This window comes from Scyliorhinus torazame, chromosome 18 (genome assembly GCF_047496885.1).
Source record: "Scyliorhinus torazame isolate Kashiwa2021f chromosome 18, sScyTor2.1, whole genome shotgun sequence".
NCBI lineage: Eukaryota > Metazoa > Chordata > Chondrichthyes > Carcharhiniformes > Scyliorhinidae > Scyliorhinus > Scyliorhinus torazame.
In genome coordinates this window covers 71,332,625-71,620,982 of record NC_092724.1, presented here as the reverse complement: position 1 = coordinate 71,620,982, position 288,358 = coordinate 71,332,625, and the positions used below count along the sequence as shown (strand labels likewise).

The window sequence follows — 288,358 nt, the reverse complement described above, 5'->3', positions numbered from 1 at the left end:
CTCTCAGTGCTGAACGACACATTCACCCTCTCAGTGCTGAACGACACATTCACCCTCTCATTGCTGAACGACACAGTAACCCTCTCAGTGCTGAACGACACAGTAACCCCCACATTGCTGAACGACACATTCACTCTCTCAGTGCTGAACGACACATTCACCCTCTCAGTGCTGAACGACACATTCACCCTCTCATTGCTGAACGACACATTCACCCTCTCATTGCTGAACGACACAGTAAGCCTCTCATTGCTGAACGACACAGTAAGCCTCTCATTGCTGAACGACACATTCACACTCTCATTGCTGAACGACACATTCACCCTCTCATTGCTGAACGACACATTCACCCTCTCATTGCTGAACGACACATTCACCCTTTCATTGCTGAATGACATCGTAACCCTTTCATTGCTGAACGACACACTCACCCTCTCAGTGCTGAACGACACATTCACCCTTTCATTGCTGAATGACATAGTAACCCTTTCATTGCTGAACGACACATTCACCCTCTCAGTGCTGAACGACACATTCACCCTCTCATTGCTGAACGACACAGTAAGCCTCTCATTGCTGAACGACACATTCACCCTCTCATTGCTGAACGACACACTCACCCTCTCAGTGCTGACCGACACATTCACCCTTTCATTGCTGAATGACATCGTAACCCTTTCATTGCTGAACGACACACTCACCCTCTCAGTGCTGAACGACACATTCACCCTCTCATTGCTGAACGACACATTAACCCTTTCATTGCTGAACGACACACTCACCCTCTCATTGCTGAACGACACATTCACCCTCTCATTGCTGAACGACACATTCACCCTCTCACTGCTGAACGACACACTCACCCTCTCATTGCTGAACGACACATTCACCCTCTCATTACTGAACGACACATTAACCCTCTCATTGGTGAACGACACATTCACCCTCTCATTACTGAATGACACAGTAACCCTCTCATTGCTGAACGACACACTCACCCTCTCATTGCTGAACGACACACTCACCCTCTCAGTGCTGAACGACACATTCACCCTCTCATTGCTGAACGACACACTCACCCTCTCATTGCTGAACGACACACTCACCCTCTCATTGCTGAACGACACACTCACCCTCTCATTGCTGAACGACACACTCACCCTCTCATTGCTGAACGACACACTCACCCTCTCAGTGCTGAACAACACATTCACCCTCTCAGTGCTGAACGACACATTCACCCTCTCATTGCTGAACGACACACTCACCCTCTCAGTGCTGAACGACACATTCACCCTCTCATTGCTGAACGACACATTCACCCTCTCATTGCTGAACGACACATTCACCCTCTCATTGCTGAACGACACATTCACCCTCTCATTGCTGAACGACACATTCACCCTCTCATTGCTGAACGACACATTCACCCTGTCGTTGCTGAACGACACATTAACCCTCTCATTGGTGAACGACACATTCACCCTCTCATTACTGAATGACACACTCACCCTCTCAGTTCTGAACGACACACTCACCCTCTCATTGCTGAACGACACATTCACCCTCTCATTGCTGAACGACACACTCACCCTCTCAGTGCTGAACGACACACTCACCCTCTCATTGCTGAACGACACATTCACCCTCTCAGTGCTGAACGACACATTCACTCTCTCATTGCTGAACGACACATTCACCCTCTCAGTGCTGAACGACACATTCACCCTCTCATTGCCGAAAGACACATTAACCCTCTCAGTGCTGAACGACACGTTCACCCTCTCAGTGCTGAACGACACATTCACCCTCTCAGTGCTGAACGACACTTTCACCCTCTCATTGCTGAACGACACACTCACCCTCTCATTGCTGAACGACACATTCACCCTCTCAGTGCTGAACGAAACATTCACTCTCTCATTGCTGAACGACACATTCACCCTCTCAGTGCTGAACGACACATTCACCCTCTCATTGCCGAAAGACACATTAACCCTCTCAGTGCTGAACGACACATTCACCCTCTCAGTGCTGAACGACACATTCACCCTCTCAGTGCTGAACGACACTTTCACCCTCTCATTGCTGAACGACACATTGACTCTCTCATTGCCGAACGACACATTAACCCTCTCAATGCTGAACGACACATTCACCCTCTCAGTGCTGAACGACACACTCACCCTCTCATTGCTGAACGACACATTCACCCTCTCATTGCTGAACGACACATTAACCCTCTCTGAGCTGAATGACACAGTAACCCTCTCATTGCTGAACGACACAGTAACCCTCTCATTGCTGATCGACACATTCACACTCTCATTGCTGAGCGACACATTCACCCTCTCAGTGCTGAGCGACACATTAACCCTCTCCGAGCTGAATGACACAGTAACCCTCTCATTGCTGAACGACACATTCACCCTTTCATTGCTCAACAACACATTAACCCTCTCATTGCTGAACGACACATTCACCCTCTCATAGCTGAACGACACATTCACCCTCTCATTGCTGAACAACACATTCACCCTCTCATAGCTGAACGACACATTCACCCTCTCATTGCTGAACGACACATTCACCCTCTCATTGCTGAACGACACATTCACCCTGTCGTTGCTGAACGACACATTAACCCTCTCATTGGTGAACGACACATTCACCCTCTCATTACTGAATGACACACTCACCCTCTCAGTTCTGAACGACACACTCACCCTCTCATTGCTGAACGACACATTCACCCTCTCATTGCTGAACGACACACTCACCCTCTCAGTGCTGAACGACACACTCACCCTCTCATTGCTGAACGACACATTCACCCTCTCAGTGCTGAACGACACATTCACTCTCTCATTGCTGAACGACACATTCACCCTCTCAGTGCTGAACGACACATTCACCCTCTCATTGCCGAAAGACACATTAACCCTCTCAGTGCTGAACGACACGTTCACCCTCTCAGTGCTGAACGACACATTCACCCTCTCAGTGCTGAACGACACTTTCACCCTCTCATTGCTGAACGACACACTCACCCTCTCATTGCTGAACGACACATTCACCCTCTCAGTGCTGAACGAAACATTCACTCTCTCATTGCTGAACGACACATTCACCCTCTCAGTGCTGAACGACACATTCACCCTCTCATTGCCGAAAGACACATTAACCCTCTCAGTGCTGAACGACACATTCACCCTCTCAGTGCTGAACGACACATTCACCCTCTCAGTGCTGAACGACACTTTCACCCTCTCATTGCTGAACGACACATTGACTCTCTCATTGCCGAACGACACATTAACCCTCTCAATGCTGAACGACACATTCACCCTCTCAGTGCTGAACGACACACTCACCCTCTCATTGCTGAACGACACATTCACCCTCTCATTGCTGAACGACACATTAACCCTCTCTGAGCTGAATGACACAGTAACCCTCTCATTGCTGAACGACACAGTAACCCTCTCATTGCTGATCGACACATTCACACTCTCATTGCTGAGCGACACATTCACCCTCTCAGTGCTGAGCGACACATTAACCCTCTCCGAGCTGAATGACACAGTAACCCTCTCATTGCTGAACGACACATTCACCCTTTCATTGCTCAACAACACATTAACCCTCTCATTGCTGAACGACACATTCACCCTCTCATAGCTGAACGACACATTCACCCTCTCATTGCTGAACAACACATTCACCCTCTCATAGCTGAACGACACATTCACCCTCTCATTGCTGAACGACACATTCACCCTGTCGTTGCTGAACGACACATTCACCCTCTCATTGCTAAACAACACATTCACCCTCTCATAGCTGAACGACACATTCACCCTCTCATTGCTGAACGACACAGTAACCCTCTCATTGCTGAACGACACATTCACCCTTTCATTGCTCAACGACACATTAACCCTCTCATTGCTGAATTACACAGTAACCCTCTCAGTGCTGAATGACACATTCACCCTCTCATTGCTGAATGACACAGTATTCAATGATTTTTAAAAAAAATATATTTTATAGAATTTTATTTCCATAGAACAATTTTTCCCCTCTTACAAAGCAAACGTAACAATAAAGAAATTTTTAACAATACACAAATAACAAAACCCCATTATCTTTTGACATAAACTAAACTAAACCCCCCCCCCCTCCCCCCTCCCCCCTACCCCCCCCCCCCCCCCCCCTGGGTTGCTGCTGCTGGTCATCTGTCTTCCCTCTAATGTTCCCCTAGGTAGTCGAGAAATGGCTGCCACCGCCTGGTGAACCCTTGAGCCGACCCTCTCAGGGCAAACTTTATCTGCTCCAATTTAATGAACCCCGCCATATCATTTACCCAAGCCTCCAGTCCGGGGGGTTTCGCCTCCTTCCACATGAGTAGGATCCTGCGCCGGGCTACTAGGGACGCAAAGGCCACAACGTCGGCCTCTTTCGCCTCCTGCACTCCCGGCTCATCCGCAACTCCAAATAGAGCTAACCGCCAGCCTGGTTTGACCCGGGCCTTCACCACCTTCGAAATCACTCCCTTCACTCCCTTCCAATACCCTTCCAGTGCCGGGCACGCCTAAAACATATGTGCGTGGTTTGCCGGGCTCCCGCCACACCTCCCACATCTGTCCTCCACTCCAAAGAACCTGCTCAATCTTGCTCCCGTTATGTGTGCTCTATGTAGCACCTTAAATTGAATCAGGCTAAGCCTGGCTCATGAGGAAGAGGAATTTACCCTGCTTAGGGCATCAGCCCACATACCCTCCTCTATCTCCTCCCCTAGTTCTTCTGCCCACTTTCCTTTTAGTTCGCCCACCGACTCCTCCCCCTCTTCCCTCATCTCTCGGTATATCTCTGACACCTTGCCCTCTCCAACCCACACCCCTGAAAGCACTCTGTCCTGAATCCCCTGTGTCGGGAGCAACGGAAATTCCCTCACCTGTTGTCTAGTAAACGCCCTCACCTGCATAGATCTCAAGAAGTTTCCCCGGGGCAACTTATACTTTTCCTCCAATGCTCCCAAGCTCGCAAAAGTCCCATCTATAAATAAATCTCCCACCCTCCTAATTCCCAACTGGTGCCAGCTCTGAAATCCTCCATCCATTCTTCCTAGGGCGAACCTATGGTTGTTCCTGATTGGGGACCCCACCAGGGCTCCCCGCACCCCTCTCTGTCGCCTCCACTGTCCCCAGATATTCAATGTTGCCGCCACCGCCGGGTTCGTGGTAAACTTTTTAGGTGAGAACGGTAGCGGCGCCGTCACCAGCGCCTCTAAACTCGTCCCTTTACAGGACTTTCTCTCCAGTCTTTTCCACGCCGCTCCCTCACCCTCCATCATCCATTTACGTTTCATTGCCACATTGGCGGCCCAATAGTAATCGCCCAAGTTCGGTAGTGCCAATCCTCCTCTGTCCCTACTACGCTGAAGGAACCCCCTCCTTACTCTCGGAACTTTCCCTGCCCACACGAAGCTCGTGATGCTCCTGTCTATTTTATTAAAAAAGGTCTTGGTGATTAGTATAGGGAGATATTGGAATACAAATAAGAACCTCGGGAGGACCATCATCTTAATTGCTTGCACCCTGCCCGCCAGCGACAGAGGCTGCATGTCCCACCTCTTGAAGTCCTCCTCCATTTGTTCTACCAGCCGTGTCAGATTAAGTCTGTGCAAGGTTCCCCAGCTCCTAGCGATCTGAATCCCCAAGTATCGGAAGTTTTTTTCCACTTTCCTTAGAGGCAAGCCTTCTATCTCTCTACTCTGGTCCCCTGGATGTATCACAAATAATTCACTCTTCCCCATGTTTAGCCTATACCCCGAGAAATTCCCGAACTCCCTCAACATTCGCATAACCTCTATCATCCCCCCCGCTGGGTCCGACACGTATAACAATAGGTCATCTGCGTATAACGAGACTCGGTGTTCTTCTCCCCCTCCCACCCAGGTTGATAGGGTTGTGAAGAAGGCCTATGGAGTGTTGGCCTTTATTGGTAGAGGGATTGAGTTCCGGAGTCGGGAGGTCATGTTGCAGCTGTACAGAACTCTGGCCGCATTTGGAGTATTGCGTACAGTTCTGGTCACCGCATTATAGGAAGGACGTGGAGGCTTTGGAGCGGGTGCAGAGGAGATTTACCAGGATGTTGCCTGGTATGGAGGGAAAATCTTATGAGGAAAGGCTGACGGACTTGAGGTTGTTTTCGTTGGAGAGAAGAAGGTTAAGAGGAGACTTAATAGAGGCATACAAAATGATCAGGGGGTTGGATAGGGTGGACAGTGAGAGCCTTCTCCCGCGGATGGATATGGCTGGCACGAGGGGACATAACTTTAAACTGAGGGGTAATAGATATAGGACAGAGGTCAGAGGTAGGTTCTTTACGCAAAGAGTAGTGAGGCCGTGGAATGCCCTACCTGCTACAGTAGTGAACTCGCCAACATTGAGGGCATTTAAAAGTTTATTGGATAAACATATGGATGATAATGGCATAGTGTAGGTTAGATGGCTTTTGTTTCGGTGCAACATCGTGGGCCGAAGGGCCTGTACTGCGCTGTATTGTTCTATGTTCTATGTTCTATGTTCTAATCACCCCTCTCCATTTCCTGGAGTCTCTCAACGCCATAGCCAGAGGTTCAATTGCCAACGCGAACAACAATGGAGACAGCGGGCATCCCTGTCTTGTTCCCCTATATAGTCGGAAATACTCCGATCTTTGTCGACCCGTAACTACACTTGCCGTTGGAGCCCCATAAAGAAGTTTAACCCAGCTAATAAACCCGTTCCCGAACCCAAACCTCCTTAACACTTCCCATAAATACTCCCACTCCACCCTATCAAATGCCTTCTCTGCATCCATTGTCGCCACTATCTCTGCTTCCCCCTCGACTGGGGGCATCATTATCACCCCTAATAGTCGTCGCACGTTAACATTCAGTTGTCTCCCTTTTACGAACCCTGTCTGGTCTTCGTGCACCACCCCCAGGACACAGTCCTCTATCCTCGATGCCAGTACCTTTGCCAACAATTTGGCGTCCACGTTCAATAATGAAATAGGTCTATAGGACCCGCACTGCAACGGATCTTTATCCCTCTTCAAAATTAGCGATATCGTCGCCTCCGACATCGTCGGGGGCAGAGTCCCCCCTTCCCTGGCCTCATTGAACGTCCTCACCATCAACGGGGCCAACAAGTCCACATATTTTCTGTACTATTCCACCGGGAACCCGTCTGGTCCCGGGGCCTTCCCTGCTTGCATGCTTCCCAGTCCCTTAATAACCTCGTCCACCCCAATCGGTGCCCCCAGGCCTACCAACTCCTGCTCCTCCACTTTCGGGAACCTCAATTGGTCCAGGAACTGCCGCATCCCCTCCTCTCCCTCTGGGGGTTGAGACCTATACAGTCCCTCATAGAAGGTCTTGAACAACTCATTTATCTTTCCTGCCCTTCGCACCGTGTCTCCCCTTTAGTCTCTAATTCCTCCTATCTCCCTCGCTGCTGTCCTCTTTCGCAATTGATGAGCCAACAGGCGACTAGCCTTTTCCCCATATTCATACCTCCTCCCCTGTGCCTTCCTCCACAGTACCTCCGCCTTTCTGGTGGTCAGAAGGTCAAACTCCGTCTGGAGTCGTCTCCTCTCCCTGTACAGTTCCTCCTCCGGGGTCTCTGCAAATTCCCTATCCACCCTTAAAATCTCCCCCAGTAATCTTTCCCTTTCCTTGGCCTCTATTTTCCTTTTGTGGGCCCCAATGGAGATCAGCTCTCCTCTGACCACCGCTTTTAGTGCTTCCCATACCACTCCCACAGGGATCTCGCCGTCGTCATTGACCTCCAGGTATCTCTCAATACACCCCCGCACTCTTGCACACACTCCCACATCCGCCATCAATCCCACATCTAATCGCCAGAGTGTTCTCTGCTCTCTTTCCTCTCCTAATTCCAGGTCCACCCAATGTGGGGCATGGTCCGAAACCGCTATGGCTGAATTCTCAGCTTCTTCCACCCTAGAGATCAACGACCTTCCCAAAACAAAAAAATCTATCCGGGAGTACACTTTATGGACATGGGAGAAGAAGGAGAACTCCCTAGCCCTAGGTCTAAGAAATCGCCATGGATCCACTCCCCCCATTTGGTCCATAAACCCCTTAAGTACCTTGGCCGCTGCCGGCCTTCTTCCGGTCCTTGAGCTGGATCTATCTAGCCCCGGGTCCAGCACCGTATTAAAGTCCCCTCCTAAAATCAAGTTTCCTACCTCCAGGTCCGGTATACGCCCCAGCATCCGTCTCATAAATCCCGCATCGTCCCAGTTTGGGGCATACACATTAACCAACACGACCTCCATTCCCTCCAGCCTGCCACTCACCATTACATATCTACCTCCGCTATCTGCTATGATGTTCTTTGCTTCAAATGCTACCCGTTTCCCCACCAAAATGGCCACCCCTCTGTTCTTTGCGTCAAGTCCTGACTGGAACACCTGTCCCACCCATCCTTTCCTTAACCTAACTTGGTCCGCCACCTTTAGGTGCGTCTCTTGGAGCATAACCACGTCTGCCCTTAGTCCTTTCAAATGCGCGAGCACTCGGGCCCTTTTTATCGGTCCGTTCAGGCCTCTCACGTTCCACGTGATCAGCCTCACTAGGGGGCTACCTGCCCTCCTCCCGTGTCGACTAGCCATTACCTTCTCTAGGCCAGTCCCATATCCCGCCTCCGCGCTCCCACTCGCTCCCCCAGCGTCGCATACCATCCCCGTCCACCCACTCTTTAGCCATTTCCTTTTGGATTTCCGCAGCAGCAACCCAGTTGTCCCCCCCCCCCACCCCCCCCACCCGCTAGATTTCTTTCTAGCGTGATTGCTCCCCCCATATTACTTCCGTAAGTCAGCTGACTTCAACTGACCCCGGCTACTCCTGCTCACTCCTCGACCCCCCCGTGTGGGGAACTCCCATCCGCCTTGCGCCTGTCTTCCCGCCTTATTCTTTCTGGCGCGGGAACATCCCTTTACCTGACCCGCCTCTTATGGCGCAGCTCCTTTTCCCCTCCCCCTCCCCTTCCCCATTCTCCAACTATGTCCCGTCTTCACCCCCCTCACCGGCGCCCACATTTCCCAATGTCTCCCCCCTTCCCAATTTACTTCTCAATTAACTTCAACCATAACATTAACAATAACATTTCCTGCAGCATCAGTCCCTCAGTTCCGATCCAATTTCTCCTCTTTGATAAAGGGCCATGCTTCCTCCGCCGTCTCGAAATAATGGTGTCTCTCCTGATACGTGACCCATAGTCTTGCCGGCTGCAGCATCCCGAACTTCACCTTCCTTTTATGCAACACCTCTTTGGCTCGGTTAAAGCTCGCCCTCCTTCTCGCCACCTCCGCACTCCAATCCTGGTACACCCGTACCACTGCATTCTCCCATCTGCTACTCCGCACCTTTTTAGCCCATCTCAGGACCTCTTCTCTATCCTTAAGGCGGTGAAACCGCACGATTATCGCCCTGGGTGGTTCTCCCGCCTTTGGTCTTCTCGCCGGGATCCGATGTGCTCACTCCACCTCCAAGGGGCCCGTAGGGGCCTCAGCACCCATCAGTGAGCTCAGCATCGTACATGCATAAGCTCCACAGTCCACTCCTTCCACACCCTCAGGGAGACCCAGTATCCGAAAGTTCTTCCTTCGCGCTCCGTTTTCTAGGGCCTCGATCCTTTCAGTACACTTTTTATGAAGTGCCTCGTGCGTCTGTGTCTTAACCGCCAGGCCCAGGATCTCGTCCTCATTATCTGTCACCTTCTGCTCCACCACACGGAGCTCTGTCTCCTGGGTCTTTAGTGTCTCCTTGAGCCCCTCAATTGCCTGTAGCATCGGGGTCAGCACCTCCCTCTTCAGCAGCTCCACGCACCGTCTCAAAATTTCATCCTGCTCAGGCCCCCATGTCGCCTGCGCTTTCTCCGCCGCCATCTTGTGCTTCTCTCTTTCTGACCCTTTAGTCGACGATTCCTCGCGTCCCTTCTCACACACCCCACACCGCGTTGCGTTGTCAAAAGATTCCCCGTTGGGGCTCTTAAAGGATCCTGAAGGTCTTTCGGAGCTGGAGCCGCCGAAACGTGCGGCTAGCAAGGCATCACCGCAACCGGAAGTCTAACCCTCTCATTGCTGAACGACACATTCACCCTCTCATTGCTGAACGACACAGTAACCCTCTCAGTGCTGAATGACACATTCACTCTCTCATTGCTGAACGACACAGTAACCCTCTCATTGCTGAACAACACATTCACCCTCTCATTGCTGAACGACACAGTAACCCTCTCATTGCTGAACAACACATTCACTCTCTGTGTTGAACGACACATTCACCCTCTCAGTGCTGAACGACACATTCACCCTCTCAGTGCTGAACAACACATTCACTCTCTGTGTTGAACGACACATTCACCCTCTCAGTGCTGGACGACACATTCACCCTTTCATTGCTGAACGACACATTCACCCTCTCAGAGCTGAATGACACATTCACCCTCTCAGTGCTGAACGACACATTCACCCTCTCAGTGCTGAACGACACATTCACCCTCTCAGTGCTGAACGACACATTCACCCTCTCAGAGCTGAATGACACAGTAACCCTCTCAGTGCTGAACGACACATTCACCCTCTCAGTGCTGAACGACACACTCACACTCTCATTGCTGAACGACGCATTCACCCTCTCATTGCTGAACGACACATTCACCCTCTCAGAGCTGAATGACACAGTAACCCTCTCAGTGCTGAACGACACATTACCCTCTCATTGCTGAACGACACATTCAACCTTTCATTGCTGAGCAACACATTCACCCACTCATTGCTGAACGACACATTCAACCTTTCATTGCTCAACGACACATTAACCCTCTCATTGCTGAATGACACAGTAACCCTCTCAGTGCTGAACGACACATTCACCCTTTCATTGCTGAACGACACATTAATCCTTTCATTGCTGAACGACACATTCACCCTCTCATAGCTGAACGACACATTCACCCTCTCATTGCTGAACGACACATTCACCCTCTCATTGCTGAACGGCACATTCACCCTCTCATAGCTGAACGACACATTCACCCTCTCATTGCTGAACGACACATTCATCCTCTCATTGCTGAACGACACATTCACCCTCTCATAGCTGAACGACACATTAATCCTTTCATTGCTGAACGACACATTCACCCTTTCATTGCTGAACGACACATTAATCCTTTCATTGCTGAACGACACATTCACCCTCTCATAGCTGAACGACACATTCACCCTCTCATAGCTGAACGACACATTCACCCTCTCATTGCTGAACGACACATTCATCCTCTCATTGCTGAACGACACATTAACCCTCTCATTGCTGAACGACACATTAACCCTCTCATTGCTGAACAACACATTCACCCTCTCAGTGCTGAACGACACATTAACCCTCTCATTGCTGAACGACACATTCATCCTCTCATTGCGGAATGACACATTAACCCTCTCATTGCTGAACGACACATTAACCCTCTCATTGCGGAATGACACATTAACCCTCTCAATGCTGAACAACACATTCACCCTCTCATTGCTGAACAACACACTCACCCTCTCAGTGCAGAACGACACATTCACCCTCTCATTGCTGAACAACACATTCACCCTCTCATTACTGAATGACACATTAACCCTCTCATTGCTGAACAACACATTAACCCTCTCATTGCTGAACGACACATTCATCCTCTCATTGCGGAATGACACATTAACCCTCTCATTGCTGAACGACACATTAACCCTCTCATTGCGGAATGACACATTAACCCTCTCAATGCTGAACAACACATTCATCCTCTCATTGCTGAACAACACACTCACCCTCTCAGTGCAGAACGACACATTCACCCTCTCATTGCTGAACAACACATTCATCCTCTCATTGCTGAACGACACATTCACCCTCTCATTGCTGAACAACACATTCACCCTCTCAGTGCAGAACGACAGATTCACCCTCTCAGTGCTGAACGACACATTCACCCTCTCAGTGCTGAACGACACACTCACCTTCTCATTACTGAACGACACATTCACCCTCTCATTGCTGAACGACACACTCACCTTCTCATTGCTGAACGACACATTCACCCTCTCATTGCTGAACGACACATTAACCCTCTCAGTGCTGAACGACACACTCACCTTCTCATTACTGAACGACACATTAACCCTCTCAGTGCTGAACGACACATTCACCCTCTCATTGCTGAACGACACATTAACCCTCTCAGTGCTGAACGACACACTCACCTTCTCATTACTGAACGACACATTAACCCTCTCAGTGCTGAACGACACACTCACCCTCTCATTGCTGAACGACACATTCACCCTCTCATTGCTGAACGACACATTCATCCTCTCATTGCTGAACGACACATTCACCCTCTCATTGCTGAACGACACATTCACCCTCTCATTGCTGAACGACACATTCACCCTCTCATTGCTGAACGACACATTAACCCTCTCAGTGCTGAACGACACACTCACCCTCTCATTGCTGAACGACACACTCACCCTCTCATTGCTGAACGACACATTCATCCTCTCATTGCTGAACGACACATTCACCCTCTCATTGCTGAACGACACATTCACCCTCTCATTGCTGAACGACACATTCACCCTCTCATTGCTGAACGACACATTAACCCTCTCATTGCTGAACGACACATTAACCCTCCATTTGCTGAACGACACATTCACCCTCTCATTGCTGAACGACACATTAACCCTCTCATTGCTGAACAACACATTCACCCTCTCAGTGCTGAACGACACATTCACCCTCTCAGTGCTGAACGACACATTCACCCTCTCATTGCGGAATGACACAGTAACCCTCTCAGTGCTGAACGACACATTCATCCTCTCATTGCGGAATGACACATTAACCCTCTCATTGCTGAACGACACATTAACCCTCTCATTGCGGAATGACACATTAACCCTCTCATTGCTGAACGACACATTAACCCTCTCATTGCTGAACAACACATTCACTCTCTGTGTTGAACGACACATTCACCCTCTCAGTGCTGAACGACACATTCACCCTCTCAGAGCTGAATGACACAGTAACCCTCTCAGTGCTGAACGACACATTCACCCTCTCAGTGCTGAACGACACACTCACACTCTCATTGCTGAACGACGCATTCACCCTCTCATTGCTGAACGACACATTCACCCTCTCAGAGCTGAATGACACAGTAACCCTCTCAGTGCTGAACGACACATTACCCTCTCATTGCTGAACGACACATTCACCCTCTCAGTGCTGAACGACACATTCACCCTCTCAGTGCTGAACGACACATTCACCCTCTCAGTGCTGAACGACACATTCACCCTCTCAGAGCTGAATGACACAGTAACCCTCTCAGTGCTGAACGACACATTCACCCTCTCAGTGCTGAACGACACACTCACACTCTCATTGCTGAACGACGCATTCACCCTCTCATTGCTGAACGACACATTCACCCTCTCAGAGCTGAATGACACAGTAACCCTCTCAGTGCTGAACGACACATTACCCTCTCATTGCTGAACGACACATTCAACCTTTCATTGCTGAGCAACACATTCACCCACTCATTGCTGAACGACACATTCAACCTTTCATTGCTCAACGACACATTAAACCTCTCATTGCTGAATGACACAGTAACCCTCTCAGTGCTGAACGACACATTCACCCTTTCATTGCTGAACGACACATTAATCCTTTCATTGCTGAACGACACATTCACCCTCTCATAGCTGAACGACACATTCACCCTCTCATTGCTGAACGACACATTCACCCTCTCATTGCTGAACGGCACATTCACCCTCTCATAGCTGAACGACACATTCACCCTCTCATTGCTGAACGACACATTCATCCTCTCATTGCTGAACGACACATTCACCCTCTCATAGCTGAACGACACAATAATCCTTTCATTGCTGAACGACACATTCACCCTTTCATTGCTGAACGACACATTAATCCTTTCATTGCTGAACGACACATTCACCCTCTCATAGCTGAACGACACATTCACCCTCTCATAGCTGAACGACACATTCACCCTCTCATTGCTGAACGACACATTCATCCTCTCATTGCTGAACGACACATTAACCCTCTCATTGCTGAACGACACATTAACCCTCTCATTGCTGAACAACACATTCACCCTCTCAGTGCTGAACGACACATTAACCCTCTCATGCTGAACGACACATTCATCCTCTCATTGCGGAATGACACATTAACCCTCTCATTGCTGAACGACACATTCACCCTCTCATAGCTGAACGACACATTAATCCTTTCATTGCTGAACGACACATTCACCCTTTCATTGCTGAACGACACATTAATCCTTTCATTGCTGAACGACACATTCACCCTCTCATAGCTGAACGACACATTCACCCTCTCATAGCTGAACGACACATTCACCCTCTCATTGCTGAACGACACATTCATCCTCTCATTGCTGAACGACACATTAACCCTCTCATTGCTGAACGACACATTAACCCTCTCATTGCTGAACAACACATTCACCCTCTCAGTGCTGAACGACACATTAACCCTCTCATTGCTGAACGACACATTCATCCTCTCATTGCGGAATGACACATTAACCCTCTCATTGCTGAACGACACATTAACCCTCTCAATGCTGAACAACACATTCACCCTCTCATTGCTGAACAACACACTCACCCTCTCAGTGCAGAACGACACATTCACCCTCTCATTGCTGAACAACACATTCACCCTCTCATTACTGAATGACACATTAACCCTCTCATTGCTGAACAACACATTCACCCTCTCAGTGCTGAACGACACATTAACCCTCTCATTGCTGAACGACACATTCATCCTCTCATTGCGGAATGACACATTAACCCTCTCATTGCTGAACGACACATTAACCCTCTCATTGCGGAATGACACATTAACCCTCTCAATGCTGAACAACACATTCATCCTCTCATTGCTGAACAACACACTCACCCTCTCAGTGCAGAACGACACATTCACCCTCTCATTGCTGAACAACACATTCATCCTCTCATTGCTGAACGACACATTCACCCTCTCATTGCTGAACAACACATTCACCCTCTCAGTGCAGAACGACAGATTCACCCTCTCAGTGCTGAACGACACATTCACCCTCTCAGTGCTGAACGACACACTCACCTTCTCATTACTGAACGACACATTCACCCTCTCATTGCTGAACGACACACTCACCTTCTCATTGCTGAACGACACATTCACCCTCTCATTGCTGAACGACACATTAACCCTCTCAGTGCTGAACGACACACTCACCTTCTCATTACTGAACGACACATTAACCCTCTCAGTGCTGAACGACACATTCACCCTCTCATTGCTGAACGACACATTAACCCTCTCAGTGCTGAACGACACACTCACCTTCTCATTACTGAACGACACATTAACCCTCTCAGTGCTGAACGACACACTCACCCTCTCATTGCTGAACGACACATTCACCCTCTCATTGCTGAACGACACATTCATCCTCTCATTGCTGAACGACACATTCACCCTCTCATTGCTGAACGACACATTCACCCTCTCATTGCTGAACGACACATTCACCCTCTCATTGCTGAACGACACATTAACCCTCTCAGTGCTGAACGACACACTCACCCTCTCATTGCTGAACGACACACTCACCCTCTCATTGCTGAACGACACATTCATCCTCTCATTGCTGAACGACACATTCACCCTCTCATTGCTGAACGACACATTCACCCTCTCATTGCTGAACGACACATTCACCCTCTCATTGCTGAACGACACATTAACCCTCTCATTGCTGAACGACACATTAACCCTCCATTTGCTGAACGACACATTCACCCTCTCATTGCTGAACGACACATTAACCCTCTCATTGCTGAACAACACATTCACCCTCTCAGTGCTGAACGACACATTCACCCTCTCAGTGCTGAACGACACATTCACCCTCTCATTGCGGAATGACACAGTAACCCTCTCAGTGCTGAACGACACATTCATCCTCTCATTGCGGAATGACACATTAACCCTCTCATTGCTGAACGACACATTAACCCTCTCATTGCGGAATGACACATTAACCCTCTCATTGCTGAACGACACATTAACCCTCTCATTGCTGAACAACACATTCACTCTCTGTGTTGAACGACACATTCACCCTCTCAGTGCTGAACGACACATTCACCCTCTCAGAGCTGAATGACACAGTAACCCTCTCAGTGCTGAACGACACATTAACCCTCTCATTGCTGAACGACACACTCACACTCTCATTGCTGAACGACGCATTCACCCTCTCATTGCTGAACGACGCATTCACCCTCTCATTGCTGAGCAACACATTCACCCTCTCATTGCTGAACGACACATTCAACCTTTCATTGCTCAACGACACATTAACCCTCTCATTGCTGAATGACACAGTAACCCTCTCAGTGCTGAACGACACATTCACCCTTTCATTGCTGAACGACACATTAATCCTTTCATTGCTGAACGACACATTCACCCTCTCATAGCTGAACGACACATTCACCCTCTCATTGCTGAACGACACATTCACCCTTTCATTGCTGAACGGCACATTCACCCTCTCATAGCTGAACGACACATTCACCCTCTCATTGCTGAACGACACATTCATCCTCTCATTGCTGAACGACACATTCACCCTCTCATAGCTGAACGACACATTAATCCTTTCATTGCTGAACGACACATTCACCCTTTCATTGCTGAACGACACATTAATCCTTTCATTGCTGAACGACACATTCACCCTCTCATAGCTGAACGACACATTCACCCTCTCATAGCTGAACGACACATTCACCCTCTCATTGCTGAACGACACATTCATCCTCTCATTGCTGAACGACACATTAACCCTCTCATTGCTGAACGACACATTAACCCTCTCATTGCTGAACAACACATTCACCCTCTCAGTGCTGAACGACACATTAACCCTCTCATTGCTGAACGACACATTCATCCTCTCATTGCGGAATGACACATTAACCCTCTCATTGCTGAACGACACATTAACCCTCTCATTGCGGAATGACACATTAACCCTCTCAATGCTGAACAACACATTCATCCTCTCATTGCTGAACAACACACTCACCCTCTCAGTGCAGAACGACACATTCACCCTCTCATTGCTGAACAACACATTCACCCTCTCATTACTGAATGACACATTAACCCTCTCATTGCTGAACAACACATTCACCCTCTCATTGCTGAACGACACATTAACCCTCTCATTGCTGAACAACACATTCACCCTCTCAGTGCTGAACGACACATTAACCCTCTCATTGCTGAACGACACAGTAACCCTCTCAGTGCTGAACGACACATTCACCCTTTCATTGCTGAACGACACATTAATCCTTTCATTGCTGAACGACACATTCACCCTCTCATAGCTGAACGACACATTCACCCTCTCATTGCTGAACGACACATTCACCCTCTCATTGCTGAACGGCACATTCACCCTCTCATAGCTGAACGACACATTCACCCTCTCATTGCTGAACGACACATTCATCCTCTCATTGCTGAACGACACATTCACCCTCTCATAGCTGAACGACACATTAATCCTTTCATTGCTGAACGACACATTCACCCTTTCATTGCTGAACGACACATTAATCCTTTCATTGCTGAACGACACATTCACCCTCTCATAGCTGAACGACACATTCACCCTCTCATAGCTGAACGACACATTCACCCTCTCATTGCTGAACGACACATTCATCCTCTCATTGCTGAACGACACATTAACCCTCTCATTGCTGAACGACACATTAACCCTCTCATTGCTGAACAACACATTCACCCTCTCAGTGCTGAACGACACATTAACCCTCTCATTGCTGAACGACACATTCATCCTCTCATTGCGGAATGACACATTAACCCTCTCATTGCTGAACGACACATTAACCCTCTCATTGCGGAATGACACATTAACCCTCTCAATGCTGAACAACACATTCATCCTCTCATTGCTGAACAACACACTCACCCTCTCAGTGCAGAACGACACATTCACCCTCTCATTGCTGAACAACACATTCACCCTCTCATTACTGAATGACACATTAACCCTCTCATTGCTGAACAACACATTCACCCTCTCAGTGCTGAACGACACATTAACCCTCTCATTGCTGAACGACACATTCATCCTCTCATTGCGGAATGACACATTAACCCTCTCATTGCTGAACGACACATTAACCCTCTCATTGCGGAATGACACATTAACCCTCTCAATGCTGAACAACACATTCATCCTCTCATTGCTGAACAACACACTCACCCTCTCAGTGCAGAACGACACATTCACCCTCTCATTGCTGAACAACACATTCATCCTCTCATTGCTGAACGACACATTCACCCTCTCATTGCTGAACAACACATTCACCCTCTCAGTGCAGAACGACACATTCACCCTCTCAGTGCTGAACGACACATTCACCCTCTCAGTGCTGAACGACACACTCACCTTCTCATTACTGAACGACACATTCACCCTCTCATTGCTGAACGACACACTCACCTTCTCATTGCTGAACGACACATTCACCCTCTCATTGCTGAACGACACATTAACCCTCTCAGTGCTGAACGACACACTCACCTTCTCATTACTGAACGACACATTAACCATCTCAGTGCTGAACGACACATTCACCCTCTCAGTGCTGAACGACACACTCACCTTCTCATTACTGAACGACACATTAACCCTCTCAGTGCTGAACGACACACTCACCTTCTCATTACTGAACGACACATTAACCCTCTCAGTGCTGAACGACACATTCACCCTCTCAGTGCTGAACGACACACTCACCTTCTCATTGCAGAACGACACATTAACCCTCTCAGTGCTGAACGACACACTCATCCTCTCATTGCTGAACGACACATTCACCCTCTCATTGCTGAACGACACATTCATCCTCTCATTGCTGAACGACACATTCACCCTCTCATTGCTGAACGACACATTCACCCTCTCATTGCTGAACGACACATTCACCCTCTCATAGCTGAACGACACATTCACCCTCTCATAGCTGAACGACACATTCACCCTCTCATTGCTGAACGACACATTCATCCTCTCATTGCTGAACGACACATTAACCCTCTCATTGCTGAACGACACATTAACCCTCTCATTGCTGAACAACACATTCACCCTCTCAGTGCTGAACGACACATTAACCCTCTCATTGCTGAACGACACATTCATCCTCTCATTGCGGAATGACACATTAACCCTCTCATTGCTGAACGACACATTAACCCTCTCAATGCTGAACAACACATTCACCCTCTCATTGCTGAACAACACACTCACCCTCTCAGTGCAGAACGACACATTCACCCTCTCATTGCTGAACAACACATTCACCCTCTCATTACTGAATGACACATTAACCCTCTCATTGCTGAACAACACATTCACCCTCTCAGTGCTGAACGACACATTAACCCTCTCATTGCTGAACGACACATTCATCCTCTCATTGCGGAATGACACATTAACCCTCTCATTGCTGAACGACACATTAACCCTCTCATTGCGGAATGACACATTAACCCTCTCAATGCTGAACAACACATTCATCCTCTCATTGCTGAACAACACACTCACCCTCTCAGTGCAGAACGACACATTCACCCTCTCATTGCTGAACAACACATTCATCCTCTCATTGCTGAACGACACATTCACCCTCTCATTGCTGAACAACACATTCACCCTCTCAGTGCAGAACGACAGATTCACCCTCTCAGTGCTGAACGACACATTCACCCTCTCAGTGCTGAACGACACACTCACCTTCTCATTACTGAACGACACATTCACCCTCTCATTGCTGAACGACACACTCACCTTCTCATTGCTGAACGACACATTCACCCTCTCATTGCTGAACGACACATTAACCCTCTCAGTGCTGAACGACACACTCACCTTCTCATTACTGAACGACACATTAACCCTCTCAGTGCTGAACGACACATTCACCCTCTCATTGCTGAACGACACATTAACCCTCTCAGTGCTGAACGACACACTCACCTTCTCATTACTGAACGACACATTAACCCTCTCAGTGCTGAACGACACACTCACCCTCTCATTGCTGAACGACACATTCACCCTCTCATTGCTGAACGACACATTCATCCTCTCATTGCTGAACGACACATTCACCCTCTCATTGCTGAACGACACATTCACCCTCTCATTGCTGAACGACACATTCACCCTCTCATTGCTGAACGACACATTAACCCTCTCAGTGCTGAACGACACACTCACCCTCTCATTGCTGAACGACACACTCACCCTCTCATTGCTGAACGACACATTCATCCTCTCATTGCTGAACGACACATTCACCCTCTCATTGCTGAACGACACATTCACCCTCTCATTGCTGAACGACACATTCACCCTCTCATTGCTGAACGACACATTAACCCTCTCATTGCTGAACGACACATTAACCCTCCATTTGCTGAACGACACATTCACCCTCTCATTGCTGAACGACACATTAACCCTCTCATTGCTGAACAACACATTCACCCTCTCAGTGCTGAACGACACATTCACCCTCTCAGTGCTGAACGACACATTCACCCTCTCATTGCGGAATGACACAGTAACCCTCTCAGTGCTGAACGACACATTCATCCTCTCATTGCGGAATGACACATTAACCCTCTCATTGCTGAACGACACATTAACCCTCTCATTGCGGAATGACACATTAACCCTCTCATTGCTGAACGACACATTAACCCTCTCATTGCTGAACAACACATTCACTCTCTGTGTTGAACGACACATTCACCCTCTCAGTGCTGAACGACACATTCACCCTCTCAGAGCTGAATGACACAGTAACCCTCTCAGTGCTGAACGACACATTAACCCTCTCATTGCTGAACGACACACTCACACTCTCATTGCTGAACGACGCATTCACCCTCTCATTGCTGAACGACGCATTCACCCTCTCATTGCTGAGCAACACATTCACCCTCTCATTGCTGAACGACACATTCAACCTTTCATTGCTCAACGACACATTAACCCTCTCATTGCTGAATGACACAGTAACCCTCTCAGTGCTGAACGACACATTCACCCTTTCATTGCTGAACGACACATTAATCCTTTCATTGCTGAACGACACATTCACCCTCTCATAGCTGAACGACACATTCACCCTCTCATTGCTGAACGACACATTCACCCTTTCATTGCTGAACGGCACATTCACCCTCTCATAGCTGAACGACACATTCACCCTCTCATTGCTGAACGACACATTCATCCTCTCATTGCTGAACGACACATTCACCCTCTCATAGCTGAACGACACATTAATCCTTTCATTGCTGAACGACACATTCACCCTTTCATTGCTGAACGACACATTAATCCTTTCATTGCTGAACGACACATTCACCCTCTCATAGCTGAACGACACATTCACCCTCTCATAGCTGAACGACACATTCACCCTCTCATTGCTGAACGACACATTCATCCTCTCATTGCTGAACGACACATTAACCCTCTCATTGCTGAACGACACATTAACCCTCTCATTGCTGAACAACACATTCACCCTCTCAGTGCTGAACGACACATTAACCCTCTCATTGCTGAACGACACATTCATCCTCTCATTGCGGAATGACACATTAACCCTCTCATTGCTGAACGACACATTAACCCTCTCATTGCGGAATGACACATTAACCCTCTCAATGCTGAACAACACATTCATCCTCTCATTGCTGAACAACACACTCACCCTCTCAGTGCAGAACGACACATTCACCCTCTCATTGCTGAACAACACATTCACCCTCTCATTACTGAATGACACATTAACCCTCTCATTGCTGAACAACACATTCACCCTCTCATTGCTGAACGACACATTAACCCTCTCATTGCTGAACAACACATTCACCCTCTCAGTGCTGAACGACACATTAACCCTCTCATTGCTGAACGACACAGTAACCCTCTCAGTGCTGAACGACACATTCACCCTTTCATTGCTGAACGACACATTAATCCTTTCATTGCTGAACGACACATTCACCCTCTCATAGCTGAACGACACATTCACCCTCTCATTGCTGAACGACACATTCACCCTCTCATTGCTGAACGGCACATTCACCCTCTCATAGCTGAACGACACATTCACCCTCTCATTGCTGAACGACACATTCATCCTCTCATTGCTGAACGACACATTCACCCTCTCATAGCTGAACGACACATTAATCCTTTCATTGCTGAACGACACATTCACCCTTTCATTGCTGAACGACACATTAATCCTTTCATTGCTGAACGACACATTCACCCTCTCATAGCTGAACGACACATTCACCCTCTCATAGCTGAACGACACATTCACCCTCTCATTGCTGAACGACACATTCATCCTCTCATTGCTGAACGACACATTAACCCTCTCATTGCTGAACGACACATTAACCCTCTCATTGCTGAACAACACATTCACCCTCTCAGTGCTGAACGACACATTAACCCTCTCATTGCTGAACGACACATTCATCCTCTCATTGCGGAATGACACATTAACCCTCTCATTGCTGAACGACACATTAACCCTCTCATTGCGGAATGACACATTAACCCTCTCAATGCTGAACAACACATTCATCCTCTCATTGCTGAACAACACACTCACCCTCTCAGTGCAGAACGACACATTCACCCTCTCATTGCTGAACAACACATTCACCCTCTCATTACTGAATGACACATTAACCCTCTCATTGCTGAACAACACATTCACCCTCTCAGTGCTGAACGACACATTAACCCTCTCATTGCTGAACGACACATTCATCCTCTCATTGCGGAATGACACATTAACCCTCTCATTGCTGAACGACACATTAACCCTCTCATTGCGGAATGACACATTAACCCTCTCAATGCTGAACAACACATTCATCCTCTCATTGCTGAACAACACACTCACCCTCTCAGTGCAGAACGACACATTCACCCTCTCATTGCTGAACAACACATTCATCCTCTCATTGCTGAACGACACATTCACCCTCTCATTGCTGAACAACACATTCACCCTCTCAGTGCAGAACGACACATTCACCCTCTCAGTGCTGAACGACACATTCACCCTCTCAGTGCTGAACGACACACTCACCTTCTCATTACTGAACGACACATTCACCCTCTCATTGCTGAACGACACACTCACCTTCTCATTGCTGAACGACACATTCACCCTCTCATTGCTGAACGACACATTAACCCTCTCAGTGCTGAACGACACACTCACCTTCTCATTACTGAACGACACATTAACCATCTCAGTGCTGAACGACACATTCACCCTCTCAGTGCTGAACGACACACTCACCTTCTCATTACTGAACGACACATTAACCCTCTCAGTGCTGAACGACACACTCACCTTCTCATTACTGAACGACACATTAACCCTCTCAGTGCTGAACGACACATTCACCCTCTCAGTGCTGAACGACACACTCACCTTCTCATTGCAGAACGACACATTAACCCTCTCAGTGCTGAACGACACACTCATCCTCTCATTGCTGAACGACACATTCACCCTCTCATTGCTGAACGACACATTCATCCTCTCATTGCTGAACGACACATTCACCCTCTCATTGCTGAACGACACATTCACCCTCTCATTGCTGAACGACACATTCACCCTCTCATTGCTGAACGACACATTAACCCTCTCATTGCTGAACGACACATTCACCCTCTCATTGCTGAACGGCACATTCACCCTCTCATAGCTGAACGACACATTCACCCTCTCATTGCTGAACGACACATTCATCCTCTCATTGCTGAACGACACATTCACCCTCTCATAGCTGAACGACACATTAATCCTTTCATTGCTGAACGACACATTCACCCTTTCATTGCTGAACGACACATTAATCCTTTCATTGCTGAACGACACATTCACCCTCTCATAGCTGAACGACACATTCACCCTCTCATAGCTGAACGACACATTCACCCTCTCATTGCTGAACGACACATTCATCCTCTCATTGCTGAACGACACATTAACCCTCTCATTGCTGAACGACACATTAACCCTCTCATTGCTGAACAACACATTCACCCTCTCAGTGCTGAACGACACATTAACCCTCTCATTGCTGAACGACACATTCATCCTCTCATTGCGGAATGACACATTAACCCTCTCATTGCTGAACGACACATTAACCCTCTCATTGCGGAATGACACATTAACCCTCTCAATGCTGAACAACACATTCATCCTCTCATTGCTGAACAACACACTCACCCTCTCAGTGCAGAACGACACATTCACCCTCTCATTGCTGAACAACACATTCACCCTCTCATTACTGAATGACACATTAACCCTCTCATTGCTGAACAACACATTCACCCTCTCAGTGCTGAACGACACATTAACCCTCTCATTGCTGAACGACACATTCATCCTCTCATTGCGGAATGACACATTAACCCTCTCATTGCTGAACGACACATTAACCCTCTCATTGCGGAATGACACATTAACCCTCTCAATGCTGAACAACACATTCATCCTCTCATTGCTGAACAACACACTCACCCTCTCAGTGCAGAACGACACATTCACCCTCTCATTGCTGAACAACACATTCATCCTCTCATTGCTGAACGACACATTCACCCTCTCATTGCTGAACAACACATTCACCCTCTCAGTGCAGAACGACACATTCACCCTCTCAGTGCTGAACGACACATTCACCCTCTCAGTGCTGAACGACACACTCACCTTCTCATTACTGAACGACACATTCACCCTCTCATTGCTGAACGACACACTCACCTTCTCATTGCTGAACGACACATTCACCCTCTCATTGCTGAACGACACATTAACCCTCTCAGTGCTGAACGACACACTCACCTTCTCATTACTGAACGACACATTAACCATCTCAGTGCTGAACGACACATTCACCCTCTCAGTGCTGAACGACACACTCACCTTCTCATTACTGAACGACACATTAACCCTCTCAGTGCTGAACGACACACTCACCTTCTCATTACTGAACGACACATTAACCCTCTCAGTGCTGAACGACACATTCACCCTCTCAGTGCTGAACGACACACTCACCTTCTCATTGCAGAACGACACATTAACCCTCTCAGTGCTGAACGACACACTCATCCTCTCATTGCTGAACGACACATTCACCCTCTCATTGCTGAACGACACATTCATCCTCTCATTGCTGAACGACACATTCACCCTCTCATTGCTGAACGACACATTCACCCTCTCATTGCTGAACGACACATTCACCCTCTCATTGCTGAACGACACATTAACCCTCTCAGTGCTGAACGACACACTCACCCTCTCATTGCTGAACGACACACTCACCCTCTCATTGCTGAACGACACATTCATCCTCTCATTGCTGAACGACACATTCACCCTCTCATTGCTGAACGACACATTCACCCTCTCATTGCTGAACGACACATTCACCCTCTCATTGCTGAACGACACATTAACCCTCTCATTGCTGAACGACACATTAACCCTCCATTTGCTGAACGACACATTCACCCTCTCATTGCTGAACGACACATTAACCCTCTCATTGCTGAACAACACATTCACCCTCTCAGTGCTGAACGACACATTCACCCTCTCAGTGCTGAACGACACATTCACCCTCTCATTGCGGAATGACACAGTAACCCTCTCAGTGCTGAACGACACATTCATCCTCTCATTGCGGAATGACACATTAACCCTCTCATTGCTGAACGACACATTAACCCTCTCATTGCGGAATGACACATTAACCCTCTCATTGCTGAACGACACATTAACCCTCTCATTGCTGAACAACACATTCACTCTCTGTGTTGAACGACACATTCACCCTCTCAGTGCTGAACGACACATTCACCCTCTCAGAGCTGAATGACACAGTAACCCTCTCAGTGCTGAACCACACATTCATCCTCTCAGTGCTGAACGACACACTCACACTCTCATTGCTGAACGACGCATTCACCCTCTCATTGCTGAACGACACATTCACCCTCTCAGAGCTGAATGACACAGTAACCCTCTCAGTGCTGAACGACACATTACCCTCTCATTGCTGAACGACACATTCAACCTTTCATTGCTGAGCAACACATTCACCCTCTCATTGCTGAACGACACATTCAACCTTTCATTGCTCAACGACACATTAACCCTCTCATTGCTGAATGACACAGTAACCCTCTCAGTGCTGAACGACACATTCACCCTTTCATTGCTGAACGACACATTAATCCTTTCATTGCTGAACGACACATTCACCCTCTCATAGCTGAACGACACATTCACCCTCTCATTGCGGAACGACACATTCACCCTCTCATTGCTGAACGGCACATTCACCCTCTCATAGCTGAACGACACATTCACCCTCTCATTGCTGAACGAGACATTCATCCTCTCATTGCTGAACGACACATTCACCCTCTCATAGCTGAACGACACATTAATCCTTTCATTGCTGAACGACACATTCACCCTTTCATTGCTGAACGACACATTAATCCTTTCATTGCTGAACGACACATTCACCCTCTCATAGCTGAACGACACATTCACCCTCTCATAGCTGAACGACACATTCACCCTCTCATTGCTGAACGACACATTCATCCTCTCATTGCTGAACGACACATTAACCCTCTCATTGCTGAACGACACATTAACCCTCTCATTGCTGAACAACACATTCACCCTCTCAGTGCTGAACGACACATTAACCCTCTCATTGCTGAACGACACATTCATCCTCTCATTGCGGAATGACACATTAACCCTCTCATTGCTGAACGACACATTAACCCTCTCATTGCGGAATGACACATTAACCCTCTCAATGCTGAACAACACATTCATCCTCTCATTGCTGAACAACACACTCACCCTCTCAGTGCAGAACGACACATTCACCCTCTCATTGCTGAACAACACATTCACCCTCTCATTACTGAATGACACATTAACCCTCTCATTGCTGAACAACACATTCACCCTCTCAGTGCTGAACGACACATTAACCCTCTCATTGCTGAACGACACATTCATCCTCTCATTGCGGAATGACACATTAACCCTCTCATTGCTGAACGACACATTAACCCTCTCATTGCGGAATGACACATTAACCCTCTCAATGCTGAACAACACATTCATCCTCTCATTGCTGAACAACACACTCACCCTCTCAGTGCAGAACGACACATTCACCCTCTCATTGCTGAACAACACATTCATCCTCTCATTGCTGAACGACACATTCACCCTCTCATTGCTGAACAACACATTCACCCTCTCAGTGCAGAACGACACATTCACCCTCTCAGTGCTGAACGACACATTCACCCTCTCAGTGCTGAACGACACACTCACCTTCTCATTACTGAACGACACATTCACCCTCTCATTGCTGAACGACACACTCACCTTCTCATTGCTGAACGACACATTCACCCTCTCATTGCTGAACGACACATTAACCCTCTCAGTGCTGAACGACACACTCACCTTCTCATTACTGAACGACACATTAACCCTCTCAGTGCTGAACGACACATTCACCCTCTCAGTGCTGAACGACACACTCACCTTCTCATTACTGAACGACACATTAACCCTCTCAGTGCTGAACGACACACTCACCTTCTCATTACTGAACGACACATTAACCCTCTCAGTGCTGACCGACACATTCACCCTCTCAGTGCTGAACGACACACTCACCTTCTCATTGCTGAACGACACATTAACCCTCTCAGTGCTGAACGACACACTCACCTTCTCATTACTGAACGACACATTAACCCTCTCAGTGCTGAACGACACACTCACCCTCTCATTGCTGAACGACACATTCACCCTCTCATTGCTGAACGACACATTCATCCTCTCATTGCTGAACGACACATTCACCCTCTCATTGCTGAACGACACATTCACCCTCTCATTGCTGAACGACACATTCACCCTCTCATTGCTGAACGACACATTAACCCTCTCAGTGCTGAACGACACACTCACCCTCTCATTGCTGAACGACACACTCACCCTCTCATTGCTGAACGACACATTCATCCTCTCATTGCTGAACGACACATTCACCCTCTCATTGCTGAACGACACATTCACCCTCTCATTGCTGAACGACACATTCACCCTCTCATTGCTGAACGACACATTAACCCTCTCATTGCTGAACGACACATTAACCCTCCATTTGCTGAACGACACATTCACCCTCTCATTGCTGAACGACACATTAACCCTCTCATTGCTGAACAACACATTCACCCTCTCAGTGCTGAACGACACATTCACCCTCTCAGTGCTGAACGACACATTCACCCTCTCATTGCGGAATGACACAGTAACCCTCTCAGTGCTGAACGACACATTCATCCTCTCATTGCGGAATGACACATTAACCCTCTCATTGCTGAACGACACATTAACCCTCTCATTGCGGAATGACACATTAACCCTCTCAATGCTGAACGACACATTAACCCTCTCATTGCTGAACAACACATTCACTCTCTGTGTTGAACGACACATTCACCCTCTCAGTGCTGAACGACACACTCACCCTCTCAGTGCTGGATGACACATTCACCCTTTCATTGCTGAACGACACATTCACCCTCTCAGTGCTGAACGACACATTCACCCTCTCAGTGCTGAACGACACATTCACCCTCTCAGAGCTGAACGACACACTCACCCTCTCATTGCTGAACGACGCATTCACCCTCTCATTGCTGAACGACACATTCACCCTCTCAGTGCTGAACGACACACTCACCCTCTGATTGCTGAACGACGCATTCACCCTCTCATTGCTGAACGACACATTCACCCTCTCAGAGCTGAATGACACAGTAACCCTCTCAGTGCTGAACGACACATTCACCCTCTCATTGCTGAATGACACATTTACCCTCTCATTGCTGAACGACACATTCAACCTTTCATTGCTCAACGACACATTCACCCTCTCATTGCTGAACGACACATTCACCCTCTCATAGCTGAACGACACATTCACCCTCTCATTGCTGAACGACACATTCACCCTTTCATTGCTGAACGACACATTAATCCTTTCATTGCTGAACGACACATTCACCCTCTCATAGCTGAACGACGCATTCACCCTCTCATTGCTGAACGACACATTCATCCTCTCATTGCTCAATGACACATTCACCCTCTCATAGCTGAACGACACATTAATCCTTTCATTGCTGAACGACACATTCACCTTCTCATTGCTGAACGACACATTCACCCTCTCATTGCTGAACGACACATTAACCCTCTCAGTGCTGAACGACACACTCACCTTCTCATTACTGAACGACACATTAACCCTCTCAGTGCTGAACGACACATTCACCCTCTCAGTGCTGAACGACACACTCACCTTCTCATTACTGAACGACACATTAACCCTCTCAGTGCTGAACGACACACTCACCTTCTCATTACTGAACGACACATTAACCCTCTCAGTGCTGAACGACACATTCACCCTCTCAGTGCTGAACGACACACTCACCTTCTCATTGCTGAACGACACATTAACCCTCTCAGTGCTGAACGACACACTCACCTTCTCATTACTGAACGACACATTAACCCTCTCAGTGCTGAACGACACACTCACCCTCTCATTGCTGAACGACACATTCACCCTCTCATTGCTGAACGACACATTCATCCTCTCATTGCTGAACGACACATTCACCCTCTCATTGCTGAACGACACATTCACCCTCTCATTGCTGAACGACACATTCACCCTCTCATTGCTGAACGACACATTAACCCTCTCAGTGCTGAACGACACACTCACCCTCTCATTGCTGAACGACACACTCACCCTCTCATTGCTGAACGACACATTCATCCTCTCATTGCTGAACGACACATTCACCCTCTCATTGCTGAACGACACATTCACCCTCTCATTGCTGAACGACACATTCACCCTCTCATTGCTGAACGGCACATTAACCCTCTCATTGCTGAACGACACATTAACCCTCCATTTGCTGAACGACACATTCACCCTCTCATTGCTGAACGACACATTAACCCTCTCATTGCTGAACAACACATTCACCCTCTCAGTGCTGAACGACACATTCACCCTCTCAGTGCTGAACGACACATTCACCCTCTCATTGCGGAATGACACAGTAACCCTCTCAGTGCTGAACGACACATTCATCCTCTCATTGCGGAATGACACATTAACCCTCTCATTGCTGAACGACACATTAACCCTCTCATTGCGGAATGACACATTAACCCTCTCATTGCTGAACGACACATTAACCCTCTCATTGCTGAACAACACATTCACTCTCTGTGTTGAACGACACATTCACCCTCTCAGTGCTGAACGACACACTCACCCTCTCAGTGCTGGACGACACATTCACCCTTTCATTGCTGAATGACACATTCACCCTCTCAGTGCTGAACGACACATTCACCCTCTCAGTGCTGAACGACACATTCACCCTCTCAGTGCTGAACGACACATTCACCCTCTCAGAGCTGAACGACACACTCACCCTCTCATTGCTGAACGACGCATTCACCCTCTCATTGCTGAACGACACATTCACCCTCTCAGTGCTGAACGACACATTCACCCTCTCATTGCTGAACGACGCATTCACCCTCTCATTGCTGAACGACACATTCACCCTCTCAGAGCTGAATGACACAGTAACCCTCTCAGTGCTGAACGACACATTCACCCTCTCATTGCTGAATGACACATTAACCCTCTCATTGCTGAACGACACATTCAACCTTTCATTGCTCAACGACACATTCACCCTCTCATTGCTGAACGACACATTCACCCTCTCATAGCTGAACGACACATTCACCCTCTCATTGCTGAACGACACATTCACCCTTTCATTGCTGAACGACACATTAATCCTTTCATTGCTGAACGACACATTCACCCTCTCATAGCTGAACGCCGCATTCACCCTCTCATTGCTGAACGACACATTCATCCTCTCATTGCTGAACGACACATTCACCCTCTCATAGCTGAACGACACATTAATCCTTTCATTGCTGAACGACACATTCACGCTTTCATTGCTGAACGACACATTAATCCTTTCATTGCTGAACGACACATTCACCCTCTCATAGCTGAACGACACATTAATCCTTTCATTGCTGAACGACACATTCACCCTTTCATTGCTGAACGACACATTAATCCTTTCATTGCTGAACGACACATTCACCCTCTCATAGCTGAACGACACACTCACCCTCTCATTGCTGGACGACACATTCACCCTTTCATTGCTGAACGACACACTCACCCTCTCAGTGCTGAACAACACATTCACCCTCTCAGTGCTAAACGACACATTCACCCTCTCAGTGCTGAACGACACATTCACCCTCTCAGAGCTGAATGACACAGTAACCCTCTCAGTGCTGAACGACACATTCACCCTCTCAGTGCTGAACGACACACTCACCCTCTCATTGCTGAACGACGCATTCACCCTCTCAGTGCTCAACGACACATTCACCCTCTCAGTGCTGAACGACACACTCACCCTCTCATTGCTGAACGACGCATTCACCCTCTCATTGCTGAATGACACATTCACCCTCTCATTGCTGAATGACACATTAACCCTCTCATTGCTGAGCGACACATTCACCCTCTCATTGCTGAGCAACACATTCACCCTCTCATTGCTGAATGACACATTAACCCTCTCATTGCTGAACGACACATTCAACCTTTCATTGCTCAACGACACATTAACCCTCTCATTGCTGAACAACACACTCACCCTCTCAGTGCAGAACGACACATTCACCCTCTCATTGCTGAACAACACATTCATCCTCTCATTGCTGAACGACACATTCACCCTCTCATTGCTGAACAACACATTCACCCTCTCAGTGCAGAACGACAGATTCACCCTCTCAGTGCTGAACGACACATTCACACTCTCAGTGCTGAACGACACACTCACCTTCTCATTACTGAACGACACATTCACCCTCTCATTGCTGAACGACACACTCACCTTCTCATTGCTGAACGACACATTCACCCTCTCATTGCTGAACGACACATTAACCCTCTCAGTGCTGAACGACACACTCACCTTCTCATTACTGAACGACACATTAACCCTCTCAGTGCTGAACGACACATTCACCCTCTCATTGCTGAACGACACATTAACCCTCTCAGTGCTGAACGACACACTCACCTTCTCATTACTGAACGACACATTAACCCTCTCAGTGCTGAACGACACACTCACCCTCTCATTGCTGAACGACACATTCACCCTCTCATTGCTGAACGACACATTCATCCTCTCATTGCTGAACGACACATTCACCCTCTCATTGCTGAACGACACATTCACCCTCTCATTGCTGAACGACACATTCACCCTCTCATTGCTGAACGACACATTAACCCTCTCAGTGCTGAACGACACACTCACCCTCTCATTGCTGAACGACACACTCACCCTCTCATTGCTGAACGACACATTCATCCTCTCATTGCTGAACGACACATTCACCCTCTCATTGCTGAACGACACATTCACCCTCTCATTGCTGAACGACACATTTACCCTCTCATTGCTGAACCACACATTAACCCTCTCATTGCTGAACGACACATTAACCCTCCATTTGCTGAACGACACATTCACCCTCTCATTGCTGAACGACACATTAACCCTCTCATTGCTGAACAACACATTCACCCTCTCAGTGCTGAACGACACATTCACCCTCTCAGTGCTGAACGACACATTCACCCTCTCATTGCGGAATGACACAGTAACCCTCTCAGTGCTGAACGACACATTCATCCTCTCATTGCGGAATGACACATTAACCCTCTCATTGCTGAACGACACATTAACCCTCTCATTGCGGAATGACACATTAACCCTCTCATTGCGGAATGACACATTAACCCTCTCAGTGCTGAACGACACATTCACCCTCTCAGAGCTGAATGACACAGTAACCCTCTCAGTGCTGAACGACACATTCACCCTCTCAGTGCTGAACGACACACTCACACTCTCATTGCTGAACGACGCATTCACCCTCTCATTGCTGAACGACACATTCACCCTCTCAGAGCTGAATGACACACTCACCTTCTCATTGCTGAACGACACATTAACCCTCTCAGTGCTGAACGACACACTCACCTTCTCATTACTGAACGACACATTAACCCTCTCAGTGCTGAACGACACATTCACCCTCTCAGTGCTGAACGACACACTCACCTTCTCATTGCTGAACGACACATTAACCCTCTCAGTGCTGAACGACACACTCACCTTCTCATTACTGAACGACACATTAACCCTCTCAGTGCTGAACGACACACTCACCCTCTCATTGCTGAACGACACATTCACCCTCTCATTGCTGAACGACACATTCATCCTCTCATTGCTGAACGACACATTCACCCTCTCATTGCTGAACGACACATTCACCCTCTCATTGCTGAACGACACATTCACCCTCTCATTGCTGAACGACACATTAACCCTCTCAGTGCTGAACGACACACTCACCCTCTCATTGCTGAACGACACACTCACCCTCTCATTGCTGAACGACACATTCATCCTCTCATTGCTGAACGACACATTCACCCTCTCATTGCTGAACGACACATTCACCCTCTCATTGCTGAACGACACATTCACCCTCTCATTGCTGAACGGCACATTAACCCTCTCATTGCTGAACGACACATTAACCCTCCATTTGCTGAACGACACATTCACCCTCTCATTGCTGAACGACACATTAACCCTCTCATTGCTGAACAACACATTCACCCTCTCAGTGCTGAACGACACATTCACCCTCTCAGTGCTGAACGACACATTCACCCTCTCATTGCGGAATGACACAGTAACCCTCTCAGTGCTGAACGACACATTCATCCTCTCATTGCGGAATGACACATTAACCCTCTCATTGCTGAACGACACATTAACCCTCTCATTGCGGAATGACACATTAACCCTCTCATTGCTGAACGACACATTAACCCTCTCATTGCTGAAGAACACATTCACTCTCTGTGTTGAACGACACATTCACCCTCTCAGTGCTGAACGACACACTCACCCTCTCAGTGCTGGACGACACATTCACCCTTTCATTGCTGAATGACACATTCACCCTCTCAGTGCTGAACGACACATTCACCCTCTCAGTGCTGAACGACACATTCACCCTCTCAGTGCTGAACGACACATTCACCCTCTCAGAGCTGAACGACACACTCACCCTCTCATTGCTGAACGACGCATTCACCCTCTCATTGCTGAACGACACATTCACCCTCTCAGTGCTGAACGACACATTCACCCTCTCATTGCTGAACGACGCATTCACCCTCTCATTGCTGAACGACACATTCACCCTCTCAGAGCTGAATGACACAGTAACCCTCTCAGTGCTGAACGACACATTCACCCTCTCATTGCTGAATGACACATTAACCCTCTCATTGCTGAACGACACATTCAACCTTTCATTGCTCAACGACACATTCACCCTCTCATTGCTGAACGACACATTCACCCTCTCATAGCTGAACGACACATTCACCCTCTCATTGCTGAACGACACATTCACCCTTTCATTGCTGAACGACACATTAATCCTTTCATTGCTGAACGACACATTCACCCTCTCATAGCTGAACGACGCATTCACCCTCTCATTGCTGAACGACACATTCATCCTCTCATTGCTGAACGACACATTCACCCTCTCATAGCTGAACGACACATTAATCCTTTCATTGCTGAACGACACATTCACGCTTTCATTGCTGAACGACACATTAATCCTTTCATTGCTGAACGACACATTCACCCTCTCATAGCTGAACGACACATTAATCCTTTCATTGCTGAACGACACATTCACCCTTTCATTGCTGAACGACACATTAATCCTTTCATTGCTGAACGACACATTCACCCTCTCATAGCTGAACGACACACTCACCCTCTCATTGCTGGACGACACATTCACCCTTTCATTGCTGAACGACACACTCACCCTCTCAGTGCTGAACAACACATTCACCCTATCAGTGCTAAACGACACATTCACCCTCTCAGTGCTGAACGACACATTCACCCTCTCAGAGCTGAATGACACAGTAACCCTCTCAGTGCTGAACGACACATTCACCCTCTCAGTGCTGAACGACACACTCACCCTCTCATTGCTGAACGACGCATTCACCCTCTCAGTGCTCAACGACACATTCACCCTCTCAGTGCTGAACGACACACTCACCCTCTCATTGCTGAACGACGCATTCACCCTCTCATTGCTGAATGACACATTCACCCTCTCATTGCTGAATGACACATTAACCCTCTCATTGCTGAGCGACACATTCACCCTCTCATTGCTGAGCAACACATTCACCCTCTCATTGCTGAATGACACATTAACCCTCTCATTGCTGAACGACACATTCAACCTTTCATTGCTCAACGACACATTAACCCTCTCATTGCTGAACAACACACTCACCCTCTCAGTGCAGAACGACACATTCACCCTCTCATTGCTGAACAACACATTCATCCTCTCATTGCTGAACGACACATTCACCCTCTCATTGCTGAACAACACATTCACCCTCTCAGTGCAGAACGACAGATTCACCCTCTCAGTGCTGAACGACACATTCACACTCTCAGTGCTGAACGACACACTCACCTTCTCATTACTGAACGACACATTCACCCTCTCATTGCTGAACGACACACTCACCTTCTCATTGCTGAACGACACATTCACCCTCTCATTGCTGAACGACACATTAACCCTCTCAGTGCTGAACGACACACTCACCTTCTCATTACTGAACGACACATTAACCCTCTCAGTGCTGAACGACACATTCACCCTCTCATTGCTGAACGACACATTAACCCTCTCAGTGCTGAACGACACACTCACCTTCTCATTACTGAACGACACATTAACCCTCTCAGTGCTGAACGACACACTCACCCTCTCATTGCTGAACGACACATTCACCCTCTCATTGCTGAACGACACATTCATCCTCTCATTGCTGAACGACACATTCACCCTCTCATTGCTGAACGACACATTCACCCTCTCATTGCTGAACGACACATTCACCCTCTCATTGCTGAACGACACATTAACCCTCTCAGTGCTGAACGACACACTCACCCTCTCATTGCTGAACGACACACTCACCCTCTCATTGCTGAACGACACATTCATCCTCTCATTGCTGAACGACACATTCACCCTCTCATTGCTGAACGACACATTCACCCTCTCATTGCTGAACGACACATTTACCCTCTCATTGCTGAACCACACATTAACCCTCTCATTGCTGAACGACACATTAACCCTCCATTTGCTGAACGACACATTCACCCTCTCATTGCTGAACGACACATTAACCCTCTCATTGCTGAACAACACATTCACCCTCTCAGTGCTGAACGACACATTCACCCTCTCAGTGCTGAACGACACATTCACCCTCTCATTGCGGAATGACACAGTAACCCTCTCAGTGCTGAACGACACATTCATCCTCTCATTGCGGAATGACACATTAACCCTCTCATTGCTGAACGACACATTAACCCTCTCATTGCGGAATGACACATTAACCCTCTCATTGCTGAACGACACATTAACCCTCTCATTGCTGAACAACACATTCACTCTCTGTGTTGAACGACACATTCACCCTCTCAGTGCTGAACGACACATTCACCCTCTCAGAGCTGAATGACACAGTAACCCTCTCAGTGCTGAACGACACATTCACCCTCTCAGTGCTGAACGACACACTCACACTCTCATTGCTGAACGACGCATTCACCCTCTCATTGCTGAACGACACATTCACCCTCTCAGAGCTGAATGACACAGTAACCCTCTCAGTGCTGAACGACACATTACCCTCTCATTGCTGAACGACACATTCAACCTTTCATTGCTGAGCAACACATTCACCCTCTCATTGCTGAACGACACATTCAACCTTTCATTGCTCAACGACACATTAACCCTCTCATTGCTGAATGACACAGTAACCCTCTCAGTGCTGAACGACACATTCACCCTTTCATTGCTGAACGACACATTAATCCTTTCATTGCTGAACGACACATTCACCCTCTCATAGCTGAACGACACATTCACCCTCTCATTGCTGAACGACACATTCACCCTCTCATTGCTGAACGGCACATTCACCCTCTCATAGCTGAACGACACATTCACCCTCTCATTGCTGAACGACACATTCATCCTCTCATTGCTGAACGACACATTCATCCTCTCATAGCTGAACGACACATTAATCCTTTCATTGCTGAACGACACATTCACCCTTTCATTGCTGAACGACACATTAATCCTTTCATTGCTGAACGACACATTCACCCTCTCATAGCTGAACGACACATTCACCCTCTCATAGCTGAACGACACATTCACCCTCTCATTGCTGAACGACACATTCATCCTCTCATTGCTGAACGACACATTAACCCTCTCATTGCTGAACGACACATTAACCCTCTCATTGCTGAACAACACATTCACCCTCTCAGTGCTGAACGACACATTAACCCTCTCATTGCTGAACGACACATTCATCCTCTCATTGCGGAATGACACATTAACCCTCTCATTGCTGAACGACACATTAACCCTCTCATTGCGGAATGACACATTAACCCTCTCAATGCTGAACAACACATTCATCCTCTCATTGCTGAACAACACACTCACCCTCTCAGTGCAGAACGACACATTCACCCTCTCATTGCTGAACAACACATTCACCCTCTCATTACTGAATGACACATTAACCCTCTCATTGCTGAACAACACATTCACCCTCTCAGTGCTGAACGACACATTAACCCTCTCATTGCTGAACGACACATTCATCCTCTCATTGCGGAATGACACATTAACCCTCTCATTGCTGAACGACACATTAACCCTCTCATTGCGGAATGACACATTAACCCTCTCAATGCTGAACAACACATTCATCCTCTCATTGCTGAACAACACACTCACCCTCTCAGTGCAGAACGACACATTCACCCTCTCATTGCTGAACAACACATTCATCCTCTCATTGCTGAACGACACATACACCCTCTCATTGCTGAACAACACATTCACCCTCTCAGTGCAGAACGACACATTCACCCTCTCAGTGCTGAACGACACATTCACCCTCTCAGTGCTGAACGACACACTCACCTTCTCATTACTGAACGACACATTCACCCTCTTATTGCTGAACGACACACTCACCTTCTCATTGCTGAACGACACATTCACCCTCTCATTGCTGAACGACACATTAACCCTCTCAGTGCTGAACGACACACTCACCTTCTCATTACTGAACGACACATTAACCCTCTCAGTGCTGAACGACACATTCACCCTCTCATTGCTGAACGACACATTAACCCTCTCAGTGCTGAACGACACACTCACCTTCTCATTACTGAACGACACATTAACCCTCTCAGTGCTGAACGACACACTCACCCTCTCATTGCTGAACGACACATTCACCCTCTCATTGCTGAACGACACATTCATCCTCTCATTGCTGAACGACACATTCACCCTCTCATTGCTGAACGACACATTCACCCTCTCATTGCTGAACGACACATTCACCCTCTCATTGCTGAACGACACATTAACCCTCTCAGTGCTGAACGACACACTCACCCTCTCATTGCTGAACGACACACTCACCCTCTCATTGCTGAACGACACATTCATCCTCTCATTGCTGAACGACACATTCACCCTCTCATTGCTGAACGACACATTCACCCTCTCATTGCTGAACGACACATTCACCCTCTCATTGCTGAACGACACATTAACCCTCTCATTGCTGAACGACACATTAACCCTCCATTTGCTGAACGACACATTCACCCTCTCATTGCTGAACGACACATTAACCCTCTCATTGCTGAACAACACATTCACCCTCTCAGTGCTGAACGACACATTCACCCTCTCAGTGCTGAACGACACATTCACCCTCTCATTGCGGAATGACACAGTAACCCTCTCAGTGCTGAACGACACATTCATCCTCTCATTGCGGAATGACACATTAACCCTTTCATTGCTGAATGACACAGTAACCCTCTCGTTGCTGAACAACACATTCACCCTCTCAGTGCTAAACGACACATTCACCCTCTCAGTGCTGAACGACACATTCACCCTCTCAGAGCTGAATGACACAGTAACCCTCTCAGTGCTGAACGACACATTCACCCTCTCAGTGCTGAACGACACACTCACCCTCTCATTGCTGAACGACGCATTCACCCTCTCATTGCTGAACGACACAGTAACCCTCTCATTGCTGAACGACACATTCACCCTCTCATTGCTGAACGACACATTCACCCTCTCATTGCTGAACGACACATTAACCCTCTCATTGCTGAACGACACATTAACCCTCTCATTGCTGAACGACACATTCACCCTCTCAGTGCTGAACGACACATTAACCCTCTCATAGCTGAACGACACATTAACCCTCTCATTGCTGAACAACACATTCACCCTCTCAGTGCTGAACGACACATTCACCCTCTCAGTGCTGAACGACACATTCACCCTCTCATTGCGGAATGACACAGTAACCCTCTCAGTGCTGAACGACACATTCATCCTCTCATTGCGGAATGACACATTAACCCTCTCATTGCTGAACGACACATTAACCCTCTCATTGCGGAATGACACATTAACCCTCTCATTGCTGAACGACACATTAACCCTCTCATTGCTGAACAACACATTCACTCTCTGTGTTGAACGACACATTCACCCTCTCAGTGCTGAACGACACACTCACCCTCTCAGTGCTGGACGACACATTCACCCTTTCATTGCTGAATGACACATTCACCCTCTCAGTGCTGAACGACACATTCACCCTCTCAGTGCTGAACGACACATTCACCCTCTCAGTGCTGAACGACACATTCACCCTCTCAGAGCTGAACGACACACTCACCCTCTCATTGCTGAACGACGCATTCACCCTCTCATTGCTGAATGACACATTCACCCTCTCAGTGCTGAACGACACACTCACCCTCTCATTGCTGAACGACGCATTCACCCTCTCATTGCTGAACGACACATTCACCCTCTCAGAGCTGAATGACACAGTAACCCTTTCAGTGCTGAACGACACATTCACCCTCTCATTGCTGAATGACACATTAACCCTCTCATTGCTGAACGACACATTCAACCTTTCATTGCTCAACGACACATTCACCCTCTCATTGCTGAACGACACATTCACCCTTTCATTGCTGAACGACACATTAATCCTTTCATTGCTGAACGACACATTCACCCTCTCATAGCTGAACGACACATTCACCCTCTCATTGCTGAACGACACATTCATCCTCTCATTGCTGAACGACACATTCACCCTCTCATAGCTGAACGACACATTAATCCTTTCATTGCTGAACGACACATTCACCCTTTCATTGCTGAACGACACATTAATCCTTTCATTGCTGAACGACACATTCACCCTCTCATAGCTGAACGACACATTAATCCTTTCATTGCTGAACGACACATTCACCCTCTCAGAGCTGAATGACACAGTAACCCTCTCAGTGCTGAACGACACATTCACCCTCTCAGTGCTGAACGACACACTCACCCTCTCATTGCTGAACGACGCATTCACCCTCTCATTGCTGAACGACACATTCACCCTCTCAGAGCTGAATGACACATTCACCCTCTCATTGCTGAATGACACATTAACCCTCTCATTGCTGAGCGACACATTCACCCTCTCATTGCTGAGCAACACATTCACCCTCTCATTGCTGAATGACACATTAACCCTCTCATTGCTGAACGACACATTCAACCTTTCATTGCTCAACGACACATTAACCCTCTCATTGCTGAATGACACTGTAACCCTCTCAGTGCTGAACGACACATTCACCCTCTCATTTCTGAACGACACATTCACCCTCTCATTGCTGAACGACACATTAATCCTCTCATTGCTGAACGACACATTCACCCTCTCATTGCTGAACGACACATTCACCCTCTCATTTCTGAACGACACATTCACCCTCTCATTGCTGAACGACACATTCACCCTCTCATAGCTGAACGACACATTCACCCTCTCATTTCTGAACGACACATTCACCCTCTCATTGCTGAACGACACATTCACCCTCTCATAGCTGAACGACACATTCACCCTCTCATTGCTGAACGACACATTAATCCTTTCATTGCTGAACGACACATTCACCCTCTCATAGCTGAACGACACATTAATCCTTTCATTGCTGAACGACACATTCACCCTTTCATTGCCGAACGACACATTAATCCTTTCATTGCTGAACGACACATTCATCCTCTCATTGCTGAACGACACATTCACCCTCTCATTGCTGAACGACACATTCATCCTCTCATTGCTGAACGACACATTCACCCTCTCATAGCTGAACGACACATTAATCCTTTCATTGCTGAACGACACATTCACCCTCTCAGTGCTGAACGACACATTCACCCTCTCATTGCTGAACGACACATTCACCCTCTCATTGCTGAACGACACATTCACCCTCTCATTGCTGAACGACACATTCACCCTCTCATTGCTGAACGACACATTCACCCTCTCATTGCTGAGCGACACATTCACCCTTTCATTGCTGAACGACACATTAATCCTTTCATTGCTGAACGACACATTCATCCTCTCATTGCTGAACGACACATTAACCCTCTCATTGCTGAACGACACATTCACCCTCTCATAGCTGAACGACACATTAATCCTTTCATTGCTGAACGACACATTCACCCTTTCATTGCTGAACGACACATTCACCCTTTCATTGCTGAACGACACATTAATCCTTTCATTGCTGAACGACACATTCACCCTCTCATAGCTGAACGACACATTAATCCTTTCATTGCTGAACGACACATTCACCCTTTCATTGCTGAACGACACATTAATCCTTTCATTGCTGAACGACACATTCACCCTCTCATAGCTGAACGACACATTCACCCTCTCATAGCTGAACGACACATTCACCCTCTCATTGCTGAACGACACATTCATCCTCTCATTGCTGAACGACACATTCACCCTCTCATTGCTGAACGACACATTCACCCTCTCATTGCTGAACGACACATTCATCCTCTCATTGCTGAACGACACATTCATCCTCTCATTGCTGAACGACACATTAACCCTCTCATTGCTGAACGACACATTCACCCTCTCATTGCTGAACGACACATTAACCCTCTCATTGCTGAACGACACATTAACCCTCTCATTGCTGAACGACACATTCACCCTCTCAGTGCTGAACGACACATTAACCCTCTCATTGCTGAACGACACATTCATCCTCTCATTGCGGAATGACACATTAACCCTCTCATTGCTGAACGACACATTAACCCTCTCATTGCTGAACGACACATTCACCCTCTCAGTGCTGAACGACACATTAACCCTCTCATTGCTGAACGACACATTCATCCTCTCATTGCGGAATGACACATTAACCCTCTCATTGCTGAACGACACATTAACCCTCTCATTGCGGAATGACACATTAACCCTCTCATTGCTGAACAACACATTCATCCTCTCATTGCTGAACAACACATTCATCCTCTCATTGCTGAACAACACACTCACCCTCTCAGTGCAGAACGACACATTCACCCTCTCATTGCTGAACAACACATTCATCCTCTCATTGCTGAACGACACATTCACCCTCTCATTGCTGAACAACACATTCACCCTCTCAGTGCAGAACGACACATTCACCCTCTCAGTGCTGAACGACACACTCACCTTCTCATTACTGAACGACACATTCACCCTCTCATTGCTGAACGACACATTCACCCTCTCATTGCTGAACGACACATTCACCCTCTCATTGCTGAACGACACATTAACCCTCTCAGTGCTCAACGACACACTCACCTTCTCATTACTGAACGACACATTAACCCTCTCAGTGCTGAACGACACATTCACCCTCTCATTGCTGAACGACACATTAACCCTCTCAGTGCTGAACGACACACTCACCTTCTCATTACTGAACGACACATTAACCCTCTCAGTGCTGAACGACACACTCACCCTCTCATTGCTGAACGACACATTCACCCTCTCATTGCTGAACGACACATTCATCCTCTCATTGCTGAACGACACATTCACCCTCTCATTGCTGAACGACACATTAACCCTCTCATTGCTGAACGACACATTAACCCTCTCAGTGCTGAACGACACATTCACCCTCTCATTGCTGAACGACACATTAACCCTCTCAGTGCTGAACGACACACTCACCTTCTCATTACTGAACGACACATTAACCCTCTCAGTGCTGAACGACACATTCACCCTCTCATTGCTGAACGACACAGTAACCCTCTCATTGCTGAACGACACATTCACCCTCTCATTGCTGAACGACACATTCACCCTCTCATTGCTGAACGACACATTAACCCTCTCATTGCTGAACGACACATTAACCCTCTCATTGCTGAACGACACATTCACCCTCTCAGTGCTGAACGACACATTAACCCTCTCATAGCTGAACGACACATTAACCCTCTCATTGCTGAACAACACATTCACCCTCTCAGTGCTGAACGACACATTCACCCTCTCAGTGCTGAACGACACATTCACCCTCTCATTGCGGAATGACACAGTAACCCTCTCAGTGCTGAACGACACATTCATCCTCTCATTGCGGAATGACACATTAACCCTCTCATTGCTGAACGACACATTAACCCTCTCATTGCGGAATGACACATTAACCCTCTCATTGCTGAACGACACATTAACCCTCTCATTGCTGAACAACACATTCACTCTCTGTGTTGAACGACACATTCACCCTCTCAGTGCTGAACGACACACTCACCCTCTCAGTGCTGGACGACACATTCACCCTTTCATTGCTGAATGACACATTCACCCTCTCAGTGCTGAACGACACATTCACCCTCTCAGTGCTGAACGACACATTCACCCTCTCAGTGCTGAACGACACATTCACCCTCTCAGAGCTGAACGACACACTCACCCTCTCATTGCTGAACGACGCATTCACCCTCTCATTGCTGAATGACACATTCACCCTCTCAGTGCTGAACGACACACTCACCCTCTCATTGCTGAACGACGCATTCACCCTCTCATTGCTGAACGACACATTCACCCTCTCAGAGCTGAATGACACAGTAACCCTTTCAGTGCTGAACGACACATTCACCCTCTCATTGCTGAATGACACATTAACCCTCTCATTGCTGAACGACACATTCAACCTTTCATTGCTCAACGACACATTCACCCTCTCATTGCTGAACGACACATTCACCCTTTCATTGCTGAACGACACATTAATCCTTTCATTGCTGAACGACACATTCACCCTCTCATAGCTGAACGACACATTCACCCTCTCATTGCTGAACGACACATTCATCCTCTCATTGCTGAACGACACATTCACCCTCTCATAGCTGAACGACACATTAATCCTTTCATTGCTGAACGACACATTCACCCTTTCATTGCTGAACGACACATTAATCCTTTCATTGCTGAACGACACATTCACCCTCTCATAGCTGAACGACACATTAATCCTTTCATTGCTGAACGACACATTCACCCTCTCAGAGCTGAATGACACAGTAACCCTCTCAGTGCTGAACGACACATTCACCCTCTCAGTGCTGAACGACACACTCACCCTCTCATTGCTGAACGACGCATTCACCCTCTCATTGCTGAACGACACATTCACCCTCTCAGAGCTGAATGACACATTCACCCTCTCATTGCTGAATGACACATTAACCCTCTCATTGCTGAGCGACACATTCACCCTCTCATTGCTGAGCAACACATTCACCCTCTCATTGCTGAATGACACATTAACCCTCTCATTGCTGAACGACACATTCAACCTTTCATTGCTCAACGACACATTAACCCTCTCATTGCTGAATGACACTGTAACCCTCTCAGTGCTGAACGACACATTCACCCTCTCATTTCTGAACGACACATTCACCCTCTCATTGCTGAACGACACATTAATCCTCTCATTGCTGAACGACACATTCACCCTCTCATTGCTGAACGACACATTCACCCTCTCATTTCTGAACGACACATTCACCCTCTCATTGCTGAACGACACATTCACCCTCTCATAGCTGAACGACACATTCACCCTCTCATTTCTGAACGACACATTCACCCTCTCATTGCTGAACGACACATTCACCCTCTCATAGCTGAACGACACATTCACCCTCTCATTGCTGAACGACACATTAATCCTTTCATTGCTGAACGACACATTCACCCTCTCATAGCTGAACGACACATTAATCCTTTCATTGCTGAACGACACATTCACCCTTTCATTGCCGAACGACACATTAATCCTTTCATTGCTGAACGACACATTCATCCTCTCATTGCTGAACGACACATTCACCCTCTCATTGCTGAACGACACATTCATCCTCTCATTGCTGAACGACACATTCACCCTCTCATAGCTGAACGACACATTAATCCTTTCATTGCTGAACGACACATTCACCCTCTCAGTGCTGAACGACACATTCACCCTCTCATTGCTGAACGACACATTCACCCTCTCATTGCTGAACGACACATTCACCCTCTCATTGCTGAACGACACATTCACCCTCTCATTGCTGAACGACACATTCACCCTCTCATTGCTGAGCGACACATTCACCCTTTCATTGCTGAACGACACATTAATCCTTTCATTGCTGAACGACACATTCATCCTCTCATTGCTGAACGACACATTAACCCTCTCATTGCTGAACGACACATTCACCCTCTCATAGCTGAACGACACATTAATCCTTTCATTGCTGAACGACACATTCACCCTTTCATTGCTGAACGACACATTCACCCTTTCATTGCTGAACGACACATTAATCCTTTCATTGCTGAACGACACATTCACCCTCTCATAGCTGAACGACACATTAATCCTTTCATTGCTGAACGACACATTCACCCTTTCATTGCTGAACGACACATTAATCCTTTCATTGCTGAACGACACATTCACCCTCTCATAGCTGAACGACACATTCACCCTCTCATAGCTGAACGACACATTCACCCTCTCATTGCTGAACGACACATTCATCCTCTCATTGCTGAACGACACATTCACCCTCTCATTGCTGAACGACACATTCACCCTCTCATTGCTGAACGACACATTCATCCTCTCATTGCTGAACGACACATTCATCCTCTCATTGCTGAACGACACATTAACCCTCTCATTGCTGAACGACACATTCACCCTCTCATTGCTGAACGACACATTAACCCTCTCATTGCTGAACGACACATTAACCCTCTCATTGCTGAACGACACATTCACCCTCTCAGTGCTGAACGACACATTAACCCTCTCATTGCTGAACGACACATTCATCCTCTCATTGCGGAATGACACATTAACCCTCTCATTGCTGAACGACACATTAACCCTCTCATTGCTGAACGACACATTCACCCTCTCAGTGCTGAACGACACATTAACCCTCTCATTGCTGAACGACACATTCATCCTCTCATTGCGGAATGACACATTAACCCTCTCATTGCTGAACGACACATTAACCCTCTCATTGCGGAATGACACATTAACCCTCTCATTGCTGAACAACACATTCATCCTCTCATTGCTGAACAACACATTCATCCTCTCATTGCTGAACAACACACTCACCCTCTCAGTGCAGAACGACACATTCACCCTCTCATTGCTGAACAACACATTCATCCTCTCATTGCTGAACGACACATTCACCCTCTCATTGCTGAACAACACATTCACCCTCTCAGTGCAGAACGACACATTCACCCTCTCAGTGCTGAACGACACACTCACCTTCTCATTACTGAACGACACATTCACCCTCTCATTGCTGAACGACACATTCACCCTCTCATTGCTGAACGACACATTCACCCTCTCATTGCTGAACGACACATTAACCCTCTCAGTGCTCAACGACACACTCACCTTCTCATTACTGAACGACACATTAACCCTCTCAGTGCTGAACGACACATTCACCCTCTCATTGCTGAACGACACATTAACCCTCTCAGTGCTGAACGACACACTCACCTTCTCATTACTGAACGACACATTAACCCTCTCAGTGCTGAACGACACACTCACCCTCTCATTGCTGAACGACACATTCACCCTCTCATTGCTGAACGACACATTCATCCTCTCATTGCTGAACGACACATTCACCCTCTCATTGCTGAACGACACATTCACCCTCTCATTGCTGAACGACACATTCACCCTCTCATTGCTGAACGACACATTAACCCTCTCAGTGCTGAACGACACACTCACCCTCTCATTGCTGAACGACACACTCACCCTCTCATTGCTGAACGACACATTCATCCTCTCATTGCTGAACGACACATTCACCCTCTCATTGCTGAACGACACATTCACCCTCTCATTGCTGAACGACACATTCACCCTCTCATTGCTGAACGACACATTAACCCTCTCATTGCTGAACGACACATTAACCCTCCATTTGCTGAACGACACATTCACCCTCTCATTGCTGAACGACACATTAACCCTCTCATTGCTGAACAACACATTCACCCTCTCAGTGCTGAACGACACATTCACCCTCTCAGTGCTGAACGACACATTCACCCTCTCATTGCGGAATGACACAGTAACCCTCTCAGTGCTGAACGACACATTCATCCTCTCATTGCGGAATGACACATTAACCCTCTCATTGCTGAACGACACATTAACCCTCTCATTGCGGAATGACACATTAACCCTCTCATTGCTGAACGACACATTAACCCTCTCATTGCTGAACAACACATTCACTCTCTGTGTTGAACGACACATTCACCCTCTCATTTCTGAACGACACACTCACCCTCTCAGTGCTGGACGACATATTCACCCTTTCATTGCTGAATGACACATTCACCCTCTCAGTGCTGAACGACACATTCACCCTCTCAGTGCTGAACGACACATTCACCCTCTCAGTGCTGAACGACACATTCACCCTCTCAGAGCTGAACGACACACTCACCCTCTCATTGCTGAACGACGCATTCACCCTCTCATTGCTGAACGACACATTCACCCTCTCAGTGCTGAACGACACACTCACCCTCTCATTGCTGAACGACGCATTCACCCTCTCATTGCTGAACGACACATTCACCCTCTCAGAGCTGAATGACACAGTAACCCTCTCAGTGCTGAACGACACATTCACCCTCTCATTGCTGAATGACACATTAACCCTCTCATTGCTGAACGACACATTCAACCTTTCATTGCTCAACGACACATTAACCCTCTCAGTGCTGAACAACACAGTAACCCTCTCATTGCTGAACGACACATTCACCCTCTCATAGCTGAACGACACATTCACCCTCTCATTGCTGAACGACACATTCACCCTTTCATTGCTGAACGACACATTAATCCTTTCATTGCTGAACGACACATTCACCCTCTCATAGCTGAACGACACATTTACCCTCTCATTGCTGAACGACACATTCATCCTCTCATTGCTGAACGACACATTCACCCTCTCATAGCTGAACGACACATTAATCCTTTCATTGCTGAACGACACATTCACCCTTTCATTGCTGAACGACACATTAATCCTTTCATTGCTGAACGACACATTCACCCTCTCATAGCTGAACGACACATTAATCCTTTCATTGCTGAACGACACATTCACCCTTTCATTGCTGAACGACACATTAATCCTTTCATTGCTGAACGACACATTCACCCTCTCATAGCTGAACGACACACTCACCCTCTCAGTGCTGGACGACACATTCACCCTTTCATTGCTGAACGACACATTCACCCTCTCATAGCTGAACGACACATTCACCCTCTCAGTGCTGAACGACACATTCACCCTCTCAGTGCTGAACGACACATTCACCCTCTCAGAGCTGAATGACACAGTAACCCTCTCAGTGCTGAACGACACATTCACCCTCTCAGTGCTGAACGACACACTCACCCTCTCATTGCTGAACGACGCATTCACCCTCTCATTGCTGAACGACACATTCACCCTCTCAGAGCTGAATGACACATTCACCCTCTCATTGCTGAATGACACATTAACCCTCTCATTGCTGAGCGACACATTCACCCTCTCATTGCTGAGCAACACATTCACCCTCTCATTGCTGAATGACACAGTAACCCTCTCAGTGCTGAACGACACATTCACCCTCTCATTTCTGAACGACACATTCACCCTCTCATTGCTGAACGACACATTAATCCTCTCATTGCTGAACGACACATTCACCCTCTCATTGCTGAACGACACATTCACCCTCTCATTGCTGAACGACACATTCACCCTCTCATAGCTGAACGACACATTCACCCTCTCATTGCTGAACGACACATTAATCCTTTCATTGCTGAACGACACATTCACCCTCTCATAGCTGAACGACACATTAATCCTTTCATTGCTGAACGACACATTCACCCTCTCATTGCTGAACGACACATTCACCCTCTCATTGCTGAACGACACATTCACCCTCTCATTGCTGAACGACACATTCACCCTCTCATAGCTGAACGACACATTCACCCTCTCATTGCTGAACGACACATTAATCCTTTCATTGCTGAACGACACATTCACCCTCTCATAGCTGAACGACACATTAATCCTTTCATTGCTGAACGACACATTCACCCTTTCATTGCTGAACGACACATTAATCCTTTCATTGCTGAACGACACATTCATCCTCTCATTGCTGAACGACACATTCACCCTCTCATTGCTGAACGACACATTCATCCTCTCATTGCTGAACGACACATTCACCCTCTCATAGCTGAACGACACATTAATCCTTTCATTGCTGAACGACACATTCACCCTTTCATTGCTGCACGACACATTAATCCTTTCATTGCTGAACGACACATTCACCCTCTCATAGCTGAACGACACATTAATCCTTTCATTGCTGAACGACACATTCACCCTTTCATTGCTGAACGACACATTAATCCTTTCATTGCTGAACGACACATTCACCCTCTCATAGCTGAACGACACATTCACCACCTCATTGCTGAACGACACATTCACCCTCTCATTGCTGAACGACACATTCACCCTCTCATTGCTGAGCGACACATTCACCCTTTCATTGCTGAACGACACATTAATCCTTTCATTGCTGAACGACACATTCATCCTCTCATTGCTGAACGACACATTAACCCTCTCATTGCTGAACGACACATTCACCCTCTCATTGCTGAACGACACATTAACCCTCTCATTGCTGAACGACACATTAACCCTCTCATTGCTGAACGACACATTCACCCTCTCAGTGCTGAACGACACATTAACCCTCTCATAGCTGAACGACACATTAATCCTTTCATTGCTGAACGACACATTCACCCTTTCATTGCTGAACGACACATTCACCCTTTCATTGCTGAACGACACATTAATCCTTTCATTGCTGAACGACACATTCACCCTCTCATAGCTGAACGACACATTAATCCTTTCATTGCTGAACGACACATTCACCCTTTCATTGCTGAACGACACATTAATCCTTTCATTGCTGAACGACACATTCACCCTCTCATAGCTGAACGACACATTCACCCTCTCATAGCTGAACGACACATTCACCCTCTCATTGCTGAACGACACATTCATCCTCTCATTGCTGAACGACACATTCACCCTCTCATTGCTGAACGACACATTCACCCTCTCATTGCTGAACGACACATTCATCCTCTCATTGCTGAACGACACATTCATCCTCTCATTGCTGAACGACACATTAACCCTCTCATTGCTGAACGACACATTCACCCTCTCATTGCTGAACGACACATTAACCCTCTCATTGCTGAACGACACATTCACCCTCTCAGTGCTGAACGACACATTAACCCTCTCATTGCTGAACGACACATTCATCCTCTCATTGCGGAATGACACATTAACCCTCTCATTGCTGAACGACACATTAACCCTCTCATTGCTGAACGACACATTCACCCTCTCAGTGCTGAACGACACATTAACCCTCTCATTGCTGAACGACACATTCATCCTCTCATTGCGGAATGACACATTAACCCTCTCATTGCTGAACGACACATTAACCCTCTCATTGCGGAATGACACATTAACCCTCTCATTGCTGAACAACACATTCATCCTCTCATTGCTGAACAACACATTCATCGTGTCATTGCTGAACAACACACTCACCCTCTCAGTGCAGAACGACACATTCATCCTCTCATTGCTGAACAACACATTCATCCTCTCATTGCTGAACGACACATTCACCCTCTCATTGCTGAACAACACATTCACCCTCTCAGTGCAGAACGACACATTCACCCTCTCAGTGCTGAACGACACACTCACCTTCTCATTACTGAACGACACATTCACCCTCTCATTGCTGAACGACACATTCACCCTCTCATTGCTGAACGACACATTCACCCTCTCATTGCTGAACGACACATTAACCCTCTCAGTGCTGAACGACACACTCACCTTCTCATTACTGAACGACACATTAACCCTCTCAGTGCTGAACGACACATTCACCCTCTCATTGCTGAACGACACATTAACCCTCTCAGTGTTGAACGACACACTCACCTTCTCATTACTGAACGACACATTAACCCTCTCAGTGCTGAACGACACACTCACCCTCTCATTGCTGAACGACACATTCATCCTCTCATTGCTGAACGACACATTCATCCTCTCATTGCTGAACGACACATTCACCCTCTCATTGCTGAACGACACATTCATCCTCTCATTGCTGAACGACACATTCACCCTCTCATTGCTGAACGACACATTCACCCTCTCATTGCTGAACGACACATTAACCCTCTCATTGCTGAACGACACATTAACCCTCCATTTGCTGAACGACACATTCACCCTCTCATTGCTGAACGACACATTGAGCCTCTCATTGCTGAACAACACATTCACCCTCTCAGTGCTGAACGACACATTCACCCTCTCATTGCGGAATGACACAGTAACCCTCTCAGTGCTGAACGACACATTCATCCTCTCATTGCGGAATGACACATTAACCCTCTCATTGCTGAACGACACATTAACCCTCTCATTGCGGAATGACACATTAACCCTCTCATTGCTGAACGACACATTAACCCTCTCATTGCTGAACAACACATTCACCCTCTCAGTGCTGAACGACACATTCACCCTCTCATTGCTGAACAACACATTCATCCTCTCATTGCTGAACAACACACTCACCCTCTCAGTGCAGAACGACACATTCACCCTCTCATTGCTGAACGACACATTAACCCTCTCATTGCTGAACGACACATTAACCCTCTCAGTGCTGAACGACACATTCACCCTCTCAGTGCTGAACGACACATTCACCCTCTCATTGCGGAATGACACAGTAACCCTCTCAGTGCTGAACGACACATTCATCCTCTCATTGCGGAATGACACATTAACCCTCTCATTGCTGAACGACACATTAACCCTCTCATTGCGGAATGACACATTAACCCTCTCATTGCTGAACGACACATTAACCCTCTCATTGCTGAACAACACATTCATCCTCTCATTGCTGAACAACACATTCATCCTCTCATTGCTGAACGACACATTAACCCTCTCAGTGCTGAACAACACATTCACCCTCTCATTGCTGAACGACACATTGACCCTCTCATTGCTGAACGACACATTCACCCTCTCATTGCTGAACGACACATTCACCCTCTCATTGCTGAGCGACACATTCACCCTTTCATTGCTGAACGACACATTAATCCTTTCATTGCTGAACGACACATTCATCCTCTCATTGCTGAACGACACATTCACCCTCTCATTGCTGAACGACACATTCACCCTCTCATTGCTGAACGACACATTAACCCTCTCATTGCTGAACGACACATTAACCCTCTCATTGCTGAACGACACATTCACCCTCTCAGTGCTGAACGACACATTAACCCTCTCATAGCTGAACGACACATTAATCCTTTCATTGCTGAACGACACATTCACCCTTTCATTGCTGAACGACACATTCACCCTTTCATTGCTGAACGACACATTAATCCTTTCATTGCTGAACGACACATTCACCCTCTCATAGCTGAACGACACATTAATCCTTTCATTGCTGAACGACACATTCACCCTTTCATTGCTGAACGACACATTAATCCTTTCATTGCTGAACGACACATTCACCCTCTCATAGCTGAACGACACATTCACCCTCTCATAGCTGAACGACACATTCACCCTCTCATTGCTGAACGACACATTCATCCTCTCATTGCTGAACGACACATTCACCCTCTCATTGCTGAACGACACATTCACCCTCTCATTGCTGAACGACACATTCATCCTCTCATTGCCGAACGACACATTCATCCTCTCATTGCTGAACGACACATTAACCCTCTCATTGCTGAACGACACATTCACCCTCTCATTGCTGAACGACACATTAACCCTCTCATTGCTGAACGACACATTAACCCTCTCATTGCTGAACGACACATTCACCCTCTCAGTGCTGAACGACACATTAACCCTCTCATTGCTGAACGACACATTCATCCTCTCATTGCGGAATGACACATTAACCCTCTCATTGCTGAACGACACATTAACCCTCTCATTGCTGAACGACACATTCACCCTCTCAGTGCTGAACGACACATTAACCCTCTCATTGCTGAACGACACATTCATCCTCTCATTGCGGAATGACACATTAACCCTCTCATTGCTGAACGACACATTAACCCTCTCATTGCGGAATGACACATTAACCCTCTCATTGCTGAACAACACATTCATCCTCTCATTGCTGAACAACACATTCATCCTCTCATTGCTGAACAACACACTCACCCTCTCAGTGCAGAACGACACATTCACCCTCTCATTGCTGAACAACACATTCATCCTCTCATTGCTGAACGACACATTCACCCTCTCATTGCTGAACAACACATTCACCCTCTCAGTGCAGAACGACACATTCACCCTCTCAGTGCTGAACGACACACTCACCTTCTCATTACTGAACGACACATTCACCCTCTCATTGCTGAACGACACATTCACCCTCTCATTGCTGAACGACACATTCACCCTCTCATTGCTGAACGACACATTAACCCTCTCAGTGCTGAACGACACACTCACCTTCTCATTACTGAACGACACATTAACCCTCTCAGTGCTGAACGACACATTCACCCTCTCATTACTGAACGACACATTAACCCTCTCAGTGCTGAACGACACACTCACCCTCTCATTGCTGAACGACACATTCATCCTCTCATTGCTGAACGACACATTCATCCTCTCATTGCTGAACGACACATTCACCCTCTCATTGCTGAACGACACATTCATCCTCTCATTGCTGAACGACACATTCACCCTCTCATTGCTGAACGACACATTCACCCTCTCATTGCTGAACGACACATTAACCCTCTCATTGCTGAACGACACATTAACCCTCCATTTGCTGAACGACACATTCACCCTCTCATTGCTGAACGACACATTGACCCTCTCATTGCTGAACAACACATTCATCCTCTCAGTGCTGAACGACACATTCACCCTCTCATTGCGGAATGACACAGTAACCCTCTCAGTGCTGAACGACACATTCATCCTCTCATTGCGGAATGACACATTAACCCTCTCATTGCTCAACGACACATTAACCCTCTCATTGCGGAATGACACATTAACCCTCTCATTGCTGAACGACACATTAACCCTCTCATTGCTGAACAACACATTCACCCTCTCAGTGCTGAACGACACATTCACCCTCTCATTGCTGAACAACACATTGATCCTCTCATTGCTGAACAACACACTCACCCTCTCAGTGCAGAACGATACATTCACCCTCTCATTGCTGAACGACACATTAACCCTCTCATTGCTGAACGACACATTAACCCTCTCAGTGCTGAACGACACATTCACCCTCTCAGTGCTGAACGACACATTCACCCTCTCATTGCGGAATGACACAGTAACCCTCTCAGTGCTGAACGACACATTCATCCTCTCATTGCGGAATGACACATTAACCCTCTCATTGCTGAACGACACATTAACCCTCTCATTGCGGAATGACACATTAACCCTCTCATTGCTGAACGACACATTAACCCTCTCATTGCTGAACAACACATTCATCCTCTCATTGCTGAACAACACATTCATCCTCTCATTGCTGAACGACACATTAACCCTCTCAGTGCTGAACAACACATTCACCCTCTCAGTGCAGAACGACACATTCACCCTCTCATTGCTGAACAACACATTCATCCTCTCATTGCTGAACAACACACTCACCCTCTCAGTGCAGAACGACACATTCACCCTCTCATTGCTGAACGACACATTCATCCTCTCATTGCGGAATGACACATTAACCCTCTCATTGCTGAATGACACATTAACCCTCTCATTGCTGAACAACACATTCATCCTCTCATTGCTGAACAACACATTCATCCTCTCATTGCTGAACGACACATTAACCCTCTAAGTGCTGAACGACACATTAACCCTCTCATTGCTGAACGACACATTAACCCTCTCATTGCGGAATGACACATTAACCCTCTCATTGCTGAACAACACATTCATCCTCTCATTGCTGAACAACACATTCATCCTCTCATTGCTGAACAACACACTCACCCTCTCAGTGCAGAACGACACATTCACCCTCTCATTGCTGAACAACACATTCATCCTCTCATTGCTGAACGACACATTCACCCTCTCATTGCTGAACAACACATTCACCCTCTCAGTGCAGAACGACACATTCACCCTCTCAGTGCTGAACGACACACTCACCTTCTCATTACTGAACGACACATTCACCCTCTCATTGCTGAACGACACATTCACCCTCTCATTGCTGAACGACACATTCACCCTCTCATTGCTGAACGACACATTAACCCTCTCAGTGCTGAACGACACACTCACCTTCTCATTACTGAACGACACATTAACCCTCTCAGTGCTGAACGACACATTCACCCTCTCATTGCTGAACGACACATTAACCCTCTCAGTGTTGAACGACACACTCACCTTCTCATTACTGAACGACACATTAACCCTCTCAGTGCTGAACGACACACTCACCCTCTCATTGCTGAACGACACATTCATCCTCTCATTGCTGAACGACACATTCATCCTCTCATTGCTGAACGACACATTCACCCTCTCATTGCTGAACGACACATTCATCCTCTCATTGCTGAACGACACATTCACCCTCTCATTGCTGAACGACACATTCACCCTCTCATTGCTGAACGACACATTAACCCTCTCATTGCTGAACGACACATTAACCCTCCATTTGCTGAACGACACATTCACCCTCTCATTGCTGAACGACACATTGACCCTCTCATTGCTGAACAACACATTCACCCTCTCAGTGCTCAACGACACATTCACCCTCTCATTGCGGAATGACACAGTAACCCTCTCAGTGCTGAACGACACATTCATCCTCTCATTGCGGAATGACACATTAACCCTCTCATTGCTGAACTACACATTAACCCTCTCATTGCGGAATGACACATTAACCCTCTCATTGCTGAACGACACATTAACCCTCTCATTGCTGAACAACACATTCACCCTCTCAGTGCTGAACGACACATTCACCCTCTCATTGCTGAACAACACATTGATCCTCTCATTGCTGAACAACACACTCACCCTCTCAGTGCAGAACGATACATTCACCCTCTCATTGCTGAACGACACATTAACCCTCTCATTGCTGAACGACACATTAACCCTCTCAGTGCTGAACGACACATTCACCCTCTCAGTGCTGAACGACACATTCACCCTCTCATTGCGGAATGACACAGTAACCCTCTCAGTGCTGAACGACACATTCATCCTCTCATTGCGGAATGACACATTAACCCTCTCATTGCTGAACGACACATTAACCCTCTCATTGCGGAATGACACATTAACCCTCTCATTGCTGAACGACACATTAACCCTCTCATTGCTGAACAACACATTCATCCTCTCATTGCTGAACAACACATTCATCCTCTCATTGCTGAACGACACATTAACCCTCTCAGTGCTGAACAACACATTCACCCTCTCAGTGCAGAACGACACATTCACCCTCTCATTGCTGAACAACACATTCATCCTCTCATTGCTGAACAACACACTCACCCTCTCAGTGCAGAACGACACATTCACCCTCTCATTGCTGAACGACACATTCATCCTCTCATTGCGGAATGACACATTAACCCTCTCATTGCTGAATGACACATTAACCCTCTCATTGCTGAACAACACATTCATCCTCTCATTGCTGAACAACACATTCATCCTCTCATTGCTGAACGACACATTAACCCTCTCAGTGCTGAACAACACATTCACCCTCTCAGTGCAGAACGACACATTCACCCTCTCATTGCTGAACAACACATTCATCCTCTCATTGCTGAACAACACATTCATCCTCTCATTGCTGAACAACACATTCATCCTCTCATTGCTGAACGACACATTAACCCTCTCAGTGCTGAACAACACATTCAACCTCTCAGTGCAGAACGACACATTCACCCACTCATTGATGAACGACACACTCACCTTCTCATTGCTGAACGACACATTCACCCTCTCATTGCTGAACGACACATTCACCCTCTCATTGCTGAACAACACATTCATCCTCTCATTGCTGAACGACACATTCACCCTCTCATTGCTGAACAACACATTCACCCTCTCATTGCTGAACGACACATTCACCCTCTCATTGCTGAACGACACATTCACCCTCTCAGTGCTGAACGACACACTCACCTTCTCATTACTGAACGACACATTCACCCTCTCATTGCTGAACGACACACTCACCTTCTCAGTGCAGAACGACATTCACCCTCTCAGTGCTGAACGACACATTCACCCTCTCATTGCTGAGCGACACATTCACCCTCTCATTGCTGAGCGACACATTCACCCTCTCATTGCTGAACGACACATTCACCCTCTCATTGCTGAACGACACATTCACCCTCTCATTGCTGAACGACACATTCACCCTCTCAGTGCTGAACGACACACTCACCTTCTCATTACTGAACGACACATTCACCCTCTCATTGCTGAACGACACACTCACCTTCTCATTGCTGAACGACACATTCACCCTCTCATTGCTGAACGACACATTCACCCTCTCATTGCTGAACGACACATTCACCCTCTCATTGCTGAACGACACATTCACCCTCTCATTGCTGAACGACACATTCACCCTCTCATTGCTGAACGACACATTCACCCTCTCAGTGCTGAACGACACACTCACCTTCTCATTACTGAACGACACATTCACCCTCTCATTGCTGAACGACACACTCACCTTCTCATTGCTGAACGACACATTCACCCTCTCATTGCTGAACGACACATTCACCCTCTCATTGCTGAACGACACATTAACCCTCTCAGTGCTGAACGACACACTCACCTTCTCATTACTGAACGACACATTAACCCTCTCAGTGCTGAACGACACATTCACCCTCTCATTGCTGAACGACACATTAACCCTCTCAGTGCTGAACGACACACTCACCTTCTCATTACTGAACGACACATTAACCCTCTCAGTGCTGAACGACACACTCACCCTCTCATTGCTGAACGACACATTCCCCCTCTCATTGCTGAACGACACATTAACCCTCTCAGTGCTGAACGACACACTCACCCTCTCATTGCTGAACGACACATTCACCCTCTCAGTGCTGAATGTCACATTCACCCTCTTGTTGCTGAACGACACAGTAACCCTCTCAGTGCTGAACGACACACTTACCCTCTCAGTGCTGAATGACACATTCACCCTCTCAGTGCTGAATGAGGGTTTAAACTAGTATGGCAGGGGGGTGGGCACGGGAGCAATAGGTCAGAAGGTGAGAGGGTTGAGGGAGAACTAGGGAATAGGGACAGTGTGGCTCTGAGGCAGAGCAGACGGGGAGAAGTTGCTGAACACAGCGGGTCTGGTGGCCTGAAGTGCATATGTTTTAATGCAAGGAGCATTACGGGTAAGGCAGATGAACTTAGAGCTTGGATTACTACTTGGAACTATGATGTTGTTGCCATTACAGAGACCTGGTTGAGGGAAGGGCAGGATTGGCAGCTAAACGTTCCAGGATTTAGATGTTTCAGGCGGGATAGAGGGGGATGTAAAAGGGGAGGCGGAGTTGCGCTACTTGTTCAGGAGAGTATCACAGCTATACAGCGAGAGGACACCTCAGAGGGCAGTGAGGCTATATGGGTAGAGATCAGGAATAAGAAGGGTGCAGTCACAATGTTGGGGGTATACTACAGGCCTCCCAACAGCCAGCGGGAGATAGAGGAGCAGATAGGTAGACAGATTTTGGAAAAGAGTAAAAACAACAGGGTTGTGGTGATGGGAGACTTCAACTTCCCCAATATTGACTGGGACTCACTTAGTGCCAGGGGCTTAGACGGGGCAGAGTTTGTAAGGAGCATCCAGGAGGGCTTCTTAAAACAATATGTAAACAGTCCAACTAGGGAAGAGGCGGTACTGGACCTGGTATTGGGGAATGAGCCCGGCCAGGTGGTAGATGTTTCAGTAGGGGAGCATTTCGGTAACAGTGACCACAATTCAGTAAGTTTTAAAGTACTGGTGGACAAGGATAAGAGTGGTCCGAGGATGAATGTGCTAAATTGGGGGAAGGCTAATTATAACAATATTAGGCGGGAACTGAAGAACATAGATTGGGGGCGGATGTTTGAGGGCAAATCAACATCTGACATGTGGGAGGCTTTCAAGTGTCAGTTGATAGGAATACAGGACAGGCATGTTCCTGTGAGGAAGAAAGATAAATACGGCAATTTTCGGGAACCTTGGATGACGAATGATATTGTAGGCCTCGTCAAAAAGAAAAAGGAGGCATTTGTCAGGGCTAAAAGGCTGGGAACAGACGAAGCCTGTGTGGCATATAAGGAAAGTAGGAAGGAACTTAAGCAGGGAGTCAGGAGGGCTAGAAGGGGTCATGAAAAGTCATTGGCAAATAGGGTTAAGGAAAATCCCAAGGCTTTTTACACTTACATAAAAAGCAAGAGGGTAGCCAGGGAAAGGGTTGGCCCACTGAAGGATAGGCAAGGGAATCTATGTGTGGAGCCAGAGGAAATGGGCGAGGTACTAAATGAATACTTTGCATCAGTATTCACCAAAGAGAAGGAATTGGTAGATGTTGAGTCTGGAGAAGGGGGTGTAGATAGCCTGGGTCACATTGTGATCCAAAAAGACGAGGTGTTGGGTGTCTTAAAAAATATTAAGGTAGATAAGTCCCCAGGGCCGGATGGGATCTACCCCAGAATACTGAAGGAGGCTGGAGAGGAAATTGCTGAGGCCTTGACAGAAATCTTTGGATCCTCGCTGTCTTCAGGGGATGTCCCGGAGGACTGGAGAATAGCCAATATTGTTCCTCTGTTTAAGAAGGGTGGCAGGGATAATCCCGGGAACTACAGGCCGGTGAGCCTTACTTCAGTGGTAGGGAAATTACTGGAGAGAATTCTTCGAGACAGGATCTACTCCCATTTGGAAGCAAATGGACGTATTACATAGATTACATAGATTACATAGAACATACAGTGCAGAAGGAGGCCATTCGGCCCATCGAGTCTGCACCGACCCACATTAATCCCTCACTTCCACCTTATCCCCGCAACCCAATAACCCCTCCCAACCCTTATGGACACTACGGGTAATTTAGCATGGCCAATCCACCTAACCTGCACGTCTTTGGACTGTGGGAGGAAACCGGAGCACCCGGAGGAAACCCACGCGGACACGGGGAGAACGTGCAAACTCCGCACAGACAGTGACCCAGCGGGGGATCGAACCTGGGACCCTGGCGCTGTGAAGCTACAGTGCTAATCACTTGTGCTACCGTGCTGCCCAGTATTAGTGAGAGGCAGCACGGTTTTGTGAAGGGGAGGTCGTGTCTCACTAACTTGATAGAGTTTTTCGAGGAGGTCACTAAGATGATTGATGCAGGTAGGGCAGTAGATGTTGTCTATATGGACTTCAGTAAGGCCTTTGACAAGGTCCCTCATGGTAGACTAGTACAAAAGGTGAAGTCACACGGGATCAGGGGTGAACTGGCAAGGTGGATACAGAACTGGCTAGGCCATAGAACGCAGAGGGTAGCAATGGAGGGATGCTTTTCTAATTGGAGGGCTGTGACCAGTGGTGTTCCACAGGGATCAGTGCTGGGACCTTTGCTCTTTGTAGTATATATAAATGATTTTGGAGGGCTGTGACCAGTGGTGTTCCACAGGGATCAGTGCTGGGACCTTTGCTCCTTGTAGTATATATAAATGATTTGGAGGAAAATGTAACTGGTCTGATTAGTAAGTTTGCAGACGACACAAAGGTTGGTGGAATTGCGGATAGCGATGAGGACTGTCTGAGGATACAGCAGGATTTAGATTGTCTGGAGACTTGGGCGGAGAGATGGCAGATGGAGTTTAACCTGGACAAATGTGAGGTAATGCATTTTGGAAGGGCTAATGTAGGTAGGGAATATACAGTGAATGGTAGAACCCTCAAGAGTATTGAAAGTCAAAGAGATCTAGGAGTACAGGTCCACAGATCACTGAAAGGGGCTACACAGGTGGAGAAGGTAGTCAAGAAGGCATACGGCATGCTTGCCTTCATTGGCCGGGGCATTGAGTATAAGAATTGGCAAGTCATGTTGCAGCTGTATAGAACCTTAGTTAGGCCACACTTGGAGTATAGTGTTCAATTCTGGTCGCCACACTACCAGAAGGATGTGGAGGCTTTAGAGAGGGTGCAGAAGAGATTTACCAGAATGTTGCCTGGTATGGAGGGCATAAGCTATGAGGAGCGATTGAATAAACTCGGTTTGTTCTCACTGGAACGAAGGAGGTTGAGGGGCGACCTGATAGAGGTATACAAAATTATGAGGGGCATAGACAGAGTGGATAGTCAGAGGCTTTTCCCCAGGGTAGAGGGGTCAATTACTAGGGGGCATAGGTTTAAGGTGAGAGGGGCAAAGTTTAGAGTAGATGTACGAGGCAAGTTTTTTACGCAGAGGGTAGTGGGTGCCTGGAACTCACTACCGGAGGAGGTAGTGGAGGCAGGGACGATAGGGACATTTAAGGGGCATCTTGACAAATATATGAATAGGATGGGAATAGAAGGATACGGACCCAGGGAGTGTAGAAGATTGTAGCTTAGTCGGGCAGTATGGTCGGCACGGGCTTGGAGGGCCGAAGGGCCTGTTCCTGTGCTGTACATTTCTTTGTTCTTTGTTTGTTCTTTGACACATTCACCCTCTCAGTGCTGAATGACACATTCACTCTCTCAATGCTGAACGACACATTAACCCTCTCAGTGCTGAACGACACACTCACCTTCTCATTACTGAACGACACATTCACCCTCTCATTGCTGAACGACACATTCACCCTCTCATTGCTGAACGACACATTCACCCTCTCATTGCTGAACAACACATTCACCCTCTCATTGCTGAACGACACATTAACCCTCTCAGTGCTGAACGACACACTCACCCTCTCATTGCTGAACGACACATTCACCCTCTCATTGCTGAATGACACAGTAACCCTCTCATTACTGAACGACACATTCACCCTCTCATTGCTGAGCGACACATTAACCCTCTCAGTCCTGAACGACACATTCACCCTCTCATTGCTGAACGACACATTCACCCTCTCATTTCTGAACGACACACTCACCCTCTCAGCACTGAGAGGGTGAGGGTGTTGGTCCGCACTGTGAGGGTGAATGTATCGTTCAGCAATAAAAGTGCTAATGTGTTTTTCAGCACTGAGAGTATTAATGTGTCGTTCAGCACTGAGTGGGTTGATGTGCTGCATTTTGGTACTGAGAGGGTTACTGTGTCGGTCAGCACTGAGAGGGTTATGTGTCGTTTAGTTCTGAGAGGGTTTAAATAAATTTAGAGTACAGTGCAGAAGGAGGCCATTTGGCCCATCGAGTCTGCACCTTAGAAAGAGCACCCTACCCAAGCCCACACCTCCATCCTATCCCCATAACCCAGGAACCTCACCCAACACTAAGGGCAATTTTGGATACCAACGGCAATTTCGCATGGCCAATCCACCTAACCTGCACATCTTTGGATTGTGGGAGGAAACTGGAGCACCCGGAGGGAACCCCGCTGACACGGGGAGAACGTGCAAACTCCGCACAGACAGTGACCCAAGCCGTGAATTGACCCTGGAGCTGTGAAGCAATTGTGCTAACCACTGTGCTACCATGCTGCCCTGAATGATGTTCTTCAGCCATGCACTCACATCTTACAACGTTCAACCTAGATTAACGAAGCTAGAGAGTTGAGTCTTCAGAGATCAAATTGTTCTGGAGGAAAAAAAATAAAGTCACATGTCCTACAAGGTGATTTGTGAGAGATGGCTGTTCATGGCCAGAGTGCAATACTATTTGCCAGGAAGCAGTTCTCCACACTATTTCTATCTTAAAAAGCAAAAAAATCAATCTAAACTACTGATCTTCTTTACAATCGCGGGACAAACTTACCTTACCTGCCAATCACCACTGGACTGCTGCCCCATTTTATGATGGGAAGGCAGTTTCTATGACAACACAGCAGTTTTGCTCTCGGATTGCTGGGGGATTCTCGTCGGTTCCAAAATTTCCGTTGGAAACTCAAGCCAAAAAAGATAAAAAGGCCTGCATTGACTCTGCTAACCAGTTTATTTTAATTAATCTGCCCCATAGCCATTAAACCAAACCAGGTCCCGCTAATCCCCCTGCCCTGAACATCTTTGGGTTGTGGTGGTGAGACGCACACAGACACGGTGAGAATGTACAAACTCCACACGGACAGTGACCCAGAACCAGGGTCGAACCCGGGTCCTTAGCGCTGTGAGGCAGCGGTGCTAACCTTGCCGCCCGATGTAGAGCTTCTTGAGTGTTGTTGGGAGCTGCACTCGGCCAGGCAAGTGGTGAATATTCCATCACATTCCAGATTTATGCCTTGTCAATTGTGGACAGGCTTTGGGAAGTCAGGAGGTGAGTTACTTGCTGCAGGATTTTTAGTCCCTGACCTGCCACTGTAGCCACAATATTTATATGGCTAGTCCAGTTCAGTTTCTGATCAATGGTGATCCCTGATATGTTGATAGTGAGGGATTCGGTGATGGTAATGTCAAGGGGAAGTGATTAGATTCTCTTTTGCTGGAGATGGTCATTGCCTGGCATTTGTGTGGCGAGAAAGTAACTTGCCACTTATCAGCCCAAACCTGGATATTGTCCAGACCTTGCTGTGTTTGGACATGGACTGTTTCAGTGTCTGAGGAGTTGCAAATGGTGATGAACATTGTGCAATCATCAGTGAACACTCCCACATCTGACCTGATGAAGCAGCTTAAGGTGGTTGCATCTGGACATTACTCTGAGGACCTCCTGAAGTGATGTCCTGGAACTGAAATGATTGACCTCCAACAAACGCAACCATCTTCCTCCCCCTAGGTATGACTCTAACCAGTGGGGAATTTTCTCTAAATAACTTCCCTATGTCTCTCTCCTCACTTCTCCTTTAAGATCCTCTTTATCCTTGTCAAAGCTATTGGTCAACTGTCCTTCTGTGGCTCGGTGTTGATTTTTGTCTGATTCAACTTCTGTGTAATGATTATCCACATTAAAGGCGTTTTATAAGTACAAATTTTGCTATTTTAAATTCAGCAGGATGTTGTAGCGAACCTGTAATCCAGAGATCTGGGTTGCACTATTTCAAGTGTTGGTGACCTGTATGTGATCCAGAACACCCAACACATCAGCGGGAGCAGCTCCTAAAAATAAAAAACATGACCCGTCCAGTCGCCATCGAGACGTGTAAAGTTCATGAACAGGTGAAAAGTTGCTACTCCGCCATAAACCGGCAGAGCAGGACCAACTTGCCTCCCACGAGACAGAGAGTGTACAGGCCATCGCCCGAATGCGGCGCCTTAGCAGCGATGAAGGCAGCCATTTTGTGCACTTTTCCCGGGGTCCCACGCATGCGCACCACGGACGGGAGAACGAAGCGGCCGAAGACCACATTGTGCATGTGTGAACGGCGGCTGACCGCACTGCGCATGTGCGACGACGCACGGAGCGTTACGAGCATGACGTGCCCGAACTGCGGCACCTCCCACTTAAAGCGGCAATGCCCTGCAAGAGGCAGGCTATTTTTAAATTGTGGGAAGCCTGGACATTATGCAGCCTTGTGCAGGTTTGCACCACCGGTCGTGGCCAGCGATCCCAGTTCCAACGCAAACACGTTCGAAGTGTGCAGCAAGGGCTGCTGGATTCTGATCCTGGTAGCACCATGGATCCAGAGGACGACTGCCTGGAGTCCCCATATTGTGTGGGCATTATTACTACGTGTGACAAGGCCTCCTCAAATTCAGCAACATGCCTATCCTCAACGTGGATTCTGTGGACGAATGGTGTGCTGTCGTACACATTAATCAATGCAGCATCCAGTTCAAGCTGGACACTTTTGCTTCAGCCAATCTCATATCTCAGGCAGATTTTGACAGCATCAAAAGGCGACCAAAAATTTTTCCGCCGGCCTGCCAGCTGCTTGATTATAATGTCAATGCCATAACGGCATTGGGATAGTGCCATCTGCATGTCTCCAACAAAACCATCAATGCCACACTGCGATTCAATATCGTCAAGCCTGACAAGGCTTCCCTGCTTGGTGCCCATGCATGCAAGCTACTCAATCTCATGCAGCGAGTCCGTGCCATGTCCTCTGCCAATGTGGATCTTCAGGCTGACATTGACAAAATCCTGTCACAATACCCGGATGTGTTCAGTGGGATGGGCACACTGCTGTACTGCTACAAAATCTTACTCAGGCCTGATGCCACGTCTGTGATCCATGCACCACACCGGGTGCCGGCTCCTCTGAAGGAACGTTTAAAGGCGCAGCTACAGGAGCTCCAAGACCAGGGTATAATCTCTAAAGTGACGGAACCGACTGATTGGGTCAGCTCGATGGTCTGTGTGAAGAAGCCTTCAGGAGAATTGCGCATATGTATAGATCCCAAGGATCTTAACCGGAACATAATGCGGGAACACTACCCGATCCCGAAGCCGGAGGAGCTAACCAGTGAGATGGCACATGCCAAATTCTTCATGAAGCTAGATGCATCGCGTGGTTTCTGGCAGATACAACTGGATGAGTCCAGCAGGAAGCTCTGCACATTTAATACACCTTTCGGAAGGTAATGTTACAACCGCGTGCCGTTTGGCATTGTTTCAGCCTCTGAAATCTTTCACAGGATCATGGAATAGATGCTGGAGGGCATTGAGGGTGTGCGGGTCTACGTCGATGACATAATCATATGGTCCACGACCCCAGAGGAACACTTATCTCGTCTCAAACAAGTCTTTCGACGCATCCATGCAAACAGCCTCAAGTTGAACAAGGCCAAGTGCCCCTTTGGCACGTCATCATTCAGGTTATTGGGCGATCAAATATCCCAGCAGGGTGTGCAACCAGACTCGGACAAAGTCAAGGCCATCAACACCATGAAGACCCCAGAAGACAAAAAGGCGGTACTACGCTTCCTGGGTATGGTTAACTTCTTGGGAAAGTTCATTCCCAACCTCGCATCACACACCACGGCTCTCAGACATCTGGTGAAGAAGTCCACTGCCTTTCAGTGGCTACCCACACATCAAGCAGAGTGGCTCGAGTTAAAGGCAAAGCTCACCACTGCTCCGGTACTAGTGTTTTTTGACCCGGAGAGGGAGACAAAAATCTCCACAGACGCCAGCCAGGACGGCATTGGTGCGGTGCTCCTCCAGAAAGATGACTCCTCGTCCTGGGCTCCAGTGGCCTATGCATCAAGGGCCATGGCTCCCACTGAGCAGAGGTAAGCTCGGTAGAAAAAGAGTGCCTGGGCCTCCTCACTGGCATTGTAAAGTTCCATGACTACGTGGTTGAGTTTGGGTAGGGTGCTCTTTCCAAGAGCCGGTGCAGACGCAAAGGGCCAAATGGCCTCCTTCTGCACTGTAAATTCAATGATAATCTATGATTAATCTAGGACAAAGGTTCGGCACAACATCGTGGGCCGAAGGGCCTGTTCTGTGCTGTATTTTCTATGTTCTATGTATGTCTACTGTCTACCAACCTTCACAGTAGAGACTGACCACAGACTCTTGGTCCATATCATTCATAAGGACTTGAATGACATGACACCCAGGCTTCAGCGCATTCTCCTTCGACTCTGCAGATATGATTTCGAATTGGTATACACGCCGGGCAAGGAGCTAATCATTGCGGATGCCCTGTCGCGCGCCATCACCTCGCCCTGTGAACAGGTCGACTTCATCCACCAAATTGAGGCACAGGTGCAGCTGTGTGCCAGCAACCCCCTGGCCCCAGATGAAAGAATGGTCAACATTCGAGAAGAGACTGCCAAGGACCCCCTTCTGCTGCGTGTAATGCACCACCTTGCAAATGGCTGGCAGAAAGGGCAATGCCCCACTTCTTTAATGTTAAGGACAACCTAACAGTCGTCGAGGGGATCGTCCTCAAGCTAGATCATATCGTTATTCCTCACAGTCTGCAGAGCTTAGTGCTCAAATAGATCGACGAGGGATACCTCGTGTCATAATATACACACAATCTATATGATGGTGCAGAGACAGACACTGACTGACACACTGAAAGACCAATCAACACACAGAACACAGCAGCCAATCACCAGACAGGACACGGTCACTATATAGCCAGAGGGCACTAGTTTTCCCGCTCATTCATGATGCAGCCTCTGAGACAGCCAGAGCCCGGGATCAGTAACACAAACATTTACCATGTGCTAGCAGTATAGTCTGGTCAGGTTAGCCTCAGGTCTCCAGTCAACCTAACATAGTGTCAACCCACAGTGCAAGTATGTTTAACAGCTCATAGCTAAATAAAACAGAGTTGTACTTCTACAAGTGTTGGTAGCCTGTCTCTCTCACTGCTCTGGTAAACGCAGTCCTCGCAGACCCAGCATACCCAACACATCACCTCGGTGTCGAGAAATGCAGGCGCAGGGCCCGGCAGGCTGTCTATTGGCCTGGAATCAACCAGGATATATCCAACATGGTCCTCAATTGTGCGACCTGCCAGCGTTTCCAGCCTGCTCAGCCCAAAGAAACACTCCAGCAACACGAGATCGTGACCTCTCTGTGGTCTAAGGTGGGAATCGACCTTTTTCACGCCAATGGGCGTGACTATGTGCTCATCATTGATTACTTCTCGAGTTACCCGGAAGTGGTGAAGCTGTCAGACCTCACATCAAGGACAGTCATCAAGGCCTGCAAGGAGACATTTGCCAGGCATGGTATTCCGCTCACGGTCATGAGCGACAACGGTCCCTGCTTCCACAGCCAAGAGTGGTCCAACTTCGCAAAGCTGGACCAGTTCAAGCACATTACTTCAAGCTCGCATTACCCGGGAAGGTCGAGAAAGGGGTCCATATAGTGAGGCAACTGCTCTGCAAGGCTGCGGGCTTGGCTTCTGACTTCAACCTTGCGCTGCTGGCGTACAGGGCAACCCCTCTGTCCACCGGTATGTCTCCAGCACAACTTATGAATCGAGACCTGCAGACGACTGTCCAAGCCATTCATTTACCAGATCTGGATCACCTCCCAGTGCTGCAAAAGGTGCAGCAACTCAGAAACCAGCAAAAGCGGACATACGATGCTCATGCTACTGATTTGCCTGTGCTCTCTCCGGAAGATGCTGTTCACATCAAGTTACCTGGTGGAGGCTGGTCAGCTCCGGCTGTTGTTGTTCGACAGGCTGCTCCCAGGTCGTTCGTGGTTCTCATGGCTGATGGCTCCATTGTCAGGTGCAACAGAAGGGCACTATGCAAACTTGCCTGCCCACCACCGAATCTCACTTTTCCAGCTGTCGTTATGCCTTCTCCGGTCACCTTGCTCCACGGGGCCACCAATCTGGCTGCAATCCCGCCTGTCAAGGCGCCGTCATCCCCACCTCCACCTCTCAGGCAATCGACAAGGGTCTGACGCCAGCCACAGAGATTGGACTTATAGACATTTCTTTTGTACATATTGTTCTGTATCTGCATGCTAGACACCTTTCATGTACATATGCATTCACTTGCCATTTGCTGTAAATAGTCATATCTGTATATATGTCGTATATGCTCTAAGCAACCGACAATTTTTTTTTAAAAGGGGGGGGTGTCATAATATGCACCCATGCACATCATGAGGTAAAGACAGGCAGTGACAGACACCCAGGTTAGCCAATCAACACACAGGACAGAACACAACCAATCACCAGAAAGAACACTAGAGGGGGGCTTCCTACTATAAGACACACGAGGCATCAGTACTCCGCCTCTTCTTCCTGGTGACAACTGTAGTGACAGTCAGGGTGTATGTATCAGTTAGCACCTTCTACACGTGGATCAGAGCTAGTCTGGTCTAGTTAGTTAGAGTTAGTACACTTAGAGTAGTAGAGTGTCAACCCACAGGAGGCTGTGTGCCTTGTTAAACAAGTTCAATAAATCGTATTGAACCAACGTCTAAGTTTGGTGTCTGCTTTCCAGCACAACTGCATCCAGTTGCAGTCCATGTTCCCCCAGGGTGAATAACACGACAACCCACATCCCATGAATTAATTTAAAAATATCACACATTGAAAGTTGCAATGGTGAAATATTTCAGCTCACCCTAATATTTCAGCAATCTGGGTCTCTGAAGTTCAAGACACTGGATTGACTCTGACAAAGAAGTTTATGAAGAGAGGGACTAGACAGAGTTGGAGTGTTGAAAATGAAATGCCGAGGAGTGTTCCAGCCCAAGTCCGAGCAAAGGTCTCCTAGTGCTCTGCAAACTCTTGGAATTATAAAAAATAGTATTTTTATACCAAATCTTCAACATTTTATATTGGAATTATCTATAAAATAACCTCCTAGCGCCAGGATCTCAGGTTCAATTCCGGCCATGGGTGACTGTTTGGACTTTGCACGTTCTCTCCGTGTCTGCGTGGGTTTCCTCCGGGTGCTCCGGTTTCCTCCCACAGTCCAAAGATGTGCAGGGTAGGTGGATTGGCCATGATAAAAAAATTGCTCCTTATCGCCAGGGATTTGCAGGTTAGTTTCCAAGGTAGGGTGGGGGTAGTGGGCCTGGCTAGGGCGCTCTTTCAGAGGGTCAGTACAGACTCAACTGGCCAAATGGCCTCCTTCTGCACTGCACGAATTCTATTCAAATATTAAGACTCTTTGAAATTACTACAACAGTGACACTTAGTATATTGGAATTAATGATCTCAGAATGCCTGATACACTAACTGTTTACAGAGGTGATGGTGTAACCTGTTACAACAAACAAAAATTCTGTGATAAAATATTCCACCAAGTGTGAACAATTTTGTTATTTGTATTTTCCATTGTCCCAATTTAGTAACATTCTGTGACCTTGATAATGCCTAAAGGGAAGGGGGAGGATTCACCGTTCCAGAGATTAAGTGCTGACACCAGGACAGAATCGAGGGTGTTCTCCAGCAGGAAAATTGGCGCTGGTCCCAGAGCAATTCATCAACATTAATGGGCTAGCACCGGCGCCATGTGGAACACGAGCGATTCCAATGAGAAATAGTGTCGGATTCGCTGGGGTCGGGATTGACACTCGAGCGGCTGACAAGCTCCAGCTGCATATTAGCACTCCACACACACTCATTCCAACCAATAAGATCGCAGAATGGAGAGCAGCACCCCGGGTTTGCGGACGCGAAGCTAGAGAGCCTGCTAGACGCCGTGGAGGAGAGGCAGGCTATCCTGTGCCCCTGGGTGGGAAGGGGGCTGCCATCCAGCAAGTGAGACTCCCCTGAGTTTCAGTTCACCATGGCACATGTGCATTACCCCCACCACAACGCCCACCCTCCCCCACCACCACCACCACCCCCAAACCCCCACCACCACCCCCACCACAACCTCCACACCCCCCTCCACCACCACCACAACCCCCACCACAACGCCCACCCTCCCCCCACCACCACCCCCAAACCCCCACCACAACCTCCACACCCCCCTCCACCACCACCACAACCCCCACAACCCCCTCCTCTACTACCCACATCCCCCTCCACCACCACAACCCCCACACCATCCCCAAAGCTTGTATGGTGACATGCATCCTGTCAACCCCTGGACCTGGGCATCTCGACGATGATGGTGAACCCTGCTGCCAGGGCATCCTGGTACGCTCGGTCCACATTGAAATGGATGTATTGACTGACTGGACATATAGGGCCTCTATTTTGGCGCAGAAGCACCTGTGTACCGAGGCCTGTGAGATCCCAGACAGGTCCCCACTCGGTGCCTGGAAGGACCCTGTGGCGTTTGGGTTCAGGGCGACAGTCACCTTGGTGACCATCGGGAGCTGGTGTCTTCCACCATACCCACACAGTGCCAGATGCGCCATGATCTGGCAGATATGCCGTATGATCCTCCTGCTCAGCCGGAATCGTCGACGGCATGCCCGGTCCGGCAGGTTCTTGAATGACAGGCAAAGCCGGTACACAAGACATCATGAGCCGCCTCCTTTGCACCTCCTCCTCGGCCTGTTGGGCGGCCAGCTCTCCATCCTCACCGGCTGCCTCCTGTTCCTCTGGGACAGGCTTCACTGCTGCAGCTTCCTCCTCAAATAGCTCCTGCTCATACAGCCTCAATGTTAGGGCAGCCAGGATGAAGGCCACATTCCTGGTTGGATTCTGATAGCCATTGTCTGCAGAGGGTGACAGTCAGACCTGTTAACCTGGTGCGTACCTCTGTACCCACCCAGGTCCAATAGGCTACATGGTGGCCCCATTCTGCACTGCAGAGCCTGCCCCCATATGTCCCCCTCCCCCCCCCGACTCCTCCCCCATCCCCGCACCCACCCCTGGCTGTTTCCCCTGGCACCCTGCTCTCTGCACCTCTGACCCCGTTGCGCCTGACACCTTGGGAGCCTCTGCCCTGACGCCCATCCCTCCTGCCAGTGGTATTGTTGGCTGGTGCTACTCATGCCAGTGGTATGCTCCACGTCCCCTGTCCAGCACCGTCCTGTAGGGGCTACTGTGGGCAGGTGAGCCGCGTACTGCCCTGCCGGTGTGTGGCGGCCGGTTGTAGGGGGGAGTGTGGGGGTAGAGTGTGGGTTGGTGGGATGGAGGGTGGGGGGTGGGAATGTGGGGTGGGGTAGAGGGGTGGTGGGGTGGAGGGTAGTGGAGTGGAGTGTGGGGTGAAGGGTGGGGGTGGAGTGCGGTGATGGTGGGCTGGAGGCTGGGTGGGTGGAGTGTGGGGTTGGTGGGGGCTGGGTTGTGGGGGTTTGGGATGGTGGGGGCACCCATACGGCTGGTTTCATTCTGCACAACCATGGGCCAGACTGGGCGGTCAGTGGCATCGCAGCAAGATGGCTGCCTTGCAGGCTGCATTAGTGGTGGTTCCCGGGCCCGTGGGGGATCATCCAGCCTGCAGCGCGCTCCACACAACCCCCCTTGCTGCCAGCCCTGCCCGTGGAAGGACCGGCAGCCCATGGTTGTAACTCTGCATGTCCTACCTCCTCTCTCTCATCAGCCACGGCGCCTGCTTCCCAATTTTAAAAACCACAAGTGAAACTCGCCGTTGGCAATTCCTCCCGACGGAGGCAGAGCATTGCGGAGGCCCCCGGAGAATACCGGGTCAGGCCCGCTAATGATATGAAAATGGCGTTCAATGTACGTGGGGAATAAAATGCATTGACGCCACTATCGAGGCACTGGTGCGTGGGATTCTCATGCCACCCACGATTTTGGCCTGACCCGCAATTCTCCGCCCAATTCCCTTTCCCGATTCCGACGTCGGCCAACGGAGAATCCTGACCAAGATGTATAATGGCGCTTCTGATTTAGATCTGCTTAGCATTGGGATGCTTGCTAGTCATTCCTCCCACAACTGGTGGCGCTGTGATGAGGTGTTCAGGTGGTGCTGCCATTATGTGTGCTGTAGTGTAACAAACATAACTCAAAGATGAAAGTCCCTTGAACTAAGAATAAGCATTACCATGCGGTATATTCACTCTCTGACTCTCTTCACCATGGGAAGTCTTCTCCAGTTGGTTGGCTTGGCAGCCTTCTGTTCCCAACAGTCTGCGGAATTACATTCTGACATTTCTTGCTGAGTAATTGTTTGGGTCTGACCCTACTACTGATATCCCATGAAGGTATCGTAGCGCAAGAAGTAATTTTTTAAATTAATGTTTGGTCTAAGGCAAGATGCCAAAGACTTTAATAAAGGGGCTGATTGACAAAGTGTGACTGAGCTACTCAATGTAAACTTCCATCAAATCCTTAACCGCCACTGTTTGATAAAAGGAGATGGTGGGGTTTTATATTTCCGCAAAGGTCGTGCTTTCTGCTTTTATCTCAGTCCGTTCATGAGTGATCACCATGAACATTCCTACCCTCCTTAGTCAGTGAGCCTCAACTTCAAAGCTTCATTTCACAGGAATTTGTTCTATAAACTTAATGAAAAAGAATGCATTATTAATGTGGACACAGGTTAATGTTATTCATGTCCCACAAAATGCAAAACATAATTTCCCTTTCATGTAATTGTGTTAACCTTGCCTAATGATACTGTGATTATCCAATGCCCTGTTACTGTGGTCTTAGACACACTAAATACAGAATTAGTGACATTGAATTACCTTGTCCACTCCATCTTTTGCTGACTGGATCACTGACCCCTGTTGTCCTCACTGACTGAACACCTCTCCATCCTCAGTTCTTCAGATCCTCCATTTCTTTCAAATGCCATGACAACTGTGAAATACCTCCTTCATTGCCCAGCTAACTGAGATGACTAGCCTGCCTTTTGCTGCTTAAGGGGGAGCTGTAGGGGGGCTAACCCTAGATAGGCCCTTACTGGTGAGGACGTGTTCCATTGTCACGATAGCGAAATGATCTCCCTGATGTGTTGGGTGTTCTGGATCACACACAGGTCACCAACACTTGAAATAGTGCAACACTATTTTATTGAATCATTAACTGTTTAAACATACTTAGACTGTGAGTTAATACGATACTAGCTTTAACTAAAGACCTCTGCCTTGTCCTAACCAGTCGATGCACTCAGCACATGGTGAATGTCTGTGTTGCAGGCTGTGAGCTCTGTCCTCCTAGCTAGCTGCAACTCGAATGAGCGAGAACTCTGATGCTCCCTGTCTTTATAGTGCGTGTGCTCTCACTGGTGATTGGCTGCGGTGTTGTGTATGTTGATTGGTCCCACTGTGTGTCCATCAGTGTGTGTCTGCACCATGATATACTGGTGTATATTATGACATCCCCCCTTTAATAAAAAATGTACCTGCGTGGCAATAAATAGTGTATAGTGAATGTTCCTGACTACGTGTGTGCAAAATATTTACAGGACTATGTACATAGAAACTAAGCTATTTACATGGGAAGGTGCCTGGTGCAGAGAAAAACATTGTGTCACAAGAATAACGAGATGAACACTATATACAAACCACTTGAACGATTAAACGGAAGAACAGAACAAAGCAGAAAGTCTATAAGTCCACAAAGTTCACAAGTTAAGTCTCTGAGGTGGGCGACGAATTCTGGTTGACCGTCAGGGTGACACACCACTCATCCTCTGGATCAATGCTGTATACCGACAGCGGCTGGTGTCTTTGCTTCGGGGACAGCCTGTTTTTCGTTCCGACACCGACTCGAAAAGGCGCCTTTGGGTCCTCGGTGTCACTGCTGTGTGGGAGGTCTGCATCGGACACGGTGACCGTGGGTTGAATTGTCCGAACATTCGTGCGAGGTTGGCTGAAGCGATGGGAGTTGGCAGGCTGGGCTGCTCGGCAGAAGGCAGCATCGTGGCCAAGTCTTCCATATCGTAGACATTGTCGAGATTTTGCAGAGCATTGCCGCTTTAAATGGGCAGAGCCACAGTTGCCGTACGGCATGACATCAGCACATTCGCTGCGCCACCGCGCATGCGCGGTGCGGTCGTGCGTGGTGCACGCCTGCGCATTACGTTCCTCAATGTCGCCGTCCCTCGTTTGGTGCATACAAGCGCGGGAGTCAGCGAAAAACACGCAAAATGGCCGCCCTCATCCAGGCTGAGGCCCTGGAGGTGCTCAATCACTTGGACCCGTTCCGCCTCGTGGGGATCTTGCAGCGCCGTTTCAGCCGCTTGTATATGGGAATACCGACTCGTGGCATTTTCATGTAAGACACAGGTCTCGATGGCGGTCGCTAGGGTGAGTTGCTTTACTTTGCCGAGCTGCTGATGTAGGGGATCCGACTGAACACCAAAAACGATCTGGTTGCATATCATGGAGTCGGAGGTGGGCCCGTAGCTGCAAGATTGTGCAAGGATGCGGAGGTGCGTGCGAAAGGATTGGAAAGGTTCATCCTTACCCTGCAAATGCTGCTGGAACACGTAGCGTTCAAAACATTCATTCACCTCTATGCTGCAGTGAGTGTCAAATTTGAGGAGGACATCTTGAACTTCGTCTTGTCTTCATCATCTGCGAAGGTGAGAGAGTTGAAAATGTGGATGGCATGGTCCCCGGCCGTGGAGAGGAGAAGAGCAATCTTTCTGGTGTCCGAGGCGCCCTCCCTGTCCGTGGCTTCGAGGAAGAGCTGGAAGCGCTGTTTAAAAATCTTCCAGTTGGCCCCGAGGTTGCCGGCGATGCGGAGCGGCGGCGGCGGGCTGATGTTGTCCATGTTGCAGGATGACGGAATGCTGGCGGAAGGCAGAACACTTGCAGGTAGGTCTAAAAAGTGCTAATATCCCACCACTCCTGGTATCATGATGTGTTGGGTGTTCTGGATCACATACAGGTCACCAACACTTGAAATAGTCCAACACAATTTTATTGAATCATTAACTGTTTAAACATACTTAGACTGTGGGTTAATACGATACTAGCTTTAACTAAAGACCTCTGCCTTGTCCTAACCAGTCGATGCACTCAGCACATGGTGAATGTTTGTGTTGCAGGCTGTGCGCTCTGTCCTCCTAGCTAGCTGCAACTCGAATGAGCGGGAACTCTGATGCTCCCTGTCTTTATAGTGTGTGTGCTCTCACTGGTGATTGGCTGCGGTGTTGTGTATGTTGATTGGTCCCACTGTGTGTCCATCAGTGTGTGTCTGCACCATGATATACTGGTGTATATTATGACATCCTCAACTCCATGGACGTTAGTAAGGCTCACTTTGAAGTGTAAGTAGTTTGGCTGTCAGGATGCTCCCCTTCACCTCCCTCCTGCTGTCTGATCCCATTGTACATGCGCTGGTGCTTGTCACTCCAAGAGGGATGCAGGGTATTGTGAGATGCTCAGTTGAGGCTGGTCATTCCCCCCCCATTCCCCCCCCATCCACCAGACTGACATGCCTTGACTGCACTCTGTACTCCTGGAATCAGTCCCAGCATTTACTCTGTGTACTCTGTGTCCAGAATGTTATTATGTGAAATGAATATACCTGATTTGCACTTAATGAATCAATACTAACGGCTCCCACCATCTTTCTCACGGATTCGTCATTTGCTTATCCGTTGAGATCATGAATTAATTCAAATAGACCCAAACTCCCAGGGTGAAGGTCTATTGAAGGCTTCATCTTTTCAATAAGGCATTAAACTGAAGCCCCCGTCTGCCCTTTTAGTAGGATGCGAGAGATCCCATGACAGTGTTTTGAAGACAAGAGGCTGGATTCTCTGTTTTTGGAACTATGTCCCCACGCCGTCGAAAAAACTGTGACCTTTCATGACAGAAAAACTGGCTTGAAAAGGCCCCATATTCATAGCCCTGCAAGTGGCTAGAAGGGACCTGTCGTGAATCTAGCAGCTTTAGCTGCAGACACGGGTCCCCGCACTCCCAGGTCAGAGGCCGCACCTGTGCATGGTGGTGGCCTCCAGCGGCCGCGCCGTGCTCCATGATGGACTCAGACTGCGGAGCTGGACCAACCAAATAGTTCCCCCAATCGGCCGTGCGCCCGACCTGGACCGCCCGTCTAACATTAGCCCGGTCCCGGCACCCCCTACACTCCAATCGGCCCGCCCCCGACCATGGCAGTCACGGACTCGGTTCTCAGCCGCCACGCGAGTATCCCAAACGGCAGGAGCACATTAGATCCACACCGTCGGGACTTCGGCTGGCCGGGGGCAGAGAATAGCTGGGCGGGCCTCCAGCAATGGCCACAGGTAGGGGATACGCAGCGCGGTGTATTCGCCGTTGGGATGCAGAGAATCCAGCCCAGGCTATCTGTAAATATTTATCCTGCCACTGTTATTATTAAAATAGATCATTGTTCATTATCCCATTGCTGCTTGTGGGATCTTGCTGTGTGCAAATTGGTTGCTACATTTCCCCCATTACTTCAGAAAGTGCACTTTAAAAGTACTTCATTGGCTGTGAAAAGTGCTATACGAATGCAAATCTTTCATTTGTGTTTTGTAAGGGCCCAACTGTGTGTACACACTGGAGATGCCTCGCCCAAGTGCATGTTTGTGCCTGCTACTTGGTTTGGACAGAAAATCAGAGTAAACTGAACTTTTCTTCCTGTCCCATTAGATGTAGTTCAGACTTGGCAGCACCAGCTCTGGAGGGGCAATGAACTGCATTGAACCCACTACGATTCCCAATAGTCTTCAAATCTGATATCCCTGAGTTTATCAGATTCCATCTGACTCATTCTGTAGTCATGAATCTGAAAGAGTAGCTGAGAGAGTTATCAGTTTAGTGACAGGAAAATTATTAAAGAACATGAGGATATTCATATCTTTCCTCCCGCTGATTGTCCACGCTATCGAACATTCCTTTGTAGCACCTCCAGGTAAGGGAAGTTTCATGGCATTTTGTTATAATCGAAAGGATTCAGTAAAACACGTTGAAAATCCTCGCTCAGTAAAATTACCATTTCATCAGGGAGAGAGAGAGGGATCTGTCTGAACATACACTTGATGACAGGAATGGAAAGAATCCCAGCACGATTAAAACAGAAAAACTTAAGTTTAATTTGCAAGAACGTGATAAAATTATTTTTGAATGTTTCAGAGTGTTTCACTGTTTGGGGTGTGGGAAACTTACAGAGGTCCTCCCAGGTCAATACCAAGGACCCTCAGCAATGGATTTGAATCAGAATGAAGCTTCCACTCTGCGCTGTGCTAGATATTCTGTAGACCATTCTCAACACGGCTCGAAGGGCACACAATGTCGGAAACTGCGCAGTGATATGTTTTGGAAGAGGCAGGAAAGGCACACCAAAAGGAGAAGAGTAGACAGAGACATTAAAGGTGACCGAGCCTGGAGATAAGATCGTCAAAAAAAAGGCAAATGGATTCCAAGAGCCACCAAATCGATGTTGCTGTGCCAGTTCCTCAGACGCCCAAGCTTCCAGTATGACAAGCAGGACACACGTGCTGATTACATTCAACAAGTGTCACTATCACCATATTGGTAAAAGCAACAAAGGAGGTGTCCAGAGAAATGCAATTAGGGGCCTATTGCCTATTTGAGGCCCACTTTTAAACCTGGGCTGCCCTCCCAAAATTGCATTCAGGAAAATATGGTTTTCACACATGCGTTAAAGGGCACTATGCCAGTAGTCTGAAGAAAAGTGGTTTTTTTTAAACAGACTTACCTCAATGTGTAGTCAGGAGTGATACACCATTCTTGTGCCCTTTCAAACCATAATCCCTCAGAATAAAACAGTCCCAGATTCAAAGTAAACCGTGGGTCTAAGCTCAGTGGTAACATCATGCCTCTGAGTTCAAACCCCACTCCCAAGACTTGCATACAAATTTGAAGTGACGCTCTATTGCTGCACTGTTGGAAGTGTTATTTTCCAAATGAGACACGCATCAAATGTCCTGTATGCGCTCTCAGGAGCTGCAGGATATTCTTCTGGGGGATTGGGAACAGACTGAGGTCGTGGTCCACACTGGAACCAATGGCTTAGGTAGGAAGAGGGATGGGGTCTTGCAATCAGAATTTAGAGAGCTAGGTACAAAATTAGCAAACAGGATCTCAAATGTAGTCATCTCCGGACCACTCTCAGTATCACGTGATAGTGAATACAGAAATAGTAGGGCGGGCGTTAGATTCCTGGGATACAGGAACTGGCTCCGGGGTAACTTATGCAAGAGGGAGGGCTTTAGATTCCTGGGACACTGGGACTGCCTCTGAGACAGATGGTCCAGGAGGGAGGGCTTTACATTCCTGGGGCACTCGCACTGGCTCTGGGGGAGATGGCACCTGTACAGAGATGGGACAAGTTCCTTGTGGGGTGTTTTGTTCATGCTGTCGCAGGTGTCATGATATGCAGACATGCGGACGACACTTCCAGCCATACACTTTTCCAACCTGGATCACCTCCCGGTGCTGCAAAAGGTGCAGCAGCTCCGAAACCAGCAAAAGCAGGGCTATGATGCTCATGCCACCGATTTGCCCGTGTTATTCCCGGCAGACACTGTCAGGATCAAGATACCGGATGGTGGCTGGTCTGCTCCAGCTGTCGTTGTTCGACAGGCTGCGCCCCGCTTGTATGTTGTACGTACGGCTGATGGTTCTGTTGAGCGATGTAACAGACGGGCACTGCGCAAAGATGCCTGCCCGCAACCGCTTTCTTCTCCGTTTGCGTCCGTTGTTTTGCCACCTCCTGATACCTCGAACTACGAGGCCACCAGTCAGGCTTCCATCCCACCTGTCAAGGCGCCATCGTCCCCACCACCACCTCTCCGGCGGTCGACAAGGATCAGACGCAAGCCCTAGAGACTGGACTTATGAACATTTGTTTTGTTTGCTGTGTTCTGTTTTCTCACATTAGACAGCTGTCTTCACATGTAAATATGTTCACATATGCCACCGCTTGTAAATATGTTAATATATGCCACCACATGTAAGTACGTTCACATATGCCAACAAAACATTTTTAAAAAGGGGTAGATGTCATGATATGCAGACATGCAGATAATGATATACAGACAGGCACAGACAGGCAGCTAATGAACACAGAGAACAGGACATGACCAATGAGCAGGCAGGACACTCGGGGTGGTATCTCACTATAAAAGGCACGAGGCACTCATACTCCGTCTCTTTCCACTGATGAACATCTACAGAGTGAGCCAGGGTGTATGTACAGTATCACACCTCCACCATGTGGCTAAGAGCTAGTCTGGTTCAGTCAGACAGAATAACCACACTTAGGTTAGCAGAGAGTCAAACTCATAGAGAACTGTGCTAACTGTGCTACTGGTTCAATAAATCAGATTGAACTAACTTCAAGGTCTGGAGTATCTTTTGGTTAAAGCTGCATCCCGTTGCAGCCTGTGTTATCCCAGAGTACATAACACATCAGGGGGTGTTTTAAATTAACTCGGCAGGGGTGCGGTAACCAAGAGGATACAATAGAGAGAAAAACCAGGATGCACAAAATACTGGGATGGACAAATAGCACTGGTGTAGAGAAGAGTAAATTAATAGGTGAAATTGGAGTTGGGGAGAAAGTAATGATGTCTAAATCAGTTATTGTGCATGTATATGAACACACGGACTATAGTCAATAAGATTGGGGAGTTACAGGTGTTGATTGCAATGTGGAAATATGATTTTGCGTCTGTAATGTTCTTGTCGGATGGCCTGATTTATATTACAAGAACTACTGTAGCTAAAGCTATAAACGATTTATTAACACTAACTGTGGGGAAACTATATACAAAACAACAGATGAATAGCAATAAGATCAAGCACAAGCAACCTCTCTCCAGCTTCCTCCAGCCAGTCTCAGGGGTCATCTGACTCTAACATTCACTTATATATATTAGTGAGAGTCCTAGCGGTCAGTCGGTGAATTACAACACAACCATGATATCACTACAACAACGATAACAGAGGAAGGGCAGGACTGTGTGTTAAATATTCCTCAGTACAATGTAGGAAAATATAGGAAAGGGAGGAAGGACAAGTGGTGGGGGGCATTGGTTAGGGAGAGCATTGCAGTGCTGGAGAAAGAGGATGTCCGAGAGGATTCAAGAACAGAATCAATTTGACTAGAGCTCAGGAACAAAATGGGTGCAATTACATTGCTGGATGTAGTCTAGCGACCAGCAATGAGTGAAGAGGATGTTGAAGAAGAAACCTGCAGAGAAATGCAAACATTATTGAGTAGTTATAATGGGGGACTTTAATTACCTGAATGTATACTGAGACAGTGATAATGTAATGGACTGAGAGAGGCAAAAGTCCCGAGATTGTGTTCAGGAAAAGTTCCGACAGCAGTTTGTGTCCAGTCCACCAAGAAATGATACACTGTTGGACCTGGTTCTTAGAAATGTGACGGGTCAAGTAGATCAATTGTCTGTGGGGGAACATAAAGGAGACGGTGATCATTGTATTGTAAGGTTTAGGATGATGGTAGAAAGGGCAATGGACAATCCAGAGTGAAAATAATGAACTGGGGGAGAGCCGACTTCAATGGGGCAAGAACGGAGCTGGGCTGGACAGACGGGAACAAAAGGTTGGCGGGAAAACTGTAGCTGAACAATGGGCTTCCTTCAAAACAGAAATGGTTTGGGCACAGATGAGGTGTAATCCCTTCAAAAGGAAACGTAGGGCAAACAAATCCAGAGCTCCCTGGATGAAAAAGGAGAGAGAGATTAAGATAAGGAAGAAAATGTTTGCTTCTGAAAGGTGTCAATAGAAAATACAGTTGAAAATAGAGAGGAATATAGAAGGTTCATCAGCTCCTGAGAGAAAGATTCTAGGAAAAGACTGGGAGCAACTGTAAAGGGAAATCCGAAAGTCTTCCATCGGCATACAAATAGCAAAAGGGTGGTAAAATGAGGGGTCGGGCCAATTCGGAACCTAAATGAGAATTTATACATAGAGGCTTGGGGTATGACTGAGGTATTAAATGAATACTTTACATCGGTCTTCACCAAGGAGGTACCAGGACATGGTGACAGACGAGGAAACTCTGTCCCTAGAAGGGTTCAAAATTGACAAGGAGGGAGTGTCGGATAGACTGTCGGTACTGAATGTTGACAAGCCATCAGGACCGGGTGAGATGCACCCAAGGATATTGAAGGAAGAGAGAATGGAAATTGCAGGGGCGCTGGCTATAATCTTTCAGTCTTCCCTGGACTCAGGGGAGGTGCCAGAGAGCTGGAGAATTTAAAATGTTACGCCCTTGTAACATTTTTGTGCGGATTGCCCCAGCAATTACAGATCAGTCAGTTTAGCATCAGTGCCCTTTGGAAACAATTATTCAGGATAGAATTACATGGATACAAAATTGGCTGAATAATAGGAAGCACTGAGTAATGGTCAATGGATATTCATCGGGCTGGAGAAAGTTTTGTAGTGGTGTTCCCCACGGAACCCTTGCTTTTTCTGATATATATTAATGATCAAGATCTTGGTGTGAAGGATGAGGTGGAGTGTGGGCTTAACTAGGGTGCTCTTTCAGGGACTGGTGCAGACTCGATAGGCCGAATGACCTCCTTCTGCACTGTAAATTCTATGATCTGAATGGAAACAATGTGCTGGGGCACGGGGAAAAGGCACGGGAATTACTCTAAATCATGATGCTCGTTTGGAGAGTCGATGCAGACATGCTGGCCGAATGGTCTCCTTCTACATTGTAACAATTCTGTGATTTTTCTGTCATCTGCGAATGGATCCCTATTCAAAGTGGTGCAAATCCCGCCAATGTCTTGGCCAATATTTATCGCTGAACCATCCCAAATAGAAACAGGCCTTCAGAGCAAGAGGATTTAACTATAGGAGTAGGGATGTCTTGCTGCAGTTAAGCAAGGCCTGGGCGAGGCCACACCTTGAGTATTGTGCCGTTTTGGGTCTCCTAGTTTGAGGAAGGACATTTTTGCTATTGAGGGTGTCCAGCGAAGGTTCACCAAACTAATTCCCGGGATGGCAGGACTGACAAATGAAGAAAGACTGGATCGACTGGGCTTGTACTCACTGAAGCTTCGAAGAATGAGAGGGGATCTCATAGGAACATATAAAATCCTGATGGGACTGGGCAGGCTAAATGTGGGAAGAATGTTCCTGATGTTGGGGACGTCCAGAACTAGGGGTCACAGCCTGAGAATAAGGGGTAAGCCATTCAGGACTGAGATGAAGAAGAACTTATTTCAGAGTTGTAAACTTGTGGAATTCTCTACCACAGAAAGCTGTTGGGACCGGTTCGTTGGACATATTCAAGAGGGATCTGGATGTTGCCCTTGTGGCTAAGGGATCAAGGGTATGGAGAGAAAGTGGGAGTGGGAGACTGAATTTGCATGATCAGCCTTGATCATATTGAATGGTGGTGCAGGCCCGAGGGGCCGAATAGCCTACTGCACCTATTTTCTATGTTTCTAATTTTTAGTGATCATTGTCATTTTGTGTTTGTGTGATCTGGTTGTGCAGAAATTGATCTCCACATTTCCAATATTAAAACAGTAATCACACTCCAAGCTCTCTTTTCTTGCCAGTCCTTTATCGTCTTTTGAAGATTCCCTGGGCCTTTTGCTCATTGCCATTAAGTATTGCTGTGTGGTTCTTCGCCCAAAGATTGTTTATCGTGTCCAATGTGTCCCAAACCATTACTCTTTATTTACAGCAAATTTAGTAAAATATATTTTTATTCAAATGTTCAAATTTTAACATTTTAACAATTAAACATATAAAACACATAACATTTACAAAATAAAACAAACCCCAAACAAAAACAAAACTCCAGCCCCCCCTCCCAACATGTGTATGTGATTGGCTGGGCCCATTCCCACACCGCTCACAGATATCTTCCACCCCCTCAAACAGCCGGCTCATCCTCGACTTTGCCAGGTGCACTCTGGGTACTACCTTTAATTGTATCAACCCCAGCCTCACACACGAGGTTGAGGCATTCACCCTCCGCAATACCTCACACCACGGTCCCTCCTCCAGCTCCATCCCCAGCTCCTCTTCCCACTTGGCTTTAACCGCCTCCAGAATCGTCCTATCCTCCTCCAAAATCCTCCCATAAATTGCTGAGACCCCCCCCCACCTCCAACCCCATCATCGACAACACCCTTCCAGCAACGAGGAGGGTGGTGCCACTGGAAGGGTCGGACAGACGATTTTCACAAAATCCCACACCTGCATGTACCTGAAACCCTCCCCTTGCAGCACCCCAAACTTCACCTCAAGCTTCACCCCGAACTTCACCCCAACTCCTCCAGACTCACAAATCCCCCTTCTAGGAACAGATCCTTTATTTCCACCACCCCTTGCTCCTCCATCCCCGAAACCTCACATTGGGGGCAGCAGGGTAGCACAAGTGGATAGCACTGTGGCTTCACAGCGCCAGGGTCCCAGATTCGATTCCCTGCTGGGTTACTGTCTGTTCTCCCCGTGTCTGTGTGGGTTTTCTCCGGGTGCTCCGGTTTCCTCCCACAGTCCAAAGACGTGCAGGCGAGGTGGATTGGCCATGATAAATTGCCCTTAGTTACCCCCAAAAAAGGTTAGGAGGGGTTATTGGCTTACGGGGAAAGGGTGGAAGCGAGGGCTTAAGTGGGTAGGTGCAGACTCGATGGGCTAACTGGCCTCCTTCTGTACTGTATGTTCTATGTTCTAGCCATCCTCCCAGGCTCAAACCCATGGTTCCCTTGAATTGGCATCAACCTCAACCCCACCCCCAACTTTAAGTGCTGCTGAAACCGCCTCCATATTTTCAGTGTGGCCATTACCACCGGACTCCCCGTATACCTCTCTGGGGTAAACGGAAGGAGTGCTGTTGCCAACGCCCGCAACCCCGACCCCTTACAAAAACCTTCCTCCATCTTTACCCACAAAGCCTCCGTCTCCCTACTCCCTCCCTGCGCCTTCCCAGCGTTCGCCGCCCAGAAATAGTATAGCATGTTCGGACGGGCCAAACCCCACAAAACTGTCGCCCTCTCTGGAGCACCGTCCTCCTAATCCTTGCTACCTTACCTGCCCACACAAACAAAATCAGCCTCTCCGCCCCCATAAGCCACACCCACCTCAGTAAATCCGCATTAAACCTGCGCACCAAACTCGTAAAGTTCAGATTACGGAGCCGTGCGCAGTCCAAAGCCACCTGCACTCCCAGGTACCTAAAGTGGGTTGTTGCCACCCAAAATGGCAACCCTCCCCACCCCAACTCCCGCCCCTGGAGAAGATACCACAAAACACTCAACGTTTTCCCAAATTTAACTTGTGGCCTGAGCCCCAAATCTCCTAAACAGTCTCTTAATATCGCTCACTGACGAGCCCGGGTTGCAGATATACAATAGCAGGTCATCAGCGTACAATTTGTAAAATTTTATAACAAGAACAGAAAAAGAACAATAAGCGTTAAACAATGTGCAAAAATAGATAATTCCCCGAATGGCTCTGTCTTCGCAGACCATCGAGAATAACAAAAACAAAACAAACACAACAATTACCCCCACCCCCTCGGAAAGCTGCTACTGCCGACATTTTAAATTAAATTTCCCCAAGAAAGTCGACGAACGACTGCCACCTCCGGGTGAACCCTAACATTGATCCTCTTAAGGCAAACTTTATTTTCTCGACGCTAAGAAACCCAGCCATGTCACTAACCCAGGTCTCTACACTCCGGGGCCTCGAGTCCCTCCACATTAACAGGATCCGTCTCCAGGCTACCAGGGAGGCAAAGGCCAAGACGTCGGCCTCTTTCACCCCCTGAACTCCCGGGTCTTCTGACACTCCAAAGATCGCCATCTCTGGACTCGGCACCACCCGCAAAACTAGCACCTTGGACACTGCCTTGGCAAACCCCTGCCAGAACCCTTCAAGCTTCGGGCATGCCCAAAACATATGGACATGGTTTGCTAGGCTCCCCGCACACCTCGCACATCTGTCTTCTACCCCAAAAAACTTGCTCATCCTCGCCGCCATCATGTGTACCCGGTGCACCACCTTAAACTGTATCAGACTGAGCCTGGCACATGACGAGGAGGAATTGACCCTACTTAGGGCCTCCGCCCATAGTCCCGGCTCTAACTCCCCTCCTAACTCCTCCTCCCACTTGCCTTTAAGTTTCCTCTGCCTCCAACAGCTCCTGATAGATATCCGACACCTTCCCCTCCCTAGGTACCGGACACTACTCTATCTTGTATCCCCCGTGGCTGGAAGGCCACCACCTGCTTCCTCAGGAAGGTTCGCACTTGTAGGTACCTAAAGCCATTCCCTGGCGGTAATTTAAATTTGTCCTCCAGCGCCGCAGGCTGGGAAAGCTCCCATCTATAAACAGGTCACCCATCCTTCTAATACCCGCCCTCTGCCAGCTCTGGAACCCGCCATCCATCCTACCCGGCAGGAACCTGTGGTTATTACATAACGGGGTCCAGACCGACGCGCCTTCCACCCTCTTGTGTCTATTCCACTGCCCCCAGATCTTCAGTGTCGCCACCACCATCGGATTTGTGGAGAAGCAGGCCGGCGAGAACGGCAGAGGTGCCGTTACCAGCGCTCCCAAACTGGTGCCTTTGCATGACGTTGACTCCAAACGCTCCTATGCCGGCCCCTCCCCCGATACCCACTTCCTGATCATGGCAATGTTGGCCGCCCAATAGTAATTGCAAACGTTCGGCAGCGCCAGCCCACCCTCCCCCTGACTGCGTTCCAGCAGTGCTCTCTTTACTCACGGGGCCTTGTTCGCCCACACAAATCCCGAGATGATCTTATTAACCCGCTTAAAAAGGCTTTAGAGATGAAGCTGGGAAGGCACTGGAATACAAATAAGAATCTGGGGAGGACATTTTCACGGTCTGTACCCTCCCCGCCAGTGACAGCGGGAACATGTCCCATCTTTTAAGGTCCCCTTCCATTTGTTCCACCAGCCGGGTCAGATTAAGCTTAGGCAGCAAATCAAACTTCCGGGCCACCAGTATACCCAGGTAATGGAAGTTCTTCTCTGCCCTCCTCAGCGGCAGCTCCCTCAGTCTCTTCTCCTGTCCTTTAGCCTGCATCACAAACAGCTCGCTCTTCCCCACGTTCAACTTATACCCCGAGAAACTGCCAAATTCCCTTAAGATCCGCATGACCTCCCCCATCCCCTCCAGTGGGTCTGAAATATACAGGAGATCATCCGCGTAGAGTGAGACCCGATGCTCCACCCCCACCGGACCAACCCCTAGAGCAAATAATAACGGGGAAAGGGGACACCCTTGCCTCGTCCCCCGGTGCAATTTAAAATACTCCGAACTAAGCCGGTTCGTGCGCACGTTTGCCACAGGCGCCTGGAACCGCAATCGCACCCACCGGATAAAGTCCTCACCAAACCCAAACCTATCCAGCGCCTCCCACAGGTACTCCCACTCCACCTGATCGAAAGCTTTCTCTGCACCATCGCTGCCACAACCTCTGCTTCCTCCCCTTCCGAGGGCATCATAACAATATTTAAAAGCCTCCGCACGTTAGCATTAAGTTGCCTGCCCTTAACGAATCCAGTCTGGTCCTCCCCTATCACCCCCGGGACACAATCTTCTATCCTAATGGCCAAGATCTTCGCCAATAGCTTGGCATCCACATTTAGCAACGAGATTGGCCTGTAAGACCCACACTGTTCCGGGCCCTACTCCCGTTTGAGAATGAGTGAGATCGAGGCCTGCGACATTGTAGGGGGGAGGATTCCCTTCTCTCTCACCTCATTAAAGGTTCTCATCAGCAGTGGGCTCAACACCTCTGAAATTTAAAAAAAAAATTCCACGGGGAAGCCATCCGGCCCCGGAGCTTTGCCCGACTGCATACCCTCCAGCCCCGTAATAATTTCTTCTATCGCGATCGCCTCCACCAGCCCCTCCACCAGCCCCTCCTCCACCCTCGGGAACCTCAACTGGTCCAGAAATTGCCTCATCCCTTCCGCACCAGAAACTACTTATAAATCTCCACCGGGAAACCATCCTGCCTTACCCGTCTGTGTCTTCCCTATCGCTGCCCACACTTCCTCCTCACCCACCTCAGGACACTCCAATCACCCCAGAAACTCCCTCATGTCTGACTCACCCTTCGGAGGCTCCGACTTATACAGATCCTTATAAAATTCTTCAAACATCTTATTCACCTGCTACGGTGCCACACCACCAACTCCCCTGTCCTGTCCCGGACCAGAACAATCTCTTGCTGCCGGTGGAGCAGGCCCGCCAACTAGCGGCTGGTCTTCTCCCCATACTCATATCAACCCCCTTCATCCGCCTTAATTGCAGGATCGCCTTTTCCTCGCCTGCAGCTCCTTCCTCCTCACCCAAAATCTGGAGTCAGTTCCTCCGCATATTTGCCATCCGCCTCCAAAAGTTCCTCTACCAATCATAGTCGCTCCTCTCTTGCCTCTCTGTCCACCTGAGCCTTAACCGAGATAACCTCACCCCTTACAGCTGCTTTCAACACTTCCCACACCACTGACAGCAACACCTCTCCCTTCCTATTAAACCCTACATAGTCCTCAATCACCGTTCCCATTTTGGTGTAAAGGTTTGGGTCCACAAACAACTCCACGTCCAGCCTCCAGGCCGGCCTCTTCTCCAGGATCACATCTACCCAATGTGGGGCATGAAGCGAGGTGACAATCACAGAATATTCTGCCATCCTCGTCCCTGCCAACAGCGCCTTCCCAATGACAAAAATGTCAATCCTCGAATACACATTGTGCACTGGCAAAAAGAACAAATTCTCCCTCCCACATGGATACAGAAACCTCTACGGGTCCACCCTCCCACCTCCCTCATAAACGCAGCCGACACCTTCGCACCCGTTGCTAGTACATACCTACCCCACTGCTCCACCACCACCTTCTCCATCTGATAATCTTTGATAATAATCTTTATTGTCACAAGTAGGCTTACATTAACACTACAATGAAGTTACTGTGAAAAGCCCCTAGTCGCCACATTCCACGCCTGTTCGGGTACACGGAGGGAGAATTAAGAATGTCCAAATTACCTAACAGCACGTCTTTCGGGACTTGTGGGAGGAAACCGGAGCACCCGGAGCAAACCCATGCAGACACAGGGAGAACGTCCAAACTCCGCACAGACAGTGACCCAAGCCGGGAATCAAACCTGGGACCCTGGCGCTGTGAAGCAACAGTGCTAACCACTGTGCTTCCATGCCACCCTCTGGAACCTCACTCTCTTACCCACCAGTATCGCTACCCCTTAGGCTCTGCTATCAAACCCCAGATGGAACACCTGACTTGCCCACACCTTCGACAAAAATTTGCTTCCTCCACGATCGATGCACAGTAGCATCCGTATGAACCATCTACAAGTTGCACGGCAGGAACTCACCAAGGCTCCTTAGGCAGCACCTTCCAAACCAACGACCACTACCATCTAGAAGGACAAGGGCAGCAGACACCCGGGAACCCCACCACCTGGAGGTTCTCCTCCAAGTCACTCACCATCCTGACTTGGAAATGTATTGCCGTTCCTTCACTGTCGCCTGGTCAAAATACTGGAACTTCCCCACTAACAGCACTGTGGGTGTACCTACACCACAAGGACTGTTGCGGCTCAAGAAGACAACTCACCACCACCTTCTGAAGGGCAATGAGGGATGGACAATAAACTTTGGCCTAACTGGCGACGCCCACATCCCATAAATGAATCAGAAAAATGCAGACATAAGTCCAGTTACAATGGGCATCAGTAAATGAACAGATATAGATATAATTTCTCACTTTAAATTACACAGATGATAGGAAACTAAAAGTCACGATTGCCTAAAATTGGGCCGAAATAAAAAATTAAAATACAAAAGCAAAGCTTACTCATGAGATAACGGACAGAAAACTGTTAAACTGGAAGCATCACCTGATGGTTGAAATCTGCAGCTGTAAGTGTGGCTGCTTCCTTAAAAAAACTGAGGAATCCTGTTGAGATGTCACCAAGGTTCCTGACAGAAATCGTGACTTTAAGGAATGTGAAGCCAAATGTAATATAAATAGATAATCAAAATTCTGCTCTTATCCATCTCACGTTCCTGAACTCTGCTAATCTACTTCTGACTATATACATGATGTGGAACTCTGTCCCCTCCAGGACTGTCCGGAACCAGGCTCCATCCATTTATCAAACAATATGAGGGTCTATCATATGACAGGGACACGGTACTCCATCAGCATCATCATGCAAAACGCTCTCTCCATGAAAAGGAGCCATCCATCCACCTGGAGTTCACCACTCGCCAAAGGTATTTCCCAGTTTCTTTGCTACAGATCTTTCTAAAAGGGTGACCCACACTGAATAACAATTTAACAAAATGATAGCACAATTTCTCAGAAGTGTTGGCTTTAGCTGAAGACACCTCTTCCAGGGGCAGAGGAAGTTATCCTCTCTATATTTATCCCCCAAGCACTATCACTAAAACAGATTACCGAGCCATTATCACATTGATGTTTGTGGGACCTTGCTGTGTGAAAGTTGACTGCTACATTTCCTAATGACAACTGTGATGAATGTAGGAATTGCAGATATACTTTGGATTATGTGTACCTGCAGTAATAGTTAACAGCCTGGTTTAGCTTGTATATGTATCTGCTGCAGTAAATGTTTTAAAAATCCTGGTTTAAAAGACAGGCATACACTGTGACTACAGAAGGGGCAATTAAGACATTGTAAAAAATGAGAACATACTTATTTCAAACCAGGCATATGTGTAAAAAGGACAAGCCGAATGTTTTTTTTTCTGGGGAGTAGATAATTAGAGACATTGTAGTTAAATGTGAATAGTCAGGTCATGGGATTTGAGTGGGATAAGGATGATGTAACTAATGGGAGGAGCTGCGTTTGTACCAGGTCTCTATCACTGAGTCAGTGAGTTTACATTTTGCTGTGAACAAAACAACATCTTCTGGAAAAAGCTGTGGGTCGACACTGGGAAGAACCTGCAGGTTGTTTCCTGAAGGATCTCTCTCTCTCGCCAAACCATCTCTATTCAGCAAGTATCCCTGGGTCTGCTGACTGTATTTAAAAGTGGGGTTTGACCTGAGATGGGTTTTGCTTGATTGGAGATAAAGAAGATAGCTGTTTGGAGTTAAAATGTTCCATTGTACTGTTAAACTTTGTTGAACTGGCAATTCTAAGCTATTTCTTTTACGATGTTAAAGTTAGTTTAATACTGATATACCATATCCCTATTTGTGTGTGGAGCCACTCCTGGAGCAAAGTATCCTTTTCTCACAGCTGTAAAAATTTTAAAAATATTGCGGTTTCTGTCCAGTATCCTAGCACAGGTTGGTGTCTGGTCCAGGATCGTAATACATTCAACTTAACTAAACAAAAACATTTTTGGGGATATTGCGATGGGTACTATATAAATGTAACTTTTTGTTTATTGATCCACCAAACTATTGTCATGATAGGGAGATATTAGGAACTTGGGTCCAGAAATGGGGCCTAAAATGTAGCAGATAATTTAGGGGTTTAACAGACTGAGGGAAAAGACTGCTAGCAGCAGAGTCAGAGGGATACACCCACAGCTTGTGTTACCTTGTCCCATTCAGACTTAACCTCATTAGTGGGAATACACAAGATGCACCGGTTCAGCCGGAATGATCCACTCAGGGTCCATTGTCATTCGGGACAACCTTGTGTGACTAACTGTGATCCCGTCACAGAATCTGATGACCTATTTGTCCATCAATGGAAGGTTAGTTGCATATGAATAGCATGGCTCTGTTCTTTTGTATCAGCCAAGATAACGCTGCTGGATTCTGGCATGCAAGCCCAAGAGAATCTTTGTTTGAGGAGCTGAGCAGAGCTTACGGAGAGAGAGAGAGAAAGAATGCTGTTCTGAATAGTTAAGGAAGAATGTTGTGGAAATCGACTAGAGAGGTCATGAAAGTTGCCACCGGGGCAGGCTTTGGAAAAGTGTTCTGAACAAATGTCCCAAAAAAGAAGAAAAATTGCTTCATTAAATGCAAGTATTTCCTTTGTCTGTTTGTGTAAGTGAAATGAATGAAATGAAAATCGCTTATTGTCACAAGTAGGCTTCAAATGAAGTTACTGTGAAAAGCCCCTAGTCGCCACATTCCAGCACCTGTTTGGGGAGGCTGGTACAGGAATTGAACCCGCGCTGCTTGGCCTACTTGGTCTGCTTTAAAAGCCAGCTATTTAGCCCTGTGCTAAACCAGCCCCGAAACAAGAGCTGCATGTTCATGTAAAGTGTTGTTTAATGGGAACTGGGGCATTAAGGTTAAGGAACTGCATGTAATCTGTGAGTGTTAGAGCTGAAGTAAAAATTTAAATATTGTTTTCTTTTCTTTCATTGTAATGAAGTTTGTTTTATGAAATAACCATGCACTATTTCTTATATTATCACTCCTTGAAGAGTGCCGATAGGAAGACTGAAATTCAATTGTCAGAAATCATGTCAGACTGTTAGTCAAGACCAAGAGAGACTTCCGGTGGCGACTATGCTGTGAACGGTCGCACATTTAGCAGCTCCTGCTCTTGGTGTTTTTAAAAATGGCTTTTAAGCTGGATTTTCGCGGAAATTGTTTCTAACATAAGTGGATAAAAGTGAGAGGAGGAGAAGGTGACCCCTATGGAACTACGCTCAAAAAGTAATCGCAAAAGAAGGAATCAAAAGCTGGTTGGAAGTGAGGATCTGAGCTTGGTGGCTGCAATGACAGAGAAGCCAGGTCCAGCCCAGCTGGCTCAATGGTCGATGGATCGCTTGGTTACATACCTGGATGAGAAGTTCGCCCGGCACCATAAGGAGTGTGCGGAGGACCTGACCAAGGTGGTTGCCTCGATTAAGGAAGCTGTCGACCAGATGGAGGTGACAGTGACGGCCCAGGGACAGTCGATCCTAAAGCTACAGGAGCAGGCGATGGAGCAAGAGGAGCAGTCCACTGGGATGGCACTGCAAATTGACATTTTACAGGATCGGCAAACGCGGCTGCTGGAAAAGGTGGGAGACCTGGAAGCCTTGAATAAAAGTATATTAAAAAAAGAAACTGCATGTAATCTGTGAGTGTTCGAGCTGAAGTAAAAGTTTAAATATTGTTTTCTTTTCTTTTGTTTTAATAAAGTATGTTTGTAAAATAACTAAGCCCTATTTCTTATGTGATCAGGGGTTCCCGTAACAGCCTCCCCGAACAGGCGCCGGAATGTGGCGACTAGGGGCTTTTCACAGTAACTTCATTTGAAGCCTACTTGTGACAATAAGCAATTTTCATTTTCATTTCATTTCATGTGGAGAAGGCAGGAGAATGGGGATGAGAAAATATCAGCCATGATTGAATGGCGGAGCAGACTCGATGGGCCGAGTGGCCTAATTCTGCTCCTATTTTTTATGGTTTTATGGTCTTATGTTGTCACTCCTGGAACAAATCGATCTTTCCGCAGCGCATTAAGACCTAAAAATGTTATGGCACCTGGTCCAGTCCCTCCGCCACTGTTGAGAGCTGACTAGGCCTCCGTAAAACTATCCACTTCACTGCAAGGAGTCCATCTGTCAGCCAAACCAGTATTAAGCTGTAAGGGCACAGTGGTAACAATGTGGAGACCTGGTCTAACGCTCCCGGTGAGTTCAAAACCCAATTTAACAGTTGGGGGCAATTACATTTAATTAAGAAAACTGGAAGCTATTCTCATTGTTGATGATCATAAAGCTACTGGATTGTCATTTAAAAAAAGCCCCATCTGATTTGCTAATGTCCTTTAGGGAAGGAAATCTGCTGCCCTTACCTGGTCTGGCCTATATGTGACTTCAGACCCACAACAATGTGGTTGACTCTTAACTGCCCTTTGGAATGGTCCAGCAAGCCCCTCAGTTGTAACAAAACCACAACAGAAAGATCAAATAGTAATAAAACTGGACACTACATTGATACAAATCATTAAACCACCTACCAATTGAACATGTGATGAAAAGGCAGGAATATGTTTTAAACATAACTCCTAAACTAATTATTATTCACCTCTGTGAACCCAGAAGATGGAATCTCTGTTCCACTGGGCTTCTGTCCCATTTAGTCTGGCCGTTTAAATTCCAGTTGAAGGTGTTGTCCCATAACTGAGGAAATTTCTCCTCATCAACCTTCAAAAGTGGAATTCACGTCAATAATTGAAACTTGCCGAGTTCATGTGAGGCTGTGTGAGAACTCCAGTCCTCCATTTTAGACTCCAAAGAAAGTGCTTTTCTTCAGCTTGTTTGAGTCCCAGAGTAGGAGGGAACCGCCTGTCGAGAAGCAAGGACTCAGGAAACGTCACACAAGTGGGGGAGGGTGGCAATTGCCTCCCCCAGGATTTGGGATAGGGTCTCTATCTGGACAGTTTGTAAGTTTCTGCACTGACACATTTTTATTTTTTATTTTTTTAAAATAAATTTCGAGCACCCAATTATTTTTTTTCCAATTAAGGGGCAATTTAGCGTGGCCAATCCACCTAACCTGCATTTCTTTTGGTTGTGGGTGTGAAACCCATGCAGACATTGGGAGAATGTGCAAACTCCACACGGACAGTGACCCAGGGCCGGGATTCGGACCCAGGTCCTCAGCGCCATAGGCAGCAGTGCTAACCACTGTGCCACATGACGCCCCTGCACTGACACATTTACACTTGAGCGCAACGCCCATGAATTTAAGGGCCTTTCCTTGTTTTTCTGACCTAGCCTGGAAAGCCGAACCATTCTGAGCACGTCATGATGTGGGGAGTCACTTTGAAAGGAGAACTGTCTCTTTCTCGGAGACGTGGAGGGTGGTTGACACTGTTTTGCAATAGGTCTTAAACTAAAGGCAGTAACTTAGTAATGAAATATTGTTGTTTACTCAGAGGATATTGGGAAACAGGTCAGTACACTTGAAAACTGTACTCAAGACTTTTCGTAATATTTGTGAAACTTCTCCAAAGGGGAGAGAGAAACGAGAGATATATCCCCAGGAGAGATGGTCTGCGTGCTACCCTACAGTACATTGTGTTCACAACTGTCCAATTACATCATGAGAAATAACTGTGCATTGATGGGAATCTGGGCATCATTGCTTGAACCTGCTCCAGGAATCCAACTCCAGCAACACTGGCTAAAGTTGTTTCTTATAAAAGGAAACTTTATCTCTTATCCAGACTGTCATGATATGCAAACATGCAGCTAATGAACACAGAATAGGACACGATCAATGAGCAGTCAGGACACTCAGGGGTGGTATCTCACTATAAAAGGGATGAGGCACTCACACCCCGCCTCTTTCACAGCCCAACATCTACAGAGTGAGACAGGGAGTATCCTCAGCATCACACCCCAGCACGTGGCTTAAAGCAAGGCTGGTTCAGTTGGACTGAGTTACTACATTTAGATTAGCAGAGAGTCGAACTCATTGAGAATTGTGCTAATAGTTCAATAAAACACATTGAACTCACTTCAAAGTCTGGAGCATCTTTTACTCAAAACTGCATCAAGTGGCAGCTTGTGTTATTCCAAATTACATAACACAACATGATACCAGGAGTCTGTTCAATCTAGTTAGTTCAACTCAGCAAGATCCGTGATGACCAGCGAATGTATACCGGCACAATGGAAAAGATTCAGGCTCCTCACCAGCTCAGGACCTCCGGCAATCTCAGTGCCAACTGGCGGACATTCAAGCAGAAATTTCAGCTTTAAGTCGAAGCATCAGACCTCAATGGTGCATCTGATGCACGGAAGATAGCTCTTTTCCTCACCACAGCGGGTGATCACGCCTTGAAAATATTCAACTGCTTTCACTTCGCTGAAGACCAGGACAAGACAAAGTTTCAGACCATCCTGGACAAGTTTGACAGCCACTGTGAGCTGGACACCAACAAAATCTTTGAACGCTACATATTAAAGCAGCGGTTGCAAGGTAAAGACGAATCCTTCAACTCATATTTAACTAACCTTAGACTGCTAGCGCAATCCTGCAACATCGGTGATATCATTGACTCCATGATCAGAGACCAAATCGTTTTTGGAGTTCACTCTGATCCTCAGGGAGAGCAGTTACTGAAGATCACGCATATGACCCTGCCAGTCGCGATTGAAACATGCACAGTGTATGAGCGCGCTAAAAATCGCTATTCCCAGTACAAAACGGCAGAATGTGAAAAACTAGCCTCCCACGAGGGGGAGAGTGTGCAGGCCATCTCCCGGATGCAGCGCCTCAACATTGACGCTCGTTCTTCCCGGGGCCCGACGGATGCACGATGCAAACGGGATAACGAAGCGGCCGAAACCCGCACTGCGCAGGTGCAGACGTCTGAGAACCGCACTGCGCATGTGCAACAACGCACGGAGCGTCAGGACGCCGACGTCATGATGTGTTCGAATTGTGCCATCGCCCATTTAAAGAAACACTGCCCTGCAAGAGGCAGACGCTGTTTAAACTGCGGGAAGCCAGGCCACTATGCAGCACTGTGCAGATCTGCACCGCCAGTCAGGAGCCAGCGCTCCCAATTCCGCCGACGGCGCATCCGGAGTGTGCAACAACGCCTACAGGATTCTGATCCCGGCGGTGCAACGGATCCAGATGATGAATGGACAACGCCTACCGTTTGGGCATTATTACAACGTGTGAATATGCCACACCAGACTCATCGCAAGTCCAGTCAGTCCTAGCTGTGGTTTCCGAGGACGAATGGAGAGCAGTGATGAAGGTCAACCACTGCCCCATCCAGTTCAAGCTGGACACAGGTGCTCTGCCAACCTCCTCTCACAGGCAGACTTCAGACGCATTAAGAAGCCACCCACGATCCTTCCAGCTGCCTGCAAGCTCCTGGATTACAACGGGAATGCCACCACGGCACTGGGATCCTGCCATCTGCATGTATCCAACCGACACACACAAGCATGGTTACGCTTTGAAATTGTTAAGCCGGACAGGGCATCCCTACTAGGTGTGCTCGCCTGCAAGCAGCTGAACCTCGTTCAAAGGGTTTACACCACAACATCCTCCCATGTGGATCTTCAGGCCGGCATCGACGACATCCTCGCCCTGTATCCAGATGTGTTCAACGGGATGGGCAGATGCTGTATCGATACAAGATTCTGCTACGACCTGATGCCAAGCCAGTGGTCCACGCACCACGATGAGTCCATGCTCCACTGAGAGAGCGCCTGAAGGCAGATCTCAAGGATCTTCAGCAAAAAGGCATCATATCCAAGGTCACCGAACCGACTGACTGGGTCAGCTCGATGGTGTGCGTAAAGAAGCCTTTGGGGTTCATGCGCATATGCATTGATCCCAAGGATCTCAATAAGAATATCATGCGGGAACACTACCCCATCCCGAAGCGGAAGGAACTCACAAGTGAGGTGGCATTACGCGCGCTTCTTCCCCAAATTGGATGCATCACAGGGATTTTGGCAAATCCAGCTGGAAGAGTACTGCAGAAGGCTCTGCACCTTCAACACGCCTTTTGGCAGATACTGCTACAATCGCATGCCATTTGGCATCAACTCGGCATCGGAGATATTCCATCGCATCATGGAGCAGATGATGGAAGGCATTGAAGGGGTTCGTGTGTAAGTGGACGACATCATCATATGGTCCACGACCCCTGAAGAACATGTGTCCCGTCTCCAGAAGGTATGTGAGCCGCCGTGTACATGCGAACAGCCTAAAGTTAAACAGGTCCAAATGTTGTTTTGGCACATCGACGCTCAAGTTCCTAGGCGACCAGATCTCACAGCATGGTGTGCGCCCGGACAAAATCAAGGCCATCGAGGCGATGAAGGTCCCTGAGGACAAAAAGGCGGTGCTGCTCTTCTTGAGTATGGTCAATTTTCTGGGCAAGTTCATTCCAAACATGGCCACACACACCACGGCCCTACTCAACCTGGTGAAAAAGTCAACTGCCTTTGAGTGGAAGGCGGCACACCAGACAGAGTGTCTGGAGCTGAAAGCCACGCTCACCACTCCACCAGTCCTGGCATTCTTCGACCCGGACCGGGAGACAAAGATATCCACAGATGCGAGTCAGGATGGCATCGGTGCGGTGTTGCTTCAACGAGATGACACATCATCCTGGGCACCAGTAGCCTATGCATCAAGGGCGATGACACCGACTGAAACCAGATATGCACAGATTGAGATGGAGTTCTTGGGTCTTCTCACCGGCATCCTCAAATTTCATGATTATGTCTACAGCCTGCCGACATTCACTGTCGAGACGGATCATAGGCCTCGCTCGGGTCCACATCATCCACAAGGACCTGAACGACATGACGCCTCGGTTGCAGAGAATCCTGCTTGAACTTAGGAGGTATGACTTCAACTTGGTGTACACACCTGACAAGGAGCTCATCATCGCTGATGCATTGTCCCGCTCCGTCACCTCGCCCAGTGAGCCACCGGAGATCATCCAGCACATCGAATCGCAGGTGCAGCTGTGTGCTAGCACTCTCCCGGCGACAGATGAGAAGGTGGTTCTCATACGTGATGAGACAGCCATAGACCCCCTCTTGCAGCGTGTCATCCACAACCTCACCAATGGCTGGCAGAAAGGGCAGTGCCCAAAATTTTACAATGTGAAGGACGACCTGACGGTGATTGATGGTATCCTCCTCAAGCTGGACAGGATTGTCATTCCGCTCAGTCTCCAGAGCTTGGTGCTGCGCCAGATTCATGAGGTACACCTGGGCGTCGAGAAGTGCAGACGCAGAGCAGGCAGGCTGTCTACTGGCCCGGCATCAGCCAGGACATCACGAACATGGTCCTGAACTGTGCTCCCTGTCAGCGGTTCCAGCCAGCGCAGAGCAAGGAGACGCTCCAACAGCATGACATAGTGACCTCTCTGTGGTCCAAGGTTGGCATCGACCTCTTTCATGCGAATGGTCGTGACTACGTATTGATCATCGACTATTTCTCGAATTACCCTGAGGTGCTGAAGCTCCCGGACCTCACGTCTCCGACCGTCATCAAAGCCTGTAAGGAGACGTTCTCAAGGCATGGCATCCCAATCACCGACATGAGCGACAATGGCCCGTGCTTTAACAGTCGAGAATGGTCCACGTTTGCCAGGTCGTACAATTTCCAGCATGTCACCTCCAGTCCGCACTATCCGCAGTCCAATGGAAAAGTCGAGAAAGGGGTGCACATTGTGAAACAGCTCATCTGCAAGGCCGCGGACTCTGATTCCGACATATACCTTGCACTGCTCGCGAACAGGGCGACTCCATTGTCCACTGGCATGTCGCTGGCTCAACTCCTGATGAACAGGGACCTGTGCACAATGCTTCCAGCCATACACCTGCCCAACCTGGATCACCTCCCAGTGCTGCAGAAGATGCAGCAGCTAAGAGACCGTCAAAAGCAGGGCTATGATGCCCATGCCACCGATCTGACCATGCTATCCCCGGCAGACACTGTCAGGATCAAGATACCGGATGGTGGGTGGTCTGCTCCGGCTGTCGTTGTTCGACAGGTCACGCCCCGCTCATGTTGTACGTATGGCTGATGGCTCCATCGTGCGAAGGAATCGACGGGCATTGCGCAAAGTTGCCTGCCCGAAACCACTTTCTCCTCCATTTCCATATGTTGAATTGCCACCTCCTGATACCTCACACCATGAGGCCACCAGTCAGGCTTCCATCCCGCCTGTCAAGGCACCGTCATCCCCTCCGCCACCTCTCCGGCGGTCGACCAGGATCCGACGCAAGCCTCAGAGACTGGACTTGTGAACGTCTATTTTTTTTGCTCTGTTCTGCTGTCCTCCGTCAGTCACGTTTGACAGACTCATTCACAGGTAAATACATTCACATACGCCAACAAAACATAAAGAAAAGGGGTGATGTCATGATATGCAAACATGCAGCTAATGAACACATAGAATAGGACACGATCAATGAGCAGTCAGGACACTCAGGGGTGTATCTCACTATAAAAGGGATGAGGCACTCACACCCCACCTCTTTCACAGACCAACATCTGCAGAGTGAGACAGGGAGTATCCTCAGCATCACACCCCAGCACGTGACTTAGAGCAAGGCTGGTTCAGTTAGACTGAGTTACTACACTTAGATTAGCAGTGAGTGAAACTCATTGAGAACTGTGCTAATAGTTCAATAAAACACATTGAACTCACTTCAAAGTCTGGAGCATCTTTTACTCAAAACTGCCTCAAGTGCCAGCTTGCGTTATTCCAAATTACATAACACAACACAGACCCTCGTTATTTTTACAGTCAGGTTCAGTTTTCCTGTCATTTTGAATCTTGCGTCCAGCAGATTAACCCAGCCTGAGCTTTGCACACAGAGAGTCAAACTTTCCCTAAACATTCTGCAATCTTCACCTGATGTTGTTACTGTCCCGCTGAAGGGGGATGTCCAACAAGGACTGATGTTAGTCACATCCTGTATGGTGGTACGGTGGCACAGTGGTTAGCACTGCTGCCTCACAGCGCCAGGGACCCGGGTTCAATTCCGACCTCGGGTGACTATCTGTGTGGAGTTTGCACTTTATCCCTGTGTCTGCTTGGGTTTCCTCCGGGTGCTCCAGTTTCCTCCCACAGTCCAAAGATTTGCAGGTTTGGTGGATTGACCATGCTAAATTGCCCCTTAGTGCCCAGGAATGGTCGAGGGGATAGGTTGGAAGAGTGGGCCTACGTGGAGTGCTCTTTCAGAGCTTTGGTGCAGACCCGATGGGCAAAATGGCCTCCTTCTGCACTGTAAGGATTCTATGGCGTACCATGTTCCGCTCTGGGCACTGCACACCGGGCAGCCTATAATGTTCTTGGAGGGGATTCACTAGAACTGCACCAGGTATAAAAGGGTTAAATTATGAGGACAGTTTGCCTGAACTTGGCTTGTATTTCCTGATAGAGGATGAAAGGGTGATCTGATTAAGGTGTTTAAGATGTTCAAAGATGTGCAGGTTAGGTGGGACTATGGGGCTGCGGGGCAGTGGGCCTAGGCAGGGTTGCTCTTTCAGAGGGTCGGTGAAGACCCGATGGGCCAAACGGTCTCCTTCTGCACTGTAGGGATGCTATGGATGATAAAGGGTAGATTGGGACATGGACTGTTTCAGTGTAAGAGGAGTTGCAAATGGTATTGAACATTGTGCAATCATCAGCGAACATACCCCAATTTGAAATTACGATGGAAGGAAGGTCATTGATGAAGCAGATGAAGATAGTTGGGCCTGAGGAACTCCTGCAGTGATGTCTGACATGGTTGACCTCCAACCACCACAACCATCTTCCTTTGTGCCAGATATGACTCCAAACAGCGGATGGTTTTCCCCCTGATTCTCATTGACTCCAGTTGAGCTAGGGCTCCTTGATGCCACACTTGGTCAAATGCTGCCTTGATGTCAAGGGCAATCACTCTCACCTCACCTCTGGCATTCAGCACCTTTGTCCATGTTTGAACCAAGGTTGTAATGAGGTCAGGAGCTCAGTGACTCTGGCAGAACCCAAACTGAGCATCAGTGAGCAGATTATTGCTAAGTAAGGTGGCACGGTGGCACAATGGTTAGCACTGCTGCCTCAGAGCAGCAGGGACCCATATTTGAATCCGACCTTCGTGACTGTCTGTGTGAAGTTTGCACGTTCTCTCCGTGTTTGTGTGGGTTTCCTTCCGGTCTTCCGGTTTCCTCCCACAGTCCAAAGATGTGCAGGTTCGGTGGATTGGCCATGCTAAATTTCCCCGAAGTGTCCAAAGGTTAGGTGGGGTTACAGGGATAGGGCAGGGATTGGGCCTGTGTAAGGTGGTCTTTCAAATGGTCAGTGCAGACTTGATAGGCCAAATGGCCTTCTTCTGCAATGGAGGGTTTCTATGATCCTATAAAGTGCCGCTTGACAGCACTGCTAATGACTCCCTCCATCACTTTACTGATGATCAAGAGGCAGTGCCTTCCTGATATTGTCGCTGGACGAGTCATCCAGAGATCCAGATTCATGCTGTGGGGATGCGAGTTTGAATCAGGCCATGGCAGATGGTGAAATTTGAATTCAATAAAAATCTGGAATTAAAAGTCTAAAGGTGACCATGAAACTATTGTCGAGGGCGGCACAGTAGCACAGTGGTTGGCACTGCTGCTTCACAGCTCCAGGGTCCCGGGTTCGATTCCCGGCTTGGGTCACTGTCTGCGCAGAGTCTGCCTGTTCTCCCCGTGCCTGCGTGGGTTTCCTCCGGGTGCTCTGGTTTCCTTCCAAAGATGTGCTGTTAGGTGATTTGGACATTCTGAATTCTCCCTCAGTGTACCCGAACAGGCACTGTAGTGTGGCGACTAGGGGATTTTCACAGTAACTTCATTGTAGTGTTAATGTAAGCCTACTTGTGACACCAATAAAGATTATTCAAATTATTAGTATTATCGTAAAAACCTAACTGGTTCACTAATGTACTTTAGGGAAATAAATCTGTTGTCCTTACCTGGTCTGGCCTACATCTGACTCCAGATCTACAGCAATGTTGATGACTCTTAAATGCCCTCAGGGATGGGCACTAAATGCTGGACCTGTCATCGACACACACATCCCATGAACTAATTAAAAGAAACACAGGTGGGGCGGTAATTGGTTGGGTTGGATTTCTCCAGTTTCCTGTGTACAAATTTTCTTTTTAGAAAAAAAAAATATTTTATTGAAAATTTTTGGCCAACCATCACAGTACATTGTGTATCCTTTACACAGTAATATCACAATATAAATAACAATGGCCAGTTTTATAAACAAGAAATAAATAATATATAAACAAAAACAAAAACAAAACTAAATGGCAACTGCCTTGTCCCAAATAAATATTCTCCAAAAATATGTTTTAACCGTCCAATATACAATTATCTATAACAACAACCTATACATATTATACTTATATACTTATATATTAACATCCCTGAGAATCCCTCTGGTTCCTCCTCCCCCCCCCCCCCCCCCCCCTGGGTTGCTGCTGCTGTCTTCTTCTTTTCCATTCCCTCTATCTTTCTGTGAGGTATTCGACGAACGGTTGCCACCGCCTGGTGAACCCTTGAGCCGATCCCCTTAGGCCGAACTTAATCCGTTCCAGCTTTATAAAGCCTGCCAGGTCATTTATCCAGGTCTCCACACCCGGGGGCTTGGCTTCCTTCCACATCAACAGTATCCTGCGCCGGGCTACTAGGGACGCAAAGGCCAAAACATCAGCCTCTTTCGCCTCCTGCACTCCCGGCTCTTCTGCAACCCCGAATATAGCCAACCCCCAGCTTGGCTCGACCTGGACCCTCACCACCTTCGAAAGCACCTTTGTCACCCCCGCCCAAAACCCCTGTAGTGACATGACCAGAACATGTGGGTGTGATTCGCTGGGCTTCTCGAGCATCTCGCACACCTATCCTCTACTCCAAAAAATTTACTGAGCCGTGCTCCAGTCATATGCGCCCTGTGTAACACCTTAAATTGTATCAGGCTTAGCCTGGCACACGAGGACGATGAGTTTACCCTACTTAGGGCATCAGCCCACAGCCCCTCCTCAATCTCCTTTTCTTCCCATTTCCCTTTCAGCTCATCTACCATAATCTCCCCCTCGTCCCTCATTTCCCTATATATGTCTGATACCTTACCGTCCCCCACCCATGTCTTTGAGATTACTCTGTCCTGCACCTCCTGCGTCGGGAGCTGCGGGAATTCCCTCACCTGTTGCCTCGCAAAAGCCCTCAGTTGCATATATCGGAATGCATTCCCTTGGGGCAACCCATATTTTTCGGCCAGCGCTCCCAGACTTGCAAATGTCCCATCTACAAACAGATCTCTCAATTGTGTTACTCCTGCTCTTTGCCATGTTCCAAATCCCCCATCCATTCTCCCCGGGGCAAACCTGTGGTTATTTCTTATCGGGGACCACACCGAGGCTCCCGTCTTTCCCCTATGCCGTCTCCATTGCCCCCAAATTTTCAGAGTAGCCACCACCACCGGGCTTGTGGTGTATTTCTTCGGTGAGAACGGCAACGGCGCCATCACCATGGCTTGTAGGCAGGTCCCCCTACAGGACGCCTTCTCCAATCTCTTCCACGCCGCTCCCTCCTCTTGTCCCATCCACTTACATACCATTGAGATGTTGGCGGCCCAGTAGTAATCACTCAGGCTTGGTAGCGCCAGCCCCCCCCTATCCCTACTACGCTGCAAAAATCCCTTCCTCACTCGCGGGGTCTTCCCGGCCCACACAAAACTCATGATACTCTTCTCAATCCTTTTGATAAAAGCCTTCGTGATCACCACCGGGAGGCACTGAAACACAAAGAGGAATCTCGGGAGGACCACCATTTTAACCGCTTGTACCCTCCCTGCCAGTGACAGGGATACCATGTCCCATCTCTTGAAGTCCTCCTCCATCTGTTCCACCAACCGCGTTAAGTTTAACCTATGCAATGTACCCCAATTCTTGGCTATCTGGATCCCCAAGTAGCGAAAGTCCATTGTTACCTTCCTCAGCGGTAAGTCCTCTATTTCTCTGCTCTGCTCCCCTGGATGCACCACAAACAGCTCACTTTTCCCCATGTTCAGCTTATATCCTGAAAATTCTCCAAACTCCCCAAGTATCCGCATTATCTCTGGCATCCCCTCCGCCGGGTCCGCCACATACACCAATAAATCGTCCGCGTAAAGAGATACCCGGTGTTCCTCTCCTCCCCTGAATACTCCCCTCCACTTCCTGGAACCCCTCAATGCTATTTCCAGGGGCTCAATCGCCAGTGCAAACAATAATGGGGGCAGAGGACATCCCTGCCTCGTCCCTCTATGGAGCCGAAAATACGCAGACCCCCGTCCATTCGTGACCACGCTCGCCATCGGGGCCCTATACAGCAGCTGTACCCATCTAATATACTCATCTCCAAAGCCAAATCTCCTCAACACCTCCCACAAATAATCCCACTCCACTCTATCAAATGCTTTCTCGGCATCCATCGCCACCACTATCTCCGCTTCCCCCTCTGGTGGGGGCATCATCATTACCCCTAGCAGCCTCCGTATATTCGTATTCAGCTGTCTTCCCTTCACAAACCCAGTTTGGTCCTCATGGACTACCCCCGGGACACAATCCTCTATCCTCATTGCCATTACCTTGGCCAGAAACTTAGCGTCTACATTTAGGAGGGAAATAGGTCTATAGGACCCGCATTGCAGCGGGTCTTTTTCCTTCTATAGGAGAAGCGATATCGTTGCCTCCGACATAGTCGGGGGCAGTTGTCCCCTTTCCTTCGCCTCATTAAAGGTTCTCATCAGTATCGGGGCAAGCAAGTCCACATATTTCCTATAAAATTCGACTGGAAATCCATCCGGTCCCGGAGCCTTCCCCGCCTGCATACTCCTAATTCCTTTCACTACTTCCTCTATCTCGATCTGTGCTCCCAGTCCCACCCTCTCCTGCTCCACCACCTTAGGAAATTCCAGCCGGTCCAGGAAGCACATCATTCTCTCCTTCCCATCCGGGGGCCGAGCTTCGTATAATCTTTTATAGAATGCCTTGAACACTCCATTCACTCTCTCCGCTCCCCGCTCTATCTCTCCTTCCTCATCCCTCACTCCCCCTATTTCCCTCGCTGCTCCCCTTTTCCTCAATTGATGGGCCAGCAACCTGCTCGCCTTCTCCCCATACTCATACTGTACACCCTGTGCCTTCCTCCACTGTGCTTCTGCAGTACCCGTTGTCAGCAAGTCAAATTCTACGTGTAACCTTTGCCTTTCCCTGTACAGTCCCTCCTCCGGTGCCTCCGCATATTGCCTGTCCACCCTCAGAAGTTCTTGCAGCAACCGCTCCCGTTCCCTACTCTCCTGCTTTCCTTTATGTGCCCTTATTGCTATCAGCTCCCCTCTAACCACTGCCTTCAGCGCCTCCCAGACCACTCCCACCTGGACCTCCCCGTTATCATTGAGTTCCAAGTACTTTTCAATGCACCCCCTCACCCTTAGACACACCCCTTCATCTGCCATTAGTCCCATGTCCATTCTTCAGGGTGGACGCCCTTCTGTTTCCTCCCCTATCTCCAAGTCCACCCAATGTGGAGCGTGATCCGAAATGGCTATAGCCGTATACTCCGTCCCCCTCACCTTCGGGATCAACGCCCTTCCCAAGACAAAAAAGTCTATTCGCGAATAAACTTTGTGGCCATAGGAGAAAAACGAAAACTCCTTACTCCTAGGTCTGCTAAATCTCCACGGGTCTACTCTTCCCATCTGCTCCATAAAATCTTTAAGCACCTTGGCTGCAGCTGGCCTCCTTCCAGTCCTGGATCTCGACCTGTCCAGCCCTGGCTCCAGCACCATATTAAAATCTCCCCCCATTACCAACTTTCCCACCTCTAGGTCCGGGATGCGTCCTAGCATGCGCCTCATAAAATTGGCATCATCCCAGTTCGGGGCATATACGTTTACCAAGACCACCGCCTCTCCCTGTAATTTGCCACTCACCATCACGTATCTGCCCCCGCTATCCGCCACTATGGTCTTTGCCTCAAACATAACCCGCTTCCCCACTAGTATAGCCACCCCCCTGTTTTTCGCATCTCGCCCCGAATGAAACACCTGCCCCACCCATCCTTTGCATAGTCTAACCTGGTCTATAAGTTTCAAGTGCGTCTCTTGTAACATAACCACGTCTGCCTTAAGTTTCTTAAGGTGTGCGAGTACTCGTGCCCTCTTTATCGGCCCGTTCAGCCCTCTCACATTCCACGTGATCAACCGGGTTGGGGGGCTTTTTACCCCCCCCCTTGTCGATTAGCCATCCCCTTTTTCCAGCTCCTCACCCGGTTCCCACGCAGCTGTGTCCCCCCCAGGCGGCGCCCCCCCCCCCCCACCCCACCCCATTCCGGCTCCCCCCTCTCCCCAGCAGCAGCAACCCAGTAACTCCCCCCTCCCACCCCCCCCCCCAGCTAGATCCCCCACTAGCGTAGTTACACCCCCCATGTTGCTCCCAGAAGTCAGCAAACTCTGGCCGACCTCGGCTTCCCCCCGTGACCTTGGCTCGCACCGCGCGACGCCCCCTCCTTCCTGCTTCCCTATTCCCGCCATGATTATCATAGCGCGGGAACCAAGCCCGCGCTTCCCCCTTTGCCCCGCCCCCAATGGCCAACGCCCCATCTCCTCCACCTCCTTTCCTCCCTCCACCACCACCTGTGGAAGAGAGAAAAGTTACCGCATCGCAGGATTAATAACATAAAACTCATCTTTCCCCCCCTTTTTCCCCCCTCTTCGCCCCCCATACTCGCCCCACCACTTTGTTTCAAACGTTCTTTTTTTTTTTGTAACCCACTTATTCCAGTTTTTCTTCCACAATAAAAGTCCATGCCTCATCCGCCGTCTCAAAGTAATGGTGCCTCCCTTGATATGTGACCCACAGTCTTGCCGGTTGTAGCATTCCAAATTTTATCTTCTTTTTGTGAAGCACCGCCTTGGCCCGATTAAAGCTCGTCATTCTTCTCGCCACCTCCGCACTCCAGTCTTGATATACGCGGATCACCGCGTTCTCCCATTTACTGCTCTGAGTTTTCTTTGCCCATCTAAGGACCATCTCTTTGTCCTTAAAACGGAGGAATCTCACCACTATGGCTCTAGGAATTTCTCCTGCTCTCGGTCCTCGCGCCATCACTCGATAGGCTCCCTCCACCTCCAGCGGACCCGCCGGGGCCTCCGCTCCCATTAACGAGTGCAGCATCGTGCTCACATATGCCCCGACGTCCGCTCCTTCAGGAAGACCAAGAATCCTTAAATTATTCCTCCTCGCGTTATTCTCCAGCACCTCCAATCTTTCCACACATCGTTTATGGTGTGCCTCGTGCATCTCCGTCTTCACCACCAGGCCCTGTATATCGTCCTCGTTCTCGGCAGCCTTTGCCTTCACGACCCGAAGCTCCCGCTCCTGGGTCTTTTGCTCATCCTTTAGCCCTTCGATCGCCTGTAATATCGGGGCCAACAGTCCTTCTTCATCTCCTTTTTAAGCTCTTCCACGCAGCGTTTCAAAAACTCGTGTTGTTCAGGGCCCCATATTAAACTGCCACCTTCCGACGCCATCTTGGTTTTTGCTTGCCTTCCTTGCCGCTGCTCTAAAGGATCCACCGCAATCCGGCCACTTTCCTCTCCTTTTTCCATCCGTATCCAGGGGGGATTCCCTTCTGGTTTACCGCATAGTGCTTTTAGCCGTTAAAATTGCCGTTGGGGCTCTTATTAAGAGTACAAAAGTCCGTTCCACCGGGAGCTGCCGAAACGTGCGACTTAGCTGGTCATCGCCGCACCCGGAAGTCCTAATGTGTACACATTTTCTACATTGCTGGGTAGATGCCAGTCTTGTAGCTGTACTGGAACCGCTTGGCTAGGGGTGCGGCAAGCTCTGGAGCACAACTCTTCAGTACAATTGCCGGGATATTGTCAGGGCCCATAACCGTTGCAGTATCCAGTGTCTTCAGCTGTTTCTTGATATTACATGGAGTGAATCGAATTTGCTGAAGACTGACATCTGTGATGCTGGGGACCTCTGGAGGAGACCGAGATGGATCATCCACACGTCACTGCTGTCTGAAGATTGTTGTAAATGCCTCAGTTTTGTCTTTTGCACATATGTGCAGGGCTCCTCCATCATTGAGGATGGAGATATTTGTGGAGCCTCCTCTCCAGTGAGCTGTTTAATTGTCCACCACCATTCACGGCTGGATGTGGCAGGACTGCAGAGCTTAGATCTGATCCGTCCATTGTTGGATCGCTTAGCTCTGTCCATCACTTGGACATCCCTACCGATACTGTCAGATGCATCTATGGAAGGCACATTGATGAGGATGAAGTCCAGTATGTTTTTTTCCTCTTGTCGGTTCCCTCATCACCTGACACAGTCCCAGTCTAGCAGCTATGTCCTCTAGGACTTGGCCAGCTCGGTCTGTGGTGGTACCACTGAGCTACTCTTGGTGATGGACATTGAAGTCCCCCTACCCAGAGTACATTCTGTGTCTTAACCACCCTCAGTGCTTCCTCCAAGTGGTGTTCAACATGAAAGAGCATTGATTCATCAGCTGAAGTGGGATGGTACGTGGTAATCAGCAGGATTCAATAGATTCATCCCCATCTCTGTTTCACAAATATCCCAGCTCCCATTTAGGAAATAGTCTACTCCTTTCACACAGCCATCAAGAAGGTCAAACATGCAACCTACGAGGGAACAAGCGGTCCTAGATCTAGTCTTGTGTAATGAGATAGGATTAATTAATAATCTCATAGTTAGGGATCCTCTCTGAAGGAGCGATCACAATATGGTGGAATTTAAAATACAGATGGAGATTACAATGGGATGAGAGAAGAGGTAAGGTAGACTGGGAGCAAAGACATTATGGTGAAACAGTTGAGGAACAGTGGAGAATCTTCCAAGCGATTTTTCACAGTGCTCAGCAAAGGTTTATACCAACAAAAAGGAAGGATGATAGAAAGAGGGAAAATCGACCGTGGATATCTAAGGAAATAAGGGAGAGTATCAAATTGACGGAAAAAGCATACAAAGTGGCAAAGATTAGTGGGAGACTAGAGGACTGGGTAATCTTTAGGGGGCAACAGAAAGCTACTAAAAAAGCTATAAAGAAGAGTAAGATAGATTATGAGAGTAAACTTGCTCAGAATATAAAAACAGATAGTAAAAGTTTCTACAAATATATAAAACAAAAAAGAGTGGCTAAGATAAATATTGGTCCTTTAGAGGATGAGAAGGGAGATTTAATAATGGGAGATGAGGAAATGGCTGAGGAACTGAACAGGTTTTTTGGGTTGGTCTTCACAGTGGAAGACACAAATAACATGCCAGTGACTGATGGAAATGAGGCTCTGACAGGTGAGGACCTTGAGAGGATTGTTATCACTAAGGATGTAGTAATGGGCAAGCTAATGGGGCTAAAGATAGACAAGTCTCCTGGCCCTGATGGAATGCATCCCAGAGTGCTAAAAGAGATGGCTAGGGAAATTGCAAATGCACTAGTGATAATTTACCAAAATTCACTAGACTCTGGGGTGGTCTCAACGGATTGGAAATTAGCAAACGTGACACCATTGTTTAAAAAAGGAGGTAGGCAGAAAGCGGGTAATTATAGGCCAGTGAGCTTAACTTCGGTAGAAGGGAAGATGCTGGAATCTATCATCAAGGAAGAAATGGCGAAGCATCTGGATGGAAATTGTCCCATTGGACAGACGCAGCATGGGTTCATAAAAGGCAGGTCGTACCTAACTAATTTAGTGGAATTTTTTGAGGACATTACCAGTGCGGTAGATAATGGGGAGCCAATGGATGTGGTATATCTGGATTTCCAGAAAGCTGTTGACAAGGTGCCACACAAAAGGTTGCTGCATAAGATAAAGATGCATTAAGGGGAAAGTAGTAGCATGGATAGAGGATTGGTTAATTAATAAAAAGCAAAGAGTGGGGATTAATGGGTGTTTCTCTGGTTGGCAATCAGTAGCTAGTGGCGTCCCTCAGGGATCAGTATTGGGCCAACAATTGTTCACAATTTACATAGATGATTTGGAGTTGGGGACCAAGTGCACTGTGTCCAAGTTTGCAGACGACACTAAGATGAATGGTAAAGCAAAAAGTACAGAGGATACCGGAAGTCTGCAGAGGGATTTGGATAGGTTAAGTGAATGGGCTGGGGTCTGGCAGATGGAATACAATGTTGACAAATGTGAGGTTATCCATTTTGGTAGGATAACAGCAAAAGAGATTATTATTCAAATGATAAAATATTAAAACATGCTGCTGTGCAGAGAGACCTGGGTGTGCTAGTGCATGTAGCAAAATTTTGATTTACAGGTGCAACAGGTGATTAAGGAGGCAAATGGAGTTTTGTCCTTCATTGCTAGCTGGATGGAGTTTAAGGCTAGGGAGGTTCTGCTGCAATTGTATAAGGTGTTAGTGAGGCCACACCTGGAGTACTGTGCTCAGTTTTGGTCTCCTTACCTGAGAAAGGATGTACCGGCGCTGGAGGGTGTGCAGAGGAGATTCACTTGGTTAATTCCAGAGTTGAGGGGGTTGGATTGTGAGGAAAGGTTGAGTAGACTGGGACTGTACTCATTGGAATTTAGAAGGACGAGGGGGGGGGGGGGGTGGATCTTATAGAAACTTATAAAATTATGAAGGGAATAGATAGGATAGATGCGGGCAGGTTGTTTCCACTGGTGGGTGAAAGCAGAACTATGGGGCATAGCCTCAAAATAAGGGGAAGTAGATTTAGGACTGAGCTTAGGAGGAACTTCTTCACCCAAAGGGTTGTGAATCTATGGAATTCCTTGCCCAGTGAAGCAGTCGAGGCTCCTTCATTAAATGTTTTTAAGATAAACATAGATAGTTTTTTGAAGAATAAAGGGATTAAGGGTTATGGTGTTCGGGCCGGAAAGTGGAGCTGAGTCCACAAAAGATCAGCCATGATCTCATTAAATGGCGGAGCAGGCTCGAGGGGCCAAATGGCCTTCTCCTGCTCCTAGTTCTTATGTTCTTATGTATTTCTCTAACAATGTTTAAAACTTCCAACTGTCCCACAGTTCTTTACAGCTAAAGAAGTATCTTTTCAGTGTAGTCACTGCTGTAATGTAGCAAATGTGGCACTTAATTTGTGCACAGCAAGATACCAAAGAAGCAATGTGATAATGATCAGATTTAGAGGTACTGGTTGAGGAATAAATATTGGGGACAGCACAGGAAAACTCTCACTCACAGTACCTTCTGATGTTTTATATTCACCTGAGAGGGATCACAGGTCCTCAGTATAATGTCTCATGAGACACCACATCTCATAGCGAGGCACTTCCTTTGAATGCAGGAGACTGCCAATTCACATCATGTCCTGGATGTGGGAATTGAGCTCACATCTTCCTGAATCAGAGGTAGAAACTGCCATTGAGCCACAAGTGAACTTCTAGGAGAGTGGAGACAAGATTGCAGGTGTGGAGTGGGAGTGATTATTGAAGATTAGATTGTAGACGTGGAGTGGGGGTGATGATTGAAGGTCAGATTGCAGATGTGGAGTGGGAGTGATTATTGAAGATTAGATTGTAGACGTGGAGTGGGAGTGATGATTGAAGATTCGAATGTACACGTGGAATGAGAGTGATTATTGAAGATTAGATTGCAGATGTGAAATGAGAGTGATTATCGAAGATTAGATTGTACACGTGGATGAAAGATGAAGGGACATAATGGAAATGAGAAATGTATTCATGTAGATGATTAACACGGACAGATTTCTTGGGTTGAAAGACCTATTTCTGTACTGTCACTTGGATGTATTTCTGTGAGTCTTAGTCCCTGGTGTTTGAGAGGGTGGTGTCGCTGTGTAGGATAGTCTATTTGGTGATTGAGTAGGTTAAGTGACCTGGCATCTCGCCCTGAGCTTTGGTTAAACAACCCCAGCTGACATTCAATGGAGTTTGTGTCACTTGTGGATCTACCAATCATACAAATGGCTGACTAATATTGATGAAAATTTATGTTCAGTCACCATCTCACATTGAACATTTCTATTCCAGGAAATTTCACCTCCGACTGAAAAGAGATTCGAGTATGTTTACGGAAAATTTTAGAATTGAAACTGAAAGTGGCTTTGAACGTGCTGACCTCTCCCACATCTATTCCGGGGATCTGCAAGGTAATCTGATTCATTCATTTACAATGACTGGCTTGCCACTTAGAATCCATTATCAAAGATTTTACAGCAGAGTACTTAGAAAATAGTGGCAGGATCAGACAGAGTCAGTATGAAGGGGAAACCATGATTGACAAATCTACTGGATTTCTTCAAGGATGTAACCAGTAGAGTTGATGAGGGGGAGCCAGTGGATGTGGTATATTTGAGCTTTCAGAAGGCTTTTAATAAAGGCCTGCATAAGAGATTAGTGTGTAAAATTAAAGTGCATGGGATCAGGGATAGTATATTGAGATGGACAGAAAACTGGTTAGAAGACAGGAAACAAAGAATAGGAATTAACAAGTCTTTTTCAAATTTGCTGTGCAGCCACCTGAGTTGGCCACTTCCTGACTTAAAATGGAGAACCGCAAAGGCTGAAGGGAAATTCAGCCAACTCAGGCAAAGACTAGCAAATACAGAAATCATGTGTATTGAAACCTGTAAGGAACCAGACAGCACTGCAACCAGCAGCCACCTGCACAGTAATACAGCAGCCACCTGCATAGTAATGAGCGATTCCAGGGCACAATGGCAACAGTTAAGGTGAATAAAGCCAAGCCAGACTCCTCGGCTCCAGCAGGAGCCAAGACAAAGGAAGGCCAACGGACACTTAGGGACCACCCAACGATCAGGGAACGACTCCAGTATTGGAGAAATCATTCCAAGTGATCGGAAAGTAGTCCAATCACTTGAAACCAGGTATGGGGTCCGCCCGAAGGGTGGGAAGCCCCTGGGGACTATAAAGTAAAGCCCCCAAGTTCAAATCGTTCTTCTTTGGCAGGGTCACTCAGCAACTTGAATCAACCCATGAGAGTGACCTGTCTCAGCTGCCGCCAACCAAGTAAGTCTCAAGTCAACGCTCGCTACGAGATAGGCGCTCCTAGCTACCAGTCCATACCAGCTTTTGAATCCTGCAGACTCAGGACCTGAACAAAAGGCCATTTGTTCCCCTGACCTGGTGGGGCAGTCCGAAGCTAAGTATAGGCCTTTAGTGATAGGAATAGCCTAAAAAGTAGAGTTTATGCATGAGTAGTGATTTACTGTGTATAATAAATGTGCTTTGATTTAAATCTTACTAATTGGTGTGTTGAGTTATTGATCATTACTTGAACTTGAATCTCGTGGCGGTATCATAAAGATACCTGGCGACTCTAGAGCAAAGGTTAAACAAACAGACCAAATTACGATTTAAGAGCCAACCAACAGTTAGCAACAGCAGAGTGTGACTAGTGGGATACTGCAGTGATCAGTGCTTGGACCCCAGCTGTTCACAAGAAATATTAATGATTTAGATGAGGGAACAAAATGTAATTTCAATAAATATGTAGATGACACCTAGTTGTGTGTGGGGTGAGCTGTGAGGAGGCTGCAGAGATCCTTCAGTGTGATTTGGACAAATTGAGTGAGTGGGCAAATGACTGGCAGATGCTGTATAATTTGGATAAATGCGAGGTTATCCACGTTGATTGCAAGAACAGGAAGGCAGATTATTATCTGAATAGCCATAAGTGAGGAGAGAGGAATGTGCAGCAAGACCTGGGTGTCCTTGTACACCAGTCACTGAAGGTAAGCATGCAGGTACAGCAGGCGGTAAAGAAGGCAAATGGTATGTTGGCATTCATAGCGAGAGGATTCAGGTACAGGAACAGGGATATCTTGCTGCAATTATACAGGACCTTGGTGAGGCCACACCTGGAATATTGTGTGCAGTTTTGGCCTCTTTCTCTGAGGAAGGATGTTCTTGCTCTAGAGGGAGTGCAGCAAAAGTTTAGCTGACTTATTCCTTGGATGGCGGGCCTTGTGTATGAGGAGAGATTGAATTGGTTTGGATTGCATTCGTGGAGTTCAGAAGAATGAGGGAGCACCTCATAGAAACCTATAAAATTCTAATAGGACTAAAGAACAAAGAAAAGTACAGCACAGGAACAGGCCCTTCAGCCGTCCAAGCCTATGCCAACCATGCTGCCCGTGTAAACTAAAATCTTCTACACTTCCTGGGTCCGTATCCCTCTATTCCCATCCTATTCATGTATTTGTCAAAATGTCACTATCGTCCCTGCTTCCACCACCTCCTCTGGCAGCAAGTTCCAGGCACCCACTACCCTCTGTGTAAAATACTTTCCTTGTACATCTCCTCTCAACCTTGCCCCTCGCACCTTAAACCTATGCCCCCTAGTAATTGACCCCTCTACCCTGGGAAAACGCCTCTGACTATCCACTCTGTCTATGCACCTCATAATTTTGTAGACCTCTATCAGGTCACCCCTCAACCTCCATCATTCCAGTGAGAACAAACCACGTTTATTCAACCGTTCCTCATAGCTAATGCCCTCCATAACAGGCAACATCCTGGTAAATCTCTTCTGCACCCCCTCTAAAGCCTCCACATCCTTCTGGTAGTGTGGAGACCAGATTTGAACACCATACTCCAAGTGTGGCCTAACTAAGGTTCTATACAGCTGCAACATGACTTGCCAATTCTTATACTCAATGCCCCAGCCAATGAAGGCAAGCATGCCGTATGTCTTCTCGACTACCTTCTCCACCTGTGTTGCCCCTTTCAGTGACTTGTGGACCTGTACAGCTAGATCTCTCTGACTTTCAATACTCTTGAGGGTTCTACCATTATTCCCTACCTGCATTACACCTTCCAAAATGCATTACCTCACATTTGCCATCTCCCCACCCAAGTCTCCAAACAATCTAAATCCTGCTGTATCCTCTGACAGTCCTCATCGCTATCCGCAATTCCACCAACCTTTGTGTCGTCTGCAAAACTTACTAATTAGACCAGTTACATTTTCCTCCAAATCATTTATATATACTACAAACAGCAAAGGTCCCAGCACTGATCCCTGCGGAACACCACTAGTCACAGCCCTCCAATTAGAAAAGCACCCTTCCATTGCTACTCTCTACCTTCTATGACCTAGCCAGCTCTGTATCCATCTTGCCAGCTCACCCCTGATCCCGTGTGACTTCACCTTTTGTACCAGTCTACCATGAGGGACCTTGTCAAAGGCCTTACTGAAGTCCATATAGACAACATCCACTGCCCTACCTGCATCAATCATCTTTGTGACCTCTTCGAAAAACTCTATCAAGTTAGTGAGACACGACCTCCCCTTCACAAAACCATGCTGCCTCTCACTAATACGTCCATTTGCTTCCAAATGGGAGCAGATCCTGTCTCGAAGAATTCTCTCCAGTAATTTCCCTACCACTGACGTAAGGCTCACCGGCCTGTAGTTCCCTGGATTATCCTTGCTACCCTTCTTAAACAAAGGAACAACATTGGCTATTCTCCAGTCCTCCGGGACATCACCTGAAGACAGTGAGGATCCAAAGAATCCTGTCAAGGCCTCAGCAATTTCCTCTCTAGCCTCCGTCAGTATTCTGGGGTAGATCCCATCAGGCCCTGGGGACTTATCTACCTTACTATTTTTCAAGACTAGACAGGGTAGATGCAGGAAGGATATTCTCGATGGTGGGTACGTCCAGAAATAGGGGTCACAATCTGAGGATATGGGGTAGACTATTTCGGACAGTGATGAGGAGACATTTCTTCATCCAGAGAGTGGTGAGCCTGTGGAATTTGTTACCGCAGGGAGTAGTTGAGGCCAAAACATTGTATGTTTACAAGAAGCACATAGTATAGCACTTAGGGCGAAGGGGATCAAAGGATATGGCGGGATGGGGGGGGGGGGGGGGGGGAGTGGGATTAGATGATTGAGGAGTTATGTAATCAGCAATGATCATAATGAATGGCGGAGCAGCCTCAAAGGGCTGAATGGCCTTATTTTTAATGTTTCTATAAGTACATATGCAATAAACTCGGGTATAATTTTTACTTCCTCCAAGAATTCTCTCACAAGACACATCTGTTCACTTCTGTTACGACCCCTGGGCTAATGCGGGGTAAATTCCAGCCCCACTTGACCCGGAGTCCCAAAACAATTGAAATTAATAAATAATTCTTAGAAAAACACCCTTACCTGCTGAATAACTACAGTCAGGAGGTTTGTAAATTTAAACACAATTAAGTTTATTAATAACAATAACTATAATAAAATATGCAGCAAATACAACAGGTTCACTATTATCCAATTCATAACCCGTCCACTTAAACTTGCCACACTCTCTACACATACAATAGACAAACAAACACAGAGGGGAGAAGAGGGGTGTAAAAGTAATAATGAAAGTAAAAAGATACAAGTCTTTGTTTCAGATGGTTGTTTCTGGTGCACCTTTCATCAATCAAGTCTTTCTGTTCGAGATTTCTGATTTCCGGTCCATAATGATTTTCACTGTAGATTCATTTAGCTCTCTGCAGTTTCAGAAATACAGCCGCTATACATCTTTCCTGGAGAAAACACAAGGGCGAGAGAGAGAGAGCAGGTCCTTTCCTCTCAGTGTCCAGGACTCCAACTGTTTCCCCTGGCTCTCTGAAAATCATCCCACTCAAGCAGGATTCAATCACCGCCTATTACCGGGCAGAATATGGCCTTTTGGCCAATTCATTGGTCGCCAGCCAACCAACTGAACTGAGTCCCACCGATCTTGCGGGTGTCAAAAAGTCTGAGCTCAGCTGTCCGAAGGCTTGCACAGTGTTCTTAATTGTAACTTCTAAATTCCTCACTTCCCATGCTCAACTTAAAGATATATGTCCATTAAGTATCCATGGATCAAAATGTTAACAGCAAAAATAAAGAAATGGAAAATAAGAGAATCAACAGGAAGGGCCCTTACACGTCTGTAGGGATCACCCATAAGTATCTCACAATTCTCTTGATAATTCTCCTCAGCTCCAGCTATTCCCAGAGGTAAACCTTTAATTTACCATCCCTTAATTGTGAAAGCCTCAGTTCATTTTTCTAGTTACCTTTCAATACTTTTAAGATAATCTGTGTGTTACTTTCAGTGGAACAACACTCTGTGAGGACCACTGTAGATTCTTCCATTAACTTCAGACTAGACAATCTTCCACTTCTGTTCCCTATCATTTACTTCTCTCAGTGAGCTGCAAAACACATGAGGTCCAAACTGCTATCCTTTCCAGCAAACACTCATATAAATGAAACCAGAGAACTCCCCAAACTCCACCCGTCTCCATGATGAAGTAGCCTTCTCTGGGATGTCTTCAAATTGACCTTTTGATTAATTATCCCTCATTTATAATGTATGCTTTGATTTAATGAAGTAAATGGATTTTACAACCTTTCGAAGTTCACTAAATGTGTTAAAGCCAATTTAGCCCTAACTCCCAAAGCAAAATATCTCTATGGAATTCTCTTCTTTGCAAGCTTTGGAGACATGTGGGGCTGGATTCTCTGACCTCAGGGCCGGGTCGGAGCATCGCTGGGCCGGGCGCGATTCATGCGACGCCGCCCTGACTCCAGTCCGCCGAGTCTCCAGTGACCAGAGAATCAGCGCCATTGGCGCTGACGCGGCGTTCGTCGGGGGCCGCTCTACGCAGCCAGCCCTCCCCCGGTGATTCTCCGCCCGGGATGGGCCGAGTGGCCGCCAAGGTAGGCCGTGTCCTACCGCCGCCGTTCACATGTGGTCTTACCCGGTGGGACCTCGTCGTCCATCCTGCGGGGGGCGTCCTGTGGGGGGGAGGGGGATCTGACCCCAGGGGGGCCTCCACCATGTCCTGGCCCGCGATCAGGGCCGACCGATCGGCGGGCCGGCCTCTCGGGCTGGGGGACTCTTTTACTCCGCGCCGGGCCCCTGTAGCCCTATGCCATGTTGCATCGGGGCCGGCGCGGAGAAGGAAGCTGCTGCGCATGCGTGAGTTGGCACTGGTCCCAGCATGCACGCACAAATTGGCGCCGGCCGCAGCGCAGATGCGCAGACCCACGGCGCCCGTTTGATGCCGGTATCAGCAGCTGGAGCTGCATAAGTCACTCCAGTGCCGTGCTGGCCTCCTGTAGGGCTCAGGATCGCTGCTCCTGGGGGCGTGTTGACGCCGTCGTAAAACACGATGGCGTTTACGACGGCGTCAACACTTAGTCTCAGGATCAGAGAATCCCGCCCAATGCCTCCAGCTCTATAGCTGAGTAAGCTTACCTGCTGTTTTATAGCTCTATCTCTTGTATTGTGACTTTATTAAATAAATATGGGTCACTTTTTGAACTGTTATTTTTGAGATATTCTGGCAATCTCTAATGCCTGGCACTTCAATGACCTTGCACATTAAAACTTTTTCCAGAACTAAAATCTGTCTCCAAACCTCACAATGAATTCGGTATTCACAACAGCAACATACAACATATGACAGCATGCAACAATATACAAGAACACAACAACAATATGACCACATACAAAAAGAGTGGGCTCTGGAGAATTTCCACCATTGGTATCTCTGCAGGATACTCAAAGTAAAGTGGGAAGACAGTCAAGCAAATTACAATATTCTCACTGAAGCTAATTTGTTCAGCTTCACGCCCATAAGCTCCACTGGTCTGGTCACTGCATCCGCAGGCCATATAATCAGCTTCTGAAGCAGACCCACTCTTCATAGAAGATGAATCATAGAATTCCTACAGTGCGAAAGGAGGCCATTCGGCCCATCGGGTCTGCACCAACCCTCTGAAAGAGCATCCAAGCTAGGCCCACTTCCCCATCCTATCCCCATAACCCCACCTAACCTTTGGTCATTGAGGCGCAATTTAGTGAGGCCAATCCACCTAACCTGCGCGTCTTTGGATAGTGGGAGGAAACCCGAGCACCCGGAGATAGATATATCGGCTCAAGGCATGTCGTGGATGATCTCAGAAATGTCAAATACATTGAAGCAAAAATTCAGACACGGGGAGAATGTACAAACTCCACACGGACAGTGACCCGGGGTCAGATCGAACCCAGATCCTCAGCGCTGTGAGGCAGCAGTGCTAACTACTGCACCATCGTGCCGCTAAGGGAGTGATCTAACCAATATTAAAATAGAGTCCATTCTGGGCAGGGTTAGCAGGGTCATTCGCGTTGGGAACGACCCCATTATCCAATGGCACTCTGTCTTGCTTTTGTGCCCCAGCGGGCAATGCTCCACCCAGGCCTCACTTAGCTACATTTCCTACAGTGGGGAGGTCTGACGAGCAGAGCTCCTCAGTGCAGGAAAGGATTTGGGCACCATTTTTAAATGGCGCCCCGATCTCACGACCCCCAGACGCAACCCCTGGACTACCCCACGCCCCAACTCACCTGTGGGGGGTTCTCGTGCCAAACTCAGCCCGCACCCCACCACATATGGGCAGGGTACCCCCGGGGCCGATCCCCGGTGTGGGCACAATGCCAGCTTGGCACCTTGGCACTGCCAGCCTGGCACTCTGGTAGTTCCTCTGCTAGCCTGGCAGTGCCATCTGTAAACCCTGGCAATGCCATCTGGGAACCCAAGTGACATGATCAGGATGCCCAGGTGGCACTGCCAGGGTACCCGGGTGGCACCAACCTGGCCAGAGACTGAGAACCGGGTGGCCTCCGATTGCCTGGGAGACCCCCCCAAGTACTGTTTGTGGGGACCTGTCCCGAATGGCGCCTGGCTGGGGTCTCCTTGGTGAGGCCGGAGGATGCCAGCTGGCTGTTCGATCAGGTGTAGACTGTAGCCATCTGGGATGGCCACTTCCAGAATACAAAATGGATGCCCGCAATGAATGAAGGGAACTATGGACAATGTTAAGAAAGCCAGCAGGCACAGAGCCTGTATGCATATTGAAGAAACAGCTCCCAGGCAGGACTGAAACTGGAGGGCAATTAACATATATTTTTTTTAACAAACAATTTTATTGAGGTATTTTTGGGGCACTGTAAACAGTTACAGATTACAGAACATCAACAAAAAACCAACACTTCAACCAAACCATAATGCACATACCCGCCCCTCTCCCATAGACACTACCCGCCTATTTATCCCTCCCAATCTACTCTAATCTCCACCCCCCCCCCCCCCCCCCCCCCCCGCTGACGTTCACTCTCCCGTGAAGAAGTCGATGAATGGTTGCCACCTTCGGGCGAACCCCAGTACAGACCCCCTCAAGGCGAATTTGATTCGGTCTTCGGGGGTTTTGAGTCCCTCCATGCCAGCAGTATTCGTCGCCGGGCTATTAGGGAAGCAAAGGCCAGAACATCTGCCTCTTTCTCCCCTTTGGACTCCCGGGTCTTCCGAAACCCCGAAAATTGCCACCTCTGGACTCATCACCACCCTTGTTTTCAGCACCCGGGACATGACCCCCGCAAATCCCTCCCAGTCCCCCCTAAGCTTAGGACATGCCCAAAACATGTGAACGTGGTTCGCTGGTCCTCGCGCGCATCTAGCGCACTTGTCCTCTATCCCAAAGAATTTGCTCATCCGAGCCACCGTCATGTGGGCCCAGTGAACGACCTTAAACTGAATCAGGCCGAGCCTGGCACATGTTGCGGTTGAGTTTACCCAACTCAGGGCTTCCGCCCATACCCCATCCTCCATCTCCCCACTGAGCTCCTCCTCCCTATGAGTTTCAGTTCCTCCGTCTGGGACTCTTCCCCCTTCATGAGCACCTTGTAAATATCCGAGACTCTACCCTCTCCTCCTTCTCCTCTAGAGACTATTCTGTCCTGGATCCCGATTGGCGGGAGGTGTGGGAAGGATGGGACCTGTCTGCATACAAAGTCCCGCACCTGTAAGTACCTAAAGTCATTTCCCCTTTCCAGCCCCGCTTTCTCCTCCAACTCCCTCAAACTCGGAAAGTTCCCCTCCAGGAACATATCGCCCACCCTCCTCACCCCCGGCCGCCACCATGTTCGAAACCCTCCATCCATGTTCCCGGAGGCGAATCGATGGTTATCACAAATTGGAACCCAGACCGACGCACCCACCTCCCCTGCATGCTTTCTCCACTGGCCCCAAATCCGCAGGGCCACCCCCACTACCGGGCTGGTGGAGTACCTGGCCGGCGACAGCGGTAGGGGAGCCGTGATCAGGGCTGCCAAACTGGTGCCCCTGCACGAAGCCGCCTCCACCCGCTCCCAGATAGACCCCGTACCCACCATCCACTTCCTTATCATGGCTATGTTAGCCGCCCAGTAGTAGCTAATCAGATTCAGCAACGTCAGTCCCCCCTCGCTGCGGCCCCTTTCAAGCATCGCCTTCCTCACCCGCGGGGATTTTCCCGCCCAGACAAAGCTCATGATGATTTTGCCGGTCCTTTTGAAGAAGGACCATGGGGTAAAGATCGGGAGGCACTGGAAATGAACAGGAATCTAGGGAGGATTGTCATCTTTACAGCCTGCACCCTCCCCGCCGTGACAGCGGGAGTGCATCCCATCTCCGAAACTCCCTCTTCATTTGTTCCACCACCCTAGTCAAATTTAACTTATGTAACCTGCCCCAGTCTCGTGCCACCTGTATCCCCAAGTACCGGAAACTTTCCTCCACCAGCCTAAATGGCAGCTCCTTCAGTCTCTTCTCCTGGCCCCTTGCCTGCACCACAAACATCTCACTCTTGGCCATATTTAATTTGTACCCTGAAAACCGGCCAAACCTCCTCAATGTTTCCAGTATATTTTCCATCCCAGCCAGTGGGTCCGACACGTACAGGAGCAGGTCATCCGCATAGAGAGAGCCCCTGTGCTCCACCCCCCCCACCTAGTCATTCCCTTCCACCCCTTTGCAGCTCTCAGCGCAATCTCCAACGGTTCTATGGCCAGCACGAATAGCAACAGGGAGAGTGGGCATCCCTGTCTGGTCCCGCAATGTAGTCTGAAGTAATCTGACATCATCCTGTTCATCCTTACACTAGCTTTTGGGGCCTGGTACAATAATTTGACCTAATTAACCAGTCCCTCCCCGAACCCATACCGTCCGAGTACCTCCCACAAATAGTCCCACTCCACCCGGTCGAAGGCCTTCTCAGCATCCATTGCCACCACTACCTCCACCTCCTTGCCCGTCGGGGGCATCATAATCACATTAAGCAATCTTCTCAAGTTGGCTGTCAGCTGCCTGCCTTTCACAAACCCTGTTTGGTCGACCCCGATCACCTCCGGTACGCAGTCCTCAATTGTAATCGCCAGGACCTTGGCCAGAAGCTTGGCGTCCACATTGATCAGGGAGATTGGCCTGTATGACCCGCAAGATTCCGGGTCCTTGTCCCGCTTTAATACCAGCGAGATGGTGGCTTGCAACATCGTCGGAGGCAGGGCCTCTCTGTCCCTCGCCTCATTAAAAACCCGAGTCAGGACCGGTCCCACTATCTCCGAGAACGTTTTGTAAAACTATACTGGGTATCCACCCGGTCCCGGGGCTTTCCCCGACTGCATGGCCTTTAGGCCCCCCAGTACCTCCTCCGCTCTAATCGGGGCCCCCAGCCCATCCACTAGTCCCCCGCCTACTTTGGGAAGGTTAGTCCATCCAGGAACCGTTTCATCTCCTCCGGCTCCTCCGGGGGTTCTGAAGTGTAAAGCTTACTATAAAAGTCCCGAAATACCTTATTCAGTCCTGACGGGTCCTCCACTCTGCTCCCCTTCCCGCCCACCATTCTATTTATTTCCCTGGCCGCCTCCCTCTTCCTGAGTTGCTGCGCTAGCAATCTGCTGGCCTTCTCCCCATGCTCATACACCACTCCCCTTGCCTTCCTAACTTGTTCCACGGCCCTACTTGTGGATAGCACCCCCAGTTCCGCCTGCAATCTCTGTCTCTCCCTGAGTAGGTCCTCCCCCGGGGACCCCGCATGCTCCTCGTCTATCCGGTGAATCTCCTTAACCAATCTATCCATTTCTGTTCTGTCTGCCCTGACCCTGTGAGCCCGAATTGAGATCAGCTTCCCCCTCACTACTGCCTTCAGCGCCTCCCACAGGGTCGCTGCTGAAACCTCCCCCGTATCATTCACCTGCAACTAATTTTGCATACACTTCCGAAGTCTCTCACATATCCCCTCCTCCAACAACAATCCTACGTCTAACCTCCATTGCGGGTGTTGGTAATTTGCCCCCCGACCTGCAGGTGCACCCAGTGCGGGGCATGGTCCGAGATAGTGATTGCCGAGTATTCCATATTCTTTACCTCCCCTACACAGTCCCTGCTCAACATAAAAAAATCAATCCTAGAATATACTTTATGAACATGCGAGTAGAACGAGTAGCCCCTTCCCGTTGGCTCTCTGGCTCTCCATGGGTCCACTGCCCCCATTTGCTCCATGAACCCTTTCAGCTCCCTTGCCATTGCTGGGAGCCTACCCGTTCTGGGACATGACCAGTCCAACCCCGGGTCAAGGACCGTATTAAAGTCCCCCTCCATCATCAACTTGCGTGAGTCTAGGTCTGGGATCTTCCCCAGCACTCTTTTAATAAAGTCAGCGTCGTCCCAGGTCGGAGCATACATGTTCACCAGCACCACTCTCCTCCGCTCCAGCTTGCCCCTTACCATAAGGAATAGGAATCTGCCCCAGCAGTCTGCGATTATGCCCTCTGCCTCAAATTGAACCCACTTATTGATCATAATTGCTACCCCCCCTGGACTTAGAGTCCAAGCCCGAGTGGAAGACCCGGCTGATCCAGCCCTTCCTTAGCCTAGTCTGGTCAGACACTTTCAGATGTGTCTCCTGCAACATAATTACGTCCGCCTTCAGAGCCCGCAAATGCGTGAACACACGCGCCCTCTTGACTGGCCCATTTAGTCCTCTGACATTCCAGGTGATCAGCCTGGTTGGGGGGCACACCGCCCCCCCCCCACCCCCCACGCCGTCAGCCATAACCTTTCTTGGGCCTGCCCCCGGCCCATGTGCCGCATCGCTCTTGGTTCGCCTCTTGGCCGCCTCCACCCTCGACCTCCTCTCCATTACCTACTTCAGACCCCTCCCATGTCAGCAGAATAACTCCCCCCCCCCCAGCAACATCCCCCGATAACCCCACCCCTGCCATTCACTGGCTGTATTTCCCCCCCCCCCACCTGACTCCCTTGACTAGCCAATCTGCTAGCCCGGTGACTCATCGCTCCGGCGCCCCCTTGTCTCACTCCCATTGTTTCCCCGACCTCGTCTCCCCACTGCCCAGCACACCATCTCCCCCACTCCGACCCACTGGAACAGTCTCACTAAGATGGGAAAGATCAAACAAGATGGAAACATCAAACAGCAACGTGAGGCTGCTCCTGGTACGATACAGTTCCAGCTGTGTACACAGATAAGTGTTAACCCACGTCCCTTTCTGAGCATTAATAAAATAGCAACACAGTAACACAGTACCTGTATATCACCCACCCGAAACAAACATAAAACCATAGACATAAAAAAACCCCAACCAACATCTTTAATCCCCATTGCTGACCGGCCACCTTTATGTTACAATGAAGGCTGCAGCACACCCAGAGAACACGATGAAAGGTACCAACAACAGCAGAAAAAAGAGAAAAGAGAAAAAAAAATAGCATACGAGAGGGGGATCCCTCCCCCCTGCATCCCCCGTAGGCAAAAGCTGCCCAAAAATACAACACATGGCACCTTTAAAGCAGTAAACAGTCGACCGTCAGTCCAGGCACAGTAGGCATCCCCCCAAACGATAACTCTCGGACCCTAGCTTGCGTTCCTGGGTCCTTTTTTCGGGACCAGCCCCTGATCCCTCGCGAAGTCCATTGCTTCTTCGGGCTCGGGGAAGTAGTGGTGTTGGCCCTGATGCGTGACGCAAAGACGAGCCGGGAAGAGCAGACCATTACTTCATGTGCTTTTTAAATAACACTTCCTTAACTTGTTTAAAGGCTGCTCGCCGCCTGGCCACCTCCTGGCTTAGGTCGTGGTAAATGCTCTTAGCGCTCTTTGCCCACTGCAGCACCCGCTCCTTCTCCACAAACCTGTGGAACCTGATCACCATCGGACGGGGGGGCCCCCCCGGACGCACCTGCCTCGCCTGCACTCTGTGTGCCCCCTCCAGCTCCGGCGGTCGCTGAGAGGCGTCAGCCCCCATCAGCTACATCAACAGGTCCGCCACGAACGCTGTGGCATCGGCTCCCTCAGCCCCCTCCGGGGGGCTGATGATCCTCAGATTTTGTCTGCGGGCTCTATTTTCCAGCTCCTCTACTCTGTCCAGCAGTCTTCTCTGTCTCTCCTTCAACCCGTCGACTTCTAGCGCAGCCATCGTCTGCGCGTCCGCCTGCTCCTCCACCGCCTCCCCCAGCTCCTCAATGTTTTTGTCCTGGGCATCCAGTCTCTGGTTCAGCTGATCCACTGCCTTCTGAAGTGGGTCCAAGTTATCCCGCTTCAACGATTCAAAACTGCTTTTTATCACCTGCAGCATGTTTTCCAGCGCCTGCTGGATCACCGGGTCCGAGGTCTGTAGGTCCGCCATCTTTGCTCCCGGGTCAGCTTCCCCTGCACCTTGCCTTTGTCTCTTCCTCTCCCGTTTTTGCTGCTTTCTGCTCTCCCGCGGATCCATGCAGCTCTGCCCATTCCTCAGCACCTCCATGGCCGTCTTTCCAGCGCTCCGCAGTCCCGCAAAACCGGGGAACCAGGTCCTCAAATCCCGCCGGAGTGAGAGCCACCGAATGTGCGGCTCACTCACTCATCGACGCCACCGGAAGTCCTCAGGGCAATTAACATATTGATGGCCCATCTCCGGGAACAAAGGAAAGACACTCAAGCAACCGATCTAGCTCCAGACATCCCGGCGCCAGTTCCCCAAACCGAAAGTGTAAACAACGGCCACATAGGACCCACACAGCCATCAGGGCACCCACCCCTTTATTGGTCAAGATCAATACGAGTACCAAGATACGGCCCAATTAATTGGGGCCAAATTCAAGGCCCCCCAAAAGCCTGTGAAGCCCCTCCGGGTATAAGAAGAAACCCCCGAGAGAGAATCGCTCTCCTGGAATCGGCTCTCAAAGCGGAGAGACCCGTCCACCAGCTGCACCAGAAGCAAGTAAGTCCAAGGTCAACGCTCGCTACCAGACGGACGACCTTAGCTGTTCTCCTGTACCACTTCGAACCCAGCAGCCTCAGATTCGAACAACGGCCACTGTGACTCTGACTGAGTGGGCACCCAAAGCTAAGTATAGGCGTCAGTGATAGAGATAGTTTAGTTTGTAGTACTTTGTGCATGAGTAGATATTACTGTGTGTGTAAATAAATAGTATTGACTTTGAACTAACTAACTGGTGTTTTGGCTCTTTGATCAGCATTCGGGTTTGAACCTTGTGGCGGTATCGAGAGATACCTGGCGACTCTAAAGCAAACGTAATTAGGATTAAGGAAGGTGACCATATTGACCACCATATTCATAACCAGAGAAACAGAGCAACAAGACGGAGGTAAGGCTTCTAAGCCAACTTCACTCTGCGAGACTGAATCCTGCCCATTGTGGGTGGGATCCAGTTCGCCAGATCTAACCAGATCGTGTGAAGTTTAATGGCTGTTGGAAACACTGGGGGAGGCCTCTCCTGGCATCTACTGGTCATGTTGTGCCCCCATTCAGGCGGGATGCGGCCGGTAGATCGCATCCAAAATCTATTGATACCCAGTCTGGGACACAACAAGAAACAGCTTGTTTAAGGTGATTCATTTTCTCTACACAGGTGACACAGATTCCTTTTGCCACGGTTCTATCATCAATGGCCGATTTGAAGGGTTTATCCAAACGCAGAAAGGAAAGTACTACATCGAACCCATTGAGCAATACTTTCAGGAAGAGAATCCCGTTGTTCATTCCCTCATCTATCACCAGGATGATATAGGTGAGTGCTGACTGCAAACCTGATTTGCATGTGGGTTTTGACTTCATATTTGGGATATGAGTGTCTCTGTCTAAGCCAGCATTTATTGTCCATTCCTACACACCCTTTAGAAGATGGTGGTGAGCTGTCTTCTTGAACCACTGCAGTCCATGTGGTGTAGGTACACCCATAGTGCTGTTAGGGGGGGAATTCGAGGATTGTGACCCAGCGACAGTGATGGAAAGATGAGTCAGGATGGTGTGCGGTTTGAAGAACACAATTCACAAAGTCTGTGTTGAAATCTCAGGAGCGGTATATCTCCTATAGAACCGCTTTGGGGCTGGGGTCCTGGAATCCAGCTGAACATGACTTTGAAACTGAGTTTAGGAATTGCTAGACATTTCAAAGACTTGTTGGTTCAATTTACTCGTTGGGACTCGTTAACTGAATCAACACAAGGTATGTGTCAGTATTCAAACGGCATGTTATCCATTAACTTGGAGCAAGATTAAAACATGTTCTCATCCCTCTGAAAACACCGACTGTTTGAGATCAATTTTATTTGCTATCATGATCTGGTCCCTTCTTCCTGTCACTCCAGCTAGAGTTAATATTGGGCCGAATGTACACTATCGGCTGTCGAGAGAGCGGGACAATTGAGTCACTGACACACAAAAGTGCTGGATTTCTCATGCACCATTAAATTTCAATGCTGTTTGTGGGATCTTGCTATGTGAATCTTGCCGACTGTTTTGCATGCAGAACAACAATAACTACACTTCAAAAGTACTGAATTGACTGTAAAGTACTTTGCAAATCCCAAAATTGTGAAAGGCGCTACATAAATGAAAGTTCCTTATTTTCTTTCCCCCCCTTCAATCATGTAGGTACAACAAGCAATTAGGAAATTATAGAATCATAGAATCCCTACAATGCAGAGGAGGCCATTCAGCCCATTGAGACTGCACGACCCTTGAAAGAGCATCCCACTAGGGCCCTTTCCCTGCCCCCTTCCCGTAACTCCACCTACCCGTTGGACACTTAGGGGCAATTTAGCATGTCCAATCCACCTAACCTGCACATCTTTGGGAGGAAACTGGAGCATCCGGAGGAAACCCATGCAAACATGGGAAGAACGTGCAAGCTCCACACAGACAGTCACCCGAGGTCGGTATTGAACCCTGGTCCCGGCACTGTGAGGCAGCAGTGCCGCCTGGAAAGTGAATCAATAATTCTAAGGGAATGGAGTATAAGAATCGGAAATTCTCAATGCAATAAAGGCGGCTTTAGTGAAAGCACACCTGGAGTATTATGCACTATTTTGATCTCCTTAGCTCAGGAGATAGATCTAAGCAAGCTAAGCATGCCTTACAGAAAGTGAAATGAAAGTTCATTAGACTGATGCCTGGGCTGAAGAGGTTGTCTTGTCAGGTCAGATTGGAAGATTGGACCTATGTTTATAAGAATGAGAAGTGCTCTTATTGTTAAGAGATAGCTGCTGGAGGCTGTTTCCCCTGGATGGAGAGTCTAGAATACGGGTCACAGTTACAGAACAAATGAAGAGGGCACTCATACCCCCAGCGTGAAGTGTTAATTCAACATTATTACAATTACTCAGCTCTTCCTCAAGGCTTTTCTCTGTCTGGCTGATGCTCTGTAACTACAAAGCCAGGAAAAATAAATTTGAACTTCTACCTCACTTCAGTCCTGTGCACGTCCAACAACCTACTCTGAAAACTCTGCTCACGTTTTGACAGCTGTGACAAATTCCACCAGAGCAGCTGAGACAATCCACAGCATCCTCACAGAATCAACAACATTCTAAAATAACTAACAACGTTCTTAACAAAAAAGTCAGTTCACCCAATCACCCAATGTTAACGGATTCTTTAGAAAGTTCCAGACTCTGGATCTGCACCTTTGCTAAAGGTGAATCAGTTCTTCATTCGGCTATACCCAGTCTTTGTGCCAAGTTTCGTCTATTAGTTTCTAAGATTTTTGTTCAGAGATAAACAGGCAAACAGGGGTGAAAATATTAACTCCGTCCACCTTCAATGGCAAAGTAATAAGGGGTCGGCCATTTAGGGCTGAAATGAGGAGAAATTATTTCACTTGGAGGGTTGTGAATCTTTGGAATTCTCTAACCCAGAATGTTGCAGATGCTCCTATGTTGGGTATATCCAAGTCAGGCATCGATAGATTTTTGGATACTAACAGAATCAATGGATATGAGGAGTAGGCAGGAAGGTGGCATTGAGGTAGGAGATTAGCAATGATCATATTGAATGGTGGATTGAATCAAAGGGATGAATTCTGACTCCTATTTCTTATGGGGTTTTTTGGAAAATGTACCCCCCCTTGTGTTAGGTGTTCCTTTGGGTCTTGTTCTATTTTGTTTTATTTGCTAGTGCCTGCCCTGGACGTGCTCTAGGTCCCTCAGCTGGCTCTGCTGTTCTGCCCGGGGTGGGTGAGGGTTGTTGGTGCCCCTCCCCATACCAGGCGGTTCGGCCTTGGCCAGTTCCCCCCCACTCAGTCCTGAGGCTCTTTGTCCTTGCCGGAAGGCCCTGTATTTGTGGCCCCCCGTTGTGTACTCAGGCTGTTTCCAACCCCCCCCTCTCTCCCTGCCATCCCCCCCCCCTTTCCTCCATCTGCCTGTTTCCTGGTGTCTTGTTGGCCCTCTGTGTGCACCTCCCCCCCCCCCCCCCCCCCTCGCTCAATTGGCTGTTGGCTTTAAACAGGTCCTGGAACAAGTTGGTTGACGAATCCATGTTTTGTGAATTTCTCCAGATGGCCATATTCCGCCGGTCTGCCAGCCAGTCTGCAGCTGTGGGTGGTGCTGCTGATCGCCAGCTGAGCAGGATTCTTTGGTGGCTGATTGGGGAGGCAAAAGGCAAGGGTGTTCGCCCCCTTCCCCATGTGTAGCTCTGGCTAGTATTATACCTCAAAAAACACCACTTTTGGCCTTGGCTCCACCCTCAAACCCATAACCTTGAACATTGCTTCAAAGAAGGCTGTCCAGAACCTGACAAGTCTCGGGCATGTCCAGAGCGTGTGGGTGTGGTTCACCAGGCCTCCCTGGCACCGTTCACATTTGTTCCCCAGCCCCAGGAAGAACCTGCTCATTCAGGGGACCTGGTTAGGTGTTCTGTGAGCACCACTTTTAGTTGCATGAAGCTTAGCCTTGTGCAAGTGGACAGTTGGCCCTGTTCAGTGCTTTGCTCCAGAGTCCCCACCCTATTTCTATCCCTAGTTCTTCCTCCCACTTTTCCCATGTTTCGTCCAGTGGGGAGCGTACCCTTTCTATCGTCATCCATACAGGTCCCCCCAGTTCTCCCCTCCCAGATTGCTCACGTCCAGTAGTTCCTCTAACATTGAATGTGGGTATGTTGTTGTCCCCCCGCGGAAGAAGTTCTTTATCTGTAGGTGTCGCAGTTCGTTCCAGTTTGGTAGTTTTAGTTTTTCAGTCACTTCCTCTAACGTCGTTAGTCTAACCTCCGTATAGAAGTCCCTAACAGTCAGCGTCCCCCCAGACTGTCTCCACCTCTTAAAAATGGCGTCTTGCATGGCTAGCACGAACCTATGCCTGCCACAGATAGGGGCCATGGTGCACATTTCGATTAGGTCGAAGTGTTGTCTCATTTGATTCCAGGTTTTCAATGTGGCTGCCACCACTGGGCTTGTTGGGTGCTTGTCTGGCAGGGATGGGAGTGTCGCTGTCGTGAGGGCTCAGAGGGTTGTCCCTGTGCAGGAGCTGTCCTCCATCCTCACCCATTCCTTTTCTGTTTTCTTCACCCATCCCCTCACTCTATCTGCTATGGCTGCCCAGTGGTAGTATTGTAGGTTTGGGAGGGTCAGGCCCCCCTGCTTCTTTTCTTCCCCCCCCCCCCCCCCCACCCCCACACACACACACGCACACACAAACGCCATGATCATTATGTCGGCTGAGTTAAAGGGGATATAGATTGGTATGGATCTGAACAGGAAGAGGAACCTGGGTAGCACGTTCATTTTCATCGTCTGCCCCCTCCCACTCGGGAGAGCGGGACTGTATCCCATCTCTGTAGGTCCTTTTTGACTTCCTCCGCCAGACTGATCAGATTCCACTTGTGGATCTATGTCCAATCGTGGGCAATCTGGATCCCCAGATAGCGGAATTTGCTTTGGGCTAGTTTGAATGGTAGCCCCTCCAACTCTGTCCCTCCCCATCTTGGGTTCACGTGGAAGACTTCACTCTTGCTCATGTTGAATCAGTGCAGGAATCCCCTGTGGTTGTCCCCCTCTCGAACAGGTATACCCCTTTGGATACTGTCGGGGGGATAGCCTATCAGGGGAAAACAGCAGCAGCCAGAGCAGTGGCACCACAGCTGGCTCTGATGTTCAGAAGGGAGGGTCAAAGAGCAGAAGAGCAATAGTAATAGGGGACTCTATAGTCAGGGGCACAGATAGGCGCTTCTGTGGACGTGAAAGAGACTCCAGGGTGGTATGTTGCCTCCCTGGTGCTAGGGTCCAGGGATGTCTCTGAACGGGTAGAGGGCATCCTGAAGGGGGAGGGCAAACAGGCAGAGGTCGTTGTACATATTGATACTAACGACATAGGCAGGAAGGGGCATTAGGTCCTGCAGCAGGAATTCAGGGAGCTAGGCAGAAAATTAAAAGACAGGACCTCTAGGGTTGTAATCTCGGGATTACTGCCTGTGCCACGTGCCAGTGAGGCTAGAAATAGGGAGATAGAGCAGCTAAACACGTGGCTAAACAGGGAGGGTTTCGTTATCTGGACCACTGGGAGCTCTTCCGGGGCAGGTGTGACCTATATAAGAACGACGGGTTGCATCTAAACTGGAGAGGCATAAATATCCTGGCTGTGAGGTTTGCTAGTGTCACACGGGAGGGTTTAAACTAGTATGGCAGGGGGGTGGGCACTGGAGCAATAGGTCAGAAGGTGAGAGCATTGAGGGAGAACTAGGGAATAGGGACAGTGTGGCTCTGAGGCAGAACAGACAGGGAGAAGTTGCTGAACACAGCGGGTCTGGTGGCCTGAAGTGCATATGTTTTAATGCAAGAAGTATTACGGGTAAGGCAGATGAACTTAGAGCTTGGATTAGTACTTGGAACTATGATGTTGTTGCCATTACAGAGACCTGGTTGAGGGAAGGACAGGATTGGCAGCTAAACGTTCCAGGATTTAGATGTTTCAGGCGGGATAGAGGGGGATGTAAAAGGGGTGGCGGGGTTGCGCTACTGGTTAGGGAGAATATCACAGCTGTACTGCTGGAGGACACCTCAGAGGGCAGTGAGGCTATATGGGTAGAGATCAGGAATAAGAAGGGTGCAGTCACAATGTTGGGGGTTTACTACAGGCCTCCCAACAGCCAGCGGGAGATAGAGGAGCAGATAGGTAGACAGATTTTGGAAAAGAGTAAAAACAACAGGGTTGTTGTGATGGGAGACTTCAACTTCCCCAATATTGACTGGGACTCACTTAGTGCCAGGGGCTTAGACGGGGCAGAGTTTGTAAGGAGCATCCAGGAGGGCTTCTTAAAACAGTATGTAGACAGTCCAACTAGGGAAGGGGCGATACTGGACCTGGTATTGGGGAATGAGCCCGGCCAGGTGGTAGAAGTTTCAGTAGGGGAGCATTTCGGGAACAGTGACCACAATTCAGTAAGTTTTAAACTGCTGGTGGACAAGGATAAGAGTGGTCCTAGGATGAATGTGCTAAATTGGGGGAAGGATAATTATAACAATATTAGGCGGGAACTGAAGAACCTAGATTGGGGGCGGATGTTTGAGGGCAAATCAACATCTGACATGTTGGAGGCTTTCAAGTGTCAGTTGAAAGGAATTCAGGACCGGCATGTTCCTGTGAGGAAGAAGGATAAATACGCTAATTTTCGGGAACCTTGGGTAACGAGAGATATTGTAGGCCTCGTCAAAAAGAAAAAAGAGGCATTTGTCAGGGCTAAAAGGCTGGGAACAGACGAAGCCTGTGTGGAATATAAGGAAAGTAGGAAGGAACTGGCAGTTGGAGTTTAATCCGGACAAATGTGAGGTAATGCATTTTGGAAGGTCTAATGCAGGTAGGGAATACACAGTGAATGGTAGGACCCTCAAGAGTATTGAAAGTCAGAGAGATCTAGGAGTACATGTCCACAGGTCACTGAAAGGGGCAACACAGGTGGAGAAGGTAGTCAAGAAGGCATACGGCATGCTTGCCTTCATTGGCCGGGGCATTGAGTATAAGAATTGGCAAGTCATGTTGCAGCTGTATCGAACCTTAGTTAGGCCACACTTGGAGTATAGTGTTCAATTCTGGTCGCCACACTACCAGAAGGATGTGGAGGCTTTAGAGAGGGTGCAGAAGAGATTTACCAGAATGTTGCCTGGTATGGAGGGCATTAGCTATGAGGAGCGGTTGAATAAACTCGGTTTGTTCTCACTGGAACGAAGGAGGTTGAGGGGCGACCTGATAGAGGTCTACAAAATTATGAGGGGCATAGACAGAGTGGATAGTCAGAGGCTTTTCCCCGGGGTAGAGGGGTCAATTACTAGGGGGCATAGGTTTAAGGTGAGAGGGGCAAGGTTTAGAGTAGATGTACGAGGCAAGTTTTTTACACAGAGGGTAGTGGGTGCCTGGAACTCACTACCGGAGTAGGTGGTGGAAGCAGGGACGATAGTGACATTTAAGGGGCATCTTGACAAATACATGAATAGGATGGGAATAGAGGGATACGGACCCCGGAAATGTAGAAGATTGTAGTTTAGTCGGGCAGCATGGGCGGCACGGGCTTGGAGGGCTGAAGGGCCTGTTCCTGTGCTGTACATTTCTTTGTTCTTTGTTCTTTGTTTGTTTGAGCTTGTAGCCCGAGAAGGCTCCAAACTCTCAGGAGCTCCATGATTCCTTCAAAGCCACTTTGTGGGTCTGGGATGTAGAGGAGCAGGTCATCCACATAGAGGGAGACTCTGTGCTCGCTGTCTCCTCTTCGGATCCCCTTCCAATTTTGCGCCGTTCTGAGGGCAATTGTCAGCGGCTCGATTGCCAGGATGAATAGAAGCAGGAACAGCGGGCATCGCTGCATTGTGCCCCTGTGCAGCTGGACGTATTCAGAGCTGGTGGCGTTAGTCAGTACGCTCGCCTTGCGAGTGTTGTACAGGAGTTTCACCCAGGAGGTGAACCCTGTTCCCAGCCCAAACTGCTCTAGTAATTCGATGAGGTACTTCCACTCGACTCCATCGAAGGCCTTTTCTCCATCCAGGGAGACGATCACCTCTGGTGTTAGCTGTCTACCCTTAACAAAGTCCATCTGGTCCTCTGTGACCACCTCTGGTACGCAGTTCTCCAGCCGCTTTACCAGGGTTTTTGCGAGTATTTTCGCATCCACATTGAGACGTGAAATGGGTCTGGATGATCCGCATTCGGCTGGGTGTTTACCTTTGTCAGTGATCAGCGATTTAGTGGCTTGTGCTAGCATTAGAGGCAAGGTGCTCCTCACTAGCCCCTCACTACAAAACATTTTTTGTAGATATCCTTCGGAAACCCGTCACGTCCCGGCGCTGTCCCCACCTTCAGGGAGTTGATTCTCTCCATGGTTTCTCCCAGTTCGATTGGTGCTTCCAGTTCCCTCCGCCTATCGTCCCCCATGACTGGTATGTCCAGTCCATCGAGGAACTGTTTCATCCCCGAGTCCCCGTCAGGGGGCTCGGAGGTGTACAGCCCTCGGTAGAAGGTCTTGAATGCTTCATTGCCCTTTTTTGGTTTGGTTACCAGTCCACCTTTGCTGTCCTCCACCTGGGCCATCTCCCTTGTGGCTGCCTGCTTTCTTAGCTGGTGAGCCAGCAGGTGGCGAGCCTTCTCTCCTTGTTCGTAGAAGGTCCCCTGTGTGTGGCAGAGTTAGTGCACTGCCTTCCTGGTGGAGAGCAGGTTAAAATCCATTTGCAGCTTTTTCCTCTCTGCTAGAAGCTCTATGATTGGGGTCTCAGAGTATCTTCTGTCTACCTCCAGAATGGAGCCAATCAGTTGTTGCCTAGATGCCCTCTTTTCTCTGTCCTTGCGTGCCTTGTAGGCAATAATCTCTCCTCTGATCACAGCATTCAGCGTATCCCAGTTTCCCTTTGTCCAGGGGCCATCCAACATGGCCGCCAACTATGTGTGCGCTATTTCTTACGTTCTAATCCCTGGAGAACAGGTAATATTTAAAAAAACACATCACCTTCTCCCCTCAGAACCATAGAATCCATAGAACCATAGAATTTGCAGTGCAGAAGGAGGCCATTCGGCCCATCGAGTCTGCACCGGCTCTTGGAAAGAGCACCCTACCCAAGGTCAACACCTCCACCCTATCCCCATTACCCAGTAACCCCACCCAACACTAAGGGCACTTTTGGACACTAAGGGCAATTTATCATAGCCAATCCACCTAACCTGCACATCTTTGGACTGTGGGAGGAAACCGGAGCACCCGGAGGAAACCCACGCACACACGGGGAGGATGTGCAGACTCCGCACAGACAGTGACCCAAACCGGAATCGAACCTGGGACCCTGGAGCTGTGAAGCAATTATGCTATCCACAATGCTACCGTGCTGCCCATTATAGAATCCCTATAGGGCAGAAGGAGGCCATTTGGTCCATCAAGCCTGCACCAATACTCTAAAAGAGCACCCTACCGAGATTCACTCCCCCACCTCATCCCCGTAACCCCAGCTAACATGCACATCGTTTGGACACTAAGGGGCAATTTATCATGGCCAATCCACTTAACCTGCACATCTTTGGACTGTGGGAGGAAACCAGAGCATCCGGAGGAAACCCACACAGACATAGGGAGAAAATGCAAACTCCACACAGACAGTGACTCAATGTCAGAATTGAATCCAGGGGCAAAATTCTCCGGTATCGGCGCGATGTCCGCCGACCGGCGCCAAAAACAACGCAAATCATTCGGGCATCGCACCGCTCCAAAGGTGCGGAATCCTCCGCATCTTGGGGGGCCGAGCCCTAACCTTGAGGGTCTAGGCCCGCGCTGGACTGATTTCCGCCCCGCCAGCTGGCGCGGAAATGACATTGCCGGGCGGCGCATACGCGGGAGCGTTAGTGGCCGCTCACGGCATCCCCGCGCATGCGCTGTGGAGGGAGTCTCTTCCGCCTCCGCCATGGTGGAGACCGTGGTGAAGGCAGAAGGAAAAGAGTGCCCCCACGGCACAGGCCCGCCCGCGGATCGGTGGGCCCCGATCGCGGGCCAGGCCACCGTGGGGGCACCCCCCGGGGCCAGATTGCTCCGCGCCCCCCCCAGAACCCCGGAGCCCGCGCGCGCCGCCTTGTCCCGCCGGTAAGGTAGGTGGTTTAATCCACGCTGGCGGGACAGGCATTCTAGCAGCGGGACTTCGGCCCGTCCGGGCCGGAGAATCGCAGGGGGGCGGGGGGCCGCCAACTGGCGCGGCGCGATTCCCGCCCCCACCAAATCTCCGGTGCCGGAGAATTCGGCAACCGGCGGGGGCGGGATTCACGCCAACCCCGGCGATTCTCCGACCCGGCGGGGGGTCGGAGAATCTCGCCCCAGGTCCTTGGGGCTGTGAGGCAGCAGTGCTAACCACTGTGCCGCTATGTCACCCTTCCTCACCCCTCTTTCCTGGTCCTGAAGGCCCAATGGAGAATGGTCGGAGTGGTTGGTGGACTGAGGTGAGAGAGCAAAATAGGGGTGAGATGTGAATCAGTTTTGTGAAGTTGGTTAAGGGGTAAATGTTGGTATGGACACCAGGGCTAAACTCAACTTCCTTTTTCAGAAAATGCGATGAGGTTTTTTACATATCCAGCTCGTAGAATCATAGAATTCCTGCAGTGCAGAAGGAGGCCATTCGGCCCATCGAGTCTGCACCGAACCTCTGAAAGAGTACTCCACCCAAGCCCACTTCCCCACCCTATTCTAATAACCCATTAACCTAACCTACACACTGGACACTAAGGGGTAATTTAGCGTGGCCAATCCATCTAACCTGCACTTCTTTGGACTGTGGGAGGAAACCGGAGCACCCGGAGGAAATCCGCACAACACAGGGAGAAAGTTCAGACGGTCACCCAAGGCCAGAATTGAACCAATGTGCCCCCCTGCCACCCCTTAGAGAGGGCCTCAGTTTAACCTGAGAGACACCATCTCTGACAATGCAACACTTCCTCAAAACTACACTGGAGGCTCAGGTTCCTGCAGCGAGGTGCAACTTGACCACACCAATTCCTCGGTACATTTCTATTCTCCAACTGCACTGATACATCCTGTTTCTTGATTCAATTGTTCACATTTGTTGTACAGTCACTAGATACTGGTGTTTATTGTTGATCTCTGTGCTTTGTTCAGTATGGTTCATCAGCTATTTAATGCCCCCATTCTTTGACCTTTGACATTTCTCTTAGGCCTCTGTCATGCGCTGACCACAGGGGGTCAACTTCTGATTCCTCGAGCCCCAGTTTTGCTGACCTTGTCCTCTAAACCGGTGAATAGGAGCTTTCAGCAGCACAGCTGGAGTCGGAGGTCACTATGTAGGAGAGAGGAGAGGATACAATCCAGTTCTTTCTTACTGCAGTGGGGCACGGCCTGGTGAATGGGGGCCTCACAGTGAGCTGCAAGTCAGTCAAAGCTGAGGGCATCTCCTCCCAGCCTGCTGTGTTCACCAGGAGACGTGGAGCAGAGCCTGGGTTTAGGCAGTATGTGCTGTGACTACACAGGAGATTGAGAGACTTTTATGCATGGCTTGTGATTTCCACTCGTGTCAAAGGGAAAAGTACAGATCATGCTTTAATGAGCAACAAAGACTTTGGTTTACTCCAGTTCAATCTTCACAAATGTTACGTTCTTTGGCCAGACCCCAGGATGTGGTGATGCGGGCTGAATACATTACTCTAACATTCAGATTTATTAGGCAAACTGTGGTTGGATACATCACTCTACAGAGTAAATGACAGACGCAACCAAGACAGAATCCATGGATTTCTCAATAACCCACTCAGACCTTAGTCAACCACGCTCCTTGAAACAATTCTCTTTCTCATGAGGGCTTCCAACATCCAGCTTTGACGACCCTGTCTTGGAATCCTCTCCAAAAGCCACTACCGCTCCCAAAGGGCCCCAAAAGGCCCACAGTCAGGAGACAGCCTGTTAACTGTGGTTCTTTCTTTCATTTAACTTAACTGGAACCGCTGCTACTGGAACCGCTGCCACTACCCCTGTCTTGACTGTGACACTTCCTGGCTGGTCCCCCTCAAGCTGACTGTGGTAAACCACTGTTGCTGTATTACATATATTGTGGTAAACCACTGTTACTGTATTGTATATATTGTTTGTTGTCTCTGTTGGCTCCGCCTGTGGCTCCTCCCCTCAGGCTCTGTATAAAGGTGGCCGACCTCTGGCACTGCCCCAGTTCAAAATCAGTTGCCAGCAGGTTCTCGTTTAGCTTATTAAAGCCACAGTTTTGTTCCACAACTCGTCTTTGTTATAATTGATGGCACATCACTGACTGCCTGACTGACTAAAACTGACTGATCCTTGAACTGACCAGGGAGACTAAAACACACCCAGGAAGTCCCTCCCTTGTTATTAAGCAAAAGCAAAGTAACAGCGTTGGATCATGCTGTACCTTTAAATGTTACAATCTCCACAGCTGATGTGTGTACGCGAAGGAGATCAGTAAATATGTGAGCGGCAATCAGTCTTACTTTGGATTTTCAATCTGTCTTGATCTTAAACTGACTCCAGAAATAGGGAAAAGGGGAGTGCAGCTAGACACCCATACCCAGTGTCCAACCGGCCAGAAACCCACTCAAGCTCAATAGAAACCAAATGAAGCCTCCTGAATCTAACCAACCCAATGTGAAACTCATGCCAGTCAGAAGCTTAATCTCCCATCAACTACATTACATAGACTCGTGACACAGTTCAGTTCCAGTACAGCTTCCCTCTCTATGTGATGATATGTGGTGCATTGTGGATCAAATGATTTACAATCTAATAAGGGGTTCAGATGACATCTCAGTCCTTGTGGACAAAGTGATCTGAATGTAATATGATGTGTTGTAGCGTTGCCAAGCTGCTGTTATATCAGGAAAAACCATTCTGTATTTTCTATCAGGTTTGGCGGCACATCACACGTTCTAATTATCCAAAGAACTTTTTAATTGTTTGTGCTGACTCGAATGTACAATAGATCCCTGTGAGGGCTCTGGAGTAGAATTTGTATTTTAGAGGCCTGTGGGGGCTTTGGTTATTTGATATTATATTTGCCAAATGATACCTTGGAAATTGGCAAGTTCCTAATGAATGTGGGGCAGGATTGTCAATTTCTGAGACTGCGCGTTGCCGCTCCTAGTCCGGTTCAGTGACTGTTAAGGAGCTAGCACGGATGCCACGTGGAACACAATCGATTCCAATGGGAAAAGGTACAGCATTCGGCGGTTTCGCGATCGACACTCCGGAGGCTGACAAGCTGCAGCCACATGTACACACTTTGCTCCCCACACACACCATCCCAGCCAACAAGATGGTAGCAAGGAGAGTTACACCCTGTTTCACGGACGCCGAGTTGGAGACCCTCCTGGACGTGGTGGAGGAGAGGTGGGCCACCCTGTACCCCGGCCCGAGAAGGAAGCTGCCAGCCTCCGCCATTCACCGGGCCTGGATGCAGGTGTCAGAGGCTGAGCGCCGTGAGCAACACCATCCGGACCAGCCAGCAGGGCCGGAAAAAACCACGACCTCCTCAGGGCTGCCACAATGAGTTGGCAGCACCGTGCCCCTGGCACTAACCCACGTCCCACACACCCGTAACCCTACGTCTCCCCGACGACTCGGAAGCAGCCGATCTCTCACCCTGCACCACATGCCGGTAACCCTACCGGCCGCCAAGGTCGAGTGCCCTGGCCACTGAGGCCAGCAGCTCCCCATCCTCTGTGCTGCAGGTGTCAGTCGGACTGTCAAACACTGTCGCAGAACAGAGGGACCCGGACATGGTCGGCGGCCCGGAGGGAAGGGAGGTCGCCAGGGTCGAGTTTGCTGCGGGCGAGGAAGTGAGAACCTGCTGAGTTACAGTTCCCCATGGCACGTGTGTCAACACCCTCCCCAACATCAACCCCACACCACCCTCACCCCACACCACCCTCACCCCCACGCCAGCCTCACCCCACCCTCACACTCACCCCCACACCACCATCACCCCACACCACCCTCACCCCCACACCACCCTCACCCCACCCTCACCCCACACCACCCTCACCCCCACGCCACCCTCACCCCCACACCACCATAACCCCACACCACCCTCACCCCCACACCACCCTCACCCTCACACACACCCCCACACCACCCTCACCCCCACGCCACCCTCACCCCACACCACCCTCACCCCCACACCACCCTCACCCCCACGGCACCTCACCCCCACCCTCACCCCCACACCACCCTCACCCCACACCACCCTCACCCCCACGCCACCCTCACCCCACCCTCACACTCACCCCCACACCACCATCACCCCACACCACCCTCACCCCCACACCACCCTCACCCCACCCTCACACTCACCCCACATCACCCTCACCCCCACACCACCTCACCCTCACACTCACCCCCACACCACCCTCAACCCCACACCACCCTCACCCCCACACCACCCTCACCCCACCCTCACACTCACCGCCACACCACCCTCACCCCACATCACCCACACCCCCACACCACCCTCATCCCCACACCACCCTCACCCCCACACCACCCTCACCCCACACCACCCTCACCTCACCCCACCCTCACCCCCACACCACCCTCACCCCCACACCACCCTCACCCCAGACCACCCTCACCCCACATCACCCTCACCCCCACACCACCCTCACCCCCACACCACCCTCACCCCACCCCACCCTCACCCCCACACCACCCTCACCCCACCCTCACACTCACCCCCACACCACCCTCACCCCACATCACCCTCACCCCCACACCACCCTCACCCCCACACCACCCTCACCCCACACCACCCTCACCTCACCCCACCCTCACCCCCACACCACCCTCACCCCCACACCACCCTCACCCTAGACCACCCTCACCCCACACCACCCTCACCCCCACACCACCCTCACCCCCACACCACCCTCACCCCACACCACCCTCACCCCACATCACCCTCACCCCCACACCACCCTCACCCCCACACCACCCTCACCCCACACCACCCTCACCCCACATTTCCCTCTCCCCCACACCACCCTCACCCCCACACCACCCTCACCTCACCCCACCCTCACCCCCACACCACCCTCACCCCCACACCACCCTCACCCTCACACTCACCCCCACACCACCCTCACCCCACACCACCCTCACCCTCACACTCACCCCCACGCCACCCTCACCCCATCCTCATACTCACCCCACACCACCCTCACCCTCACCCTACACCACCCTCACCCCCACGCCACCCTCACCCCCATGCCACCCTCACCCCACCCTCACACTCACCCCCACAGCACCCTCACCCCACTCTCACACCCACCCCCACACCACCCTCACCCCCACATCACCCTCACCCTCACCCTACACCACCCTCACCCCCACACCACCCTCACCCCACCCTCACACTCACCGCCACACCACCCTCACCCTCACCCCACACCACCCTCACCACCGACACACCTCCACCCTCACCTCCACCCCCACCCTCATCACCACCCTCACTCTCACCCTCATCACCCCCTCACCCTCACCCCCATCAACCCCCACTCGTCCCCACCTGTCGTCTAATCATGCTTCTTGTCTCGTGTCTTTATGGGGCATGTCCATCTGACGTCCCCCAACCCCACAGTCACTGCCACAGTCAGAGACCCCCATGAGCCGAGCACTGACGACGAGAGCAGCTCAGATGACAGCCCTCGACCCGAGACGCAGGACACTCCAGAGGTCGAGTCGGAGGATGACACAGATTCCCTGTCACAGCTGTCTCCAACACCCTCAACCATCCCAGAGACACTCACCCTGGTTGGGCACTTTAGTGAAGAGGCTCCTGGGACACTCTCTGGTGCGCACCGCACAGTTGATCCGGTACATCATGCGGAGGTAGGAACACCCGAGGGGCGGACGGTTGGAGGGCAGGCCGACCCCAGGGACTAGCTGCCGTCCAGGTGGGTTTCAGGCTTCTGGGACAGGCGGGCCCATCGATTGTGGAGATGCAGTTGCAGAGCCAGGGGCTATATGAGGGGCTGTCGGCGAGCATCCAGCACCTGCAGGTGCGGTTGGAAGAGTCCTACCATGTGCAGGAGCAGAGGTGGTAATGGCCATGCGTGCCACCCAGGCCAACACCGCACAGGTGGCGTCCGTGATGGAGGCATTGGGGGGGCGATGGTTTGGGATATGGATCAACATTGGTTGGAGTCAAACCTGGCACAAAGGAAGATGGTTGTAGTGGTTGAAGATCAATCATCTCAGCTCCAGTTCATTACTGCAGGAGTTCCTCAGCGTAGTGCCTGGGCCCAACCATCTCCAGCTGCTTCATCAATGACCTCCCTTCCATCATAAGGTCAGAAGTGAGGGTGTTTGCGGATGACTGCGCTCCCTCAGTACTGACCATCTGACAGTGCAGCACTCCCTCAGTACTGACCCTCTGACAGTGCAGCACTCCCTCAGTACTGATTCTCTGACAGTGCAGGGCTCCCTCAGTACTGACCGTCTGACAGTGCAGCACTCCCTCAGTACTGACCCTCTGACAGTGCAGCACTCCCTCAGTACTGATTCTCTGACAGTGCAGCACTCCCTCAGTACTGACCCTCTGACAGTACAGCACTCCCTCAGTACTGACCCCCTGACAGTGCAGCACTCCATCGGTACTGACCCTCTGACAGTGCAGCACTCCCTCAGTACTGATTCTCTGACAGTGCAGCACTCCCTCAGTACTGACCCTCTGACAGTGCAGCGCTCCCTCAGTACTGACCCTCTGACAGTGCAGCACTCCCTCAGTACTGACCGTCTGACAGTGCAGCACTCCCTCAGTACTGACCCTCTGACAGTGCAGCACTCCCTCAGTACTGACCGTCTGACAGTGCAGCACTCCCTCAGTACTGACCCTCTGACAGTGCAGCACTCCCTCAGTACTGATTCTCTGACAGTGCAGCACTCCCTCAGTACTGTCCCTCTGACAGTACAGCACTCCCTCAGTACTGACCTCCTGACAGTGCAGCACTCCATCGGTACTGTCCCTCTGACAGTGCAGCGCTCCCTCAGTACTGTCCCTCTGACAGTGCAGCGCTCCCTCAGTACTGACCCTCTGACAGTACAGCGCTCCCTCAGTACAGACCCTCTCACAGTGCAGCGCTCCCTCAGTACTGATCCTCTGACAGTACAGCACTCCCTCAGTACTGACCCCTTGACAGTGCAGCACTCCCTCAGTACTGATTCTCTGACAGTGCAGCACTCCCTCAGTACTGATTCTCTGACAGTGCAGCGCTCCCTCAGTACTGACCGTCTGACAGTGCAGCACTCCCTCAGTACTGACCCTCTGACAGTGCAGCACTCCCTCAGTACTGATTCTCTGACAGTGCAGCACTCCCTCAGTACTGACCCTCTGACAGTACAGCACTCCCTCAGTACTGACCCCCTGACAGTGCAGCACTCCATCGGTACTGACCCTCTGACAGTGCAGCACTCCCTCAGTACTGATTCTCTGACAGTGCAGCACTCCCTCAGTACTGACCCTCTGACAGTGCAGCGCTCCCTCAGTACTGACCCTCTGACAGTGCAGCGCTCCCTCAGTACTGACCGTCTGACAGTGCAGCACTCCCTCAGTACTGACCCTCTGACAGTGCAGCACTCCCTCAGTACTGATTCTCTGACAGTGCAGCACTCCCTCAGTACTGACCCTCTGACAGTACAGCACTCCCTCAGTACTGACCCCCTGACAGTGCAGCACTCCATCGGTACTGACCCTCTGACAGTGCAGCACTCCCTCAGTACTGATTCTCTGACAGTGCAGCACTCCCTCAGTACTGTCCCTCTGACAGTACAGCACTCCCTCAGTACTGACCTCCTGACAGTGCAGCACTCCATCGGTACTGTCCCTCTGACAGTGCAGCGTTCCCTCAGTACTGTCCCTCTGACAGTGCAGCGCTCCCTCAGTACTGTCCCTCTGACAGTGCAGCACTCCCTCAGTACTGACCCTCTGACAGTGCAGCACTCCCTCAGTACTGATTCTCTGACAGTGCAGCACTCCCTCAGTACTGACCCTCTGACAGTACAGCACTCCCTCAGTACTGACCCCCTGACAGTGCAGCACTCCATCGGTACTGACCCTCTGACAGTGCAGCACTCCCTCAGTACTGATTCTCTGACAGTGCAGCACTCCCTCAGTACTGTCCCTCTGACAGTACAGCACTCCCTCAGTACTGACCTCCTGACAGTGCAGCACTCCATCGGTACTGTCCCTCTGACAGTGCAGCGCTCCCTCAGTACTGTCCCTCTGACAGTGCAGCGCTCCCTCAGTACTGACCCTCTGACAGTACAGCGCTCCCTCAGTACAGACCCTCTCACAGTGCAGCGCTCCCTCAGTACTGATCCTCTGACAGTACAGCACTCCCTCAGTACTGACCCCTTGACAGTGCAGCACTCCCTGTCCCTTTGACAGTGCAGCGCTCCCTCAGTACTGACCCTCTGACAGTGCAGCACTCCCTCAGTACTGACCCTCTGACAGTGCAGCACTCCCTCAGTACTGACCCTCTGACAGTGCAGCGCTCCCTCAGTACTGACCCTCTGACAGTGCAGCGCTCCCTCTGCACTGTCCCTCTGATGGTGCAGCGCTCCCTCAGTACTGACCCTCTGACAGTGCAGCGCTCCCTCTGCACTGACCCTCTGAAAGTGCAGCACTCCCTCAACACTGCACTGGGAATGTTTGCCTGGATTTTCCGAGTGGAATTTGCATCCTCCTCTGATTCAGAGACACGCTACGCCATGGCTGGCTCCTTGCATAGGTGTTTGGAGGGAGCACAATGTCCTGTGCTAATGTTCAGTGTATTGATCAGGTGCTACCAGGCAACTATAGACCTTGGACAGGATTCTCCATTGGCTGACACTGAAATTGGGAAATGTGGTTGGGCAGAGAATCGGTTCTGATGCCAAAATCACGGCGGGCGCAGATTTGACGCCAAATCGCAATTCTTTGTCACCTCGACAGCGGAGTCAATGTGTCTGGAACGCACGCACAGTAAACACCGTTTACATGTCATTAGCAGGGCCGATCCGGTTTTCTCCGGGACCTCCGCGAGTCTCTGCCTCCGATGGGCCGAGTTCCCGACATCGCAGTTCACTTATGCTTTTAAAAATTGTGAAACCAGCGCCATGACTGCTGAGGGAGAGAGAGGGGGTACGGAAAGTGTCCAACATCGCCATAGTGTGCTGACAGTTGTACCGCTGGCCGGGGGGCTTCTGCCAGGGCTGGGGGGAGTAGCGGGGGTGGCCAGGAAGTGGGCTGTGGGTTCGGGGTGGATGGACACGGAACACCACCGCTGCAGCCGGAAAGGCAGCCATGCAGCTGCACATGCAGCTGACAGCCCACCGTGAACTTAGGGCCACGGGTCGTATAGGTGACCTCCAGGCCACCCCCCTATGTGCCCTCTGGACCCAGCCAACCCATCAGCCTAATGGGCGCGCTCCAACACAACCAGTGCCATCTTGTTGTCTGGGATGAGTGTGTGTGTGGGGAGTGTAATGTGTAAATGCAGCTGCAGCTTGTCAGCCTCCCGCCTGTCAATCACGGACCCAGCGAATTCCGCACTGTTTTTCATTGGAATTGATTGTGTCCTGCATGGCACTGGTGCGAGCCACTCCACAGTCGCTGTATCGGTCCAGGGTCACCGCCAGTTTTGCTGTTGTGAAAGTCCATGAATCCAGCCCTGGCGTCAACACTTAGTCTCAGGAACGGAGAATCCAGTCGCTTGTATTCTTCACAAGCCTAGTCTCGTGTTCGCTGTGTGTGGAGGGTCTGTTCCCTTGGAACAGAGTCGATGTGACCGCTGGTAACCTCGCGATTCACAAACTCACAGGCATTTGCACAGTCAACCCTTTCTGATCTCTTGTTTTGTAAATCTGTATCGTTCTGAATTTACTCATTCTACCATGTGCGTCTGTGTGTTTAACAGGATGAACATATCAATATGCTTGTTGATCAGAGATATCCTGAACTTACTGTAATGTTTGATATTTATAAAAGGAGGAGGTGATTTTTTTTCACACAGCGAGTTGTGATTTGGAAGCTGCTGTTTAAAAGGCATCGAACGCAGATTCAGCTGGAACTGTCATTAGGCAATTGGAGAAATACTTGGAAAAGGAGAAACTTGCATAATGATGGGGAAACAGCAGGGGGGGGGTGTACTCCTAATGAGATAGCTCCGTCAAAGAGGCTCAGTCAAACTTGGCAAAACTTCAACACTGCAATGTAAGAGGCTATCATTCCCAGAGACCTTCCAGAGAGCAGGCTGCAGTTGGCTGAGGTTGGGTGGTGTTAGCCTTGAGTAATCAATGAACTGGAATAACCTCAATGCTCTTTCTGTACAAGGGGGTGGAGTCTTCCTCTGTATTGGCTGCCCATAACAGGATGGTGGTCGGGTGACTCCATGCTATTGGAGGGGGAGGGTGAGCTGCTTCACAAATCTACAGGTGGCTGGACTAATTCTCAATGAACAAGTCAGCTCTCAACAGTGACGCATTGGCGTGTTGGGAACTGCCAACTCATTAATGTTCTCTGGAATGACATTCCATTCCATCGCCCAGCAACTGAGCAGGATTATACCAGAGCACAGGACTCCATTAACCACTTCCTGGTCTCTACGCTCACAGGCTTAGGTCAGGCAATTGCTACCGCCCTGCTCTCCTGTGTCCCCCTACTAGCCATAGGGGATTGACCAGAAGGTCAATCACCCCTCACACTCTCTCTCTCTCTCACACTGACTGCCTGCTGCTCACAGGAATACACTGTCACTTCCTCTCCTCCTCTTTCTGCCTCAGCGAAGTCCTAAATCACCGCAATATGGAAACCATCAGAGGAGGATGAGGGACTGCCTGCTCTTTGATGAGTGATCTGAGAGTGGGAGAGGACAGTTTGTGTTGAGCTGTTGTTTGCTCTATCGCCATTGTGAACAGCAGAAGTTATTGAGGTTAAATCTGTAAATTGCCATCGGGGAAATGTTCACTATCCACTAATTCCACAGAGAACAGTTTCTCCCCTTGCTGCTCGAAGCAATCTCACTGCAATGTGTTTAGTCTTTGTGACAGGCCTCAACATAAAATATCGTGTTCCTTAACCTCACAACTTTACTCAGAAAGGATTTGGTAATCTCGTTTTTTCCACTTCAGATTACTCTCAATGTCAAGGCCGAGGTCATCACTGTCTGAGCAACTCCATGTCTGCTGCACTTCACCATTATCAGCAAACATTACCAGACAACGATAACCAGGTGAGTGGAGGCCCCACCAGTGGGGCAGCATCGACTTTTAAGCAACAATCACATTAGACTCAAGAGAGGAACTCGTTCCACTCCCCACAGAGGCTGCAAACCTGCTGAGACTTCCCAGCATTTCAGTCCGAAACCCCCCACCCCCACGCACACTGTACACCACACAAACCCCACCCCCACTGTACCCCACACAAACCACACCCCCACTGTACCCCACACAAACCCCACCCCCACGCACACTGTACCCCACACAAACCCCACCCCCACGCACACTGTACCCCACACAAACCCCACCCCCACGCACACTGTACCCCACACAAACCGCACCCCCACGCACACTGTACCCCACACAAACCCCATCCCCACGCACATTGTACCCCACACAAACCCCACACCCACGCACACTGTACCCCACACAAACAACACCCCCACACACACTGTACCCCACACAAACCCCACCCCCACGCACACTGTACCCCACACAAACCCCACCCCCACGCACACTGTACCCCACACAAACCCCATGCACACACACACTGTACCCCACACAAACCCCACCCTCACACACTGTACCCCACACAAACCCCACCCCCACGCACACTATATCCCACACAAATCCCACCCCCACGCACACTGTACCCCACACAAACCCCATCCCCACACACACTGTACCCCACACAAACCCCACCCCCATGCACACTGTACCCCACACAAACCCCACCCCCACACACACTGTACCCCACACAAATCCCACCCCCACACACTGTACCCCACACAAACCCCACCCCCACACACTGTACCCCACACAAACCCCACCACCACACACACTGTACCCCACAAAAACCCCACCCCCATGCACACTGTACCCCACACAAACCCCACCCCCACGCACACTGTGCCCCACACAAACCCCACCCCCACGCACAATGTACCCCACACAATCCCCACCCCCACACACACTGTACCCCACACAAACCCCACCCCCACACACTGTACCCCACAAAAACCCCACCCACATGCACACTGTACCCCACACAAACCCCACCACCACACACTGTACCCCACAAAAACCCCACCCACATGCACACTGTACCCCACACAAACCCCACGCCCACGCACACTGTACCCCACACAAACCCCACCCCCACGCACACTGTACCCCACACAAACCCCACCCCCACACACTGTACCCCACACAAACCCCACCCCCACGCACACTGTACCCCACACAAACCCCACCCCCATGCACACTGTACCCCACACAAACCCAAACCCCACGCACACTGTACCCCACACAAACCCCACCCCAACACACACTGTACCTCACACAAACTCCACCCCCACTGTACCCCACACAATCCCCACACCCACTCACACTGTACCCCACACAAAACCAACCCCCACGCACACTGTACCCCACACAAACCCCACCCCCACAAACACTGTACCTCACACAAACCCTACCCCCACACACACTGTACCCCACACACTATCCCACACAAACCCCCACCCCCACACACACTGTACCCTACACAAACCCCACCCCCCACACACACTGTACCCCACACAAACCCCAATCCCCCACACACAGTACCCCACATACATCCCCACACACACTGTACCCCACATAAATCCACCCCCCCACACACACTGTATGCCACGCCCACACACACTGTACCCCACACAAACCCCCAACCCCCCCACACACTACACCACACACAAACCCCCACCCCCACGCACAATCTATCCCACACAAATCCCACCCCCCACACACTGTATCCCACACAAGCCCCAACCCCCCCACACAAACACCCACCCCCACACACAATGCACCCCACACAAACTCCCACCCCCCCACACACAGTACCCCACACAAATCCCCACACACACTGTACACCTCACGAACCCCACCCCCCACACACACTGTATCCCACACAAATCCCCACCCCCTCAAACATTGTACCCCACACACTGTACCCCACACAAACCCCCACCACCACACACACTGTACCCCACACAAACCCCCAACCCCCCCCCACATTGCACCCAAACAAACTCCCACACACACAAATACTGCACCCCATACAAACCCCCCCCCACACATTGAACCCCACACAGACTCCCACCACCGCACACACTGTACCCCACACAAATCCCGACACACACTGTACCCCATGTAAATCCACACCCCCACACACACTGTACCCCACACACACCCCCAACCCCACACACACTGTACCCCACACAAATCACCCCACACAAATCATCCCACACAAATCCCCACACATTGTACCCCACACAAACCCCAACACACACTGTACCCCACACAAATCCCCACCCCCACACACTGCATCCCACACAAATCCCCACCCCCACACACATTGTACCCCACACAAACCCCCACACCCACGCACTCTGTTTCCCACACAAATCCCCACCCCCACACACACACTGTACCCCACACAAATCCACACACACACACTGTACCCCACACAAATCCACACCCCCACACACACTGTATGCCACCCCCACACACACTGTACCCCACACAAACCCCCAACCCCCCCAGACACTACACCCCACACAAACCCCCACCCCACGCACACTCTATCCCACACAAACCCCACCCCCACACACAATGTACCCCACACAAACTCCCAACCCCACACACAGTACCCCACACAAATCCCCACACACACTGTACCCTCACGAACCCCACCCCCCACACACACTGTATCCCACACAAACCCCCACCACCACACACACTGTACCCCACACAAACCCCCAACCCCCCCACATTGCACCCAAACAAACTCCCACACACACAAACACTGCACCCCACGCAACCCCCTCCCAGACATTGAACCCCACACAAATTCCCACCACCGCACACACTGTACCCCACACAAATCCCCACACACACTGTACCCCATGTAAATCCACCCCCCCCACACACTGTACCCCACACAAACCACCAACCCACACACACTGTACCCCACACAAACCCCCAACCCCCCCCACACTCTGTACCCCACACAAACCCCGACCCCCACACAAACAGCACCCCACACAAACCCCACACACTGTGTACCCCACACACACTGTCCCCCACACAAATCCACACCCCCACACACACTGTACCCGACACAAATCCCCACCCCCACACATAATGTAACCCACACAAATCCCCACCACCACACACACTGTAACCCACACAAATCCCCACCCCCACACATAATGTACCTCACACAAACACCTAACCCCCCCACACACTGTACCCCAAACAACTCCCCACACACACTGTACCCCCGCAAATCCCCCCACACCTGTACCCCACACAAATCCCCACACAAACTGTACCCCACACAAATCCCCACCAACTCACACACTATACCCCACACAAATCCACCCACACACTGTACCCCACACAAATCACCCAACACAAATCCCCACACACTGTACCCAACAAAAACCCCCACGCACACTGTACCCCACACAAACCCCACCCCCATGCACACTGTACCCCACACAAATCCCCACCCCCACACACTGCATCCCACACAAATCCCCACCCCCACACACATTGTACCCCACACAAATCCCCCCACACACACACTGTACCCCATACAAACCCCCAACCCCCACACACTGTACCCCACACAAATCCCCACCCCCACACAGACTGTACCCCACACAAATCCCCACACCCACACACCCTGTTTCCCACACAAATCCCCACCCCCACGCACACTGTACCCCACACAAACCCCATCCCTACACACACTGTACCCCACACAAACCCCACCCCCATGCACACTGTACCCCACACAAACCCCACCCCCACACACACTGTACCCCACACAAACCCCACCCCCACACACTGTACCCCACACAAACCCCACCCCCACCCACTGTACCCCACACAAACCCCACCACCACACACACTGTACCCCACAAAAACCCCACCCCCATGCACACTGTACCCCATACAAACCCCACCCCCACGCACACTAAACTCCACACAAACCCCACCCCCACGCACAATGTACCCCACACAATCCCCACCCCCACACACACTGTACCCCACACAAACCCCACCCTCACACACTGTACCCCACACAAACCCCACCACCACACACACTGTACCCCACAAAAACCCCACCCCCATGCACACTGTACCCCACACAAACCCCACCCCCACGCACACTGTACCCCACACAAACCCCACCCCCACACACACTGTAACCCACACAAACCCCCAACACCCCCCACATTGCACCCAAACAAACTCCCACACACACAAACACTGCACCCCATACAACCCCCCCCCCACACATTGAACCCCGCACAAACTCCCACCACCGCACACACTGTACCCCACACAAATCCCGACACACACTGTACCCCATGTAAATCCACACCCCCACACACACTGTACCCCACACACACCCCCAACCCCACACACACTGTACCCCACAGAAATCACCCCACACCAATCCCCACACATTGTACCCCACACAAACCCCAACACACACTGTACCCCACACAAATCCCCACCCCCACACACTGCATCCCACACAAATCCCCACCCCCACACACATTGTACCCCACACAAACCCCCACACCCACGTCCTCTGTTTCCCACACAAATCCCCACCCCCACACACACACAGTACCCCACACAAATCCCCACACCCACACACACTGTACCCCACACAAATCCACACCCCCCACACACACTGTATGCCACCCCCACTCACACTGTACCCCACACAAACCCCCAACCCCCCCAGACACTACACCCCACACAAACCCCCACCCCCACGCACACTCTATCCCACACAAGCCCCACCCCCACACACAATGCACCCCACACAAACTCCCACCCCCACACACAGTACCCCACACAAATCCCCACACACACTGTACCCCCCACGAACCCCACCCCCCACACACACTGTATCCCACACAAACCCCCACCACCACACACACTGTACCCCACACAAACCCCCAACCCCCCCTCCACATTGCACCCAAACAAACTCCCACACACACAAACACTGCACCCCACGCAACCCCCCTCCCAGACATTGAACCCCACACAAATTCCCACCACCGCACACACTGTACCCCACACAAATCCCCACACACACTGTACCCCATGTAAATCCACACCCCCCACACACTGTACCCCACACAAACCCCCAACCCCACACACACTGTACCCCACACAAACCCCCAACCCCCCCCACACTCTGTACCCCACACAAACCCCGACCCCCACACAAACTGCACCCCACACACACCCCACACACTGTGTACCCCACACACACTGTGCCCCACACAAATCCACACCCCCACACACACTGTACCCCACACAAATCCCCACCCCCACACATAATGTAACCCACACAAATCCCCACCACCACACACACTGTAACCCACACAAATCCCCACCCCCACACATAATGTACCTCACACAAACACCTAACCCCCCCACACACTGTACCCCAAACAACTGCCCACACACACTGTACCCCCGCCAATCCCCCCACACCTGTACCCCACAAAAATCCCCACCAACTCACACACTATACCCCACACAAATCACCCCACACAAATCCCCACACACTGTACCCAACAAAAACCCCCACGCACACTGTACCCCACACAAACCCCACCCCCACGCACACTGTACCCCACACAAATCCCCACCCCCACACACTGCATCCCACACAAATCCCCACCCCCACACACATTGTACCCCACACAAACCCCCACACCCACACCCACTGTAACCCACACAAATCCTCCCACACACACACTGTACCCCATACAAACCCCCAACCTCCACACACTGTACCCCACACAAATCCCCACCCCCACACAGACTGTACCCCACACAAATCCCCACACCCACACACTCTGTTTCCCACACAAATCCCCACCCCCACGCACACTGTACCCCACACAAACCCCATCCCTACACACACTGTACCCCACACAAACCCCACCCCCATGCACACTGTACCCCACACAAACCCCACCCCCACACACACTGTACCCCACACAAACCCCACCCCCACACACTGTACCCCACACAAACCCCACCCCCACACACTGTACCCCAAACAAACCCCACCACCACACACACTGTACCCCACAAAAACCCCACCCCCATGCACAGTGTACCCCACACAAACCCCACCCCCACGCACACTGTACCCCACAAAAAACCCCACCCCCACGCACAATGTACCCCACACAATCCCCACCCCCACACACACTGTAACCCACACAAACTCCACCCCCACACACTGTACCCCACACAAACCCCACCACCACACACACTGTACCCCACAAAAACCCCAACCCCATGCACACTGTACCCCACACAAACCCCCACCCCCACGCACACTGTACCCCACACAAACCCCAACCCACGCACACCGTACCCAACCTCAAACCCCACCCCCACACACTGTACCCCACACAAACCCCACCCCCACGCACACTGTACCCCACACAAACCCCACCCCCATGCACACTGTACCCCACACAAACCCCACCCCCACGCACACTGTACCCCACACAAACCCCACCCCCACACACACTGTACCCCACACAAACTCCACCCCCACTGTACCCCACACAATCCCCACCCCCACTCACACTGTACCCCACACAAAACCAACCCCCACGCACACTGTACCCCACACAAACCCCACCCCCACAAACACTGTACCCCATACAAACCCCACCCCCACACACACTGTACCTCACACACTATCCCACACAAACCCCCACCCCCACACACACTGTACCCTACACAAACCCCACCCCCCACACACACTGTACCCCCCACAAACCCCAACCCCCCACACACAGTACCCCACATACATCCCCACACACACTGTACCCCACATAAATCCAACCCCCCACACACACTGTATGCCACGCCCACACACACTGTACCCTACACAAACCCCCAACCCCCCCACACACTACACCTCACACAAACCCCCACCCCCACGCACAATCTATCCCACACAAACCCCACCCCCACACACTGTATCCCACACAAGCCCCGACCCCCCCCACACAAACTCCCACCCCCACACACAATGCACCCCGCACAAATTCCCACCCCCACACACACAGTACCCCACACAAATCCCCACACACACTGTACCCCTCACGAACCCCACCCCCCAAACACACTGTACCCCACACAAACCCCCAAACCCCCCCACATTGCACCCAAACAAACTCCCACACAGACAAACACTGCACCCCACACAAACCCCCCCCCCACACATTGGACCCCACGCAAACTCCCACCACCGCACACACTGTACCCCACACACACTGTACCCCATGTAAATCCACACCCCCACACACACTGTACCCCACACACACCCCCAACCCCACACACACTGTACCCCACACAAACCCCAACACACACTGTACCCCACACAAATCCCCACCCCCACACACTGCATCCCACACAAATCCCCAACCCACACAAATTGTACCCCACACAAACCCCCACACCCACGCACTCTGTTTCCCACACAAATCCCCACCCCCACACACACACAGTACCCCACACAAATCCCCACACCCACACACACTGTACCCCACACAAATCCACACCCCCCACACACACTGTATGCCACCCCCACACACACTGTACCCCACACAAACCCCCAACCCCCCCAGACACTACACTCCAGACAAACCCCCACCCCCACGCACACTCTATCCCACACAAACCCCACCCCCACACACAATGCACCCCACACAAACTCCCACCCCCACACACACAGTACCCCACACAAATCCACACACACACTGTACCCCTCACGAACCCCACCCCCCACACACACTGTATCCCACACAAACCCCCACCACCACACACACTGTACCCCACCAAACCCCCAACCCCCCCTCCACATTGCACCCAAACAAACTCCCACACACACAAACACTGCACCCCACGCAACCCCCCTCCCAGACATTGAACCCCACACAAATTCCCACCACCGCACACACTGTACCCCACACAAATCCCCACACACACTGTACCCCATGTAAATCCACCCCCCCCACACACTGTACCGCACACAAACCCCCAACCCCACACACACTGTACCCCACACAAACCCCCAACCCCCCACACTCTGTACCGCACACAAACCCCGACCCCCACACAAACTGCACCCCACACAAACCCCACACACTGTGTACCCCACACACACTGTGCCCCACACAAATCCACACCCCCACACACACTGTACCCCACACAAATCCCCACCCCCACACAGACTGTACCCCACACAAATCCCCACACCACACACTCTGTTTCCCACACAAATCCCCACCCCCACGCACACTGTACCCCACACAAACCCCATCCGTACACACACTGTACCCCACACAAATCCCCACACCCACACACTCTGTATCCCACATAAATCCCCACCCCCACACACACACTGTACCCCACACAAATCCCCACCCCCACACACACTGTACCCCACACAAATCCCCAACCCCACACACACTGTACCCCACACAAGTCCCCACACCCACACACACTGAACCCCACACAAACCCCCCCACGCACACTGTACACCACACAAATCCCCGCCCCCACACACACTGTACCCCACACAAATCCCCACCCCCACACACACCGAACCCCACACAAACCCCTCCCACACACACTGTACCCCCGCAAATCCCCATCCCACACACACCGAACCCCACACAAATCCCCACACACACTGTACCCACACAAATCCCCACCCCAACACACACAAACCCCCACCCCCACACACAATGCACCCCACACAAACTCCCACCCCCACACACACAGTACCCCACACACTGTACCCCACACAAACCCCACCCCCACACACACGGTACCCCACACAAACCCCCAACCCCCACCACATTGCACCCAAACAAATTCCCACACACACAAACACTGCACTCCATACAAACCCCCCCCACACATTGAACCCCACACAAACTCCCACCACCGCACACACTGTACCCCACACAAATCCCGACACACACTGTACCCCATGTAAATCCACACCCCCACACACACTGTACCCCACACACACCCCCAACCCCACACACAAGGTACCCCACACAAATCACCCCACACAAATCCCCACACATTGTACCCCACACAAACCCCAACACACACTGTACCCCACACAAATCCCCACCCCCACACACTGCATCTCACACAAATCCCCACCCCCACACACATTGTACCCCACACAAACCCCCACACCCACGCACTCTGTTTCCCACACAAATCCCCACCCCCATACACACACTGTACCCCACACAAATCCCCACACACAAACACTGTACCCCACACAAATCCACCCCCCCCACACACACTGTATGCCACCCCCACACACACTGTACCCCACACAAACCCCCAACCCCCCCAGACACTACACCCCACACAAACCCCCACCCCCACGCACAGTACCCCACACAAATCCCCACACACACTGTACCCCTCACGAACCCCACCCCCCACACACACTGTATCCCACACAAACCCCCACCACCACACACACTGTACCCCACACAAACCCCCAACCCCCCCACATTGCACCCAAACAAACTCCCACACACACAAACACTGCACCCCACACAACCCCCCTCCCAGACATTGAACCCCACACAAATTCCCACCACCGCACACACTGTACCCCACACAAATCCCCACACACACTGTACCCCATGTAAATCCACACCCCCCACACACTGTACCCCACACAAACCCCCAACCCCCCCCACACTCTGTACCCCACACAAACCCCGACCCCCACACAAACTGCACCCCACACAAACCCCACACACTGTGTACCCCACATACACTGTGCCCCACACAAATCCACACTCCACACACACTGTACCCCACACAAATCCCCACCCCCACACATAATGTAACCCACACAAATCCCCACCACCACACACACTGTAACCCACACAAATCCCCACCCCCACACACACTGTAACCCACACAAACACCTAACCCCCCCACACACTGTACCCCAAACAACTCCCCACACACACTGTACCCCCGCAAATCCCCCCACACCTGTACCCCACACAAATCCCCACACAAACTGTACCCCACACAAATCCCCACCAACTCACACACTATACCCCGCACAAATCCACCCACACACTGTACCCCACACAAATCACCCCACACAAATCCCCACACACTTTACCCAATAAAAACCCCCACGCACGCTGTACCCCACACAAACCCCACCCCCACGCACACTGTACCCCACACAAATCCCCACCCCCACACACTGCATCCCACACAAATCCCCACCCCCACACACATTGTACCCCACACAAACCCCCACACCCACACCCACTGTAACCCACACAAACCCACCACACACACTGTACCCCACACAAATCCCCACCCCCACACAGACTGTACCTCACACAAATCCCCACATCCACACACTCTGTTTCCCACACAAATCCCCACCCCCACGCACACTGTACCCCACACAAACCCCATCCCTACACACACTGTACCCCACACAAACCCCACCCCCATGCACACTGAACCCCACACAAACCCCACCCCCACACACACTGTACCCAACACAAACCCCACCCCCACACACTGTACCCCACACAAACCCCCACCACCACACACTGTACCCCACACAAACCCCCAACCCCCCCACATTGCACCCAAACAAACTCCCACACACACAAACACTGCACCCCACGCAACCCCCCTCCCAGACATTGAACCCCACACAAAATCCCACCACCGCACACACTGTACCCCACACAAATCCCCACACACACTGTACCCCATGTAAATCCACACCCCCCACACACTGTACCCCACACAAACCCCCAACCCCCGCCACACTCTGTACCCCACACACACTGTACCCCATGTAAATCCACACCCCCCACACAAACTGCACCCCACACAAACCCCACACACTGTGTACCCCACACACACTGTGCCCCACACAAATCCACACCCCCACACACACTGTACCCCACACAAATCCCCACCCCCACACATAATGTAACCCACACAAATCCCCACCACCACACACACTGTAACCCACACAAATCCCCACCCCCACACACACTGTAACCCACACAAATCCCCACCCCCACACATAATGTACCTCACACAAACACCTAACCCCCCCACACACTGTACCCCAAACAACTCCCCACACACACTGTACCCCCGCAAATCCCCCCACACCTGTACCCCACACAAATCCCCACACAAACTGTACCCCACACAAATCCCCACCAACTCACACACTATACCCCGCACAAATCCACCCACACACTGTACCCCACACAAATCACCCCACACAAATCCCCACACACTTTACCCAACAAAAACCCCCACGCACGCTGTACCCCACACAAACCCCACCCCCACGCACACTGTACCCCACACAAATCCCCACCCCCACACACTGCATCCCACACAAATCCCCACCCCCACACACATTGTACCCCACACAAACCCCCACACCCACACCCACTGTAACCCACACAAACCCCCCACACACACTGTACCCCACACAAATCCCCACCCCCACACAGACTGTACCCCACACAAATCCCCACACCCACACACTCTGTTTCCCACACAAATCCCCACCCCCACGCACACTGTACCCCACACAAACCCCATCCCTACACACACTGTACCCCACACAAACCCCACCCCCATGCACACTGTACCCCACACAAACCCCACCCCCACACACACTGTACCCAACACAAACCCCACCCCCACACACTGTACCCCACACAAACCCCACCCCCACACACTGTACCCCACACAAACCCCACCACCACACACACTGTACCCCACAAAAACCCCACCCCCATGCACACAGTACCCCACACAAACCCCACCCCCGCGCACACTGTACCCCACACAAACCCCACCTCCACGCACAATGTACCCCACACAATCCCCACCCCCACACACACTGTACCCCAAACAAACCCCACCCCCACACACTGTACCCCACACAAACTCCACCACCACACACACTGTACCCCACAAAAACCCCACCCCCATGCACACTGTACCCCACACAAACCCCACCCCCACGCACACTGTACCCCACACAAACCCTACCCCCACGCAAACTGTACCCAACCACAAACCCCACCCCCACACACTGTACCCCACACAAACCCCACCCCCACACACACTGTACCCCACACAAACCCCACCCCCATGCACACTGTACCCCACACAAACCCCACCCCCACGCACACTGTACCCCACACAAACCCCACCCCCACAAACACTGTACCCCACACAAACCCCACCCCCACACACACTGCACCCCACACACTATCCCACACAAACCCCCACCCCCACACACACTGTACCCTACACAAACCCCACCCCCCACACACACTGTACCCCACACAAACCCCAACCCCCCACACACAGTACCCCACATACATCCCCACACACACTGTACCCCACATAAATCCACCCCCCCACACACACTGTATGCCACGCCCACCCACACTGTACCCCACACAAACCCCCAACCCCCCCACACACTACACCCCACACAAACCCCCACCCCCACGCACAATCTATCCCACACAAACCCCACCCCCCACACACTGTATCCCACACAAGCCCCAACCCCCCCACACAAACTCCCACCCCCACACATAATGCACCCCGCACAAACTCCCACCCCCACACACACAGTACCCCACATAAATCCCCACACACACTGTACCCCTCACGAACCCCACCCCCCACACACACTGTATCCCACACAAATCCCCACCCCCACAAACATTGTACCCCACACACTGTACCCCACACAAATCCCCCCACACACGGTACCCCATGTAAATCCACACCCCCACACACACTGTACCCCACACACACCCCCAACCCCACACACACTGTACCCCACACAAATCACCCCACACAAATCCCCACACATTGTACCCCACACAAACCCCAACACACACTGTACCTCACACAAATCCCCACCCCCACACACTGCATCCCACACAAATCCCCAACCCCAACCCACACAAACCCCCACACCCACGCACTCTGTTTCCCACACAAATCCCCACCCCCACACACACACTGTACCCCACACAAATCCCCACACCCACACACACTGTACCCCACACAAATCCACCCCCCCACACACACTGTATGCCACCCCCACACACACTGTACCCCACACAAACCCCCAACCCCCCCGAGACACTACACTCCAGACAAACCCCCACCGCCACGCACACTCTGTCCCACACAAACCCCACCCCCACACACAATGCACCCCACACAAACTCCCACCCCCACACACACAGTACCCCACACAAATCCCCACACACACTGTACCCCTCACGAACCCCACCCCCCACACACACTGTATCCCACACAAACCCCCACCACCACACACACTGTACCCCACACAAACCCCCAACCCCCCCACATTGCACACAAACAAACTCCCACACACACAAACACTGCACCCCACGCAACCCCCCTCCCAGACATTGAACCCCACACAAATTCCCACCACCGCACAGACTGTACCCCACACAAATCCCCACACCCACACATTCTGTTTCCCACACAAATCCCCACCCCCACGCACGCTGTACCCCACACAAACCCCATCCCTACACACACTGTACCCCACACAAATCCCCACACCCACACACTCTGTTTCCCACACAAATCCCCACCCCCACACACACACTGTACCCCACACAAATCCCCACCCCCACACACACTGTACCCCACACAAATCCCCAACCCCACACACACTGTACCCCACACAAATCCCCACACCCACACACACTGAACCCCACACAAACCCCCCCACGCACACTGTACACCACACAAATCCCTGCACCCACACACACTGTACCCCACACAAATCCCCACCCCCACACACACCGAACTCCACACAAACCCCCCCCCACACACACTGTACCCCCACAAATCCCCATCCCACACACACCGAACCCCACACAAATCCCCACACACATTGTACCCCCACAAGTCCCCACCCCAACACACACAAACCCACACCCCCACACACAATGCACCCCACACAAACTCCCACCCCGACACACACAGTACCCCACACACACTGTACCCCTCACGAACCCCACCCCCCACACACACTGTATCCCACACAAACCCCCACCACCACGCACACTGTACCCCACACAAACCCCCAAACCCCCCCACATTGCACCCAAACAAACTCCCACACACACAAACACTGCACCCCACACAACCCCCCCCCACACATTGAACCCCACACAAACTCCCACCACTGCACACACTGTACCCCACACAAATCCCCACACACACTGTACCCCATGTAAATCCACACCCCCACACACTGTACCCCACACAAAACCCCAACCCCACACACACTGTACCCCACACAAACCCCGAAACCACCCCCACACTCTGTACCCCACACAAACCTCGACCCCCACACAAACTGCACCCCACACAAACCCCACACACTGTGTACCCCACACACACTGTGCCCCACACAAATCCACACCCCCACACACACTGTACCCCACACAAATCCCCACCCCCACACATAATGTAATCCACACAAATCCCCACCACCACACACACTGTAACCCACACAAATCCCCACCCCCACACACACTGTAACCCACACAAATCCCCATTCCCACACACACTGTAACCCACACAAATCCCCGCCCCCACACATTATGTACATCATACAAACACCCAACCCCCCCACACACTGTACCCCAAACAACTCCCCACACACACTGTACCCCACACAAATCCCCCCACACACTGTACCCCACACAAATCCCCACACAAACTGTACCCCACACAAATCCCCACCAACTCACACACTATACCTCACACAAATCCCCCCACACACTGAACCCCACACAATTCACCCCACACAAATCCCCACACACTGTACCCAACACAAACCCCAACACACACTGTACCCCACACAAATCCCCACCCCCACACACTGCATCCCACACAAATCCCCACCCCCACACACATTGTACCCCACACAAACCCCCACACCCACACCCACTGTAACCCACACAAATCCACCCACACACACACTGTACCCCATACAAACCCCCAACCCCCACACACTGTACCCCACACAAATCCCCACCCCCACACAGACTGTGCCCCACACAAATCCCCACACCCACACACTCTGTTTCCCACACAAATCCCCACCCCCACACACACACTCTACCCCACACAAATCCCCGCCCCCACACACACCGAACCCCACACAAATCCCCCCCCACACACACTGCACACCACACAAATCCCCATCCCACACACACCGAACCCCACACAAATCCCCACACACACTGTACCCCCACAAATCCCCACCCCAACACACACACTGTACCCCACACAAACCCCACCCCCACACACACTGAACCCCAAACCAATCCCCACCCCCACACACTGCACCCCCATAAATCCCCACCCCTACTCACACACTGTATCCCACACAAATCCCCACCCCCACATACACTTACTGTACCCCGCACAAATCCCCACCCCCACACACATACTGTGCCCCCACAACCCCACCCCCCACACACACTGTATCCCACACAAATCCCCACCCTTACTCACACTGTACCCCATATAAACCCCCACCCCATACACACCCCACACATATACTGTATCTCATACAACTCCCAATCCCCACATACACACTGAACCCCATCCAACACCCACCCTCACACACACACTGTACCCCATCCAATTCCACACGCTCCGACACTCTGTACCCCAACCAACTCCTCACCCTCACACACGTTGTACCCAATCCAACACCCACCCTCACACACACACAGTACACCATCCAACCCCCACTCTCTCACACACACTGTACACCATCCAACTCCCCACCCCCACACACATTACCCCACCCGACTCCCCACCCCCACACACACTGTACCCCATCCAACCCCCACTCTCTCAAACACATTGTACCCCATCCAACACCCCACCCCCACACATACTGTACCCCATTTAAACCCCCAGCCCATACACACTCTACCCCACACAAATCCGTGCCCCCACACACACTGTACCCCATACAAATCCCCCCACACACAGTACACCACACAAATCCCCACCTCCACACACAGTGTACCTCACATAGATCCCCCCACACACACTGTACCCCACACAAACCCCAACCCCCTCACTCGCTGTAGCCCACACATATCCCCACCCCCACACACTGAACCCCACACAGATCCCCACACACACACTGTACACCACACAAGTCCCCACCCCACACACACCGAACCCCACACCATTCCCCCCCACACACATGTACCCCACACAAATCCCCCACACACGCACTGAACCCCACACATATCCCCCCCACACACACCGAACCCCACACAAATCCCCCCCACACACACTGTACCCCACACAAATCCCCACCCACACACACTGTACACCACACAAATCCCCACACCACACACACCGAACACAACACAAATCCCCACACACACTTTACCCCACACAAATCCCGCCCCCACGCACACCAAACCCCACGCAAATTCCCACACACACTGTACCCCCACAAATCCCCACCCCTACACACACACTGTACCCCACACAAACCCCGCCCTCACACACACTGAACCCCAAACAAATCCCCACCCCCACACACACTGAACCCCAAACAAATCCTCACCCCCACACACTCTGCACCCCCACAAATCCCCACCCCTACTCACACACTGTATCCCACACAAATCCCCACCCCCACACACATACTGTACCCCCACAACCCCCCCCACACACTGTATCCCACACAAATCCCCACCCTCACACACACTGTACCCCATATAAACCCCCACCCCATACACACCCCACACACATTCTGTACCTCATACAACCCCCAACACCCACATACATACTGAACCCCATCCAACTCCCCACCCTCACACACACTGTACCCCATCCAACTCCCCACCCTCACACATGCTGTACCTCACCCAACACCCATCCTCACACACACACTATACCCCATCCAAACCCCCACCCTCACACACACACTGTATCCCATCCAATTCCCCACCCTCACACACACTGTCCCCCATCCAATTCCTCACCCTCACACACACTCTGTACCCCACACAAATCCTTAGTACTCTCACACACCCGTTTACACTATTAGTCTCAGTATGATTAGACTCATTGTTACTGTACAGTTTAATGTTAGACTTTACATTGATATAACAGTGTGTCTCAATGATTGTTATACACGGACTTCTCAGATCCATTATTTAGTCTCTGGGATTACCCTGTCCCTGGAATTATCTTTGTGCCTGGCGGATTCATCTTTTACTGCGTGTTAGATGATGGTGCTTGAGTGTTTTTATCAATGTTGCTATGTTTACTTCTCTCTCAATGGATCACATTTTTGCTGCTGTGTCACATTCAATCTTCATCTACATTTTTATCCATCTTCTCCCTCTAAAACCTGCTAAATTGGCGATTCAGCCCCTTGAGACATGCTCAACATCCTGCTATTCTATGCAGCCTTTTCATTTGAAAACAATCATTCAGGAGATTTGAATCAACGTTTGTTACCCATTCCTAACTGGCCTGGGACTACTGTTGAATTTGAAGTCAGCAGTGATATAGGAACATTAATGCGGTACCAAGTCAAGGTGGTGTGTGTACTGCGGAGGAACATGGATGGGTGACTGTTGTTCTTACTGCTAACTCTGTCTCCGTGTGGCACTGAGGGAGTACTGCACTGCTGGAGCTGCTGTCTTTTAGATCAAGGCCCAACTCCCCTGTCTAATGGATGGAAAAGATTCCATAGGGGAGGCGGTGACATAGTGGTATTGTCACTGGACGAGTAATCCAGAGACCTAGAGTACTCTGGGGTCCCATCCTGCCACTGCAGATGGTGAAATTTGAATTCAATATAAATCTAGAATTAAAAGTCTAATGATGACCGTGAAACCATTGTTGTAAAAATGGTTGTTGTAAAAATCCTTCTGGTTCCCTAATGTTCTTTAGGGAAGGAAATCTGCCATCCTTACCTGGTCTGACCTATATGATGCTGCTTTTCAAGCTTTCTCTGTTTTTGTATCTTATCTGCAGTTTTGTGCATTAGTTACTAACTAGTTTAGTCAATGTTGATTTGGTTTATTTGTTACAGTAAAAGTTTTTCAACGTGAAATCTTGTGCGATCCTTTGAATTGGTCACTGGGAAATTGAAATCTCTCGGTCTCCACAGGGATCATAACAGTAATGGGAAACTCAGCTGAACGACACAAGTATGACAGGGTTTGCAAAGAGCCTGGTTCAGTCTCACAGTTGCCAAAGATGGATACAGTAAGTGGCCAGGGAATGGGCTTTGTGTATGGGCCAGGGCCAAAAGGCATTGGTTTCAGTCATTCCAGGGAACTTTCCAGCTAGGTGTTGGATCAGCAGTCTAGAATTAGCAACAGTGGAGGAGTTGACAGAGTCGCTGATGAGGAAGAGCTTGCTGTTGTCAGAGCACCAGTGGAAACTGACAATGCGTTTTCGGATGATGTTGCAAATTGGCACAATGTAGATAGGAAATATGAAGGGCCCAAAGATAGAACGTTGACGTCACCACAGATAATAGCGCAGGAACAGGAAGAGAAGCCACTACAGGTGATTCTCCGGTTACAACTGGATCGATGAAAATGGAACCAGGTGAGAACATTCCCACCCCAGCTGGACGACAGTGGGGCGGTGTCGGAGGCGGATACAGTGGTCAACGTGTCAAAAGCTGGAAAATGGTAAATCAAGACGAGGAAGAAAAGTTTCCCTTTGTCACAATCACACCGGATGTCATTGGTGAATTTGATAAGAACGGTTTTGACATGGCAGGGACAGAAACCCGATGAGAGGGATTCAAACCATGGAGTTCGGAAAGGATGGGCAAGGATTTGGGAAGTGACAACCTGTTTAAGGATCTTTAGAGAGGAAAAGGAGGTTGGAGATGGGCCGGCAATTTGCATGGACAGTGGGGTCAAGGGTTGGTATTTGGAGAAGAGGGTGATCGCAACAGATTTAAAGGAGAGAGGGCCAGTACCAAAGGAGAGAGAATTATCCACAATCTCAGCTAACGTGGAAGTCAGGAGGACATTTTAAGTGGTCAACAGATTAGTGGGAGTAGGGTTAAGGAGACTACTGGCCGGGATTCTCCAATCCCGCGGCCAAGTTCTGAAGCCGGCGTGAAAAGCGGCTTGAACCACTGGCGTCAACGGTCCTCGATTGTCGGTATTCACCCCTTCCTAGGGGGCTAGGTCGGCGCCGGAGTGGTCTCCGCTGCTCCAGCCGGCGTGGCACAAGTCTGTGCATGTGCGCCGCGGCCGACGCGAGTTCGCGCCTGCGCGTGGGTTACTGTCTCCACGCCGGCCCCCGGGCAATATGGCGGAGCCCTACAGGGGCCTGGCGCGGAGGAACATAGGCCCCCATGGAAATAGCCCGCCCGCTGATCGGTAGGCCCCGATCGCGGGCCAGGCCACCGTGGAGGCCCCCCCCCCCCGGGTACGGACCTCCCCCCATCCCCCCCCAACCAGGATGGCCCCCGCAGACAAAACCTCCAGGTCCTGCCGTGTGGGACCATACGTGACCCACGCCGGTGGGACTCAGCTGAACTCGGCGGGCACTCGGCCCGGCATGGCCCGGAGAATCGGCGGTGGGGGCCGCTTTCAACGGCCCTCGACCGGTGCGGTGGTGATCCCGAGGGCGCCCGAGAATCGGCGCTGGAGAATCATCGAGCCGGTGTAGGGGCGGCGTGGCGTGATGCTCGCGCCCCCCCGGGATTCTCTGACCTGGCTCGGAGTCGGAGAATCCCGGCCAGTATGTCTCATGGGTAAGATTTATTTTTATTTTTATTTATTTATTTATTTATAGTCTCATAGATAAGATGAACTACAAGAGAGGCTGAGAAATGAGAGAAATCTTTATCCTTCCTCAGATACAGGAACTCTGTCAAATCCAAGTCTATTGCCCATTTCACTGGCATCAACTTGCTGAAGACTAAAGTCAATTGTATTGACTAATTTTTGGATCATGTTGACTGTTTCTTTCAGACTACCATTCTTCCTTCTGTTTTTTTCAGGAGTCCAAGCTCTCACGATCACCGAGAAGTGTTAATCCTTTACGGAATACCTGCTTCCTGTACCTACATGCCGACTACTTGTATTACAGACGCATGGGAAGCAAGGAGCGAGTCACCGCCCAGGTATTATTCACCCTTCCCGGTACTGACCCTGTGCACTCGGCCAGTGGTCCAGCTATCACCACCTCTCCTCAATTTCACCCTTGAAGTCCAAGGGACGTATACTTGATATGGCAGACAACATGTGGAAAATTGTCCGGGTATGTCCAGTCCACAACAAAACAAGATGAAAGGGATCATCAACATCAACAGTGCTAACAAGCGGCACTTAAACAACTATAACCTGCTCACCAACTTTCACCTGCTCACCAACTTTCACCTGCTCACCAACTTTCACCTGCTCACCAACTTTCACCTGCTCACCAACTTTCACCTGCGCACTAACTATAACCTGCTCACCAACTTTTACCTGCTCACCAACTATAACCTGCTCCCCAATGCTCATTTGGTTTCTGCCGTGACCATTCAGCTCCAGTAGCCTTAGTTCAAACATGGACAAAAGAGCTGAATTAAATAGGTGAGGTGAGAGTGACTGCTCTTCACATTTGATCGAGTATGGCATCGAGGAGCCCAAGGAAAATTGAAATCAATGGGAATCAGGAAGCTTCCACTGGTTGGGGTCATACTTGGCACAAAGGAAGATGATTGTGATTGTTGGAGGTCAATCATCTCAGTTCCAGTATATCACTGCAGGAGTTCCTTAGCGTAGTGTACTGGGCCCAACCATCTTCAGCTACTTCATCAATGACCTTCTTTCATCATAAGGTCAGAAGTGGGGATGTTTGCGGTTGATTGCACAATGCTCAATGCCATTCTCAACTCCTCAGAAAATGAAGCAGTCCATGTCCAAATGCAGCAAGACCTAAACAATATCCAGGCTTGGGCTGACAAGTGATAAGTAACATTCACGCCACACAAGTGGCAGGCAATGACCATCTCCAACAAGAGAGAATCTAACCATCGTCCCTTGACATTCAATGGCATTACCATTGCTGAACCCCCATAATCAACATCCTGGGGGTTACCATTAACCAGAAACTGAACTGGACCAGCCATATAAATCCTGTGACTACAAGGGCAGGTTAAAGGCTAGGAATTATAGGAAAAGCAACTCCTCTCCTTACTCTCGAAAGCTTTGATGTGGAGATGCCGGCATTGGACTGGGGTGAGCACAGTATGAAGTCTTACAACACCAGGTTAAAGTCCAACAGGTTTGTTTCGATGTCACTAGCTTTCGGAGCGCTGCTCCATCCTCAGGTGAATGAAGAGGTCTGTTCCAGAAACACATATATAGACAAATTCAAAGATGCCAAACAATGCTTGGAATGCGAGCATTAGCAGGTGATTAAATCTTTACAGATCCAGAGATGGGGTAACCCCAGGTTAAAGAGATGTGAATTGTACCAAGCCAGGACAGTTGGTAGGATTTCGCAGGCCAGATGGTGGGGGATGAATGTAATGCGACATGAATCCCAGGTCCCGGTTGAGGCCGCACTCATGTGTGCGGAACTTGGCTATAAGTTTCTGCTCGGCGATTCTGCGTTGTCGCGGGTCCTGAAGGCCGCCTTGGAGAACGCTTACCCGGAGATCAGAGGCTGAATGCCCTTGACTGCTGAAGTGTTCCCCGACTGGAAGGGAACATTCCTGCCTGGTGATTGTCTCGAAAGCTTGTCCACAATCTTTAATTAGGTAGCCCAGAGTAAGGGGAAAAGTTATAAAGTCTAAACTCAAGGTTATTACACATGTATGTGAATGCATAGAACGTGGTAAATAGTTTTGGCGAGTTGCAGGCATATATTGACATGTGGAAATACAATATTGTGCCTATAACTGAGACTTGACTCAAAAAATGGTAGGACTGATGTTAAATATTCCAATCCAAAGTGTTGGAGAAAGATAGGAAAGGGGGAAGATGGCAGAGTTGATTGAGGACAGCATTGCAGTGCTGGAGAAATATTCAATGTGATTCTCCTGATTGGCGACTAAGTGCTCCCGCCAGGGGAACACTAGAGTAATTCCTGCTGGTGCCAGGAATGACCCTGAAATGCCATGCAATGGCACTCAGAAATATTTTTATCCCTCAATTTGCATTTCACTGTCATTCAGTGGCACACCATAGTTCTCTCTGGACCTGAGAGGGGTGAGTCTTAATCTCGCTGACATGTCCCGCTCCTTTGAGACCCCGATCTCAGAATGGTGCTGCAGCAACCCCTTGGACCGATGGCAAGGCCTTCCCAAGCAAATCGTTTGCAAGATTCCCCCCTTCTCAGTAGCCCCATTACCCTCCCCAAGTCCCCTTCAGCCCCCCCCCACTCCCCGCCAGGCCCTGCCAACCTGACCACTTGCAGTCCGAGGGGTGGCAAGGGGGTGAGCACTCTCCCTACAATTGCCTCCAGGGTGCTGAGGGATCCATTATGGGAGGTGGGGGTCAGGGGGGGTTTGTGCTGGGCTGGAGGGGCTCAGGTTGGGGGCCTTTCCTGGGATGGGGATTGTTGACTGCTCTTCCCATCTTTGAAACATAGAAACATAGAATACGTACAGTGCAGAAGGAGGCCATTCGGCCCATCGAGCTTGCACCGACCCTCTAAAAGAGCACTCTACCTAGGTCCACTCCCCCACCCAAACCCCGTAACCCCACCTAACCTGCACATCCTTGAACACTAAGATGCAATTTAGCACGGCCAATCCATCTAACCTGCACATCTTTGGACTGTGGGAGGAATCCGGAGCACCCAGAGGAAACCCACGCAGACCAACCCTAGGCTGGAATTAAACCTGGATCCCTAGTGCTGTGAGGCAGCAGTGCCACCCTTTAAAAAGTTTGTCAGTATCTTAAAATTAAAATTTTCTCATAATAAAGTGAAGGTTTCCCCCCCTGGACTTCTAAACCCTTTAAAAAGTATGTCAGTATTTCAAGTTCAAAGATCGCTTAAATTTTTAAAATGTATTTACGGGATGTGGGCCAGCTTTATTACCCATCCCTAGTTGCCCTTCTTGAACCGCTGCAGTCCTTGAGGTGTAGGTACACCCACTGTGCTATTAGGGAGGGAGCTCCAGGATGTTGCCCCAGCGACAGTAAAGGAAAGCTATATATTTCCAAGTCAGGGTGGTGAGTGACTTGGAGGGAAACATTCAGGTCATGGGGTTCCCAGGTTCATCTTTGAGATGAAGATAAAAGTAATCCCTTTAATGCAGTAGAAACCTTTGAAGTATTTTCTCGCAATCAATTTCATTGCCTTTACAGTATTAAAGACTGGTTGTATGCCTAGAAGCCAAACGTTTTGAACTACGTTGTTTACATTCAATTTCAGACACCATTGCCTCCTAAAAGCTTTTTGGTACACAGATCGAGGCAGTTTCAAAGGGGCTATTAAGATTGTTTATTTATAAAGCTCTGCAGGGATCCATTAACTCAGGGGAGTAGGTGCTTACTGCTCTTTCTCGGTAGCACTTGAGAACAAGGAGGCAGGCTTTTTAAAAAATGCAGTTAGAAATACACAAAGCCTGCCGCACGGTGTGATACCTGCTGGGTGAGTCTGCATGATCCAGATCACAATTCACCCACATTTAGGAATATATTTGGAGGCGGGTTGCACCGACACTGAGAGGGATGGGGCCTGAATGCGCTGGTAAAGCCGACATCACAAAGATTGAGGCACCATTGTTAAAGGCCCCCCATCACCACCACCAATATCAGGGTTTCAGTGTGCTATCATCATGGTACTAGCCTGCCATGAGCCGACCACCTGGGGGCGCCAGTGTCCTCAGATCACCCTCCCCGGCGTGGTCATCACGTATGGCCTCTGGGTGGTGGAGACTAGTAGTGATTCCCACTGGCACAGCAAAGCCGATGTGAGGGATGATACCGGGAGCTGGGAGACTCCTTCTTCAAACAGCCCCGCCATATTTAAACCATGAGGGCGCTAACCAGATGATGTCAGCTGCACCAGGCCGGTAGCATCACGCACTGTTCGGCGCCCAACCCAAATCCCGTTTCAGGGCTCTCCTGCTGTTCTCCTGACAGAGTGGGCTGTGTACCAGGCACAATGTGGCCGGAGATCCCCGGAATTCCAGAAGGCATTTGATCAAGTCCCTCGTAAGAGACGGTTGGCTAATGTCCATGATATTAAATGTAAATTATTGTGTTTGGAAATTGGCTGAACTGCTGGAGACAGGAGGGTGGATTCCCCATTGACCAAGACAAGTATCAGAATTGGGCAGAGAATGGAGCGTCGAGAGGGGTCTCTGATGGGGGTCTCTAATAGGGGTCTGATGGGGGAACTGACGGGGGGTTTCTGATGGGGGGGTCTGACAGGGGGTCTCTGATGGGGGATCTTTGGGTCTGATGGGGGGTCTCTGATGGAGAATCTGACAGGGGGTCTCTGATGGGAGTCTGATGAGGTCTTGATGGATAGTGTGACAGGTTGTCTCTGATGGGGTGTCTCTGCTGGGTGTCTCTGATGGGTGTCTCTGCTGGGTGTCTCTGCTGGGTGTCTTTGATGGGTGTCTCTGATGGGGTGTCTCTGATGGGTGTTCTGCTGGGGTGTCTCTGATGGGCGTCTCTGCTGGGTGTCTCTGATGGGTGTCTCTGCTGGGGTGTCTCTGCTGGGGTGTCTCTGCTGGGGAGTCTCTGCTGGGGTGTCTCTGCTGGGGTGCCTCTGATGGGGTGTCTCTGATGGGTGTCTCTGCTGGGGTATCTCTGATGGGGTGTCTCTGATGGGGTGTCTCTGATGGGTGTCTCTGATGGGTGTCTCTGATGGGTGTCTCTGCTGGGGTGTCTCTGCTGGGGTGTCTCTGATGGGGGTCTCTGATGGGTGTCTCTGCTGGGGTGTCTCTGATGGGGGTCTCTGATGGGTGTCTCTGCTGGGGTGTCTCTGCTGGGGTGTCTCTGCTGGGGTGTCTCTGATGGGGGTCTCTGATGGGTGTCTCTGATGGGTGTCTCTGCTGGGGTGTCTCTGATGGGGTGTCTCTGATGGGGTGTCTCTGATGGGGTGTCTCTGATGGGGTGTCTCTGATGGGTATCTCTGATGGGTGTCTCTGATGGGTGTCTCTGATGGGTGTCTCTGCTGGGGTGTCTCTGATGGGGTGTCTCTGATGGAGTGTCTCTGATGGGGGTCTCTGATGGGTGTCTCTGCTGGGGTGTCTCTGATGGGGTGTCTCTGATGGGTGTCTCTGATGGGTGTCTCTGCTGGGGTGTCTCTGCTGGGTGTCTCTGCTGGGTGTCTCTGCTGGGGTGTCTCTGCTGGGTGTCTCTGCTGGGTGTCTCTGCTGGGTGTCTCTGCTGGGGTGTCTCTGATGGGGGTCTCTGATGGGGGTCTCTGATGGGTGTCTCTGATGGGTGTCTCTGATGGGGGTCTCTGATGGGTGTCTCTGATGGGTGTCTCTGATGGGGTGTCTCTGATGGGGTGTCCCTGATGGGTGTCTCTGTTGGGGGTCTGATGGGGGGGGTCTCTGATGGGCGTCTCTGTTGGGGGTCTGATGGGGGCTCTGAAAGGGAATCAGATGGTGGGTCTCTGATGTGGATGGCTATGGGGAGTCAATGGGGGGGGGGGTGTGGTCGGGTCACCCTCATGTGTGCGTGCTGTGGAGGGTGGGGTGACCTGTTATTCCTATGGTGGGGGAGAAGATTCCCCTATTTGTCAGTGGGGTTAGGCAAGAATTGGGTTGAGGGACCCCACCACCGAACCTTGTTATCGGGCAGCCTGCTCAATATAGTGGCCTGATACCAGGATTCTGATGGAATCTGGCCAGCTGTCCCCCATACATAAGTTAGTATGGTGAAGAAGAGAGACTCGCATACTGGGCCCCACTCCTAGCACCAGTGAAGACCAGTAGCAATTCTCTGCTGGTGGGAGAACATAGGCTCCAGAACGGAGAATCCTGGCCAGAGAATAGGGATTTTGGACAGGTACTCTTGTCAGAATGTGATTCTTGGTGTCCCACATGTAGAACATAGAACATTACAGCGCAGTACAGGCCCTTCGGCCCTCGATGTTGCACCGACCTAGTGAAACCACTCTAAAGCCCATCTACACTATTCCCTTATCGTCCATGTGTCTATCCAATGACCATTTGAATGCCCTTAGTGTTGGCAAGTCCACTACTGTTGCAGGCAGGGCATTCCACGCCCTTACTACTCTCTGAGTAAAGAACCTACCTCTGACATCTGTCTTATATATATCTCCCCTCAATTTAAAGCTATGTCCCCTCGTGCTAGACACCATCATCCGAGGAAAAAGGCTCTCACTGTTCACCCTATCCAATCCTCTGGTCATCTTGTATGCCTCAATTAAGTCACCTCTTAACCTTCTTCTCTCTAACGAAAACAACCTCAAGTCCCTCAGCCTTTCCTCATAAGATCTTCCCTCCATACCAGGCAACATTCTGGTAAATCTCCTCTGCACCCTTTCCAATGCTTCCACATCCTTCCTATAATGCGGCGACCAGAATTGCACGCAATACTCCAAATACAGCCGCACCAGAGTTTTGTACAGCTGCAACATGACCTCATGGCTCCGAAACTCAATCACTCTACCAATAAAAGCTAACACACCGTACGCCTTCTTAACAACCCTCTCAACCTGGGTGGCAACTTTCAGGGATCTATGCACATGGACACCGAGATCTCTCTGCTCATCCACACTGCCAAGAATCTTACCATTAGCCCAGTACTCTGTCTTCCTGTTATCCCTTCCAAAATGAATCACCTCACACTTTTCTGCATTAAACTCCATTTGCCACCTCTCAGCCCAGCGCTGTAGCTTATTTATGTCCCTCTGTAACTTGTAACATCTTTCCGCACTGCCCACAACTCCACCGACTTTAGTGTCATCTGCAAATTTACTCACCCATCCTTCTACGCCCTCCTCCAGGTCATTTATAAAAATGACAAACGGCAGTGGCCCCAAAACAAATCCTTGTGGTACACCACTAGTAACTGGACTCCAGTCTGAACATTTCCCATCAACCACCAACATTTGTCTTCTTCCAGCTAGCCAATTTCTGATCCAAACAGCTAGCCAATTTCTGATCCACCCTGAATCCCATGCCTCCGTATTTTCTGCAGTAGCCTACCATAGGGAACCTTATCAAATGCTTTACTGAAATCCATATACACCACATCAACTGCTTTACCCTCATCCACCTGTTTGATCACCTTCTCAAAATAACTCAATAAGGTTTGTGAGGCACGATCTACCCTTCACATAACCGTGTTGACTATCTCTAATCAAATTATTCCTTTCCAGATGATTATACATCCTATCTCTCATAAACCTTTCCAATATTTTGCCCACAACAGAAGTAAGGCACACTGGTCTATAGTTACCTGGGTTGTCTCTACTCCCCCTCTTGAACAAGGGGACAACATTTGCTATCCTCGCGTCTTCTGGCACTATTCCTGTAGACAAAGATGACATAAAGATCAAAGCCAAAGGCTCAGCAATCTCCTCCCTAGCTTCCCAGAGAATCCTAGGATAAATCCCATCTGGCCCAGAGGACTTATCTATTTTCACACTTTCCACCTCCTCCTTATGAACCTCAAGCCCTTCTAGTCTAGTAGCCTGAATCTCAGTATTCTCCTTAACAACGTTGTCTTTTTCCTACGTGAATACTGACAAAAAATATTCATTTAGCACCTCTCCTATCTCCTCGGATTCCAAGCACAACTTCCCACTACTGTCCTTGACTGGCCCTACTCTTACCCTAGTCATTCGTTTATTCCTGACATATCTATAGAAAGCTTTAGGGTTATCCTTGATCCTACCTGCCAAAGACTTCCCATGTCCCCTCCTGGCTCTTCTTAGCTCTCTCTTTAGGTCCTTCCTAGCTAACTTGTAATTCTTGAGCTCCCTAACTGAACCTTCATGTCTCATCTTTACATAAGCCTCCTTCTTCCCTTGACAAGTGTTTCGACTGCTTTAGTAAACCACGGTTCCCTTGCTCGACCACTTCCTCCCTGCCTGACAGGTACATACTTATCAAGAACACGCAGTAGCTGTTCCTTGAACAAGCTCCACATTTGCATTGTGCCCATCCCCTGCAGTTTTCCTCTCCATCCGATGCATCCTAAGTCTTGCCTCATCGCATCATAATTGCCTTTCCCCCAGATATAACTCTTGCCCTGCGGTATATACCTATCCCTTTCCATCACTAAAGTAAACATAATCGAATTGTGGTCATTATCACCAAAGTGCTCACCTACCTCCAAATCTAACACCTGTCCTTGTTCATTACCCAGTACCAAATCCAATATGGCCTCGCCTCTCGTTGGCCTATCTACATACTGGGTCAGGAAACCCTCCTGCACATATTGAACAAAAACGTACCCATCTAAAGTACTCGAACTATAGCGTTTTCAGTCAATATTTGGAAAGTTAAAGTCCCCCATAACAACTACCCTGTTGCTTTCGCTCCTATCCAGAATCATCTTTGCAATCCTTTCCTCTACATCTCTGGAACTTTTCGGAGGCCTATAGAAAACCCCTAACAGGATGACCCCTCCTTTCCTGTTTCTAACCTCAGCCCATACTACCTCAAGAGACGAGTCCTCATCTAACGTCCTTTCTGCCACCGTAATACTTTCCTTCACTAACAATGCCACCCCTCCCCCTCTTTTACCACCCTCCCTGAGCTTACTGAAATATCTAAAACCCGGCACCTGCAACAACCATTCCTGTCCCTGCTCTATCCATGTCTCCGAAATGGCCACAACATCGAAGTCCCACGTACCAACCCATGCCGCAAGTTCACCCACCTTATTCCGGATGCTCCAGGCATTGAAGAAGACACACTTTAAACCACCTTCCTGCCTGCCGGTACACTCCTGCAACTTTGAAACCTTACTCATGACCTCACTGCTCTCAACCTCCTGTATACTGGAGCTACAATTCAGGTTCCCAAGCCCCTGCTGAACTAGTTTAAACCCTCCCGAAGAGCATTAGCAAATTTCCCCCCCAGGATATTGGTGCCCCTCTGGTCCAGGTGTAGACCATCCCGTGTGTAGAGGTCCCACCAACCCCAGAATGAGCCCCAATTATCCAGAAATCTGAAACCCTCCCTCCTGCACCATCCCTGTAGCCACGTGTTCAACTCCTCTCTCTCCCTATTCCTCATCTCGCTATCACGTGGCACGGGTAACAACCCAGAGATAATAACTCTATTTGTCCTAGATCTAAGTTTCCACCCTAGCTCCCTGAATTCCTGTCTTACATCCCTATCCCTTTTCCTACCTATGTCGTTGGTACCTATGTGGACCACGACTTGGGGCTGCTCCCCCTCCCCCTTAAGGATCCCAAAAACACAATCCGAGACATCACGCACCCTGGCACCTGGGAGGCAACACACCAACCGCGAGTCACTCTCGTTCCCACAGAATCTCCTATCTATCCCCCTAACTCTGGAGTCTCCAATGACTAATGTATCTGATTTTAGATTTCAAATATATTTATTTATAAATTTAGAGTACACAATTCATTTTTTCCAGTTAAGGGGCAATTTAACGTGGCTAATCCACCTATCCTGCACATCTTTGGGTTGTGGGGGCGAAACCCACGCAAACACAGGGAGAATGTGCAAACTCCACAGGGACAGTGACCCAGAGCCGGGATTGAACCTGGGAACTCGGCGCCGTGAGGCAGCAGTGCTACTCATTGCGCCACCGTGATGCCCTGATTTCAAATATTTGCCATGTATATTAACAACTTAGATGAAGATAGGCAGCATTAAAAGCTGCATTGATGGAAACAAGATTAATTAGTAGATTAGCAACCTAATAATTCGAGTGATTAGACAAAACTGTGGCTGGTAGATTTCAGCATAGGCAAATATGAAATCATTCACTTTGGACTTAAGAAGGATAGAGAGTATGATACTTTCAAAATGGTGAAAAGCTGCAACCAGTGGTGACCTGAGGAGGCTTGGATGATACGATTTTTGGTGGGGTGAGAGAAACGGGACTGTTTGGTTCTCTCACTCAAAATATTGGATGGCTAATTAATGTCCGCCAAGCCGGAAGGTGGCCAAAGGGGAGGACACTGATGTAGTGTTATTGCCACTGATTTAGCAATCCAGAGACCCAGGGCATGGTCTGCGTCTTCACCACGGCAGATGTTGAAATTTTAATTCAATAAAAATCTGGAATTAAAAGTCTAATGATGACCATGAAACCATTGTTGATTGTCGTAAAAACCCATCTGGTTCACTAATGTCCTTTAGGGAAGGAAATCTGTCATCTTTACTCGGTCTGGCCGACATGTGACTCCAGACCCAAATGTGGTGAAATCTTCATTGCCCTCTAAGGGCAGTTATGGAAGGACAACAAATGCCGATCCAGACAGCAATGCCCACATTCTGTGAATGGGAAAAAAGTTAGCATTGCAAAAGCAATCCAAAGTGTGCGCCAGGACCTCATGGGGCACAGGATGTCAAACACAGCTCCAAATTTAGAGATCCATGCTCCCTTTATTTGTTATTGAAGCTTTAAAAAAATGAGTTTTAAAAACCAAACACACGGACACAGCTGCCTTTTTGAGCAGAACCAGCTGCCACGTTCAGCCCGGGTCCCACTGACCCTTTATGCCACCTCGGCAAAGTTGCTGTAAAACACTCCGAAACGTCCTCATGTCTGGGCTCCGCAAAATGCAGCTGCTGAAGAACAATTGCAGACGATCGGGTCGTTAACAAGCGATAGTTTGTTAGTTAGTCATTTCTCAATGGCGGACAGACCAGTGGCTGGCGCCCATGCCCATTCACATTTCAGAGGCTGGCGTGCTAGGGTCGCATTGGCAATTCAGTTTCATCATGCCCTATTTGACTTCTGTGGGGCTGATTTGCAGATCCAGCCCTTGGGCATTCCATACATATCAAAATGTCTTGAACAGGTAGAGAAAATAGTTAAAAAGGCAAATTAAATGCTGACCTTTATTTAAGGGTGTGGTTTTGTTTCAGCTGAATCAAAGTCCAGATTAGGCCACAGCTGGAGTGAGCAGCTCTGGCTCAAACTCTGGAGGAAGGGTATATTTACCTTGGAGGGAGTGCAGTGTGGATTTACCAGAACGATACTGGGTGTCGAGGATTCATTTACGAGGGGGGAACTACACAAACCAGGGTTTTATTCCCTGGAATTAAATGATTGAGGATGATTTGATTCAAAGATTTCAGGATTTAAGTGGGGGGGGGATGCTGATGGACTATTTCTGATTGTTGGGGCGTCGAAGATGATGTGGCAGATAGTCTGAAAAGGAGAGCCAGATCTTTCAGAGTGAAGTTGGAATCACATTGACACCTGCAGGCTGAGAGACATTTGACATTTGGAATACTCTCCCTCTCCCTCTCTCTCGAGGGACAGAGATAATTGATTTGATTGAGATTTGTCAGACTTTAATTGACAAGTTAGAAAGGATGCAACATTTTCTGTTGGTGGAAAATTGAACAGGAGGGAGGCCATTCATCCCCTCAAACCTGTTCCACCATTTAGAGAGATGGCTGCAATTTCACCTAAATCCATATGCAATAATCCTCACAAGACCCATGGACGCACCTCAATTAATCTCCCCGGGGGACTCGTGGAATACGAGCTTCCCCACTGAGAAGCAGAGGGACCCTTGGTGTCAGCTCACCGTCATGGACATCACCCTGGACATGGAGAGGGGGAGAGGAGTATTATTACCCCCGACAGATGTCATGGAATAAGGACGATCCGATTCCCCGTGACTTCCTCAGAATATGAAGTTCCCCGGTAACGGGGGAGGGGCGTCCCCTTAACAAGGAGAGACCTCACTCGTATAAAAACGCTGACATGGGGACAGGTCTGGGAGGGAGACCCTTCGGGGAGTGGAGAGTGTGATTGTATTCATAGAATCATAGAATTTACAGTGAAGAAGGAGGCCATTTGGCCCATCAAGTCTGCACCGGCCCTTGGAAAGAGCACCACGCCTTCACCCTATCCCCGTAAACCCAACCTAACCTTTTGGACACTAAGGGGCAATTTAGTATGACCAATCCTCTTAACCTGCACATCTTTGGACTGTGGGAGGAAACTGGAGCATTATTATTCTTAATAATTATTTATTATTAATAAACCTTGTTCATTGTTTTCTATCTGTTGGGTCATGCGTGCTGATTTGGCGGATTCAACAGCTGGTTTATTGGTTGATTAGGTTAGGAAGAGGATTAAGACTATCACTTTCTGGTTAAGTGTGAGTCTGATATAAGATGAGACATTGAACTGAATCCACATAGACTGTGATTGAAATATTGCACACACTGCTATTGAGCTGCAGTGTGGGGTTAAAGAAATGTCAGACAGAGTTACACATCGACAGCAATTCATGCAGCAACAATCAGGAGATCCCTATCAGCCAATCAGGAGTGAGGTTTAGTTTTAAAGCCTCTCAGCTGTCCTGTCAGAACCTTCTATGGGAATGTCAGGTGTGGGAGGCGGCCTCACTACAAACGCATGACTTTAACTTCTGGCATTGATCAATGTCCCCCAGTGTGTAACAAACTGTACTAAACAACTGAAAATCTGTTTATCTGCGCAGTAACTTCAGAGCTGACACATTTTTCCAATTCAGATTAAGCTTCATTCACTAACCCCCAGCATTCTCCCAAAACACAGCTTTGTTCCATTGGAGTCTGGCTTGTGGAACTGGATCGTTCTGGCTTGACTCTTACATCCTCACATGCTTCTAAACCCTGGGAACAGCTCAGTGGGGGTGTAAAATTGGTTGGTATGGTGGGGGAGGGGGCACTATCCACGGCCTACAAGAATTTGCTGGTGTTTTACTCGCAATATGGTTTGTATTGGATAGTCCAACCTCTCTTGGGCCAATTGAGGGCCCTGAGTGATCAATTAAAGCCCTATTAAGAAGCTGCTCGCACTGTAGCTGGTATTTTACCAATGGCAGGAAGTCCCCATGCCACATGGTGAAGCTGCCAGAGTAGAGTGTAGCTCACGGAGGGACCCACAGCAGAAAGGGCCACCCCTGGTTGAACCCGCCCCCCCTTCCTGGCCTCCCAAAGGCTGACCCCCACCTCCCCTTGCTGGGGCGAGACTGACTGACCCCAGTGTGGCCACCCCATTTAATCGCTTCCTGTCCATGGGGTGGCATGGCAGCACAGTGGTTAGCACTACTGCCTCACAACGCCAAGGACCCGGTGTCAATTCTGTCTCTGTGGAGTTTGCACTTTCTCCCCATGTCTGCATGGGTTTCCTCTAGGTGCTCCACTTTCCTCCCACTGTCCAAACATTTGCAGATTAGGTGGATTGACCACGCCAAAATTGCCCCTTAGTGTCCAAGGATGTGGAGGTTAGAATCATAGAATCTTAGAACCCCCACAGTGCAGAAGGAGGCCATTCAGCCCATCAAGTCTGCACTAACCATTTGAAAGAGCACTACCCATGTCCACTCACCTGTCCACCCTGCCCTATCACTGTAACCCCATAACCTAGCCTGCACATCCCTGGATACTGAGGGGCAATTTATCATGACTAATCTATCTAGCTTTACGGGGAAGGCTACAAAAACAGAGGATAACAAAGAGAGAAATAAGGAAAGAGAGGATCAAATATGAAGGTAGGCTAGCCAGTAACATTAGGAATGATAGTAAAAGTTTCTTTAAATACATTAAAAACAAACGGGAGGCAAAAGTTGACATTGGGCCGCTCCAAAATGACGCTGGTAATTTTGTGATGGGAGACAAGGAAATAGCTGAGGAACTAAATAAGTACTTTGCGTCAGTCTTCACAGTAGAAGACATGAGTAATATCCCACCAATTCCGGAGAGTCAGGGGGCAGAGTTGAATATGGTAGCCATCACAAAGGAGAAAGTGCTAGAGAAACTAAGAGGTCTAAAAATTAATAAATCTCTGGGCCCAGATGGGCTACATCCTAGAGTTCTAAAGGAGATAGCTGAAGAAATAGTGGAGGCGTTAGTTATGATCTTTCAAAAGTCACTGGAGTCCGGGAAAGTCCCAGAGGATTGGAAAATCGCTGTTGTAACCCCCCTGTTCAAGAAGGGAACAAGGAAAAAGATGGAAAATTATAGGCCAATTAGCCTAACCTCGGTTGTTGGCAAGATTCTAGAATCCATTGTTAAGGATGAGATTTCTAAATTCTTGGAAGTGCAGGGTCAGATTAGGACAAGTCAGCATGGATTTAGTAAGGGGAGGTCGTGCCTGACAAACCTGTTAGAGTTCTTTGAAGAGATAACAAATAGGTTAGACCAAGGAGAGCCAATGGATGTTATCTATCTTGACTTCCAAAAGGCCTTTGATAAGGTGCCTCACGGGAGACTGCTGAGTAAAATAAGGGCCCATGGTATTCGAGGCAAGGTACTAACATGGATTGACGATTGGCTGTCAGGCAGAAGGCAGAGAGTTGGGATAAAAGGTTCTTTTTCGGAATGGCAACCGGTGACGAGTGGTGTCCCGCAGGGTTCAGTGTTGGGGCCACAGCTGTTCTCTTTATATATTAACGATCTAGATGACGGGACTGGGGGCATTCTGGCTAAGTTTGCCGATGATACAAAGATAGGTGGAGGGGCAGGTAGTATGGAGGAGGTGGGGAGGCTGCAGAAAGATTTAGACAGTTTAGGAGAGTGGTCCAAGAAATGGCTGATGAAATTCAACGTGGGCAAGTGCGAGGTCTTGCACTTTGGAAAAAAGAATAGAGGCGTGGACTATTTTCTAAACGGTGACAAAATTCATAATGCTGAAGTGCAAAGGGACTTGGGAGTCCTAGTCCAGGATTCTCTAAAGGTAAACTTGCAGGTTGAGTCCGTAATTAAGAAAGCAAATGCAATGTTGTCATTCATCTCAAGAGGCTTGGAATATAAAAGCAGGGATGTACTTCTGAAGCTTTATAATGCATTCGTTAGGCCCCATTTAGAATACTGTGAGCAATTTTGGGCCCCACACCTCAGGAAGGACATACTAGCACTGGAGCGGGTCCAGCGGAGATTCACACGGATGATCCCAGGAATGGTAGGCCTAACATACGATGAACGTCTGAGGATCCTGGGATTATATTCATTGGAGTTTAGGAGGTTGAGGGGAGATCTAATAGAAACTTACAAGATAATGAATGGCTTAGATAGGGTGGATGTAGGGAAGTTGTTTCCATTAGCAGGGGAGACTAGGACCCGGGGGCACAGCCTTAGAATAAAAGGGAGTCACTTTAGAACAGAGATGAGGAGAAATTTCTTCAGCCAGAGAGTGGTGGGTCTGTGGAATTCATTGCCACAGAGGGCGGTGGAGGCCGGGACGTTGAGTGTCTTTAAGACAGAAGTTGATAAATTCTTGATTTCTCGAGGAATTAAGGGCTATGGAGAGAGAGCGGGTAAATGGAGTTGAAATCAGCCATGATTGAATGGCGGAGTGGACTCGATGGGCCGAATGGCCTTACTTCCGCTCCTATGTCTTATGGTCTTATGGTCTTATGGATTGGGCCGTGAAGTGGGCCTGGGTAGGATGCTCGCTCAAAGGGTCAGTGCAGGCCCCAGGGACCGAATGGCCTCCTTCTGCACTGTAGGGATTCTGTGGTCCAGCCTCCAGCGTTGTTCTGCTTGGGGGCTGACTACAGTGCAAGCAGTAGCCACCATTCCCAGTGGCGCTGTTGATACTGGACAGCTACTGGTCCTCTGATTGACTGTCAACTGTCAGATGCAGGACAGCCTCCCTCATGGGGGGAGGTGAAAGCCACAAGCTCAGCTGAATGTAAAATCCGGTGGTTTTCTTGCTTACCTACAACTTTTCAGTTAGTGATCAGGGCCACCACCTTTAGTGGGTCAATGGACATGTTAATCTTTGTCTGTAGCTCTGGGTCGTTCTGACCCAATGTACCGTATTACCGATGCCTGGTCAGCTCTCAACAGTTGCAAAGAGACTAGATCACTTCAACCCTAACAATAACAGATTACAGGTAGCTTCTTAACCTTAACACACGAGTTTCCATTAAACATCACTTCAAATGAACATAGGGGCTGATTTCGCACAGGGCTAAATCGCTGGCTTTGAAAGCAGACCAAGGCAGACCAGCAGCACGGTTCAATTACTGTCCGAGCCTCCCCAAACAGGTGCCGGAATGTGGCGACTAGGGGCTTTTCACGGTAACTTCATTTGAAGTCTACTTGCGACAATAAGCGATTTTCATTTCATTTCATAGAGCTCTCATTCCACTTACATAGACAAAGATGATACTGGTATTTACGAAGCAATTTTCTATTGTTAGCTAAGGTCTTTTCAAACTCTTTTTGAAAGCCGGTCTCTGGGACAGTTTTCCATCATGACCTCTCTCTGCGGCTTTTCAAATCCTTCGCCTGACATGTTCAAAACCGCATTCTTTCTCTCTCTCTCTCTGGGCAGGTTTCTCCGGTCGCCGACAGCGAAATCGCGTTCGGCGGTCAGCCGGAGAATACCCGATTCCGACCAAATCAGGGAGCGGCGGCGCTTTTGCGATGCTCCACCCCCTCTAAAGTGGTGTACTCGCAGAGTAAGCTGTGCACTATATCGATGGCCTCAGGTAATGTCCCCGATGCTCCGCCCCTGACCGGCCGAGTTCCCAATGTCGTGGGTCTCTCATGGTCTCACCCGTCAGGAACTCGGCGTGGCAGCTGCGGACTCAGTCCAGCACTGCCACAGTCGGGGGAGGGAAATCCACGGGCAGCGGGGACTTTGTCAGGGGCTGGTTGCACTGTTGGGGGGTGGTCCAGGGCTGGCGAGACGGCCAAAGGGGGGCACTATTTTGCAGGCCGAGTCCGCGCGCGGCAGGCGCCATGTTGTACGGCGCGATGGCTGCAAACTGCTTGCGCATACGCGACCATGGACCTGCCAATTCTCCGGGCTGTATCGGCAGCTAGAGCCGGGTGCTCTAACCTGCTGGCATGCTAGCCCCTACCGACACAAAGGATCGCTGGACATTTTGCGCCAGATTTTTGGGCATAAAATGCCACTGTTCCCACGCTGGCGTGTGGACATAACCTCACAATCGGAGAATCCAGCCCCCTCTCTCTGAGCTCTACAGCCTCTCAAACAAACTTCTCTCTTGGGGTGTTCAGACTTGAATCCATTATCGTTATTATCTTGGCTGTTTAATTTCCCACTCCCATTTATATAAGAGAACAGAGCCATGCTATTGATATGCAACTAATCTCCCATTGATGGACAAATCAGAGCCATCAGGCTCTGTAATGGGCTACTGGCTGGTCAGATAGGAGTCCCCCGAAGGGCAATGGATCTTGGGTGATTCACCCTTGCTGAATGGGGGCATCTTGTGCATTCCCACTAATGAGTTTAAGTCTGAATGGGACAATGTATCTCAGGCCATGTGTGGGATATTCCTCTGACACCATGCTAGCAGTTTTTCCCCTCAGTCTGTTCAACCCCTAAATTGCCTACAGCTTCGATCCCATTTCTGGACCCAATTTCCTAATAATTCACTCGTGCAACAACAGACTCAGTAATGTCAGTAGTTCAGGAGGAGCTGTTTCAATAAACAGACTCAGCTACCTTTGGAACTCAAGTTCATTTCCCAATACAAGGCTGTGTGTTTGCCAATGTGAATCTGCCTCTAATATCTGGCAGAATACAGGCACATGGAACATTTCTGACAAAAACATGAATTCACTTAGAAAAATGCAGCAGAAACCTACAAACCTTTCCACATGAGAACTTCTAACTACCCGTTCTACCAAATGTGATGGACTTTACCCAGGAGAGGTTTAGAGAGAGTGGTTCGCGGAATGGAATCATACTAGTGTAATTGACTCTGGAGGTGGAAAAGATATTAAAAATCACCTTCCTTGATTAAACCGCCACAACATTTGGATGAATTTGGATCCTGAAGTTTGAATTTTAATAGTTGTTTGTTGGGACAGAATCTGGGTATTGCTGAAAGAGACACCTGTCAAAACTTTTCATCTTACGCTGATCACGGCAGATTCTGGCAAAACGTGTTGCTAACATGTATCTTTTCATTTTAACATTTTAAATTTTCTTTCATGGGATGTGGTTAGGTCAGCATTTATTGCCCATCCCTAATTGGTGGTGGTGAGCTGTCTTCTTGACCCAGGATTTTGACCCAGCGACAGTGAAGGAATGGCAATATATTTCCAAGTCAGGGTAGTAAGTGAATTGGAAGGGAACTTCCAGGTGGTGGTGTTCCCATGTGTTTGCTGCCCTTGTCCTTATGAATGGTAGCGGTCACGGGTTTGGAAGATGCTGTAGAAGGAACCTTGGTGAGCTCCTGCAGTGCATCATCTGGATGGACAGACTGCTGCTACTGAGCATCGGTGGTGGAGGGAGTGAATGTTTGTGGAAGGGGTGCCAATCAAGCAGCGATGGTGTCGAGCTTCTTAAGTGTTGTTGGAGCTGCACTCATCCAGGCAAGTGGAGAGTATTCCATCACACTCTTGACTTGTGCCTTGTAGATGGTGGACAGGCGTTGGGGAATCAGGTGAATTGTACAGTCCTTATTTTAATATTCAATCTTAGTCAGTGAATAACAATTAGAAGCAAATATCTACCCAGCCACACTGGTCAATTCCAAAGCAACAAAGGCTCATCCCGATAATTACTGACCAATGGCAATCAATAGTAATTAACATCAATTGATATTAATTAATTACTATCAGCAGTGACCATAATGTGATCAAAAGAGGTGAACTAATATCCAGAAATGAATGGTAATGGAAGACCTTTTTTGAGAGAAATTGTTGGACTTGATGTTAAAGGATTTTAGTAATTTTCTTCCTCTCTTCAGATCGCAAATTATTTGAAGGAAGTGAATAAATTATACGGGAGTGTGAACTTTGAGGGGATACGTCACATAAACTTCCAGGTGAAGGATATGTTGGTAAGTAGAACATTTTAGACACTTACCAAAATGATGTAAGGTTATGCTGGAGTAGTGACTGCAATGCTGTACTAAGAACCCAGAGGCCTCCGAATCACAGAATAATGCAGTGCAGAAGAGGCCCTTCGGCCCATTGAGGCTGCACCGACACATGAAATACATTTGGCCTACCTACATAATCCCATTTGCCAGCACTTGGCCCATAGCCTTGAACATTATGATGTACCAAATGCTCATCCAGGTACTTTTTAAAGGATGTGAGACAACTCACCTCAACCACCCTCCCAGGCAGTGCATTCCAGACCATCACCACCCTCTGGGTAAAATGTTTTTCCTCACATTCCCCCTAAGCCTCCTGCCCCTTACCTTGACTTTGTGTGCCCTTGTAGCTGCCCTTTCAACTAAGGGAGGCACCTGCTCCCTATCCACCCTGTCCATGTCCCTTATAATCTTGTACACCTCGATTAGGTCGCGACTTACCTTTCTGCTCCAGTGAAAACAACCCAAGCCTATTCAACCTCCCTTCATAATTTAAATGTTCCATCCCAGGCAACATCCTGGTGAATTGCTTCTGCACCTCTCGACTAATTACAAGACATATTTGTAAAGAAGAATGTTTTAACCCCTTGAGTGCCTTGACTTTCAATAGAAAACACAACACAGGCTTTCTCATAGGTTTGAATTAAAAGAAAGAATAAATGCTTATATTCTCAACACCCAAGATGTAATCAGAACAGCACCTGCTCCTCATTCACACAAGAAAAGATCATTCCAAAAAAAAAAGAGGTAACATGCACTGATATCTTTAGGAACATCAAGGTAGTCATTGTAATTCTAGTTTTTTAAGATGCTGGGTGTAAACCTTCCATGCCAAAGGATTCCCCTTTATTTCACTGAGGAAGATGGAGTTTGGAAGTTTCGGCCAACAAACTCACAGTGACTTACTCCATATAACAACAGGCTTCTAGCTTTCCCAGTCAAAGGTTTGTGGCTGACCCCTGCAGTGAACATAGGGACCCAGATTTCTAAGCCCGGGTCAGATTTGCCAATTTGGGAGAATTCAGAGAACCTTACCTTTAAAAATGTCTGCACAGTGGTTGGATTTTTGGTTGGTGGATAGGGCGAGCTGAAACAGGGGTCGAGGCAGGCGACCACAGAATGAATGTGCAGACTGGCAGGTGCGGTGCGCTCCGGCACTGTGTTTAATAAATAAAAGATAATAAAACCAAAAACAGTCCTCAGGCATCAACCCCCCCCCCCCCCCCCCCCCCCCCCCCGCCCCCCCGCCATGCCTTCCCTATGCCCAATCCATGTAAACCTATGCTAACCCATGCCCTCAACCAACTCCCACCATATCCCCAATATCAACTTACTGCCCCTCTATCCAGCCCACAACCCCCATGCTCTCTATGCCAACCCATAACCCAGTCGGGTCCCCCTTGCAAAGATGTAACGCCGGAGAGCCTCCCCATCGCGGCAAGAATCTGGGCCAGAGTCTGCAGGTCAAAACAAATGTCCCACTACTTTATCTGTCGTGTTCTTCCTTTTTCTGGGTGAGATATCTCTCCTCTGTAATCCTTGTATCACCGACTGCCTGTCCTGGGTTGTCCGTGTGAATTAATAAGCTGCTTCCTATCAAAAGCCAGCTTCTGTCATGTGACAACAGTATTAATGTTCCCATTTTCCACACAAATGGTTTGATGATATAAGCAATTGATGCACAATGGGAAGGAATGATGGTCATTTGGACCTTCTTGTGATAAAAGTGGTTTTCTTTGCCTCCATCCTTGTGGAATTTCAATTTGCAGACACTCTGGCTGACTATTGTATCTCAGTACCCGTTGATATTCAGACAACAGTAACTGTTAACTCCACAGTGATCTGTTGTATTCTGATGTCTCTTCAATGGAATGTCCCCGAAAGTTATTTACATTTTAATGGCTTCCCAGGAACATTCCTAGATATGAGCCAACCCCTGTCTTTACTGAAAACACAAAAAATAATCTGCCCCTCTGGAGTGCATCTTCTTCATTTGCTCATGGGCATATGCTGCGAGCATAACAAGGGGCAGAGGTGGAAAGGTGATAGGGTCCTTACCCGACACCCTGCCATCAAACCCCCCCTGGGGAAGGCACAAGGTACTGCACTTAAACTCATTCTCCAGAGAATGTGAGGAAAAATCCCACCAGGGCAGTTTTAGAATTTCAACTGATTTTGAAAAATCTAGTGAAAGTGATGAGGAAACTATCGGATTGTCAGAACATTGCACTGGCTCCCAAATATCCTTTAGGGAAGAAAAACAGTCATCCTTACCTTTATGTAACTCAAGTCCCGCACCAACCTGATTGATTATATAAAACCTTGGTCATAAAGGATGGAAAATAAATGTTGTCCTTGCCAATGATGTCCAGAGCCCTAGAATTAATTTATTAAATGCCCGTGTATGCTATTTGTGCACTGGAGCGCTTGCTGACATGTTAACCATTGGCCAGTCTAACAGCCAATCACATTGTACAAGGGTCAAAGGGCTGGAATGTACAGGCCGAATTCTTTGTGTGCTGTGAACACTGTCTAGCGGGTATTCAAGCCTCAGATATTAAATTCAATCCTACGCTGAATATTGTGACTTTCAAAACACGGATCTTAACTGCCTTTTAAAATGGTCATGCAAGTCTCCCAGTAGTATCCATCTTCTCAGGGCAATAAATGCCAACTCTCCCAGCGATACTCACACCTTGCAAGTCAATAAAAAAGACATGGGGTGAGAAAGGGAGCCTTGTGTTAAAAATGTTTTATTCTTAGCAGCACCTTGGCCAACCAATCTGCACTCTCTTTTCATATAGTATAAATTGTTGTCCCCTTTACTGTTGGTTTATGTTGTGTTCTGATGTAAGATCAAAAAACTTTGGCAGTAGGTCTCTTTTTCAGCAATACTATTCTGTACTGTCAAACAACTATTTAAAAATGATTCACTTCCCCCTGATGTTGATCCAGAAAGATTCTCACTTTTCTTTTGTCAATTTTTCCATATTTCTCAGTCTAATTTGTCACAATCTACATCCTAGCTGTGGGTATTGAGTGTGGTGGATGCAGAATCCGCTCTGTCGCTATAGCTCATTCTGTGTAGCTCTCCACCATAACAATTATACTTTGCACAACAAGATCCCTCCTGACCTTAGCTGAATTTCCCAACCTGTACCCAAACTGTACCCAATTACAGCCTGTATACTTCATTGTGAACTCATGTAAATTGGTTCCTACCACACTTACCCTAAGGCACCTACAGCAAGAAAACATTAACTCCATCAGCCCCGATCAAATGCAAAGTCAGGTGGAAGGAATGTTTGTGCCCAACGCTCTTCCGAGTGTAGGTTTTAATCACTTGTAGATGTAATTGTCCGCAGTCTCTCTGTCTTTCTTTCCGTGCTTAGTAATAAAGCGACAAATGAATTTTTGAATTTCAGATTGAATCAGAATATAATGAGGCCAATCCGCTCCATATTCCCTTCATTAGCATCGAGAAACTGCTGCAATTATATTCCAAAAGAAACTGGAGCAACTACTGCCTGTCGTACCTCCTGACAGATCGAGATTTCAGTGGCGACTTGGGAGTCGCATGGCGAGGGGACCTGGGTAAGGAGAATTCCTCTTTGCAACAGTTAATAAGAACTGTGACTTAGTTCTCAGAATCACAGAATTGTTACAGTACAGAAGGAGGCCATTTGGCCCAGCGTTCTGTACTGGCTCTCCAAATGAGCATGGTGACTTAGTGCCATTCCCCTGCCTCTTCCCCGTACCCCTGCGCAGTGTTTCTATTCAAATTATCATTTCATGTCTCGATTGAACCTGCCTCTGTTGTGTTATATACTCTGGGATAACACAGGCTGCAACTGGATGCAGCTTTAACCAAAAGATACTCCAGACCTTGAAGTTAGTTCAATCTAATTTATTGAACCAGTAGCACAGTTCTCTATGAGTGCGACTCTCTGCTAACCTAAGTGTGGTTACTCTATCTGACTGGAGCAGACTAGCTCTTAGCCACGTGCTGGAGGTGTGATACTGTACTTACACCCTGGCTCACTCTGTAGATGTTCATCAGTGGAAAGAGGCGGAGTGTGAGCGCCTCGTGGCTTTTATAGTGAGATACCACCCCTGAGTGTCCTGCCTGCTCATTGGTCATGTCCTGTTCTCTGTGTTCATTAGCTGCCTGTCTGTGCCTGTCTGTATATCACTACCTGCATGTCTGCATATCATGACATGTCCCCTTTTAAAAAAATGTTTTGTTGGCACATGGGAACATACTTACATGTGGTGGCATATATTAACATATTTACAAGCGGTGGCATATGTGAACATATTTACATGTGAAGACAGCTGTCTAATGTGAGAAAACAGAACATAGCAAACAAAACAAATGTCCAGTCTCTGTGGCTTGCGTCTGATCCTTGTCGACCGCCGGAGAGGTGGTGGTGGGGACGACGGCGCCTTGACAGGCGGGATGGAAGCCTGACTGGTGGCCTCGTAGTTCGAGGTATCAGGAGGTGGCAAAACAACGGACGGAAACGGAGAAGAAAACGGTTGCGGGCAAGCACCTTTGCGCAGTGCCCGTCTGTTTCATCGCACAACAGAACCATCAGCCATACGTACAACATACAAGCGGGGTTCAGCCTGTCGAACAACGACAGCTGGAGCAGACCGGCCACCATCCGGTATCTTGATCCTGACAGTGTCTGCCGGAGATAACACGGGAAAATCGGTGGCATGAGCATCATAGCCCTGTTTTTGCTGGTTTTGGAGCTGCTGCACCTTCTGCAGCACCGGGAGGTGATCCAGGTTGGGCAAACGTATGGCTGGAAGTGTCGTCCGCAGGTCCCTGTTCATCAGGAGTTGAGCCGGCGACATGCCAGTGGACAGTGGGGTCGCCCTGTACGCAGGCAGCGCGAGGTAGATGTCAGAAGCAGAATCCACGGCCTTGCAGATGCGCAGTTTCACAATGTGCACCCCTTTTTCAACCTTCCCATTGGACTGCGGATAGTGTGGGCTGGAAGTGGCATGTTTAAAATGGTATGACTTGGCAAACATAGACCACTCGTGGCTGCTGAAGCCCGGGCTATTGTCACTCATGACAATGAGTGGGAGACCATGCCTGGAGAACATCTCCTTACAGGCCTTGATGGCGGTCCGAGATGTGAGGTCTGAGAGCTTCACGACTTCAGGGTAATTGGAGAAATAGTCAATAATCAACATGTAGTCACGACCATTTGCACGAAAGAGGTCGATGCCAACCTTGGACCATGGTGAGGTCTCGATTTCACGCTGCTGGAGCATCTCCTTGCTCTGCGCTGGCTGGAAGCGTTGACAGGTTGCACAGTTGAGGACCATGTTCGCGGTGTCCTGGCTAATACCGGGCCAGTAGACAGCCTGCCTGGCTCTGCGTCTGCACTTCTCGATGCCCAGGTGTCCCGCATGGATTTGGCGGAGCACCAAGCTCTGGAGACTGAGTGGAATGACAATCAGATCCAGTCTGAGGAGGATACCATCAATCACCATCAGGTCGTCCTTTACATTATAAAATTGAGGGCACTGCCCTTTCTGCCAGCCATTGGCGAGGTGGTGTATGACACGCTGCAAGAGGGCGTCTTTGGCTGTCTCCTCGCGGATACGAACCACCTTCTCATCAGACGCTGGGAGGGTGCTAGCACACAGCTGCACCTGTGATTCAATCTGCCAGATGATTTCCAGCGGTTCGCTAGGCAATGTGATGGAGCAGGACAATGCATCAGCGATGATGAGTTCCTTGCCAGGTGTGTCGTTCAGGTCCTTGTGGATAATGTGGACCAGAGCCCTATGATCCGTCTCGACAGTGAATGTCGGCAGGCTGTAGACATAGTCGTGAAACTTGAGAATGCCAATGAGAAGACCCAGGCACTCCTTCTCTATTTGCGCATACCGTGTTTCGGTGGGCGTCATGGCTCTCGATGCGTAGGCAACCGGTGTCCAGGATGAAGTGTCATCGTGTTGAAGCAGCACCGCACCGATGCCATCCTGGCTTGCATCTGTCGAGATCTCCGTCTCCCTGTCTGGGTCGACAAATGCCAAGACGGGTGCAGAGGTGAGCTTGGCTTTCAGCTCCAACCACTCTGCCTGATGTGCTGCCTTCCACTCAAAGGCAGTGGACTTTTTCACCAGGTTTCATAGGGCCGTGGTGTGTGAGGCCAGGTTTCGGATGAACTTGCCCAGAAAATTGACCATGCCCAGGAAGCGCAACACCGCCTTCTTGTCTTCAGGGACCTTCATGGCTTTGATGGCCTTGACCTTATCTGAGTCGGGGCGCTGGCCCTGCTGAGAGATCTGGTCTCCTGGGAACTTGAGTGTCAACATGCCAAAGCAACATTTGGACCTGTTCAGCTTCAGGCCATTGGTATGGACACGGCGGAATACCTGCTGGAGACGGGAAACATGCTCTTCAGGGGTCGTGGGCCATATGGTGATGTCCACGTACACAGGAACCCCTTCAATGCCTTCCATCATCTGCTCCATGATGCGATGGAAGATCTCCGATGCCGAGACAATGCCAAACGGCATGCGATTATAGCAGTATCTGCCAAACGGTGTGTTGAAGGTGCAAAGCCTTCTGCTGGACTCATCCAGCTGGATTTGCCAAAATCCCTGTGATGCATCTATCTTGGTGAAAAAACATACGTGTGCCATCTCACTGGTGAGTTCCTCCCTCTTCGGGTTGGGGTAGTGTTCACACATTATATTCTTATTGAGATCCTTGGGATCAATGCAGATGCGCAGATCTCCCGAAGACTTTCTAACACATACCATCGAGCTGACCCAGTCAGTCGGTGCGGTTACCTTGGAAATGATGCCCTGTTGCTGAAGATCCTTGAGCTGTGCCTTCAGGCGCTCCCTCAGCGGAGCCGGGACCCGGCGTGGTGCGTGGACCACTGGCTTGGCATCAGGTCGTAGCAGAATCTTGTATTAATATGGCAGCGTGCCCATTCCGTCAAACACATCCGGATACTGAGCGAGGATGTCGTCAATGCCAGCCTGAAGATCCACATTGGAGGATGCCGTTGTGTAAACCCGCTGCACGAGGTTCAGCTGCTTGCAGGCCTGCGCACCAAGTACGGATGCCCTGTCTGGCTTGACAATTTCAAAACGTAGCCGTGCATGGGTGCTCCGGTTGGAGACGAGTAGATGACAGGACCCCAGTGCCGTGATGGCATTCCCGTTGTAGTTCAGGGGCCTGCGGGCTGCTGGAAGGGCCTTGGGGGGCTTCTTGATGCGTTTGAAATCTGCCTGTGAGAGGAGGTTGGCAGAAGCACCTGTGTTCAGCTTAAACTGGATGGAGCAGTAGTTGACCTGCATCACTGCACGCCATTCGTCCGCAGAATCCACAGCGAGGATGGATTGAATTTGTGATGAGTTGGATGTGGCATATTCACATTTGGTAATGATGCCCACACAGTAGGCGGAGTCCAGGCACTCTTCCTCTGGATCTGTTGTGCTGCCAGGATCAGAATCCTGTAATCGTTGTTGCACACTCTGAACGCGCCGTCGTCGGAATTGGGAGTGCTGGCCCCTGACTGGTGGTGCAGACCTACACAAGGCTGCATAGTGTCCAGGCTTCCCGCAGTTTAAACATCGCCTGCCTCTTGCAGGGCAGTGTTTCTTTAAGTGGGCGTTGCCGCAGTTCGAGCACGTCATGATGTCGGCATCCTGATGCTCCGTGCGTCGTTGCACATGCGTAGTGCAGTTGTCGGCTGCTTCGTTATCCCGTTCGCATCGCGCATGTATTGGGGTCCCGGGAAAAGCGCGCAAAATGGCCACTTTCATCAATGCTGAGGCGCTGCATCCAGGAGATGGCCTGCACATGCTCTGCCTCGTGGGAGGCAAGTTTCTCATTTTCAGCCGATTTGTACTGGGCATAGCAATTTTTGGCGTGCTCATGCACTGTGCATGTTTCAATCACGACTGGCAGGGTCATATGCTTGATTTTCAGTAGCTGCTCTCTCAGAGGATCAGAGTGAACTCCAAAAACGATTTGGTCTCTGATCATGGAGTCAGCAATATCACCAAATGTCGTGGAAATCATAATAAAGACAAATTCCTCAAGGATCGATTTAAGGAAATTTATTTACACAAATATATTTGCGGAGAGAGAGTGTTCCAGCTGCAAAGCCATTGCACTGCACTCTGAGATTCGATTGAAGGAAGCATATTTTTTATAGTCTGAAATAACAGTTTGAAGTAAACAGCCATGTTTACATTAAATAGACCTTGGAAAGTATGCAAAATGAAATACGTAGTACGTATGTTCTTGCCCTTGGCTAAAAACAACTTGAGTACAGATTTTGTTATCTTTCGGAGGACAATGTGTTTTCATAATAAGGCAAAGACCAGAATATTTCAGCAGTATTTCATTTATGTTACCTGACCTACCTATTTTCATTCAAAAGCAGTGTTGAACTATAGACAAGCATTTCCCAGCATGCTTCTAAATTGGCAACTCATTAATTTCCCTTCCACAATTCCCTCCTTGTTGATCCTTTGATCAACACCTTTTAGTAAATTATCGTGTTCTCCGTAGAGAAGGGTGGTTTATAATGTAAGGGGAACGGACGTATGACAGTTCCCTGTGTGTTATGAGCTGGTAGCAAGGCGGCAAGGGCTGTTCCCATGTTCGAACAATAAAAATATCTTGCGCAACATTAAAACAGTAACCATACGACAGTCAAGATTACAATGGTGATTATAATCCAGAACACAATCCTCTGTCCTGACGATCCTAACCACCCAAAGCCAAAGTCCCATCCCTCATTTCCATGTAATCTTGTTACCTCTCTACGAATGTGATCCACCAGATTATCAATTTTTCTGCGTTATCAGGGATGTTTGTGCAACAGTCACTTCCAATCAGGGCACAAGTACCTCCCTTTTCAGCTGACAAGAAATCAAGGGCCATTGTTTCTGCAGGGCAGCCGCTCTTATAGCGACCATCTCAGTTTCTATCTGGTTAACAGCTTCTGCAGTGTCATTAGCTACCTGCTCAAGGATGTCTCGTAGTTCGCGTAGTTTGCCTGCATTAGTGGCTATTCCTAATGGTGGTACCATTATTCCCAGCATTTGTGCCCATGTCATAACACTTTGTGTCGTCCTGTGATGGGGATGGTCTTGCAATTGCTGAATGTGATGCACATAAGGGACTACCGATCCCAAATAGCAGGAGACTTCCCAATTTTCTGGTATGGCCACAGATAAAATATGTGCCGTTATATGCGGTCAGGTTTCCTTTACTATCAGTCATCATTAGTCTCATCGATCCCCTTCCCAGGAGCCTCCACTAGTTTGATTTTCAACTCCTGACCAATCAAAGATGCATAGTCCTTTAGCTGTAAGGTGGAACATAGGGGGTTGCCAATTCAAGGTCTGATCACACTGACTCGTGCCGACTGAGTGGGTCCCATATATTTTATGATTCTTAAAGCATATACATCCGTTTGGACTCCAGTGTAATTGGGAAGGATCAACCAGGACGGCTGACGTGTTACATTAAACCTAGGGCCCCACCATTCCTCAAACCTATTCATATCGTATCCAGCTAATCTCCAATCTAACATATTCTCTGTATCTTCACCACGTCCTGTACTAATTTGTCTAAGAGACCATTCTGCTATCTCTTTACTGGTGAATGGGATAGGTCGCACAGGGAAGCCCTCCTCAAGCATCTGGGAATTTGTGTACAAACCCAACAACTGAATTTATTTACCCTCTCTGCGTATGAGTGAGATATGTATATTAAGGTGTCAGTATGCAGTTTACCCTCTACATGATGTTGGATTAATGTGATAATATAAAAACATCAACGCCGTCATTCTCTTCAGGTCAGCATTTCACTAGTACTCTCAAAGTTCTGTATGATATAGTTTACACGAGTTGCGTGGATCCCATCTGGCTTTTCTTTTACTTTAACGGCTGTTCGGGTTGTTAGCAGCACTTGGTAGGGTCCATTCCACCTCGGAGAAAAATAATCTTTGTTTAGTGCTTTCACATGTACTTGATCTCCAGGTTTAAAGGGTGTGTATTTCCCTCTTTTGGATGCATCTAAGCCTGTCGCACCTTTTCATGTTTTGTTTTCAGCGGTTTCACACATGGCCTGGGCATATTTTAGTGATGCCCCATCTGCCCATATTATGGCTACTGCCGCTGGGGTCATTGGGGGTTTTGTTCCAGTTGCCATGGGACGTTCCATTAATATCTCAAACGGGGTTAAACCCGTATTACGATTTCTCTGATTTCTCAGGGCATACATTACTATGGGTATGGCATCTGGCCATAGCAGCCATTTTGTTGACACACTTTTGTAATTGCAGTTTTAATTATTCCATCTGCCCTTTCCACCATTCCTGAGGATTGCGGCTGATATGGTATACGCAATTTCCAATCAAATCCCATGGCTTCTCTGAGAGCTTTGGTCAATTTGCTAGTGAAATGAGTTCCCCTGTCACTGTTAATACCCATTGGTATCCCAAACCTAGGTATTATTTCCTTTAACAGAATATTTACCACTGTTCTAGCATCATCTCTTTTGGTTGGAAAAGCCTCTACCCAGCGTGAAAACATGTCCACTATCACCGATTATTTCTTTGACAAATCATACATGTGCGGGCTACTTTTTCAATTGTTACCGTAATACCTCAAGCATACCATTGTTGACATATGGCATGTGTCATTCCTCCTTTGCCCACATGAGCCTGCCTGCATATGTAAAGGTCTCCATTTTCTCATCAAGACATTACTTTTACGGTAATAACACTCTGGTATACACGCAGCTCCCTCTTCCGTGTATGCTTTCTGATATATCCGTTTTATTTCTACATCTTTCTGTTGTAACTCCGTCAATTTTCCTGAACTAAAAATATCCGCCTCATCCTCCACCTGTTCTTGTTCTTTTTCAATCATTTGATCAAAATTCGTTTCTGATAATTGCACTTCAACTTCATCTTCACTCTTTGATTTCTCCTTTTGTCTTAACCTGTACTTTGTGACCTTGTTACTCCACAATTCGGAAAAATCCCAGGATATTCGTCCTTCAACACTTCAGTTGTCTGATTTTCCACTGGCTTATCAACCACAGTAGGCATCACTCCCACTTACGCTCCAGCTATATCATTACCCAAGATAAACTGTATTCCTGGACAAGATAATTTCTCTATTACTCCTACTACCACTTCACCACTCTTCGCTGGGCTTTCCAATCTTACCTTATATAATGGAACACTACTCCTCTCACCCTGAATTCCACATATTACCACCTTTTCTGGCAACATTCTTCCCAGACTACATAATTCCTCATCTCTTACCATCAAAGATTGACCAGCTCCCGTATCTCTTAAAATTGTGATTTCTTTACCTGCTCCTCCTGATACCCATGAGTAAACTTTACCCACACAAGTAAATTCTTTAAAGAGATCTGGCACCTTCTTATCAATCACCTCTTGATCAGGCTGTACAGTCTTTTGCACCTCCTTCGCTTCACTTGGGCTTTCCTTTACCACTTTAACAAACCCCACTGTCTTATCCTGTTTTACATCAGCCTTCCCAGTGCTTTTCTTCAACCACCAACACTGTGACTTTACATATCCCAGTTTATTACAGTGAAAACATTTGAAACTTTTGACACTCTCCTTATTATCTCCCATCAGATCACCTTTACCTTTACCACTTGAGTATTTCTCATGTCCCCAGTTTATATCCCTCACAGGCTGAAACTGATGTCAGAAACCAAACTTTGATTTATGAACTAATTCATAATCATCTGCCATTTCTGCTGCTAACCTCGCAGTTTTAACCCTCTGCTCTTCCGCATGAGTTCTCACTACATCAGGAATTACATTTTTAAACTCCTCCAAAAGTATAATTTATCTGAGAGCTTCATACATTTGGTCTATTTTCAAAGCCCTTATCCATCTATCAAAATTGTCTTGATAGCAACCTGCTTTTAGCCAAGAGCGATGCTCCTGTAGAGAGGCTTGCTCCTGTGCCTGTTTTAACTTTGGTTCTGTTATAGTGGACGGAAGTTCAACTGCAGCCGTTTGCAGTTGTGGCTGCTGTTTGAGAGCCACTTCCTTTGCTATTTTATCAGCAAATCTATTGCCGCATGAGACTTCATCGTCTGCGGTAGTATGCGCTTCACACTTTAAAACGGCCATCTTGCTGGGCAGCTGAACAGCATCTAGTAAATTTAAAACCAATTTAGCATGTTTAATAGGTTGGCCGGAGGAAGTTATGAATCCCCTGTTTTTCCATAATTGGCCAAAATCATGTACTACACCAAAAGCGGATCGGGAATCAGTATAAATATTGTCTGTTTTATTTTTAGCTAGAATACATGCTTTCGGCAAACTATTCGGCTGTTTGAGCAGACTTTCCCGAAGGCAGAGCAAAAGCTTCCACTATCTTGAATGGAGTTACTATTGCATAGCCGGCCAGGAGGGTCATATCATTTGGTCGGTTTGCTGACTTATTGGTGAAAAGGATGATGTCTGGATTTTCTCGTGGGTGACTCAATAAATCAGGTTGCGGGGTTGTGGTGGCTTCAACCAATTGTAAACAGTCATGTTCTGCTTCCGAGGGCGTGGGCAAGAGTGTTGCAGGATTGACAGTTAGCGCTCGCTTGTAGGTAAAGTTGGTTTTAGAGAGGATTACTTCGTCCCCAGTGTGTCGAGCCGCAGTAAAATGCTACGTTGCAGTTGATTTAAGCAGCAGCAAAACTGATTTTTTTTCTACTATGGCAGCTGTGGCTGCTACTGCTCTTAAGCATTTTGGCATATCCTTTACCACAGCACATAGGGCCACCGAGTAATAGGCAAGGGGTCTTTTCCCTCCTCAATGCTCTTGCACCAGGACCCCTGTTACAAATCCCCCTGCTTCATTCACAGAAAGAGTAAAGGGCTTGCTGAAATTAGGAAGTCCCAAGGCAGGGGTGCTAATCATGGCTTGTTTCAAATTAAGAAATGCTTGCTCCCTCTCTGGGATCCAGGTAACAACTGAAGAGGCATCCTGTGGGGTAGCCTTGCGCAGTACTGCATCCATCTCTCTGTAGTCCGGTATCCGCTGCCTGCAATAGCCCATAACGCCGAGGAAGGTAAGGGTCTCCTTTTCCGTGCACAGAGTTGGAACCCTTGCTACAGCCTGTACTCTTTCAGACTCAAGCCTCCGCTGTCCTTGCTGCAGCTGAAATCCCAAATACTGAACTGTCTCCTGACAGAATTGCAGCTTGTCCATTGAGACCCTATGCCCTCTTTCTCCCAGATGTGATAATAACAAAAGGGTATTCTGTTGACAAACTAGCCCTCCCTCTGAGGCTATCAATAAATTGTCATCATATTGAGGGAATGTTGAGCCTGCAGACAACTGGCACTCGTCCAAGTCTCTTTTAATACTGTTAATTCCGATATGTAAAGCAAATAGATATTGACTTTCCGGGTGCAATGGTATGGAGAAAAAGGCTGAGAAAGTATCCGTTGTTGGTGGTATAGAAGACAAAATGACATTTGTGTCCGGCACCAATGGAGCAATAGTGATAACAATTTTATTGATGGCTCAAAGATCTTGTCCAAACCACTACTCGTTGGGTCTTCTTACCTTTGGAATGGGGAGTATAGGGGTGTTACAGGGGCTTTGTGTTCTCTTCAGCATCCCTTGCTGTAATAGTACATTGATCACTCCCTCTATCCCTTTTTATGCTTCCGGTGCCAATCTGTATAGTTTTAAGCAGGGCGGGACAATGTTCTTCTGTAACTGCCCCCTATGCACTGGGGCAGAATGTACTTTTTCAACACGATTTTTATATTCGGCCCATAGATGTGCCAGTACCTGGGCCAAGATTGAAGGGAGTAAATGATGGCTCTCTCGGAGAGGTTGTTGTCTTTCAAATGTAGCGGGCCATTGCTCCTCTTTCCAGGTCACTTTGCCCTCCTGTTTGCCATAAAATTCTATCAGGCAATTTTGTCCATCCATTTCAATAAAAATCCCATGTATTACTTTTTTCCTTTGGCCTCTTTGATCACATCTCCTATTTGCTTTGCCTTAGCGGGATGTCTTACGGCCAATGTTAAATGGGGTTCTGAAGTTAAACCCATCCTAAAAAGGTCCCTCTGACTATGGGTCAACTGTACTAACATTCCTAATCCCACAACACCGAAAAATAAAAAGGAGTGATATGCAATGAGGCCTGTTTTCCTGAGTGATATTGCGCTTGTAAATTGTATGCGTGCTCATCCTCATGAGCATACCAAGCCGTGCAATGGGTCACTATATTCTCTCATCTGGACTCTATCAGGTGTTTTAATAGCTGTGCCCAAGGGTTATTAATCTTTTGTAAGACTTCCTGCAGTTTAAAACATTTTTATTTAACAGTGGTACTGTAAGGGTTAACGTTCAGCTGCCAGCATAGAACACAGACACAGAGTGATCGGGCGCAGGCTCAGAAGTTATTAAACTTTGCAGCTGATGAGCTTGTATTTGAGACAGTTCTATAAACATTCCATTATAAATGCAATGTATTACTGCTCCTAATTTGCAGAGTATCTGTCTGCCTAATAGGGTCAGGTGTCACTAGTTGCGGTAATCCTTCCTGGGGGTTAAATGCTCCTTGGCCCTTGCATGATTGCTTCTTTCCTTCTATTTGCTAACCAGTGTTCGAGGGACTCATTTCTTTCATTCAAATGATTATCATTATTGGGAAACCAGCCCCCATTTATGCCGGGTGGGACTGCAATCCCATCCTTCAAAGCTGGCCAAGATGCACCATAAGAGTATTTAAGAAGCAGCAAAACATCCCTTGGGAGGGGGCTATAAATAGCACACATTTAAGTCAATTTCCAATGATTGATTTAATAGGCATTAGCTATTCTTAGAGACATATATTTTTCTTTGTCAATTCAGAAAAGGTCAACTGTCTGCTGAAATGGTTAATGTTTCCTGCAGAAACTAAGGGGCGGAGAACTTGGAATGATGCCATTTACCATTTACGTCTTTTCACGGAATCTAAAATCTTATTCATATTCAATTACTTTTATTTGTAAAGGCACTTTCTTTCTTATAAATTGATTTTAATTTCCATATGTTTCAGTTCTTGGAGAAATCTCAACAAAATTTGTTAATTTATAATCTCTGACTCACAATGACAGACGATAAAAAATACAACCCACTTAGCACTTCGTGCTTTGACTAAAATTAATTGGTTGAACAAAACACACAGATTCTCACAGCTCACAAATATCACATTTAACCGTTAGCCTTATCTCACGCACAAATCTGAATTCCCTTTTTCTACAGGAACCCATCTGTTACGCTTTTACCTTAATCTTCTATTTACTTTTACTCCACTGTTTTTTTTCCCGAGAGGGGGTCAGCTTCATTAGATTCCTATGCGGGACATATAGATTTTCCTACCTCATTCCGTTGCTTTATGATTGTTTCTTTTCATTTTCTTACTCATTTTGACTCCCTTATCTGTCCTCTTCAAGGAGTTCACCTTCTTTCTCGCTCCAGATGTCTTTACCGAGGCATCGGGACGACCTGTGAGGGGGCGTCGAGTTTATTGATCATCGTTCCTTCTGCAAAATACTTTAGAACATATATATGTCATGTGAGAGTACCTTTAAGACATGGATGTTTAAGCAATGTACCTTTAAGAAAACAGTGATGTCAGAGAGTGGGTGGGGCTGAGGTCAGGTCAGCATTGGCTCTTTCTCTACCATATGGCAGTAAAATCCGAAACAAAGTGCTTTCTGAGCTGGAATTGGAAGAGTTAGACTCAGAAGAAGGTCTGGAGACTTTATTACATTATATGGATAAGATTTATAAGAAAGATGACTTGTTAAGTGTGTATGAAGCAGGTCGGATTTTGATAAGTTCCGGAAAATGGAGCATATCTCCATGGAAGACTATATAATGGAATTTGGCAGACTATATAAAAGACTGCAGAAACACAACCTGGAATTTCCACAGTCTGTGTTGACCTTTAAATTACTTGACTGTGCTGGAGTGAGCAACATAGATAGGCTCCTGGTTTTGACAGGAGTTCAGTTTTCTGATAAGGATACCTTATTCAAACAGATGACAAAAGCTTTGCAAAAGTTTCTGGGGAAACATTCGATTCCGATGGCTCTGATGACCCAAATAGGTCAGCCTGCAATAAGGCAGAATATGGAAGATACACTAGTAACAGGATGGCAAAATCGTATGGCTACGAACAGGGCTCAAGACTATAGACGGAGACAAGGAAATTATGAAGACAGAAACCCAGTTAGAACCTACAATAGGAAGATGAACCCCAGAAATGCACGGGGCATGATAAATCGATGTTTTCGATGTGACTCTCAATACCATCATGCTTTCAACTGTCCAACTCGTTATGATAGAGTGTTTGAAGCGACACATGACACGGAAGAGTCAGAAGAGGAAAAAGATAGGGACCAGAAAGAAGGCATTGTCCTATTGACAAGCAGTTTTACGCTGGTAATGAGGGTGTTGGTTGCAGAATCCTTCAACTGTGCTGTATTGGGCAATGGCTGCACATCTACTGTGTGTGGAATTGACTGGTTAAAATGTTACCTGGACTCTCTGAATGCTGAAAATCGTTACAAGGTTAAGGAATTTGAAAGTTCCACAAGTTTCAGGTTTGGGGATGATAATACTCTGAAGTCGCTGAAAAGAGTGGTGATCCCTTGCAATATTGCCGGAGTGAATCATTTCATTAGCACGAATGTTGTATCAAGTGAGATACCTTTGCTTCTGAGCAGACCGTCGATGAAGAAAGCATACATGAAACTAGATATGGAACAGGATAAGGCAACAGTTTTTGGAAAGACGGTGGACTTACAATTTACACAGTTGGGACACTATTGTACTCCATTTCTGACAAATAATATTTCAAGTAGAGTGGTTAAGGATGTGTTAATGGCAGTTGAAAATGGGACTTTAGCTGATAAAAAGCTTGTGGTATTAAAACTGCATAGGCAATTTGCACATCCGTCTCCTCGGAGGCTGAAAATTTTATTAAAGGATGCAGGGGTAAGGGATGCCGACTATACTAAACTGATAGAACAGGTTAGTGACCGCTGTGAAGTTTGTAGGAAGTACAGAAGGACACCAGCACGACCGATAGTAACCCTACCTTTGGCCAGGGATTTTAACGACATTGTGGTCATGGACCTTAAGATCTGGGATAAAGCAAATAATATATTTATTTTGCATTTTGTAGATTTAGCAACCAGGTTTAGTCAATCAACGATTGTACGAAGTAAAGAAAAGAGAGTAATTCTGGATCAAATCGTGGAAAAATGGATAGGGACAGGAATGGGTCCACCGGCAAAATTTCATACAGACGAACGTCCGGTGATGGCGGGCCGCGCGTTGGAGGGTTCCCATTCGGGAACGGCATTGTCGGGGAGTAACGGCCGGTCCTAGGGCCAGCGACGGCAGTAAAAGCCGGGAGACAGCGCACAGAGAAGAAGGATGTCAAAAAACACCAAAAAAAGGGCCGTGAAAAAAGCAGCTGAAAGTCCGTTGGGGAGTGGAAAGGTCACCGCGGGGTCAGCAAAGAAAATGGAGGCTGGAGTACCAGGGGAGGCCGCAGTGCTTACGGCTGAAGAAACAACTAAGGTGATGGCTGCGGAATTCGAAAAGCAGTTGGCGCAGATTGCGAAATGCATGGAGACAGTGAGGAAGGAGATGAGGGAGGTTTTGAGTGCACTGGTGGAGGAGGCGGTTTCCCCGGTGAGGACGGAGGTGGCGAGCGCAGTGGCGGAGGTGCGAGAGCAAGGGGAGGTGCTGAAGGAAGTGGAGGAGACATTATTGCAGCAAGGTGATCAACTTGCCTCGATGGGGAAGGAGATGCGGAAGGTGATGGACACTAACAAGGATCTGCAAGGAAAAATGGAAGACCTGGAAAACAGATCCAGGTGACAGAATTTGAGGATTGTGGGGCTGCCCGAAGGAGTTGAAGGACCAAAGCCGACTGAGTATTTTGCCGCGATGCTGGCAAAGCTATTGGGGGAGCTATATCCCTCCCGATATGAACTGGATCGGGCTCATCGGTCGTGGAGGCCTGTACCAAAGGCGAGTGAGCCGCCAAGGGCAGTGACTCTGTGCTTCCCTAGGTACAGTGTGAAGGAGAAGGTCCTGAGCTGGGCCAAGCAGAAGCGGGTGGTGCAGTGGGCTGGAGCTGGTATACGTGTATACCAGGACTTTACGGTGGAGCTGGCGAGGAGGCGGGCTGCCTTCAACCGGGTGAAGAGGGCACTGTACATTAGCAAGGTGCAGTGCGGCATTGTATATCCAGCGAAGCTGAGGGTGACTTATAAGCTCAGGGACTTTTATTTTGGAACGGCGGAAGCAGCGGAGGAGTTTGCGAAGGCAGAAGGACTGTGGCAGAACTGACAAATTGAGGAATGGCCATGTGCCGATGTAACCTCATGACTGTATTTTCTTCCTTTTTGTATCACTGCGCGCGGGTGTAGAGGCTAAAGGAGCCAATGTTGTATATATTTGGTGTGGAGATGCCGGCGTTGGACTGGGGTGAGCACAGTACAAAGTCTTACAACACCAGGTTAAAGTCCAACAGGTTTGTTTCGATGTCACTAGCTTTCAGAGCGCTGCTCCTTCCTCAGGTGAATGAAGAGGTCTGTTCCAGAAACACATATATAGACAAATTCAAAGATGCCAAACCATGCTTGGAATGCGAGCATTAGCAGGTGATTAAATCTTTACAGATCCAGAGATGGGGTAACCCCAGGTTAAAGAGGTGTAAATTGTACCAAGCCAGGACAGTTGGTAGGATTTCGCAGACCAGATGGTGGGGGATGAATGTAATGCGACATGAATCCCAGGTCCCGGTTGAGGCCGCACTCATGTGTGTGGAACTTGGCTATAAGTTTCTGCTCGGCGATTCTGCGTTGTCGCGGGTCCTGAAGGCCGCCTTGGAGAACGCTTACCCGGAGATCAGAGGCTGAATGCCCTTGACTGCTGAAGTGTTCCCCGACTGGAAGGGAACATTCCTACCTGGTGATTGTTGCGCGATGTCCGTTCATTCGTTGTCGCAGCGTCTGCATGGTCTCGCCAATGTACCACGCTTCGGGACATCCTTTCCTGCAGCGTATGAGGTAGACAACGTTGGCGAGTCACACGAGTATGTACTGCGTACCTGGTGGGTGGTGTTCTCACGTGTAATAGTGGTATCCATGTCGATGATCTGGCACGTCTTGCAGAGATTGCCATGACAGGGTTGTGTGGTGTCGTGGTCACTGTTCTGAAGACTGGATAGTTTGCTGCAAACAATGGTTCGTTTGAGGTTGCGCGGTTGTTTGAAGGCAAGTAGTGGGGGTGTGGGGATGACCTTGGCAGGATGTTCATCGTCATCAATGACGTGTTGAAGGCTGTGAAGAAGATGACGTAGTTTCTCCGCTCCGGGGAAGTACTGGACGACAAAGGGTATTCTCTCGGTTGTGTCCCATGTTTGTCTTCTGAGGAGGTCGGTCCGGTTTTTCGCTGTGCCGCGTTGGAACTGTCGATCGATGAGTCGAGTGCCATATCCCGTTCGTACGAGGGCATCTTTCAACGTCTGTAGATGTCTGTTACGCTCCTCCTCGTCTGAGCAGATCCTGTGTATATGGAGCGCTTGTCCATAGGGGATGGCTTCTTTAATGTGTTTAGGGTGGAAGCTGGAGAAGTGGAGCATCATGAGGTTATCCGTGGGTTTGCGGTAAAGCGAAGTGCTGAGGTGACCGTCCTTGATGGAGACGAGTGTGTCCAAGAATGCAACTGATTTTGGAGAGTGGTCCATGGTGAGTCTGATGGTTGGATGGAACTTATTAATGTCATCGTGTAGTAGTTTCAGCGATTCTTCGCCGTGGGTCCAAAGGAAAAAAATGTCATCGATGTATCTGGTGTATAACATCGGTTGAAGGTCCTGTGCGGTGAGTAGGTCCTGTTCAAACTTGTGCATGAAGATGTTGGCGTATTGGGGTGAGAATTTGGTCCCCATGGCTGTTCCGTGCGTCTGGATGAAGAACTTGTTGTCGAAGGTGAAGACGTTGTGATCCAGAATGAAGCGGATGAGTTGCAGAATTGCGTCTGGAGATTGGCAGTTGTCGGTGTTGAGTACTGAGGCTGTTGCAGCAATGCCGTCGTCATGGGGGATGCTGGTGTAGAGTGCCGAGACGTCCATTGTGACGAGGAATGTTCCTGGTTCAACTGGTCCATGGGTGCTGAGTTTCTATAGGAAGTCCGTCGTGTCGCGACAGAAGCTGGGTGTACCTTGTACGATGGGTTTCAAGATGCCCTCGATGTAGCCAGAGAGGTTCTCACACAGGGTCCCATTGCCTGAAACGATAGGGCGGCCTGGTGTGTTTGCCTTATGTATTTTCGGGAGGCAGTAGAGATCTCCAATACGGGGAGTACGTGGGATGAGAGCACGTAGGGTGCTCTGAAGATCTGGATCCAAGGTCTTGATCAGTCTGTTAAGTTGGCGGATGTGTTCCTTGGTCGGATCTGCGGGTAACTGTCTGTAGTGTTCTTGGTTGTTCAGTTGTCGGTATACTTCTTTGCAGTAGTCCGTTCTGTTCAGTACGACAGTGGCCCCCCCCTTTGTCTGCTGGTTTGATGACGATGCTGTGGTTGGTCTTGAGAGCGCGGATGGCATTGCGTTGTGCTTGGGTGACGTTCGGGGCGGTCTTGTGAATGCAACTGATGAATCTGGCATTGACGCGACTCCTGACGGCTTGGGCATACATGTCGAGTCTAAGGCAGCGGCCTTCCGGTGGGGTCCAATTCGACTCTTTCCTCTTCGGTTGCCGCACCGCAGATCTCTCGGTCTGCTGTTCCGGTTCATTGGTAGTCTGCTTGGGTTCGCTGTTGGCCTCTTGCGGTCTGTGGAAGAATTCCCGGAGCCTCATTCGCCTGATGAATTCCTCCGTGTCTGCCGCGAGACTGATGGGGTCCATTTTGGTGGTGGTGCAGAAATTGAGCCCTCTGCTGAGGACTTCGATTTCATCTGGTTGAAGGGTGTAGTCTGACAAGTTGACAATAGATTTCCCTGTATTGTTTTCTACTGTGACTACTGTATATATTTGGACAAGGGAAGGGACGGGACTTTCACTCGAAGTGAGGGCCCTTTGGGGTGTAGATGGATATGTGGGGTTTGTGTGCTAAAAGGGGATCTTTGGGCTTTCCTCGGGCCGGGCAAGGGGGAAAGGGACCCGGGCGGGGGCCTCCACGCTGGCCGGTTTAAGCCGGCCAGTGAACGGGAGTGAGGTGAGGGAGGGGCTGCGGCCATCGGAGCCTGGCAGAACAGGGTCCGAGTGGTCTAGCCGGGGTGGAAAGTTGGAGGGAGGGAACCGAGGTTGGGAGGAGGAGTTTTACAAGAGGCAGTTGTTGCTCTTTTTAACCTTAGTCTATTTGCTCTGATTACGTCACCTTTGCTCATGAGTCGCCAGGTACCTTTATGATACTGCTACGTGGTTCAAGTTCAGGTTATGATTAATAATACAGCACACCGCTTAGTAAGGATTAAAACAACAGTCATTTATTATATACAGCAAGCAATATTAATACCCTAATACTACTTTCTATATAATAAACCTATCACTACTGGCCAATACTTAACTTTAGGAAGAGCCCACCAGGTCAGGGAAACAAATGGCTTGTCCAATCAGATCTGCCCCGCGGGATTCAAAAGGCTGCTACAGGTCGGTGGCTAGGTGTCTCTACTGGATAGCGATCGTTGGATTCAAACTTACAGTTGCCCGTGGCTGGTCTTGCGAAGGTCTCGAGCAGGCGAAGATGAGAGAGAGAGAGATCTGAACTTGGCCCCTCACTTTTATAGGGCCCAGGGGCTTCCCGCCTCCCGGGGCGGCCCTTGACCCTGAGTCCCACGTGATTGGATTCTGTCCCCAATCCCTGGGGTCGATGTGTCCAATGGTGATGTGATTCCTCGATCGGGGGGGTGGTCGCTCACCTGTCTTTGTTTCGGCCACTGCCGGCGCCGACAGGTGTGGCCCGGTATTCAATTGCTAATATGTTGCAATTGTTCCCGGGGATAGCTGATTTAACTGTGGATGTCTGAGTAGATTAGGTGTAAACAGTCCTGAATGCAACTGCGGATACCTGGGTTGATGGGCTGTTGATAGCCCTGAGTATCGATCTGGGCTACGTTCCCAGAGCTGAATATGCAAACCTGTCTGCAGCTGCCTGCTTGTGTCTTTTTGGCTGCTTTTCCCAGCAGTCTTTCGGGTTAGCCGTTTTAAACTGGGTTTTGGCCAGATTAATCGGAACGCAGCCATTTTACATGGCTACATTCCCGCCTTGTGATCCTAACGCGAAGCGTGAAGGATCACATAAATTTTGTCCTCTTCGTTTCCCGACTGGGGGGGCACCTCCCACTTGGCCACTACTCTGACCCTAGCTATGCACAAAAATTTACCTAAACAATTCTTGAGGGCGCTATGTCAGGCAGGGGCATGTATCTATAAAAAAATTAACTGGGAACCTCTAATTTTACCTAAACAATTTTTCAAGCATTATACAATCTTATCTCTCTAAACATACAATAACAATCACAACATTTAATATATTCTTTCCTGGCTTGGCAGTCAAGCTCAGGATCATACATTTCCATACATTTTCTTTTTATTTACAGGAAAAACCGCCAGTGCATGTTTTATTATTCAGTGAAGTGTTAACAGTAAAGGGGTTTGGAGTGATGGGGTCCGCGTTCCCGCTCAACAAAAGTCCATAACAAACATGTTGAGCACGAAGAAAGGAGTCCTCATGGCTGTCTTCTTTCTTTCCTTTTCCTGTTTTTGCTGGTTTTCTCCGGACTTGGAGCTTCTGGAGTTCTGTAAGACAAGCGTAGTGTGTGTAAATACTTTGGTTTAATATCTGGTGTGTTAGTGTGTCTGTCCTTCTTGGGGCCAATTAAACCCTTATAATTGGTCACAGTATGTGACTCTCCCCCCATTTTTTTCTTCAAAACACGGCACACTTCCCAATGGTGGACCAATGCTAGGTTTATCATCCAAATGTTCCAGGATGTAAATAGCATGTGGCAGCAACCCAAATGTTGTCTAAATAAAATAAACTGTTTTTGAAAGAAAAGGTCGAATGAGGTGCGTGTGGGCCGCGACGGGTAAGACTTGGGTGGAGTCCCCGGGTAGGACGGCTACCAATACCGTATCTTCCCTACCCGAGCGTTTTTGACCAACGGGGGGGTCCCCAGGCAGGGCGGGTCTCACGCCGTTTCTCCACTGCCTGAGCGACCAAAGAACGGACAAAAATGTAGTCATCATGGTGGGGTTACTGTTCTGATTCTACCATCAAATCGGAAGAGTAGCTACGATCGGGCGTCTGGTCTGGTGACCACGTATCAGCTGAAAAGCTAGTTCCTCTGAATGGGCGTCTGGTCTGGTGACCAGGTATCTGTGGACAAGTTGGTACCGCTGAACAAGCGTCTGGCTTGTCCAATTGGAAAAGAGCTAAAAGTTCAGGTGAATGGGTGTGGGGCGGTGAGAACATTCTCCTGTAGGACGAACAACATTTAACAAACAGACAGACAACATAAAACATTCTGCAGGTTCCATCAGAATACGGGACATCGTAAATCACATTTGGGCTGGGGTGTAATTAGTATATGGAGGGAGTGCAGCGTGACCAAAGAAGAAAGGAAGGAGGAGTGAAACAAAAATGAAGTGGCCTTGCTGAGGTAACGCTGCCATGAGAAGTGGTGGGTAAGCGCTCACAGTTTGCATGGGGCAGCTGGGACCTTGTAGCTGCTGTGGGTGGTGTTCTCTTTCATATCTGGTGCTAGTCTAGCTGGTGGGGGTCTCCTGCAATCTCGGGCGAAGTGTCCTGGCTGCCCACAGTTGTAACATTCCGGTGGTTTCTGTGGGGGGCTGTTCCTTCCTTCATTTACCCATGCAGGGTTCTGGTGCGTTTTAACTGGATGCATGTCTGCTTGCTCTTCCTCGGGTTCCCTAACTGCGGGTTTGTCTGCTTCTGCCTGCTGTTCTTCGGGATTTTTAACTGTGGGTTTGCTTTGTACAGACTGCTCCCAGGCGCGGGACAGTCTTTTTAAAACCCATTTCTCATTGTGGGCTTCCTCTGAGGGGTCATAATTCGTACAGGCTTTTTGTCCTGCCTCTGTGGCATGGGAGATAAGGGTGCGGGTCTATTTGGCCGTATTGTCTGCGGACAAATGGGCACGATCTACATTTCCGAAAACGGCTTCGAAGTGAATCCACAAGCGTCCTGCGAACGCTGTGGGGTGTTCAGACTTTTTCTGTCGGCACTTATTTAGACCGTCTACGGGGTCGCCCCGGTTGTACCCGATCGCATCCAGGATCGCGGTATGCATTTCTGCAAGGGTGCCTCCTCCTACATTCTGTGGGTCAGGAAGGGCTGCTGCGACCGATGGGTCTAAGCTGAGGACCGTGAGCTTTACCTTCTCTTTCTCATCCAGGCCGTACATGGTCGCCTGGTGTTCGACGGTGGCAAAGAAATGGTGTGGGTCTGAAGCGGGGAGGAACGGTGTGATTTTGGCACACGCGTCCCGTAATTGGGTCACTGTGAGGGGGGTGGAATATAAGACGTCCGCCGCGTCTGCTGTGGCGGTGCGGTGGGTCGTTACAGGGTTCATGGGAGCCTGTATTATCTGTTGTGTGGGGGGTGGGGGTGCTTTCCTCCTTTGGGGTTTTTCCTGCGCACATGCTCCCTGAACATATCTCTGCGCTGTCTCCTGCAATTCTTCCCAATCAGGGCCATCTTCCTGTTCTAAACTTTCCCCAAAGGTTTCTTGAAATCCCTTTTGGACAGAAAGCAGTGCTTTCAAGTCTGCAATCTGCTTTCGGCACTTTGCATGGTCCAAAGTACTCTGCCTTTGTTCCGTTGTTGTGGTGTGGAGCGCTCTCAAGGCTGCCTTGAGATCACTGCATTGTTTCTGGAGCTTCTCTAACTGGTTTTCTGTTTCTTTCTTTACCAGGACTGCACGCTGCAGGTCCTGATAAGCCTTCTCATACTGTGACTGGAAACTACTCAAGTGTGCCAGACAAGATTGGTGACCCCGTTTGGCGTCAGCCACCTCTTGGTCCTTTGCTGCTAATTTCCCTTTCAATTCGTGGTTCTCTTTCTCAATTTCACATATATCGGTTTTACTTATCCGATGTATGCCTTCTCTTTCCTTGCGGAGCGTCCTGACGACCTCCTCTGTGCCTCGCAATTGTGCCATGCAGGACACGATTGCCATCGGTTTGCGCGCTTTTGCTAAACTCTTTCTGTGAATCTCACTCAGGTTCTCCCACCAAGTATGCCCTATACCTCCAGGACCTGAGTCGTCGTTACTGCAGAAATCCTTCTACACGGGCCATCCTTTGCCCTGCAGAAATTTGCGGATTTCCACTTCCCAAATGGGACACTGTCCCGCTCCTACGCTGCTGACTGGTGCGACAGCAAAATCTTCGGGGTTCATGAGGCGCTGCATCGCTTGCATTGCCTGCATGGCTCTCTCTTATCTGCTCGTTACGTTCGAATTTGGAACAGGGGGCCAAGGTGGTGTGGTAGATACGGGTACGGCTTGCGCTAATTTCCGAAATACCAACTGCCGATAGTTTTGACGCAACAAAAAATCTATCAGTTTTGCCTTATAACCCTGTTAGTTACGCATGCATACACACACTTCCGAATTGTGAATTATTAACCAGAACCGCTTGAACACTTGTGGGTTTTTTTTTGTTTTGTTTCCGATTGGATTCTAATTCAAAATGTTGGGGTTCTCCCGGAGTGGTTTTCCACTTCTAAGTCGGGTCCCGTCAGGATGTCGCCAATTATGTTGCTCTTTTTAACCTTAGTCTATTTGCTCTGATTACGTCACCTTTGCTCATAAGTCGCCAGGTGATACCGCCACGTGGTTCAAGTTCAGGTTATGATTAATAATACAGCACACCGCTTAGTAAGGATTAAAACAACGGTCATTTATTATATACAACAAGCAATATTAATACCCTAATACTACTTTCTATATAAAAAACCGATCACTACTGGCCAATACTTAACTTTAGGAAGAGCCCACCAGGTCAGGGAAACAAATGGCTTGTCCAATCAGATCTGGCCCGCGGGATTCAAAAGGCTGCTACAGGTCGGTGGCTAGGTGTCTCTACCGGATAGCGATCGCTGGATTCAAACTTACAGTTGCCGGTGGCTGGTCTTGTGAAGGTCTCGAGCAGGCGAAGAGGAGAGAGAGAGAGATCTGAACTTGGACCTTCACGTTTATAGGGCCCAGGGGCTTCCCGCCTCCCGGGGCGGCCCTTGACCCTGAGTCCCAAGTGATTGGATTCTGTCCCCAATCTCTGGGGTCGATGTGTCCAATGGTGAGGCGATTCCTCGATCGGGGGGTGGTCGCTCACCTGTCTTTGTTTCGGCCACTGCAGGCGCCGACAGGTCTGGCCCGGTATTCAATTGCTAATATGTTGCAATTGTTCCCAGGGATAGCCGATTTAACTGTGGATGTCTGAGTAGATTAGGTGTAAACAGTCCTGAATGCAACTGCGGATACCTGGGTTGATGGGCTGTTGATAGCCCTGAGTATCGATCTGGGCTACCTTCCCAGAGCTGAATATGCAAAACTGTCTGCAGCTGCCTGCTTGTGTCTTCTTGGCTGCTTTTCCCAGCAGTCTTTCGGGTTAGCTGTTTTAAACTGGGTTTTGGCCAGATTAATCGGAACGCAGCCATTTTACATGGCTACACAGTGGACGGGAGGAGCTGGAGACTTGGGGTGGGGGGTGGGGTTACAACTCTGGGGTATCATGTACGGTACTCTCTCAGAGGCTGGATGGCATTGGTTGGGGGTGGGGTGGGTGGGGGGGGGCGGGGGGGGTGGGGAGCTGTGTAGATTAAGGGTGACTACGGGTAATCCCTGATTCCTTTTTGTCATTTGTTTATGTAAACATGCGGGTTGAGGTTTGGGGGTTGGTGGGCAGATGGGATCGTTGTTATTATGGGGATTGACATATCTTGCCGATTATTGTTTATTGTTGATGGGTGTAAATGTGGGAGAAAATGTGAAAAAGGAGAATAAATTTTTTTTTTTAAAAAATAAAAAATGCCTTACAGACAATGGGGGAGAATTTGCTAATGATGAGTTTAGGGATACGTGTGAAAACATGAATATCAGAGTTATGAATACGGCTGCAGAAAGCCCATTTAGTAATGGTGTCTGTGAAATAAATCATGCTGTCATCGATGACATGCTTTGGAAAATTTTGGCAGATCGACCAAATTGCAGGCTAAATTCAGCTTTAGCATGGGCAGTACATGCAAAGAATTCATTGCAGATGGTTGGGGGCTATAGTCCTTATCAATTTGTGTTTGGTAGAAATCCTAAAATTCCGTTCATTTTGGATGACCAGCCTCCAGCTTGAGAGGGGACTACAACTAGCTCTGGTTTTGCTGAACATTTAAATCATTACATCGCAGTAGAAAAGCTTTTTTGGAAGCAGAAGTCTCTGAAAGAATTCACAGATGTTTTAGACATAACTTATGGCAATCAGATGCCGTTTTTCAGCAAGGAGGCATGGTATACTATAAGAGAGACAATTCTAATGAATGGAAAGGCCCAGGAAAGATCATAGGCAGAGATGGCAAAACAATTATTTTGCAACATGGTAATCAAACTGTTAGTGTACATTCATCAAGGATAATGGGTACAGATTACAAATTTTCAAACTTAGACAGAGCAGACAAACACGACGAGGAACCAGAGTCATCTGGTACGCACGTGTTACAGAACTATGAGGACCAATTAACTGATATAGACAGGGTTTCTGTGGAGGAACACAACACTTCTGATGAATTAGAACAGGCCATTTTTCTGAAAGGGCAACTGCCAAAAGTTGGTACAAAAGTGACATACTTGCCTGAAGGGTCTAGTCAATGGAAGGATGCAACTGTTATTAGTAGAGCAGGGAAGGCCACTGGAAAGTATAAACATTGGTTGAATGTACAGCATTCAGGGGAAGGAGTCAAGACAATGGATTGGGAAAACGAAGTTCAAAAATGGAGGGCACAGAAACGCAGTGCCAGTTCAGATAGTACATCGGATAGTGAACAGGTCCACAGGAAAAGGTCGAGAACTCCGCCGCCCTATCCTAGTAACCCTGCGCATTGATCATGGGCAATCCACCTAACCTGCACATATTTGGACTGTAGGAGGAAACTGGAGCACCCGGAGGAAACCCACGCAGACACTCGGAGAACGTGCAAACTCCACACAGAAAGTCACCCAAGGCCACAATCGAACCCGGGTCCCTGGCACTGTGAGGCAGCAGTGCTAACCACTGTGCCACACACCCAGTCAGTTAAATTAAAGTATCTGGTTACGGACAGAGAAAGGGAGGATGTGACAATGTATGCTCTTTAAATTCATGTGACTTTGGAAGGAATACTTTGGGATCTCAGCAGAGGCCTCAGCCTGTTGATAGTGATGAGTTTTTATATTTAGCATCAATCTTTGGCTAATCCAGTCCAGTGAATCCAGAAGGTAGACTCTGAACCCAAAGCTCTGCACAAGATATTGGCTGTGCCATGTATGTTTTATTTGGTTACAGTGACTACACTAAAAATAACTCAAATTTTCAAACTCAATTTTCTGTGTAAAACTTTGCGCCTTCCAGAGGTAATGACTCAGACTCATACAAATGTAAGATGAACTTTATTGTTTTTACACATCGGAAAACCAATATTCTGTGGACCCTGGAATCGTTCTCATGCTGCTCTAGTTGTGCTGCACTGTTTTGACCAGCTGTAGGTCACTGCTGGATTTGGCTTTACGCAGGTGGATGCACCATACTGTGTTGTACCTGTGCTGGTTTAGCCAGCTGGCTGAGATCCTGACCATCATTGAGTCTTGTCATAGAATCCCTACAATTCGGCCCATCAAGTCTGCACAAACTCTCCAAAAGATAGCACTACCCAGATCCACTCCCCTGCCCAACCTGCCCTATCTCTGCAATCTAACCGGCACATCCCTGGACACTAAGGGCAATTTATCTTGGCCAATCCACCTAACCTGCACATCTTTGAACTGTGGCAGGAAACTGGAGCACCCGGAGTAAACCCTCGCAGTCATGGGGAGAACTCCACACAGACAATCACCAAGGCTGGAATTAAACCCGGGTCCCTGGCGTTGTGAGCCAGCATTGTCACCCTGGACATATTCTGAGAGGTAAAGATTGCTTGTTAATACGTTACTGTGAGGATGTATTCGAAACATTTCCCTCTTTCAGTGCTACTGGTGTGTCAGACAGCTATTGGGAACCTTGAAAATGGCCTCTGCTGAAGCCACCTCATTCAGCCCAAAGCCAACATGGTATAATGAGGATGGTAAACTGGGTGACCCTCAGTGAGCAAGCCCAGCTGCTAGGGGCAGCACAGTAGCATACTGGTTAGCACTGTGGCTTCAGAGCATCAGGGTCCCAGGTTCGATTCCCGGCTTTGGTCACTGTCTGTGCGGAGTCTCCACGTTCTTCCCGGGCCGGATTCTCTAATAATGGGGCTATGTCCCCACGCCGGCGTGAAAGTCGGCGCTAACGACTCCGGCATCAACGGACACCGAAAGTAAGGAATTCTCACCTTCCTACGGGGCTAGGTTGGCGTCTGAGTGGTTCCCGCAGCTCCAGCCGGCGCGAGTTCGCACATGTGCGGAATGGCCGGTGTGATTCCGCGCCTGCGCGGGGGTTCCCTTCTCCGCGCCGGCCCCCGGGCAATATGGCGGAGCCCTACAGGGTCTCGGCGCGGAGTAAAGTAGGCCCCCACGGAACCAGCCCGCCCACCGATCGGTAGGCCCCGATCGCGGGACAGGCCACCGTGGGGCCCCCCCCCCCGGGTCGGATCTCCCTCCCTCTCCAGGACGGCCCCCGCACACTCACCATCCCCTCCCCGCTGCGTGATCCATGCCGGCGGGACCCGGCCAAACTCGGACCCCCCCCCTCTCCAGGACGGCCCCACACACTCACCTTCCCCTCCCCGCTGCGTAATCCACGCTGGCGGGACTCAGCCAAACTCAGACCCCCCCCCCCTCTCCAGGACGGCCCCCGCACATTCACCTTCCCCTCCCCGCTGTGTAATCCACGCCGGTGGGACTCGGCCAAACACGGACCCCCCCCCTCTCCAGGACGGCCCCACACACTCACCTTCCCGGCCCCGCTGCGTAATCCATGCCGGCGGGACTCGGCCAAACTGGTCGGCCACTCGGCCCATCGGGGCCTGGAGAATCGCCGGGGGGGGCCGCTGTCCACTACCCTCGTCCGGCGTGTCGGTGCTCTCACGAGCGCCCAAATAACGGCAGCGGAGAATGGGGAGGCTGGTGTCGGGGCGGGGATTTTCCGACCCGGCGGCGGGTGAGAGAATCCCGGCCGTGTCTACGTTGGTTTCCTCCGGGTGCTCCGGTTTCCTCCCACAAGTCCCAGAGACGTGCTGTTAGGTGAATTGCACATTCTGAATTCTCCCTCTGTGTACCTGAACAGGCGCCGGAATGTGACGACTAGGGGCTTTTGACAATAACTTCATTGTAGTGCTAATGTAAGCCTACTTGTGACAATAAAGGTTATTATTAAAAAAGGAGGGCCTGAAAGCCCTTAGTCGGAGAACGATGGCAATTTCATGAAGTCAGAGATTCTGGGCTCCGATCTCCTAGATTGGGACTATGCAGCTAACTGAGAATATACAAGGTTTACCTTGGTGTCACTGCAGTCCTTGAGGAGGAAGCTACTCATGCAAATGATCCTTCAGTGAGTGGCATCTTAGTGACTCTCAGTGGGAGGGTGCGTAAGCTTTGTACAGACATAGTACAGAGTTTTCTTTCACATGTAGCATGGTGTCAATGAGACATTCAGGCACGCCCTCCGCACCTCCGCACCTCTCTCACACAACACATGGGTCCTCCAGCTAGGAGGTCCAGCACTCTCAGCACAGCAGGAGAATGGTTCTCATGAGGCAGCTTCCACTCAAAGGGACTACACAAGGTCCTCCTCTTGCCCAGATTCTCCGACAGTGGGTAGGTTCTGTGACACTTGTTACAGAGACATCATGACCCTGTATCCTGACGTTTAACACTGGCCTAATTCTGAGTTGTGCGCTGCACAGCCACCAGATTCCAGGAACTGCTCTCATTCAGTCAACACTTGATCACAATCCTAGGCTAAAGAGTAGGACAAGTACATGTAATAAAAGCACGGATGGATTCTTTTGTAAGGGCCCCGAAGAATCCAGCACGAGTTTTAAGGATACAAAATAATAATGTTTATTTACTATAACAATATATACATAACAGTAGCAGTAACTTCCCTTGCTACCTTCTCCTTCCTCCTGGTTCCTGGACTGGCCAGCTTATTTATAGTAGGAGTTTCTCCGCCCCCCTCATTGGGGAAGTTCATACTCCCATAGGATTGTGGGATAGTCATTAGTCCCCAGCCAATCGTCAGTAGGCAGGTTATAACAGATTCATTGCCCCTTGGTGCATATCATTCAGTCAAAGAAGAACAAAGAACAAAGAAAAGTACAGCACAGGAACAGGCCCTTCGGCCCTCCAAGCCTGCGCCGACCATGCTGCCCGTCTAAACTAAAATCTTCTGCACTTCCGGGGTCCGTATTCCTCTATTCCCATCCGATTCATGTATTTGTCAAGATGCCCCTTAAACGTCACTTTCGTCCCTGCTTCCACCACCTCCTCCGGCAGAGAGTTCCAGGCACCCACTACCCTCTGTGTAAAAAAACTTGCCTCATACCTCTCCTCTAAACCTTTCCCCTCGCACCTATGCCCCCTAGTAATTGACCCCTCTACCCAGGGAAAAAGTCTCTGACTATGCACTCTATCTATGCCCCTCATAATTTTGTAGACCTCTATCAGGTCGCCCCTCAACCTCCTTCGTTCCAGTGAGAACAAATCGAGTTTATTCAACCTCTCCTCATAGCTAATGCCCTCCATACCAGGCAACATTCTGGTAAATCTCTTCTGCACCCTCTCTCTAAAGCCTCCACATCCTTCTGGTAGTGTGGCAACCAGAATTGAACACTATACTCCAAGTGTGGCCTAACTAAGGTTCTATACAGCTGCAACATGACTTGCCAATTTTTATACTCTATGCGCCGGCCAATGAAGGCAAGCATGCCATATGCCTTCTCGACTACCTTCTCCACCTGTGTTGCCCCTTTCAGTGACCTGTGGACCTGTACACCTATATCTCTCTGACTGTCAATACTCTTGAGGGTTCTACCATTCACTGTGTATTCCCTACCTGTATTAGACCTTCCAAAATGCATTACCTCACATCTATATGGATTAAACTCCATCTGCCATCTCTCTGCCCAAGTCTCCAAATGATCTAAATCCTGCTGCCTCCTCTGACAGTCCTCATCGCTATCTGCAATTCCACCAACCTTTGTGTAGTCCGCAAACATACTAATCAAACCTGTTACAGTTCCCTCCAAATCATTTAGATATACTACAAACAGCAAAGGTCCCAGCACTGATCCCTGCGGAACGCCACTAATCACATCCCTCCAATCAGAAAAGCACCCTTCCATTGCTACTCTCTGCCTTCTATGACCCAGCCAGTTCTGTATCCACCTTGCCAGCTCATCTCTGATCCCGTGTTGTCATGATATTCAAACACACACATCATGATAGACACACCAACAGACAAATCAGAACACACAACACCACAACCAATGACAGAAAGATATAAAAGCACAGACACGACCCCTGGTGGTCAGGATTAGCTGCAGAGGAGAACCAGGACACATCTATTGCCAAACACACTCAGGGAGACAGCACGTGCAGAGTATCCAGAACGAACTGTATTATAAGAGTTATAATAAAATAGAGTTGTACCACATACAACTGTGTTGGCTCATCTGTGCACCAGAGCACCCAACACCACATGGTACAGGAGTGGATCGATACCTGCCGGCATACCTCAGTGTACAGAGACAACCAGCAGTGCCCAGGCATGATGTACGAGCTCCCGGTTCCGCAGGCGCTCCAGTGCGACGGCGACCTCCACGAAAACTGGCGGCGATTCCGGCAAATGTTCGAGTTGTTCCTGGCGGCAGCTGAACTCAAGGACCTGGATGATAAGGAAAAAATTGAATTTCTCCTCACCGTCGCCGGTGCAAGGGCAAGAGCAATGTTCAGAAGGTTCAGGTTCTTCAGGAGGCAGCAAAGGCACGATTACCAGGCAGTCCTGGGCAAATTCTCCAAGTACTGTGAAGAATACGCAATCCAATGGGGACTTAAAGGTAAGAAAAGCTGCAGTACTCACCTCGTGGCTGGGATCCCGGAGCCCGAAATCCCGGGCCTGAGAAAAGGCTGGGTCGAGGTCGGCGGCCATCTTGCTAAAGGTATAACGCTAGCACAGTTGCGCGAGAAGTGCGCAGAACCGAAAGTTTCGTTTGCGCATGCGCGAGATGTGCGCATGCGCAGTCAAGAAAACGGCCATCGGTAAAGGAACAGCGATCTGAGCATGCGCAGTCGCTTCCTACGTGCTACATACCGAGCGTCAGGATGTCAGAGGCCCCAGACTGCACCAATTTAAAAGGGGAATGTCCCAAATCCAATTTAAAAGGGAAACGTCCCAAATCAAAAAAACAAAAATCTGTTAAAGCTGTAAAACAACCTTCCTTCACCTGGAATGACAGCACAGTGCCGCAAATTGACCCAGGAGATGAATTTAACCTCCGAAGAACCCTCCGACAAGCAGTTACCTACGCACAAGCCGATGATTCCGACCTTGAATACTTCGATGACGATTTTTACAGTGTTTCCGGACCTCGCGAGCCCAATGATAGCTCCGTGGTCCTATATGACTATGACTCGGACGAACCTGTCGTGTTGCACATTGGCAGCCCCCACATTGAATCCGACGCAGATGCGGATTCATTTTTCGGATTTGAGGATCTTCAATCCAGCAGATATGACGTTCCAACTTATTAGTACCGGATGATGCTGCAGCCTGACATTAACAGACAGGGAGCGGTGCAAGCACACGGAGAGTGCCCTGCTGCCACACAGAGCGTGGTCCACATCCCGCTCAACGTTCCCGACTCTATGAAAGAAGACATGCAAGACTCCAGAGTGCAGTCCTCGCATGAACCAGAAGTGACTCCAGTGTCACAAGCTTCCACAGCAAGCTCGTGGACAGACTCCACAATTGCAGAAACGCAAGACTCCAGAGCGCAGTCCTTGCACGAACAAGAAGTGACTCCAGTGTCACAAGCCTCCACAGAGAGCTCGTGGACAACCTCCACGATAGAAGCAACGCAAGACTCCAGAGCGCAGTCCTTGCACGAACAAGAAGTGACTCCAGTGTCACAAGCCTCCACAGAGAGCTCGTGGACAACCTCCACGATAGAAGCAACGCAAGACTCCAGAGCGCAGTCCTTGCACGAACAAGAAGTGACTCCAGTGTCACAAGCCTCCACAGAGAGCTCGTGGACGGACTCCACGATGGAAGGAACGCAAGACTCTAGAGCACAGTCCTTGCAGGAACAAGACCATGAGGGTCTAGCAACCTCTCCTGACCAACCAGCGGCAGACGATGCAAGTCTGCCATGCTCCCGTGAACAGCAAAAAGGCTATAACAGCCTACCATGCTCCACTACACAGCAGCATGACCATGACGGTCTCTCATGCTACAATAAAGGGCACAGCGCTGAAGACTGTTCAAGCCCAACTGAAGACAAGCCAAAGGAATCGCCTCGTCCAAGCCCGAAGAAAAAAGGTTTATGCGCTGACCTTCAGGATCATTGTAGCCGAACAGAGATTAATAATGCTGCACGGCCACAGAAGGATGCTGAGGATTTGCTAACGAAATTAATTGAATGTTTAACTTGCAAGGAGCAGACTGAGAATTGCCAGTGTTTTAGTACGGATCGAAAAAATGGACAAGACATTGATCCTCAGGTAATGGAAATAACACAACCTGAATCATATCTACAGCAGGGACAAATGTCTCCCTTCAACACAATGCCGCAAAATCCCAACTTCGGAGACCAGCAGTTAGTCAGTAATGACTCTTCAAACCTGGAGGGGAACATTAATTGCATTGAACCTATACACACTCCACTGATTATTGAGCAGAACATTGGAGCAAGAATCCTGAGGACACCGACATCGAGTAGCCAGATAACGAATTTAAAACCCACAGCAGTTTCAAGTGAACCAAGTGTGCTTTCCACTAATGGTGAAGATGCAGATAAGGTCGACCCGATTATTCATTGTACCACACTAACCCCAGTGATTAAGCAGTTATGTATGGGGAGTATAATGTGGGCAATTGAGAACAGTAAAAGAGAGACTGTGACCATGCCAGTCCCAGCAAAATCAGACCCAGAGACCATGAAGGCGTGTACATTAAACAAAGTTACATATGAGGTACCTGAGAAGAAAAGTGAAACGGAATGTTCTTTGGAAAATGGTACAATGTCGATAGAAACAGTGGATCCTATATTCGAGACCATACATATGGGAGAATTTGGGGGTAATAAACAAGGTTCTGCAATGTCTGGGGGAAGATTTAAAGTTCCAAAGAAGAAAAGCCCAAATGAAGGACAATGGCAAGACAATGACAGTCCACCGACATGGTGTGCACCACCAGATGAAAACTCTGACAATTTACCCAACCCTAGTGAACAGCAAGCTGCTAATGACGATCTATCCACGGGATGTGAGACGAGTGACGACAGCATCCCACTTCCCATGCAAAAGGTGCAAGGTGACAGACCTCGCCTAGTGCGTACCGAGGCACTCAACGATCACGGTGGGACCACTGACAACTGCGGTGGCGGCGCACCGCTTCCACCCTCGATGGCTCGAGCCTCTCCACTGGTTGGTGCATTCCTGCATGTTCCGACTCCAGAAGTGCAGCTTCAGGGAATCTCGGCTGCCTCCAGTGAACCTGTTGGGACTCCGGACGGGGGGCATCGACGGAAGGCAGACCGGACTCCAGATGGGGAGCAGCCAAGCGCCGACTCTGATTTGCGCACGCCAGACCTTGCTCCGGACGGGCGGTGTCGCGGCCTCGGTGATGGCACGCTCAGGGTGACGGCAGATGCCACGGCGACAGGGAATGGATCGCGTGGCAGTCCCACTGGGTCGGCAGTGGCAACCAGCACCGGCGGTCCAAGATGGACACACCAACTCGCGCCATCGCCAGACGTTGATGCGAGCAACAATTCTCTCTCCAAGGATGACTTCGTGGAGATGCCACGGATCATGCCCCTTCCATCGCCACCAGAACCAAACCACAGCCAGGGCACCACTAACAAAGATGTTGAATGTTATATTTGCACGAATGAAAAAACCAAGCACTGCACGAAGTACAACAAATGGTAAAGTAGAGACTTCGGCAACAGCATCACCTCCAACAGTCCAAGGTGAACCAGTGTGACCCCAAATCTCCACAGCTGAACCGGCTTGAGGACCAGCCCATTCTTGAGGCGGTCACCCATTAGACTGGACTTATAACGCTGTTAATACGTTCACAAAGTCAAACACTTCTGTATTATAACCTGTTGTTGTTTATTGTTCCAGATATCGTCTGACCGGACCAATGTTCAAGTTTTTTTTTTCTCTCGCATCCAAGTTTTGTTATGGTACAACCTTGTTAGTGTGACGCACCCGACATCGCCCCATGTAAATAGTTACGTCATAAACACACGCTGTACACAACACAAACGCACACTCTTAGATGCACTCACGACACAATTATATTTATAACCACGTAGGTACTTGTCTTTGTAAAAAGGGGGGATGTCATGATATTCAAACACACACATCATGATAGACACACCAACAGACAAATCAGAACACACAACACCACAACCAATGACAGAAAGATATAAAAGCACAGACACGACCCCTGGTGGTCAGGATTAGCTGCAGAGGAGAACCAGGACACATCTATTGCCAAACACACTCAGGGAGACAGCACGTGCAGAGTATCCAGAACGAACTGTATTATAAGAGTTATAATAAAATAGAGTTGTACCACATACAACTGTGTTGGCTCATCTGTGCACCAGAGCACCCAACACCACACGTGTGACTTCACCTTTTGTACCAGTCTGCCATGAGGGACCTTGTCAAAGGCCTTACTGAAGCCAATATAGACAACATCCACTGCCCTACCTGCATCAATCATCTTTGTGACCTCCTCGAAAAACTCTATCAAGTTAGTGAGACACAACCACCCGTTCACAAAACCGTGCTGCCTCTCGCTAATACGTCTGGTTACATTTAACTGGATAGCTTGTAAGCTTCAGGCTAGAATCAGGTTAATTTGGGGACAATGTGTGTCATCTTCACAAGGTCTTTCACTGTGTGATAGCACTATCACAACTAAACAGTTTCAGGAGATATGGAAAGAAAGAATTGCATTTCTATACCGCCCTTCACAACCTCAGAATGTCACAAAGTGTTTGAGAGCCAATGAAGTACTTTTCTGATGTGCAGTTACTCTTGTGAGATAAGAAACATTGCCGTTAATTTTCACACAGCAAGATCCCACAATTTGCAAATGATAATGACCTGTTATTGTGATGTTGATCGAGGGATAAATACAGGTCAGGACATTGAGGAGAACATCCCCGCCTTTCTTCAGAAATGGCCAGGAGATATTTTACACTAAACTGAGACCCGACAGAGCTTTGATTTATAGTCTTGTTGGAAAGACAGTTCCTCTGACAGTGCAGCACTCTGCCTGCATTTTTCTGCTCAAGCTTCTTGAATGGGATGAGAATCCATATATTTCTGATTTAAAGTGAGGTACTATGGCTGATAGCTGAAGACGTTGGAAGACGTCATGAACAACGCTATCAAGCGACACTTGCTCAGCAATAATCTGCTCACTGACACTCAGTTTGGGTTCCGCCAGGGTCACACAGCCCCTGACCTCATTACAGTCTTGGTTCAAACATGAACAAAGAAGCTGAACTCCAGAGGTGAGGTGACAGTGACCGCCCTTGACATCAAGGCAGCATTTGACCGAGAATGGCCTCAAGGAGTTTGAGCAAAACTGGAGTGATCGGGAGGAAAACTCTTCACTAGTTGGAATCATACCTGGCACAAAGGAAGATGATTGTGGTGGTGGGAGGTCAAACATCTCAGCTCCAGGACTTCACTGCAGGAGTACTTCAGGGTAATGTCCTAGGCCCAACCATCTTCAGCTGCTTCAATGACCTTCATTCCATCATAAGGTCAGAAGTGGGGATGTTCGCTGCTCAGCACCGTTCATGAGTCCTCAGATGCTGAAGTAGTCTAATCTATGTCCAAAAGCAGCAAGACGTGGACAATATCCAGACTTGGGCTGACAATTGGCAAGTAACATATCATAGAACCATCGAATCCCTTCAGTGCACAAGGAGGCCATTCGATCCATCAAGTCTGCACCGACCTTCTGAAAGAGCACCCTACCTAGGCCCACTCCCCTCCGTGTCCCGTAATCCTATAACCTGAAAATCCCTGGCGCTAAGGAGCTATTTTTGTATCATGGCCAATCCACCTAACCTGCACATCTTTGGACTGTGGGAGGAAATGAGCACCCGAAGGAAACCCATGCAGCCATGAGGCGAACGTGCAGTCTCCACATAGACAGTCACCCAAGGCTGGATTTCAAGCTGGGTTCCTGGTGTTGCGAGGTAGCAGTGCTAACCACTGTGCCACTATGACGCCCCCACAAACCGCCACACAAGTGAAAGGCAATGGCTATCTCCAAGAAGAGAGAATCTAACCATCCCCCCATGACATTCAATGGCATTAACATCACTGAGTCCCCCACTATCAACAAACTGGGGTTACATTGACCAAAAACTGAACTGACTAGCCACATTAATACTGTGGCTACAACAGCAGGTCAGAGGCGAGGAATCCTGCGGCGAGTAACTCATCTCCTGGCTCCCCAAAGCCTGTCCACCATCTACAAGGCACAAGTCAGGGGTGTGATGGAATACTCTCCCCTTGTCTGGATGAGTGCAACTCCAACAACACTCTCCCTGTAACCCAGTACATTCTTCCTTTTCAGATAACAATCCAATTCCATCTTAAATGCCTGGATTGACCCTGCCTCCCCCTCACTCTCAGGCAGTGCCTTCCAGATCCTAATTACTGACTGCGTGAAATGGTTTCTCTCCATGTGGCGATTGCTTCTTTTGTCAATCCCCTTAAATCTGTGTCCTCTCATTCTTGATCCTCCCACCAATGGGAACAGTTTCTTCCGATCTACTCTATCCCGACTCACCATGATTTTGAACACCTTTTTCAAAATCTTCTCTTAATCTTCCCTTTTCTGAGGAAAACAACCTCAAATTCTCCAATCTATCAACATAACTGAATTTCCTCATCCCTGGGAGTCATTCTTTTCCATGAGAGAAAATGCCTGTCATTGTTTTTCACAATGGACCTTTTATCGGACAATACATCTCCCAGTTGTGTAACCACTGACAATCACTTTCTCACAGGGTCTTTTGGAGGGATCTGTTCTAAACGTCTGAACACAGGACTGGTCACAGTGAAGAACTACGGCAACCAGCTTCCTCAGAGAATAGTCCATCTCACTCTGGCTCATGAGCTTGGCCACAGTCTGGGATCCTTTGTGAGTATATAGAAACAATCATAGACTGGAAACCTGGTGCAGATACTTCAACAAGGTTCAGACAATGTGACAACTGATGGGAGAACAGCACGGCTTTTACCAAGGTCCTATCGGGGCTAAAAGGATCAAGTGGCACAGTGGTCAGCACTGCTGCCTCACAGCTCCAAGGTCCCGGGTTTAACTCCTGCCTCGGGTGACTGTGTGGAGTTTGCACTTTCTCCCCGTGTCAGCGGGGTTCCCTCCGGGTGCTCCGGTTTCCACCCACAGTCCAAAGATGTGCAGGTTAGGTGGATTGGCTATGCTAAATTGCCCCTTCGTGTCCAAAATGTTAGGTAGGTTATTGGATTAACGGGGATAGGATGGAGGCGTGGGCTTAAGTAGGGTGCTCTTTCCAAGGGCTGATGCAGAGTTGATGGGCCGAATGGTCTCCTTTTGCACTCTAAATTCTATGAGAATTCTAATTTGGAGGTCAACTGCAAAATTTTGATTTGTGCCCATTTGAGTTTGGAAGATTAAGTGGATGAACGGATGGAGTTTGAAAAATAATCTAGGTATTTGGGTGGACAATATCTGGGCAAAGCCAGAACAGGGCGGCACAATCCTAAAATGAGAGCAGGGTGTTTCTGAATGAAATCACACACCGGCGAAGTGGCAGCCCCTCCTTCTAAAGCTTTGGAACCCTGGGAGTCAATTGGAACTTTCAAGACTGAAAATTATCATTTTTGTCAGGTAAAGGTATCGTGGGATAGGATCAAAGATGGGCAAATGTAGTTGCAAAGTAGATCAACCACAATTTGATTGGTCGGCAGACTGCTTGTGTAAGTGGTCACAATTAGGAGTTAATTTGTGATGGTGGTGGGAGCTTTACCCCATGAAAGACAATGGTTTGCACTGTGGTGCTGATGAACTCTTGTGTTAAGCATCATATATTTTGTGCCTCATAAGTCAGACGAACACACAAACATATGAATTAGGAGCAGCAGTAGGCCATTCGGCCCCTTGAGCCTACTCTGCTATTCTTTTTTTAGAATTTTTTTTTATTCTCCTCGTTTTTCACATTTTCTCCCAAATGTACACCCACCAACAATAAACAATAATCAGTAACAAATATGTCAATCCCCATATCAATAACAACGATCCCACCCTCCCACCAAACCCTAAACATTAGTCCACATGCTCACACAAACAAATGACAAAAAGGAATTGGGGATCACCCATAGTCGCCATGAACACACGCAGCCCCCCTCCCCCCAACCCTCCCATCCACCCGCCCCAACTAATGTTCAATGTTATCCAGTTCTTGAAAGTATATGGTGAATAATGCCCATGAATTGTAGAACCCCTCCATCCTTCCCCTCAGTTCAAACTTAACCTTCTCAAGAGTCAACAATTCCAACAGGTCCCCCCGCCACGCCAGGGCACAGGATGGACAGGTTGCTCTCCAACCTATCAGGATCCGCCTTTGGGCGATCAATGAGGCGAAGGCTACAACATCTGCCTCCGCACACGTTTCCAACCCTGGCTGGACTGACACCCCGAATATGGGGCGGGTTTCTCCCCTACCCGGCGGGACGGGGGGTCCCGGCAGGATGGAGTGGCGTGAACCACTCCGGTGTTGGGCCACCCCAAAGGTGCGGATTTCTCCGCACCTTTAGGGGCCAAGCCCTCACCTTTAGGGAATAGGCCCGCATAGGAGTGTTTGCCCTCCCGCAGGCTGGCGTGGAAGGCCTTTGGTGCCACGCCAGCTGGGGCCGAATGGACTCCGCCATTCGGCGGGGGCGGGAATCGTGCCGCGCCCATCGCAGGCCGGAGAATCGCCGGGGGGGGCCGCCGACTGGCGCGGCACGATTCCCGCCCCCGCCGAATCTCTGGTGCTGGAGAATTCGGCGGCCGGCGGGGGCGGGATTCACGCCGCCCCCCGGCGATTCTCCAAACCGGCGGGGGCGGCTCACCTTCGCCCTCGTGAGGTGTGCTCTGTATACCACCTTCAGCTGTATCAGCCCCAACCTCGCGCACGAGGTGGAGGCATTCACTCTCCGGAGCACCTCACACCAGAACCCCTCCTCCATATCATCTCCCAACTCATCCTCCCACTTTGCTTTGATCGCTTCCAGTGGTGCCTTCTCCTCTTCCAAAATAGCTCCATAAACCGCCGACACTACCCATTCTCCAGTCCCCCTGTCGTCAGCACCTCCTTCAACAATGTGGAGGATGGCTCCACCGGGAAGCTCTGTATCTCGTTTCTGGCAAAATCTTGAACCTGCATGTGTCGAAACATTTCCCCCTGCTCCAGCCCATACTTCGCTTCCAGCTCCTTCAATCCTGCAAACCGACCCCTAAGAAACAAATCTTTTAGTGTCTTAATCCCCTTCTCCTCCCATTTCCAAAAATTTCCGTCCCACTTCCCTGGCTCAAATCTATGGTTCCCCCGAATCGGCATTTCCCTTGACCCTAAACCCAACCCAAAGTGTTGGCGAAACTGCCTCCAAATTCTCAATGAAGCTATTATTACCGGACTCACCGAGTACTTCCCCGGGGCTATAGGGAGCAGCGCTGTTGCTAGTGCTTTCAATCCCGACCCTCTGCACAAACTCTCCTCCATTCTGACCCACTGAGAATCAACCCCTCTGACCCAGCTCCGCACCTTCTCCACATTCGCCGCCCAGTAGTAGTACAACAGGTTCGGGAGACCCAAACCCCCTGCCTGCTTTCCCCTCTGTAGCAGCACCTTTCTCACTCTGGCCACCTTCCCTCCCCATATGAACAAAGTAATCCTTCCCTCAATCTCCCTGAAAAAAGCCTTTGGCAGGAAAATCGGAAGGAACTGCAAAATTAATAGAAATCGCGGCAACACGTTCATTTTAACGGCTTGTACCCGACCCGCCAGTGACAGAGGAAGGCCGTCCCACCTTGCCAGATCGGCTTTCACTCTCCCCACCAAACTAGTGATGTTGTATCTGCGGAGCCCCCCCCCCCCCACTCCCGGGCAACCTGCACCCCCAGGTACCTAAAGTGAGTCCCTGCTCTCCGGAATGGCAGCCCCCCCACCCCTGCCCCCACCCCCGGCCGAGACACCACAAAATACTCAGCCTTGTCTCGATTTAGTTTGTACCCCGAGAAAGACCCAAACACTCGAAGCAGCTCCAATATTCCGCCTTTCGACACACTCGGTTCCGACACGTATAACAGCAAGTCATCGCCATATAAGGACACCCTATGCTCTACCTCCCCCCGGCACTATTCCTTTCCATACCCCCGAACCTCTTAATGCGATGGCCGACGGCACAATCGCGAGTGTAAACAGCAGGGGGGACATAGTCCCACGGTGGAGAGAAAGGTATCTCGAGCTGATGTTGTTTGTGCGGACACTCGCCCTCGGCTCCTTATATAGTAGCTTTACCCAGTTCACAAATCTTGGTCCAATCCCAAACCGCTCCAGAACTGCCATCAAGTACCCCCATTCTACCCGGTCAAATGCCTTCTCAGCGTCCAGTGCCACAACCACCTCTGTTTCCTTCCCCTCCGCCGCTGCCATAACAACATTCAATACCCTCCTAATGTTCGTAAAGAGCTGCCTCCCTCTCATGAACCCTGTCTGACCTTCACCTATTATCACCTTCGGGAGGCACTCCTCCAGCCTACCCGCCAGTATCTTCGCCAATACCTTTGCGTCCACATTCAGAAGCGATATGGGCCTATACGACCCATACTCCGTTGGATCCTTATCTTTTTTTAGCAACAGGGAAATCGATGCCTGCCCCAAAGCTTGTGGCAACACCCCCTTCCCTATCGCCTCTTCAAAAATTCCCACCATCAGGGGTGCCAGCTTATCCTTGAATTTTTTATAATATTCCACCGGAAACCCATCCGGTCCTGCCACCTTCCCCAATTGCATCCTTCCAATCGCATCTTTTATCTCCTGCTCCACTATCGCTCCTTCTAATGTAGCCCTGTCCCCCTCCCCTAACCTCGGGTACTCCAACCCATCTAGAAATTCCTGCATCTCCCGGTCTCCCCCAGGTGGCTCTGACCTGTACAACCTCTCATAAAACTCCTCAAAGACCTTGTTAATCAGATCTGGAGGCACCACCAACTTCCCTGCCTTATCCCTCACCTGAACAATTTCCCTTACCGCTGCCTCCCTCCAGAGCTGACCTGCTAACATACGCCCGGCCTTATCTCCATGTGAAAAATGAAAATCGCTTATTGTCACAAGTAGGCTTCAAATGAAGTTACTGTGAAAAGCCCCTAGTCGCCACATTCTGGCACCTGTTCGGGGAGGCTGTTACGGGAATTGAACCGTGCTGCTGGCCTGCCTTGGTCTGCTTTCAAAGCCAGCGATTTAGCCCTGTGCTAAACAGCCCCTGTCTGTAAAGTACACCCCGTGCTCGTCTCAGTTGGTGCACTGCCTTCCTGGTTGATAAGCCTTCGCTGCTGTTCAATAAGATCAGGGCCTTCTGATTGTACCTTCAACCCCACACTCCTGTCTATCGTCTGATAACCTTTCACTCCCTCGTTAATCAAGAATCTATATAACTCTGCCTTAAATATATTCAAAAACACTGCTTCCACTGCCTTTTTAAAAAATGTATGTTTTTATTGGTTTTTACTTTTACATTGCTGAGTAAAGATTTAAATAAAAAAGAAAAGAGATCAAAAGAGCCAAAGGCTCCACGTTGGGTGGGATTCTCCGGTCGCGTTCGCCCGGCGACCGCAGAATCCCACTCCAGGCCAATAGAATTTTCCATTGTCGGCCTCTCGCCCGTTCTTGCAGCAGGCGGGGAGGGAGAATCCAGTCCACAGTATAAAACAAAATGAAAATGGGGAAACCAAGTGATCTGGTGTAAATACACAGGAAATCTATATACAGATTTGAGGCCTGTTAGCATTAGGCCTTCAGTAATCAGTTATCACGACCGCTCTGCTTCACTATTTATATGCGGCCCCATGGTATTGAAACATACCAGGAGCTGGTATGAAGTCACCCAGGCTCTCTTGCTGTTGCCGTGGTTGCCCCCCTGGGTCCTCCCCCCTTTCGGTGCCCTTTGGTCCCTCTGCCCTGTTGTCTTCTCCCCTCCCTTCTCTGGTCCCTCCCTCCCCCTTCTCCCTTCTCTTCATCTTTTGCCCCCCCCCCTTTAACGGTCGTTGGTCACGAACAAGTCCTTGAACAGGTTGGTAAATAGTTTCTACATGTTGCGGAAGCCTTCCCCTGATCCTCTGATGTTGAGTTTTATCTTTTTCAAATTGAGGAATTCCGCTAAGTCGGACAGCCAGCCTGCGGCCTTGCATGGCGCTGTTGAACCCCAGCCAAGCAGGAGTTTCAGGCGGGCGATCAGGGAGGCAAAGGCTAGGGCGTCTGCCTCTCTCCCCGTAAAGAGTTCTGGCTGTTCCGATACCCTGATGACCACCACTATTGGGCATGGCTCCACCCTCACCCCCATAACCCTGGATAAGGCCTCGAACCAGTACCTGACAAGTCTGGAACATAGCCAGAACATGTGGGTGTGGTTGGCTGACCCACCTGGCACTGGTCACAAAAAGAACCTTCTGGCCAAGTGCACCCTGTGTACGACCTTTAGCTGCATTAGGTCAGCCCTGCACACGAGGAGGTGAAGTTCGCCCTATGCAGTGCTTTAATCCAGAATCCTTCCCCTATCTCCATACCTAGTGTAGTGATCACTGTATATGTAAATACATGATTAGTTAATGTGCAGTCAGTACAGTCAGATGATCACTAGTTGGCAACACTAACAGGGACTATATAAGAAGTTTCCCGCTCTTTCTTTAAGTTCTTAGTGTGTATTGAAATTAAATGAAATGAAAATCGCTTATTGTCACAAGTAGGCTAGAGGATAGAAGTGACCAGCTCAGAGTGTAGTGTAATATATTCATTGTTAATTTAATCTAATCTTAGTTAATTCTACTACTAGTCAAAGTATTAAAGTAAAAGAACTCACAAGTATATTATTTTGTTACTCAATAAATAATTTGTCATCAACTGGAAGACTTCGACTGTTTATCATCAAGTTAAACACAACTCGGCAAGACAAATGGGTAGCATATATATTACACCCTTATAATATAACACCTAGTTCTTCCTCCCACTTTTCCCTTGTCTCGTCCAGTGGTGACCATATCTCCTCCAGTATTCGTCCGTACATGTCAGCGCAGTTACCATCCCATAATTCACCCGTGGTTAGAAGCCTATCCAGTAGGGAGTGTCCTGGTAATTGGGGGAACGTTGCTGTCTCCTTGCGGAGGAAGCTCCTCAGTTGCATATCTTGCAACTCGTTCTCTTTTGGGTGCTGTAGTTTGTCCGGCAGTTCCCCCAGGGTCACTATCCTGCCATCTATGTATGGGCCCCCTACTATCAGTGCCCCCTCAACCTGTCTCCATCTGTTAAAAGAGGCACCCAAAGTCACCGGGGTGAATTTATGTTGTTTGCAATTTGGGGCCATGGTGGACATTGCTACCAGTCCATAGTGGTGCTTGAGTTGGTTCCACGCTTTAAGCGTGGCCACTACCACTGGGTTTTTTGAGTACTTGGCTGGGGGAATTGGGAGTGGGGCAGTGGCCAGTGCCCAGAGGGATGTCCCCGTATAGGAGCCCTCTTCTATTTTTACCAATTCCGTTCCCAGCTCCTTCACCCATCCCCGTACTCTCTCTGCAGTGGCTGCCCAGTGGTAGGGTTGGAAGTTCGGGTGGGCCTATGGTTTTCTGTCTTTGTAGGGCGTTCTTTCGGATCCTAGGATTCTTCTCCTTCCACCCCCCCCCCCACCCCCCCCCCCCCCCCCCCCCCCACACACACACACACACACACACAAACGCCGTGATTGATTTGTCTAACTTAGTGAGGAAGGTCTTGAGGATGAACATCAGGAGGGATTTGAATCAGAAGAAGAACCATGGCAACACATTAGCCTTGATCGTCTGCACTCTCCCCACCTGAGAATGGTCCGAATCCCATTAGGAGTTCCATTATTTCTCCCATTCTGGTCAGATGGTTTGAGACATAGTGGGCAGGTCATCCACATAGAGTGAGACTCTATGCTCTCTGTTTCCCCTCTGGATGCCACTCCATCCCTTCGCTGATCTGAGAGTGATAGCCAGTGCCTCAATTGCCAGGGTAAATAGCAGTGGGGATAAGGGGCATCCCTGCCTTGTGCCTCTGTGCAGCAGAATTATTCCGAGCTGGTGACATTTGTCTGTATGCCTGCCCTGTACAGTATTTTCACCCATGAAGTGAACCCTGGCCCAAACCCAAACCCTTCCAGTATCTCCATGAGGTACCTCCATTCGACTCTGTTGAAGGCCTTCTTTGCGTCCAGGGTGAAGATCACTTCTTGTGTGCCCCCCCGCTTCAGGGCATGATCACGCTCAGCAGGCATCTGATGTTCGCCATTAGTTGCCTGCCCTCAACAAAGCCCGTTTGATCCTCCGTGACTATCTCCGGTACATAACTCTGCAGTCACCTCGCCAAGGCCTTCGCTTGGACTTTGACATTAGTGTTTAGGAGTGAGATGGGTCTGTATGACCAGCACTCCGTTGGGTCTTTGTCTCTTTTAGGGATCAGAGATATCAGGGCCTGTGCCAGCATGGGTGGCAGGGCCCTTCTTGACAGTGAGTCGTTGAACATCTCCCTCAGGTGCAAGGCCAACGCTGTCGTAAATTTTTTATCAAAGGCCACCGGGAACCTGTCTGGACCCGGTGCCTACCCTGACTACATGGAATTGAAATTCTCCATTACTTCCTCCAGTTCTAGTAGTTCCACTACTTTTTGAGGAAGAGAGTTCCAGAGACTCGCGACCCTCCGAGAGAAAAAAAATCTCCTCATCTCCATCTTAAATGAGCGACCCCGGCCTCCAGACCCGTTGCACTATACGCCCCACACCGGCGGCGCCATACAAACCCACAATTTGTATGTATTTAAATCAAATTCATAGGCTGGAAGCCCAAAATTCCACCCCCCAAACCCCACCCCCATATGCTCCAGCCCTCTCAGCCGGGAGTCAAGCAGGTGTGATTTGGTGCAAGTATTTACAAGCAGGGCCCAGGCCCCATGGCTATTGAGGGGAAGCAAGAAGGTAAGCAAACTTTTGAATTGGAGGTGTATGCCTAGACCGCAGGGAGTAGGTGGTAAGTATGTGGACTCGGGGTGTCCCACTTGGGATTGGGGTGCCCTGGCTTAGACCCCCATTGTTGCATAAATTCATTTAAACCCACCCAATCCAAACCCCCTAGCTGCAACTTACAGGCTCCTGGCTGTTGAGATTGTTGACAGCTCACAGTATCCTGCAAATGTTTGTCAATACTGTTGCTGCGATTGACAGCTCTTCAGGGTTTCACATTCTCTTTTACACAGCAGGAAACTCCTTTCGATGTTGTAAGGAGCTGTCAATCATAGCAAGAGCGTTTAATCAACATTATGGTTAGCATCAAAGCAGGGTAATGGAGATGCAGTCAAGCATGAAGGTAAAGGTCAATAAACAATCCACCAAGGGCAGCACTGTGGCGCAGTGGTTAGCACTGCGGCCTTGTGGCGCCGACGTCCTAGATTCGATCCCGGCTCTGGGTCACTGTCCATGTGGAGTTTGCACGTTCTTCCTGTGTTGTCGTGGGTTTCACCCCCACAACCCAAAAGATGTGCAGGGTAGGTGTATTGGCCATGCTAAATTGCACATTAATTGGCAAAAAATGAATTGGGTATTCTAAAGTTATTTTAAAAAATAAACAATCCACCAAGCAGCTGTGTCTCACCCATAAAACTGATCATCATTGGGTAGTGGAAGGTTTTTCTCAGTGAAATTCAATGGGTGTTTTGCATTTCAAAGGCTGTCAGGGGATTGAAGCCCTATCAAGTGTCCTGGGTTTTCGAGGAAGCCTCTGATACTTGTAACAGCGGCTGCCTTAAAAACCATTGTCTGAGGCAGCAGGTGTTAGGGAAGGGTACGTGAAAATGCAGTGATCTTTCACTATACTGCCTGGACTTCTCTTCAGCTTTCAGGCGGTGTGAGTGACGGGGATCACTAATAATAATAATAATCTTTATTATTGTCACAAGTAGGCTTACATTAACACTGCAATGAAGTTACTGTGAAAATCCCCTAGTCACTACATTCCGGCGTCTGTTCGGGTATACTGAGGGAGAATTCAGAATGTCCAATTCACCTAACAGCACTTCTTTTTGGGACATGCGGGAGGAAACCAGAGCACCCGGAGGAAACCCACGCAGACACGGGGAGAACGTGCAGACTCCGCACAGACAGTGACCCAAGCCGGGAATCAAGTTGGGTCCCGGGCGCTGTGAAGCGACAGTGCTAATCACTGTGCTACTGGCCTCTGATGGTGCTACTGGTTCCAAATGGTGGTCTCTGATGGTGATCTCTGATGGGGGTTTCAGATGGCTGTTCTGATGGGGGTCTCTGATGGGGGTCTCTGATGGAGGTCTCTGATGGGGGACTCTGTTGGGGGTTTCAGATGGGCATCACTGATGGGGGTCTCTGTTGGGGGTCTCTGATGGGGGTCTCTGATGGAGGTCTCTGATGGGGGTCTCTGATGGAGGTCTCTGATGGGGGTCTCTGTTGGGGGTCTCTGATGGGGGTCTCTGTTGGGGGTCTCTGATGGGGGTCTCTGATGGAGGTCTCTGATGGGGGTCTCTGTTGGGGGTTTCAGATGGGCATCACTGATGGGGGTCTCTGATCGGGGTCTCTGTTGGGGGTCTCTGATGGGGGTCTCTGATGGGGGTCTCTGATGGGGGTCTCTGATGGGGGTCTCTGATGGGGGTGACTGATGGGGGTCTCTGATGGTGGTCTCTAATGGGAAGGGGTCTGATGGGGTGACTGATAGGGGTGACTGACGGGGGGTGACTGACGGAACTGACTGACGGGGGTGACTGATGGGGGGTGACTGATGGGGGGTGACTGATGGGGGGTGACTGACGGGGGTGACAGTTGGGGGTGACTGATGGGGGGTGACTGATGGGGGGTGACTAATGGGGGGTGACTGATGGGGGTGACTGATGGGGGGTGACTGATGGGGGGTGACTAATGGAGGTGACAGTTGGGGGGTGACTGATGGGGGGTGACTAATAGAGGTGACAGTTGGGGGGTGACTGATGGGGGGTGACTGATGGGGGGTGACTGAGGGGGGTGACTGATGGGAATGACAGTTGAGGTGACTGATGGGGGGTGACTGATGGGGGTGACTGATGGGGGTGACTGATGGGGGGTGACTGACAGAGCTACTGATGGGGGGTGACAGTTGGGGGTGACTGATGGGGGGTGACTGACGGGGGTGACTGACGGGGTGACTGATGGGGGTGACTGATGGGGGTGACTGATGGGGGTGACTGATGGCGGGTGACTGGCGGGTGACTGATGGGGGCGACTGATGGGGGTGACTGATGGGGTGACTGATGGGGGTGACTGATGGGGGTGACTGATGGGGGTGATTGATGGGGGTGACTGATGGGGGTGACTGATGGGGGTGACTGATGGGGGGTGACTGATGGGGGTGACTGATGGGGGTGACTGATGGGGGTGACTGATGGGGGTGACTATTGGGGGGTGACTGATGGGGGTGACTGATGGGGGTGACTGATGGGGGGTGACTGATGGGGGGTGACTGATGGGGGTGACTGATGGGGGTGACTGATGGGGGTGACTGATGGGGTGATTGATGGGGGTGATTGATGGGGTGACTGTGGGGGTGACTGATGGGGGGTGACTGATGGGGGTGACTGATGGGGGTGACTGATGGGGGTGACTGATGGGGGTGACTGATGGGGGTGATTGATGGGGGTGACTGATGGGGGTGACTGATGGGGGTGACTGATGGGGGTGACTATTGGGGGGTGACTGATGGGGGTGACTGATGGGGGTGACTGATGGGGGTGACTGATGGGGGGTGACTGATGGGGGTGACTGATGGGGGTGACTGATGGGGGTGACTGATGGGGTGATTGATGGGGGTGATTGATGGGGTGACTGTGGGGGTGACTGATGGGGGGGTGACTGATGGGGGTGACTGATGGGGGTGACTGATGGGGGTGACTGTGGGGGTGACTGATGGGGTGATTGATGGGGGGTGACTGATGGGGTGACTGTGGGGGTGACTGATGGGGGGTGACTGATGGGGGTGACTGTGGGGGTGACTGATGGGGTGATTGATGGGGGTGACTGATGGGGGTGACTGATGGGGGGTGACTGATGGGGGTGACTGATGGGGGTGACTGATGGGGGTGACTGATGGGGGTGACTGACGGGGGTGACTGACGGGGGTGACTGATGGGGGGGTGACTGATGGGGGGGTGACTGATGGGGGTGACTGATGGGGGTGACTGATGGGGGGTGACTGATGGGGGTGACTGATGGGGGTGACTGACGGGGGTGACTGACGGGGGTGACTGACGGGGGTGACTGACGGGGGTGACTGACGGGGGTGATTGACGGGGGTGACTGACGGGGGTGACTGACGGGGGTGACTGACGGGGGTGACTGATGTGGGTGACATTGAATACAGCGCGGGAGGAGAGAAAGCCGGGAGATTTAAAAAGCGCGGGAGATTTAAAAAGCGCGGGAGGAGAGAGAGCCGGGAGATTTAAAAAGCGCGGGAGATTTTAAAAGCGCGGGAGAGAGAGCCGGGAGATTTAAAAAGCGCGGGAGATTTTAAAAGCGCGGGAGGAGAGAGAGCCGGGAGATTTAAAAAGCGCGGGAGATTTTAAAAGCGCGGGAGGAGAGAAAGCCGGGAGATTTAAAAAGCGCGGGAGATTTTAAAAGCGCGGGAGGAGAGAGAGCCGGGAGATTTAAAAAGCGCGGGAGATTTAAAAAGCACGGGAGCTACGAGTCAGAGCGGAGATTTTAAAAGATCGCTGCCTAATTTCGGGAGCCGTTCGGAGGAGGAGTAGCAGTCTCTGTCAGGGAGAGAACCTGAGAACATCTAAGACACTCAGAAGGTAAGTCAGTGATTTTTACTCATTTTTACTTTTATACCTTTTTCAAATTGTGTGTGGCGGGGGAAAACAGGAAAGCTGTGACCTGAGTGGCTGGTTGGGAATCTACACTAAATTAAAAAAATTAAGCATTGGTAACTAATTAAACATAATTATTGAATTATAATTTAGAGGGGTATCTAAGCCAGAGATCGGAGAGTACTATATTTAGCTTTCGCATTTATATTAGAAATCTAGTGCTAGGAAACAGATAGTTAAAACAACTTTAAAAAAATATATATATTTTAAAAAATTTTAAACTTTAATTTTAATTAATTGACGCAACGTCAGTTAGAGGGATGCAGTGCTCTGACTGTGAGATGTGGCAGGAGGCTTCCAGCGTCCCAGATGGCTTCATCTGCAGAAAGTGCACCCAACTGGAGCTCCTCACAGACCGCATGGTTCGGTTGGAGCAGCAATTGGATGCACCTAGGAGCATTCAGGTGGTGGAAAGCGTCATAGATCGCAGTTATATAAATGTGGTCACACCCAAGGTGCAGGCAGAGAAATGGGTGACCACCAGAAAGGGCAGGCAGTCAGTGCAGGAATCCCCTGTGGTTGTCCCCCTCTCGAACAGGTATACCCCTTTGGATACTGTCGGGGGGGATGGCCTATCAGGGGAAAACAGCAGCAGCCAGAGCAGTGGCACCACGGCTGGCTCTGATGTTCAGGAGGGAGGGTCAAAGCGCAGAAGAGCAATAGTAACAGGGGACTCTATAGTCAGGGGCACAGATAGGCGCTTCTGTGGACGTGAAAGAGACTCCAGGATGTTGCCTCCCTGGTGCCAGGGTCCAGGATGTCTCCGAACGGGTAGAGAGCATCCTGAAGGGGGAGGGCAAACAGGCAGAGGTCGTTGTACATATTGGTACTAACGACATAGGCAGGAAGGGGCATGAGGTCCTGCAGCAGGAGTTCAGGGAGCTAGGCAGAAAGTTAAAAGACAGGATCTCTAGGGTTGTAATCTCTGGATTACTCCCTGTGCCACGTGCCAGTGAGGCTAGAAATAGGAAGATAGAGCAGCTAAACACGTGGCTAAACAGCTGGTGTAGGAGGGAGGGTTTCCGTTATCTGGACCACTGGGAGCTCTTCCGGGGCAGGTGTGACCTATATAAGAAGGACGGGTTGCATCTAAACTGGAGAGGCATAAATATCCTGGCCGTGAGGTTTGCTAGTGTCACATGGGAGGGATTAAACTAGTATGGCAGGGGGGTGGGCACGGGAGCAATAGGTCAGCAGGTGAGAGCATTGAGGGAGAACTAGGGAATAGGGACTGTGGGGCTCTGAGGCAGAGCAGACAGGGAGAAGTTGCTGAACACAGCGGGTCTGGAGGCCTGAAGTGCATATGTTTTAATGCAAGAAGTATTACGGGTAAGGCAGATGAACTTAGAGCTTGGATTAGTACTTGGAACTATGATGTTGTTGCCATTACAGAGACCTGGTTGAGGGAAGGGCAGGATTGGCAGCTAAACGTTCCAGGATTTAGATGTTTCAGGTGGGATAGAGGGGGATGTAAAAGGGGTGGCGGAGTTGCGCTACTGGTTAGGGAGAATATCACAGCTGTACTGCGAGAGGACACCTCAGAGGGCAGTGAGGCTATATGGGTAGAGATCAGGAATAAGAAGGGTGCAGTCACAATGTTGGGGGTTTACTACAGGCCTCCCAACAGCCAGCGGGAGATAGGGGAGCAGATAGGTAGACAGATTTTGGAAAAGAGTAAAAACAACAGGGTTGTGGTGATGGGAGACTTCAAATTCCCCAGTATTGACTGGGACTCACTTAGTGCCAGGGGCTTAGACGGGGCGGAGTTTGTAAGGAGCATCCAGGAGGGCTTCTTAAAACAATATGTGGACAGTCCAAACTAGGGAAGGGGCGGTACTGGACCTGGTATTGGGGAATGAGCCCGGCCAGGTGGTAGATGTTTCAGTAGGGGAGCATTTCGGGAACAGTGACCACAATTCAGTAAGTTTTAAAGTGCTGGTGGACAAGGATAAGAGTGGTCCTAGGATGAATGTGCTAAATTGGGGGAAGGCTAATTATAACAATATTAGGCGGGAACTGAAGAACATAGATTGGGGGCGGATGTTTGAGGGCAAATCAACATCTGACATGTGGGAGGCTTTCAAGTGTCAGTTGAAAGGAATTCAGGACCGGCATGTTCCTGTGAGGAAGAAGGATAAATACGGCAATTTTCGGGAACCTTGGATAACGAGAGATATTGTAGGCCTCGCCAAAAAGAAAAAGGAGGCATTTGTCAGGGCTAAAAGGCTGGGAACAGACGACGCCTGTGTGGAATATAAGGAAAGTAGGAAGGAACTTAAGCAAGGAGTCAGGAGGGCTAGAAGGGGTCACGAAAAGTCATTGGCAAATAGGGTTAAGGAAAATCCTAAGGCTTTTTACACGTACATAAAAAGCAAGAGGGTAGCCCGGGAAAGGGTTGGCCCACTGAAGGATAGGCAAGGGAACCTATGTGTGGAGCCAGAGGAAATGGGCGAGGTACTAAATGAATACTTTGCATTAGTATTCACCAAAGAGAAGAAATTGGTAAATGTTGAGTCTGGAGAAGGGTGTGTAGATAGCCTGGGTCACATTGAGATCCAAAAAGACGATGTGTTGGGTGTCTTAAAAAATATTAAGGTAGATAAGTCCCCAGGCCCTGATGGGATCTACCCCAGAATACTGAAGGAGGCTGGAGAGGAAATTGCTGAGGCCTTGACAGAAATCTTTGGATCCTCACTGTCTTCAGGTGATGTCCCGGAGGACTGGAGAATAGCCAATGTTGTTCCTCTGTTTAAGAAGGGTAGCAAGGATAATCCAGGGAACTACAGGCCGGTGAGCCTTACTTCAGTGGTAGGGAAATTACTGGACAGAATTCTTCGTGACAGGATCTACTCCCATTTGGAAGCAAATGGACGTATTAGTGAGAGGCAGCATGGTTTTGTGAAGGGGAGGTCGTGTCTCACTAACTTGAGTTTTTCGAGGAGGTCACTAAGATGATTGACGCAGGTAGGGCAGTGGATGTTGTCTATATGGACTTCAGTAAGGCCTTTGACAAGGTCCCTCATGGTAGACTAGTACAAAAGGTGAAGTCACACAGGATCAGGGGTGAGCTGGCAAGGTGGATACCGAACTGGCTAGGTCATAGAAGGCAGAGAGTAGCAATGGAAGGATGCTTTTCTAATTGTAGGGCTGTGACCAGTGGTGTTCCACAGGGATCAGTGCTGGGACCTTTGCTGTTTGTAGTATATATAAATGATTTGGAAGAAAATGTAACTGGTCTGATTAGTAAGTTTGCAGACGACACAAAGGTTGGTGGAATTGCGGATAGCGATCAGGACTGTCAGAGGATACAGCAGGATTTAGATTGTTTGGAGACTTGGGCGGAGAGATGGCAGATGGAGTTTAATCCGGACAAATGTGAGGTCATGCATTTTGGAAGGTCTAATGCAGGTAGGGAATATACAGTGAATGGTAGAACCCTCAAGAGTATTGAAAGTCAGAGAGATCTAGGAGTACAGGTCCACAGGTCACTGAAAGGGGCAACACAGGTGGAGAAGGTAGTCAAGAAGGCATACGGCATGCTTGCCTTCATTGGCCGGGGCATTGAGTATAAGAATTGGCAAGTCATGTTGCAGCTGTATAGAACCTTAGTTAGGCCACACTTGGAGTATAGTGTTCAATTCTGGTCGCCACACTACCAGAAGGCTTTAGAGAGGGTGCAGAAGAGATTTACCAGAATGTTACCTGGTATGGAGGGCATTAGCTATGAGGAGCGGTTGAATAAACCCGGTTTGTTCTCACTGGAACGAAGGAGGTTGAGGGGCAACCTGATAGAGGTCTACAAAATTATGAGGGGCATAGACAGAGTGGATAGTCAGAGGCTTTTCCCCAGGGTAGAGAGGTCAATTACTAGGGGGCATAGGTTTAAGGTGAGAGGGGCAAGGTTTAGTGTAGATGTACGAGGCAAGTTTTTTACGCAGAGGGTAGTGGGTGCCTGGAACTCGCTACCGGAGGAGGTGGTGGAAGCAGGGACGATAGTGACATTTAAGGGGCATCTTGACAAATATATGAATAGAATGGGAATAGAGGAATACAGACCCAGGAAGTATAGAAGATTGTAGTTTAGTCGGGCAGCATGGTCGGCACGGGCTTGGAGGGCCGAAGGGCCTGTTCCTGTGCTGTACATTCTTTGCTCTTTGTTTGACTGATGGGGAGTGACTGATAGGGGGTGACTGATGGGAAGGGGTCTGATGGGGGGGTCTGTTGTGTTTAGATACAGCGATCCTTTTACTTTGGCCTTTTAGTATTTTCATAGCAGCTAGCCTTACCTGCTGATTTACTCTTAAGTTATCTCTCTGCCCCTTTCTATCAGTGTCTGTTTATAATTTAACACAGTAGCACCTTTCTCTCTTGCCTTGTCTCTACTCTTTCTTTAGACCACATATTTTTTTCATAGAATAGAATTTCGACAGTGCAGAAGGAGGGCATTTGGCACATTGAGTCTGCACCGACCTTTCGAAAGACCATTCACCCGTCCACCCCACCCTATCCCTGTAACCCCATAACCTAACTTGCACATCCCTGGACACTAAGGGGCAATTTATCATAGCCAATCCACCGAACCCACACATCTTTGGACTGTGGGAGGAAACCGGAGTACCCGGAGGAAACCCATGCGGACAAGGGGAGAACGTGCAGACTCCACACAGTCACCAAAGGCCAGAATTGAACCTGGGTCCCTGGCGCTGTGAGGCAGCAGTGCTAACCACTGTGCCACCGTGCCGCCCTAATCTTCTCAAATTGGATTCCTTGTCTCCACTATTCAGTTTAAAACTCTCTCTACTTCCCTAGTTATGTGACTCACTGGAACATCGGCCCCAGCAGGGTTCAGATGTAGATCCCAACGGTACAGATCCTCTTTCCCCAGTACTGGTACCAGCGTCCCCTGAACTGGAACCTGCTTCTCCCACACCAGCCTTTGAGCCACGCGTTCAGTTCCCTAATCTTAGTTGTTCAATGCCAATTTGCAAGTGGCTCAGGTAATAATCCAGGTGATAGATAACCTTTGAGGTTCTGCTTCTTATTTTGTTGCCTAGCTCCTCATCGTGCCTATGTTGTTAGTATCTACATGGACCATGACAACTGGATTAACTCCCTCCCATTGCAAGTTCTTCTTCAGCCCGGAACAGATGTCCTGAACCCTGGCACTGGGCAGGCAACCCAGCCGCCTGGTCTCTCAGTCTTTGCTGCAGAGAATGGTGTCAATCTCCCTCACTATACTGCCCCCCCCCCCCACTACCACTACATTGTCACGTGCTGTTATATTTCAATGTGCCACAAAGAGAAAAGGGGCGGGATTCTCCGGCCCGCTGCACCCGTTTTCTGGTGCGGCGCGCCCTCACCGGCAGCGGGATCCTCTGTCTCAGCAGCTGTCCAAGGGCACCCCCACGCCGTCGGGAAATCTGCGGGCGTGAGTGCGCTGCCGGTGAAGGGGAGGATCCCGCTGACGGAGAATTCAGCCTAAGGTATGGAGGTGCCACACTCTTGGCTTTCTTCCAACCACGATGCAAGGTTTATTAGGGGTGTAGCTCATACAGAACTAAGATGGAGAATTAACGTCCGCACTAACACTCTGCTGACATCACTACAGATCATGTGACATTCCACCAGCAGGGATGTATTACTTAAATACATAACACCCCTCCCCCTTTACTTCTTTAGTACAAATTACAACTTTTCTTAATGTTTAAATACAGACCCAATTGTATATTAGAGACATTACTTTGCACCTGTATCTTTTTACATATATTCAACTGAATGAGACAGTCTCTCAGGTGGACATCTATTCCTTTTGGGTTGTTCTGGAACTTGGCTGCTCAAGACCTTTGGATTGTCTTCTTTCCCTTCTGTTAGTCGTGCTTCCTGTGTCCATTTCCATTGGTGTTGAAGATTCCTCAGAAACAGAATCTGAATTTGTCTCTGTGTTTAGTCTCTGTTCAGAAGTATCACTGCTTAGATTGTCTGATGGAAATATTTCCTGGGAAGTTTCAGCGATTTCACTTTGAGAAGCTAGCAGTTGGTCAGTATGACTCTCCAAACTCTCTCATCATCCGTCTGTACAATGTATGATATTGGGCCTGTTTTTGCTAGGATAACTGCGGATACTTTTCTCATTTCTAGTACAGCTTCTTGCAAGCACTCGTTCTCCCTGAGTGAATACTCGCTATTAGAGTTTTGTTCCTTCCGAACAATCTGTGCTTGTTGTTGTGGTTTGACAATCTCTGAAGTAACAAAAGGTCAAACTTTGTTCATAGCTTTCTTTTGAAAAGCAGCATTGCTGGTGTACTCTGTGTCGTTGCATGTGCGATGTTTCATGGAACTTGGAACATTACAGCGCTGTACAGGCCGTTCGGCCCTCGATGTTGCGCCGACCTGTGAAACCACTCTAAAGCCCATCTACACTATTCCCTTATCATCCATACGTCTATCCAATGACCATTTGAATGCCCTTAATGTTGGCGAGTCCACTCCTGTTGCAGGCAGGGCATTCCACGCCCTTACTACTCTCTGAGTAAAGAACCTACCTCTGACATCTGTCTTATATCTATCTCCCCTCAATTTAAAGCTATCTCCCCTCAATTTAAAGCTATCACCCCTCGTGCTAGACATCACCATCCGAGGAAAAAGGCTCTCACTGTCCACCCTATCCAATCCTCTGATCATCTTGTATGCCTCAATTAAGTCACCTTTTAACCTTCTTCTCTCTAACAAAAACAGCCTCAAGTCCCTCGGCCTTTCCTCATAAGATCTTCCCTCCATACCAGGCAACATTCTGGTAAATCTCCTCTGTACCCTTTCCAATGCTTCCACATCCTTCCTAAAATGCGGCAAGCAGAATTGCACGCAATACTCCAAATGCGGCCGCACCAGAGTTTTGTACAGCTGCAACATGAACTCATGGCTCTGAAACTCAATCCCTCTACCAATAAAAGCTAACACACCATACGCCTTCTTAACAACCCTCTCAACCTGGGTGGCAACTTTCAGGGATCTATGTACATGGATCTCTCTGCTCATCGACACTGCCAAGAATCTTACCATTAGCCCAGTACTCTGTCTTCCTGTTATTCCTTCCAAAATGAATCACCTCACACTTTTCTGCATTAAACTCCATTTGCCACCTATCAGCCAATCACTGCAGCTTATCTATATCCCTCTGTAACTTGTAACATCCTTCCGCACTGTCCACAACTCCACCGACTTTAGTGTCATCTGCAAATTTACTCACCCATCCTTCTACGCCCTCCTCCAGGTCATTTATAAAAATGACAAACAGCAGTGGCCCCAAACCAGATCCTTGCGGTACACCACTAGTAACTGGACTCCAGTCTGAACATTTCCCATCAACCACCGCCCTTTGTCTTCTTCCAGCTAGCCAATTTCTGATCCAAACTGCTAAATCACCCTGAATCCCATGCCTCCGTATTTTCTGCAGTAGCCTACCGTGGGGAACCTTATCAAACGCTTTACTGAAATCCATATACACCACATCAACTGCTTTACCCTCATCCACCTGTTTGGTCACCTTCTCAAAGAACTCAATAAGGTTTGTGAGGCACGACCTACCCTTCACAAAACCGTGTTGACTATCTCTAATCAAATTATTCCTTTCCAGATGATTATACATCCTATCTCTTAAACCTTTCCAATATTTTGCCAACAACAGAAGTAAGGCTCACTGGTCTATAGTTACCGGGGTTCTCTCTACTCCCCTTCTTGAACAAGGGGACAACATTTGCTATCCTCCAGTCTCCTGGCACTATTCCTGTAGACAAAGATGACTTAAATATCAAAGCCAAAGGCTCAGCAATCTCCTTCCTAGCTTCCCAGAGAATCCTAGGATAAATCCCATCCGGCCCAGGGGACTTATCTATTTTCACACTTTCCAGAATTGCTAACACCTCCTCCTTATGAACCTCAAGCCCTTCTAGTCTAGTAGCCTGAATCTCAGTATTCTCCTCGACAACATTGTCTTTGTCCTGATGAAAAATATTCATTTAGTACCTCTCCTGTCTCCTCAGACTCCAAGCACAGCTTCCCACTACTGTCCTTGACTGGCCCTACTCTTACCCTAGTCATTCGTTTATTCCTGACATATCTATAGAAAGCTTTAGGGTTATCCTTGATCCTACCCGCCAAAGACTTCTCATGTCCCCTCCTGGCTCTTCTTAGCTCTCTCTCTAGGTCCTTCCTAGCTAACTTCTAACTCTCGAGCGCCCTAACTGAACCTTCATGTCTCATCTTTACATTATCCTCCTCCTTCCTCTTGAGAAGTGTTTCGACTGCTTTAGTAAACCACGGTTCCCTTGCTCGACCACTTCCTCCCTGCCTGACAGGTACATACTTATCAAGGACCTGCAGTAGCTGTTCCTTTAACAAGCTCCACATTACCATTGTGCCCATCCCCTGCAGTTTTCCTCTCCATCCGATGCATCCTAATTCATGCCTCATCCCATCATAATTGCCTTTCCCCCAGATATAACTCTTGCCCTGCGGTATATACCTATCCCTTTCCATCACTAAAGTAAATGTAATCGAATGGTGGTCACTATCACCAAAGTGCTCATCTACCTCCAAATCTAACACCTGTCCTGGTTCATTACCCAGTACCAAATCCAATATGGCCTCGCCTCTCGTTGGCCTATCTACATACTGTGTCAGGAAACCCTCCTGCACACATTGGACAAAAACGGACCCATCTAAAGTACTCAAACTATAGCGTTTCCAGTCAATATTTGGAAAGCTAAAGTCCCCCATAACAACTACCCTGTTGCTTTCGCTCCTATCCAGAATCATCTTTGCAATCCTTTCCTCTACATCTCTGGAACTTTTCGGAGGCCTATAGAAAACCCCTAACAGGGTGACCTCTCCTTTCCTGTTTCTAACCTCAGCCCATACTACCTCAGTAGGCGAGTCCTCATCTAACGTCTTTTCTGCCACCGTAATACTGTCCTTGACTAACAATGCCACCCCTCCCCCTCTTTTATCACCTTCCCTGAGCTTACTGAAATATCTAAACCCCGGCACCTGCAACAACCATTCCTGTCCGTGCTCTATCCATGTCTCCGAAATGGCCACAACATCGAAGTCCCAGGTACCAACCCATGCCGCAAGTTCACCCACCTTATTCCGGATGCTCCTGGCATTGAAGAAGACACACTTTAGACCACTTTCCTGCCTGCCGGTACACTCCTGCAACTTTGAAACCTTACTCATGACCTCACTACTCTCAACCTCCTGTATGCTGGAGCTACAATTCAGGTTCCCAAGCCCAGTATGACATCAAGAAGTCATTCCCTCATCTTGACAATGTATCTTGATTCTTTGATGCCTTAATTGAATGTTTAAGTGACTGTATGAATCGCTCGGCAATCCATTTGTGGAAGGATGGTACGGAGCTGACTTTATGTGCTGTATACCATTTCCCTTTAAATAGTCTTCAAACTCCTTGGAAGTGAATTGAGTTCCATTGTCACTTACTCCTGCTCCGGTCTACTAAATCTTGCAAATATGAAATCCAACTTCTCAATAGTTTGTTCTGTCATCATGGATTTCATGATCACTCCTCCGGCCATTTAGAATGTGCATTTACAATCACTAGGAACACGTGTCCTTCCACTGGACCAGTGTAGCCTATGTGTATTCTCTGCCATGGCTGTGCTGGCCGTTCCCCCGGATGTAAGGGTTGCATGGTGGGGTATTTCTTAGTTTTGTTCAGGACTGACATTGCCTAACTTTCTCTTCGATTTGAGCATCTAATCTTGGCCACCACAAATACCAGCGTCGTTTGGCGGTCTCCATCGTGTGGATCTTCACTCCAGCTCCTATCTGTGAAGCCTCTTTTGCTTCTAGCTTCATTCACATGGCAATTTCTACAGATGATTTAAGAGTTAAGTCACTTGCAGTAAGCCACTTCCGCTGAATAGCTTTGTTGCGGAGTCCACATACTGGCCTATCATGAACAATGTTGTTTAGTGTTTCACCATACTCGCAGTCTTTTGCTAACTTTCTTATGGTCGCTACGAATTGTAAGATGTTTTCACCTTCTTCCTAAATACGTGGAATGGTGGTGGAACGAAGACCTCTCTTCAATTATAGGTGGTCTTGTTGAGAAATGCCCTTCTGGAATCTTCATCAATTAGATGTAGGTCTTATCTCCTGGCTTTGCTGGAGCAAGTTTTGTTGTAGCATAAATGTTTTAGCCCTACTGAGCTGAGAAATGTTGCAACCTTTAGGTCCTCCAGTGTTTGATTAGTAACGAGATAAAGTGGAAATCTCTTTACATGAGTTCCAAGTCTCACTGTCTTCATCAATTACATCCATGGTGCCACCTTTGCCACCATTCCGGATACCTGCTTCCTTGGTCGATACTTCTTTCAACCTTCCCCCCTTCCATTTCTTTTCTATGTAGGAAGCAAAAGGCCTAGTCCAGAAGACAAAATATATATTTTTACTTTTACCAGACTGTGGTTGTCCTTATTTGGGTTGAAGCTTGCATAGAATCAGAAAGAATTTTAAATCCCCGTTCCCGAAGCCCATTTCACGTTGTTATGTATGAAATCCCTGCAGCCTGGAGCCAACCAACTTCCCACGGCAGCCGTGATTCTGAAACTGTTGTCCTGTTAGCTCACGGTTGTGCTTTGTTTTTTCAAACCTTCTGCATTGGCAGCTTTTCTTTCGATTGACGTTTGAGCCCAGCCTCAAGGATCTTCTCCTCCACTCGCGTCGTGTTTTAGTGCCTCACCAGTTTTCACTTGCCTCAATCCTCATCGGCAGTTTTCTCTTTTAGTTTTTTTCTCAATGTACGGAGATGCCATACAATTGGGTTTCTTCCAAAAACGATGCAAGGTTTATTCAGGAGAGATTGCTGGTGAATCCTGGGAGCCGTGAGACTCCGACCTTGACCGTAAATGAGTTTTAAGACTAATTAAAATATGCTGATCTGGATGATGCCCAGCGAAGGCGTGTACTAGATCATATCGGGCACCGCAGATCGGGAGCATCGATTCGACACCCAGCGTGAACCCCATTAAGGAACTCTCCCACTGTTCCTGGCAGCACGGTAGCACAAGTGGATAGCACTGTGACTTCACAGCGCCAGGGTCCCAGGTTCAATTTCCCGCTGGGTCACTGTCTGTGCGGAGTCTGCACGTTCTCCCTGTGTCTGCGTGGGGTTCCTCTGGGTGCTCCGGTTTCCTCCCACAGTCTAAAGACGTGCGGGTTAAGTGGATTGGCCATGATAAATTGCCCTTAGTGTCCAAAAAGGTTAAGAGGGGTTTTAGGGTTACGGGGATAGGGTGGAAGTGAGGGCTTAAGTGGGTCGGTGCAGACTCGATGGGCCGAATGGCCTCCTTCTGCACTGTATGTTCTATGTTCTATCTATGTTCTATGTTCACTGGGAATAGAGGGATTGGTGCCAGTGCAATGCAGTCGGAGAATGATGCCCACTGTCCCTTAAAGGGTTAATGCAAGAACTCTAGTTGCTGCTGGACCTGGAAAAGACAGTATTTTACAAGAAAAGGTAACTAAGCAGTTAACTAAGAAAGCTCTTGACCCTGGCGGATTGTTCACTAAAGGGTCATATGGTGCTTTACGGCTTGGGGAACAACCATGCTTTGGAAAAATGTGCTTTGAAAGCTGGTTTGTTTTCGAGGAGCAAGCAGGAAGGAGCAACTGCTTGGGTAAAGAAGAAGACAGCTCCTGACGCTGCAGACTCAGATCCACAGCAAAATGTAAATAGAAGTTGCTCTAAAGTCACTCGACATCCTGAAATTGACTGATTGCAAGATTTCCTTGAAGTTGGCCTGAAAATTGGTGCAAGAGTTTCACAGAACATTGACTCTTAATGCATGTGTTTTCTGAGATGAGTAGTTCAAGCACATATTTGGTCCCACAGTTCACTGGAAACATCATTTAACACCTGTGGAGTCGAGGAACTAGTGACAAATGGTGCATCCCTCCCATCTCGGTCGTAACATATTTGATTATTGTAACCATTCGTAACCAGTAGCCATTGGCACATCACCTAACAATTTGTTGGACTTCCCTTGGAACTGTTCTCAGTGCATTCTGAGTTTTCTTCCTTGACTTTCTCTTGTATTAATGAGAGTCGACTGCTTGGTTTCAATGATAGGTTCCATCACTGTGATGTTGGCTTCAAACCAGGCACTCCTTTTCCCATTCTTGCTTCCCAATGGAGTGCGGGATTGTAGATTGTGGGCAGAATTCTCCATCTGTTGGTGGCAGCGGGATTCTCCTGTCCTGCCACAGCGAATGGGAGATTAGGCTGAGCTCCAAATTCTCCGTACTCACTCTCAGCGGTAGCGGAACGGACTCGCAACCGAGAATCCCAGGCAGTCTCTCAAAGTATGTCCGAAGTATGCAAGTAATTTGTGTCCACAGTCAGACATCACAGGCACTTTGTCTGGATAGTTACAGTTTTGGAATCTCTCATTTTTGAAGTGAGATGAGGTGAGCTTTTGAAAGCAGTGACCAAATAGTGTTTCCTGAAAATATTCCTGAAAGTCTTTTGAAACAAGGAGAGAGATTCTCTCCAGGAGGCCTGGAGATGTGAGTCAAAAGTATGAAAGTCATAATAGTCCAGGATAAAAAGGTTTAAAAACAATATCACTGGGAAATCACTTTAAAACCAGACTTTCAGCCACAAAATATATAATGTGAAGCAAATGTCAAAATCTGTGCGTAAATTTGAAGACTTCACACAAAATCATAGAATACTACAGCACGGAAAGAGGCAATTTGGTCCATCATTCCTATGTCAGTTGCTTCAAAATCCACCTTGTGCCGTTCCCTTGCCCCATTTCCCCTCTCTCCTTCAAACATTTAGCTGTAGCTAATAGTAGCAGAGATGTGGAGGAACAGATTGGGAAACAGATTTTGGAAAGGTGCAGAAGTCACAGGGTAGTAGTCATGGGTGACTTTAACTTCCCAAATATTGAGTGGAAACTCTTTAGATCAAATAGTTTGGATGGGGTGGTGTTTGTGCAATGTGTCCAGGAAGCTTTTCTAACACAGTATGTAGATTGTCCGACCAGAGGAGGGGCAATATTGGATTTAGTACTTGGTAATGAACCAGGGCAAGTGATAGATTTGTTAGTGGGGGAGCATTTTGGAGATAGTGACCACAATTCTGTGACTTTCACTTTAGTAATGGAGAGGGATAGGTGCGTGCAACAGGGCAAGGTTTACAATTGGGGGAAGGGTAAATACGATGTTGTCAGACAAGAATTGAAGTGCATAAGTTGGGAACATAGGCTGTCAGGGAAGGACACAAGTGAAATGTGGAACTTGTTCAAGGAACAGGTACTACGTGTCCTTGATATGTATGTCCCTGTCAGGCAGGGAAGAGATGGTCGAGTGAGGGAACCATGGTTGACAAGAGAGGTTGAATGTCTTGTTAAGAGGAAAAAGGAGACTTATGTAAGGCTGAGGAAACAAGGTTCAGACAGGGCATTGGAGGGATACAAGATAGCCAGGAGGGAACTGAAGAAAGGGATTAGGAGAGCTAAGAGAGGGCATGAACAATCTTTGGTGGGTAGGATCAAGGAAAACCCCAAGGCCTTTTACACATATGTGAGAAATATGAGAATGACTAGAGCGAGGGTAGGTCCGATCAAGGACAGTAGCGGGAGATTGTCTATTGAGTCTGAAGAGATAGGAGAGGTCTTGAACGAGTACTTTTCTTCTGTATTTACAAATGAGAGGGGCGATATTGTTGGAGAGGACAGTGTGAAACAGACTGGTAAGCTCGAGGAAATACTTGTTAGGAAGGAAGATGTGTTGGGCATTTTGAAAAACTTGAGGATAGACAAGTCCCCCGGGCCTGACGGGATATATCCAAGGATTCTATGGGAAGCAAGAGATGAAATTGCAGAGCCGTTGGCAATGATCTTTTCGTCCTCACTGTCAACAGGGGTGGTACCAGGGGATTGGAGAGTGGCGAATGTCGTGCCCCTGTTCAAAAAAGGGGCTAGGGATAACCCTGGGAATTACAGGCCAGTTAGTCTTACTTCGGTGGTAGGCAAAGTAATGGAAAGGGTACTGAAGGATAGGATTTCTGAGCATCTGGAAAGACACTGCTTGATTAGGGATAGTCAGCACGGATTTGTGAGGGGTAGGTCTTGCCTTACAAATGTTATTGAATTCTTTGAGGAGGTGACCAAGCATGTGGATGAAGGTAAAGCAGTGGATGTAGTGTACATGGATTTTAGTAAGGCATTTGATAAGGTTCCCCATGGTAGGCTTCTGCAGAAAGTAAGGAGGCATGGGATAGTGGGAAATTTGGCCAGTTGGATAACGAACTGGCTAACCGATAGAAGTCAGAGAGTGGTGGTGGATGGCAAATATTCAGCCTGGATCCCAGTTACCAGTGGGATCAGGGATCAGTTCTGGGTCCTCTGCTGTTTGTGATTTTCATTAATGACTTGGATGAGGGAGTTGAAGGGTGGGTCAGTAAATTTGCAGATGATACGAAGATTGGTGGAGTTGTGGATAGTAAGGAGGGCTGTTGTCGGCTGCAAAGAGACATAGATAGGATGCAGAGCTGGGCTGAGAAGTGGCAGATGGAGTTTAACCCTGAAAAGTGTGAGGTTGTCCATTTTGGAAGGACAAATATGAATGCGGAATACAGGGTTAACGGTAGCGTTCTTGGCAATGTGGAGGAGCAGAGAGATCTTGGGGTCTATGTTCATACATCTTTGAAAGTTGCCACTCAAGTGGATAGAGCTGTGAAGAAGGCCTATGGTGTGCTCGCGTTCATTAACAGAGGGATTGAATTTAAGAGCCGTGAGGTGATGATGCAGCTGTACAAAACTTTGGTAAGGCCACATTTGGAGTACTGTGTACAGTTCTGGTCACCTCATTTTAGGAAGGATGTGGAAGCTTTGGAAAAGGTGCAAAGAAGATTTACCAGGATGTTACCTGGAATGGAGAGTAGGTCTTACGAGGAAAGGTTGAGGGTGCTAGGCCTTTTCTCATTAGAACGGAGAAGGATGAGGGGCGACTTGATAGAGGTTTATAAGATGATCAGGGGAATATATAGAGTAGACAGTCAGAGACTTTTTCCCCGGGTGGAACAAACCATTACAAGGGGACATAAATTTAAGGTGAAAGGTGGAAGATATAGGAGGGATATCAGAGGTAGGATCTTTACCCAGAGAGTAGTGGGGGTATGGAATGCACTGTCTGTGGAAGTAGTTGAGTCGGAAGCATTAGGGACCTTCAAGCAGCTATTGGATAGGTACATGGATTACAGTAAAATGATATAGTGTAGATTTATTTGTTCTTAAGGGCAGCACGGTAGCATTGTGGATAGCACAATTGCTTCACAGCTCCAGGGTCCCAGGTTCGATTCCGGCTTGGGTCACTGTCTGTGCGGAGTCTGCACGTCCTCCCCGTGTCTGCGTGGGTTTCCTCCGGGTGCTCCGGTTTCCTCCCACAGTCCAAAGATGTGCAGGGTAGGTGGATTGGCCATGATAAATTGCCCTTAGTGTCCAAAATTGCCCTTGGTGTTGGGTGGAGGTGTTGAGTTTGGGTGGGGTGCTCTTTCCAAGAGCCGGTGCAGACTCAGGGGGCCGAATGGCCTCCTTCTGCACTGTAAATTCAATGATAATCTATGATTAATCTAGGACAAAGGTTCGGCACAACATCGTGGGCCGAAGGGCCTGTTCTGTGCTGTATTTTCTATGTTCTGTTGAAGTTAACACGACAACCCCATCAAGCAGCTCATTCCAAATCCTAGTCACTTGTTTTGCAAAAAGGGTTTTCCTCATATCACCTCTTTTTCTTATGCCTATCACCTGTGTCCTCTAGTTATTGACCCTGCAACCACTGGGAGCAGTTTACATAGGATAGACGTCAGAGAAACAGGTCTTTCAGCCTAATCAGGTGTCAAGGGGTATGGTGAGAGCACAGGAGTTTGGCATTGAGAAGGGGGTCAGCCTTGATCATGTTGAATGGTGGAGCTGGCTTGAAGGGCCGAATGTCCAATTCCTACTCCTGTTTCTATGTTTCCATTCCATGCTAATATTTATGCTCCATTCCACCCTCCTTCCACCTTCGCCATTGTAACTTTCTATTCTCTGTTCCTTCATGTGCTTGTGTAGCTTTCCCTGAACTACATCTATACTGACCAAACTCATAGAACATAGAACATAAAACATACAGTGCAGAAGGAGGCCATTTGGCCCACCAAGTCTGCACCGACCCACTTAAGCCCTCACTTCCACCCTATCCCTGTAACCCAATAACCCCTCCTAACCTTTTTTGGTCACTAAGGGCAATTTATCATGGCCAATCCACCTAACCTGCATGTCTTTGGACTATGGGAGCAAACCGGAGCACCCGGAGGAAACCCACGCAGACACGGGAAGAACGTGCAGACTCTGCACAGGCAGTGACCCAGCAGGGAATCGAACCTGGAACCCTGGCGCTGTGAAGCCACAGTGCTAATCACTTGTGCTACCGTGCTGCCCACTTCTCATGCTTTCAAACACCAGGCTTCTGGTGAGGAGATCTCTCTCCCAACCGTGGCCTTTGGAGGTTTCATTTCAGCATCGGAAAAGTAAACTAATTCTTGTATTTTGCTAAGCACGACAAGACTGAGCAATGCATCCCGTTGGAATCTTCAAGTCTGACGAGGAATAATGGAAACTTCCTGATGTACCCGTCCGCCTCAGATGGAAAGGGGTATAATAATGACAAGCTGTCTCCGTGCTCAATCAAGTACATCAGCAAGATCCTGCTGGCAAAGAAGGACAAGTGTTTCCAAGGTAAGAGGAGAGCGTTGTTGTTGATGGGGTTCGGACTGAAGAACGAGACACTGCTGTCCAGATCCTGCACATTTTTCACTCTTCCCTTTGTCAAAGAATACTGAAAAGACTGAATTTCCACAGCTCTTCATCGGCTCTCTGACCTCACTGAGGGAGCTGAGGAGTAAATGAGCTGAGTCACAAAGCCATGACCAAGATTTCCCCCAAAGATTTGTAATTGTGTGATATTTCACCGGATAGAATTGTCGCTGTTTCCAGGGGAAGATGGTGATGTAATAGTGATGTCGCTGGAATAGTAATCAGGGTCCAGGTTAGCTCAGTTGGCTGGATGGCTGGTTTGTGATGCGGAGCAGGGCCAACGCCACAAATTCAATTCCGGTACCAGCTGAGGCCCCGCCTCCTCAACCTTGCCCCTCGCCCGAGCTGTGGTAATCCTCGGGTTAAATCCCCACCAGTCAGCTCTCCCCCTCAAAGCTATGGCCCTCAGGGACTATGGTGACTTCCAATCCAGGGACCCAGGATCTGGGTCACGAGTTCAAATCTAGAATTGAAATTGAATCAATAAACCTGGAATTGAAAGCTAGTCAATGAAACTATCATCGACCATTGTAAAAATCCATCTAGATGTGGTTGATTCATAACTGCCTTCTGAAGCGGCCCAAACAAGCCACAAGAGCAATTCGGGTTGGGCAACAAATACTGGCCATGCCAGCAACATTCCCATCCCAGGAAAGAATAAGGAAAGGGGAAGTTGGGATTCTGGTATTGCACTAATTCAGAGACTCAATCATTCAACACGAATTATGTAGGGAGGGGAGTGGGTTTGATGGGGAGGGAGTGGGAGGTGCAGCAAGGGAATTTGTGTGCGAGTGAAGGTGGGTGAGGGAGGGTGTAGTGACTTGCCCAGTGCGTTGAAGGGCAATGAGACGCACCAATCTCTGGACAGTTTTAATGATGTAACCGGTGATGGTCTGGACTTGTTTCTCCTCTGTCTTACAGAGAGTGGCCAGCCAATCTGTGGGAATCAGCTGGTGGAGGAGGGAGAGGAGTGTGACGTTGGATACAATAATGCTGACCCTTGTTGCAATGAATTATCCTGTAAGCTGAAGCCAGGGAAAGAATGCAGGTAAGAAGCTGAACCTTGCAGAGCCATCACAGTGGACTGGGTCAGCTTTGGCTACAGGTATCGTCAAACCACTTTCTAACTTACAACCTTACAGTGCAGGAATTTAATTTGACATTTGGATTGGACATGTTAAAGGGAGAATTTTAACCCTTTGAGCCAGGTGGAAACTGGGAAGGAGTTCCAGACACCATAGTTAACACTTAATCATCCAGCTGATTCATGAGTACATATAAACCAAGATTTGATAAAACACACGCCCTACCCAAAATGACTGAAACAGCCGACAGGGTAAAATATCTTTTCCCTTGGTTAAACAAGCTGGGGTAAGAAGACCTGGTGATATGGGAATTATTCATGGAATTTGGGATTGTTTCTCAGTCCCAGAGCAAGGTTGGGTTGCTGCTGTCCAGTGGTTTCACCAATCCGAAACTCGGAAATTCCTCCTTCGACCCCTTTTTCCTGGTGATGTGATCTGGACAGCCTCAAGGATGAATCTGCCTCTGGATGCAATACAGGAGAAATGAAAATCCAGATGTGGCTAACTGTGTTTCTGATTAATAAATTTAAAAATGAGCGTCAGGCTTAATATGATTTCAGTACTCTGAACATGTCACGTGCATTGGACGTTAACCCTTCTGTGTGCTTGTCGGTGCAGCAATGTGGTAATATGGGTCTGGATTCTCCGGCTCCCCCAGCCACATGTTTCCGGGCGGCGTGCTGTTCGCTGGTGGCGGGATTCTCTATTGAAGCCTCTCCACATTGCCAGGAAATCCGCAGGTGGGGATGAGCTGTTGGCGGGAAAAGAGAATCCCAATGGCTGGTGAATTGTGCCATGGTGTTAGCTGGTACAGCTGCCAGGGCGAGCATTGTTCTGTGACAGCCTGTGTGCCACCTATTGGCAACTGACAACATGGTTAGCTCTTGTTGTCCAACGCTGTGCAAGTGAATCTTAGAATGTGCCACTTCATCCAAACCAACCTTTAGCATCTCGTGACTCACTGTGAGCTCAGGATCATTGACTCTTGGTCATATTAAACCTCCCTCACAGCAGGAGACAGCTTTCCACCCACTGCTATTGCCTCTTCCTTGCCTGTAATCAATGATTTGTCCTCTGTTCCCTCCGAGGATGGATGGAGCAGGACTGGGGTCTGCTTCAGGTGGTCTAGGCTTGTTGGTGCACTGGGTAAGTTGAAGACAAGGATGTTTCTTCTACAAATGCCAGTTCAAAATATTCAAATCCCAGTGGAGTTCCGTTTTAAGGTATACAAGACCAGTTTGGGCAGGTTTTACTGGTACCTCCATTTCCAATTTCCTTGATTTTTCTCTGGGAATGTCGCTGTGTTATCATGGTGCTGTATAACTGCTCCTTATTTCTGATGACATCGAGAAACATGACTTCTGTAAAACACTGCTCATTACCGTCAGCAACATCCCCTTCGTAAAGATGGATCGGGGGATCTGGCACAGTTAAATTATTAGAAAATAAAATCCTGAGGGATGTATACAGGAAGGATGTGGAGAGGATGTTTCCTCTTGTCAGAGAATCTAGAACCAGGGTGCCTTTTTAAAAATAAGGAGTCGGCCATTTAAAATGGGATGAGGAGAATTTTCTTTATCTCAGAGGGCTGTGAGCCTCTGCAAGTCTCTTCCTCAAAAGGCAGTGAATATTTTTAAGGCAGTGCTGGATAGATTCTTGATTTACAAGGGGGTGAAAGGTTACCGTGGGTTGGCAGGAATGTAGGGTTAAGGTTACAATCAGATTATTGAATGGCGGAGCAGGCTCGAGGGGCCGAATGGCCTGCTCCTGTTCCTAATTCATATGTTTGCACATTCGCAAAATCGTCAGTGGGTCAGGCCTCCCTGGTGGGGCTGACCTCTGCCCTTCAGAAGGCTGTGTTAAACTTCTAACAGTCAGTTGGTGAAGGAGGAGATGAGAGTAAATTTTTACTCAGTTTTGCATTTATTCACGGTGTGACATTGCAAGTGTATCATTTCTAAGTCCACAACACATGAACAGTGTTAATAAGTGAGCTATCAAATAAACTGATAATCAAATGGTCATCCTAGATAGAATCATAGAATTGACCGTGCAGAAGGAGGCCATTTGGCCCATCGAGCCTGCATTGGCCCTTGGAAATAGCTCCGTACTCAAGCCCACACCTCCACCCTATCCCTATAACCTAACACCCCCACCCAAGCTTTTTGGACACTAAGGGCAATTTAGCATGGCCAATCCACCTAACCTGCACATCTTTGCACTGTGGGAGGAAACCGGCGCACCCGAAGGAAGTTCATGCAGACACGGGGAGAAAGTGCTCTAAAAGGAAACTGTAACAAAAACAACACTTGAAAGAAAACTTATCAAAGTCAAACTAAAATATTGTTTTGGAGTCTCCAGCTACCGCTAGTGACAATGGTCACAGAAGGCCCCAAGTGTACCAGTGAACACTACTTACTTCCACTCCAGGACACCTGGGTATGAACCTGGCCATGGAAGAGAGTCACATTGTTGGGTTCAGTGACCTCCTCAAACTGCCCACTGGCCTAGATCTGTTGTCCACCTTGACCTGGCCCAGGAGCAGGTCAAAAAAGAGATCCTCTGATCTACCTGACCCCCACCACCCCATCTCCTCCCTCCCCACCCCCAGCCAAACTGGGTGGCCAAAGATCGGGAGCATGGGGCGGGAGTGTAACCAAAACCTGGTATTGATATCAGGGGTACAACCTCGAACATTCAACATAAACATGAAAGACGGATTCTCTTAGGCCACAGGAAATGTAGATGGTCTGAAAGTCCATGAACCTATTAATCTTGCATTGCTCAGGACTACTGCATGCAACACCCGCTATGACAAATTTCTAAATGTCTCTTTACATCTGTACAAGTAATCACCCAATTTTAACGTCAGTTTATACAATCAATAGCTTAGTCCATCTTTTTATTGCATGTCTAGCTGGATCCCTGTGAGACTCTAGGCATGGGGAACTCCAGGGTAGGGAATCTCTGTCTTCAGTCCTGGCTCCTTCTGCTTGCTTGGGGTGGACGAGTGCCTCACCACTTGAGCAAGTACGTAGGAAACTCCCAGACAGTCAGGAGTCAGTCTCCTTCGATACCAGGAAGTACAATAGGGAAGTTGTGGAATTTTGGTCTCTATATGTTTAGAGGAATTTCAAAGCCCCATCGCAGGATGCCACACTCTGCAGTGTCATTGCCAGGAGATCCTGACTGAAGATTGATTCTCCTCCTGAAGGGAGGCAAATTCCGAGAAAAGCTGTTCCCAATGTACCTCCCGCAGAATAGTTTGAGTGACCTTGTGAGATATCACTCACCCACTGTCTCACTCCGAGATGGCAAGGACAGCAGTGAGGAAGAAACATGTTATTACACCAGACAGTGAGAGGAGTCTGCCTCTTGTGAGGGGAAAGAACAAATTTGCATTTATATAGCACCTTTCACAACCTCGGGATATCTCAGATGCTTTACAACCAAATGCTTGTTCTGAAATGTAAGTATAGTGACCATAGTCCCAGATGACCGTAGGCTGCTTTCCTCTTTGAGGAGGAGAGCTGATTGGTGGTGATTTAACCTGAGGATCACCGCACCTCAGGCAAGGGTTGGTCCTTCATGAATACCCTCAGCTGGTACAGGAATTGACCCCCTGCTGTTGGCCTTGCTCTGGATCATAAACCAGCTGCCCAGCCGACTGAGCTAAACCGGTCCCCTCTGAAATGTAGCCCCTGTTGAAATGAAGGAAATCCAGCAGTTAAATTTCACACAGGAAGGTCATACCTAGAACGATGTGATGGTGACCAGATAATCTCTTTTAATGATATCGGGTGAAGGAGAATTCTCTCTTTTATTTGAATGGTACTGTGGGATCTTTCACATCCATCTGAGGGAGCTTCACCAACTCAGGCATGCGCACAGGATGGGAACTGGCCATGGCCGAAAGGATACAGAGAGGTGGCCCAAGTCAAGAGATCAGCTGGCACCCAGAGCTCCGAGTCCTGGGTGCTGTCAAAAGAGGCATGGACACCCTCAATGTGAATCAGGACAAGGAGGAAATTCTAGCTGACGATTGATACAAATGCCGACACCAGCTGTGGGCAAGAGTTTTTCAGTTCTTATGGGGTAGGGATTATCATAGAATTTACAGTGCAGAAGGAGGCCATTCAGCCCATCGAGTCTGCACCGGCTCTTGGAAAGAGCACCCTACCCAAGATCAACACCGCCACCCTATCCCCATAACCCAGTAACCCCACCCAACACTAAGGGCAATTTTGGACACTAAGGGCAATTTATCATGGCCAATCCCCCTAACCCTCACATCTTTGGACTGTGGGAGGAAACCGGAGCACCCGGAGGAAACCCACGCACACACGGGGAGGATGTGCAGACTCCGCACAGACAGTGACCCAAGCCAGAATCGAACCTGGGACCCTGGAGCTGTGAAGCAATTGTGCTATCCACAAGGCTACCGTGCTGCCCCCGGGATGATTCACTACCCCGTGGAGTTTGCAGAATACGAACTCCCCCAATAAGGAGGCAGGAGACACTTAACAAGGTTCACTTGACGTTGTATAAGTAGAGTCGGCACCGACTGGAGAAGACACAGTAGGAAACTGCTGGAGCTATATCTAATAGTTAAAATGTTTAATAAAGTAAGTTTCATCTTCTCTACAAATTTGGTATGGACTCTTCGTTGCCCCTGACAAACATCACCATGATGGCAAGTGGTTTCAGAAACTACATTCCCATCATCCCTCAGAGCTTTGACAAAGGGTCATCTGGACTCGGTTCAATATTCTATCTGAAAAACTGCACCTTTGGCGATGCGGCACTTGTTCAGTACTGCACTGGACTTTAACCATTGATTAGGTGCTCAAATCTTGGGATTGGGACTTGATCTGTCGACCTTCTGACTGAGAGGAAAGAGGAGCAGCCACCAAGCCACAACTAACACTCCCTGTGTGCACTAACCAGAGCTATGAACAGTGTAATAAATACTGTGGATGACATTCAGATACCTATATAAGCTGGGAGTAAATGGTGTGATCCCACTGAATTGTGTGTATTGTTCTATTATTTTCCCAGCCCGACTCAGGGACCCTGCTGTAACTCTCAGTGTGAGTTGGTACCTTCAGGTCAGTCCTGTAGAAATGAGACAGAATGCGCCCTTGAGGGTTATTGTGACGGATTGGCCACCATCTGTCCTGATTCCCTTCCCAAAGCAAAGTACACCCTCTGTAACCAGAAGATGCGCCTGTGTTTGAATGGGGTGAGTTAGCATTTCTTGCTTCATTCTTAGTTCATTCTCACTGCAGTAGCCTGTAGCACAATGAGGGCATCTCACAGGCTCTGTGCCTTTTGTTTCTCACAAATGCCATCAGTTCTCCATTCAATCTGCAAGTGCAAGTGCATGTACATGTGCAAGTGAAGGTTAAAGCAACAGGAAGGTTTTCTCTGCTGATTGCCTACTCATTCCTGTAGACTCCGAGTCAAACAGCACAGAAGGAAGCCATTTGATCCCTCTTGCCCATGCCAGCTCTTTGACAGAACTGTTCAATTAGGAGCTCTACCAGTTATCCAATTCCTGATTCAGTCTTATTCCATCACTCCACCACACTGTTCCCCATCATAACAACTCACTGCCTAAAAAAATGTCCCAATTTCTCCTTGCATTTTTTTTGCCATTTATCTTAAATCTCTGTCCTTTGGTTACCAACACCCCTGCCACTGGAAACAATCTCTCGCAGTTAACTTTCTTAAATCTCATCACGTTCTTGTACACAATTTTCCAAACTGCTGTATGGTCAAATGGTGACTTCCTCAGGTACCTGTGGATGACCCTCAGGGACATGGAAATTGATGGCTGTCATTTTCTTGACTGCAGCAAGGCAGTCATTGGTGATTGGATTCCATCCCCTGTGGCCTTTCATTCAGGATGTGATATGGGTCCCTGAACTCCTTCCTCAGCAGCCTGAGATAGGCACTGTTCCTTCACTGGTGGTACCTCCTGGGGTATTCAAGTCTCCAATAAATCCTCCTACTTTTCCCTTGCTTCTAGATGATGTAAGACAGAAAGAATAAAGGTTTTGAATGCAGAGTGACAGTGGCAGATGTACTGTGCCCTACGCAAAACAAAGCCAATTAACTTTTCTTTTCAATCTTGGGAAGTCACTGGGTGGGCCAACATTTATTATCTATCCCTAATTGCCCTGGTGAGCGGCCTTCCTGAGCTGCTGCAGTCCCTGTGGTGTAGGTACACCCACTGTGCTGATAGGGAGGGCGTTCATGGATTTTGACCCAGCGACAGTTAAGGAAAAGCAATATTTCTATTAAATATTAGCATTTGGTATTAAGTTTGAGCTTTAACACTGAATGATCAATTCTAATTAATTCCATTAACACAGGATGAACAATATCAAACTGCAACTACTACTTTATTCCCTGGTCACCCATCACAAGAACATTACAAAAGCATCACAAGAGTCTGCATGTTCTCCCCATGTCTGCGTGGGTTTCCTCCAGGTGCTCCGGTTTCCTCCCACAAGTCCAAAGACGTGCTGTTAGGTGAATTGGACACTCTGAATTCTCCCTCTGTGTACCCGATCAATGTCAGAGTGGGAGAATGGCGAAGAAATTCCCGGTCACTGGCATGACTCCTGGCTGACTGGCGGCACTGGACACAGTCCGCGGCCGCCATGACGGGTTCCCGGCTGCTCAGACCACAAGTCAACCGCCCGGTCGTGAACTCGGCCATCGGGGGTGGAACATCAGGGGAGGGCCTTCAGATGACGTGGCAACGCCGTTCCAATGGCGCGTGGCGCACAACGCGGTGATGGCATTTTGGAGGGGGCGGGGACCCGAAAACCGACATCAAACCGGCGCTGCCCCCGATTTGGGCATTGCGAGGGATTCCGCCGCCTGTTTGGGCACACTGAGGGTGAATTCAGAATGTCCAAATTACCTAACAGCACGTCTTTCGGGAGGAAACTCACGCAGACACGGGGAGAATGTGCAGACTCCGCACAGACAGTGACCCAAGCCGGGAATTGAACCTAGGACCCTGGCACTATGAAGTAACAGTGCTAACCACTGTGCTACCGTGAAAGTCCGCCATTGCTGATTGTTCAGGAAAATAAAAGCTGATGTAATCCAGCGCTCCATGAATTTTAAGAAAGATTGTTTGCAATGTGACTGTGCAGAGCTGGGTACCAGCTTCCTGGTTATTCATGGAAAAGGTCAATGGGTTACAACAGCAACCTGTGTTTCTATAACACCTTTACCCTAACGAAACATTCCAAGGCTTTTCAATGCAAAATCTGACACTGAGCCACATGAGATATGAAAACAGAGTGACTAAGAACTTGGTTAATGCAGCGAGTCTTAAAAGAAGGGTGGAGAGTCAGAGAAAGTTAGGGATGGTAGGTGGTGCAAAGGTGGTAAAGGCAGATACACTCATTGCATTTAGAAATTCTAGGATATACATTTGATAAGTTGTAACCTCCAGGGCGACAGACCAATAGCTGGATAGTGGGGTTCAATTGGACAGTTCCAATTTCTATGACTTGATTAACAGAAGAAATTTGCCAATAGGTTAATGATTTCTACTAGTTGCCAATATTATGAGAGGTGACCTTATTGAGACATATAGGATTCTCAGGGGGCTTGACAGAGTAGATACTGAGGAGATGTTTTCTTTTGTGGGAGAGTCTATGACCAGAGTAAAGGGTTGTCCGTTTCAGACAGAGATGAGGAGGAATGTCTTCTCTGAGGGTAGTGAATCTGTGGAATTCTTCACCGCAGAGAGCTGTAGAGGCTGGGTTGTTCCATACGTTCAATGCTGAGATGGACAGATTTTTAATCAGTAAGGGAATCAAGGGGTTATGGGGGTAAGGTGAGCAGTGAAGTTGAGGATTATATCAGATCAGTCATTATCTCATTGAATGGTGGAGCAAATTCGATGGGCTGAATAACCTACTTCTACTCCTATGTCTTATGGTCGAATGCATAAAGTCTCCAATTGCGACTGTGGAATACTTGGCCGATCGCAATGTTTGATGAACTGGATTGAATAATCTGCAAACTAATTTCTGCTGCATCTTGCATTTAATTCCTGCTTTGTGTTTGTCCAGAAATGCTCGGAGTCCCTGTGTGCAAAGCACAACCTGGAGCAGTGCACGCCTGACAGTCAGTCCATCAAAGAGGAATGTCATCTCTGGTGCCAGACGCCAGGTAGGGAAAATCCTGGAGGAAGAAGGGGAGGAAATGAGGGGGGGGAATGGGAAGTGCTTGGAGAGGAAAAGATGGGGAAGTGGGAGAGATGGGGAGGAGAAGAAACAGGGGAGAGGAAGCATTGGAGGGAAGGCAAGTGATGAGGAGGGAATGTGACAGAGAGGAAAGAATGGGGGAGAGGGAGGGCTAGGGAAGGGATGGGGGAGGGTCGTGGTGGGGAGGGGGAGGGGTGGGGAGGGTAGTGATGGGGAGGGGAAGTGAGGGGAGGGATAGGGAGGTTCATAGAATCATAGAATCATAGAAGTTTACAGCATGGAAACAGGCCCTTCGGCCCAACCAGTCCATGCCGCCCAGTTTTTTACCATTAAGCTAGTCCCAGTTGCCCGCACTTGGCCCATAACCCTCTATACCCATCTTACCCATGTAACCATCTAAATGCTTTTTGAAAGACACAATTGTACCCGCTTCTACTACTACCTCTGGCAGCCCCATTCCAGACACTCACTACCCTCTGAGTGAAGAAATTGCCCCTCTGGGCCCTTCTGAATCTCTCCCCTCTCACCTTAAACCTATGCCCTCTAGTTTTAGACTCCCCTACCTTTGGGAAAAGATGTTGACTATCTACCTTATCTATGCCCCTCATTATTTTATAGACCTCTATAAGATCACCCCTAAGCCTCCTACGCTCCAGGGAAAAAAGTCCCAGTCTATCCAGCCTCTCCTTATAACTCAAACCATCAAGTCCCGGCAACATCCTAGTAAATCTTTTCTGCACTCTTTCTAGTTTAATAATATCCTTTCTATAATAGGGTGACCAGAAACTGCACACAGTATTCCAAGTGTGGCCGTACCAATGTCTTGTACAACTTCAACAAGACGTCCCAACTCCTATATTCAATAGGAGTTGTGATGGGGGGGGAGGGTAGTGATGGGGAGGGGAGGGGGAGGGTTGGGGAGGGGGAGGGATGGGGAGGGTTGGGGAGGGTTGGGGAGGGGGGGAGGATGGGGAGGGTAGTGATGGGGAGGGGAGGGTTGGGGAGGGGGAGGGAGGGGAGGGTTGGGGAGGGTAGTGATGGGGAGGGGGAGGGATGGGGAGGGGGAGGATAGTGATGGGGAGGGGGAGGGATGGGGAGGGGGAGGTTTGGGGAGGGATGGGGAGGGGGAGGGATGGGGAGGGTAGTGATGGGGAGGGGGGAGGGGATGGGGAGGGGGAGGTTTGGGGAGGGATGGGGAGGGGGGAGGGTTGGGGAGGGGGAGGGATGGAGAGGGGGAGGGATGGGGAGGGGGAGGGTTGGGGAGGGGGAGGGTTGGGGAGGGGGGGGATGGAGAGGGGGGAGGGAGGGGGAGGGTTTGGCAGGGGGAGGCATGGGGAGGGGGAGGGTAGTGATGGGGAGGGGGGAGGGATGGGGAGGGGGAGGTTTGGGGAGGGATGGGGAGGGGGAGGGATGGGGAGGGGGAGGGTTGGGGAGGGAAGGGGAGGGATGGGGAGGGGGAGGGATGGGGGAGGGGGAGGGTTGGGGAGGGATGGGGAGGGGGGAGGGATGGGGAGGGGGAGGGCAGTGATGGGGAGGGGGAGGGATGGGGAGGGGGAGGTTTGGGGAGGGATGGGGAGGGGGAGGGATGGGGAGGGGGAGGGATGGGGAGGGGGATGGTTGGGCAGGGGGAGGGATGGGGAGTGGGAGGGATGGGGAGGGGGAGTAATGGGGGAGGGATGGGGAGGGGGAGGTTTGGGAGGGATGGGGAGGGGGAGGGATGGGGAGGGATGGGGAAGGGGAGGGTTGGGGAGGGAGGGGGAGCAATGGGGAGGGGGAGGTATGGGGATGGGGAGGGTTGGGGAGGGATGGGGGAGGGGGAGGGATAGGGAGGGGCAGGGTTGGGGAGGGATGGGAGGGGGGAGGGATGGGGAGGGTAGTGATGGGGAGGGGGAGGGATGGGGAGGAGGTGGGATGGGGAGGGGGAGTTTTGGGGAGGGATGGGGAGGGGGAGGGGGAGGGATGGGGAGGGGGAGGGAGGGGGAGGGTTTGGGAGTGGTAGGGTTGGGGAGGGGGGAGGGTTGGGGAGGGGGGAGGAATGGGGAGGGGGAGGGATGAGGATGGGAAGGGTTGGGGAGGGGGAGGGATGGGGAGGGGGAGGGATGGGGAGGGGAGGGTTGGGGAGGGGGAGGGTTGGGGAGGGGGGAGGGATGGGGAGGGGGAGGGTTAAGGAGGGGGAGGGATGGTGAGGGATGGGGAGGGTAGTGATGGGGAGGGGGAGGGTTGGGGAGGGGGAGGGATGGGGAGGGGAGGGATGGGGAGGGTAGTGATGGGGAGGGGGGAGGGATGGGGAGGAGGTGGGATGGGGAGGGGGAGGTTTGGGGAGGGATGGGGAGGAAGGTGGGATGGGGAGGGGGAGGTTTGGGAGGGATGGGGAGGGGGAGGGGAGGGGGAGGTTTGGGGAGGGATGGGGACGGGGAGGGGGAGGGATGGGGAGGGGGGGTTGGGGAGGGTTGGGGGAGGGGGAGGGATGGAGAGTGGGAGGGATGGAGAGGGGGAGGGATGGAGAGGGGGTGGGTTGGGGAGGGGGAGGGAGGGGGAGGGATGGGGAGGGGGAGGGCAGTGATGGGGAGGGGGGAGGGATGGGGAGGGGGAGGTTTGGGGAGGGATGGGGAGGGGGAGGGATGGGGAGGGGGAGGGATGGAGAGGGGGAGGGTTGGGGAGGGGGAGGGATGGGGAGGGGGATGGTTGGGCAGGGGGAGGATGGGGAGTGGGAGGGATGGGGAGGGGGAGTGATGGGGAGGGGGAGGGATGGGGAGGGGGAGGTTTGGGGAGGGATGGGGAGGGGGAGGGATGGGGAGGGATGGTGAGGGTTGGGGAGGGAGGGGGAGGGATGGGGAGGGGGGAGGTATGGGGAGGGGGAGGGTTGGGGGGGATGGGGAGGAGGAGGGGGTGTTGGGGATGGATGGGGAGGGGGAGGGATGGGGAGGGGGAGGGGAGTGGGAGGGTTTGGGAGTGGGAGGGTTTGGGAGTGGGAGGGTTGGGGAGGGGGAGGGTTGGGGGAGGGGGAGGAATGGGGAGGGGGAGGAATGAGGAGGGGGAGGGTTGGGGAGGGGGAGGGGATGGGGAGGGGGAGGGATGGGGAGGGAGGGTTGGGAGGGGGAGGGTTGGGGAGGGATGGGGAGGGGGAGGGTTAAGGAGGGGGAGGGATGGTGAGGGATGGGGAGGGTAGTGATCGGGAGGGGGGAGGGTTGGGGAGGGGGAGGGATGGGGAGGGGGAGGGATGGGGGAGGGTAGTGATGGGGAGGAGGTGGGATGGGGAGGGGGAGGTTTGGGGAGGGATGGGGAGGGGGAGGGGGAGGTTTGGGGAGGGATGGGGAGGGGGAGGGGCAGGGAGGGGGAGGGATGGGGAGGGGGGGTTGGGGAGGGGGAGGGTTGGGGAGGGGGAGGGATGGGGAGGGGGAGGGTTGGGGAGGGATGGGGAGGGGGAGGGATGGGGAGGGGGAGGTATGGGGAGGGGAGCGTTGGGGAGGGGGAGGGATGGGGAGGGGGAGGGGGGTGGGATGGGGAGGGGAGGGTTGGGGAGGGGGAGGGTTGGGGAGGGGGAGGAGAGTTGGGGATGGGAGAGGGGAAGGGTTGGGTAGGGGAGGGTTGGGGAGGAGGAGATCAAAGAACAAAGTACAGCACAGGAACAGGCCCCTTCGGCCCTCCAAGCCTGTGCCGACCATGCTGCCCGACTAAACTATAATCTTCTACACTTCCTGGGTCCGTATCTCTCTATTCCCATCCGATTCATGTATTTGTCAAGATGCCCCTTAAATGTCCCTATCGTCCCTGCCTCCACTACCTCCTCCGGTAGTGAGTTCCAGGCACCCACTACCCTCTGCGTAAAAAACTTGCCTCGTACATCTACTCTAAACCTTGCCCCTCGCACCTTAAACCTATGCCCCCTAGTAATTGACCCCTCCATCCTGGGAAAACGCCTCTGACTATCCACTCTGTCTATGCCCCTCATAATTTTGTAGACCTCTATCAGGTCGCCCCTCAACCTCCGCCGTTCCAGTGAGAACAAACCGAGTTTATTCAACCGCTCCTCATAGCTAATGCCCTCCATACCAGGCAACATTCTGGTAAATCTCTTCTGCACCCTCTCTAAAGCCTCCTCATCCTTCTGGTAGTGTGGCGACCAAAATTGAACACTATACTCCAAGTGTGGCCTAACTAAGGTTCTATATAGCTGGAAGATGACTTGCCAATTTTTATACTCAGTGCCCCGGCCAATGAAGGCAAACATGCCATATGCCTTCTTGACTACCTTCTCCACCTGTGTTGCCCCTTCCTTGACCTGTGGACCTGTACACCTAGATGTCTCTGACTGTCAATACTCTTGAGGGTTCTACCATTCACTGTATATTCCCTACCTGCATTAGATCTTCCAAAATGCATTACCTCACATTTGTCCTGATTAAACTCCATCTGCCATCCCTCTGCCCAAGTCTCCAAACAATCTAAATCCTGCTGTATCCTCTGACAGTCCTCATCGCTATCTCACAATTCCACCAACCTTTGTGCCGTCCGCAAACTTACTAATCAGACCAGTTACATTTTCCTCCAAATCATTTATATATACTACGTAACAGCAAAGGTCCCAGCACTGATCCCTGCGGAACACCACTAGTCACAGCCCTCCAATTAGAAAAGCACCCTTCCATTGCTACTCTCTGCCTTCTATGACCTAGCCAGTTCTGTATCCACCTTGCCAGCTCACCCCTGATCCCGTGTGACTTCACCTTTTGTACTAGTCTAGCATGAGGGACCTTGTCAAAGGCCTTACTGAAGTCCATATCGACAACATCCACTGCCCTACCTGCATCAATCATTTTTGTGACCTCCTCGAAAAACTCTATCAAGTTAGTGAGACACGACCTCCCTTTCACAAAACCATGCTGCCTCTCGCTAATACGTCCATTTGCTTCAAAATGGGAGTAGATCCTGTCTCGAAGAATTCTCTCCAGTAATTTCCCTACCACTGACGTAAGGCTCACCGGCCTGTAGTTCCCTGGATTATCCTTGCTAACCTTCTTGAACAGAGGAACAACATTCGCTATTCTCCAGTCCTCCGGGACATTACCTGAAGACAGTGAGGATCCAAAGATTTCTGTCAAGGCCTCAGCAATTTCCTCTCTTGCCACCTTCAGTAACCTGGGGGGATGAGGACGGTAGGGATTGAGGAGGGTTGTGCTGGGGGATGGGTAGGTATCCTGAATCTTTAAAGGAATGGATGGGGTGGGGGTTCTGGGGCGTCATTCTCCGACCCCCCGCCGGGTTGGAGAATCGCCGGGGGCTGCCGTGAATCCCGCCCCCGCCGGTTGCCGAAGTCTCCGGTACCGGATATTCGGCGGGGGCGGGAATCGGGCCGCGCCGGTTGGCGGGCCCCCCCGCTGGATTCTCCGGCCTGGATGGGCGGAAGTCCCGCCGATAAATTACCTGTCCCGCCGACGTGGATTAAACCACCTTTTGAACGGCGGGACAAGGCGGCGTGGGCGGGCTCCGGGGTCCTGGGGGGGGGGGCACGGGGCGATCTGGCCCCGGGGGGTGCCCCCACGGTGGCCTGGCCCGCGATCAGGGCCCACCGATCCGCGGGCGGGCCTGTGCCGTGGGGGCACTCTTTCCCTTCCGCCTCCGCCACGGTCGCCACCATGGCGGAGGCGGAAGAGACTCCCTCCACTGCGCATGCGTGGGAAACTGTCAGCGGCCGCTGACGCTCCCGCGCCTGCGCCGCCCCGGGATGTTATTTCCGCGCCAGCTGGCGGGGCAACAAAGGCCCTTTCCGCCAGCTGGCGGGGCGGAAATTCCTCCGGCGTCGGCCTAGCCCCTGAATGTTGGGGCTCTGCCCCCCAAAGACGCGGAGCATTCCGCACCTTTGGGGCGGCGCGATGCCCGTCTGATTGGCGCCGTTTTGGGCGCCAGTCGGCGGACATCGCGCCGTTTCCGGAGAATTTCGCCCCTGGTCAGAGTGCCATGGTGCCTGTTGATCAATCAGTTACAAGAGCAACAGGGTTGTGGAGATGTCTCTCAGTGTTTGGTGCTGTGTAGCGAGAGTGACGAATATTTGTGGCATTAAACCTTCTGTTGCTCTGTGCGTGAAGCTCATTGGGCTGAATCTTATTGAGATGTTGAGGGTCTCACTTTATTGCGGGGAGCCGGCGATAGAGCCACCCTGCCACTTTTCAGCAAAGACTATCAAACCACAAACCATCAGGCACTGGTGAGGCCACCAGCGGGTTTTCCCCTGGAATGAAGACACCAGAAGCACAAGTTTTACTACCTTTGGACTCCCAGCCAATCAGAGGCCAGCAACTCTTGTGCTTAGCAGCATCGCTGTGAAGGCCGTGCCTACACCGGAGGGACAAGACTCTGGAGTCCCAGGGTTATGGAACTACCCAGGCCACAGTAAGGAAGGGAGAACAGGGCGGGAGGGGGATTTTCAGGTGAGGTTCATTGGGAGAGGGATGCAGGGAGATCAAAAGGGCATGGGGGCATGGGGTGGCTCTCAATGCCCCCCCCCCCCACCCCCTTCCTGATGTCCAGTCCCTCAACCAGGCACTGATCAAGGGACCCTCCTCCCAGGAGGTGACAAGCTGGCTGTACGATTTATAATGCATGAGGAGCAGGCCTTCTTTCAGATGGGTTAATACCAGCAGTGATGGAATGAGGGCCTCAAGTGATCATTAATTGCTCTCTTTGAAGTGCCTCAATTGGTGTCAGAGTGGGAAAGATGACCATAGGCCTTCCCACCCAGAACTTAATTCTGGTGGAGCGGGGATGTGGTGGGGTTCATGTAAGACACACATGCCCTTCCCACCTCCAAACTCACTACCAGTGAGTGCAGAAGATTCCATCCGGAATGCCCATTCAGAATTGACCAGGAGACTCATATGCTGAGGTTCTTCTGTCCTGAGCAGATGGGAGTGACACTGTGTGAGATATCCCTTTAAATAATAGACTCTGTCAATGTCATAATGTGGCAGAGTGCTGATGTGACCGACGGCTGAGTGGGGAATTAAGCCGTTATGATTTTGTGAACAGCTTAATCTAAGGGATGAGGTGCCAGAATTTACAGAGGCCCAAAGAGATCAGTAACTTCCTTGTGGTTCCTGCCCCTCTTAAAATCCCCGACCTATGATTTACCCCAGTGCCCCACACCAAACAACTGGCACTTGCTACCAGTTCAGGGCGAGTGACTGCTCAGAGTCGGGAATGCCCCGGCAGGGGTCCCTCACAAAGCTGCGGTGTGGGGCGGGTGTGGTGGTGGAGGTACATCCACCTTATCCTGGCCAGAATTCTCCGGGCGTTGGGATTCTCTGTTCCCGCTGGCAGCAAAAACCCCACCCGCGGGTTTCCTGGTGACGTGGGCTGGCTTCAATGGGAAACCCCGTTGACAAGCAGCGGGAGTGGAGAATCCTGCTGCCAGCCAACGATGCGACGGCGAGAAACACGCGGCGGGGAGATCGGAGAATCCAGCCCTCTCCCTGAATCTTGCCCAAATTGAAATTAGACCTGAAATAAAAGCAGGTTCAGCATTTGCAACGTTCTCCTCCCCGAACCCCATCCTGTCATACCCTCTTTAAGAACCGCCAATGTTGTTTTCAGGGGCAACATTCAGACAGAGAACTCATCACAAGGACCAGTATCCGACTGAGGTGGAGACTGTTGTTAACTCCCGGTTCCTTCTGCCGGCCAATGGCAGCTTTCTGCTGGGAAAGAGGAGTTTATAGGATAGGGATTGTTTTTGCTTGAAAATGAAATCAGGCCCGTGGTGACATCAGCTTCAATAACTCTCCCTCACACTTTGGGAGTTTGACGTACTGCTTGGTACTTTATGTTGGCTGCAGAGAGTGGCTTCCCCATGTCCGACCACATTAACAAAATAAATGCATCTCACAAACAATCAGAAATTGGAAAGCCTTGGCAAATTGTGTCGCACATCACAGGTAACAGTAACACTGTAAAAGACATCAGCAGATTTCTTTCATGTAGAAATGATTCTTCAGGAACTGCCTCTGGTTGAAACAACTTGAGGGTACGGTCTGAGAGAAAATGCAACCTGTAGTCCCAATGATTCTCACACACAGCTTACTGGGGTGAAACATCTTCTCCCATCTGACAGTGCAGACTTGTTAACTCGAACCTCAATACCTCAGCAAAAATAACTGGTGTCCATGAAAGATAAGGAACTTACTATGAACAAATTAAATAGGATCAGGAGCCATGCTCCACCATTCAATAAGGTACTAGTTGATATTTCATCTTTGGCACGATTCAACCAAAACATTTCTACGTCCAGTTTCAGGTGCGTGCAGCGCTGAGAAAGACCCCACAATCCAACGGCACATTCCTGCTCGCCAGTGCAGGAAGATGACTCACGGATCGGGGCGTCATTTGTAAAGGCAGCCCCAATTTGTGGACCCCCTCAGCGACCCCAAAGAGGCCTCCCCAACCCCCCCACTTCACCCAACTTACCTCTTCTGTGGTCCACAGGCCCCCCCCCCCCCCCTCGCCCCACCTCCAGGCCCCACCCCTGGCATGGCCAGCCTGGCGGTTTGTCTGGACCAGTACTAAACGGCATCCCGGTAAGGACTCCCAGGCTCAGCCGGTGTATCCAGGGCCCTGGGAGGATCTGGCGAGCGGATATTTAAATAAGCCTAATGGATAATTTAAATATGCCTATCTGGATCTCGCCCAGTGAGGACGAGACCACATTGCGACGTCTCGTGATATTCCGTTGAATCTCGCGAGATGTTTTGACCGTCGCAAATCTAGAGAGAGGCCTCTTGCAAGATTCAACGGCCTCGACCCGACAGTAAGTTGGGCGCAATGAGGCCGCTGAATTGCACCCCTTATCTCCATCTTCCCACGCTATCGCCATATTCCTTAATTCCCCGATTAACCAAAAACCTATCTGCCGCTGTCTTGAAGCACTCAATGACTGAGTGATGCGACCATCAATTCACACGAGACGATTAGTAGAAGTGAACAGTGGTTTTAATAAGCTAGATCTGTGCCTGCCTGCGACTGCTCTGTACTGAGTGCCGCCTACAGGCTGCAGATCTATATACCACCTCCGAGGGGGGGGAGCCACAGGCGGAGCCCATAAGGACATCAACATAATACAATACAATACAGTGGTGAATTGTAGCAGCAATACGTTCACCACACTGAGAATCTTGAGCTCCCTGGGGCTGAGAATTTCAGAGACTGACAATCCTTTGAGGGAGGAAATTTCTCCTCATCCCTGAACTAAATGGCTGACGCCTTATGAGGTTAGAAATCTGGAATGTGAATAATAGGTGGCTGCCTGATAGAATCAAATATTGCTGCAGATTAAAGGTCATATCAACTGCAATCCAAAGAGATTAAACATAATTCCTAAACTGTTTAGAGAAGAAACTAATTTCAGTCGCCTGTGGTGATTAAGCCCATGGGGGAAACCATTCCACAATGACATTAACTTTAAAAAATGCATCTGTATTAGTGGCTGATTTTCAAAGCCCTGATGAACCAGCCCGATAAAGACTATACTTTGCAGGACCCACATGAGCTCTCGTTCCTCCAGACTCCTGTGTTGATATAGTACAACAATTATATTTAAGATTTGGACAATTAATCTGCTGTTTGCAGGACAACCAACCAGGGCCACTCCTACTGTGGTGGTAACGTCATGTCAACAAAATCAGAATGCTGAATATTCCCAGGCTCCGATGAAGCCACAAATGTGATCGCCAGTTGATTTGAGTGGCTGTTAACTGCGTGATATCTTGTACCATCACGTTTGTGCAAATAAACCCTTAATGATTGAAATGGGTCATTGGTTCCATCAATGAAAGGTTGGACAGGAATTGGTACATGTCATGGGCAGTTGTTTGGGCATGAAGATGGTACCACATTGACAAATTCAGCTGTCGAACAGCCTATGCCAAACCTTGATCCCACCATTTTCTGGGACAATTATCTTTTCCAAAATAAATTCAAGTCAACAAGTTGCCAAAATGTCCAACTAAGATGCATATAAATGTGGTGAGCTGTTCATCACTGATGCATAAAGGATTCATAGTTGAAACAAGCTCCATATTATGTGGTTTGTTTGCACTGAGTGCTGAATTTGGTGCTTTTTGATTGCGATAGTGAGAGTTTGGTGACCGAGGGAGTTAGGTGAGGAGGGAGTAAGGTGCTCCTTTCATTTTGTTTCCGACATTTCCGCAAAGAGTGCGAAGAGAGCCAGGAGTTTACAGGAAGTGTAGCTGACTGGGAGCAGAGTCGAAGGGCGGAGATCTAGTTAGTCCACACAGCAGCTATATTCTTTAAGGTAAGAGGGGATGGAGGCTAGGCCAGTTGCATGCTCCTCCTGTAGGATGTGGGTGGTGAGGGATACCACCGGTGTCCCCACTGACTATACCTGCGGGAAGTGCACCCAACTTCAGCTCCTCAAAGACCGTGTTAGGGAACTGGAGCTGAAGCTGGATGAACTTCGGATCATCCGGGAGGCAGAGGGGGTGATTGAGAAGAGTTACAGGGAGGTAACCACACCCAAGGTACAGGACAAGAATAGCTGGGTTACAGTCAGGGGGAAAAAAACAAACAGGCAGACAGTGCAGGGATCCCTCGTGGCCGTTCCCCTTCAAAACAAGTATACCGTTTTGGATGCTGTTGGGGGGGATGACCTACCGGGGGAAGGCCCTAGCGGTCAGGTCTCTGGCACGGAGTCTGGCTCTGGGGCTCAGAAGGGAAGGGGGGAGAATAGAAAAGCAATAGTTGTAGGAGATTCAATGGATAGGGGAATAGATAGGAGATTCTGTGGTCGCGAGCGAGACTCCCGGAAGGTATGTTGCCTCCCGGGTGCCAGGGCCAGGGATGTCTCGGATCGTGTCTTCAGGATCCTTAAGGGGAGGGTGAGCAGCCAGAAGTCGTGGTGCACATTGGTACCAACGACATAGGTAGGAAAAGGGGTGTGGAGGTAATAAACAAGTTTAGGGAGTTAGGCTGGAAGTTGAAAGCCAGGACAGACAGAGTTGTCATCTCTGGTTTGTTGCCGGTGCCACGTGATAGCGAGGCTAGGAATAGGGAGAGAGTGCAGTTGAACACGTGGCTGCAGGGATGGTGTAGGAGGGAGGACTTCAGGTATTTGGATAATTGGAGCGCATTCTGGGGAAGGTGGGACCTGTACAAGCAGGACGGGTTGCATCTGAACCAGAGGGGCACCAATATCCTGGGAGGGAGGTTTGCTAGTACTCTTCGGGAGGGTTTAAACTAATTTGGCAGGGGAATGGGAACCGGATTTGTAGTCCAGCAACTAAGGTAGCCGATATTCAGGATGCCAAAGTGTGTAATGAGGCAGTGGGGAAGGGAACACTGACAAAGGAGAGTATTTGCAGGCACGGAGATGGGTTGAAGTGTGTATACTTCAACGCAAGAAGCATCAGGAATAAAGGTGGGTGAACTTAAGGCATGGATCGGTACTTGGGACTACGATGTGGTGGCCATCACGGAAACTTGGATAGAAGAGGGGCAGAAATGGTTGTTGGAGGTCCCTGGTTATAGATGTTTCAATAAGATTAGGGAGGGTGGTAAAAGAGGTGGGGGGGTGGCATTATTAATTAGAGATAGTATAACAGCTGCAGAAAGGCAGTTCGAGGAGTATCACCCTATTGAGGTAGTATGGGTTGAAGTCAGAAATAGGAAAGGAGCAGTCACCTTGTTAGGAGTTTTCTATAGGCCCCCCAATAGTAACAGAGATGTGGAGGAACAGATTGGGAAACAGATTTTGGAAAGGTGCAGAAGTCATAGGGTAGTAGTCATGGGCGACTTTAACTTCCCAAATATTGAGTGGAAACTCTTTAGATCAAATAGTTTGGATGGGGTGGTGTTTGTGCAGTGTGTCCAGGAAGCTTTTCTAACACAGTATGTAGATTGTCCAACCAGAGGAGGGGCAATATTGGATTTAGTACTGGGTAATGAACCAGGGCAAGTGATAGATTTGTTAGTGGGGGAGCATTTTGGAGATAGTGACCACAATTCTGTGACTTTCACTTTAGTAATGGAGAGGGATAGGTACGTGCAACAGGGCAAGGTTTACAATTGGGGGAAGGGTAAATACGATGTTGTCAGACAAGAATTGAAGTGCATAAGTTGGGAACATAGGCTGGCAGGGAAGGACACAAGTGAAATGTGGAACTTGTTCAAGGAACAGGTACTACGTGTCCTTGATATGTATGTCCCTGTCAGGCAGGGAAGAGATGGTCGAGTGAGGGAACCATGGTTGACAAGAGAGGTTGAATGTCTTGTTAAGAGGAAAAAGGTGACTTATGTAAGGCTGAGGAAACAAGGTTCAGACAGGGCATTGGAGGGATACAAGATAGCCAGGAGGGAACTGAAGAAAGGGATTAGGAGAGCTAAGAGAGGGCATGAACAATCTTTGGCGGGTAGGATCAAGGAAAACCCCAAGGCCTTTTACACATATGTGAGAAATATGAGAATGACTAGAGCGAGGGTAGGTCCGATCAAGGACAGTAGCGGGAGATTGTGTATTGAGTCTGAAGAGATAGGAGAGGTCTTGAATGAGTATTTTTCTTCTGTATTTACAAATGAGAGGGGCGATATTGTTGGAGAGGACAGTGTGAAACAGATTGGTAAGCTCGAGGAAATACTTGTCAGGAAGGAAGATGTGTTGGGCATTTTGAAAAACTTGAGGATAGACAAGTCACCCGGGCCTGACGGGATATATCCAAGGATTCTATGGGAAGCAAGAGATGAAATTGCAGAGCCGTTGGCAATGATCTTTTCGTCCTCACTGTCAACAGGGGTGGTACCAGGGGATTGGAGAGTGGCGAATGTCGTGCCTCTGTTCAAAAAAGGAACTAGGGATAACCCTGGGAATTACAGGCCAGTTAGTCTTACTTCGGTGGTAGGCAAAGTAATGGAAAGGGTACTGAAGGATAGGATTTCTGAGCATCTGGAAAGACACTGCTTGATTAGGGATAGTCAGCACGGATTTGTGAGGGGTAGGTCTTGCCTTACAAATCTTATTGAATTCTTTGAGGAGGTGACCAAGCATGTGGATGAAGGTAAAGCAGTGGATGTAGTGTACATGGATTTTAGTAAGGCATTTGATAAAGTTCCCCATGGTAGGATTATGCAGAAAGTAAGGAGGCATGGGATAGTGGGAAATTTGGCCAGTTGGATAACGAACTGGCTAACCGATAGAAGTCAGAGAGTGGTGGTGGATGGCAAATATTCAGCCTGGATCCCAGTTACCAGTGGCGTACCGCAGGGATCAGTTCTGGGTCCTCTGCTGTTTGTGATTTTCATTAATGACTTGGATGAGGGAGTAGAAGGGTGGGTCAGTAAATTTGCAGACGATACGAAGATTGGTGGAGTTGTGGATAGTAAGGAGGGCTGTTGTCGGCTGCAAAGAGACATAGATAGGATGCAGAGCTGGGCTGAGAAGTGGCAGATGGAGTTTAACTCTGAAAAGTGTGAGGTTGTCCATTTTGGAAGGACAAATATGAATGCGGAATATAGGGTTAACGGTAGAGTTCTTGGCAATGTGGAGGAGCAGAGAGATCTTGGGGTCTATGTTCATACATCTTTGAAAGTTGCCACTCAAGTGGATAGAGCTGTGAAGAAGGCCTATGGTGTGCTCGCGTTCATTAACAGCGGGATTGAATTTAAGAGCTGTGAGGTGATGATGCAGCTGTACAAAACTTTGGTAAGGCCACATTTGGAGTACTGTGTACAGTTCTGGTCGCCTCATTTTAGGAAAGATGTGGAAGCTCTGGAAAAGGTGCAAAGAAGATTTACCAGGATGTTGCCTGGAATGGAGAGTAGGTCTTACGAGGAAAGGTTGAGGGTACTAGGCCTTTTCTCATTAGAGCGGAGAAGGATGAGGGGCGACTTGATAGAGGTTTATAAGATGATCAGGGGAATATATAGAGTAGACAGTCAGAGACTTTTTCCCCGGGTGGAACACACCATTACAAGGGGACATAAATTTAAGGTGAAAGGTGGAAGATATAGGAGGGATATCAGAGGTAGGTCCTTTACCCAGAGAGTAGTGGGGGCATGGAATGCACTGCCTGTGGAAGTAGTTGAGTCGGAAACATTAGGGACCTTCAAGCAGCTATTGGATAGGTACATGGATGACGGTAAAATGATATAGTGTAGATTTATTTGTTCTTAAGGGCAGCACGGTAGCATTGTGGATAGCGCAATTGCTTCACAGCTCCATGGTCCCAGGTTCGATTCCGGCTCGGGTCATTGTCTGTGCGGAGTCTGCACGTCCTCCCCGTGTCTGCGTGGGTTTCCTCCGGGTGCTCCGGTTTCCTCCCACAGTCCAAAGATGTGCGGGTTAGGTGAATTGGCCAATGATAAATTGCCCTTAATGTCCAAATTGCCCTTGGTGTTGGGTGGAGGTGTTGAGTTTGGGTACGGTGCTCTTTCCAAGAGCCGGTGCAGACTCAAAGGGCCGAATGGCCTCCTTCTGCACTGTAAATTCAATGATAATCTATGATTAATCTAGGACAAAGGTTCGGCACAACATCGTGGGCCGAAGGGCCTGTTCTGTGCTGTATTTTCTATGTTCTATGTTCTATATCTGAATCCAAGTGAATCCAAAATCCATTTCTAATCAAACATTTTTAAATCACACGGTATGGATGTTATAGCTCTTTGGAAGAACAATTCAAATAGTCGTACTCCCTTGCTCTTTCCCCATATCCCTGAAATTATTTCTCAGCTTCATATCTTCATCCAACCCCTTTTAGAAAGTTAGTTTAATCTATTACAGACAATGTACTACAGCAACTGGAATCAATGTTTTCCCGATCTGGATTCAGATCATGTCCATGAACAGCTGTGAGCAAAGACTCACTCCCTTTCAGGACAGGAATTTAGTTTACATTGTGAAATAAAAGTAGATGGGTTGTGATCCAAAAAGACGAGGTGTTGGGTGTCTTAAAAAATATTAAGGTAGATAAGTCCCCAGGGCCTGATGGGATCTACCCCAGGATACTGAAGGAGGCTGGAGAGGAAATTGCTGAGGCCTTGACAGAAATCTTTGGATCCTCGCTGTCTTCAGGGGATGTCCCGGAGGACTGGAGAATAGCCAATGTTGTTCCTCTGTTTAAGAAGGGTAGCAAGGATAATCCCGGGAACTACAGGCCGGTGAGCCTTACTTCAGTGGTAGGGAAATTACTGGAGAGAATTCTTCGAGACAGGATCTACTCCCATTTGGAAGCAAATGGACGTATTAGTGAGAGGCAGCACGGTTTTGTGAAGGGGAGGTCGTGTCTCACTAACTTGATAGAGTTTTTCGAGGAGGTCACTAAGATGATTGATGCAGGTAGGGCAGTAGATGTTGTCTATATGGACTTCAGTAAGGCCTTTGACAAGGTCCCTCATGGTAGACTAGTACAAAAGGTGAAGTCACACGGGATCAGGGGTGAACTGGCAAGGTGGATACAGAACTGGCTAGGCCATAGAAGGCAGAGGGTAGCAATGGAGGGATGCTTTTCTAATTGGAGGGCTGTGACCAGTGGTGTTCCACAGGGATCAGTGCTGGGACCTTTGCTCTTTGTAGTATATATAAATGATTTGGAGGAAAATGTAACTGGTCTGATTAGTAAGTTTGCAGACGACACAAAGGTTGGTGGAATTGCGGATAGCGATGAGGACTGTCTGAGGATACAGCAGGATTTAGATTGTCTGGAGACTTGGGCGGAGAGATGGCAGATGGAGTTTAATCCGGACAAATGTGAGGTAATGCATTTTGGAAGGGCTAATGCAGGTAGGGAATATACAGTGAATGGTAGAACCCTCAAGAGTATTGAAAGTCAAAGAGATCTAGGAGTACAGGTCCACAGGTCATTGAAAGGGGCAACACAGGTGGAGAAGGTAGTCAAGAAGGCATACGGCATGCTTGCCTTCATTGGCCGGGGCATTGAGTATAAGAATTGGCAAGTCATGTTGCAGCTGTATAGAACCTTAGTTAGGCCACACTTGGAGTATAGTGTTCAATTCTGGTCGCCACACTACCAGAAGGATGTGGAGGCTTTAGAGAGGGTGCAGAAGAGATTTACCAGAATGTTGCCTGGTATGGAGGGCATAAGCTATGAGGAGCGATTGAATAAACTCGGTTTGTTCTCACTGGAACGAAGGAGGTTGAGGGGCGACCTGATAGAGGTATACAAAATTATGAGGGGCATAGACAGAGTGGATAGTCAGAGGCTTTTCCCCAGGGTAGAGGGGTCAATTACTAGGGGGCATAGGTTTAAGGTGAGAGGGGCAAAGTTTAGAGTAGATGTACGAGGCAAGTTTTTTACGCAGAGGGTAGTGGGTGCCTGGAACTCACTACCGGAGGAGGTAGTGGAAGCAGGGATGATCGGGACATTTAAGGGGCATCTTGACAAATATATGAATAGGATGGGAATAGAAGGATACGGACCCAGGAAGTGTAGAAGATTGTAGTTTAGTCGGGCAGTATGGTCGGCACGGGCTTGGAGGGCCGAAGGGCCTGTTCCTCTGCTGTACATTTCTTTGTTCTTTGTTCTTTGTTCTTTGTAGATGTCGCACCCTGATTAGTGTCCCTGCGATCTCAGATTGCAACCCCTTCAGGCTGCAGGTACCCGGAGGACTGTGACAGTAGAAAACGTGAGGGAGTGAGGGGATCGGACATATTACAGCATTCCTGGCAGCAATGTTATGGAGTTCAGTAATGTGGCTAATGTTCCAAATCCCAGTGGATGTATCTGATATCTGAGAAGAGACACTCGTATCACATTACAGACAAACAAAAAACTCGGAACGGAATGACTGAAAACGAGGAATATGAGGAACATCATTGAATGATGGAGCAACATATCTCACAGCCTCAGGTCACTTTGTCAGCCTTTTGGCTTTGGGTTTTGGGTTCAGTGTAGTCTCTGAGGAATGTGCTGTTATCCAATTATGCCAGACGAGAGTTTTCTCTATTGAACTGGGCCACTCAACTCAAAGTGCAACCCATGTGTGCCACCATGCAACCAGTAACAATGTGGGACCTGCTCCCCCAAAAGGCTATTAATGTTGGGGGTCCATTGGAGCTTTCGAGAGATTGTTAGATGTTTGTGGGATAAGGGTAGTGAGGGATGTGGAGCAGTGGCAGTTCGGTGAGGTTGAGGTGCAGATAAGCGGTCATTTAATTGCATGGCAGAGGAAGGCCCGAGTTGCTGAATGGCCTTCTGCTGTTCCTTTTTAACCCAATTCAGACTATTTGATTCTAGGTGATCCACTGACATGTTTCAGCTCGACCTCTGTCTTCCTGCACCAGTTTTTCAACAGTACCTTGCTGCCATTACCACCAGGCTCCCCCTGTAAGGAGAAGCAGGGATATTGCGACATGATGCACGTGTGCCGCTTAGTTGATGACGACGGGCCCATTGCCAAACTGAAAAATGCCATCTTCAATCCTGAGGAGTTTGAAGGCATTTCAGATTGGATGAAGGTGGGTGTTTGGAAGTATTATATTGAAATGTTCGCATCTATATTATAGCAGAACATCTTCCTTCTGCATGGAATGCCTTTCAGCTTTCGCCACTATAAATTGTCTCGTCTCCATTTAGAATGGGAACTACCTGTGCAAATTATTACACCCGGCTGTGTCACCACTGGTCAAAGAGTGGGATTAAAATAGTGAATGAAAGAATGTAATTAAATAGCAATGTGCCAGAACAATATGGAAAGCTGAGACGAATAGTTATTGGAGAAGAGGAATTTCTCTGTCGGAACTTGGTGATGCAGGTTTGAGGTAGTGCAGCACCACCACTGGTGGGTGGGTATAACTGCAGTGTGACATGTTTACATTTGTAGTTCCCATTACAAATGTAAACCCAAGAATTTTTGAAAGAAGATATCTAGAAATAAGGAGGGATTAATTAGGTGTAATAAATGTGTGTCTTCATTGACTGGTCCTGATATGCTGAGAAGATTGTCCTGCACATTACAGAACCTGCCCATGTGCATTATTTTGGTTTCATTGATCATGAATCACAAGGGGCCAGTAATGGGCTCCTCCAGGTTATCACCAAAAGGCAAAGATGGAAATTTACCTCCATGGCTTTAACATTGAGTCAGGATCAAATTTGCACAGCCCAGTCTCCTAGTCCTCTCACCCTCCAACCTGCCATAGTCATGTGACTTCCAGGGGTTGACTTTCACTGACCTTTCTCTGGCATTAAAGGATCAGCAATATCTTCAAAACGAGGTCAGTTGCCCCGCTGGCTGCTGCCATTTTGAAACGGGGTCTATAGTTGTAGAAGTCCAATCAGTTTTCATGGTGACGGAGAAGAAGTTGGCCAAAGGTCAAGTCTGCAATTATCTTTGTGAATCCCAGAGGAACAGGAGTTCAGGCAGCTGACAACCTGAGCCTCTGCTGTGCCTGAACCCTCCACACCCCCAGGACATTCCCGTCAGGTGTGGGTCTCTCACAAAGGCTTTCGTGTTTCTTAAGAGTTTTGATCACCCATCTTCTGTGAGCCCATTTTGTTTTGTTCTCAACCCCCTCCCTTCCGGAATGTTCTAAGTTCCAGCCAGCAGGGCCACATGGGGTAATAGGACCATTTTCTGCAGTCGAGAACGGAGCCCATTTGGCACCCAGAGCTGGCTGGTGAAATGTTAATGAGACCAAAGCCAGCGAGTGATTTGACCCTTTGACCTGCCACACACCTGCCACACATTACCCATGCCACACACCCCAGTCAGCGTGCCCCCCTCAAACAGGGAAACACAACTCTTTGGTTTGCTTGGATCAGCATTTTGTATAGAGGACTCAGTGGATAACTAGGGAGACCAGAGAATGGGACAAGAAATACATCAACACAGTTAAAATACCACAGCATGGCCCCCTTTTCATAACCCATTATCTCTGGTAAAAATACAAATTATTTGTGTCTCCATCATCAGTAAAGAATTCACCAAATGAAAAAGAAATACATTACTTTGTTAGTTTGCACTGGAAAGAAAAAGGAGAAACTTGCATTTCTGTAGCTTTTCTCTGCTTTTCAAATCACTTTACAAGCAGTGAAATACTTTTTGAAGTGTAGTTACTGTTGTAATGTAGGAATAACAGCAGTAATTTGTGCACAGAAAGCTCCCACAACAGCAATGTGGTAAAGATTACATCATCTGTTTCTGTGATGTTGATTGAGGGGTAAATATTGGCCAGGACAGTGAGGATCTCTCCCCTGCTTTTCTTCAAAATCATAGAATTGTAGAATCCCCACAGTGCAGAATGTGGCCATTTGGCTCTTTGAGTCTGCGCTGAGCCTCTGAGAGAGCACCCTACCTAGACCCACGTCCCTACTCTATCACCACAACCCCACCTCTAACCTGCACATCCCTGGACACTAAGGGGCAATTGATCATGGCCAATCCACCTAACCTGCACATCTTTGGACTGTGGGAGGAAACTGGAGCACCCGGAGGAAACCCATGCAGACACTGGGAGAACGTGCAGATTCCACACAGACAAGGGCGGAATTGAACCCGGGTCCCTGGCGCTGTGAGGCAGCAGGGCTAACCATTAATTCTTTGATATCCTCCTGAGCAGACCGAGAGGGCCTCAGTTTAACATTTCATCCAAAAGACAGTGTACCTCCCTAAAATGCAGCACTTTGACAGTGCTGTGGTGGAGTGTCAATCTTGAGTTTTGCACTCAAGCCCTGGAGTGTGACTTGACCTTGGAATTTGGCAACGCAGAGGTGAGAGTGCTACTAACTGAGGTAAGGCTAACATGAGCTAAACTTATTAATGGACATTTAAACCCAAAGATGTTTCCAGTGCAGAAGGAAGTCGTTTAGACAATTTTGCCAGCTGTGCTGAAGCAATCCAGAACTAATTCCTGCTCTGCTTTGAGTACTGATCGCAACAAATCTTAAAAGACACATTGGTCACTGCCTCAACGATCCCAATGTTCCCAAAATCCACTGTGTAAAGAAATGTCTCCTAATCTCTCCCCTCACTCCGATGACAATTTTAAACTCCTCACTACTGACTTTCCAACTTCTTCACCAGAGTAATACATCCTAATTTTAAAAAACCCATTCTCAGGACCATATCTGACTCAGACAAGGGTCCTAGTATCTCAAATCTCTTGTACCTCTGAATCACCATAATGAATATACTCTGCTGCTGCCCATGGTTTTAATGTCCTTTTAAAAATGAAATGTCCCCAAATTTCTCAATCCCAAAACTGCTCTCTATCCCAAAACTGCTCTCAATCCCAAAACTGCTCTTAATCCCAAAACTGCTCTCAATCCCAAAACAGCTCTCAATCCCGAAACTAATCTCAATCCCAGAACTGCTCTCAATCCCAAAACATCTGTCCATCATGTTTTCTGAGCAATGTGCTGTATAAATGATCATGCTCCATGTGCTTGGCTACATTGCCAGACATGGAAGAGTATTTCTGAATGGGGGCGTTATCTGGGCAATCTAGAAGCTGTGAAAATTGATGTGAGATTAGTTCTTGGGAGCTGAAATTAGTGAGAGACAGAATGGAAACAGTGACATGGCTGACGATCTTCTGCAGCTGTCTGTCCTGATCAGAACTGCTCGGACCAACAGCACTTCATTGATGACTGGCCTTTAGCTTCTTCTCATTTAGTCACTCCAGTTTGGAATTTGAAGGGTCCTCTTTGACCCCAAAACTTCCATTAACTTTGTTTCAGGTTTAAAGTTATTTCACTAATGGAAAGTTATTTCCTGTTTGTTATGAATAGTGATTCAATCTCTGACTTGTTTCTTCTATTACAGGCTAATCTCTGGACCATTCTTTTCGGCATTCTGATCCTTGGAGCATTAATGTCAAGCACAGTGTTTATATTCGGGAAGAGGCTGGACAGCGGAATAGGTAATATTAACTCACCATGAGTGGCAAGTTAAAACCTCCAATCCACCAACCCCCAATTTGCAAATTCCACCCAATCTGCTCCCCCCCCCCCCCCCCCCCCCCACCACCCCCACCCCAATCCACACTCCATGGTGCCAACAATTTTATTATTGATTATTTCTGGAATGCAAAACACAATGTATGTTAATCTGATTAGAAAGCATCTTTTAATGTGAACATATACTGAAGCAGTCAGTTTACTGGGGACAGTCTGACCTAGAAACATTTCCACCTCTTAAGGCATTAGTGTTAACTAGAGGTAACCGATAGGGAGTGTCTCTGTGGACAGAACAGGCTGGAATGTTCCGGAAGCCTTCCGTTCATTTTAATGGAAAAGACAATCAGACAGAGTGAGAGAGGGTTCCTGGTTTGGTATGACTCATTTCAGTACACCACTGAGAACCAATTTCACCCATTAAGATGCCTAACCTTCGCAGTTCTTTCTTTGTAAATCATACTGAAGAATTCTCTCGCACATAAAAATGCCACTCAGCTCAAAACGTTTTGGCTCTTTGAAAAGAGACAACTTATTGATTTTGCCCAACATTCTGAGAGTAGGCCCAGGCCCAGGATTGAAGTACTAAAGGCCGGGCCTCACTACCACAGCTGGCGTTGTGAGCTTCAGATTGTCAATTCAGCAGGAATAGCTTTTTTCTTCCTGCTGCATTATCTTATCCAGGGTGTGAGATAACTTCACCTTGGAAACTATCCGTGGAATGTGAGGAGAATGCTTTATGCAGGTACAAGAGACAGAGAGGTTGAGCTGGAGGGGCGGTGGGAATAGAGGGTGTTCTGAGAATTCGAAACATTCATTTAAACAGAATGGAGTTGGAGTGGGCACAGGCTGCCTGTGAATTGAATTAAAATTCAAACTGTGACAAACGCTGCTCCAGAAAAATGTTTTCTTCATGGAGAACAGCACGAGAAAAGAACATTCTATTCACATGAATTCAACAGCTGCTGGTCACCAATGCACTCTTTCCATTCCTCTTTTTCAGCTGCACAGGAGACAGAATTACAATCTTTCTGAGGACAAGCTTGTATCTGCGAGAATGAGGGGATGCTGAGGCACTCACTGAGGCTGCACTAGCATTGGGTCTGTGTCATTATCCACAAATCTACCCCCCCCCCCCCCCCGCTTTTTAATGGAATTTTATAATCCTCTAAACGGGAACAGTTCCTATTACGAGAATCAGGGAGTTGTTACATCGCTTTTCCCTCCATATCTGCGATTATTAACTGTTCAAGATAATTAAAAGGCATCAACTTCATTAAAAATAATTTTCTTGTGGTATTTGTTGTTTGTAAACATATGTGGCATTATTTGTGTCAACACCAACTGTTGCCAGAATGATAATGATGGCACCTGGCGTCCCTTGATTCATTTTCCCAGTTGCCTCAACCTTCAGTCGCGATGAGATCCCACCATGTAAACGGTGTCCCTTTAAGAAGGTCCTGTCTGCCATTGTCTCTGACAGGAAATCCCAAACAAGGGAGCACAAGA

At 49.2% G+C, this 288,358-nt stretch overlaps 1 protein-coding gene across 2 annotated transcripts; it reads left to right on the top strand.

Annotated features, from left to right (window-relative positions):
• The first annotated feature begins 78,620 nt into the window (after positions 1–78,620).
• On the top strand, positions 78,621–288,135 carry LOC140395293 (disintegrin and metalloproteinase domain-containing protein 10). Of its 2 annotated transcripts, XM_072482879.1 has the most exons (16): positions 78,622–78,896; positions 91,132–91,282; positions 113,518–113,636; positions 128,218–128,376; positions 148,731–148,831; positions 169,078–169,200; positions 187,899–187,991; positions 191,456–191,624; positions 227,568–227,701; positions 256,357–256,537; positions 257,537–257,663; positions 262,759–262,942; positions 265,803–265,902; positions 283,190–283,410; positions 286,719–286,815; positions 287,853–288,135. In XM_072482879.1, exons 1-16 carry the CDS (start codon positions 78,827–78,829, stop codon positions 287,882–287,884), a joined length of 2,061 nt encoding a protein of 686 aa, XP_072338980.1. In that variant the 5' UTR covers positions 78,622–78,826; the 3' UTR covers positions 287,885–288,135. The 2 variants fall into 2 exon arrangements, with proteins under 2 accessions (XP_072338981.1, XP_072338980.1); XM_072482880.1 differs by lacking the exon at positions 169,078–169,200 and having other exon boundaries at positions 78,621–78,896.
• The last annotated feature ends 223 nt before the right edge of the window (positions 288,136–288,358 follow it).

Coding starts and splice junctions, on each gene's coding strand:
- LOC140395293 (XM_072482879.1), top strand. CDS start 78,827: ATGAGGATATTCATATCTTTCCTCCCGCTGATTGTCCACGCTATCGAA. Junction 265,903..283,189: donor TCTCTGGTGCCAGACGCCAG/GTAGGGAAAATC, acceptor ATTTGATTCTAG/GTGATCCACTGACATGTTTC. Junction 283,411..286,718: donor GCATTTCAGATTGGATGAAG/GTGGGTGTTTGG, acceptor CTTCTATTACAG/GCTAATCTCTGGACCATTCT.